This window comes from Pagrus major, chromosome 16 (assembly GCF_040436345.1).
Source record: "Pagrus major chromosome 16, Pma_NU_1.0".
Taxonomy (NCBI): domain Eukaryota; kingdom Metazoa; phylum Chordata; class Actinopteri; order Spariformes; family Sparidae; genus Pagrus; species Pagrus major.
The window spans coordinates 13720864-14009221 of NC_133230.1; the positions used below are offsets into that span (position 1 = coordinate 13720864).

General features: G+C 41.9%; 7 protein-coding genes across 13 annotated transcripts; 6 read left to right on the forward strand and 1 right to left on the reverse strand.

Annotated features, from left to right (window-relative positions):
* Positions 1-1874: 1874 nt before the first annotated feature.
* On the forward strand, positions 1875-51204 carry crybg2 (crystallin beta-gamma domain containing 2). The gene is made up of 24 exons (XM_073483145.1): positions 1875-2094; positions 10856-10961; positions 16641-16796; positions 17235-20089; positions 30394-31561; positions 32549-33328; positions 39051-39098; positions 41723-41841; positions 43214-43439; positions 44239-44378; positions 44503-44629; positions 44721-44756; positions 44876-45015; positions 45170-45296; positions 47095-47255; positions 47343-47469; positions 47568-47600; positions 48048-48160; positions 48555-48684; positions 48772-48911; positions 49091-49214; positions 49740-49898; positions 50000-50159; positions 50266-51204. The coding sequence occupies exons 1-24, from the start codon at positions 1898-1900 to the stop codon at positions 50352-50354; spliced, it is 7461 nt and encodes a 2486-aa protein (XP_073339246.1). The 5' UTR covers positions 1875-1897; the 3' UTR covers positions 50355-51204.
* A 2337-nt stretch (positions 51205-53541) lies between these two features.
* On the forward strand, positions 53542-58579 carry anxa14 (annexin A14). The gene is made up of 12 exons (XM_073484477.1): positions 53542-53568; positions 54050-54146; positions 54291-54379; positions 55777-55890; positions 55997-56087; positions 56193-56272; positions 56382-56420; positions 57447-57537; positions 57640-57735; positions 57825-57880; positions 58316-58423; positions 58520-58579. Exons 1-12 carry the CDS (start codon positions 53542-53544, stop codon positions 58577-58579), a joined length of 948 nt encoding a protein of 315 aa, XP_073340578.1.
* A 17740-nt stretch (positions 58580-76319) lies between these two features.
* LOC141011112 (mediator of RNA polymerase II transcription subunit 30) lies at positions 76320-97947 on the forward strand. Of its 3 annotated transcripts, XR_012180217.1 has the most exons (6): positions 76320-76464; positions 76839-77078; positions 78216-78374; positions 79020-79109; positions 79977-80126; positions 97876-97947. XR_012180217.1 is itself a non-coding variant. In XM_073484342.1 (5 exons), the coding sequence occupies exons 2-5, from the start codon at positions 76848-76850 to the stop codon at positions 80070-80072; spliced, it is 576 nt and encodes a 191-aa protein (XP_073340443.1). In that variant the 5' UTR covers positions 76320-76464; positions 76839-76847; the 3' UTR covers positions 80073-80921. The 3 variants fall into 3 exon arrangements, 2 of the variants coding, with proteins under 2 accessions (XP_073340443.1, XP_073340444.1); XM_073484342.1 differs by lacking the exon at positions 97876-97947 and having other exon boundaries at positions 79977-80921; XM_073484343.1 differs by lacking the exon at positions 97876-97947 and having other exon boundaries at positions 79980-80921.
* ext1c (exostoses (multiple) 1c) lies at positions 82536-173417 on the reverse strand. Its single transcript, XM_073484341.1, has 12 exons — positions 173330-173417; positions 160252-161662; positions 97870-97963; positions 94306-94413; positions 91345-91464; positions 88688-88820; positions 87914-88032; positions 87585-87680; positions 87041-87127; positions 86767-86927; positions 83411-83582; positions 82536-83326 (listed from the first exon to the last, which is right to left on the reverse strand). The coding sequence occupies exons 2-12, from the start codon at positions 161196-161198 to the stop codon at positions 83141-83143; spliced, it is 2223 nt and encodes a 740-aa protein (XP_073340442.1). The 5' UTR covers positions 161199-161662; positions 173330-173417; the 3' UTR covers positions 82536-83140.
* A 2557-nt stretch (positions 173418-175974) lies between these two features.
* Positions 175975-179580, forward strand: LOC141010958 (probable thiopurine S-methyltransferase). Of its 5 annotated transcripts, none has more exons than XM_073484134.1 (9): positions 175975-175997; positions 176605-176730; positions 176834-176926; positions 177029-177161; positions 178229-178281; positions 178372-178446; positions 178940-179025; positions 179160-179204; positions 179301-179580. In XM_073484134.1, exons 2-9 carry the CDS (start codon positions 176633-176635, stop codon positions 179417-179419), a joined length of 702 nt encoding a protein of 233 aa, XP_073340235.1. In that variant the 5' UTR covers positions 175975-175997; positions 176605-176632; the 3' UTR covers positions 179420-179580. The 5 variants fall into 5 exon arrangements, with proteins under 5 accessions (XP_073340235.1, XP_073340233.1, XP_073340236.1 ...); XM_073484132.1 differs by having other exon boundaries at positions 175976-176086; XM_073484135.1 differs by having other exon boundaries at positions 175976-175997; positions 176608-176730.
* Positions 179581-180199: 619 nt separating this feature from the next.
* LOC141011207 (protein phosphatase 1 regulatory subunit 36) lies at positions 180200-187673 on the forward strand. Its single transcript, XM_073484463.1, has 11 exons — positions 180200-180271; positions 180517-180581; positions 181666-181749; positions 181927-182063; positions 182332-182401; positions 182484-182582; positions 182742-182882; positions 183101-183143; positions 183806-184035; positions 185669-185869; positions 187132-187673. The coding sequence occupies exons 1-11, from the start codon at positions 180242-180244 to the stop codon at positions 187397-187399; spliced, it is 1368 nt and encodes a 455-aa protein (XP_073340564.1). The 5' UTR covers positions 180200-180241; the 3' UTR covers positions 187400-187673.
* Positions 187674-191531: 3858 nt separating this feature from the next.
* sdc2 (syndecan 2) lies at positions 191532-239842 on the forward strand. Its single transcript, XM_073482903.1, has 5 exons — positions 191532-192002; positions 230484-230598; positions 231232-231404; positions 233623-233752; positions 237238-239842. The coding sequence occupies exons 1-5, from the start codon at positions 191943-191945 to the stop codon at positions 237399-237401; spliced, it is 642 nt and encodes a 213-aa protein (XP_073339004.1). The 5' UTR covers positions 191532-191942; the 3' UTR covers positions 237402-239842.
* Positions 239843-288358: the final 48516 nt, after the last annotated feature.

Consider the following 288358-nt stretch of genomic DNA (forward strand, 5'->3'; position numbering starts at 1 on the left):
CAACTTGTAAAATGCTGACGCTTTGGGTTGGTAGGGTGGGTTAGACACCAGTCCAAAGCCTGACGAGTTGATAATGAGTCTTAGAAGTCAACCATCTTGGACCTTTAAAGGTGCAACACATAAGAAACGGCCACTTTGGATTCATACTCCCACCAAATAGGGGCAGCATATCACCAGATAGATGCTGAGCTGCTAGCTGTTTTCTTTGTCTACATCCATGACTGTAGGTAATGCTGGTTAGCTTAGTTAGCTGTGGAGATGGAAGGACTAATGCTGCATTGGTGTGCTAATCGAATGCTCCCACTTCCGAGTTGGGAAGTCGTTCTTCCCGACTTTGGTGTGGTCATGTGCATCATGTTGGAATGTGGGCACAACATGGACGCCAAAAATAAGCTGTTTAGCATTTTATCACTCGGGGCGTTTAACGACATGTTGGGAAGAGCAAAGGAAATGATACAAAGACTATACAATACATGACTTTGGTTAAGGTTTCTCACCATCAACCCATATTTACTTTCACCAGCCATTTTTCAGTGACATATGATGTCAACTCAGCAACTCGTGTACCAAAATTTTCTCCGACTTCTCCGACTGGTTCAGACTTGAGAGGGCATTCGCGTGAATTTTCCCAGTTGTCAAAACGTTGCTCCAATAACTCCAACAACACATAAATGCACAGTAAAAGGGGAGTGCTGGTGTCTATACACCACTGGCACAGGGGCTTTGGACCGCTGGGAGAAAGGGGTTTTCAGGCCGGGAGCTAGCTGGTTAGCATTCAGTAAATATCTCTTCCACACAGTACATAGAACGTCAAAACTGCTTTTATTTAATGCATATTAAAGGTGCACTTTGTGGTTTGGGGGACGAAATTTGAATTGGAAGAGAAATGTCTTCATTGACTGGTTTTAAATGCCTAAACAAACTGTTGACGCTGTGCCCGAAAAAGCACAACACTGTTGGTGCCTTGAGAACAGCAGAGAAAAAGATTCAGGTTTTTAAATCCACCTTTAAAGCTGCACTATGTAGTTTTGTGGAAGCCATTTTAATCAGAAGAAAAATATCTTCATTGACTGATTTTTATATGTCTAAGTTTCATGCTGTTTTACATTGTTTATATGTGGCGGACCCTGCCACCTTTCTATCTTCAAACAGTACAGCTTGTTTATTCAGTTATGGAAAAAATACATATTTCTGAGGTTGTATTTTTGACTTATTAATGTTGTAAATATTAAAATTCTGAGTTTGAAATTCTTCTCCAAAACCACACAGTGCCCCTTTAAACTACCTATTTTTAAACATCTTGTCTGAATAAAAAATGTGTTCTAGAGGTAATAATCAGTTACGTTGACGTTTAATAAGATTTCTGACATTAGATCTGTTTTTTGTCTCTACTTTAACTCAGAATAAACTGAATAAACAAACTGATCTTAAATAACAACACAATTTAATCCTGTTTTACTTTGTTTATATGTGGCGGACCCTGCCACCTTTCCAGCTTTCCACCTTATTTTTCTCTGAGAACATCTTGTTTATTCAGCGATGGAAAAAATAAATATTTCTGAGTTTCTATTGCTGTCTCATTAATGTTGTAAATATTAAAATTCAGAGTTTGACTTTCTTCTCCAAAACCACACAGTGCCCCTTTAAGGTGGTGGACCAACACTGGGAGGCTGCCTGGGCTGTCTGGGTGTTGCTCCTCAGGGGCGTGTCGCCACACCTGAGCTCTGCAGCAGCAGGAGCAGCTGACATCTGTCAACAGGAGCCATCCTGCGGTGCGGTGTCTGTTTTTTCCACCCCTCGACTCTTAATGACCGGATAACCAGCGGGAGGAGAACAGTCGACTCACCTGAAGACCCGCAAGTCCTCCACTGACCTCGGTGACATCGGCCGGCCAGAGATGGCGAAGAGTTCACCCAGAAAGTCTCTGAAAAGTTTGTTCTCCCGGAGCGAAGCCAACCTGAGCGCTCCGGCGGAGAAGGATGTGGACAAGAATGTGGGAGAGAAGAAGAAGTTCAAGTTCCTGAAGTTCAAGACAAAGTCGAAGAGCAGCTCTGCCTCGGAGAAGCCGGCTAATGAGAGCCAGCAGGTGGCCAGGTATGCTCCGAGAATCCTCCTGTCAGTAGCTGTTTTCATGCCTGTGCGTGTGTCATATGGCTTCATATGGAGCAGCAGCAACATGGAGCAGCTCCAGATATAAAGCTGTAAACAGCCTGCAGTGTTGAATACCTCATGTTGCCTACAGGTGCTGCTGATTTATTGCTTTAAAGCTGTGATGTTATCCATACCGGTGTTTTGGTATCACTTTGGCAAGAAGTTTTGCACTTTTGCATGAGAGCATCTGTGCTCTTGTGACTCAGATCCCATCAGGAGATATCCAGCAGTCAGTGCAGCAACTACAGACTGTTTAGTGAGGTTAATGGTAACCAAAAAAACAAATGAAAGTTATTTCCTGCAGCATGCCAAATCAATTTCCTTTATTTGAAGATAATTCAGTTGATAGTAATATAGAAAGTCAGCGAGGACAGCTCTGTCTAGACAGGACTGTTGAAAGGGGAGGCTGTGAAATCCATAAAATCAGTCAGTCCTCTCAATCATTGTGTAACCGTGCAAAGGAGCCTTCAGGGACGTCCAGTGAAATGGCTTCTGAACAGTTTCACAAAGTTTTGCAAACAAAGAACGTCATATTTTTTTTGGTCGAAGACAAAAAACACGATGAAATGTTTCTTGTCTTTTCTGATTTGAGGAGACCAATAATTCTGCAATAATTCTGTTCATTTATTAACTTGAAAACGGTCAGCAATGTTTCAGTTATTCACTCAGTTGATCATTGGATAAATAAAACTAGTAACTATTTTTTATTATCATATTCTCTGGCTGTAGCTTCTTTATGCGTTTTGCTCTTTGAATCGGCTGTTTTTTTTCCACCTACGCTCTCGTTTTGACTATTTTGTATCCAAAAAGTTTGTGTAAATAAGGAAATAAAGAACCTTAATGTGTGTCTGCCCCTGTTACTCTAGAACAGGGGTGTTTTGATGTCACAAAATGACATTTCTTTGCCAAGCGCTTGTATATTTCCCAAGAAAAACATAGGTTAAGACTCCATTGTCAGTGATATTGTCATCTAATTCGAAATTGTACCCTGTAAAACCATATGATGTGGACACATTGTGTTTTCCAGCTAATAGGGGCAGTTGCAGGTCATCTGCAGGCTTATTTTTTGCAATCAAAAATTTAGGAGAGAACAATAGATGAATAATTCAGTGTGTTCAAACTCCTTTAGATCAATGCCAGAGGCACTTACAGAGCTTTTGACAGCTTCGGAAAACAAATCCGCTTATAAGCTTTCAAAAGAGCCCAAAACCATGACTGTGCTCCAAATGGTTCAACAACAGCTTTGAATAGATTGATATACTTTACTTTTTTACATACATTTCCAGGGATAAGAACAGGTTAATATTAATATTTTCTGTTTTTATTAGTCGTTTATGATATTAAAGTGAATGTCTTTGGCTTCTGCACTGTTTAGTTGGGAAAAATAAGCCACTTTTGGAAAATAATATTGAATATTTTTGACCAAATGATTATTTGGCAGCTTAAACAACCATGAAGATAATTTGTACTGGCAGTTTGAATTGGCAAAAAACAAAAATAGCAAGACACAAAGTGACAAAGAAGAGGCTGTCTGATACTGCAATTATGTTCATTTCTGTTACCGTTTTTTGTCTTCAATAAAAAAAAAAAAAAAACGCTCAGACGAAGATGAGAGATACAAGCAGTGATCCCTGAAATTTAGCAGTTAATCATCCGGCTGAGCCATAAAGTCATTTCCCTAAAACAGAGCTGGAAACACCATCTGTCCAACTGTGATATGCCCGCTTGTAAACAATACAGGCTGCTTGACAAGCTAGACAAACATACGAGTGTTGATAGACCCACTCTTCATGCTGCTTTAGGTCATGAATGACTATCTGTGGACTGTGCTGATGAAGACAGTACACCTAGCTTTGCAAAGCCATAACTAAGCAAAAATTGTAAACACACAATATGTCATTTAAAAGCTCTTGTGCTAGCCATATGACAACATATATCGTATAACTGACTGCATGGCTAACTGAGCTAGCTAGCTAAAGGTATCTATAGGCAGCAGTTAGCGGGGATTCCGGGGATACGCGCCATATTTGTTTTGAGTATGAATTCGACAAGGCGCCAGTTCTTCATGCTGCACCTTTAAACAATCACCATTGTAAATAAAAATGTTCATCCAGTTGTTTATCCATGATGTGTTCAGTCACGTTCCTCGACTTCCTTACCTCACCCATCATTTTATGTTTTCCTGGAACTTATAACAACAAGCGACTAAAATAAACACACCGTTACCTTGAGTAAACTCATTACTGTGTGGGGATGTGGGTGTAATAATCAAGCGCAACCTCACCCAGGCAAGACAGTGACATGGTAAACTAGAACCTAGATACATCCAACAAGGCCCAACAGCCCCCCTATTTTACTCACTCATAGATACCAGCAGTGGCGGACTCGGGATGTTCGAGGGGCAGGGGTGAAACAAATACAAAGGGCACCACCGCGCAGAAAGTTGTGATATATTTGTAGAGGAGAGGGGGTTCCTCACCAAGGTTTGTGGCACCCTAGAGGACACTTTATCATGTTTTATCTAGCATAAGAGGACACTCTTGCGTCATTTTCTTCCCAAACAAAGGCCATCTAAATGTCTTTTCTCGCAATGTTAAAGAAATTGAGAAAAAATTCCGGACTCCCTGTCCCTTTATCTGGATCCTCGCCAAAAGTTAAAGGGATCTATTCTGGGCTGAGACCCACCCTACATCCGAGTTTCGTGTAAAGGTGTTCAGTATTTATTGTGCAACCCTGCTAACCAAAACAAACAGACACCGGTGAAAGGATAACTCCCTTGGCCGAGGTAATGAAATGTTAGGCATTTAGGCAGCGACAAACATGCAGGAAATACACATAGAACACTAAAAATATTAAGTTTGTAACTTTCAACTTCGGTCTGAAAAGTTTTAAACGGCACAGCACTCTCTTTAATAAACGTGCCGTATATAAGCAGAGGTGTGTGCACAAACAAACAGGTGAGGCGGTGTGTGTTTATACAGGTCACATGCCATGACGATATAATCATGTTCTTTGTGTGGTTGTGTGGACCAGACACAGAGTTACATCTTGTGTTTGCACAGGAAAAAAAAAAAAAAAAAAATGAATGATGAGCTGACACGGCAAGAACCGCCTTAGCACACAAGAGCTGCACACAGAGGTTACACAAGGGTAAAACCTAACAGTGCATGGAGGATACGCATCCAGTTAGAAAAATAAATAATAAGGAGCAACAGAGTTCTTGTTAATATAACATTTCAGGTCAAAAGTACAGTCAATCAAAACAGAATTAAAAGAATAATGTGCCATCCTATCCATAATCCCTCCTGTAAGTGAGATGTTATATTAGTTTTTTTTATGTTAGATTAGTTTTTCTATTATGTGTTATATGAATACATTCTTTAATTGTTGACATTGTAGATGAATGTCCTAGATCAGAGTTAAATCCAGACATAGACTAAATCTGTTTTTGTTGTTAGTTACGGATTAAGTTTTAATCCTTGTCCAGGGTTTTATCTGACACAGACTTGAGGATTTCAGGGTCTAAGAAATACATCTTCAAGTTATTTTTTTTGTTTTGACTCTGTAGTATTTCATACAGTTCAAGAGGGATGTCAAAGTCATGATGGACGTATTTGAAACTATAGAGGAAACACACAAGTCAAACACACCCACAGTTTTAGTATCTGGAAAGGATTGTCGGGCTCCCTGAGCCGACCTGTGGATTAATAGAGGTGCTGTTGAGAAACCGGCCGCTCCACATGCCTCCTGCACAGTCATGAACCTACTAATCAATTGCCACACACGACCCAGCATTGTGCGGGTGCATATAGCTCGGCAACATCTTAGTCACAGTTGAAGGTTAGACGTCTCAGCTCCACTGTGTTTAAATGGCTGACATAATTCAGAACAATTGAGTCGAAAGTGAGTCACTGTATCGCGGAACCTGTTGTCCTTTTTCTCGTAGGAAGTGTAAGCAGGTTAACACTGTGGTTACCGAAAGTGACACACCATCAGTATAGAAGTACTTCATTATCCTCACAGAAGATGTCATGTTTATTGAAGCAGAATTTTTTATAGTGACCCTGCCAACGCTGTCAGTGGATGTTTAAACAGAGGCCTTAAAAGTATGACGTTACCCTGTATCTTTTTACGGCTTTTATATTGTTGCATGAGTTAAAAGATCTAATACTAAAGCTGATTTATTTAAATATCCCCTCTGCAGATGTATTGAGGCTTACATACAAATTCTCTAACCTTATTTAATCCTTAAAATGGCACCTACTCCTTCTCGGTCAGTAAAAATTCCCAAATATATGAATATTCAAACATTTTTCATTTTATATGTTTAAAGGGGCAATTTGTCAGATATGGACAGAATTGTATTTATGTATGTATTTATTATTCATTTGAAAATGAAAAGAATCTCTGAATAGAGTTAAAAAAGAAAGTGAAAGTGAAGTTACCAGACTTCTGATGCCTGCTCCTCATGACTGCTTGTGACAAGCAGCTTGATGCTACATTAGCTGTTACATTGTAGAAGACATTTGAATCTCCCGACCGAACTATCGGCAAGTTGCATTATGGGTAACGTAGGAGTCAGGGTTTAACAAAGAAGGATGCATGGGGGAAAAAAAGACGATATCTCTGGTTCTGCTGCATAGATTTTGATCCCATCTTTTAAAAAACTGTCCTTTTTGAGCTCAATAATGTTATAAAGGTGCAGGAGAGTTTTACTGCCGAGTCTTGTTAGAGTAAATTTATTAGCGTAAACCAATATTTCTGTAAAGGGTTAATTGTGACCAAGATATACACTAAGCCAAGCCTGTCTCCTGTACATTAGGTTTATATATTACATGACATTGTTTCCTTTATTATGTTGTGCTGTCAAGTGTAATCCATGCCTGGATTAAGTTCCTAGGCAATGTTGTTTTTGAGTGAATGGAGTTCTACATTTATCAGGATGGATGGCAGCTGTACAAAGCACAGCACTATGACAGCAGAGTCCAGTGTTTGTCTGTGTTTGTCTGTGGTTAGGTTTTGACAACAAGAACACTTGGGTTAAGGTGGGAGGAAAGATTGTGGCTTCGGTTACCAATCACATTGTGTCTCTTGATTCAGGTTTCTATGTTAAACCAGACCGTTGTCTCTCCCTAACCTGAACCAAGTACCTAAACATAACCATTATAGAGTGAAATGCTGCTGTGGTCAGTAGAAGCGGAAATAGAAAACCTAATCTGGTCAGCTTTACGTTTCCTTCTGCACATATTTGCTGTTGCAATTAAGACAGATACGAATGTACTTTGTGTGAGACAGATTGACGAAGCAGGACATTTTATAGTAGTAAAATTAACTTACCATCGCTCATTGATGACAAACACATATTGCTACAATGTTGTTGTTTTTACATTTATAGGGATATATCTGCAATAAGCTTATATCAGTTGTTTTTGTCTCATGGGAAATATATGTCTGGAATTCATCCTCAGATGGCATTTTTCTATTCTTTACCATTGTGTGGACATTATCGACAGACCAGATTAAATAGCAGTAGTTAAATATAGCTTTGTCATTGAAATCAATGGTTGGCTTCAAGTTGTAAATTGATAACACTGCTGTCAAGTTATTTTTTTGTCCGATCCATTCAGTCTATTCTTCTTGCTTAAATAGGAGTATTGATTCCAAGTGACAGCGCAGACTAAAAAATGATAAGATCTCAGTAAGACAAAAGATGCAGATGAACCCTTGTTCAGTGGAGGGACCACTTCTGTCTCTGCAAACTCTATTTAGTCATTTATTGCCATAATATTGGAATTCATCGTCACTTTTGTGCATAGCAGCATCTGATGTGAAGCGGTTGTGGAGTAACTGACGCCTTTACATTTTTGTTCAGTCTTCACATGCCCTTGTTTGTGAGTTCAGAGTTCAGGAGCAGTTAACTGTCATCAGTCGTTACTGCAGGGTGTCTTCCCACAGCTGCCAGACATGACTATCTTTTATGATCGACAACAGAGAGTGACGGTGAAAGCAGCACCATGACCCCAGCATCAGCTAACAGTTGCACATAAAATAATAGCAGGGTGCTCTGAGCAACTCAGATAAACTTAAACATTTACACGAAAACTTGTAATGCTGTAAGACTGTAACTGTAGAAGTTGTTATCCCATGTGTCATCCACCTTTAGATTTATTGTTTGTTGGTTCCCATTAGTTCATACAAGGCTACAGCTGATTTTCCTGGGATCCTTATGTCCTGTTTATGCATGTCTCAGACGCTTGAATATGGAAAGCAAGACCCCAGGTAGGGCTCCAGGCTTTGAAGCCAGTTTTCATAGCGACTAAACTCTGTAATTACATTGTTACGTGATGTACTGGGGCCCAAAAAAACATTCAGTCAGAAAAAAATTTGGAAAGTCTAAAAGAGCTTCAAGTTTCAATTAATTTATCCCAATTAAAGTTAACCGGGCGTTAGCCGGCTCGGTTGGCGGAAGGCTCTGCTGCAGGGATGACGTGTTTTTGTAGGCTAACTTGCAAGTTGGCATCACCATGGTTCATTCAACAAAAAGCTTGCTAGATTTTTCTGGATTATTTTCGAAAACAAAAACTGTGGCCAGCACAAGTTTATGAAAGCATGATAATGTTCCCAAATGAACATCACTTAAATGACTTTTGCGTAAATGATCATTGCTAGAAGTAAAAAGCTAACGTTAGGCTATAAACAAACTTCATTGCGGTCGCATGACTAGCTAGCTAACTTAGGTTCACATAGGTTACTGATAAATTAACAAGAATTAATGTGTTTATCACTGATCTTTAGAGGTGCTGGTAGGTGGATTTTGTTACCTTTGGACAGTAGGAGGTTAGCTGTTTGCCCCTGTTTCTGATCTTAATGCTAAGCTAGGATAACTGGCTGCTGACTTCACGTTTATGATACATGATGTACATCTTAATGTTTTAAAATCTCCTCAAACGACTTCAAGAATGCTGGGACCAGGCAAGAAAATTAAAAACACGATAGTTTTGACCAAATACTTCCATATCACTGTAGATAAAAGAAATAAAATCAATAGTCCAGCGCACACCAGGATATGATCAACATCATTTTATTAACAGCATTTTGCACGTAGCTTCATCAGATTCGCTCTGTCAGACTTCCATATCATTATTGTGCTTGATAATGATATATGATGAACTGTCTCCGAAGTCAACCGAAGCTTTGGCTATTTCAGTGCATCTGCATACATCAGGCGTGGCTTTGCTGTAGCCAGTGTCCGTCAGTTTGTAGATAAAGATGCAAATGTCTTTAAAACGTTTCACTGCTGTCGCCCTCACTTCAGCTCCCTCTGGCCTCTGTCTCTTTCTCTCAGTCGTAGTCTTATGCAAACATTCTCACATTTTATTGCCCAGCCAGAGATCGTACAGACGGCTCTTTCATCCCTCGGTTACATCCTGTTGAACTTCATCCAAATCAAGATATTCTTCGTTTTTCTCTGAAGGACAGGTGTTGTTAGTTTACAGAGAGAAAGGCTTTGTGTGTTTCCGAGTATTATGGTTGTGTTGACATATAAATGGAACATCGCCTCGGGACAAAGATATGACTCATCCTTTTATTATCTCGGGACATCTTTTCTGACCACAAAACGGCTTTTATGTCTCACACTGTACTGGTTATTAACTTGAGTGACTGGCTGACAGCCGCGGTGGACAAATACACAACATTTGGTAGCTTTTTAGTTATAAAAAGTGTTTGTGTACGTCTGTCTTTTAGATATGTGAGCCTGTCTTATTATACAAGTGTCAGCTTCCAACCGTTGAAGATGCTTGAGGCGTTTAACATGGGAAAGTTGAATCAGTTGTCACCTTAATGGCTACAGAGGAAGGTCAAGTTCCTACCTGCACAACAACAGATGAAATGTCGTGCATGTTTGTTGTGTGTTGGTTTCTGAAGTGACAATAGTCTATAAACCGCGGCGCTGCGACTCATGTTTGCTTGTCATGTCGCTTCCTGTTTTACATCCAGTTGTGCAAAGGAAAAAAGCCTTTGTGTGTGTATAAAGAGAGCTTTGTAATTTGTCTGATGTGTTGACACCTTATGATTATTGATGGAGCCTCTCTGTTGACTCTGAAGCCCCTGCAGCCTCACTCTGACACCGAAGTATCAGGGCCCAAAAGCCTGTTGTTTCACAAGTGGACAAAAATGTAGTTGATAATCTTACCAAGGCTACCAGTTTCTAGCTTTGACTCACAGTAAATGCAGTCCCAACGCAAGATTTCTGTTCACCAACTTTGTCCCGATGACATAATTATCCTTTGTTCTACACAAGAGTCATACTTAAGATGGAACGCTGTTCTAAGAAACGCAAAGTCCCTTTCTGCTTAGCCGGTTCTGCTCGACATTCCCTCAGCAGTGATTCACGGTTTTATTTTGCTAAGCAGCATATTTTCCCTCTTTTTAGAAGCACGGATTATACTGCACCTACTGGATGACATATCTGTATGATATTCCTCATGCACCGCCTCATCGCAGCTGAGTAATGTGCTGCACGTGGGACAAAGATCTCTGAAATCAGAGTTTGATTTGTCATAGGAATCCCATTTTCTTCATCTAGAGTAGTTCAAATGTACTGTTTATTAACTCGCTAACCAATTCTATCTGATGTATTTTCAAATGGATTCAGTCGGTGGAGACTCTGCTTATTTCATACGTTACACTTTGTGCCCCTCAGCGCTGTTGAGCCCAGTAACCCTGCCGAGAGTGGAGAGGCCTTGGCCGGCAACATCGCCTCCATCAACAAGAGGTCTTCTCTCTACGCCACCGCGCCCAGGTCAAAGGTCAGTCAACATGTTTACACTGTCGATCTCTTTTCACAGGTGGTTATTAAACAAGATCAAACCCTGGTGTGCGGCTGCACTGCGTATAGAGGATGTGCTCCTGAGGGTGTAATTGAGGACTGTCTGCGGCTCGCTTTAAAAGCATCCTGAGGACATAATTGAAGACTGTTCACACCCATTCATTTTGAAGTCTAACACTTGACTGACCAATGGTTTGGCTTTCATCGCTCTCTCAGTCAGGGACAGACTTTCTCTTCTAAAGGGCTGGCCAGGCTTCACTGCAGACGGCATTCTCACCATTTAGGTTATTTCCGATGGTGCAGTCAAGCCGAAAAGAGTTTTGACTGGATCGCGTTAAAGGGTAACTCCACCAATTCGACACAGTTTATACATTAAGTCAGTTTGCAGGTCTTGGGATGTACTACAGCATATGTGAAAAAGTAGTTTACTTGTAGTTGTACCTGGCGCCTACACCCAGCCTCATCCAGTTAGTGGAATCTGAGTATTCGTACATTTGTTTGAAAAAGATTGCCTTTAGTTTTAAGAGTAAAGCAGACAGTGTCCTACAGTTGCACATTAACATGCCTGAGGGAACGCCTCGGCACGTAAGAACGTCACATGAAATGAGTTTAGTCACAGCAGGGATTATAACTCATTAATAAAGTAAATGCCTTGATTACGCCATTATGGCCATGATTATTAGTAATATAAAGATGTCAGCTCGACAGACAAAAGACGAAGACTAGCAACCAGTTTTAAAGCTTATGCTCTGCCCTGCCCTGAAGTGACCCCCTTTATAGTAAATTGTTGCCAGCTTCCTCATCAGTTCATATTGATGCCACAGCTTAAGTGATTGCTGTAATACAGATTCTGAATGTAGAATATCTGTTGTAAGCATTTTTACAGCACTATATGCTCTCTAACTATCACCTGATTTGACTGATTGAGAATGTTTTGAGACAAAAATATTAAATTTAGGACAAGCCAAACTTTTTACTCTGGGGTGTCAAACATGCGGCCCGCAGGCCAGAACCAGCCCGCCAGAGGGTCCAATCCGACCCCAGTCTATGACTTTTTTAAAGTGTGAAAAAGAAGTAAATTATTCCAGTTTTTCAATAAAATGTGCTGCAATTCTAGATTTGCCCACCGGGGGTCATGCTATTGTCAAGCATTTAGTCTACTGTTCATTCAGGATTCAGGATTTCTTTAGAGGGCCAGATTTGAAACCAAGCGAAGTGCCAAGCGGCCAGACTTTTACAAAGCAGGTCAGACTATATTTTTCTTTTTTTTTGTTTATGAGTTTTCACAATTGAAAAAGAAAGATTATACAAAGGTGTAGGAAAAAAATGCACCTTTTTATTCTTTTATTAGTTAAGTAGGTTGTCAGTTTGACTCTGCTTAAACAGCCTGGGTTCAAATGTTTTAATTTAATAAGACTATTTCTGTACTGAAGCCCTAAACTGTCATGAGTCAAACATGTTATTAATTTTTATAAACAAAGTTTGTCTTCTTGAGATCTAGAGAAAGTTATCCCATCGTCTCGGGACAACAGCGTTTGTTATTCATTCATGATAACATACATAACATAATAACCAGTGTAAGCCCATAAACTAAACTGAGATTGATACTCCTAAATCTTGATGAAGACATTCAAATCTCTGATAACGTTGTCTTCTCTTGTTCTGCTGTCCGGGAGGATGATATTTGGTTGAAACTTGATTTTAGCCCCTGTGGCAAAACAAATGTCAAACACATGATAGCAGCAGCTTTAAATTTAAATTCTGAATTTGATTTTGCCCCTCAGGTGTTTCACATGCAAACAGTGATGGAGGAGGAATGACAGAAATCACTCAGGGTCCTCATAGATGGATTATTTTGGATGATAAGACTAATTGTGACACGTTGTTTTTCAGGCCTGTATGTTTTCTTTCAGCGTTCTAAAGAAGATGCCGGAAACTTGTCTGAACGAGATTATTCTTGGGGGGCAAATATTGCTTGTCAAAGATGAGTAAAGTGGCCCCCAATTAGGTGATTTAACAACTACGGTTTGCATTCCACCTTTGGTTTGTGGAATCTCCTTCAGGGTCTTTTTTACATAATTATGACCACCCTCACGCTCACAAGCACACGTTCACAGATAACTTTAATATGTACCATACAAATAAACACAATTATATTTACCCATTGGTATTATTTAATCACCGTTATTCATTATTCAGTCAATTGAGTTGCAACCAGAGACATACAGTTGACATAATGTCCCCTCTAGAGGGAACCATATGTCAAACAATAACACACAGTCTGTTCACAGTCTGTTCACAGTCACTCGTGGTTGTTGCATACTTTATGTCCACAACAGAAGTGGAAGATGTGCTCAGATCTTGTACTCAAGTACCACAATGTAGAAGTACTCTGTTAAGTAAAAGCAAAAGCACTGGCATCAAATTACATTTAAAGTGTCTAAAGTCAAAGTGGTCACTATGCAGAATGGCATATTTCAGAAAAATGCATCATAAGTTATTTGATTTGACCCTAACCCTGATTAATTCATCACATGAAAGTGTTTAACTACTTTATATAGTTTATCTGATTTGTAACAGTAGAAAAAGCAGAATTTCCCCTTGGGGATCAGTAAAGGTTCATCCTAATCTATAAAGACACATCAGGATTCATTTGTTGATTATATTTGTATAATTAAATTAAACCTGCAAAATTAACTAGTGGCAGAAGTTGTCAAATAAATGTAGTGGAGTAAAAAGAACAATATTTGCCTCTGACTTGTAGTGAAGTAGAAGTTATGTATAAAGTAGCAGAAAAACGAAATACTTAAGCTAAAGGACAAATGCCTGAAAACTGAATATTCATTTCATTTGACCTTTATTTGATAAGGACAGATACATTATACATGGAGAGTTGCACAACAGTTATCCGGCGCCGATGCATCACACTTAATTCTGTCCCTAGAGGGGCCTTATTCCATCCAGCAGAGGGTGCCAGAGCCTTACAAAGCAGCAGCCTTGGAGTGAAGATCAACTGTAATCCAATGATTTGTTAGAGGCTCCATACAGAAGAGCATATGAGCATGGAGATGAATGTGTGTGAATGCAGTAGATGTGTGTATTATTGAGTATATGTGTTTAGGATGTATCAGCTGTCAAAATAAAAGCAATGCAGATTGGGCTTAAAGGTTAATAAAACACTTTAATTTACATTTATACAAGAAAAGTAAATCTAGAATCACCCAGGCTTGGATTGAGGATCATTGAACACCGTGGTGATGAACTTAAACGCACCACCAGTAGACAAAAGCATCCTATTAGCTTTTGTTTAGCTGCGTGAGCCACTGACGGTCAGGTTGAACTCAAACAAGGAAAACCACAGGTTCCTGTTTATTTGCATAACAGTACATGTGCAACAACAGTGAAAGGAGATTGCAACACCTCTTTCCACTGTGAAAATAGCAAGCATGAAAAATCAAGCATATACAAAGCTAAATACATGGAAAAGGAACAGAATATCAATATAATAAAAATAACATGAAGCTATATACAGGGGAAATTAACGGAAATCACAGAAGCTGTATGTTCTGTAAAATCGAGACAGAGTCGAGTCAAGTTAAGTCAACTGTGTGATTGAATATCATTTACATTGTGCATGTATGTCACCATCAATAACATAACTGAGTGCATTAGGATCCTTTTCCGCTAATCATCATGCCTCGTAATTGCTCATGTGGCCGCCAAACAGCTGCGGTTTCTTCCTTACCGACTTACTGTGCAAAGGCACATAGTGTAGTCAGTTGTTTGCGATGTTAACATAAAACTTACCTTAAAATTTAGCCAGTGAAACTTTCGGTTGGACAGCCAGCACTGTGGTTACGACTGACAATTAAGAGGAAATGCAAGGACAGTGCCAAAAGGCTATGTAACAGCGGCACGATCAAAGAAGAGTCTTGACTGTCAGTCACAGATCAATATCTGTATAATGTTAGCTAACATTAGCTGCTTTAACCTACTGGTCATACCAGACAAAATAAGGCTGGAACAGCAAATCAGCTGTGTGTGTGAACGTGAATTCAACTTGTCTTATTTCTTTTTTTGTATACTGAAATATAGATCCAATGGATTTTTTGCTCCTTAATCTGCATTAGGTTTACCTCTTATGATGTCATGATATTTTATTTGTGAGACAAAGAAGGTTACCTCCCTATAAACCTTGTTTTCCCTCTGCAATTTTGTCTTATTCCTACAACAGAGGAATAATACCACTTGTTACACCTTCAGGTTTCCACTTTAAGATGAGCACCCAAAGGACCTGTAGATATGATTAAAATACTGGACTCACAGTCATAATTAAAACAGAAATTAAACAACAAGTTTGTGTTCTCATGCGCTGACAACTTAATATATTAGACTTGTCTAATGTAGAGTTACCCTGTCCACCCCCTGCAAACACAACTCCACTTGTCTTTGCTTCTCGTACTTTCCAAAACTATGTAGCTGGAGGAAAGAATTCAAGCGGGCACACCCAGTTAAAAAACCTGGCAGATGGCACTGACAGACAGCCTCGTGTTTCTTTGTCATTTGTCATCACGGCTTAACAAAAGATGCAAATATGATCACCGGAATAGCATCACCTCCATCTTTTCCATCAATGTCTGTCTGCATGATTGGTATCTTTGTGAAATGTGTGATGAGGGAGCACCTGGGTCATACTAGGTGCTCTCCAAGATTTATACTCATCTCAATCAAAACAGTGTTTTGTCACAGTAATGACACAGTGTAAAGAAATGTAGTCATCTCCTTTGTCAGTTATGACTTGTACTTAAAAAATGTTTCTGCCCAAACTAAGCAGTCTCTCTAGCTGCATAATGTTATTCGCTATAAATCTCTCATATACCGTACGCTAGGTGATACGTAGCAGCACATTAAAGGAACACGAAGTCGCGTTAAGTTGTTTATTTTTTCCAAACACCTCCACCGCAGCATGATACCAGAGTTATGGATCGTGTTCTACTAGTCTTCCATGTATTTAAAGGGTGAGGCAGCTTTTAATGCTTGGAATGAAGCTAGGGTGTCAACTCTTTTTATTGTTTACGTGTGCAAGTACTCATCAGCATGGTGGAATATCCTCATTCCTACCACTGAAAGAAGGAGTGTGTGGAGGTTTCTAATGAACATTGTTAGGTATGTTTGGTATGTTTTTACAGTTTACATAATGTTTTAAAGGTATGCTACGCAGGGATTTCCTTATAAACAATGTATAGACCCGATAGAAGTCTGTGGTGGTGTGTGTGTCTGCTTTACCCCCTAACTCTTATTATTTTGTTGTGTTCAGGATGTTTTATTGAAGGCAGTGATACTGGAGAAAGATAGTTGATTGTTGAGTCACATTCCAGGTTGTCAAATACCGACGCTTTAGGTTGGTGGCTCGCCAACCTAAAGCGTTGGTATTTGGCAGACTCAACAATCAACTTTCTCCCGAATTGCTCACAGAACCTATTGAATATTGTTATTATCCATCATCAATGGATAATTCCTGCATAGAGACTGAAATAAAAGTTACCCTCCCAATTCTTGATCACAACGTACACAATTTATTAAAGCAATACATTTATATATGCTTTTGTTGACAACTTGTGTTTATCTTCTTCCCTCCATCACTTTCTCCTCCTCTCAGAGCAAAGAGCTCAGCTACTCAGAGTTGGACCTCCGCAAGCCCAAAAAGTTTGCTACCTTCTCTTTTGGCCTTAGAAAGAGGAAGAAGAAAGATGAGGAGAATATGTCCAAGAGCACGTTTGGCCTTCATGGCCCAGGCATTGAAGAGCAGGATGAGGTAACCTCAATCCCATTTTTCTTTGCTTTTTTGTATCTTTTTTGTAAATGTGGTGCATCAGTTGCCTATACAGTTACAGGATCATGTTGTTTTGTGTGTTTGTGCCTGTTGTTTATTATCATTATATTTATGTAATTGTCTGTATTACCAATGCCGGGTGAAGCATTTGTTTTTCTGAAAAATACACCCAGGACAATCTTTCAAAAAGCCAGAAGGTTGTTTTATTGACACTCACAACTGCTTTGACTCGCTGGTATTTCCAGAATCTTTAGAGACTAATTACCCATCTGTATGAAATGTTATTCCATCTGCTTCACCATGAAATTGTGTCTGTTGAATTAAATCTGTTTCCCAGGTTGTGACTCAAGTAAACACGGTTGCCAGAAATCACATTTATCCTTGAATTTACCTTTAAATTTGTCATTGAACTTCTTCTAGACTCTGGACATCGGTCAGATGAAGTTGGACCAGACCAACACGAAGAGGTTTAGTATGTCTCAACCAGAGCTTGACACCAGCGATACATTTGACATCCCCTCTCCTCCTCCTGTGGCCACGAACAAGTCAGAAGCATATTTCACTCTGCTTAACCAATCAGAGTCATCTATCACTACAAACAGCCAAACAGAAGCAAAGGAGTCGTGGATGAACGGCTCCCATCCTGTTGATGTACATCATGAACCAGCGAGAGCACCGATTGCTACCATTCCTGAGCTTCAGCTGGATGATCCAATCTCATCAGAGATGGAGAACATCCCTGTTTGTGATAACTCATCCAAAATACATCCCGAGTCATCTGCCTCCAGGACTCACACAGCGACCACCTCTGCATTTGATGACGAGACCGTAGCTATCCCTCCAGTCAACCAGCCTGGAGTCGAGCTTGAAACCTCAGATCTCAAAGCAGCTCTTGTTGACTCGGCGCGCAACGTAGAGAGTGACAATGACATCTTCCAGCAGTCTGACACAAAAACAGACACCTCTGGAGAATCCACTGGAGTTACAGTATCAAATTATCAGCCTCCCGACCATAAACCCTCCATGGCAAGTGTCGACGGCCAAATTGATGCCACTATTACAGAGTCAACCCCCGTTCCTCACACTGACAACTCGGCTCTCAACACATCAGTTACTGACTCCACAAGTAACGGCCTGTTTGACAATGACATCCTCCGGCAGTCTGACACTAAAACAGACACCTCTCTCTCCAACGGAGTTACAATGTCAATGTCAAATCATCAACCTGATGCCCCCGACACAGCTGACAGTACGGCTCCAAATGATAAACCCTCTCTGAAAAGTGTTGACTCCAAAACTAATACGGAGTCAAGCCCTCTTCCTCCCACTGACAACTCAGCGCTCAATGCAGATTCTGCTTCATTCCCTCAAGAAGTCTCAATTTCTCGCACTGAGAGATCTCTTCCCGAAACCGCCAAGAGTGTCACCACAACATCGGCTGTTAGCGGTGAAAAGAGTGCTCGTCCTGTCGAACAAGGCCAAGTATATGGGGAGCTGTATGAGTCACTTTTCCCCCGTAATTTTACCTCAGAAGTCATATCGTCCCTCTTAAACCCTCCACCTCAAGTCCATTCAGAGATTAGACACCTTGACACCAAATCAGAACCTGTCATGATTAAAACTCTTAACGAATGTCACACGGAAACTAATGTGACATACTCTCGCCTGTCGACCTCACCTACATTTGACTCAACTGCTCGCAGAATGGATAATGCTGTTGGTGGTTACACAAACATAAATTTAGCCGACAGCGAGAGAATTTCTCCTAGTGAGAGCTCCAGGTTTACTTCTGACAAAACCTCCACTGCTTTTGTGCCTCATGAAGACCTAGATATCCACCACAGGTATCTATCCTCCTCTCTTCTTTCAGGCTCTAAACCAGCTGACAACAATACCACCCCTTACTCAGAGCTGACCCACTCTCCTTCAGAGGTTAAATCAGGCAGTTTCAGAGACACTGTCAAGTCAGTCCCTCTGATTCAAAGCTCTGCCCCTCCTGTTTCCGACTATGTAACACCCCAGGGGACAGATACTCAGATTACCGACACCATACGTAGAGTGATCCTTGTCAAAGAGTCAGTCACAGACGAAGCAGGCGCTGATACTGGCTCTCTTTTTCCTGTGCCTGATAAAATGAGTGCAGCGGAGGACCTTGAGACAAAACTAGAAATAGCAGCTCCTCCTGCAAGGATGGACGGGCTTGACGGGCCTTTAAGTCCGACATATCTGAGCGTAGGTTCAGATGATGGCAGCGCCATGGAGATCTACTACAGCGCTGAAGAGGACAATGCAGACAGCGGGGAAGAAGAGATGTACAAGGTGGATAAAAGAGAAGACCTGTGGGTGGCAGACAGGGTGAAAGAGGCCATCGGGCTGCGTGAGGAGTTTCCGCAGCAGGGGGAGGTTACAGGAATGAGGCTAAGCGAGAGAGACGAGGAAGAAATGAAGGTGTTAACAGTGCAGAATGAGGGGGGCAAAATGGACCCGGAGGAAAAGAAGGACATCTATAGCTTAACTGAGATGCAGCAACAACTGCAAGGTCAGACTTCTTCACAAGCTCAAGTGCAAGAAACTGGATTATCTGAGTTTCTCGTAGGCAATGACGCAGAGAGTCAGGTGAAAGAAGCGGCAACCAAAGTGTTTCTACAGGTGAAAGAAGAGGGGCAAGAGGAGAGAAAGGAGGAGTTACTGGCCACACCGGTTCAGCAGGTGAATAAACTGATGGTATGTGAGGTTGCTCCACCCTCCAGTGAGCCGCGAGGGCAGGGGGAGGGCTCGGAGGGAAACTGGACCAATGAGCTGGAAACAAAAGACCACCATGATAGAGAGAAACTATACCCCAGCCAGGAGATACAATACCTGGCTTACAAAGACATTAGTCCTACACGTATGCATACTGCATCCAGCAACACAAGAGAGGTAGACATGATCACACCCAGAGTTGAAGGTGAAGGGAGCAAAGCAAGCACAATAACCAGCAATGCCACAACGAGTCCAGGTCAAGATTCCTGTGGTGGAGTCACGGGTACTTTGACATGCAGCACTGAGCTGCGATCAGATGCCACAGGCATTGAACACAATAGAGTTCCAGAGAGTAGTGAGTGGGTGGATACAATTACTCAGCCGATAGACAGAACCTGGACAGTTCAAGAACAGGTGGCAGTTGAGCTGTCAGCCGAGGAGAAAGACGCACGCCGTCCTGATACCGAAGCTGCAGATACGCTCTCAGAGAGATACGAGCATCCAACAGAGCCCCAACTCGACCCGCATCAGGGGTAAGTGGAGAGTCCTGTTTTTCGTCAGTCACATTTTTTGTTTGCTGCTTTTCCTCATCTCGTGTGTAATTGATAGTTTGCTATCAGTACATTCCAGAGTTAGGGAGCAATGCGGGAAAGTGCAACACGTGAGAGTTATTTTGACTTGAGAATGCTGTCATAGAGGAAATTGCAGCTGTGTAGCTCCTGTGCTGGTATTTACAACATATAGCCCGTGGGGGACGTTAGACACTTCAATTAGCCTCGATGTTGTCGTTAATGTAGAGTGGTAATCTGCTACAGCCAAGATGACTGACTCTGACTTTCTCACCTTACCGTGTTGTAACCCGATAAGGGCCTGAAATGTGCGATGGATAAACATTTCCCCTGATAAAGAATTCAGCACCAGACGAGCTGCCCTGTTTACCAACATAGCTGCCTACATACCTGTGTAGTTCTGAGCACACCCTTTTATGTTGTAGCACATGTTGATTGATTTAACCTGTCATGACTGGGTGTCCTGAGCTTTTGCTGTCACATAAACCTCAGCTAGGTATGTGATGTAGTCCACAGATAACGTCGTGATCCACTTATAGTGTAAGGAAGTAGACGACTAACACCCAGATTCTACAGCACAGCCGTAATAGGTGATGGTTGTCAGCTATCACTGATCACTCAGCACAATATGAAGTGCAGTATTGATTTCTGGGGGTGTAACAATAGTGAACAGTCTAGTACAATAAACAATACAGTGGTCACAGTTCAGTACACTCCTAATATATATATATATATATATATACATATATATATATATATATATATATATATATATATATATATATATATATATATATATATATATATGTGTGTGTATATATATATATATATATTTTAAACAAAACTCAAAGGAAAAAGTGATGGTAAATTATTCCTTACTTATTCCTCCTGTGCCATAAAATGTCCAAGATGAAATGATTTAGGCCACAACTAATGATTGCTTCCATTATTAATTAATCTGCGGATTGTGTTCACGAGTGACTGTTTAATCTATAAAGTGTCAAGAAATGCTCGTCTCAGAGGCCAAAGTGACGTCTTCAAATTCCTTCTTTAGTCCAAAACCCAAAGACTCTTCACTTTCTGTTATGAATGACAAAAAAAGGCAGCAAATCCTTAAATTTAAGAGCTGTGAACCAGCAATTGTTTGATATTTTTGCTTGAAAACTGACCAATCGATTATCAAAATAGTAGGTGATTAATTGTCTTTCAGTCAACTAATTGATTGATCAACAAATTGTTGGCGCTTTGGATTTACATCGACAAACACTCAACAATTAGAGTTTCAACTTATTTTCGGTTTCGTTTTATCTGTCATGTATTTCTTTATCAATGTGAGATTATGACAAACAGTGACAAATGCGCATCACAAGTTCTCTGAGCTTGCTCGTATCGCGTCTTCTGTCTGAACATCAGTTGAACATTCAAAGATATTCATTTAACAATAATCTAAAACAGAGGAAAGCAGCAAATCCTGGGATCGGAAGCCTGAACCACCTAATGTTTGTCGTAAATTAATAAAAGATTAAATGATTATGAGATTTGTTGCTGAATCATTTTCTGTCGATTGACTAATTGATTAACCAATGAATTGTTTGGGCTCTTATTACAGTGTGGATAGATATACCACTCCCATATCACCCTCATTCAAGCTCTGAGGGCCAGATGCTCTGCTTTGTTTGCATTTTGGTGACATTATGTTTCAGCTGCAAACACATGGCAAGAAAACAAATAGATAATTGTACAGGACTGTTTGAGAGTTTTGTTTGGATGAAAACTACCTACATATTTATTGTAAGCGGCATAAATTCAAGACAACCACCGCTGCTGTTCTCAGACAAAATTTTATGGCCACCTTTCAAACCTAAAGTGAGTCAGTGTCTCTGACCTCTGATTCTCCAAATTTGAGTGATTGGGTCACTTGCATCACAGGACTTGCTGTGTGGTTCATGTGCCATGCTTGTTGTTTCAGTGTGTATCATAGAGCCACACTATACTAACATGTGTCATCGCTGCAGGAAGGGCTTACAGTGTCGCAGTGGGTCTCGGGCCAGATGGCTCATTTGCATATAAACATATGGGACGGTATGTCACGCAGTAATGTTTTGGTATTGCAGCAGTTCCATCTGAAGCTGGCCTTTGTCCAAGGATTTATATTAATAAAGGGACAGATGAGGCTGAAGGTGATCTCACAAGGAAGAACAGTAGAGACGTTTGAGGTTGTTGGAAAGGAAAGTTGCTCTCTTTCAAGAGGGTTAGGGTTAGGATTAAGATATAAAGCATAGGTAGCTACTTTGCATAACACTAATGGTGCATTTAGTGTTAAAATCATTTAAATATTGTTTGCTGGTGTCAGTTTTACGCAGTATAATCAGTGTGTTTCCTTATTTATTCAAAGTACCGCAGCTTATTAGGTGTAATGTGCTGCACTAAACAGTATATTGTTTTGCATTTTTAACACCACAAGATGGCAGCAAAGACATGTTTTCTGCTGGAGTGGAAGTCACCGGCGGATCTTATTACCACACATAGAAACAGGAGATTGTGTAGACCTCCTCTGTGACAATAGACAAAAAGTGAACACACAAATTAGAATAAAGTATCGAATGAAGTTTTTTACACCCTGTTTTTTATTCATGCATTAATGCGTTTTTTATAACAGCAAATCATCTTTCTGCTGTTGTAAAAACGGAAAGATCACATTGTGATCACTGAGTGATGGCGGGGAGCTGAAATGTAACAGTTGGGAATGAATGTCAACAAAGAAGAAGTTGTTTTGGAGCAGAGGGTTTTGTGCGTGCCTCTGTTTCATCATTTTCATAGATTCTTTTTTTACATAGTCTGCCAACGAACAAGCTGTTTCCTCCTACGCTTAAAACAACACCAGTGATCAGGCATGCTGATGCTTACTGAAAGATGAGGCATTCAGCCAGCCCCACCTGTCCGACCGGGTTCTTCTGTATTGCTGTCATGAGCAGTAACATGCGTTTAAAATCTAGTTTTTCTTTTTGCCGAAAACATGGTTGTAACATCTGCCACATCATTAAGGCTTGTTTTATTTTTTCCATGATGAATTTATTAAGTGTAAAACACTAAATCTAGTCTCATTTTTAGTGGTTTCATCAAAATCTGAACTGTGACAGGCGACATGTTGTTGGTAGGATTAGATATGTTGAGCCAGTTGAGCCACTTGTTGGTCTTAGTCAGAACGTCGCCTCTGAGCTTTGTCCCTTTTGTTTTTCTTTCATGTGTGACTGACTGGCTGCTGTTTGACAGCTTTACTTGTGAGACAAGTGGAATGAGTGACTTTTTATGTGGAATGATTACATCTTGACCTGACGGTAGTCATCTTCCTGAAATCCTGCCTCTTCACAGCTTTATCATGCCAAGATCTGGGACGACATGAAGATGTAATGTCACGATCATCCTGGCCAAAATATATGCCATTCACGATTATTCTGGTAATCATGAAAATACGCTTAAAACCCTTATAATGGCACTAAAACATACTGCAATCACTTGACCTTACATTTTGTAAAGTTACAACCATTTTATTGCGTCACAGATAGGACACACATGTTTTTTAACATCCTTTTTAGTGAAAAACAAACTATTTTAAATACAGTAATCCTTAATTATTGCCGTATAGACAAAGGATACACAAATGTTGGCCAACTCCTTGAAATCCACAGTATTAACACACATCTGAGCCTTGCTGAGCCTACAGCCATAGTGACAGGCTTAGGATTTGAAATGACTGAAGAGATTCAGGCTCCCCCTTGAGGCAATTCAAAATAAACCATGAAATCAATATCGGACTGTAAGTTATCGCGCCAGACACCCTTTTCAAGCCACCGATATGAGGATATTCACCATTATCCGGGTAATGGAAAATCGCCACGATCAACTCATCAAGTGTTTCGATCCCAGTCCGATCCCAGTCCATGCATTCTCAGTAAAGGCAGTGTCTTAAGGCTGCTGACTGCAATTGTTGCTAAAAACACACAGTGGCCCTGTGGTGAAAAGTTGAAACAGAACCAACTTCTAGAGAAACGCAACCCAGCGTCACGCTGTGGTGAACAATCACATAAGCAGCCAATCAGATGGGCGGATCAACAGTATTGTCCTCACTAAATGTATTAGGACAAAAATAACCGCCTACTGTAATACTTTTAATCGAAGGTTTTTATGTTTTCTCATAAGCAATCGTTGACGTGACACATTTGGTGTGTGGGTAAGACCGATAGCGACACATGCACAAGCATTCAGAGGTCCGCCAAGTTGCTTTGAGAAACCCTAAACAACATTCTGCTGCCAGGAGATTACACCAGCAAGGGTGGAGAAATACACTGCAAACGTGTTGCAGATGGAGAAAGGAGCCTCTTTGGAAAGGTTGTTGCTCCCAAGCTGGGAGCAAGAAACCAGACCAGACGGAGTTCACTGACCAAAAGATCATACTCTCCCAGTTGGAAGTTCTGATTTGGTCTGAATACAGCCTTCAGCCAAGAATCTGTCGGGGTCACCTCTGTAGAGGCTCTGCAGTTTTGTTTTAATGTCTCTAATCAGACCAACAAAATATTCCAGTCTTTTCTTTTGAGTTGTCTTACAGCAGTCAATTTTATGTTTGGACTCTTGGAGCTGCTGTTCTCCATGAGGAAACAAACCCTCTTTCTGCCACTTTCTCCCGAGCCTCCTCCTGCACTGTCATTTAGGTCAACCAACTCTGAGTGGGTAATTTGCTTCCCAGGATCTGCTGTGTGGTTCATGTGCTATGCTTGCAATTTGCATTTTCTTGGGCACTTGGGCGTATCAAAGAGCAGCATCACTGCAGGAAATCTTTATGGTTTTTCCAAGACGTACTCATAAGATAATGACCCCTTATAGCTCCGTAACATGTCCCGTAACCTGTAGCACTGCATCTCTCGATGGCTCATTTGCCTACTAACATAAATATGTGGCACAGTTATGTTTTGCTATTGCAGCAATTGCATCTGACGTTGGCCGTTGACCAAGAATTTTAATTAACAGGAGCAGATAAGGTTGAAGGTGATCTCACTTGGATAACCAGTAAAGAAGTTAGAGGTTGTCAGGATTCAAGCTATGGGCTTGTCCCTCGCGCACACAGTGGTTAGACCAAACAAGCGTCCTTTGAGGAACTTCTGGCAGCTAGACGCGACAGCTTCGGCCGGGGTTTAGGTGTGACGGCCAGCGAGAGAGGCGACTCTTCATTGGAAAACCACAATGGCAGCTTCTCAAGAGGTTAAGACATCAGTTATATAAGAACTGGCGAGTATTTCCTCGTGGAGAGGGAAGCTAAGAACAAGCTATTTACCATCGTGCTCTGCTGGTAGTGCTCTCCTCCTGTTGATTTATGGTCATCACCTGCCAAGTAGTTTCTGAAAGTGTCCGACCTTTTCCACACAGTTTCTTGCAGCGCCTTTTCATGGTTCTGTGTGTAACAAACCATCTTCTTTGGGTTACCTGTCGCCTACATTACCCAGCTCGGTCTGAGATTGAGTTTGATATGCTGGTAGCAGCTAATGTAGCCACATGCTGCTAGACTCAAGCAGAGATGACGAGTGGCCTACAAAGAACTGGTAAACTCCACTGTTCTTTCTAACTACACACATGAAATTCTTTTCATTTTCAAAGTTGTAGTAATAAACTGTGTTTCCACAGAAATACTTCCGGTATAGTACCCTTTGAACCCTATGTAACCCCTGGTAACCGTTCCGACTGGTCTGCAGTGTTTTAATTCCAACCTTTAGAATCGGATCAGTGTGCTAGCTACCTCAACAGAGGGGTAACAAAAACAGTTTTTTTGGTACCAACTGTTGACAGTGGAAATGCAAAAAACAACCGCTTTAAGGTGTAACAAACTGAACTGAACCAATTTATCCGGGTTTGCCCAGCTTCCTCTGGAGCCACAACAGGCTTTTTATTTCACTCACTTAAACAGATGTCGATGTGCCAAACTTCAAAGGTGAAGTAGACAATTCTGATTGTTTAGTCTCATTTCTAAGTCGTTAAATACCACAATGCAAAGCGCCAGAGTTTTACGGCATCGGGGTGAGACTCAACCATTTTTCGCTAGAATTCTGCACCTTCAACGTTAAGCATTAACACAAGTTCAGTGCTAATGCTTCATCTTATGAAGGCCATGTAGTAACAACTGGGCTCAACATGATTTTCAAGTTTGCAGTTAACTTTTAACCCAGTGATTGATGGCGTGTAAGCTACACCTGTCCTCTGAGCTCAGTAGAGCTGCAGGGCTGGTTGGTGTTTGACAGCCGGACAGATGGTTGTTCATGTAGCAATCCAAATAACCACAAGTCACACTACTGTACACTGGGTAATCCCCTGTAGACATGAAGAGAGACGAAAAGTAAACTAACAAACTTTTTTAGCTTTCTTGGAGAGAAGGGAGGCTAAAAAAGAAAAACATGCCAGTGGGATAAACATGCACTCTTCACCCACTCATGGATTTTTATGTATTCTTAGAAAGACAGATCTGACAAGATGTTTTCATCCTGTTATTATGGAAGGTATCACATGTTGACCTCCCGAGAGTTGCGTGTGTTCTGCTTGAGTTCATCAGTATTTGCAAAGAGCTCTTACTGATTGGCAATATTTCAAAATCAATGTTGATAAAGGCTCCACCCTTGATTATCTGTTTCCAGTCGAGTGTTCCCACTCTGTTCTGAGTTTGCAGCAATGTTTTTTCTGGAAAGAGTAAAATATCCTTAACATCGATTAGAACCTTTTGTGTGCACATGGTTGTCATTCTCAGCCCTGGTTGTCATTCTCAGCCCTGGTTGTCATTCTCAACAGGAGCCATTCAAACCAAAGGCATGTTTCACAGTTTCCTTTGGTGTAAGGTATGTTGTCCACATTCCAACATTTTGTCACCAAAGGCGAAAGAGCAACATTAGAATTTTTTAAAGATGTTACTCAGTATGGAACTAACAGTATTTGCTGTGAAGATGAGTTAAAGATTTGCATGGAGGCAGATCTTTGAGAGTTCCATAACAAACGGGGGCTACAAATTATAGCATGCTCACATATAATTACATGGGTCGTTTGCCTTTTATGTGCAACGTTAACATTCCACAAATGTGGTGTCACTCCATGTACTAGTACATACAGACGTGAGGTCCCTGTAGATGCTGGTACATGTTCTAACACGTGTTTTTGCATTGACTTTGATTCCCAGGTGTGTATTTATAGAAGTAGTTCTCAAACTTTTTCTGTCAGAAGCCAAAAAAAGTTCACACTACCCACCCCACAATTGTTACAAATCATTAACAGTGATAGGGAAAGCTGCTAAAGTTTGCAGTAACAGCAGCAAACTCTTATTTAATGCCTCTAAATAAAATACATTAATTTTATTTTAGTGTCACCCCTATATATCCCCTTGTCATCCATGCCCCCCCCTAAGCAGGAACTCTATGCCCCCTGAGTGGAGCCCACCCTCCAGTTTGAGAACCACTGATTATCACAGAACGTCCCAGCACCTGCAACTTGATACACTAATGTACCATATGTGCCTCTTATCAATCAATCTTTCTGTCTGTCTCCTCCAGTCTAATTGTGTCAGAAGTGTTATAATTTGCATGCTGCCGTGAAGTCTTGGATGAGGTTTGGGATCGCTGCCAAAATGTACAGGTGTGGTTCTGTCACTGGAACAGCAATGTACTCACAATGTCCCAGGAGGAGCTGGAGGATACAGGGAATCATTTTTGCATCACGTGTTGCTTTGAGATTTGAGAAAGAGATATTAGTTGAAAACAGTGTTGTTTTTTTTATGATTGCCTCAGTTGTTGCCACACATTCATAACAAAGACCTTACTATGCAAATGCTTGCTGAATTTTTCTTGCCCTAAGTCAACCTCGAGGGCTACATGCTCGACAGGCTGTTCCACCTTCATTGGTGGAGGTTACTGGGGCTGTATGCAACGTGACATGAATGCCTGCAGACACAACTCGGGGCCAGCTGAGAAATACTGACTGCTTAAATCATTGGTTCTCAACTTGGTTCTCGTGTCCCCCCCCCCCCAAGGGGAGTTCCTTTCCAGGGGTTGCCAGATGGTTGTAGGGGAAAGAAATAAAATAACATATTTTAGACAGGTTCATTGAGTGTGTTTGCGAGAGTCAAAGCGTGTGTGAACATGAGTTCTGACTGGACATAAAACACCCCCCACAGTGCTGTATTCAAATACAACATTATCAATCAAGGTATCAGATATATATGTAGTAAACTAAAAAACATTACGATCAATGTAGTAACAATACAGACGTTTACAAAGCATTTAATTTTTTTGTCATTCTGCCATCATACCACTGTTATTAGAAGCACAATAACAGGTTTCATCAAAATGTATGATTTGTTAGATTGATTATGTCCCCCGCACGTCATAAACCAAAGCTATATCTCCGTGGGTGGTCAGATATTAAGATAGCTGCCAGCTGCCTTTCGGCTCAAAAGTACCTAATTAAGCCTAAAATCTAAAGGTAAATATACTGTGGTTTGTGGTGTAGTGGCCAATTGTCATGTAGAAACTAACCACTGTGTTAATCTTATTGTAAATACTGTCTCTATTCATCAACTTTTAGCTCGATCTGCAGAACCAGTAGTTTGAGAGTGACTCATTCTTTGGTCGGTGTGTTTCTGTTCAGGCCCACTGATACTCAAATCTTTTGCAGCGATGCTTAAAAGTCCCTAACACCAGCATATATGACTGCACATTCTTTACTGCAACGTCTAGTTGTGACCTTTTTGGCACATGCCTTTAAGTAATTCACAAAGGCAATTTAATTCTCATGACCTTTGAATAATCCACCCCGGGCATACGCTCATCTGTTTCACCTGTTTGATGACGGTGAGTCACCATGTCCGTTCTTTGTGCGGTTTCACAAGCTTTTCACCTTTTACTGGTAGTCGCCCACACAGTCAACCTTTTAATCAAATAGTTTTTTAATCTTACCCCTCCTTGAAATGTTCATGCTACGCAGACTATGAAGTTCAAGATCTATGACAGGTGAATGACTCCACTGACGGAGGATCAGCTGAAACTACTGCTTGACTTCTGTCAGCTTCTTGACGTCCAACTTAATGCTTAGTTTCGTGCGGCACACAATACTTGCGGAGACGATTACGCTGTTTTTTTTTATTGCCTAGCCTGCATTAGCTTGTCAGACACCACAAAAACAGGGTTACCAATCTCCATAACTTACACAAACAACACGGTTTTTAAGGGTTTCATGTATAGGTTTAAATGATTATAATTCCAGCTTGTCTTTGGTGTAGGCTTTGAAGAAAAAGGTGTGCGGATGTAAGAATGTCAAACTTTTTAACACCATGTTTACGGTGTACCAATATTTCAAGCGTTTGTCTCAGCATTTGATAATAATTAAGAAGTTGTTGTTCTGCGACAGAGAAGAAAATTAGACTTATTTGAATCAAACATACCAGTTTAATGGAGCAACTAAAGATGTTTTGCTGCTGGATAAGTGTAATTCAGGATCAGATGCCAAGATATCCAGACTACTGGTTCCTAATATTGGTCAAACTCCAAAAACACAAGGTACCACAATTCCCATAATTCAACTGGATAGTGTCCATAATTTAACATTTTATGTTTTCAACAATTGAGTTTATCGCAAGTTCTTGTTGCATGTGCTGTGAGGGTGTACTTGCATTATTTTGCCATTATCATTATATTAGTTGAAAAATGGTCTCAAAGCGACAATATTATCGTTTATCGCAATAATTTCTAGGACAATTTATCGTCCAGCAAAATTTGTTATCGTGACAGGCCTAGCTGTGATTTAAATGGGAAAAAAACTGTATTTCAACCTTTATTCCCATTGTTTACATGAAGTGTTAAGAAATTAAATTAAAATGTATCATTGGGTCCACCCAAATTATGTGCTGGTGCACCTAGGAGCACCGGTGTAAAAAGCAAGTCTGAAGTCCGGTGTTTTATTCTAAACTCGTGCTGTATTTAAGAGATCGCTAATTGTTAGAGCCATTATAAGTCAAACAGCTGCTGTAATTATGAGGTCTTTATAAACTGTGTTTGGCACTGCATCCAAGGCAAGATCCTCAAAGTTGCTTTGCATATTTTGCATTTCGGCATTGCATGACATACCACGCCCCGGAGGCACTGCAGCCCTTGACACACTGTGAACCAATGATCAAATCAGCCTCTCTGTCCTTCTATTTTGTCATCTGTTGCCCTTTTTTTTTCTTTCTCTCTGTGTTCATCCAGGTCCCCGACAGCTACACAAGTCTTTGCTTCAGAAAATCAGCCGACTGAAGCTGACCAGGAAGCGGCTGACAAAATGAATTCAGGCTACAGCAGCCTGAGCACCAAACTAACTATAAAGAATACATCTCCCTCGCAAGAGGATGAATCCAAACGCTTCCGTAAAGTGTCTCTGATCAGTGAGGGTGGTACCACTGAGGTTGGCCAGGATACAGTGGAGTCGAGCGAAACAAGCTCCACTGTGACTGAAGTAAACGGGGCAGATTTAAGCTCAGAGTACAGATGGAAGAATAGATTCAAGTGGGTTTCTGAGAATAGACCATACAGCCCAGAGGATTCCTCTTTTACTGATTCTCTGAGTTACACAGTGTCTGACACCTACTCCAGTCCCTCCTCCCTGTCCTCCTCTGCTCTCCCCGAGGCTACAGCGTACAAATATGTTAGCACCGCCTATTCCTCCGCCTCCTCCACCTCCCCAGAGGAACATATTACCCCTGGCAACAGCCTGAATGACAGGGCCAAAGTTTATCTGAGCGGTGAGGGCGAGCCAGCAGGGGAGTGGAGACATGAGTGGAGGAGAAGCTTAGTGGAGCAGGAGGAGCCTGCTGTACCTGCAGGTGAAAGAGAGCGACTGAGAGAGGCTGAGCCAGAGAGGATAAAGTCACGGTGGGACTCACCACAGCTCCTTGTCTCCGGCCTCTCCTCAGCACAGCAAAGCAGTTACGACGCCACAGACAGCTACAAGGGGCACGACGACTACGACCCATCCCGTTTTACTGGAGTGTTCCAGGCCACGCGTGTGGAGCTGGTCTCCGAGCCTGCAGCTCCCCCCTCCACTCCCCCTGCCTCCCCTGACACAGAGTCCCCCAGCCAGTTCGAAATGGATAGTCTGGTGGATACCCTGAAAAGCATGGGACCTACCCTGAAGCCCAGACACACGCCCATGCGTGCGCCAGCTCCGACCCTCATCTCCTCCCTGCCACCGATTGTCGAGGATGCTCCCAGCCCTATCACCTCTGACGTCCCTGATTCTGTCACCAGCAACTTTAAAGCCCTCAACGGACTTCACGCTCTGCCTACTCTGCCAACACTGCCTCCTGACCTGGGATTAAAGAGGAGCACCGCCAGAGACACACGTTCACCACTGGAGCTGATGAAGCAGAGCCAGCAGGTATTGTTACATTCAGAAAAACACTCAGTAAATTGTCTTTACCTGGTTAAAACCTTCATCTCTTTATATGGACTTCACAAAACAACATTGAAAATCTGTTTTCATCCTTATTGCATGGAGCAGGAAAATCTACATGGAGTGTACATTAACTAAATAACTATACATTATTATTATTATTATTATTATTATTATTATTATTATTATTATTATTATTATTATTAAATTACATTTTTCTGTTTTTTTAAGTTCCATGGCTCTTAAAAAGACAATTCGACAAAGAGCGATGGAAACAAACAATACAGTGCAAACAAATTAATCAAGGCGTACATGAAGCATGTCAGCTGAAGAGATGAAAACTTCCTCTTTTGTATCCCTGCATCTGCAAGTATATTATAAATAGAGGAAAGATGGCAATTTGTTATCAGTTCACCACTTCCTGATTTATCAGCAACTGAAAAGACAATGGATAGTGTAAATCTGGAGGGACTTGGACCATATTTCAAGTTCAAACAACATATTTGATTAGCCGTTAGCTTCTGGTAGACAACAACTAACTTTAGCATTCTAGTCTTTTTCGTCTTTTTAGTGGCTGATTGCTCAGCTAGTGGTGAGAATGGTAACAACTTGTCAGATTCCCTGCATTTATACAACTAGCAACCTGGAGCACAGCAACAAAAGATTATCCAAGCATTCGAGCTCTGTGACGTCAGAGGAAAATGGCCGCCGTGTGAAACTACTACCTAACAGTAATGGATGGAAACACGCATTGGCTTGAAATTTGCCCCGCAGCGAACAAATTGTAAAAATTAATATGATTTGGTCACAAAGATTAAAAAAATGTTAAGATGATTAGAGTATTGTCTAGACCTGCTCAATTTGGAAAGTGTCGTGGGATGACTTTTGTTGTGAACAGAGATTAATTGATTGGTTGATTGATTGAAAAGATAGCTTTTTAAGGAACATGTTATTTTTCATTGCTACTTACAGAATGTGTTCAATCACCTGCAAGACCAGCAGCAACTTGGAACAAGAGGTCTGACCTCGCCCCTCAGAGCATCTGCCACCAACAGTATCGTGATGAGAAAATCCTCTGACCCTTCATCTGATGAGTTATTGTCCCCAGTACATAATGGAAATGGAGTACTTCAGTCCCCCAACACTGGCTCTCGCCTAGATAACAGTGTCATCTTTGGAAGCTACAGGTCATCCTCCATAGATCAGACACATGAAAGCAAACGTCAACTCTTCCGCAGCGGCTCGCTACCTGAAATAGGGCCAAGGGAGCCTGACCTGGGCTCTGGAACAGACCTAGCCTCATCCCGCTTTGACCGTTTCTCCTTCCTTTTGAACTCCTCATCCTCCGCATCAGGCTCCTTGTCCGGGGCTGACGAATCTAATGCTCGTTTGAGTCGCCCCCCACAGGCGGGCATCACCTCGCCACCCTCAAGCAACAGTCCCACCCGCCTCCTCAGCCCCACCGGCACGATAGACCTCCACAGACCGTTCGCACCAACGGACTCCCACCTGTCGATGTTTGGCCAGACACAGGGGCTTGGGATGGGGATGGGGATGGGGATGGGGATGGGGATGGGTGTAGGCAATGGAGGACTGGGCACTCCCATCCTGCAGCGCAGCTTCAGTAATGAGAACACCACGGGGGTCCAGCAGACTCCATTGTTCATCAGTGAGCAAGGAGGGTCTCAGTTCCAGAGCCAAGAACCTGAGAGGAATTTCACAATGAAATACAGAGCCTTCCCCGATGCTTATGTAAGTATTACCAGTATGTTCTTAGGCTCGTGTCCACATGGTGTTTGTTTCTGAGCACAAAATGGAAACAACAAAATTCAAATGTTCCCAATGTGTGAAAAAAAGAAAGCAACCAATCATATCTTAGATGGGTTATGACTGTGTTAGCTGATGTGAATTGAAACCAACGTGCGGCATTTTTTTTTCTCAACGCACCATCAACACAGCGCTCCCAAGCTCTCTGCCAGCCCTTTTCTGCCTTGAAGAAATGCTATGTGGACACAGGCCCTTACTAAGTCTTACACATTTCTAACACCGTAGACGATGAGTGACTTTATATGATAAATTTCGATGAGCTGTAGCCGTAGATAAATGGAAATGTATAAGAAATCATGTTTGTACTTTTTGGTGATGAGCTTGTACAACATATTTATGAGGTAGCAGGCCTCAGCTCATGAACAGACGTGCACACGGTGTGCAAATAATGCAGGTTTTTCTGCATACTGAGGCAAAGATAAGTGTGAAGAATGCAGTAGAAGAAGACTTCAAAAAAGATCATTCCAGTGTGTACATTTGCAGTCAGTGGAGGGTTGTGTGAGGCTTGAAATGGCACCTACGTCTAAGGTAACAACATCAGAAAGAAAATCCTCTACATATGTTTCTGCCTTTTGTACAATACATGTGTTTACTTAGTCTGTAGGCGGCTCTCAGATCTCTGTCCCCTCACTGCTGTACAAAAAGACAAACAACAGGTCGGCTTACAATAGGTGAGAGAGATGACTTCACATGAGGTTTGTTGTGCACACAAGAAAAGTCCCTCTTTGTTTGGCTTTTGTCGATGTGCATATGCCTTCACATACTGTAACATGTGCGATTTATAGAGCTGCTTAGTTCAAATATTTGTAGAGCGCTCACCGTCATTAAGAGTCGAAGTGGCTGCACACGTTTCAAGTCAAACGTTCAGTGCGCCTGTAGTGTCAAAATGTAAAAAAAACAAGTGTACTTCCAAACCTCCACCTCCACCTGCACCTCCACCTGTCAGGTACATGCTATTCCCACTGAGCATCACTAAATCACACGGATGAGGGTGTGTATCCAGCCTCGTCTACACACGTGTACGCACTTGTTCTCACATGCAAGCATTCATGTGGGCTTAACCGATTTGGGCATGTCTTAAATGTATTTTTATTGGCACGAGAGGTTCACATATGAAGGCGCACATACGCCCTCTCGCCCATTACGTCCTCTCGCTTTTTGTCCCCACACACCAGCTAATTCTGGACCACAGACACCTTTCAGTAAAGAAACCACAAAATGTTGATCTCCCAGTCAGCCATTAACCATTATCTTTCAAATGCAGACAGCGCAGTACGCCAGCAGTTAAGAAACCACAGAACCGATCCCCGAGGGGAGGTTAGGATGTTGCGACAGGCAGTAAAACCAGAACTGTACCCTCCGCCTTTTAATGATGCTGCTCTCTGCAATATATCATCTGTTGATCATTTATCTCCACATGCAGGGATAGTGATGTTATTTCGGTGCATGCAAGCACAAAAAGAGTGTCTGCTGGGTGCTGGAGGTGTAACTACTAGTTAGACTCCAGCTGTTCTGCGCAGTTTGAATACAAATGTTTGCACAGGATGTTTGTTCATGCTCAAACAATCCTCTGTGATGATCAGTAGCATGGCTCCTGTTTTACAGGCCAACGACAGCTCATATTACTGACCGGGCCACTGAGACTGAGACTAACGTAGAATGAGTTTGGGCTTCTAAAAATCCACGTACGGAAATATTACTGCAGAAGCAAAAGTTTTGAGACTTTTTCAGACAGTTTTAAACCGAAACTAGAGAGCCAGACAAGTCACACTTGTGCTACAAATACATAAAGTTGCATCCCTACAGAACCCATGATTAGTTACCGGAAGCCACCTCGGCTGTGGTTTTGTTTTGATCTGCATGTCAGGTCATATGCAGAAACACCTAGTGTAAAACCCACTGGTTGTTTTGTGGATTACCATTTCACACCTTGAGTTTTGGCATCATGGCTGTCGCTGTTTTTGTTTTTTGGAGCCAGTAGTTACCATATTTGGACTAGAGGGAGGAGCCTTGCTACACGTGACTGACTGTTGCTGTGGAAGCGACCCGTCAGTCACAACGCCCTATATTTTACTCTAAATGAACATCATGCTGTATTAAAGAGGGTTTTAAACAAATGATTGAGACCATAAACTCATCAGGGAACCGTTTACTGAGGTATTAAATCAAGTGAGAAGTGGGGTCATTTCCTCATAAGCTTATATACAATCGGACTTCTTTTTGAAACCAGTGGATTCACCCTATAATATTGTACTGTAATGTAGATGTTGACATTGTGTTGCAACTTCCACACACTAGATGTTTAGAAAAAGGTGCAAGAAACAATGCAATCCTTATGTTTTTGCAGAATTTTATGATATGTGTATCTTCATAAACTACTTTTTTGTTACTTCTTGTGCCAAGGTACCCAGACAATGAAAACAGTTTATTAGCGACACGTTGTGACAAGGGAGATGTGTTTTAGAGCTCTATCCTGCTGACAGCTGACATAAAGGAGAATTGGAAGGGAATTTTGAACACGCTGCAGGGCTGATCGCTATCTGTTTGTCAAAGCATTAATAAGGTTACATGCTGTAATCTCCAACTATCAGTGGCACTTTCTCAGCCAGCCAGGTGGGCGTAAGGCTTCTCAATCATTTAATCCGAAACACTGAACACTTTCTTCTTCTCTGTTTTTTTTTTTCTTTTTTTTTTTTCTCCTGTCTCCACCGGCCACCACACCCATTCCAGCTATCTGTCTGATCCTGCAGAGACAGGGCCACACCTCATCCTTTTGTGTTCATCCTCGCATTTCTCTGCTTGTTTGTTTGATATTTGATGAAGTGGAGTTGACAGGGAGAAATTTAAAGGGGGCAGGGTGAGAGAAGAAGGCAAATGCAATTATCTGTTCCCTTCCTCGAGGTGGCATTTGTTGTATTCCTGAACATGAAGCACATTTTCGTGCTTTTTTTTCTGATTTGCTGAAACTGCACATTCCATCTGTGGTAACTAATTTTATGGGAGCGCAGATCTTGTGCCCAGATTTCTGGGAGGGAAGGGAACAGGAGGGGAAAAGGTGTCAGTTGGAGTTGTAATTGATCATCAAGGCAGCAGTAAACACATCACTTCCCATTAATGATGCGGTTTTCTGACCTTGTTTTCAGCTGTAGAGTGAAGCCAAGAATGAAGTGCAGCTAACATACACAGACGTATACCTTCAGTGTTAAGCATTGAGAATGCTGCATTGGATTCTTTTTATTTTGGGGGAACCGCTACTTTTTTAGGCTCAAGCTAAACTATTAATCTTGTTGATTGCTTTTTAAAGGAGTCCAACTGTCAAATTGCATGAGCTACAAGTGCCTTTACACGTAAAGTTAGCGTTAGCTCAAGGTGCCAGTGTGAGTCAGATTGTAAAACATTGTCAGGGGATGTAATTTCCTAGCAGTTTATGATTGATACCATTAAATGTCCAACTATGCAGCTGTTACAGATAAATGTACCAGCATGTTTGAACATCACGATAAATCTGAATATTAGGTGATGTCATTTTTACCATGCTCTGGGTAGTGAATGTTTCCATTGCATAGGACCCTAATGGGATTGTCATGATTGTTCCAGGTATTGGTCATACCCTCAAGTATTAGTTACTGCTTGTAAAAATGTTGATTTTGGTAAAAGAAAAATGCATGTAAATATTTAAAATAGTCGTAATTTTCTTTTTACTTTGGCAAGTGACAATGCTAAATGCAGGATAAGGGCCAAGGTGTCCATAACTACTGTCAGCTTAATGAAATCAAAAAGCAAAAAGACAGCCAATGCAGGCCTGGAGTTTATCTGAATTCCCATGACATGAATATCCTTTACATTTTTGACTTTTCTTCTGACTGTTTTATGCAAACCAGCACTGTAAATTACCTGTAAGGAAAACCTGTGAGACCGACTCAAGTGTCGCAATCAGTCAGGTTAAGATACCATGTCAGCTCTCGTCTCGTCTCAGCATTCGTCACACACCTGTTTTGATCAGGTTTTTCTGCCTAACAGCGTTCACATACAGTATACCATACATATTACACGCTAGAGGAACTTAAGTGTTGACTTTTAGTTTTTATTAACTATGTTAAGTGACAGCATGTCCCCATTCGTAGCATTGACTGCAGCATGTTGCGGGTGAAAGCAATTTAACAGCTCGAAATAGACTTTAGTATAGAACTGAATAAAACTTTAATGTCAACCATGGTGGAACATTGTATTTTGCACATTTGGCAATATATTAAAACATATGAACACAGCATATAAGAACAACACTTGACAATATGAATACACAAACACAAAAAATGAAAATAACAAATCTCTATCACCTATGTCATGACTTTCTATATGTTCTTTGTTGACAGAGGCATATTGCAACCTTAACAATCAGGGTATTGTTAGCATAATTTGCTGTTGTTAGGTCACTGTGACCCTTTTCCTCTTTGTCGTTTAAAGTACCATACAAGTGAAAAAAGAGGTTTAATAACAATTGCAGGAAATCGACAGTTGGTAGGAAGGTCGAAGTTTTTTTTGATGTGGCTCTATGGTGGGAAGCTTTTTTGTTGTTGTTGTTGCTGTGGTATGATATGTCTTGTGAATAGTAATGAGTCACTTTATTTACTAGGTCAGTGCTGAAAAGGTACCAGGCAACCATTCAGCCCCCCCGGCCTGCTCTCACTGAAAGTGTAAAAAGGTGTTCGGTTACAGTTTAGAAATGTCCAAATGCTATTGTGTCCTAAATATTTAGCTAAACTTGGCCGAGATTGGTTCTTTTTTTTCCTGAAAATGTATTTAACGAAAAAACAAATTTAAATGAGAACAAGGATGGACACTAACGAGAACGAGTGGAAATAGAAGCTTCTGTCGGAGGCCCCTCTTTGGTTGGTAACGTGAGCCGGATGATAACCTGTTTCCGACAGAGCTTCCAGAGAGTAGGGGCCAAGTGTTACCTGAGACCACACACACAAAGACACACAAAGACACACACACACACCAATCTCTATGATAAATCTATATGCAAATTAAACGACACCGACCTGCCACCACATTCCAAGCTCCGCGAGTCAACATACCAAAAATGTCAGCAGCATGCCAGCCGAGATTTAAAGACTTGGAAATGTATGGTATGCCATGCACGCCCACACACAGGTGAAACACTGGCTTAATTCATCACTGTCCACTGACTGAGATCTCAGGCGAGCTCATGTTGTTGTTATAAGCGGGGGGGGTTTAGTACAGTAGGAGACATCAGGTTAAACAGGTGCAGTGAGGAATGTATTCCAATCGAGAAAGAAAAGCTTGTTTGTCATGAATGATGTCTTCTATCCTTGTTTCCGCTCCCTGACGCCCCCAGAACCTGTCGAATGGGCTGACATAAACATCAACCATGTTGGATTGTCTGGCATGTGTTAAAATCACCAGTTAGAGACTGGGCGTAATCTTAATGATTGCTGAGGTCGTTGCATCATTGCCTTCAGCATCAGTGATGATATATTGGCTTGTGACGCTCTATTGTCTGCGTTTGGCTTGTATGAGTTGCCTCAGGATGTCAGGAATAGTAAACAAAAGGAAAATGCTCTGATAAATAGGATATATATTGAAAAGTTTGGTAAAAATGTGTTTTTGTCTTTGTCTACAGCTCACGAAAGAGAAGGAACATGGCAAGCTCAATCCTCGTCCTGGAAAGGTGAGTCTGCACATACCAAATACTCTCTTGAGCACATTCTAGCAACAAAGCTGACAGCTACTTTCCCTCATCAACTTCAACCTGGGACCAGGAAGTAATCCTCAAGGCTGTGTTTCTGTGGAATTTGCTGTGACACCGGTTAGATAAATAATGACCTAATTTTCTTGTGTTGACAAATGGGACAGATTGAAACAGTCATTCGAGGATGTGGGGAATAGAAAGGAGACAGAAGAACCAGTCATGTTTACGATAACTTCCTGGCAAAAAGAAAGCAATCCTTCACATAGCTTACATAGAATTTCATTTTCTTTTGTCAGGACGTCATTTCAAAGATTAAAGAAAATGACAGCTCGAGTTTACCTCAAGTAGCAATTAGTTTGAGATGTAGCTGTTGGGTAGATTTGGTCTATCAAAGATGTCAGCAAAGCAACACAGTACATTAAATAAGCATAGCGGAAACATCAGATCTTTAATCGTACAGTTATGGCTGAAACTAATGATTTTGCATACCTCAGCAATGCAAATGAACTGCCACCTGTCTACCCAGGAGTGACTGTTGTTAGCGTGACGTCAGTGATTCATTCTGTAGAGAGTACAAAGCTTCTATGTCAGTATACCCTGGTTAATTTTTAGAAGTGAGACAAAAAAAAATCCATTCACTGTGTCATTATTATTTTTTCTTTGATTGATTTTATATAGGTGGCATTAAGTCCTTGAGCTAGATGCTAACACATCATGGACATTTCTGTAAACATGCTAACGGAAATTAGCATTATGACCAAGACATTATCTCAACAAAATATTGATTTCACTTCACATGGTTAACATAAAAAAAAAACCTCAAAAAACATTTTTTATTATATAAATGTTTTTTATTTTCATGGCACTAGCTTGATGAGCATTTTTAGATTCAAGATTACCTTGACCACAAGAGGATGAATCCTTAAAACTTCAAATCAGATGCGTCATCGGGGGAAAATTTGGGTTTAGGATTAAAGACTTGCCAAGCTAACACTATTCCCATTAGCCTCAGCTGTACTTTCTGTGCATGCTAACACTCTAAACCGAAATGATGCAAAGTCCTGTTATCTGCATCTCTGAGGGGCAGTGGGTAGCCCTCATATTTGCATATGGCATTGTCATTTTGAGCAGGTAAGCATGCTAATTTTAGCATTTAGCTCAAAGCACCCCTGTTCCAAAGTGCACTGCTCGCATGGCTATAGACTCTTGTTCTAAACATGTATTATTACAGATTTTTTAAGCGGTAAAACACATACACACAATGTTTTTTTGCAGTAGAATTCAATTCTAAGTTGTTAATGTTAAAATATGGTAATTATTCCACTGCAACTTAGCTTCATCAGTCACGCCTATTTAAAGGGTTATGGCGTAAAACAAATGTAACTATAGAGTAGTTTCATATAAGCAAACTGCAGAGACAGCTGTTTGTTACGAGGCTTTCAGTGCGAGCCATTCATGTGGTCTGGCATTATGCAGTTATGCATTCATTCAGAGTACCTGACTTGTTCACCTTAGGGGGAAGAGTCATCTGTAAAAGACGTTCACTCTATTTTGTTTTTCTTTGGTTTAACACATGTTCTCCCATCAGGGCAATTTCATAATATTTTTCATTAGGAGTGTCTGGTTAAACCCTTTTGTCCTGCATCAGAAAACCGTAGAAACCTCCGTGGAATGTCTGGCTGTGTTTGATGCTGTTTAACTGCATACCTGCTACTTGCGCCTATCCCAGGATGTGTTCGTTATTAACTAAATGTCAGGCCTGCTCCTGCACGCAGCTGACGGGCGTACGGTTTCTCACTGAGATTGCCCATGAAAGATTCTGACTGCTGGAGGTGGAGCTGACATTTAAGTTGAGCTTCTGGGTTTTCTTCCACGCTGCAGGGCCTCAGACCTGACCGGACGAAACATGTCAGCACTCGACGTGAAGCAGTTTATTTTGAGAAGCTTTTATTCAAATTCAGCCTAGAGTTTCAAAGAACCTTTCGGCTGATTTTAATATTGTTCCATGTGTTAAATATATTTCATTTCCTTATACATGTCTGCGCAAAATGTCACTCAGATTGATGCTGTAGTGCAACTCAATTGTCACGCTGCTACGTCCTTCCTTGTACGACTCTTGTATCAGATGTTTTCAGGGGATTATCATGAAATTTAAGATTCAGGTTCACATATGAAACTTGAGATATTGCCACCGGATGATATTCTATTCTTTTTTCCCCCATAAACATATGTAGGATGCTTCAGCAGCACCAGTTTAACTCCTGCCTGCAGTGATTCTTTTGTCATTACTGTAATTGTATCCAGTCTGCCATTGTATCCTTCTCCCTGTCCTCGTAAATGGCTTCTAATATTAAAATTGAGTTTCGAATCATTATATTTTATTTGATAAATGTTTCTCAAGGTTTTAAACCTGATAATCTTTCTGCTTAAAGGTCCCATGTTGTAGAAAGTGAGATTTATGTAGACATCCAAAATAAAAGTATGAACCTGAAAATTAGCATAACGTTGGACCTTGAAGAACAACCTTCAGCCACAAAGACAAACTCTGCCCTGCCCCGTTCACAATTCTTATTATTAATTGCATCTGTCCACGTTTTGCCTAGATGTACATCTTTGACCGCCCAGGGATGTGCGGCCAGAGGACCGAGGTGCGCGGCGATGTCATCGATGCCACGGCTTGGCAGCTGGAGGAGACCATCTCCATCCGGGTCGTCAGAGGAGGGTGAGTGGTTATTAAACACGTGCACACATGCTCTAGGTTTACACGGTTTGCTACTCCACATTTTCCCTTTAAAGCTACAGTACCAAGTGTGGAGTCCCAATCTGATACTTCATTACAGCGGCTTAAAACATGCACAGAATTAGTCTGCTCTACAGGCAAGTATGTCAAAAGCCAAGGGGCACTGAAAGCAAAAGCACCATTAGATTTATGCCTCCACTTTGGGACAGCCTAAGGTGCCCCACCTGAGAATCTAAGGCCGCAAACAGGCTATTACAGGGTCAATATTTTGGCTGTATAGCTCAGGGCAAGACCCAGACGTGCTTAAAAAGTGATTGAGGACATCTTTAAACTTCTTAATCAAACGGAGCAAGTGGAGAGTAGCCAGGATTGGGGTTATGTGTTCTCGTCTGTCTAGCTGCTGCATTATGAACTGGTTGGAGGTGAGAGTGACCTTTTGTTTAATGCCAGTGTAGCATGTAACCTCACTCGTCTTTCTTCTTAATTATAGCAGTGAACGCATCATCCTCATGCCATCACCGCCTTTTTGGCACTACATTAAACGCGAGGCCTCAACTTAAAGGTTGATAGGATGACACCTTCCCGTCTTGTTTTTCTTCATCCGTGAGAGGTGTAATAAAACCTGGGGTTATTATTTTTCTTCAGCTGAGCCTTTGTCACTGCATGCAGTCATGTACCTTAGCACCAAAACAACAAACAGCCATTGACACGCCGTGAACCTGTAAATGCCTTCAATAGTTAACAAACCCACACACATGCTTAAATATACACTTACCTCAGATGCGGAATGTTTTATCAGACGCGGCCAACAGCATCGACCTGCAGTAACACTGATGCTGCTGCTCTGACCTGCACTGCTAACACCAGGCCGACACTTGTTTTGCGATTATACTGTCAGCACATGCATCATGCTCTGCGCTGTGGCCCAAACCGCAGCTAATGCTCTCATTAAAGTGTTTGTATCCCATTGTCCCTGGGCCTTAAAACAGGATTTACTCTCTTTTATGAAGAGACTTCCCTTGGTCGAGCAGCACTGTGGTGCCGTACAATATAAAGGTGCTCGTATTTTACTTGAGATTAGCCACTGAGGTATGTACCTAAAGCTTTGGTAGCTAACCAGCCACTGTAAGCCACTTGTCATACCAGACCAACATACAACAACAACCACCTGAGTGCACTGAGTCGATGATTGTCCTTTTAAGAGTTACAGAATCTCAGCAGCTTTGTGAAATGACACATCGAACTGCAGCACAATAATGAGAAGAGTGGATTTGATATAAGATATTAAGATATTTTGTGTAAAAATGTGATACAACAGATTTTACATTAGAGGTTTTTCTTTCCCCCCCCCTAGATGGGTGCTGTATGAGAAACCAAACTTCAAAGGGGAGAAGATCGCTCTGGACGAGGGGGACATAGAGCTCACCTGCCCCTTCAACCCTCCAGAGGAGCAGCCGCAGAACGGACAGAAAGAGGGTGAAGTGAAGAAAGGAGAGCAGAACGGAGAAACGACTGAGGGGCAGACGGAGACCAAGCCAGCCAGGAAGTTCGTCATCGGATCTGTCCGGAGAGCCGTCAGGGTAAGTGCGGTTCACTCTTATGTTGTTGTTGGTTGTTGCCAAAAATAGTCGACACGCACGCCCTCCTTTTAGATCTGATATGATTCCGCTGCAATGTGTTGTGATAAAGTTCAGTGGAAACCCATTTTATTATCTCCTTTCTTTTTAACATTGTTATCTGATTCTGAATGTCTTTGTACTGTAGCCGCTCAGTGACTATGTGCTCTTTAACTCAAGAGCACCACCTAGTGTCACAAGTAGGAGCAAACACCTGTTGCTCTGGCTCTTGCACAAGTGTATGAAATGTCAGATATTTTGACAAATGATCTGTGAAATAAAAGTTAAACTGAATATTTATTTTTGACACCCTTTTGAACTGTATTTCATCCTGTTCTGCCCTCAACCACTATAGCTGCTGTCGAAGTAATAGTTTCTGAAGTCCCAAAACTTTCAAAGCTGCAGCAGAAACAAAGCTTTTTGCAAAATCTGACAGTTTAACAAAGATTATCTTATCATCAAATGTTTTTTATGTAAGAAAAATTAATTAAACATCAGTGTTAGCCTAAAGAATCTCGCTTTCGTTGAGCTATGAAACAGACTTATGGGCTTTAATAACAGGCTCTCATCATCTGTTTTGAGTTTTGACGGTGAGAAAATCCTTCAGATCCCGTTTGGATTATGATTTGTGTCTTTGACTCAGCATATTTCCCCCTCAGGCAACTAATGCACATGCTTGCTCCATCCCCTCAGGACTGCAGCATTACAACCTGTTATTTTCTCCATTATATAACACAAACGCATGCTCTCCGTCCTCCCTCAGGACTACAGCGTCCCAGAAATCAGTCTGTTCCCAGAAGAGAACGCAGAGGGGAAGAAGGTCGTCTTCAGAGACACATCTGAGGACGCCAGGATCTTTGGCTTCCCCATCAAGGCTAACTCGATCATCATTAACGCTGGGCTGTGAGTTCACAATTATGACTTTCATGAGAAAATGCGTGCTAGAATGGACATTGTGACTTTATTTCATCAGATTTGAAATTTTGCTCTTATTGTTTTCCCTTGTTTTATCGTCTCTCCTGCTCAGGTGGCTCGTCTACGCACACCCCTTCTTCCAGGGTGTGCCACGTGTCCTGGAGGTGGGGGGGTACTCCAACCCTGCAGCCTGGGGAGTGGAAACGCCCTATGTGGGATCAGTACATCCACTCAAAGTAGTAAGTGTCGCTGTTAGAAGTATGTGCAAGCTTTGTTGTTTTCCGCTGATTGTTTGCAGTAAGCACATTTATTTTCTTTTTCGATTCCTAGGGTGAACCAAGAGTGGAAAACACAAGCGAGCCAAAGGTAAGAAAATAATGTTGCTAAATCAAAGTATTGAGACTGTGGAATCATCCGACAGTATTGATATGAATGATGACTGACTCTGATAAAGTTAACCCTTGATCGTCACTCTTTCTCCTCAGATGATAGTTTTCGAAAAGCCCTACTTCAGCGGGAAATCGAGGACCATAAGCTCCAACATGAAAGACTTCATGACCAGGATGGACTTGACGCAGAAGGCCTTCATGTACAACGTCGGCTCCCTGAAAGTCATGGGAGGGATGTGAGTAATCACTGAACTGTAGCGCTGCTGCACAATTTCAGGTCTAATGCACGAGGAGGAAAAATACGATATCAAACAGCTCCCAGGCCAGAATAATTGCAGAATAATCAGATGTGCGTGCTTTTTAACACCGCGCCTCTCCCTGTCGCTGCAGCTGGGTGGGCTACGAGAAGGAAGGCTTCCGAGGCCACCAGTACCTACTGGAGGAGGGAGAGTACCATGACTGGAGGGTGTGGGGAGGCTGTGATGCTGAGATGCGCTCAGTTCGGGTGATACGAGCAGTAAGTTGCAAGGAATATTTATTTTATTTTTTTTTTAATTTTATTTATTTATTATTGTATTTTGTCCCCACAACATTTCTTTTTTGGCACTTGTGTTTGCCAGTTGCTGCCTTTTGAAACCAAAATAATGACAAAAAAAAGAAAGAAAAGGTCGCGTCAAAATGTAGTTTTAATGAAACCAAAAGAAATAAATTGAGGACTCTTTATTATTGTTATGCAGGTGTTTGCCCCTGAGGGGATTACAGGCCGTTTTGGTGAGCACTCATTTATAAATGGTGCTTACTGCTACTTCCAAAGATAATGAACCATAATGTCTCTTTTAGATAATGAGAACAGAACCGCTCTTAGCTGATTTTTGTTTTGAATAAGTGGAGGCTGAATTATCAACAGTGCAACCTCGACCAAACCAACTACGACGCTGTTGTTGTACAGGAAGGGTTTTCACTGAACACCAGTCTTTTTCAGTCAGACCTCCGGTTAATGAAACAATCCGTCGACTCTTGGAAGCCACGAACATGAAGGACACGTAATAATAACCCACAGTGTGATTTATTTGATCCCACGCATCATCAGAGTCTTATCTAATCTAAAACGTGACTTTGCACTCCGATGAATGGCCTTTTGTCATGTTGATACTGAGAGTCACAGGTTGAATAACATGACACTCGTGACCACTTTAATGACTCAGGATATGGTTTAAAAACAAACTGTAGCGTGCAGTGATGAAAAGATAATGGCCGTATGACAATAAATAATAATGACTTAATGACTCCTCATTAATTAAATATTATGAGTTAATAACTATTTATATAGCACCTTTCACAAACAAAGTTACCTTACAATATAAACACATAAGTAAAGTAACCAAAATCCAGAAGTTAAGATATAAACAAGATAAAATCATTTGAATGATTACAAAAAATATGATCAGTTAAGAAAAAGCCAGGAGATAAAAGCAAGTCTTATAAGAGATGTAAAGAAGGAAGAAAATGATTCAAGTATAAATGTCTAAATGTCAGTGTGTAACAACCAGATGACCTTAAACATACCGGGACAGTTTAGATTGGCAACGTTTTTTCCTAGTTTTCACTGTGCTTTGCATCCTGACTTTCTAACAAGGCATTGTTTTAATCTTTCCGAAAATCGTCCTTGTGAAAGTCTGACTGAAACAGAATCTTATTTCAGAAAGAATTTTTTAAAAATCACAGATTGGTTTCTCCTTCCAGATGTGTTAAAAGTAAACTGTATGTAAACTATGTGTAAACTGTGCGTGAAGAGGAAGAGGAAGCTGCATGTAACCTGATAAATTGCCTCCTGTGTTGTCCACTCAGTGGCTAAGTTGCACTGTGGGTAATGTAGGCGCCGAAGACTTTTTGTGTCACACAGAGTTGGGTCAGGTTTCTTTTTACAATTACGAGCCATGATTTCCCCTTGCACTTACTCCCAATGTTTATCTTCTATTTTCAATATCAATTAAAAGGAATAAAAAAACTCCATTATCATCATTAAAAACACACAAATATTATATAAGTCACCATGAACAACACTGGCGACCTCAGAAGAGTGACCTACTTTGATATACAGTCGGACATATTCGGTATATTCATGAAAAATAGTTTCATAATCTTTTCAAATGCCATATTTTAAAGGCGTGACCAAAACTTCACAAAGTAATCCTTGAAAATGTAACTATACCCAAATTTCAAATGTAATCTGGGCTCATTATAGTTACTTATGTTTTGTAATCTGACTACAGAGCCCTGAGTGTGATTTTAAACGAGTTTCTTGCTCTCTTCAGGACCTGACCGAACCTTTGATGGTGATGTTTGAGCTGCCAGAGGAGGAGCAGCAGGGCATGCAGGAGGAGGAGAACACCTTCGAGGTGACGGAGGCCATTCCTGACGTGGAACTGTTTGGGTACAAAACCTCCACGCGCTCCATCCACGTACTCAGCGGGGCGTAAGTTGACTTTATTTACCGCCGTTGCTACATCGCCAATTGAGGCGTTGCTATAACACAATAATCGCCTTTTATTTTTTCTTCTAGATGGATCGCCTACTCCCATGTGGACTTCTCTGGGAGCCAGTACATCTTAGAGAAAGGCTTCTACAATAACTGCGCCGACTGGGGTTCTCAGGACAATCGTATCTGCTCAGTGCAGCCCATCCTGCTGGTGAGGACCACTGGGAAGAAGGGGATACAAACTAATAAGCCAGATTGGAGTGTGATGATGTCATGATGTTACTCACATTTTTTTTTTTTTTTTTTTAGGCTCCAAGTGAAACCTCAAGGACCAGGAATGAGGTGATTACATTTTCTTGACATTCTCAGTTTTGTGTTGTGTTTGTAACTTCTAAACTGTGTCATGAAGTCGTTTCCCTTTAGTTTTCCCACGAGCTGGTTCATGTGCTGCATGTGCACTCTGCTCCGTGCAGGGAAAAGCCCCTTTTAGCTGCAGTGGGAAATGCAATAAAAGTTAGAGGCTTTAGTGCCCCCATTTTTTTATTTAAATGTTGCAAGTGAAATATTAAACAGTAAGCACAGTAGAGGACTCAAAACTTGACCTTTGACGGTTGAAAGCAACATAAATAAAGCCTTTATGTGGGCAGAGCAATGTTGCAGGTGCAGCTTTAATGGCTACCATAAAAACAAACATTACAATAAATGAAAGAATAAGGGGCTTCAGGCCATGAATGCCTCCTCTGATCTCTCTATTTTCCTTCCTTTCCCTCTGCTTATCTTATCTCTCAGGTGATACTGTACTCTGAGCCAGACTTCCAGGGCGAGTGTCACTACATCGACCGCAACAATGACGCAGTGTCGGAGAAGCTACTGACCAAGTCCTGCAGAGTGTCGGGGGGAAGGTGAGGCTCCTTTATCAAAGCATTACAGAGGCTTTTAACTCTGCAATAGAAAAAGTCTGCCAGTGCACACATTGGTAGTTTTGCTTATTGTGATGTCATTTCCTGGAGTATCCTCAAATGTTTCATATCTCTAAAATGTGTACAAGCTAAGCTAAAAGGTTATGTAGGTCAATAAACAGTAATAAGTGGTTAAAGTATTGAAATTATGTCATACATTTAAAAAAAAATTGAAAACAAAAAAGCAAAAGATTAAGTGTAGAAGGGCTTCTTTTGCAACGGTAAACAAGATATGTATGCATGATGATAAAATTCAAAACTTCATTAAAAAGCCAGTCATTTCAGGCTGAAAGCAGATAAGTAAAAAAAAATCATAACTGATTTCTCTGTGTTTCAGCTGGGTGGTCTATGAGCATAAACAGTACACTGGGAACCTGTACGTCCTCTCTGAAGGAGACTACCCCAATTTAACCAGCATGGGATGCCCAACCGGCTTCACCATCCGTTCCATCAAGGCTGTGCCGATAGTGAGAAAGCTCTCGCATTAAAACCAAAAGAACTGCTCTGTATTCATCCCTCTGTCTCGCTCTAAACCTCTATCTCTCCCTGTCTAGACGTTCACAGTTCCCTCCATCTCTCTGTTTGGCCTTGAGTGTCTTGAGGGCAGAGAGATCACCACAGAGACAGAGGTCATCAACATGGTTGAAGAAGGCTTCAACAACCACATTCTGTCCCTCAGAGTCAACAGCGGCTGGTGAGTGTTTGTCTCGATGAAACAAATTAAAAAATAGCCTATTAAAACATCTTTATGGTCAGCTGTTGCAAAGGAATACCAATTGAATAATGCTAAAATGTCTTCTTTGGATCCCTGTGTTTGCAATGTGATGGTTAAGCGACACATTCCTCTCTAACTGTGTCTTTCTTCCTTTGCAGCTGGGTGATATGTGAGCATGGCAACTACAGGGGGCACCAATTCCTCCTGGAACCAATAGAAATCACCAACTGGCAGAAGTTCAGCTCGCTACAGACCGTCGGGTCAATGTTCCCAATCAGACAGGTTTGTTAAAAATGTGTTTTCAGGAGCTGTTTCAAAATGAAAAATATGCATCCTAGCCATCACAAGTAAAATTTCATTACCTGACTGATATTAAAGGATAAGTTCACACAAAAATGAAAATGTAGTCCTTATCTAATCACCCACGTGCCCATTGAAAGTTTGTTGAATTTTCTTAGTCCACAAAGCATTTCTGGAGCCGCACAGCAAAACAGCGTTGCAGCTATCTCCTAAACAACTGAAGTAGATGGGGACTCATTTTAAAATGCGAATCCATAAAGCTCGCCCAGCGTTATCAAAGTCTTGGGAAGCTCCAAGATCCCAAATTGATCTGAAAATAAGTCATTTTCACCCTTTTCAAAGCGGAATTCTTCACTGTAGCTTCTAGCTAAAAGCATGAGCGCGCACCCAGTCTGAAGTGGGTGCACAAACTCCACCGTAAATAATGGAGGGCCTTCGTAAAGTCTTAATATAAAAACAGCCAAGGATCAGTGACTGTGTAACCACAATCATTTCTTCCTCCTGCAGAAGCGCCGCTATTTCCGCATCAAGAACGCAGAGAGGGGTCACTTCATGTCCGTCCAGGGCGGCGTGGAGGAGATGAAAACAGGACGAGTGGTGGTGAGCCCAGAGGTGGAGCCCATGAGTGACATCTGGTTCTATCAGGACGGCTTCATCAAGAGCAAGGTAATGCAAGATTAAAGGGTCAAACAGAACCCGAAATACATCTTTCATGTCATCTGACAATGAGCTGGTCTAATCACTTACTCTGTGCGTGTTCTCTGTAGTTGTCCCAAACGATGAGCCTTCAAGTGATGGGCAACATCGAGCCAGGAGCCAAGGCTGTGTTGTGGACAGAGACCCGGCAGCCCATCCAGACCTGGACGACCCAGATGAGAGGCCTCATCACCAGCCGTACTTTCCCTGGCATGGTCCTGGATGTCAAAGGTATGATACTTGAGTAAATGCACTGCGGGCCACTAAAAAGGCATTTTATACTTTTTCTACATGATCGTCGTATCTTCTCAAACAAGATTATTTTTCTTTTCTTCAGGTGGCAAAACGTACGACAAGGACCACGTGGTGATTTTGCCGGAGAACGATGAGAGGCCGAGCCAGCAGTGGGAGATAGAGCTGCTGTAAGCTGCTCTGAAAACCTCATGTGTCTGTTCACTCAACTTTCCTCAGCAGTGCTTCGACAGTGCCTCTCTCCAGAATACTTCCTCAGCGTACCGCCACTGCCTTATGATGTCATTTATTTCAGTGCCTCCAACTCTGTGACTCATATTAAATCCTACGAACATTGAGAATGATGCACTAGAAGCCATGAAAAAAGCCGGACCAGACAGTTTAGCGCTTTGCAAAGTCAGACGAGGATTTTTCTGCGTGCAACAGCGACCAAAACAGAACTGTGAGTGCCTTGACTTGCTGCAGCGACTGGGTTCATCACAGGAGTTGGAAAGCAAGAATAAAATGTATTTTTTGACGTAGAACCATTCACTTGTACGTGGTTCGACCTCTTTGACTTTGACTTTTCTCTGACAGTAATTTGAATATTCAAACCAGAACCTCCTTGTTTGTATGACGCAAATTCCCTGACTGTAGTGTACAATGGAGCTTATCAAGTTTTAGCGATCACCAAGTGGCCACCGATGCTTTTATACAGACAGTGGACAAATGAAGCCAAACAAAAGTGTAGTGTGCACAATATGTTCACTATGCTCTTTTTTATTTTAAGGTATTTTTATATATAATGTGTGTCTCAGTGTTTGTTTTTGGGGAAATGTTGCATTCACGTATACAAGTACATCTCATTGCATTGTGCAGTGCCATGAAATGGGTTGTGTGTGTCCAGTTACTCTCATCCTTGTTGTATTTTTTGTTATAAGTCAGATTGTTACAGAGAAATATATTACCTGCATCAGCTGTATGTTAATATTTGATGCTAAAGATATGATGTGAAATGTTTATGTAAGAGGGAGTGGTTTAAAAATATGAAATAAAATAAAAAATATGAAATAAAACCAAAAGCTTTACTAAATTATTTCAAAAGAAACACGGATAATATAACAATTACCCATTTAAAATAACTACACAGGTCTCATATTTCACTGTGCTCTGCAGGTTTTTGTTTTTCAAATCAATGAGAGAGGTCCCATACTGTATATGTTCAGCTATTTTCTCATCTTTTACGTAGCCCTGATCAGCCTCGATCACGTTTCTTCTCAGCGCTGATTGGAAGAAAAAGAACAGATAAGTACCGCTGGTAGTACTCGCGTCATTCTGGGTTTCCCTTCACTTTTATGGACTATTTTGTTCTTGAATCTTATTCAAATGTTTACTCAGACTGCCGTTCATTCATCCATTCAACTATTCAGTTTCACTTCCTGTTTGAATGTCAGGGTAATTGTTGTGTATTTCTATGGATAATGGCTTTCACAAGCCAACAGAAAATATACAACATGCAATACAGTAAAGTCTACAGTATTTATATTTGTTTCCATTTATATCGTATATTGGGATATGCAACATTTCACCTTTGTTGACATATTTCTTTCCCTAGTTCTTTTGTCTTTCTAACTAATCTTCTCGCCTTCAGTGACGCACACTCTTACAGTCTCGTCAGTATTATTCATTTTATGTCATTTTTAAGTTTTCATCACTTTCCCTGACATTTCAACAGCTTTCCCCTCTCACGGGGTTAACGACTGACACTTGAGGTTTTAATTCTTCAAACAACATTTCAGGGCTTTCATCACTTCCTGTTCAAACAACACTTCGACTGCTTTCAGTGGTTACAACTCGACTGATAATTCAACTTTTATATATTGCGCTTTTAAGAGCTGAGTGTCATTTGAACAGTATCCATTGGCTAAGTATATAATGTAAGTTAATAAGCGCCGGTGGACTATTGTGACCCCTCACGTGATGCATGGCCATCAAAATATGTCTTTCCAGTGTTGATAATGTGATACAGCTGGTGCCTCTTTTATTTTTTTCTCCCCTGCCCCTGAGACAACCTGAGGCCGCCACTGTAAAAGGTAAAAGCACCGATGATGCAGATCAGCTTTGTTTGTAATAACAACACAGGTCTGCAGGTGAGCAACAGGTAGAAGGAGCACAGAGGATTGGGTTTTATATTGTTCACAGGTAGCTCTGTGTTTCCTGTCAGAAATGACTTCATGAACAAACGGACTGGAATGACTGGAATTTTCCGTGACATAATAATATAGATGACCTGCAATTGAAAATGCACAAGATGTGTGGCCTTTGTCTTTCCTTTCTGTCCTTCTGCCCTCTCGTGACTGAAGGGAAAGGGCGGGTAAGAGTTTTTGGAGTATCAGATCTCTATCACTGGCAGCCACAAATACAGGCACTGAATAGCCCCTTTGTCGGCTTTTGTGACACAATTAAGTTTTCAGGTTTTGCATTCAAAAGACCTTCGGGCTGTACATGAGCAAACCAGCCTCAGACAGATCTGTTTTACCCTGAAACCAGACTTACCGCCCCCTTCTCACTTACAGAGATGACTGGCATGTTGTCTGGTGGGTTTGTTTCACTGGATATCCACTCAAACCTTGATGAAAAGCTGTAAAATGACGAGCTGTAACTCGTAAACCTCCACACACTTAAGCGAAGGGGGGTTACGACAGCAGCTCCTCACTGATGAGTCGTTTTTTGGGCAAAAAAACACACCACAAAATCTACAACCACAAGAAAGGTCACCTGTAAACAAACCTGACAGTCTGGATTCCTCCATGTGCAAGGAATGTCAGTATTTTACAAGTGGGTTGTCATAGTAATCCTGCAGACCAATGGTAATGACAAAGCTGTGAAGATCCTGAGCACCGATTGGTCAGCTGTTTGATCAAGCAGTCAGGTGGTTGGACTGCGGCAGGTGCTGCGTAGTAAGGGTGGGACTGAGATACAAGGCTGATTAGAGGAGGTTGTAAAAAACTCCACTACCTCCACACCTTCATATCGCTGCCACGGCCTTCTGTTACAGGTAGGAAAAATAAGCATTCTTTAAAGATTTTGTTTCAAAATGTACTTCTGTTGTTCTGTCAGGTGTTTGTTTTGGCTTGTCGGGTGTGTCAGCTCCTTAAAGATAAAGATGTGAAGTAGTATAACTGTTTTATTGAGGCGTCTGGTTTCATGACCTGTAACCAAGAGATTAACTCAACCAAAATTCAAATTCGGGATTCAAAGAAATTAGTATCATCATATTGGATTTCATTGTATGCATACTTGTTATTCACTGTATGTTTCTGCATGTGAATGGACCGTTCATCTCTTACTCACATTCTTTTGCAGCAGTTAAAACAAAGCCATGGACCCTGACTACTTCAAATCTCATGTAAGTCTCCCCATAGTAATCACATCATGATTCTGTTTGCCAGGACGCCACATCGCAGATAATACAGTCTGCTGTCTTGTTTTCTCCGACTATCTTGCATACCTCCTAAAGTTATCTACTACTGCTGACAGTCACTATGTACGTGATAACTGCAGGCATGCTGGAATGCTGCAATGTGAGCTCATGCTTCCGCCGCTTTAATGCAAAGAAATTGAACCAAATAAGAAATCTGTTAACTCCACTCAGACCTTAGTTAGTGGAGTAAAGGTTAGGCACTCAAACTGCTCTTCCAACCTACTCATTTTCCAACCATCCCCCCACTCGTCACAGCAGGAGTACAGAATATTTGACATTCTTTAAATTCAAACACGATGAAAACTGACTCATCTTCTGCCAACACCTTCATAGGATGTTTGCGTAAATCCATTTTCATCCTGCTTCTTCTCATTCTTCTCTAAAATGGCGTCTCTCTCTCGAATAGAACATGTGGTGGGGCACCCTTGGAACGGTGCGGCCTTTTTCCAATTTCAATCCTGAGCAGGACGCCACGGAGATCCAGGCAGCGCTGGAGAAGAAAGGTACTTCTGCTAATAGATTAAAGCTTGGTTTGGATGAGTGTTTTGTTGACCACCTGCGCAAAGCTCTCAACACTCCTCGTCCACATCATTAAATACTCAGTGTTTTATCATCATTTAAATCCAAATACTGTGTTCCTGGCTCAGATGCGGTGACTCTGTTGAGTATCCTCACCAATCGGAGCAACGAACAGAGACAAGTGATCGCCAAGACGTTCGAAGAGTTAACAAAAATGGTAAGGAAACGAATGACCTGAAGTTACAGCGCTTACGACAACACTTTACAGATTAAAACATGATTCAGAATAACAGCTTTAAAGTAAAAGTAAAATATTACCTCAAATAATCCATGTAATGCAATATAACAGAGTTGTAATGATAATACTGCATGTCGCAATGATGTGTTTGTTTCTTCTGTAACGTTCAAGTGTTTGCTCATCAAACATCCTTTTAAAAGTGGTTTAAAGGGTTTGACCACACCCTTGTTTAGAGAGGGAGTATGAGCAGGATAACTGAAAATAATGTGAGGTAGGCCGACAGTGTAGAGAATTAATATGGTGCTGTACATAAACAGCAGGGGAACATTTACTATTTCTTGGCAGTAGTTAATTTTCATGGGTTTTCATGGCTGTATTTGAACATTTTAAACAAAACAAAGAAGGTGATCACCAGCACAGGTATTTTCTTTTACACACGGTTGGTGATATTATCTGTCAGACACATACTTTCACACTATCACTCTGTTGTCAAACAGGCAGGAATCTGTTCTTCTTCAGTTGCAGTTGCATCAGTATCAGAGGATCTGAAAGGGACAGAAGCAGAATTAACATTGTGCTCGCCCACTGAGTTTCAACAAGTCGGTTTCAGCTATATTTTACAGAGACACAACATTTAAATTGTTTAACCTTCTTAGTTGTTCTTATTTTACACACACAGGTTAGAAATGCACACATGCGCAATCAAGGTCAAGGCCTGAATTAACATTTATTTCATCATTAGCATTTAGAGGTCCGGTGCCTTGCTCCCAAACCGGTTCCTCACGTTCTGAGCTACTGGGGCCCCAAGCAGCAGCGAGTGTAGAGTGTAACACTGCAATGGATACCTACCGGTCAATATAGCTTGAGCAGTAGAACAGTAGTTTATCTATGATTGAAGCATCTTTTATGGATACAAAAGTTGTATTTCTTGTGGCCATTAATAAGTACCATGCTGAAGGTGCAATATATGAGATTTAAGTTGAAAACAATCAAAAATTAACTACAAGTATCACCAAAATCTGAAGGAATGTGTTGCATATCTACTGAAGTTAGCATGCTAACCAGCTAGCCTTGGCCCATCCTGGTCCAAAGCTCCTGTGGGAGAGGTATAATCATCAACACCTCCCCCGTTCTCTGAGCTCCCAGTGCGGACCACTAGCTGCACGGCTAACTGAGCTAACTAGCTACAGTTAGCGGCAGTTAGTGGTTACTCTAGTGATTAGCTCCCCCTATTTGTTTTGAGTATGAAGTCAGCATGTGGCCAGTTCTTACATAATGCACCTTTAACTATATTTCAGGGTTGATTTTTCCTGCCAAGCTGCCTGAATAAGAGTGTTTTGTCTGAGCATCAGTTGTTTATTCTGACTCTGTTCCAGGACCTGGCAGCTGGTTTGAAGAAAGCTCTGGCTGGAGATCTGGAGACTCTCCTGTTGGAACTGCTGATGCCTCCTCTGCATTATGAGGCTCAACGCCTGCAGCAGGCCATGGCAGTAAGTCTGTGTTTCTCTTTGTACATATTGTGCTGGGCTCGGAGTGGGTGTATTTATGTATTGCCTGTATATCCCTGGATACATGTGCGCGCTTGTGTGTGTGCAGGGTCTCGGCACAGATGAGGATTCACTACTGGAGATCCTGTGTACACGATCCGGAAAGCAGCTTCAAGAAATTAGCGCTGCATACCAACAAGGTATAAGTCACAGAACTGTCCTCAGAGAGATTAAGTGTGATTCTTGTGTATATTTAAATTCTAACTCTGTCTTGATATTTTTTTTTTGTATTGATTGTTTCTCAGTGTATAAGAAGGACCTGGAGAAGGAAGTGAAAGGAGAAGCCAGTGGAGATTTTGCTAAGCTTCTTGTCGCTCTGCTAAATGTAATTTACCGTCACCCTCAACCTCATATGTAAAGCAATTGGCCTTGACACAGTTGTAGGCCAGTAAAGCTACAATTAAAAGTGTTTCCTCATTCCTCTCTCCCAACAGAAAGAAGATGTTTCCGGTGTTGTTCGAAGAGACGTTGAGGTATTATTTTCCGTGACATTTTTATACACAGATTGCTTTATTGGTGTGTATTCAGAGGAAGTGAAGCTAGGCTTGTGCCGACATTGGTCCGACTGTGGAACAATCAGTGTGTCTTAACTTTAAACTTTGCAAATTGCCCGTCACTAAACATTTCCAAATGTTTTATTACATTTTTATTACCTTCTCGCAAGCAGAAAATATTCATTATGAAACTGGGTCAATGGGCGGTCATGTCATCTAAAATTATAACCCATCACTCATTTTGGATGGCACTATGTGAAAACAGACATAAAACTAAACTACTGCCCTTAAAGAAGAAGTCATTTTCCAAAGTGGGACTTTGCTTTGCAATGAATTTGTGGCTCAGAAAATGGCAGAGTAAACTTGCAGATGGGAAATGTTAAAATATTATACCAGAGGCTTCAAATTATTGTATTTTGGGGGAAATGATCATACCCAAGACATAACCACACACCACCTGCATCAGTTATGTTTTCAAAGCAAGCCGTTCTAGCTCCTGATGCATGGAGGGGGGCGTCCATAAATTCATCAGACTAACAATTTTGGTCATAGCCTAAAATTTTATGACAAGACAGCACTATTGAAAGCCTGTTCATATTCGGCATGGAAACAGATAAGGCCATTTGGCAAGCTTACTTTTTAATACTTTAATTTTTAAACCAATCAGCTCGAACACAGCATACCTTACTGACAAAGTTCAAACGACAGCAGTGCTTATCATCTTAGCCTACACCAAGCATGATTGGCTGGAAAGAGCTAAATGCAGGATCCAGTTTGCTATCCTGATCATGTCAGGAAATGAATTGAAATAAGACAGCGTAGACTACAATCAACTACTAATACCAGTGTCACAAAATGGTCGGATTATCGTATTTTTTGCAATTACTTATCGTATAGAGGGCAAAATGATCATACAAATGTGGTAGATAGCTCGCATCTGGCAACACTACCTTGTATGGAGATGCAGTCGTCTCTGATTGTGTTTTATTGTTTTTATCCTTCCAGTATCTCATTTCGTCACTAAATGGTAAAAAAGCTGATGCAGGACCATGGATCGACATACTGACCTCCAGAGACTCAGACCATCTTAACGATGGTGAGGCTGTAAAACATTTTTTCTTTTTCTATGCAGTTTGGCTTCCGTGTGTTAGACAGTCATCACTATGTCAAGGCTGAATATGGTCAACTTTATTGACAGTGCTGTTGGGGCTGGAGCTGGCGGCAGGACAGATGGTGGAACAGCTTTTGGAGAAAAGCTTCTCAGGAGACATCAGGCTGGGTTTGACAGTTTTAGGTAAATAGATACAGTGTGAGATATCAGCATGCACTTGTTGATTAGTGTTGATTAGTCTCTAATAATTCTTGATATCTGTGTTACGACAGTAAAGTGCATTCAGGACCCCTATCACTACCTCGCCCAAAGACTGACAAACAAGAAGGTAAGAAGCTGAATCATCATCAGTTTTTCATTGTCTTTTATTCAAACAATACTGATGGATAGATGAACTAACTGATCATTATATTTAGCATTTTAAAGACTTGACTATGAATGATTCTTTATCCCTTATTTTCATTCATGAAAGCGTTGCACTCATGACACAGATCTAACACAAGTTTCAATATGTCTTACCCTGCTTACCATCAATTTAGGGAAATGGTACTTTATTTTTTTAGCATGTTTATAACATGTTTATATCTACTTTAAATTCCTGAAGAGCACTTTGAAATCGCTTCATGTGCTTTATAGATACATTTGCACAAATATGCGAAAACAAATGGCTAAACCAACCTTCCCATTGAAAGCAAACCTACGACCTTGTGTCTGAGATTGTCAAATACATAACAGTTGAACACTAAACACTTCACTCTTTCAGACACCAATAGTGCAGGGGATTATGGTGTCTCACAGTGAGGAAGATCTGCTGTGTATCCGAGCCGCCTACCTGAAATTAACAGGCACTTCCCTCTACACTGCTCTACAGGTGGGTTAATGCACAATGTGTGTTTCCAAATTAAACAGTTAAATTCCAAAATTATATAATTATGTTTTTATTTACTTTTTTTTTTTTCCCCAACAGAAACAGTTCAAAGGAGATCACCTACAGGCTCTGCTGGCCATCTGTAGATCTGAAGATTAAACAAAAAGCCTGAATTAATCTATGGTTGTGAAAAAATAATCTTTATCTTCTGTTGCTTCTTTTCATATTTTATGAAATCTCATTTAATAAGCATGCTTTATGTATTCTTGCTTGAAATACACGCAGTAAATGTAACAGCACAAGATATGTCAATGTTTTATGAGTGCAGTTTGGTGCATTTGTTTTTATTACTTTACTAATTTCCTTCACAGTACTTCCTCTTCATCCTAATGTATCTACATACAGTATTTTTTCAAAACGGTGCTCATAAACAGAGAACAATGGTTTCTTTTTCTTCTTTTTTATGATTCTTTTTTTTTTTGTTAATATTATCACTTCACATTTTACATAAGCATTTGAGTCTTTAAACATGAAGCATAACATTTAAATTTTAAGTTTAGTAAGTTTAGTTTAACAGTTCTGACACACTCATCACATCACTTTCTCAATAAATGGTTATTCCTGATGTCACAGAGAGGTCCGATCGATTATATTACACATTCCTAGTTCTAATCATTGATGTATATAGTTACATTAAGAGCAATCTGTAAATGTTATACGTACATACAGTATATTGTACATAAAAAGGTTAGGATTTACCAGAGATTTTACTAAGTCTTTCAGTCCCCTCTGAAGAGTCCGTCTGCATTCAGTTCAACTCAATCTTCATTTAGACAACAATGATTTTATTTATATAGCACTTATCTAAACAAGGTTACAAAGTGCTTCACATGAAATACAGGTTAAAATAAGCTTCAAAGAATACATGAGAGCAAAACAAAAATTTAAAATATTGGCAGGTTAAAAGTGCTTCATAGAATATATTAAAATAAATCAAAATAAAGGACATTGGCTAGTAAAGTGCGACACGGAATACATAAGAATAAAACAAATTTAAGAACACAGGCCACCATAGTTATAGATAAGAACAAATGAAAAGTAAAACACACACTAGTGTAGAATTTACCGATCAGCCATCAAAAAGGATTTCCTAAATTAAAAAATGATTTAAGCAATTACTTAAAAACAGGGAGTGTGTTTGCCAGCCTAATCTCCAGAGAATTCCAGCGCCATGGAGCCCTGATGGCAAAAGCCAGGTCACCCTTGGTTACCAGCCTTGACCTAGATACGTCTAACAAGGGTAGGTTGGGTGGATCTTAGGTTGTGACTTGGAGCACAGGGAATCAATAATTCAGTAATGTAACTGATAAAGAAAAAACACAGAATTGTCGTCACATCGAGAAACATGAGTTTTGCTGGCTGCTGCTCAGGGGCAGAGTGCGTAGAGCAACAATGACACAGAAACAGACAAAAGAAGAGAAGCTTTGATTTCTGAGCCTCCACTGTCTGTGGTGGGGATTGTCACTGTTGGGTTGGTTTGGGAGGCTGTTGTAGATGGGGTGTAATGGGTGGTCGTGTCACCGATAGTCGTGCTTGGCGCAGCAGTTGTGGCGGTGGCTGGGGCAGCAGTTACGGTGACTGGCGCAGCAGTTGTGGTGGTTGGGGCAGAAGTTGTGGTGGTTGGGGCAGCAGTTGTGGTGGTTGGGGCAGAAGTTGTGGTGGTTGGGGCAGAAGTTGTGGTGGTTGGGGCAGCAGTTGTGGTGGTTGGGGCAGCAGTTGTGGTGTTGGTTGGCGCAGCAGTTGTGGTGGTTGGCGCAGCAGTTGTAGTGTTGGTTGGCACGGCGGTTGTAGTGGTTGTTGCGGCAGCAGTTGTAGTATTAGCAGGTCTGGTTGTAGTCGTATTATCTTGAGCCTGATTGAGAATAGGGTGGATGGTCATTTAAATCAGTATTAGAAACAAAAACTATGATGTATACGCAAATACTTCTATACCCATAGTTACCATCCAGTCATAAACATGATTTACCCAAGTCTTTGCGTCGGAGACAACTTGTTTGTTTTACTTGCTATACTTGTAAAGTCCTGTAATTTCAGTGAAATTATAATAAGTGAGACAGAGCAATCATGACAATTTTTGGTTTTGATGTCATGTCTCAAAAACCTCTTGAACTATTTCGATACTTTTTTTTACGTGGGCAATTATTATTTGTCTTCATTTAACAGTCATAAAATGTTCTTTATAATGTTAGAGTCACGATGTTGATTGAAACACTTCAAACGTTACATCTGTCCCCATGTGCAGGGGCGATTGTAACAGCACATGTGGGCAATGTAACCCCACTCATAATACCTTCACATAAATACCAAGGACCACGATAAACACCAAAGAGTATAAATAACTTCAAACTATTTAAAACAATAAGCTACATTACAATTAACAATTCAGTGGTACAAGATGTGAGATGTTAGAAATATAATGGCTCCAAACAGGTTTTTAATCTGAGTTTTAATATTACAACAAACCAAAAAAGTATGTAGATTTCTAGTACTACTAACATGATATTATTTAAGGTTAAGACAACTTCTGGTTTGAATTTAAACTTCTAAGTATGAGCAATCGGTTCTTGGTAGGAATTTAATTGCCGTCCTCAGATTGAGAGGCAGAAAACCTAACCACTGGACCATGCCACAAAATATACAAGAGTACATATATGCATTTAAACTGAACAAAAAGCACTTTTCATATATTATTGGGTCAAAAAAATCTTCTATTTTCATGTCGTGACAAAGCTAGACACCAATTCTGATAGTGTCAGAGTCCATCGTATCACAGCGTTAACTTCAATCGCCCCTAACTGTACCTACCATGACAGAAGCTACCTAGCTGGGTAGAAACAACTTAGATGACTTTTGACAAAGATATCAAATGTTAGATAACAGAATGTTCATCAAAACCAGACAGATTTCAATGTTTTGACATTTAAAAGTTAATTGAGTATAAGGAGACAAAAAAAAAAATCCTCAAAATGAGTCAAAAATACCAGAGAGGGGTCATCACAGATCATGTGTATACTGACTTTCATGATTGTGTGAACTGAAATGTTACAGCTGGCCCGAGTCTCCCCCACATTACTGTAAATAAATGGTTTTAAAAAACGCATAAATAAAAATCTACAGCGATAGTAATATTAGAAAAAAATAATAATTATTATTATATTCTTGAAGAACAATTTGAAAAGTTTAAAATTAGTTACCATTCCTAATGCCAGCAGAGCCAGTATGCACAATCCAAGAGTTAATATCTTCATGGTGGAGAGCAGTGATGAGGAGGAGATGCACCAGAAATGTTATTAAAAATATCCTTCAGTGTTGTCAAGTGCGGCAAAAGTTTTCCCACTGTACCCTGCCCTATTTCCTGGGAAACTGAGCGCAAACTTTTTGTTCTTGCCCTTATACAAAAATATCAAGTGTCAGGAGGGGCAGGTGTGACTTTATGAGGTGCAATTTAACTGGCCCAGGATTCAGGAAGTTGCTTCTCCACCTGTCCCCGTCCAGGCTAACACTTTGTTCCTGTTAATCAAAACATTAAAGTTAAAGAATTCATATTGACTCAAAGCAAATACACTGATCAGTTATAAGACATTATGATTTTTTTATATATATATATAGTATAGGAATAACTTTTAGCTAACCCCTCAATGACTGCACGTCTTCCTTAAACCCAAAATTACACTTACTGTGGATTTTAGCACGGTTCACAACTGTAAAATAAAAAACAAAAAAAACAGACAAACAAAAACAACAAAAACATTTTATTTTCATTGTATTTCTCCTTCATATGGGTATGACAGTGATGGAAATAATCTACTTCCTCACTGTATTGTTGACTCCAGGATTATACAAACTTCTCTGTACCATTGGGGTTTTTTTCAGCACTGGTTGGTGCAATTCTTTCCAGTAAGTTGAGGCAGTTTTGTCAATAATAAACGATAAAATGTTTCCTCCTTTCTTGTTCCTCCTAGTTGCTAATTGACAAACTGATAAACAAATAGGTTACTATAATAATTCTATCAACTTGAGCTGCAAGATATATTGTGATGATTTTTTTTCCCCCCCGGAAAAGTCCTTGAGACGCTTAGTTCACGTGCCAGAGGCAATCTCAGAACACTGCTACTCAGAGACTTTACTGCAGTTTATGGCTTTTGGTTTGCACCTGCCTTGATGGAGATTGCTGTTGAAGTCATTTCCAATCATTACACAGCACATGGTTTGTATTTTCAGGTAGTAAAATTATCTCACAGTGTTTGACAACAAACGCAAATGTTTGCTGTGGACAGACAGGAGGGAAACAGTATTATTAACATGGATGTAGGTGTCAAAAGGAAAGTTATGAGATAAGCATATCACCCTGTTTTGGAATCAGCTTTCATTTTCATGTTTTTGCATAGCTATTAATAACATACCATATCAGCCAGCTGGATGCTTCGCCTGGTCTATAGGTGCACGTAAGCGTGAATGACACTCTTGTGACTTAGTGATACCATCGAGCATGAACAAATAAGGTCATGCTACCGTACGATGTGTGGTAATTAAATCCACTATGTAAGCCAATATGGAAAGTAGTCTTACAATATTTGAATAATGACCTGAATGTGTTGTTGTTCTAGTTGCTGTGGTAAAGACAGGCTGTCGTCCAATATTCAGGGGCGTCGGCTCGGTATTCGTGTCAAATCCTCCTTATGAGAGACAACAAAAGCTTGTGTGCAACTTCCCTCTTGAATTAACCCTTTCTATTAACAAAAAACCTTTTAGATGTCACACATGATGCATGGCATACTTCGTAGCTCTGTTTTTTCTTTGGTTTCATGTGCACTGTGAGCATGGAGAAAAACACATTATCGGTGTACAGTAGGGTCAGAAAGTCTTGTCAAAATACTGTTGACAAGACTAATGTTTGAAAAAAATATAAGATTTGGTATGTCCACCCTTTGCTTTAATGACTGCATTCACTCAAGCTCGCATGGACTCCACAAGTTTGCGCAAAACCTGATGACGCGTGTTATCCCAGCATGATTTGTGTTTCATAAAGCGTCTTGTGATGTCACAAAATGCTTGGCTTTCTCAGTATTTAAGTGCCCCCATAAGTGTTCAATAGCATTGAGCTCTGTTGGGGAAAGTCCTTAGACCGTATTCACATGGTGGCCATTTTCCTCTGACGTCGCACTCAGGGTGGGAAGCTCAAATGTCACACTACTGTGTTCATTTCACTGCTTACTGACTGATCAGCAACTGAAAAGACAATGGATAGTAAAAAACTCGTTCCACATTTCAAGGTTAAGTGACATATTTGATAACCTTTCATCTAATATCAGGCAACAGCTAACGTTAGCGTTCAACCACATCCCAGGGAACGTTACCGTTTGATAGTATTACACAATACAGAAAGAAAGGCGTAAATTAGATCCAAAATATCAGCACAAACCTTGGACACATGATTTCAGCTGGAAAATGGCCGTTGTCGTGTGAATATGGTCTATGACAGTCGGCACTCCTTGGTCTTCTTTGGTTATCTAGTAGTTCTTGGAAAGCTCCACAAACTCGTGGAGTCCATGCCAGCTAGAGTGCATGCTGTCGTTTAAGAAAAAGGGGGACATGCCAAATACTAATATATTCGGAAATTTCAGAGATTCAACTTTTCACTTAAGTTGCTAAGCTTATATAATCATTTATAATGAAGATGTATTACATTCAAACAAATGCAAAAAGGTATTTTCACTAGTGGTCTCAGACTTTTCGGCCCTACTGTATACTTAAACTAACAAAGGACTGAGTTTCGCTTCAACATATCATTATGAAGTGAATGTTGATTGCACAATCTAATGAATATAGAATAATGAAACCATCTGCTGGTTCCCTATAAACCTCACTATCACTATACAATTTTGTCTGCCACCTGGGCAAGGAAAGGTTAAAGGGCGCTTCATCTGTATTATTTATTTATTTGTACTGTGTCTTTGCAACAGTGGTGCCAACAATATTACCACTTGAAAATGCAAGAGGGAAAAAGTTGTCTGTCGCCACTTTAATGCCATTTTTTAAAAATGCTCTTTTTTTATTTTTGACTGATAGATATTGTAAATGCGTTTATAACACATTGGCAATGTAACATTTTTGGAGATCGTTCACCATGCTTATTAAATGTTTATTGTTTTTTGAACCAATTAAAAGCAGAAAAGAAAATCTAATACAGAAATAATTATACTGATGCACACACAGAGACACACACACACACACACACACACACACGTGGCTTCAAAGGTCAATACAACATTTTTTTTCATTCATTCATATTTATTAATGTAATATATTTGATTGAATAGATATAATCAAACAGGACCATAAATAGGCCTACAGTATGTACAGTGTAAATATGATTGAGGATATTAGAATCAAGTACACATCAGGCAGCAGTAATCTCTTGTAATGAAAACTCATTGTGATATTTCCTTCACATATCAACGCAGAATCTGATTCACATCTGTCAAAGCTTCTAAGTGCATTAATAAACTGGCTCTGTCCCTGTCACTCACTAATCATCATTTCATAATCACAAAAACACAATTTTCTTTCACACAGTCAACTGAAAATGTATTTCCTCTAAAGCAAATGTTCCAAAATAAGCTCAGATTTACAAAGTGTTAGACGGTGTTGTCACTCCGGCTCTGAGCCTCAAGAGGGCGCTCATTGCCAAAGTGCATGGTGAACACATGATGAAAAAAACAGCAGACTGACAGAAGTGAAGATGCGGCTCTGTCCACTCTTTGTAGTCATGGCGCTCTTTGTAGTCATGGTCATGGTCATAGTCATGGTCATCCCTACGGGTCTGGTCCCTGTCATCTTTGTTGTCATGGTGATGGGGGTCTGGGTGCTGATTGGACTGGTTCCTGTGGAGTTGCTGTTGATGTTAGTGGTGTTTTTTTTGGATGTTGCATTGGAGATTTTAGGCTCTGGTAGTGCCCCTGCCATCTGGAGAAGAAGAAGAAGAAGAAGAAGAAGAAGAAGAAGAAATTAAAAAAATACTCCATGAATCCATTTTTTAATTTTGGCATTGATTTAAATTACATTTATATTTAATTCCTAACATGAATATTTAAATCACATTGGTCAGGAAAAATACAAGCACAGGCAGTGTTGTAAAAGTATCAGAAAGTCATACTTAAGTACAATGGTGGAATGTAACTAAGTATATGTACTCAATTTACAATTAAACAATTTTGAGGTACTGTATTTGTATTTGAGTATTTACATTTTCTGCTACTTTACACTCCCGCTCCACTACATTTTGGAGGCAAATATCGTACTTGTACTCCACTACATTTTTTGCTAACTTTAGTTACTAGTTACTTTGAAGATTACAAGTTGCATCTGAGCCAAAGTATTGAAATCAGATTAAAAAAAAACAAAGATTTAAATAATCAGAAAATTCTTATATATATACATACATGTAACTATATGTATAATTTCATTTTACTGTACTTGTACTCTTGATACTTAAGTACATTTAACATTAAAGTACTTTTCATACGGGGGACTTTCACTCATACCAAAGTAATACTTTAACTCGATATCTTTACTTTTACTTGAGTATGACTTTTGGATCCCTCTTATAAGACTGCACACAGTAAAGATATCGTGTTTAAAAATTACTTCACTCAGGGGGATAGTAATTGAGTAAAAGTTAAAGTATCTGATATTGAATGTACTTATGTATTAAAAGTAATTTTTAGACAATAAATGTACTAAGTATATAATAAATTAATAAATCAATTAAAAAATGTACTGCTTTCGCTCTAGTGCAGTGTGCAATCTGCAAAGTAACTAGTAACTAAAGTAATCAAATACATGTAGTGGAGTGAAAAGTACAATATTGCTGAATATATGCCTCATAAATGTAGTGGAGTGAAAGTATTAAATGGCAGAAAATTGAAAAACTCAAGGTACTCAAGTACCTCAAAATTATACTCAAGTATAGAACTTGAGTAAATGTACTCAGTTACATTTCATCATTGATACGATTTATGGCAAACAGGAGTGGATTTAATCATTTATTCATGATATTAGAGCTTTTCGTGTGAGAAATCAGAAATCATTTTTGTAGTTAAAATAAGAAGAAACAATAAAATCTGAAGAACTTTCTCCTTTTGGATTTAGATTTTTTCTTTCTTTCTTGTTCTTCGTCGTATCTCTCTACTTTACAACCAGTGACGAAGATCTTTTACCTGTGCACAGACAAATCCCAGCAGAGACAGCGAAAACAGCCCGAGGACAATGAACTTCATGTTGGATGAGAGGTGATTTCCTCTTGAAGACAATCAGAAGGCAGCAAGTATCTTATTTAAACCTCGCTGTTTTTTTTTTAAAATCAACTTTTCAATTGTATTTCTTTCTTTTTAATGTTGAGCGCGGTCGTACACTTGCGTATCCTTGCCGAGAGTCTTAGCTTTGTAAACTGTGTCTTTCTTGAGTCTGGCCTATTATAAGGCAATCAGATTTTTCACCTGATACCTGTTTCCATTCAGGAAGCCTGGCCTCAGTCTCCACCCCAGCGATGGACCACAAATGCAAAACCCTCACACTGAGCCAAATGACATCAATCCAGATATGGATGTAAGAGATATCTTGTATCTTTGCTGTCTTTGTTCGGCAAAGTTCCTCCAACCACTGTATTTTTGTCATGTCATGTCTGTGATTGTCTGCAGAATTTAGGAAGACAGTCACAGATAAATAATTTATTACACAGCTTCTTTCTTGTAAAGAAATGCTACATGACGATGGCCTCTCAGTGAACCAGATTTTCCTAAAAATTTCCCTAAATTTCTCAGACATTTGACTGCAGTTTAACATAAATTCTCTATTTAGTCGGAAATTATATTTTTTTCCAAAAGATGTACCCTTCTTTAGGTCAGCTCCAGTAATAACTTTCATCACAACCTACATACTTACATTACTCGACTCATAGTTTAAGATACAAATACACACATACACAGAAATACATACAACATGATATCACTTCATGAGAGCCTGTCATTGTAGTCAGGAAACAAAAGACAAAGCAACACATTGAAGGTGGTTCATGACAAACAGCCTGGTTTCAAAGAGGCAGTAAGTGAGAATTTATTTTTTCAAATGTTCAAATATGAACTAAAATGATCAACAGAATACGAAGAAATAGCATTTTTTCCTTTACAATGTCTATGTATTGTGTTGCAGAGACAACTACTCATAACTACAGCTACAGTTAGCAGCAGTAGGCGGTCACTCTGGTGACTTGAATCTGTACCCACCACTTTTAGTACAACTAAGGTTTAGGTTTAGGTAACTAAGGCTTATCAGCTGCACACAAAATTTGACCTTGGTCGATGAAACCCTTAAATTGTATTTTTAAAAACACTTTCATATGTATTTTGACAATATATTTTAAATCCAATGGCAATTATGTTGTCAATTAACATTTCACTTTCAAAAGAATACAGAGAAATGTCACATCCTGTGTTTACGTTTGCTTTTTGTGATTCAAATGTGGTAGTTTTGACATCTGAACAACGGGATTATACATTATTTAGTAAGACTGTGTGCAACAGTCTTGGTAAAAAGTGAAAAAAAGCTCACAGCAAACAAAGCACTTCATAGCACTGATATGAGTCACAGTAAGAGGGTAAATAGAAGAGATTAAATGACAGGCTCTGTCAAAAATCTAACATTTCTATTGAGGAAAGGTGAATCTGTGATTTGCTTTTGCCTTTTCACTTTAGTCCCATACGCCGTAGATCAGAACAGAGATCACAGGCACCAGGAGTAGACTGCAGGACCCGATTAAAGAGGCAGACCCATCTTTTGGCGTCGTAGCTGAAGTTTTGGGACTGCTGGGCCCGGTGGCCCCAAATGTAGAAGGGTGGGGGGTGCTTCTAGAGCTCGTAGTTGCTTGAGTGGTCGTTGTGCGCTGTGATGTAGTGGTGGCGGAGGTGGTTGAGACTGGAGTTGTAGTTCTGGTTACAGTAGTACCGTTGGTGATGGGGCCGGGCAGCGCTGTGGCTCCTGTTCCGGTGCTGTTGCTGCTCCCTGTTGAATTTGTTCCCTGTAAAAGAGAACAGTTTGCATTGTAGAAGAGAAGAGATAAGTCCAGAGTTACTTTCTGTTTTAGAACGAAAATCGGTGGCAAACACATCATCTCTGTCAGTTCACTATAATAAAACAAGATACACATCCTCATGTTCTTCTTGTGCTGTTTAGCCAGGTGGTTTGGGTTTTATTTGTTCAGGTTTCAAGAGATGCGTGTTGATCATTCCCACCGCAATTTCAGTACAACGGAGGCGAGGTATTTTATTTTTGTGGTTCCAGCAGCAATAAAAACCAGCACCAGGAAAGGAAAGAAAAAGACTGAGAAAACAAGATCAATAGCAACCCCATGCCTTCGCATTTCATTTGTAACTGGAGTTTGTGATATTTGTGGAAGTTACAAAAGATGCTGGAGCATGCATCATTTTTATGTCCACCAAGTACTTCTGCAGCATCTTCAGCTGTTGCTGATTATTGTGTGCACACAGAATTTAGATTTTGGTCTCTGAACAGGAACAATGACACCAAATCTAACAACCTCACTGTTACGGCAAGAGCTCAAATGTTGTTTTTACACCACTGTTCATAAACAAGTTAAACAAAGGAATCAAAGTGTGCTAAAAAGCTGGTTGTTGTTGGTTGGACAAAGCTGATTTACCGTCTTCCCTGTGTTGTTGCGACCTGGTCGCTGCCACGCCCTGACTCCAGCTGTGAGACGCACAGACCTGAGACCGATATCCAGCCTCACATTTCGCTTTTGGCTTGGAAGAAAATATATTTCCCACGAGGTCACATGTGAAATACACACTGCTGCTGATTCTTCTTATGTATTTTGTGTGCCATGAGCCCACAAATTAAATTCCTCCACTACATTGGGGTCGCAGAAATCCCCAATACAGACCTGGCAAACAAAGAGGTAACTGTAGAAAAACCTTTAACTTAAGTGAATCAAACGTTTAAGACACAAAAACCTGTAGCTGTGTGTCTGCAGCACTTATCACTGTGCTGAATCCTCTTCCCACCCTCCTTCACTCAACACTGATTTAAAGTTATGATTTCCTGCCGTAGATAAAGCTTCAGTACACTGTGGCTCAGTGTCGGAGACAAATCATAGCCACACGACGCAAAGGTCAAGCACCTGCTGTTCCAACTGAGTACATGAAGCGCGGAGACATTAATCCTGCTTTGCATATGGCTGTGGTTAGTAGAGGCCTGGAGTGTGTGTCTGCCCTCCACTAATTGTTCCCTAACTGCACACGGCATATCTACACCTGCCTTCATCTTCCCTGTCGTCCAAACCTACGTTCTATTTTTCCTGATAGGTCATATCTACTTGATCTGGAAATCTGAGTGCTCCGGTGACTCACCTCAGCGAAAGAAAAAAAGACAAAGTAAAGTAGGTCCAATATATTCAGTTTCACAGAATTATAGCAGTGGAGGACTTAATAAGGACTTAATAAATCTCCTGCTCATGATTACAATAGAGCAGAGGAAATATGACCTTACAGGGTTGAGTGAAAAACAGTTTTCAGAGGAAATTTGACCAAAGGTTAATTAAATCCGTTGACTAACGCTCCAAATCATAGCAATTTGGCACATTTAAATAGAAATCCTAAGTAACCAATGCTTTTTTCTATGTTTTGGGTTTCATGAAATTTAAAAATATGATTAAAATAAATACCAAAACACTACAAACACAAAATAAACTACTGTGTCCAAGGTCAAGAATGAATTTTCAATTTACAATTTTAAGCCAACATTGATGGAAAGTGCTCAGAAAAAAAGCTCCACAACAGCTGCTAAATGGGCCCTAATGATGACTAATGTTTCCTTGGTCGAGAATAAAATCATTATTTTTGTTCTCATTATTTCATTTTTTTTATTTTACTCTTGATTAAGTGTTTCAGTTTTGCAAAGGGTAAGTGTTGTCTCCAGTGGAAAATAAAGTCCAAACACAAAAAAACACTGCTTGAATAAAAAGCTCTATTTGCCTAGACTTTGAGAGGCATTTAAATGTTTCATTTACCTTAGTGACTCATTTGACTGCAACCATTCTTACAAAAGGCAGTTTGCTTTGCGTTCATGTTCCAGATACGTAAATCAGCTGTCCACTAATCAGAGAGGCTGAACTGCTCGGCCATCACTGACCCATCACAGCCCTCAAACTCAGAGTCCAAAGTGTCCCTTACCTCAGCGCAGCCCACTGACATGACGGTCAAACAGACACAGAGCACGAGCATCCTTGTTTTCTCCATCCCGAGCTTCAGTTTCTTCCTCCCCTCGTTCTTTATGGCTGTCCCCACCTTCACATCCCTCCTTTTATACCTGTCGGCCCTCCATAACACTGATGCTGATAAGAAAAATGAAAAAAAAAATGCACTGACAGTAATCTGGAGCAGCATTACTGCTAAGAGAGAGCAGACAAGTGAATGAATCTGATATGTAAATTTGAATTACAGCATGAGAAAACCTCACACTGTAGTTTGTCAAAAGTATGTCGTACTGAACGTCATTTCTAAAGCTAGGGTCACACCTTGTTTTTACCTGTTCAACCCTGGAGGTTAAAGCACCACGATGAATAAATGTTGAGGAGATCGTCCCACATTATAAAGTAGCACCATATCATATTACCACATTATCTCTGCTTAAATAGATTGTTAAGGATCATGATAACAGGGCTGGGAGTTCCGCGTACACCTTTATTTTTCAGCAGCTTCGGCTGCTGCTGCTGTCACACGTCTGTGTGTGTTTATGGTGTGTTATCTTGGTAAAATGTGCTCCTGGAGACATCTGCTGTATTTTGGGTGTTTTGCAGGTGTTTATTTGTCTGTCTGTCTGTGGACAGATTTTTGTCAGCACAACAGTGGGGCGACCATTAAGGGGGCCGACAGTAGGGGCCTGACCCCTTCACACACTTTATGCCCCGGTCCACAGCAGTTTTGAGTATTTTGCCAGGTGCTTATACGTCTGTCTGTCTGTCCCTTCTTCTGTCTGCCTGTCCGCCTGTCTTTCTTTCTGTCCCTCCATCTGTCTATCCGCCTCTGGCTGTCCATCTGCCTGTCTGTCCGTCCGCCCATCAGTCCGTCCATCTGTCTGTCCGTCTATCTGCCTTTCTGTCTGTCTGTGCATCTTTCCATCTGTGTGTCCACTTGTCCATGCATCCATTTTTATGTCTGTCTATCGATCTGCCCATCCATCCATCCATCCATCCATCTGTCTGTCTGTTCATTTGTGGTCCATCTATCTGTCTGTCCATCCATCCGTTTGTCTGTCTGTCTGTCTTTCTGTCAATCCGTCCTTCTGTCTGTCCATCTGTCCGTCCGTCCACCTGGCTTTCTGTCAGTACGTGTCTGTCGTTCTGTCAATCCGTCCATCTATCTGTCTGTCCATCTATCTGTCTGTCCATCCGTTTGTCTGTCTGTCTGTCTGTGTTTCTGTCAATCCGTCCTTCTGTCTGTCCATCTGTCCGTGCATCCGTCCGTCTGTCCGTCCTTCCATCTGGCTTTCTGTCTGTACGTGTCTGTCTGTCCATCACCAATTTCTTAAAAAAAAAAGTTGACAAAGCTCAAATTTCAAAGGCGGCAACTGAGTTGAACAGTGAGTACCAGATTATTGATAATGAGAATTCACAGTGTAATAGATAGATTGATAACTTAATTAATCCCCGAAGGGAAATTAGGTAGCAGCAGGTACATTCAAATACAAGTACAATCTGTAATCTGTGGAGTCTTAGAAGGAAACACTGAGCAACCTCTGAAAGTTTGTTTTCCTCCGCTCTACAACTAGTGAGCACACAGAGCTGTGCCACTTTGTAATCAATTACAGTTAAAAGATTATAATTGAACAGGATACAATGACCCGGGGTCAAAGGAAAAACTACTTCTATCTTCTGGCAATTTGTAATCATTATTTTTTTGCCGTGCAGTTTGATGGAAACAGAAACTAACGTGCTTCTTCATATTTCACTTTTCACTTTCAACCAGGCCCAGATAAACTCCAGTGCAGAAAATGGAAATTGATGTGATACGATAAGGCAACTCACCTACAGATGTACGTAACCACAGAAACTCACCGCCGCAGGGTTACTCTGATAACACAAGAATTCTGTTTTGCTCACTTTGACATTTTTCCGTCCCACTGGACTTTATTTGGATGAAAATTTTGGGGAAAAGGCACGTTTGATTTCACCTTGTCTGTTGACCAACGGCTGCCAGGAGCCGTTGGAACAACTGAAGCAATCAGAAAGGAATGTTTCTCCCTCTGCTGTGTTTGATTTTTGATATCCAGTGTGCACAAAAACTAAAAACTGGCATCTTATCACCTCCAAAGGAACAAAGCAAGGATGTGACAGCCTCATTGCACTTATGCATGAAATAACAATAACACTTTGGTACGGGCCTTTGTTTCAACCATCCCTCAATATTAGCATTACATGAAATAACCAATCCTGGAAATAACATACCTTTGGTGAGTAAAATGTATCTTCCCATAAAAATGTAACAAAAGGAAAAGTACATAGACAATCCCTCTCATTTTGATTTTATAAGGTTAAAGATGTCAGAGGGAAGGGTGGGGAAGAAAGGCTTCAAGTGATAAGTTCTCACGTTAAGCAAGCACTTTAGTCCACCCTGCTGGACCCCACAAATTCACTGCTTAACATGTGTACATATGCAGGTGATTGAAGGAAAGGTGCGGACTCAGAAATACTGGGACCATTTTAATAATGACAGTCCAAAAGTAACCCAATGCAAACCATAACACACTTTCCTCCCCGCATCACCACACAACCTAAAAACCAGAGAGGGAAAACTGGTTGTGCTGGTAGCTGTGTGAGCACAGCCAAGCCTTTGTCATGCTTTATCAGCCATGTGATCGCCGTGCTGCATGTTTCCTGGTATCAGACATTTTACTGTCCCTTCAGATAAGCCAATGCCCCATCATCAGTGATACCGGAAACTACTGCAACTGCTGCATATTTAATCTGCTGCCCTATATATTTTTTTTCTTACATATGTTTCGCAGGATCGTCTCAGAATCTAGTACAAGAATTTGACATGACACTGTTGTCTTCCTTGCCTTGCCCTGATATCTTCTATGTTATTGGCCCCTTTTGTGTGACATCTTTATCTGATGAGTTAATGATTGCGTAAAGTAGGGTTTCATTGCTTCTCCATGACGGTGAGAGAATGCAATAAGTAGAGGGAAGGGTCTTGTAAATATTTCATTTGATGCTCAGAAAGACAATAAAGTTTCTGTAAACTCAAAAGTACATTTCTACAAAAGTAAATAATGGATGATGCATGAACAGTTTCAAAACCATAAACTGAAGAAGGATCCTTCTTACGAGACGAGATGTCGAATTCCTCATGATCGTGCTGCTCCTCAAGGTGAAAAGAGAAAACTGAACACAGATGACGTGACTGATTTTCATTCTTACAAGAGTAAACAAGCCATGTTGACCTTTGTTTACCATCTTAGTTTAGCATGTCTTAGTTTAACATTTGCTAATTTGCGATACACAAAGTACAGGTGAGTTTGATGGGAATGTCATTAGTTTTGCAGATATTTGGTCATAAACTAAAGACTTGATGATGGTAACAAATGACGGAAGCAGATAAAAGCTGTACAAGCTGTTGTTTTTTTAAAGGACAGTTTCACCCAAAAATGTTGTCATTATCTTCTCACCCCCATGCTGACGGAAAGCCGGGTGAAGTTTTGCAGTCCACAAAACATTTGTGGAGCTTCACAGCAAAACAGTGTTGCAGTATTCTCCTTTTTGTGCCATTTTATACTTTGTTTTTAGTTGTTTTTTACATTTTAAAACAAGTCCCCATCGACTTCATCTGTTTACGAAAATGCTCTTTTTCTGTGAAGCTCCAGAAATGTTTTATGAACCGCAAAACTTCACACATCTTCCACCGGCAAGGGGGTGAGTAGATAATGACTGAGTTGTCATTTTTGGGTGAACTTTTCCTTTAAGCCTTTAGAGGAGTTTAAAAAACATTAACATTAAAATAACGTCTCCTGTGATGTTATTTCAAGCAAGTAATAACTGCAAAGGATGCAATCAGGACAGTAATACCCTGTTGGTACCTCTAATTTATCTGTAAGAGCTTTCAAAAGAGTTATTAAATTAAATACACACAATAAAAAAATATATGTGTAGTGGAGAGTTATAAATAATAGAATAATATTGTCAGGTCAAAATATGTTCAAATGTGTCTAAAACGCTTCATTCTTTGACCATCCCTGCTGTTCAGCGCCATCAGTGACTTCCAGTGACCTCTGTCTTTAACGCCTGCCTGCAAACCAAATCTCCATTCAGGATACTAACCAAGTTCAAGCTGAAGATCTACAGTGAATAAACAATTATGAAAATAGTGAAGTACAAAAACAAAGCAAGGGGAGCAGAAGAAAAACATCCCAGCAGAGTCAAATCAAGGTGCAGCCGAGCAGGGGAGAGTAAAACAGCCTCACAGTCGATTTAGAAGTTGTTATTCTGATTCTTTGTTCTGTTCTTGCTGGTTTCTTTGCACTCAATTCAATCAATTCTGGCCTTGAAAATAGAAGCAAACAGTTTTTCAATTTTTTTTTTTCTTGCACACAGAAATTTTCCCTGACACGGAGAAATAATGTGTACAGAAATTCAACCTTTAGCTTATCAAGTACTGACTCATGTTTCTCACGTTACCTAAGGGCAACAGGAAGGGCATTTGAGGCTATAAACCACATCACAAGAAAAACAAAATCTACTTCCTTAAAACTTTTTGCCAGTCACAACGGCAGAAACCTTTCATCTTAAGTAAACACTGATCAGTCAAAGGTTTAACTGCTATAGAAAACACTCAACGATAAATCACAGGCAATGAATGATTTGGCATTAATGAACGTCATTTGGCTGGCCGGGCTTCAAGGAAATAAAATAACACTCTAATGACCTCCACTCAACTCCATTATTAGTGCTTTATTTATATGATCTCTTCACTTTACTCTATAAAACAGTGGTTTAGTTTTAAATAAATACATCTTGGTAGGTCGGGATATAGATTCGTTGCAGCGGTCAGTGCTAAAAGAGTTGGTGGGTTGATGCGTAACTGAGTGACTCTTTTAAAAATGTATGCAGGATATAATATTGTAGAGCACTGTAAAAGTAGCCACACTTAATGTTGCTTATTTCACATTTCATCTATATTATAGCCAAGTAATAATATTCTAAATATATATTAAATGTTAGTCTGTTTCTTGCAGGTATTTTGCATGCTATTATATCTATAAAAATCTCACGAGCAGTAATGGAAAAGTACATAAAGGGCGTACTTGGGTGAGGTTAAAGACATTGTGTTGAAATTTTGGTAAAAGTGAGTCACCCATTCGAATTCTACTTGAGTAAATTCCTTTAGTATCTGATATAAATGTACTTAAGTATCAAAAGTCCAAGTATAAGTAAATTATACATACATATATGTATACTATATGTATGTTTAAACTGTGCTACCTTGGTTTGGCGCTGCGCACACTCTGCAAAGTAACTACTTGCTCGAGTTATCAAATACATGTAGTGGAATAAAAACTGTGGTAGTGCTACTTTTGCTCATGTAAATCAATTAAAATCATTTTTATTTATATAGCTCAGAAAACTATGTATAGGATCTGAGAACACCTCTGCATACATCCATGACTGCTGTGCTGTAGTGAGGTTGGCCCACTGTCTCCATTTTGGCTCCATCTAGTGGTGGGACATGGCTCCTTCTCTACCCGGAAGTGACGCAATGAAAACAAAAAACGTGCAGCGCTTGCTGAAAGAAATCAGCGGGACGGTCTCATTATGTCGTATTTAAAATAATAAATCAAACAGACGTTATTTTGGGCAGCTACTGCAGCGAGCCGGAGATATTTGGACAGCATTTTCTCACAGGAAGTTGATTTAGGTAAGCTGTTTTCAGCACTCGCCGCCGGCTAGCTAGCAGGCTAATAGCTAACTAGCTTGCCTCTCTATGAGCCTTTCCATTGAAAATTGCTAAGGCTAGCCTGTTTAGCCACAAAGATTAGCTCTGGTCAGTCACCAGAAACTGTGTTTAATAGTTTAGTGCGTACGAGAATAGAAGTTGTGGGTTTTGCTAACAGTTGAAGTTTACGCATAGTAGATAAAGTAACGTTACATCTTCAGGAAATTAGTATTACTGTCATTTTGAAGCTCTTTCAGTTATTCCAGTGAATGAAGTTCAGACTACTCAAACAACAACATGGTTGGGCTCTTTGTCAAGCTATCACCTTTATGTTCCTATTAAATGTTCCCCAATAGATTGATTTAATGATGGCAGCCTCGTTACCCCAGAAGCCAGGGATGGCAGGGATGCCCCCTCAGCAGCAGCAGCCCCACCTGCCCCCCAGTGGTGCCTCAGCCCCAGGGCAGCAGCCCATGCCCCCGCAGGGAGCCCTGAGGGAGATCTCCCCGGTGTTCCTCTGTCGGATCGGACAGGAGACTGTTCAGGACATTGTCACACGCACCATGGAGATCTTCCAGATCACAAGAGCTACGCAGGTACTGGACATAAGACTTTAAGATAGCTAACACAACAGGGAGCACACCCTGTTTCTGTATGAGATGCTATTATTCTGTGAATACCTTTGTAGGATCCACTGTTATAGTGATTGACCAAGGGACTTTAGACCATAACTTTTGGTCTGGTACAGTTTCTTAGGAAATGTAGATGATTCTGAGCACCTCCGTTGTGTCTCAAAACAAAACTTTTTTATTATTTTGTCTAGGAGTTTTTAGAAAACAAAGACAGTTGCAGACTGTAGAGCCTCCAGTGTTGTTACGCAGTTGCTTATTTTATCTGAACAAAACAAAAATACAGGAATCATTATTTAAATGTTCAGTAGTGGCAAATGCTCACGTTGGAGAAACTGGAGCCTACAAATGTTTGGCTATGACTAGATTGTTACAGTTGTTTTAGATAAGTTTTTTTGTGACACAATTTGTCCACCTCTATTTACATAGATGTGTGGGACAGATTATTATAATTCAGTATTGCTGTCATAGTTCACAGTTTAGGTTTTACTTTACAAAATGTCTCTTTTTGTTTTGTTTTTGTCGTATTGTAAAATACGATCTCCCTATCAGGTTTGTGTGGATGTCAACTGAATGGCTGCTGGTGCAGGGTTTCTCTGTCGTCTGTCAGTCTGGATTTGTCCCATCCTCCTCTCTGGCGTATCTGCTTGGCATTCTTGTCAGCATCTGTGTCACTCACCTCTCCATCTCCAGCTGATCTGTGTCTCTAATTGTGTCTCCCTGTGTGTCTCTGTGTATAACTCGCCTCTTCCTGCTTGTCGTTGCGCATTAAATGGAGTCTGTTTTTTTTCCTGCATGCTAAACTCTCAGCATCAGGACCAGGGACACGTCATGCATTTAAACCCAAGAGTGACACATCAGAATCTAAATGTTCTTATATCTAAAAATACACACAGAGAAACATTCTGCACTGTGTCTTACAGTATCAACCTCTGACTTAACAGGAAATGGAAAGAAAACGTAAGAAAATGAGTCAAGTTTAAGCTGTTTTCTGCCCCAGACTAATCTTGATATCTGCACATTACACTGCCATCTGAACCAAAATGTTAACAACACTTGATGAGACACAAACTGATGAGAGACGCTGTGTGTCTTTTGATTTAGCTTCCTAACGGTGTGACCCAGAGCCAGGCGATGTACCAGGACCGCTTCGGGAAGCTCCAGGAACACCTGCGGCAGCTCGCCCTGCTGTTCAGAAAGCTCCGTCTCCTGTACGAACGCTGTGTCGAGATGACCTCCGACCTGCAGGAGGGGCCAGCAGAGGTCAGGAAGGAGCCGGAAATTTCTGTTTAGATATTAGATATCATGTGTCAAATATTCAGCCTTTTCAGGAAATGATGATAATGATAATTACTAACCTGGGAACCAGACAAATCTGCCAAGCTCATGAAAGACACACATCCCACATCTTTTACTGCTCTGACTGGTTGTAGGTCTATCCAGTTGTGTGCGTCCTGTCTGCAGGTCTGTCTGTTGTATTTTACTGTTAGGCTGTAGTTTGAGAAAGTTTTTTGTGACCAGGCCAAAGTTATTGTTCCTGCTTAAAAACGTGACCAAGAGCCACCCCAACATGCACGTGCCATTAAGTGTGTCGTCACAGATTTCTGATTGGTTCTAGGTCTTTTGTCATTGTTCTGATTGGTTTCGAGGCTAATCCAATTGCATCCAGAGGCATTTCATTGTGCACCGGTTGGAAATCGAAAATGAATTGATTGGGGCGATGCCAGGCTAGTTTGAAACACCTATAATACAACACTAACAAGAAGTTTTACTCTTTCTGTATTTGCAAAACTGGAGTGCATACTTCTCTTACACTCAGTCTTCTTTCAGTGTTAAACACAAACGCATTTAAAGACAGGACTGGGAAAAAACAAACAAATCTTTTTTGTATGTATTTTGCATCCTCAGCTTCTGCCATATGTTGGGGAGGAGCTGGTGTCTGTCAGAGTGGAGCCCTGCAGTCCTGCTGTCAACCAGGAGAGAAAAGAGGTTCTAGAGGTATGTTCCTGTTTTCTTTTTGTCACAATTAATAATTCACATTTAGTTCTTTTCTGCATTAGAGCAGTGAGTGAAGATAGCTGCTTCTCCCTTTGCTGCTGTCAGATTATAATGCAGTTAGTAGTTTTCCTGTAGTAAGCCATGCAGTGATGCATAAGATATATGACGAAAAGTAATTACAAATTGGTGGAATATGCCTCATTTTGGCAGATATTTAAGCAACACTGTTGCTTCAATAAAGCCTACTTAGGCAACACAATATTACTACCAAGCTATTCAGGCTACTATTTATTTCTATTGTTTATTGTTATTTCTATTTATTGCTTTTAAAAATTAAAGTAGGCTTCCCATCAGGCTTTGAAAGAACACAAAGCAAGACTAAATATTTAGCTTTAAGTAAGCAAGCCCCCTGCAAATGCCTCTAGGTGGCAGTGATGACACAGATCAAGGGTATGGATGACATGCAGAAACATAAAAAGCATCATGTGCAGCTTAAGTAAATGTTAAGAGACAGGGTGTTGTTTTATAAACATTAAAGCCAATATTCCAGCTAGATGAAGATTTTGGTAGGTTTTATAAGGTGCCACCAGGCAGCTGGTGGCAAAATTGTGGAAGATGCTGGCTTGAGGTTGTAAGCCTGTTTGATTACTCAACAATATAGCAGTAGCAAACCAGTTAAAAATAATCTTTTTTACTCTCAAAATCCTCCAGCAGCTATAATCCTAATAAGCCTCAATTATTGATTCATGTCTACACAGAGTAAACTAGGTTCTGTCCTGGTTTGTTAAGATTGTAAGGATGGTAAATGCTAAAGCTGTGGTGCTTTCAAGATGTTTTACTAATGGATGTCTTGTGGTTAACCTGCAGAAGGTCCGTCAGAAGAACCAGGAGATGAAGGTTCTGATGGATCAGATGAGGAACCTGCTGTGGGATGTCAACGCCATGCTGACGCTCAGGAAATGATAGTTCCACTAGATCCTATCAGAGAGAGCATTCCTGCATGATGGCCAAGACCAGGTGAAATAAGGGAATTTCTGTTGGATTTTGAACATGGGACCTTCCACTTCCACACCACCTTTTCGCTGGCACTTCTTCACTGAAACTCACAATTCACTCGTGGTTCACCTACGAACTTCTGCTGTTTACTATGTATTATATCGAAGTTGTTGAGGGGGGAAACAAAATGAGAAAGGATGAAAGAAGCTTGTGTCAGCCTGATACACTCCAGCTCCAGGAATCATTTTCTATTCGTACGAGGCAGCTGACAACCCAATTTTTGTTTTCCAAGAGAAAGCTGTTATTTTGTCACTATGTGTTTATTCAAATAAGTTACAGACTCCTGTTTTCATACTATTTAGATAATGAGTAGAAAACCTGTAATGCCTCAGGTGAAAACACAAGTTCTCTTAAAACACTGTATTCATGGTGTTTTGCCCCTGGGTGCTGACTTGACACCAAACAGACTTGAATTCATTGCAGGTAATTGCAGAAAGCACAGAAGCTGATCTTGTGACTGTGTTTACAATAGGAACAATTGCCCTTATTAAGCTCTGTCAGTTGTAAAAACACTATGGGTTCAGCATTCAAATTAGCCCCTTGGCAGCTATGTATCTCAGGTGCTTTGTACAAAAGTGTGTGTGTGTGTGCGCGCGCATGTGCTTAATGAGATTAGCTTCCTGAGTGCTAGACAGCGCACCTGTTTACCCCGAGGGTGCTGAGACGTGCTTGCCTGTGAATTTATTTTTGTAAACTGTTGGACGAAAGATAAACCCACTGGGTCATTTCTGTTTTGTATAAAATAAACTTTTTTAAATAAAACATTCTGAGCATATATTTTAAAGTCCTGCTTCTGAATTCAGGATTTGCTGGCTCAGACTGCGGTATGAGCTCCATTGTTTCAGTTCCAACCCTTAAGGGCCAACGTGGGACTGCATGATCTCCTTCACAATGGAGATGATGTATAAATACATCGAGGCGTATCCACCAACACAAAATGATGCATATTCTGACCCTGACCCGTGTATTTATCCTTCCTTTACATACCAACGGCTCATCAGTGTAGTGCTCCCACACTACAACACGGCATCAAAGACAATCCCAGAGTTACAAAAACACAGGGGACGTGTGAGTGAGCTTTGCTTTTGATTGGTGTAATTGTATCTGGAATCATTTCACAGCTAATTCAATCTGCCCAAAAGGGTTTTTCCATTTAAGTCCGTGCTCAAAAAATAAAATCCCAGGATTTCTTCTGTGTAAGCAAGGACATGCTACTCACCACAAGTTATCAGTGTACCCATTGGATAGGAAAATGTGCTTGCCTCAGTGTATATGAGCTGCATATGTTTACACAATATGAAGTGGGCTCCTGGTAATTTTCTATGAATTGTGAAAATAGAAAATAGTAGTATGCTTAGTCGGGAGTAAAATTGAAATGATTAGTAAATCAGCGGAAAATTAGATTTGCGAACATTTTGATAACTGATATGTTGTCTAAGTCAGTATTTCCCACTTTCCAGCACCTCGTGGGGGATCCCAAAGTGTTCCTTGGCCGGATGAGATTTGTAATCCCTCTAGCAAGTTCTGGGTCTGCCTTGGGGTCTCTTGCCAGTTGGTCATGCCTAGAAAACCCACAAGGAATAATGGCACTTGGGCAGTCCGCTCCTGTTTGCCAGATCTGAAGGCCATAGCATGAACACATGTCAGCCAAGAGCAAACCGAATAAACCAGAACTCACCCAAATCTGGGCCACAGTTCATTCTATTCTGGTGGGCTAGATCTGGCCCAGACCCAAGTGCCATCATTCCACACGGTATGTTGACCCAATTTGGGTGTCTGGTACAATTTGCTACCTGGGAAAAGGAGGCGCCCAGAGTTCCACGTCACTAGGAACAGTCTGCGATGGCAGCGGTCAGGGCGCCCAGGTCCCCGCCTTCGTCTGCCACCTGGCACACATTGCACCTGACACCATTGCCTGTCCTTGCTGGTGGTAGTGGGCCCACAGTGTGGCAGCTCCATGTTGTTTTGTTGGTGTGGGCCGGGCCAAGCCCCATGGAATAAGACTTGGCTAGCCACATATTAGATGGCCCGCTCCCCTCCCGGTCCGACTCCAGAAGGGGGCCCCAGTTGGTTGGCCTAAAGCAATATGAAAAAGTCACCTTGGTGATGGGCATAGGTGCAGAACTAGTTCCGACTGATGGACCTGTTGAAGGATGTTCAATGCACAGGACATTCATTCATGTATACAGGACCAGTATGAAGTATAGTAAAATGAGTGATAATCTCATTCTTGGCATGCTAAAATTGGCCTCACTGATATGCATCATGAGGCAGTGTGCTTCTTTAATCTCTGATGAAAATATATACATCCTGGACTTCTTTGAAAAGAGGGTATGTGCCAAGTAGGTGGAAGAAATGTAGCACCCTGAGTTTGCATTTATAAATCATTTTATTGGTTTTACAGTTAGAATTTTGATGTGAAATGATCTGTTTCCACGGCAACAGTCCCTGCGCAGTAACGCTGGGACACACATTGACAGCTGGTGGAGTGCATGGCACCGACGCAAGTCCCTTGGGTGCTTCTGGCGTGACATAGCCATTCCCTTCTCATTGTCACGCCAATAGCACCGTCATCTGCAGTGTTCACACGCGTTCCTTTTTTTTGTTGCTGTCCAATATAGATTGTCCTTTCTCAATAAAAGGCCCAATCACAGAGACTCTTTCAACGCCCCTAAATGTCGTCCTCTGTTGTCTCACCAGACTCATGGAGGAAGGAGAATCATGTGAAACCCCTGGAACTTTTATAGGCCTCTTTCTCTTCATATTAATATGTATAAGTCCAGAACAGTCCGCCAGGGTCTGTCTGATGATTGTATTTTGTCCTTTTCACAAATGGACCACACTGCCACTTTGTCCACATCCCAGACAGTCTTGACTGTTCCATCTTGACTGTCTACCATTGATTGGTCCATTTGACTGTCCAAAAGGCCACTAGACCAGACCTCCATGCTTCCCAGCCTTTCTGTCCGTCACTTTCACGCCCTCTCCAGGTCTTTGTACTTCTTGCGCAGGACAGACACTTGATCTTTGAAGAGCACGGGGTCCAGGCGAAACTGAGAGTGGACCAGAGGCATGTAGCCAAACCAGTTGGCGAAGGTGTTGACACACTCCTGCCGCTGGTTGAAGTGCTCCGGGTTGGCCCAGGGGACAGTCTTTGTACCCTAGGAGGTAGAACAAGATACAGTCAGTCACCATCCAGTGCTAGTGACCTGAACACAAATAAAAAAAGACTAATGGCTGCTTACCTGTGGACTGGGCAACTCTTTGTACTGCTTCCTTTGGGCCACTTTGATTGGCGGCAGGTGGGTTACAGCAGAGACCAGGAAGTTCATGAGGATGTCCTCACAGTTGGAGGTGCGATCCACCAGAGTCCGCAGAGACTGGGGTAGGTAGTGGGAGAACAGGTAGTGGTAGTACCTGTAGGTAAGTCAAAGTGTGTTACACAGGAATGTGTTACATGTTATTAGAATATTAAAAAAAAGATGATACCTTGGGACATAAGCATTCAGGTTATTCTTGGTATCAGTGAAAATACAGCCAATATAGGCTAGAGCTAAGGGACATTAAATCATCCATCTTTGCTCACTACATTTTATCCTCTCTTACACTCAGATGTGCAAAAACTACAGGTTAGGAACCAGTGTTGTAGTCATGACCACATAAACCCGAGTGTATCGAGACCCAGACAAGACCAAGACCTTGAGAAGTTGAGACAAAGTCAAGACCAATGCACGTCCCACACTGCATGACACACTTACAACAAAATGTGGAACATGCAAACCATAGGCACTCCTAGAATTGATCTGAAAGATCCACATTCGCATAAGAACACCCACAAAAGACAAACATTTCCCTTCATTCACCCCTTCTATATATATGTATGTATGTGAATGTCTAAGCATACCATAAGAAATGTCCTGATAAAGTAATCAAAAAGCATCGCAGAAAATACTAAAAAAATACAAAGACTAAGGTCCTGAAATCAACTTAAACTTCTACCTAATGCAATCCAATTTTTTGTGCAAGCATGAGGTTTTCTGGGTGACTCTTCTTCTTCTTCCCATAGGGACCACAATTATGTACAGTATGTATCAAACAATTACTCAATACAGTGCTATCACTGCAGTTGTCGTCTTGACTGGTTCCAGAGTCTTTTTTGTCTGAGACTAAAACAAGACCACAAAACAATGCGGTCAATTCCGAGACAAAACCAAGACCATCAAGTAGTGATCTTGAGACCAAGACCGATCTAAGGCACTACAACACTTTAAGGAACGTAAGGTTTCGTATGTAAGGTACGAAATGTGAAATTGTCGGTTATCTTATTGCTATCGGCCATGAGAAGCAGGTAATTATCGGTGTTAGCTGAAAAAAAATCTGTACCGTGCATCCTTAAGTAAAAAAATACAATTTATTCTCTGTGATGTATAAACAGTTGATAAAGAAAGCAATTTTCACTTGACATGAGTATGAGTGATTTTGCTGCAGATGTTCTTCACCCTTTCATTTTTCTGTTTGACAACAAGAGAAAAACAACTGCTAAAAATGTACTATGTGTAAATTTATTTAGCTTTAAAAAGACTAAATGGCGCTGAATTAAAAAATTAATTGACTAAAGGATCATTATTTCACATTTCAGTCATGTACCAGTCATCCACGGGTATCCTTATGTAAAGAAGAGGAGTAATTAAAGAGATGAGAAAAAGGTTATATTTCAAGAAAAAAAAAAAGTGTTATTTTCACATCTTGCACCAAACACATTGCTTCATTATTCCTCTTGCAGGAATATTTTGTCCCATCTGTCAGCAGTGCGCAAAACCTGATGTTCTGTCTCACAATTATTCGTCTCTAATCACAATTCCAGCCTCTTGTACAGTAAATCTCTTTACACAAGCACATCAGAAAAAAAATGTAAAAAATATACAGCATAAACGCAATTTATCTGAGGTGGAGGCCAGGCGACCAGCAACTGTATGGTTAAGAGGTATGGGAACATCTACAGAAGAGTAGATGGTGTGCTGTATGTTGATGATATGTATCTGGGACGAGTTAACCATTTCACCGCCGGTGGGATTTGATATTTATAGTGCACAACAAACTGAATCCCTGTGGTTCAATACATATGCTCTCCATTCTTTCCGTTTTGGAGATTTAAGTGTAGCGCTTTCTATTCAGCTCGTCATTTTACATTCTGTTTGTCAGACTCGGCACCTCTCACTGTCTTCTTTTAAATATGTTTTGTGCTTGGTAAAGAAAAATTAACAACAATTAACTTTATGTCAGTTGTATTTTGTCATATTTAATGGGGATTTTTTTTTTTTTGCAAAGCAGCCCCATTGTGAAAAAGCCATTTGTCACATCAATTTACTAATACAATGTAGAGTAAGTAGTCAGATAATTTGCATGTAAAAGACTCAATTGAGGGTTCTCACAATGAGAAAGGCAGGTTTTAACTGACTGCTCATTGTCATTTTTCTGTTTAAGTGGTGAAACAAGCATTTGAGCTAATGCAGATGGGCCTAGCAAATATCAGTGGGCCGAACCAATGGGGCTGTAAAAGATTCAAATTAGCATGACAAGGAGGTGTTTTCATAGAAACTGCTGACAAAAAATGGCCACTTTGTCTGAAAATGTCACAAGGTTTCGGCAGCTTCTAAAGTACCCTGTATGTGAGGTAGTTACATTCACACTGTGTAAAAGACTCACATGTCTTTGCCATTGCACATATCGAATTCAGGCTTTATCAAATTAATCAAACTGCTTGAAGTAATCCCTGAACTTACACCTACACATATTATCCTTGATACTGCTTAATATGTTTGATTGTCATTTATTGCTTTTCGTGTTCGGATCCATGTCATTGTGCTGGCTGCCGCTGCAATTCATGAACTCGTCCCTTGTTTTTAGCTGTTGATCTCAGTTGCATTACCAGTGTGCACAGTAAATGTACGCCTGTTTTAAGGTTATAATGAAAACATCCGAGGGACTAATCCTTAAAAAATATAAGAGCATATGTAGCTCAAAATGGCCTTTGCTGTTCTTAGCTGAAGCAAGCAATGTGGCTACAGCGATGGCAACATTGGTCAGACGGTCAGTTCACGACTGGGTCGCTGTTGAATACTGTACAGGCATTCATGGGTCTCAGAGGATGAATCCTACAACCCCAAAGGACAAGGGATGAGGTTGGGGTGGTCGGGAAGGTCATACACGGGATTGACACACATGAGACTGGGGATTGTTTCCTGTGTTGAACAAGTTATTTTAACCAAAACCAGGACATATTTCTCTTTTTCACCATTCTTAAATATCCAGTTGTAGCCAGAAGAAATGGCATGTAATATAAATGTAATACAAATCCCCTAAGTGTAGAATTAATCAATATTTTGCTAATGAGGTATATTTAACATGTTGTGGCCCTGGAACATGTCTACAACCATAGCTCCATTCAGCTCAAAGCGTCACTACATGGCAGTAGACATTTTTTATTTGTTTTAAGATAACAATTAAAGCATACTAAGAGGTAAAATATAAAAAAAAAACAAAGAATAAGTAGCTCTGAATGCCATTTTTCCATGTAGATTGCTACTGTCTGTCAGCGTACCTGTGGTAGAAGGCAGCTCCAGTCAGGACGATGGAGTAGTCGTTGGTCCATTTAGAGGTGTAGCCCCAGGCACGCTTCAAGGGATCCCAGAAGTGGCTCCTGGGAGGGTAGCCCACAATCCGCTCAGGGAAGCTCCTCCACACCAAGAAGGCAAAGTTCACCTGCAAGTGCAGAAATGGGGCGCTCAGACATTGCTGCAACTTTTTCAGGAGTATTGATTTCTATATGTGTGCAGTTCAGCTGTATGTTTATTTAACACGTGTTACATACGCACCTCACTGGTCAGCAGGACTGTATCCTCGTCCAGACTCAGCACTGCTTCTGTCTCTATGGCAACATGAGGTAGGAACCGACTGGTGGTCTGAGAGAGAAATACAGTAGTAAAGCTCATTTCTGGTACTGTAGTCGGCTATGTGTTGTCTGGCCCATGCTTGGGAAGATTATGAGAATGAGTAAGAGATGATCGTGTTACAGTAAATCATGTTGAGTAACTGAGATGAATGAATCACTACAGATTTTGCCTCAGGAGTCCAAAAAAAAAAGACAAGACAGTGAGAGAGAGGCGGAGGAGAAATGTGGGTGAGTGACATTTGTGAAAGCGAACGCCACACGGATCGGTGGACATGTCAGATATACATGGATAGCGAGCGAGACAGAAATATATATCAAGGAGAAGGACCAAAGAAATGGAGTAACAGAGATGGAGAGTAAGAGAGAGCGAGATGCATAAAGCGACTGAGCAACTGACAGTTTGTCATGCTGTCAGTCAGACGTTAGAGCTGGCACCAGCGTGAGGTGTGAGTTGCATTGTTCCTCACCTTCCTCCTGCCGTCTGTCACAGTGAGGGGGACGGGCATGGGAGGCCATTTGCTCCGACCGGGAGGCGGCTTCTCGCTGTTCCAGAGAATGATGATCTGGAGAAGCAGGGGAAGGGAATTTTACGTTAAACACGGATAGACTGATAAGAAATGGCTGCCGACATGAATACCAGTAGGGCTAAATACACTTTCCCTATTAAAATATCATGGTAAGCTAATTGCTAAAGCTTCACTTTTGGTGTGGAAGCTTGTACGTGTGTTGACATATTGTTTTAAAAGTTACCATTTGCATTATTATATCATCATCTCACAACGTTTGTCTTGCTTACCTGTGAGCAGTATTTTGACTTTGAGACCACCTGAAGCAGCTTCATGATTGGCTGAGACTGGGAGACCAATGGGGACACAGCGTGGATGACAGCAGTGAACTCTTGACCTGGACTGACCCCTGAACACGGTCACGACAAAAAAAAAAATGATGAGATTGTGTAACCTGTTTGAATATACACGTGGTATTCTGTACAAGAAACATTTAAATGTGTGTCTGTATTAGTCCATCAAGAAACATTAGTGCAATTTAAAGGTGCAATATGAACACATTTTAGTTTAAAACATAAAAAAAATAAGATTATAAACAGTATGTGAAGAAGTAACAGTTCTGACATTATGTCGAAGGCATCTATGTGTTGTGTTTTAGAGGTATCTGCTGAAGTTAGCATGCTAACCAGCTAGCCCCAGCCTGTCCTGTCTCGTAATACACTCCAAGCTCCCAGTCTGGACCGCTAGCTGCACGGCTGACTGAGCTAACTAGCTAACCGCAGCTTCAGTTCTGGCCAATTCTTACATATTGCACCTTTCTAAAATGTGGCTTTGAATAGTCTGGAATAACAACAAGCCTTATTTGTAACATAACATTCAAGCATGATTGCAAAATTAAAACTAATACAGACAAGTACTTCACTAAATATTTGATTATGATTTCCTGGTCGAGTGTTGATTACTCGTGTCTACCTCCGCAGCCCTGACATAATAGTCCCATCACCATCCTGCGCAATCAAGATTTACATGTTGTGCAGACTAATTTGAATGAAGTGTCTGTTTACCTAATCCCAGGTAGTAGAAAGGGAAATGTGCGAGGTGAGTGGAGTACTCCGGCAGGACCAGCAGACCTCCAGGCAGGGAGTTCCACATGTACTTGTTCCTCGATATGTGAGAGAACACGCGGTCCTTTATGATCTGAGGGCAAAGAAAAGATACGACCGGCTGTCAGAGGCAGAGTGAACGGGTTCGCTTGCATTGTGAAGTAGCTGTGTGCTCATCTTGCATAAGCCTGCACCACATTCAGTTGTTTTCCTTTAAGCCGCTGGATGAGTGTCTTGGAGCTTAAATGTAAACTCCACTGCAACTCGAGACCTGACACACTTGCATATTCCAGCAATCCCTCATGATATGCTCCCTGTACTTCCTATTATACACCAACAGGAGGTGTCCACGTAGCAGCAACACCGGCATCCGCTCTGAAGGCCTCTGCCTGACTGACCTCAGGCTGACTGCACAGCTGTGTCCCATGGGGAGAGGTTCCCCTCTGCATGCTGTATGTATATAAGCAGCTTATCACCAACCTCCAGAACCTCTCTTTTATTATCTCTAGCATAAATCCCCAGCACTACGGGGCTGCCAGACTTGCCTTTATAAACATCAGAGTCCAGAGCCTCGGCGCGCACTGTGTGATTTCTTCAGGTTTCAGAGGGGTTAAATCTGTTGTTTCCCCACATTCTTTATGTGCTAAAATTGACACCGGCAGCGTGTGCAAAAAAAAAGGCTCATATATGGAGATTTCTCTTTCATGCATCGTCTCACCCTTGGGCTAACCTTCAAATGACTTTGTCTTAGCTGGAGCAACTACCTTTGAAGTACATTTCTTCTCAGCTTACTCAAAGACAAAAGACGGACAGAGAATGGATGCTAAAACTGCGGAAAAATAAGGTAGAATAATCCAAGCGGCTCTTTGTTTCTTCTGTATAATGCAATAACTCTTTCAAAGATGAAACTTTTTCTCAAGTGTTGGAAAAGAAACACTTCTTACAATTTGATCACAGCGAGGCAGAAACTAGCAGGTTGAGACTGATATGTGCAACATGCTATGTAATTTCTATACATTAGGGGATTTCTCTGAGACTTCAGGGGGGGGGGGATCAGATGTGAACTGCTTTGAAATGTTCCCTGGGCCTCCAACACAACACAGAGCAGAGATAGTAAAAGGAGTAGAAATGTAAAGCATGGGCCAGGATCCAACCCCGTAATCATAATGATAGAAGGGTAGTTTGATTCAAATGTGAAAACCTCTGTTGGACAGGCTTTTCTGAGAGTGGGCTGATGATAGCACACGGGCAGTAAACCACAGAGAGGTAGCAACTAAGGCTGTGTGTTCAACAGAAAACCGGTGTTTACAGCAGTGGCTTCTTTTTGTAGATGTTTTCACTGGATGCTGCTGCACATTCCTGAACAGAATTGCATGGTAGGAGTTATCAAACGTTTCAATTAGTTTTCGAGCCAATTGTGTGCAGCCAAGAGCAACATTATCCGCAAGTGTTTGTGATAGAGAGAAACAGGCATGGAGGTCGGAGCTAAGACTCAATGTGATACAGCCAAACAGAGCAGGATAATTTAAAAACCGCAACATTTTCCAGTTAAATCGATTCATTCCAGTGGAATTTCTTGCAATAAGTTCAGTTTTGGTTAACTTTGACAGGCCTGTGTTTGACCAGCAAACCATCCTAACAGTGCTGACCTTAATGGGGAACCGAGGAATGGAAAAATCTGAAACTGGAGGAAGCTATCACGGTTTATTGAACCTCCATTTAACCCTCCTCAACTGAAGTATACACTGCTGCGCCAAAGAAAAACAGGAGTTAATGGGACATTTATGACTTTTGAATATCCTACCTGACCTTATTGTACCGTTAGCGACAGAGCTTACTAGTTTGCTAACTCTTAGTTTTAAACAATCAGGGTTATTTTTTCCCCTCTACAGTAAAACCTTAATGAGTAAAATCATACAGGCTACAGTCCTGAGGACAACATGCCTGTGTAGGAGTTCAGTGAGCTTGTGTGACTAGCACTAGCATGCTCATGTTAGCACTTAGCTCCAGTAATTCACCAATTAGCCCAATATTACATCAATGATATGTTGGAACGATGAGAAAAACGGTATTACAAGAAGTGTCTGCCATTTTTTAAACTTCACACATTATTCAAAGATGGTTAGCTTTACTGCTAGCCTCAAATTGCACGCACATTTAAACAGCTTAATGTAGCATTAATCATTAATCATTTTGCAGGGTTATGTGCTCGGAGTGTGAAAACGAATACAGGCAAACCTGACCAGCTCCTTTTAAATTAGCCTAGCTGTGTAAACTCATTGTCCTGTTAGCAACAAAAATAAGCATGCTAACTGGCAGCTTGTTTTTTTGCTAACTAAAAGCAAATTTAAATGAAATAATGGAGACTAATCCTCCAAAATGCTCGGAGGGAAACACGGCACATGCTATCTAAAGCTCAGGAGGCTATGTTGTGTCTGACTAGCGCTAGCATGTTCCCAGCTAGCTCGCGTTAGAAGTTAGCTCACCAGCCACGGTAGTTTGCAGCTAGCCCCACGAGTAGGTTAGCCACTCACCAAGCTTCTCAAACCGTACTTCAGGAAGAAATGTGGGTTAATTTCATTATACTTTATGTCGAGTGTGTTAAGGCTGGGGCTGACCTCCAGTGTGGTGAGGACTATCTTGTCCACTGAAGAAAAATAGGCCTCCCACAACATCTGGGTCCTCTGTCTGAGGGCCAGCACTCTCTCATTTCCTACCGCTCTCACCGTCGATGGCACCTGAGGACAAAAGATGAGAGCAGTTATGGAACCAGACAGTGAAATTGAAAGAGAAGAAGTTAAAATGAACACAGAAAATAAAGCTTCAGAAGGCTCCACTTGTGTTTTTAAGGCCAAGTCTCTTAAAATAGACTGGGTGAAGAAGAAGAAGGAGGAAATGGCATTTAAGAGATCAAAAACTGAGTAAACTGCATCGAACGGCTGCTTAATTTGGCCCCCCAAAAAACACATCTGACAGAGAGCTGATTTAGGATCTATTGTTCAGACAATTAGACCTTAATTAGTAAGGACTACATTGGGGGTTTCGAGTAAATCACCAAAATTGATTTAATCACTAAGAGAGTTAAGCTCGGCGGCTCAATCAAAGTGGAAGAAAGCCATGTTTAACTGAGAAAAGTGTGAGCAGTTGACTCCTTTAAACCCTTTTCTCTTTACACAGCACTCCCATCTTCTAATGAGCGCCAGTCAAGGAATCCGGGAGGCCGCTAAATCTCTTTCTCATCTATTTTTTTTCCATCATTCTTGTCCTTGATCTTTCACACTATGTTTTTTCTGTACATACCTCCCTTCCCCTTCACTTCTTAACCTTGCTCCCTCCTTTCTCGATCTCCCTAACCTTTCTACTTTCGTCTTTTCTTTCCTCCGAGGACATCTGAAGGACAGTTTCACAATCCTCCGTTTGACTAAAGTGCCTTTCCTCACACAACCACCGGTGTAAAAGCTTCACACTCCTTAACCTCAGGTCGTGGACGGTGTGAATGTGTGCGTTATACGTGCGTTTCCACGTGAGAGTTGCGCAGGTGTGCAGAACCGCCACTGATGAGGTCGGCTCGTTCAATCCAATCCTGCCGTAGTTTGAAAATGTCTCCGCTCTGAGCTCTCTCGGTGGGGGGCGGGCTTCTCCTTGTTCATTAGCTGAATGCCAATTTGTGTCCTCTATCAGCCCGAGATCGAAGCGGATCAATGCGGAGGAGACATGATGCAATTTGCGTGATGGAGGCGGATAAAGGTTGTAGCTGAGAGTGAGCCGGACGCTTTGCTTTCTCTCTGTGATTATTCGTGTGGATGCGTGTGAGAAGAGACGCAGAGGATGAGCGAGTGAGCGCTTTTGAACCGAAGCTGGATTAAGGCCTCGGTGGGTGTTTAATCTCAGAGGGGCCCCAACCTGTAACCACACCGTTTGATACAGGTAGAGAACAGGAGTCATGCCACGTCTGGCCTCCGTAACTCAATGCAATCTCATTCTGCATTTCTTTCATCTGTCTTTCTAAAAGGTCTAGCAAAAGTTTAAGCTCTCTTCTAAAGTCATTTTTCAACTTTTTAGTTGTAATCTCTGTCTAAAAACTTTTGATCTCTCCTTTCTGCTGTCATTGCAGACATGACAGCCCCTCTATCCACTCATGATCTCAACTCTTGTGTCGAAACGTGACGTTCAGCCTGCAAACGTCTATGTGTTTATAGGAAATGATGTTTGTTAAAAGTAGCCAAAATAAATAAATAAATAACAAATGACAAACTACCAAAAAAAACTACCTTCCTTATCTAAACACATGAAGTGAGCCACAAAACATACTACCTTGATTTTATGTGAAATATCCCCGTTATTTCTGTTTATTTTGACTGTTGGGAAGCATGAAAATTATGATTTGAAATAATTACAATGTTAAAGAGACTTGCAACTCCCCCGATGGCTTTAACAGTTTACACAGTGTTACAAAAACAGCACATTAGCAGCACAGCAGCTTCACTCCTCAGTCGGCGTCTGCACAGGATGCATTCAGGCGCTGCGCTGAGTGTAGGTCACCTGTGTTTTGGCATCACTCGGAGCCATATGAGGGCACGACTACCGCGAGACGAGGATAGACGGACTCTGTGTTTACATAATTGATGCTCTGAATTCACACGGCGTCGAAGTGGATCGACATCATGACGACCACATTATCACCATCTTGTTGCTGCTGTTTACATTCAGCCAGACACAAACCAAAAAAATGCACTTTGTGTTTATGTATATGAATAACTGCATATATGATCTGTGTTTGTGCAGCATGAAGGAGTTTACACGCCTCAATCTGGTTATGCAACCCTGACAAATAAATTACTTTGAACCTTGTCATCGCTGTAGTTGTGCACAGACAGAGGGAAACAGACGGCTGTGTAGATAACTGCACACTGTTTTGATAGACGGGCGTCTAAAATACGCTTGAAACGCCTCCTTTGTTGACGAGCCTTTAAGTGTGACTCACTCCATCTCTGGTAGCTTCATTTTTAATTGATCCTTTCAGTTTACTTTAATTAAACTGGTGCAACTCATTTGAATGTACTGTCCATTTCTTTTTCTGACTGGAAGCATCTTCAGAGGTTTGCTCTACACGGGACGACCTCACTTTGTAACACAACTGAAGCACGACGGCTTTTGTGCATCTGCCAAAATAAAACATAAACCGAAAATTGCTCGGTATTCCTTTAATATATATTTCAGTACGTATGATGCGGCACTGTAACAATAAAAACTGTAAAAAAAAATCATAAACGTTGAGCCTTACCAAAGGAAACCTGCTGTTCTGAATGCCCAAAACAATCAATAAACCACTTATTTTTTTTAAATACACAATTAAATATGTGTTTCATTGTGGTTGCTCTGTGCTGTTGGATTGCTGTGCGTACCACCTGCTGGTGGTGGCGCGTTCCCAATCGATTTTTTATTTTTGAAAGTACAGTAATGGCCCAGCGCCACGCTGAGGCCCTGGATACTATAATGGTACATTTCGTGTCTAATTTAGTGCGTTTGTGCAATTGTGCGCCTGTAAATAAACGTGCGTAAATGCCTCTGTTTGTTACCTGTAGTAGTAATCTCTCATCCCCCTCGATGACCGCCTGGTTCCACTGTATGACATCGGAGAACGGCAGCTCCCAGCCGTTACTCAGCAGCACTGGGATGCAGGCGGCCTGGAAACATGTACACATATCAAAGAATTAAGAGACTCTTCAGGGGACAGAGATTTCTGATAAACCAGCTGATATAATAGAGAGGACACTGTAAAAATTCCATATATATCATTTTAATTGTGACCAGCTGCAGTTTGACTGGGTTCCTCCCTCGCTGCCGGCTCCTCTCTGCCAGTAAACAACATAACATGACATACTGCAGCTGCATGAATCTAATGCAATCTGTAGGAGTTCAGTCCCAGCTGCTTGGGCGCTGTGATATCGCAGGCTGGGCAGATAATATGATCAATGCGTGTGCGTAAGACCCCTATATGGCTGGAATGAGTAACTCGCATCTCGTCTTTTCCCAGGGACCCCTGAAGGTTTGTTAGAGACTGTCACTCAGGCAGATGTGGCTGACGGTGCCGACTCTTTGTGTACTAATTAGGTACAACCACTGAGGGGACGAATGCAGGGAAGGCGGTAAAACTGAGGGAAAGAAGCGAGGGATGAGAAGATGGGAGGAGAATGAGGAGGAAGCTGTTTCTACGTGGAGGCATCATGCTTTATTGAGGTGGATATTTGATGTTGCCGTATCCCCCCATTTACTGACAGGTTTTTGATGTTGTTCCACTTTTTGCTTTGGTCTCCCCCCTCTCTCGCTCTCTCGGTTTCTCCCTCTGTACTCCTTTTTTACCATTCCTCTTGGCTGCACTCTCATCCCATCATCCTCTCTTCCTCTTTCTACTTGCTGTGGTCTGGAGTGTTGATAGGTCTGGGTGTTATTCCCCCCCCCCCCACACACACACTTTTTTTTTTTTTTCTAATTAAACCACCAGAGAACAGCAGCCGCCGAAAATGGTGGAGATCAAACGCTCTCTCCGGCCCACCGGGGGCTTCCGATGCTCCTGCATTTCATCTGAGAATAGACCTGCTGAAGGACACTCCGGCAAATAGGACGACTCGTCTGTGTGTGTACGTGTCAGAATCAGCCGCGGGTTACATCGAGGTCACATAAAGACTCCCAGAGTGATAATCCAAGGCCTCTAAATTTGAAATGCAGCCCGAGGCTCGCCTGAGTCCTCTCCCTGAGAGATGAGGCACTCTGAGGGTGAGTTTCAAATATGTCAAGCCCTCCCTGCCTGGAGGTAGGGCAATATGAAATCCTATATGTGCTGTGCAGTTGTTTTTGGTTTGTTTGCATTGGGAGATGAAAACAGGGGAGGCTTTGAGTAAATGTGTATGTGAGGAAGTGTGTAAATGTGAGCCTGTGTGTATACTGGAAAGCTGGCAGGAGGTTTCTTACCACACTGGTAATTGCCAGGTCTTTTGTGGGCTTGGCTGGCACCAAATTTAAAAAAAAAAAAAAAAAAATACACAACCTAAATTCTTGAAAAGTTCCTCGAATGGAAAAGAGAGAGGACGGCAAGACCGAGTGGGGACAAAGAAAGAAGACAGGAGGAGAAGGGGACCATGACTGCTGCCAAGCCAAGTGGGTTGTGTGTGGATTTGTCCATTCAGCAGACATCAGCGGTGGGGCAGCCTGCCACTCCTATGGATGCTTCCGGACCATTCAAGCACACACACACGCACACACGCACACACACACACAGCCCCAGAGAGCAGTGTGGCCAGGGAACATTGTAGCAGCCAGAGAGTTCAGTGTTTGGCGAATCTAAAAACAGCCACTACAGCTTCCTGCACTGGTGTGAGACGTCGACTTGGGTGGCAGAAGGAGAACTGCAGCAGGGCCGACTGGTTTAAATTGTTCTATCACTCCATCGCCTGCGGTTCATTGTTTGTGTACTCGCACATTTCGCTGATGGACTGAAATGAACGACAACAGTGTTTGCATAAGTGTGCTCGTGTGCGTCAGCGTGTGTTAATGGACCCATTTTGGTTTAAAAGGCCCAGCAAATAGCAAATAAAGCCTTTATGGCGAGATCTGCAGTCGACACAACACAACGGTCGAGGGAAAACACTTGCAGATGTGAACATTAAGGTGTCAATAACCAGAGGACTACATAAACCACGGGCTGTGGAACATAAACATTCTGCATCCTGTGCACTTCCTTGTTGACTGAGCTGTATATGAGCTGGAGCTCATTGAATCGGAGCTGTTTCCTGTGAGGGTGTAATTTGGTCACTCTCTGTTATGCAGAGCGAAATGCTGCAGCTAATGTTTTGATGATTGCTGTGTTGGCATGTTGTATGTAGCAGGTTTTAGATGTTTGTTTATGTGGGCCTCAGAGAAATCGGAGAAGATACATGCAGGACGGACAGTTTTACAAAGGGTATACATCAACATTACTTGTCAGTTTTATGTTGCTATATTTGACACAGGGAGCATATTTGTACGTGAACGATTTATACTTGTCAACGCAAACAGCTTTTGCAGAATATCAATGATCTTGTGAAGTAAATGGTAGAGTTTGCAGGATAACATTGAATAAAGACGAATCCCTGCACATTTATACTGACAGTGGAAGCAGAGATGTTTTGGTTAATTGCGGTCGGCAGTCGCCGCCTCAGACAGATGAGGGTAATGTGTCAAAGCTTTTCATTCTCAAAGCACTAGTCTGAAATTGGTTATGGACACAAACTTTGGGGAAAAAATAACGTTCCATTTCTGTCCGAGGTTCACAGTTTGAATGTTAAAGCACTGTTCAAAGTTACGTTAACACAGCCAAGTAGCAGATGCACTTGCGCTCAGCTGTGCATCCAGGTCTAAAAATGAGGGGGAGGTCAGTTGCTAACTTGAGGCAGCAGAAAGCGATTGTGACAGACCATCAAAGAAAAGCTGGTCCAAAGTCAATGGCACAGTATTTTCAGGCTGCTTTCTGTCCTTTTTAAATGTTTCCACTGCAGCAAATATTGTGGCACATTTAAACTTGTAAACTTGACAGGACAGAGGAAACTCTCCAGAGGAAGCAGAATTCAACTTTTAGCTTATGAAGTTAATATTTTCAGACAGCTCTGATGGAGCTCGGGATTTACAAGAGGAGGGCTGTTTCACTGTATGAACCTGCTGTGTGCGACCACAGAACATTAATTAACATTAGATCCAAACCGATCCTGTCAGTGTGTCGGGACATTTAAATAATAAATGAAGTTGGGCTGCTGTGCCTTGTGCGTAAATTCGTCTACTTCTGTAGTTATTATTAGTTACTAAGAGCTTAACCGTCATAAATGCAGGTGATCTGCTTCATCAGGACGGATTTGGTTTGATCAGATCTGATTGTCAGTGCTGAAACATAGCAAACAACCTCCCAACTGTTATCACACTATCACACAATGTGGCTAAAACCCTGATTGTTGCATTTTTCCAACTGGGCCAAGCCCACATGAAACTAGTGTAGTGAGAAAAGCACATACAGAAACACAAATAGAGCAATCTCTTGTGTACATGCTAGAGTTGAATAATGAATATTGTTCATGGTGTGTATTGCCTTGAATAATATGCACATTTTTTTATACCTGTAGCGACTCCAGGAAGCGAAAGGAGCCCAGACGACGACCTCGAGGCACCAAACAGAAGGTGGAGTTGTGGAGGAGCTCCTGGTAATCGAACCTAATGGAGAGGGGAACAGTTGTAACACATAAATATTCATGTTTCATTTCATTTTAGCTTCAAAAGGAAAAACAGAACAACAAGAGCACAAGTTAAAAGCGAATACTCAATAAAAACAATACAGGACTTGTGTGTAAAGATGCCGGACTCTTTTTTCCGAAATTCTGAATATCTTGAGCCACAGTATCCAGGGAAAAAGTTTAAGATGGATCTTTTGAACTCGACTAGACAGAATAAAAGTTTGTTCGATAAGTTCTAGGAGGAGAATCGGACTCTGTAACTTCATGAAAATATGTATTAGAAACAGCGTGTGAGATACAGTGTGACCTGATCTGACTGTTAAATTTTCTCTTCAGCTCTCTCTGAGTTAAGAATCTTCACCTCAAAAAGTTTTATGCGAGCCTCTGCTCGGCCAAAACTATGGATAGAGACGCAGACTTAAGTTTTCTGGGAGAATGGAAATACATACTTTCTATACTCTTTTGATTTATTGTCTGAAAAGTGCTGATGGGACTACACAAACATCTGATACGCAACTATCAATATATTGATCTGTGGAAGACGGCGACAGAACAGCACGAAACACCAACTTGTGAAACATCTCAGCGACAGCAAACAAATCTAATAACTCTCCTGCCAGTGCGGGGACACACACTTCGGTTTGATATATGATATTCAACATCTGTCACACATAAAGTAAACCAGGATTTTTGTGGCTTTTCAATTCTAATGTCTAGTCATAATGACTCCGTTTATGTGCAGTCATAAATCTTCACAGGTTTCTTTCCCCCTTGCACAGACATCTTGGCACCACTACAGATAGCTACTGTACGTTGGAAAATATATATCCATCACTGAGCTCATGAGCAAATATGCCCTAATCGCTGTTCTCCATTGATTTGTGCTGTAGACAAGAGGGCCTGAACTCGAGCCAAAGTAAGAAATTTTGAGTGCGCTACTCCCACTGGCTGCTGCCACGCGTCGCCCTCGTGAGCTCCACCACTTCATGCTCATATTTCACGCCAGCGCTATGAAAAAGAAGCCGCATGGAAACCTCTGCATCAATGCTCGCCTTCATCTGCTAAGTGGAACGCCAACGGACGAGTGGTCTGACCGGTCTCGCACTACAGAAGTCAGTGGAGTAAACAGATTGAGAGACAAACAGGCTCTTATGAGAGAGTTTCCCCCTCAGTCGGCTCCTCCGCATCTCATCACTGATACTTTTGTGTTTCAGTAGTTGTTTTGGGTCTCTTATTGATACCTTTGTGTCTCTGTAGTCCTTTTGTGTCTCTTTGCAGTACCTTTGTGACTCTAGCTGTTTTGGCTCTTAGTAGTCATTTTGTGTCTCTTTGTGGTACCTTTGTATGTCTCTCTGTGGTACTTTTGTGTCTCTTTGCTGTAATTTTGTGTCTCTTTGTGGTACTTTTGAGTCTCTAGTTGTTTTGTCTCTTTGTGGTATCTTTCTGTCTCTATTTGTTTTGTGTTTGCGGTACTTCTGATTCTCTGTTGTCATTTCCTATCTCTTCGTGGTCCCTTTTTTTGTCTGTATTTTTTATTTTTTTGCCTACTTGTGGTCATTTTGTGTCTCTTTGCGGTACTTTAATGTCCCTGTAGCTGTTTTGTGTCTCTCTGTGGTACCTTTGTGTCTCTTTGTTGTCCTCCTGTTGTTGTTTTTTTTGTCTCTTTGCAGTCATTTTCTGTCTCTTTATAGACTTACAAATTAATCTTAATGGTCTCTTCAGATAGGTCTGGCCCAGTAGGTCCATGCCCACCACTCCTCCTCCCTTCTCTTCTCATCCTGCTCTCTCCTCTCCCACCTTCCCAACGTTTTTTGCATTCAGCTCTCTGCTTGTTTATTTGCAGAAGGAGCGTCAGCGCGAAATATGCCTGCCATTAATCTCCTCGCCCGCCGAGTCATTTATTTAACCCTCCATGAGCGACGAGACACAGGCCTCTTGCTCCCTGGATGAGAAAATTGGGATTTCATTGCTGATGTTGGCATCATTTAACACTGCTACACTCAGCCCTGGACATCGAGATCTGAATGAATGTTGGTGTGTGAGCGTGTGTGTTGAATACACTTACACAAACACTAGTGTCACTGAAAGGCAGCCTTGTTTGGCGTTAGCTACGGTTCCGTTGCGATATTCTCCCACCTGTTGATAGAGCTTTGCCATCGCCGCTGCTGTACATATACACGTGTGCGTGGGTGTGTGATGGATCTGTGTGAATCTGCAGTGAAATAAATCTCCCAGTTGGACCGTCGATGTACATTTGAAATCAATCTCTTGAGCTAAAATATCCGTCACGACGGTTAAAGAGATTTACACGACGTATTACTGAGGGATTTTGTGTCCAAATCTTGTTCTGAGCTCGGGGTTTTTGAATGTAAACACCTTCATTTAGCTATGCTATGAGTTAATGAATTTGTAGACTGCATCTGTTATGATGCACAACTCCTCTGTGAATTCATGTGTTTGAGCAAGGGGAGTAAATAAATGGGTAAATGGGGGTGTGTGTGTTGCATTCAAAAATATGTATATTTACTTCCCCTTGAGTAAATATTGTGTTTGGGGGTGTTGGCGTGAGAATACATTAATATTTTCCTGCTTATGTGTGTGTGTGTGCATGTGTAGTATCTAATATGAGACAGTGGGACCTCTTGTATGCTGCAAATTTAGTGAGACTGATCTGGTTAGTCTGACCCAGTTCTCTCCGTGTTCCTGCTGTTTGTGTGCGTTTCGCGCATCTGTGTGTGTCGGACAATGCATCACTAGGTGCCAGCCTGTGCGTGATGTCGTGTACGTCTGCGCATAAGTTGGTCCGTCTGTGATCCAGCAGTCTAGTCGGCCAGTCTGCCGGCTGCTGTTCTTTAATGAGGGACCGTACCGAAATGCAGGGAACAAGTAAATCATTTAAGAGCACTTTGTTTCCAACAACAAACGACCAGGCCTGCTGTGCCTCTCCTTCACTCTCCTCCTCCCCTCCCTCCTCTCTCCTCTTTTTGTCCGCCCTTTGTCTCAGCATCTTTCCCTTAAGTGTGCATGTGTTTGTTGCCGTCCTCTGTCACTTAGATTCTGACTGGAAAAAATCTAAACAGTTGCAGTGTAGGTTCGTGTCCTGCATTATCACACTATGTGCCAAATGACCTGTGTGAACACGTGGCTGCATTTATGTGCGTGATAGGAAAGGCTCACCCAAAAATGAAAAGTATCTGGGAGATTTGCCTGTTTAGAAAATAACATTCAAAATAAAAGAAGTAGTAGTAGGTAGTAGTTTTATCCTGCTTCGGTTTGAAATATCCATCTGCGAAATTCCTGCTGTCATGTCAAAACATTTAAGGCAGATAAAATGCTGGTGGTGCTTTGAAAAACTACATCAAAAAAGATTGACTCAACAGGAAAATCCCCTCAAGGAACAGTGTCTGTCTTCTTTGGATATTCTACAGGGCTAACTTCAAACAGTTTTTTTTTTCAGGACTGTTTCCTCAGTAGAAGGCACTAATTATTTTTTTAAGACATGGATATCCATATATTTATTTTAGTTCACCGGTGCCATTTATTCGCCAAAGCAGTGTACAATTCAAGCTACAAGTGATCAAGGAAAAACCTGCTGTGGCTCAGGGGTAGAGCCAGCGTCCCTTTTATCGGGAGATCGCTGGTTCGATTCCCCTGGTCTGCATGTCGAAGTGTCCTTGGGCAAGATACTGAACCCCAAACTGCTCCTGATGTGCTGGTCGGCACCTTGCATGGCAGCTACCGCCATCAGTGTATGAATGTATATGAATTACTGTAAGTCGCTTTGGACAAAAGCATCTGCTAAATGCCAAGCCATCTAGAAGACATGCCACAAGGTTGCATATCTATATATCTATATATATATGTACATATATATGTTGAGATAAAGTGCATTTTCTGGAAAATTAATTGCCAGTCAACAGTTCGCGGATGCCTGTTTTGAGCGACTCCAGTGTGAAAGTGAAAGTCAAGGATCGTCATCACATTCATGGAAATTCATACAAAAATACTATATTTACATAAAGCAGTCCTGCTTATTGATTTGCAACCTTGCCAACATTAGCCTCACACACCCACGGATGTTAAAGGTAATGCTAAATTCTCCTAACGGCTGAAACATTTCTACAATTTCATGTACATGTTCGACCCAAAATGTGTTTTATAATTTGGGTTACCCGACCCTTTTGAAATACCTCCTCTTCGTACCCTACAGACATTAAAAACTGAGCATTTGCATGAGCGAGTGAGTGAGTCGCTGTGTCTGACTGGGGGCTGGTAGGTAACCCTGGCTAAATAACAATGACTCACTGTGTATTCATGTGAATGTGATTGCGTGCATGACATTTCATATTGTGCGTGGCAAGGAATGTACAGCACTAGACCCCCTTCATGTTAATGTGGGAAAGCATGCATGCAGTATGGGTACTGTAACGTACACGTATAGACCTGCACTCGCAGTGTAATACAGAGGGTTTATACAGATGCCATGTGCGCTGGATGGCAGTTTGCATGATTGTTATCTGGAAGCCCACGCTGTGAATATGGTCTGATCTGCTGTGTGTCGACGTGGATTACATTAGATTACATTACAAAACAGTTTACAACAAGATTATTGTTGAGTCAAATGCATATTTGAATGAATACAAGGGATTTATGGTGTATGTATATAGCAATATACCGTTTACTGTGCAACTCACATCTGTGTGAAAATGCCCTTCACAACTTACAAGCGAGCAGCATCTTTAGGTAACACTTTATAATAACCATCATTGATAAATGGTACATTTAAATTAAATTAAACTTTAGTTCATATTTTTTAAAAACTATTATCAAACAATGAAATGCTTTTAAAACCATCTATTAAGCAGTCGTAACGGTTTAAGAACATCAAATGCAACTTTATAACGGTCATCCAAATAATGTTTACGGATGAAATACACAGTATTTATTATGAATTTACAAAATATTATTAGTAATATATATCAGTTGCAACTTTACAATAAACAATTGCGTCATAAGTAGTTTATAAAGCATTTTGTTGTTTATTAACAGTGAAATAACTATTAACTAAAGTTTGATTAAATATAAATTAACCATTTATTAATGATGGTTATTATAACGTGTTAACTATCTTTAAAGTGGATTAGAGCTGGGCAACATGGCCTTAAATTAATATTGCAATATTTTCAGGCTATGTTGCAATACATAATATATATCTTGATATTTTAAATTCTCCTCAAACGGCCTAGGACTGGGTGAAAAAATCAAATATCATAATATATTCTACCAAATACTTCAACATTGATATTGTAGGGATGACTCTTGGTACTTTGACAAAACATCAACACAAGATTTTTGGAAAATAGGGTAAAGGTAAGTATTAGGACAGTCTGGTAAGTTCAGAAAATGACATCACGTTACTGTAGTCTTTAAAACCAGGAAAAGAATCCATATCTGATGTGTGGATATCCAAAATGTATTATGATTAATAGTCTCATATGACGATATAATATCAATAAATAGCCCTAAATCAGATGATTTTGTTTCTTGCCTCGGCCAAGAAGGTTACATTTGCTCGTTTGTTTGTTGGCTGGTTGGTTTGATTTCCACGATACTTGGATGGAGGATGTGTCTCAGCCCAGAATAGACTGTAAACTTTTGGTACAGATCCGGATAAAGGGACAGATCCAGGATTATTTCCTCACTTTCTTTAACATTATGAGATTGGCCGCTTTTCAACACTTTGGTTTAGTGTTGTTTCTCAGGGAATAGTGCATGGATCTTGTGGTGACTGGGGACTGTTGGGCCTTGGTGCTCTACTAAGTGTCATTCTAGTTTAGTTTGTGTTTTTTTTTTTGTAATATTGCTCCACGTCTGCTGGTCATCAAATATGTCAATGTTTACATCTTGTATCTGCCGCCTCCAAACCCATAGAACTACCATATATTTAGCAATTTTGCTTCACAAAAGGCTTTAATGGAGAAGTGATTATCAATCAGCTGCTCAATTAGTTGACTAATTCCTGCGCTTGTGTGCGATCTGCAGAAACACGCCGCGCTTCATGTTTTGACGGAGTGTTGTCTGAACACATTTTCATCTCATTTGTATGCTCTTGATTGCACATCGAGTGTGTTTGTTGATGAAAGATTCTGATGGCGCGTACACTTACACCAGGAGGAGTCAACACTGCTCAGTGTTTGTGTGTATATGTTGGGGTGTGTGTGTGTCTATGCACATGCTGCCACCTCCCACCTTTTTCCAATCCGCAGGCCTCCCGGGAGGACAGATATAGTTAAATATTAAACATCCAATATGGAGCCAATCTATGTAGAAGGATAAGAGGAGTTGATTTTGTAGTCAGGACACACACACAAACACGGACACACGGAGATTTAGGTCTGATGTCTTCATATTGCTATCCTTTTTAGTATTTTTGTCTCAGATAGCCGGTCTCACGCAGAGACATAAATAGAGACGCAGGCCACAGTTTCTAACACCCACCCATGTCTTACACACACACACATACACACACACTGCAGCACACACACACACACACACACACACTGCAGCAAGCTCTCTCTCATGTCAAGGCACTGGGCTCACAGTGACAACACTATCATCAAAGCTGTGTTTACTAAGACGGCAGCATTCCGAGCTGGTGTGTGTTTGTGTGTGTGTGCGCATTTTGTGTTGTTTCGTGTGATAAGCAAATCTGCTCCTCCTCCACCCTATCATCTCCCGATCCCTTTCTCTCACTCACAGACCCATCAGCCGTCAGCTTCGCCCTCCACAACTTGATTCTCCCCCACATTTCTTCTCACCGTCCATTTTGTGTGTGTGTGTGTGTGTTGTTTTTATTTATCCCTCCTGTCTGCCTCAACCCATCCTCATGCGCTCTCATTCCTCATGTGTGCTAAACACTGACTTTTTAATGAATATTGACTGAGTGAAAGTGGAGAGGCGAGGGATGGAGGGAAGCAGGAGGGAGGGTGGATGCTCCTTGATTGACAGCAGCTTCTGGTCAGTTGATCTCCGCTCTGCTTCCTGTAAAGGTCAGGTGTCAGCAGAGCGTGCATGCTTCAGTTTGTGTGTGTGTGTGTGTGTGTGCGCGCGTTTGTCCCTGTGCGCGAACACAAGTGTGTGGTAGACCAAGGTTATGGATTAGCCGCCAAAGCGCTAACAGACTACTGTCAATACTTTTCATTCTCATGTGCACCCCGTCGAGCACAACAAGAGCTGAGCGACAGAAGTGACTGTCTTGGTAATGTCAGCACTCACACGTCGAAGCAATAAGGCTCACTAACAACATCGGCGCAAGTGTACAGTGAACTGGACCATAGCATTTCTTTTTACAGCTTTTATAGTGCAAAAATAGGAGCGTACGCCCACATCCAAACTCAAAAAGGGCAGGTGCCGAGTCAAAAATGAGCAAAATGGGAAACAAAAAGACGCATCGTACACGGCAGAGCTCCGATATGCGTTAAATAAGTTGATGTCGGAGCCGTCTTTTCGTTTCAAGCTTTAAAAAATGCACAAATTAAGGATTATAATGGGGAAAAAAGATGATAAAATAAAAAAGCAGGGCTCGTTGTAGCCTAGTAGTTAATATGCATGCCATATAGTGTGATCGCAGCGTCCCCCAGTTGAATTCTGGGCCCATTTTCATGCATTGGTGTGGACTACCATTTTGAAGCCTTGAGTTTGGCATTACGGCTGTTGCCAGCTCGATTTTTTGGGAGCCAGAAGTGACCATATTTAGACTAGAGGGAGGATATCTTGATTGGATCTGACTGAGAGCCTGAGGATGAGCCGTGGGTGGGTAGCATGTCCTAAATCTTACCCTGCTTTGTTGTCTTTTTTCTCTAAATAGGTCCATAATTTACAAAATAAACATCACGCTGTGTTGAAGACGACTTCAAACTAGCAATTGAGACCATCAAGTCACCAGGGAACTGTTTACTGAGGTAATAAATCAGATGAGAAGTAGGTTCATTTTCTCGTAAGCTTACATACAGTCTCACTTTCTTTTCTTCACTTTTTAGACCCGCGAACATCCATATTTTATGCAGTCAGTGTTCTCTGCCCTCATCTACTGTCACCTCTTGACATTTGTATACTAAAAAGCTTGCTGTTGAACCTTTTTAGTGCATCCAGAACCCTTTTTTGGCTGAAACCACACCAGAATTCATGTTTGTTCTTTCTCAGTCCCAAGTGGAGAGAAATACACCTCTCATTCCAACACTATGCAAACCACACATCACAAAACCTGCCCTTTTCCTGCGAGAAAAATGTAGCCCGTCTCCACTCATCCCTGTCCTCCTCTGCTGCTGAAATTATGATCCATGCCCCAATTGCGTTCTGACTCGACTACTGCAATTGCACATATATTTTACAATGTCCTTAAAAATCTTGAGCATATTCAGAGCTCTGCTGCTTTCCCTTTGTCACTGTCACAATCCCTCCTGCAGGCGCCATTCCTCCTGTCCCTGCCACACAGGACCAAGGATGCTGCAAACTCGCCTCTTTAAAACAGAAACTCAGTGTTTCATTTTCATATACTGCTCCACTGAACTATTCTACATTTTTGATGAATTGATGTACCTAATCTACAGGTAGACATCCAAAGTTAGTCCATGAAAGAAGTCTTAAAAACTTACATTTTTAGCCACAATAATTTTAGATGTCTAAATAGATATGGCCGAGTATTGTTACCAGTGTCGATACCTACTCGATACTCGAGACAGCCAGTCACCAGCACTATTACATCTTGGCACAACAAGCATGCTGCATGCTAATTGGCTCTCTTGCTCTGATGAGATTGACTCCCTTGGTATTGAAATTTGGTATCGAATGAGAAGACGTTTTTCGATACTTGACAGTATCGAGGCAATTTGGTCGGAAGTATCGAGGTTTGATACCCAGCCTTTAAAATAGACGCTGCAAAAAACGTTCATTCTGGCTCCTCAGTGGACAACAGAGACGTTGGAATGGCTTCTTCTGGATGTGTTCCTCTCACCGGGTTGGTACGGTTTCTTTCAAGTATGTCAAGTAGGTCAATGCATTTCATCTAATTATCACACACAGGAGAAAACTAAAACAGGAAAGCGATCCTTATGCAAACTGACTCATATAGGCTGCTTGACTCACCTTCCCTTCTTCATTTGTACATTAATGATATTTGGAACTACATCCAGAGAAACTTACGATGCGTCAGTAATACGATACCATATGTCTACTGTATATGAGGCACATACTCATGCACGTTCCTCCTCTGCAACCAAATGAAAGACCTGCACTGTATATGAACTGACAATATGACTGCAGCTGCCAAGATTTCACCGGACAAACGGTGGGAGGAGGGTGTCTGGATGTGTGACACAGACTGACACAAAGACAGAAGAAGATGAGAGGGTGAACGATGGAGGGATGAGGAGGAGGAGGAGGAGAGAAATGTGTGGTTTTTAGCCAGCTGCTGCAGCCTCTGGGAGGGAGGGAGGGAGGGAGGGATGGGTGGGGGAGAGAAAAAGTCACCAAACTGCAGCTCTGTCTGCAGGCTGTGGGTCAGGCGCTGGGCTGCAACCCACACTAAACATGCCATCTGACAGAAGCAGAAGCAGGGGAGGTGAAAAGGAAACATGTTATTGCCGCTGTGAGAAAAGCACAAGTGAAAAATGTGAAGGGAAATTGCGGAGATTAGAGAGAAAGGGGAAAGATGCAGAGGAAAAAGGAAAAGAGGCAGCGGGCTAAATAGACAGTTCAGGTTTCACTGTGCAGAGGAATGAGGTCTTCTAGTCTCCACTTACATTAAACATAGAGAGAGAGAGAAACCGAAAGAGGGAGGGAGAGACGAGGAGCTCATCTTTGTGCGGGGGATGTCTCGGTGACATCAGTGGCCGTAATCTTCGTCTTTCTTCATCTTTTCCGCTCATTTCTGTAATCTCCACGTCAGGAAAGAACCGGTGTTTGCATGCGTTCTCATAAGAGAAAGAGAAGGTGTATCCAGATGTTAAATCCCTTCCTGCAGCTGTTGCACGTACCAGTAAAGAACAAAGACAGTTATATATCCCAGCCTCCTTGACTGTTTGAATGGCAGATGGACAGATAAGCCATGTACTTCAATCACTCCTTCTGATTCGTCTTCTCTTCTTCTCCTTGTTCTCGTCTTTAATAAGGTTGATTCTCGGATGCACTGTGATCCCCGCTCGAAAGATTCTGTCCAGATGCCGAAAATGTCAATATTCGGAAATTTAAAACGAACACGTGCGTCATGTTTACGGGTGAGCGTGAGCAAAGACACTGGAAATAAATACATTCATCTGTTTATTATCATTAATGCGCTTTGTTTTAAAAGTAGCAAGTTGTTGCATGCAGCAAATTTTGGTGCATCAGGACCGCGTCAATAATCCGTTTATAATCGCATCATAGACCTCAGATAGGAATTGAATCTTGAGAGGCGTATAGAGATTCCCTTCCCTAATCTTTCAGCACCTCGATGGCAATCTACTGTAACAACAACTAAAAATACTCAACAAAGCTGAGATGACATCTAACGAGGGTGCCGAGGAGCCACCGTGAAAATCTGAAAACCTTCAGAATTCTAATAACTGTATTTTCTAACAGGATTTTTTTTAATATATTTTCTAAAGCTATTAAGAAACTTGACAGTGTGGTGGAAGGAGCTTGTTTGCCGAGAGGTTGAAGGCCCTTAAAACTCATTATCAGCATCTTGCTGAGTGATGGGATCCTACAGTACTTCAGAGGATATCCGTGTTTGAAGTGGGTGTAGTTTTTATCGTGTCAAGCTCTTTATAAAAACATACCTACAGATGTTTTCTTTACTTTTATCATTGCTTTTTTAGTCATAAATATCTAATGTTACTGGGAAATACTTCATTTTTTACAGGCTTTGAGGTGCAGACAAATGAGTATAACGGTAACATCCCTGCACGTGCTCCCCAATCTGTCTCTTTCCTCTGATTTACTGTCAGCTCACTACTGTCTGCTCTAAAGTAGAGAAATAATTCATGGCAAAAAGTTTACAGCAACTATTCACATCAAAAGTTTCTTTGTTTTCAACCAGGCCGGGCCCAGCTCATGAAAAATGAAAGATGCAACACATTTATATTTGAAGCTAAAAGGACACTGGGGCTGCTCGCATTTGGTATTAACATCTGTCCGGAGTGATCCGATCACGAGCGGACAGACGCCCGTCGGATCACACCTGGTGATTGGATCTCACTTCCCCGCTCTATATGCGAATAAACTCACACATCCCTGGAACAAAAGGCTACGAAAGAAATATCTTCATGTATAACATTTGCCGAATTAACAAGGAGGTCCAAACTGTTAAGAATTTGCTGTAAGCAGCATTTCAGAAAGTTTATAAAGTTTCTCCTAACGCAACAACTCCCAAAATTGAGTGATATCTTAAGGGAGTCTGGGAACTTTCTTCATGGGCATCAAGGAGCTGCCGATATTTTGGCACCTATAGAACAGAAACAGCTCAAAATGCAATTTTTAGCCAAGGACTGAAATTTACTGGTATTCCTGTCAACTTTCCGGTAAAGTAGTCCAATCCCAAAATCTCAACCATCTTCTTCCTTTTGTCCCTTACACTTAGAGACATGCCCTGACCTAAACACAAACCTCGGCTCCACAGGAGTGTTTCAGACGTTAGTCACCCACCCCGGTTCAGACACGGGGGATAACTCCTGCCAGCCTCCTCAGACTCTCGGAGAGAAAAAAGGACAGGGCGGTTATTTCTGACGCCTCCAGTGCAGTCGGCCTTGCCGTATCAGAAGCCACCATTCCTCTGTGCCTCTTTGCTATCTGGCAGCAGACTCGCTAATGGATTTTCTGCCAGGCAGTTTTGTCTTCCTCAGTTACCAAGAGTCATTACTGTTGAGGGCTCGAGTGCAGGGCTAAAAAGGAGCATTTTTTTTTTTTTTCTCGCTGTGCATTTAGATACGATGGCTTTCCCTATGTGGCGCAGTGCCTTGAGTGAGTCATTGTTTCCCGTGGCGGTGACAATTAAACTCTGTAATAATGATGAATCTTCAAGTATTTTCCTTTACTCATTTACACATTTTCTGACCCCTGTGGCCTAAAGACGTGTTAAAAACTTTGTCTAACCTAAATCCGAGACGAATAAACAAGCAGAGAGAAGGGTTACGCTAATGCCTCACCCCTCCCTCCACATGTGACTGTGCGCTTTAGTATCAGTCAGTTAACGGCGTTGTTTACACTGGCATCAGCTCACATTTTCACCTTTTAAATTTACACTCATTAACACCCCTCACAGCAGAAAACGGCGACAGAATCACCCGATGCGCTCCTGCTCGCACAGTTGAGGCTCAACTCCTGTCACAGTAACACTCGTCAAACGTGTTTTCCTTCCATAACTCACCAACCAGATCGACATGTTGTCAAGTAGGACCCGTGGGAGGTGGAGGACAAATCTCAGGGGTCACAGGACAAGTATAGAAAAGAAAAAGAAAGAAACATTTCTGCTGGACAAAAGAGACATTTATTCTTTATTTATGAAATAACCATCCTTTATATAAGTAAGTTTTCTCAGGTATTGAAATAACTTTACCTCTTTGGTGAAACTTTATTGAACATAAGTGTGTATAGAAAACCGTCCAGTATTGTGAAATGTGACATTGAATGCTTTTGTCTGATTCTTATTCTGAATTCATATTCTTACTTATTACTTATTCCATTACTTTTTAAAAATGTATTTTTGTTCCGGTAAGTTGCCTTGAGAAACTGTTTGGAAACTTTCAAAAAAGTACGACTCGGACAAACCATCTATCACAGGCTCACATCAGCCAATCAGATCGACGGTAGGAAGAGCGACACCACCGATGGGACCAGCCGGGAAAGGAGTGATAACGTCTTTTCCATTGAGAAAACCCTTCAGCGCCCTTCTCTGCTCTTCTTTCAAACCCAAACCACGCCCGGGTATATTTTGACGACCGGCGAAAGAAGTGGCAACAATGGCGGCTTTCAAAAGGGTTAGGATAGACGCACCTAAAGCATCAGTTGTATATTTCACTGAAAGAAGAAGAGCAAAGAATAAATGTTAGCTAAGCCATCTTTATGTTGAAACCTTTTCATCTTCAATTTTCATGACACGCTTGGCCATGGTTACGAAAACATCACGGCTTGGCTTGAAATACTTCTTTCAGTTGTCCCAAGGTCTCCTTCAAAACACCGTATTTCTTCATGTTTCTTTTATATCCTGTCTTAAAGCCTGTTATGTTTTATATACAGCTCTTTGAATGCCTGTTCGAGGCCAAGCTATTCTATTCTATCAATAAACTCTTCTTGTTATAACCTCATATCATTTTTTTTCTTCTATCATTTACACCGGCTTAGCTTAAAACTGAAAAGGAACTTTACTCATCATAGTTTTTGTGCGTAGTTGAAACTACGTTGTGCAACTGTTTGTGTTGAACAGTGTTTTAAGTACCCAAAATTCACACTTATAATACTTAAAATACATTTTCTGGCAATAAATGTACTTAAGTATTAAAAGTACAAGTAAATAATACATGTTTTTACATGTATGTGCGCTACTTTGGCTCCAATGCAGCATGCAATGTGCAGTAAATGTGGAGTAAAAGCACAATATTTGCCTCCCAAATGTAATGGAGTGGAAGTATGTAATGCATAAGTTGTAGAAAAATAGAAATACTCAAGTACTTCAAAACTTGACTTAAGTACAGTCCTTGAGTAATTGTACTTAGTTACAGTCCATCACTGGTGTTAAGACAAGAAGTGCACTGACAGAAGAACAAAAAGTTAGCCATTTTTTTGCAGTTTTGTAAAAAGAAATATGACTAAACTAAGCTCACACAGCTCTGGTTTGCTAATTGATATTATTTTGGGACATGAAAATTGGAAACCAAATGTGTGTTTTCTGCCTTAATGCAGATTTTTATGTCTGCTGCACTTCATGCGGCTGCATTCCTGCCGTCCTGCAGTTACTCTCCCTGTTGACATAGAGGTCCTGAACTCTGCTCGACAAACCACAAATCCCATCCGACCCTTTTATATCCTATCTGTTGTTGGTTCTGGACTCGCTGCTCGGCTGCACACACGCTCATCGTGTACACAAATACACTGACCACCAGGCACCCTGTCATTACGCACAATCCCTCCTCTGCTGAGTGCGTTCCTGTGTGCGCACCGGCTTCTTTTAATACCACTCTGCATGTGCACTTACTCCGCTCTTCGCCTCTTTGTCTTTATCTGCTTCTTGCCCTCCGTCTCGTTAATTACGCAGAGACGGAAGGACTTAAGCTCTCTAATCTGAAAGAATACGACCCCACCACCAGCTGATCCCTTAACACTGTTACTTATACCTCGATCCGCCACTCCAACACACACACACAAACTCACACACACTCATACACGGCATGTAAATATAAAAAATACGCAAAAATGAGGGGCAGATAGAGCGATGGTGTCGTAACAGGGCTAAAAATTGTGTTTGTTAACTCTCAAGGCTTGTGAATGTCCCTGAATACAAGGACACTATAAGTGCTTCAGAGAAAAGAGACGCTATTTTTCCTTTAAGGGGGACAGGCTGCTGCAATTTCAGACTGAAAGGGCTTTTTTGAGTGTGTGTTCTGCATCTATTTAATACAAAAATTGTGGTTTTATGCAGATTAAAGCTACATTAAATACCGTATTTTAAGCAGTCCTAGCGAGGCTTATCAGAGTGCTTTTCACTAAATCTATTTAATGTAGCTATATTTGTACATAAAACCACATTTTTGATGTTTGGCTGGAAACGATTAAATAAAAAGCGGCACAAAAAAGCGCAGGTTTTTAGCAAGAAAGCCTCTGAAAAATTAGCACAAAAAGGATTGAAGATTAAATTTTGTGTATTTCGGCGCTACAACCCCACAGTATAGGAGCACACACACTCACACACACTCGTACAGCACTTCCTTGGGCATTAGCACATTGGTCAGTTACACGAAGTGCCCTGTGAGAGGGTGTGACAGACTTCATCATGTGGGGTTGTTAGTTATATATAGAAATGGGAGCACAGCTGTCTGTCCATTAGGCTAAAAGCACAGCAGCAGCAGCAGCACAGGAACATGAAGTCAACGTCCCGCTTGACGAGGAGGAGAAAGGAGGAGGAGATGGATAGAGATCTCAGTGTAGCTGCTAAGAGAGGTTAGAAAAGGGAGGGAGGACGGAGAAAAGGATAGCAGACAGAGCTGGGATCGTAGACATCTGTGTAACATGCCAAACATCAGACTGACTTTGCAGGATCAAACGAAAAGGGAAGTTAAAGATGGATATTCATCTTCTGTTTTGGCAAGTTGGTAAACGATCTTTTGATGTTTGCCAAGACGGCAGCCTCAACTAACGTGATGCACCACAGAAAAACAAGTCTGGATTAGCATTCAGGCAAAGTGGGCAACCGCCTCGGGGACCAGATTCCTTCAGGCCCCAAAAAAAGCCACACTTTCACTGCATGTCAACTGGTTTTCAGGTCATTTGATTAATTGCACAGCTTTTAAGAGAAGCTGCGCCATTAAAGTCCGGTCACATTTATTTCTGTAGCACATGTAAAACAACACGAGCTGACCAAAGTGCATGACAAAAATAGGCAAAAGAAAACAAGGTCGACAGAGCAGGCAACTAAACTCATGCCTATGCCCAGGCAGAGATGAAGATAATAATAATGAGTGATGTAAAAACTGATAAAACAACCATTTATGTGTATCAATTAAGGCCACTTTATCTAGAAACCCTGTTACAAGTGTGAACCTGTGTCACCTGTGTTACTTATAAAGAGACAGTTTGCCAATGTCCACATTTTATTTGCTTTCTTGATACCAGTTATCATGTCTATACAGTAAATATGCGGGTAATTAGCTTAGCTTAGCACTACCCTATTTTGCTAGAGACAGAGCCAGGCTTGCTGTTTCTAGTCTTTATGCTAAGCTAAGCTAACAGGCTACTGGCGGCAGATATCAGAATGTTAAAAACAGAATTAATCTAGAATTCCTGTTTTCAGGACTAAGCTTGTCAAAATATTTTATTTTAAAGGAAAATAAAAAAGGTAGTTGCTTTTTTTTTTGCCAAGAATAAGTTTGAATTGATACTCTTCATGTCTATACATTAAATATGAAGCTGAGCTAGTGGGTCGTTAGCTTAGTTTAACACTTTTTTATGCATTAATCATGCAAGATATATTATGTTAACTAATGAGCTCGAGAGGCATTTGTTGGGGGATTTTACATCCTACGGACAGAATTTCCAGTCTTTAAGCTAAGCTAAGCTAAAAGCCTAGCATGTCCTCAGTTTAGCTTAGCTCTTTTTAATGCATTAATCATAGAAGATATATTATGTTAATTAACGAACATGAGAGGCATTCATTGGGGAGATTTTGCAACCTAATGACAAAGCCAGGTTAGCTTTAATTTCCAGTCTTTATGCTAAGCTAAGACAAAAGCCTAGCAAGTCCTTAGTTTAGCTTAGCTCTTTTGAATGTATTAATCATATAAGACATATTATGTTAATTAATGAGCTCGAGAGGCATTCGATGGTGGATTTTGCTACCTAAGGACGGAGTCAGGCTAGCTTTAATTCCCAGTCTTTATGCTAAGCTAAGCTAACAGGCTACTTGATGTAGATATGAAAGTGGTATATAAAACAGAAATAGGTTGTAAGTCGCTCAGTTATTTTTGTCCCTCGCCATTGTACATCACCCGAAAAGGCATCTTTTGTGAATGCTGTGCAAGAAGCAATTTTATTTCACAGATATGAGCTTCACTGAGTATCAGACATCGCTGCGCTGTGATCAAAAAATGCCTCTTGATTCTACAAACTTTCAGGTTGAAATGATCTCACCACGCTGGCGGATCTTTTTTTTTTTTTTTTTTTCAAGAAAAGGAGACTTTTAAACAGCCGACAAAATAACTTGATAGGTTTTTGCGGTTTGAAGAAAGTGCACTTTCTCTGTGTTTGCCATGGAATATCAATAGAGCTGGAGGTAAATAAGGACAGAAACAGAGAGCGAGACAGCAAAGGTATGGAGACAGAAAATAAAACACAGCATGCACTCTTTGCAAGAGCAGATAGAAAGAAAGAAGTAGAGAAAGCTCACTGTCTGCCTGCATGCCTGCCTCCCCCGGCGTGCAGTAGGTGTCTGCTGCAAGTCTAGCGTGACTGATCTGAAATCAGGTTTTCTGCCTATAAATATAGAGCCGAGCAAGACGGGGACTCTTCCACTTCTCCTGTTTTTCACGCAGCGCGGGTGCGTAGGCCACAACCCCGCTTTCATTTTCCATTACGGCTGCTGGATTCTTTATCCAATATGCCCATCAAAGTGAGGACGGATGACGGAGGGTCTCAGAAAACACAGAAAATGAGAGTCTTTCATTACTCTAGCTTCATAAGTAATGATGTTAGGAGGGGATGGATACAGGAAGGGAGGGGAAAGAGGGAGATAGGCGTAAGCTGAAAAGCAGCGAGCAGCGTCGAGATGGTCTTTTGGGGTGAGACGAGAGAGGAATTATTTATGGTGAATTTACACATCAATGACAGTTTCCTCCCCCTTATGATTTCTCTGCCGCGCGCTGCAAGCATAATGTGACGGCAACTCGCACGGATGGTCGCGAACGCCGCGTCTGTGGGCCTGCACATGCAAACAGAGCGCATGTTCACGTGTCATTGTGTGCATTTAATTGTTAAACCCCAGCCAACAAATCTTGTGGGTTTTTTTCCTGCCTGACTGAGAATTTGCCAGATTTGGTCCTCGCGTTGATGACACAAGCCAACTGGCAGCTCGCTGGGTAATCTATTAACAACAAAACACACACATTCAGGATCACACACACACACACAGAGACAGCAAGACAAATCCCATCGACTGCACCCCTAGCCATAGCTGGACCACCTATGGGCCTTTAAGCCCCTAACACACAACAACAGACATTACATCAGTGACAATAGGAGCTGCTTTTGAGAAGACGGTGTCAAGCGCTCTGTCATTAAAGCTATTTTAGGTCTGAACAAATACCGCCACATATAGACAAGCAGCTGTACTAATAGCGAAGGTTGGAACGCCCATACACAGGTGGGGCCACAATAGGTACTGCTGTCATGTGGCGGCTCCTTTTGAAGTCAGACGAGAGAAGAGGTGAGAGGGAAAGTTTGCAGGATCATTAGTACGTGTGTGTGTGTGTGGCCATCAGTCATACATATAAAAGCCTCCTTTCATGTCATCACAAAGCCCCAAATAGCTCCTATGTGAACATAAAGGCCACGGCACTGTATGTTCTCTGCCCTGAAGTACATGCATGATGTTAAAACAACCGCACAAGTTTCCAGGCTCAGGTTAAACGGTATTCCTGCGTGTTTTCTACCTTAATGAACATTATGTCACCAGAGACTAACTGCACATCCTGCAGAAGTCGAGAATGAATCTCATTTTGGGACTTCAAACGGCACTGACCTTAGGTTTTATGTCGAAACATAAAACAGTGGACGGCTGCTTGTTTTATGGAGCCGTCTCTAAATAGAGCCGCCATTCATAAAGTCGGAGCCGTTTATCATAAACCTTCACGGTCACATAAGTGGGATTGACTCTTCCAAGTGGGGCTGACTAAACTTGCGATTGAATGACTATCGACTCTTCAAAGAAGGTTTTGTTTTCCACAGAAAGCTGCGTGTTTCGTTCTGGTACTTTCCTCCTATAAACCAAAAACGGGAGGTTTTTATTTCGATCCATTGCAGTTACATTGTAAAAAAAAAAAAAAAAAACGCGATTAAAGCTGCTCTAATTGAAAAATGATGCATAAAGAATGGATTGTAATGTAAAATGGGTTGCTCCCATTGATGACTCTCCGGAGAGTTATCATCCAGCCACAGTTTGCCTCTGCTCCATGGAGCATTACAGCGTCTTTCAGCTTATTGCTTTGATTTTATCGACCAAAACTCACTGCTATCATCAGCAGGGCAGCTGTTGCCAGCACAATCCCTCTGGTAAACTCCAATATATGCTGCTTGTGTGGCACCGAATGGCACACAGGAAAAGCTAGCTAAAAGCTGCTGAACATAGTGTAGCATTTAGCTTCATGTAGATATTACTCCAAAGAGGTGGTGGAGACCAAAACAGAGCTAAAAGGAGAGTTAAAATTGGACTTTAATTCATCAGGAGGCCAAAAACATTGGATGTGTAAACAAGCTAAAATAATCAGCATACAAATTTATAAAGTGATAATATGTTAGCATCAGGTTTATACCCTAACACCCAAAAACATCAACTAACGTAACATTTTGGGAAATACGCTTTTTGGTGCAAGTGCGAAGAGAAGATCAAGACCACTCTCTTGTCTGTAGGATAAAAATGAAGTGGCAGCTAGCAGCTGGTTAGCTTAGCTAGGCACAAACAGTTTTGAGCAGAGTTATATGGGGACTCCAAGAAATGGTACCACACATAAACCTTCATAAAACCACAAATTAGCTTTACTAATAAACAAACAAGCTATAGTGTGTTAATTACTAAGCTTTAGAAGTGCAGCCAGCAGGTTTTCTAACATTTTGACGCAGCTAGGCTAACAGTCCCCCCCCCCCCCTATCTCTGCAAAACAATACATAGATTTTTGATTCATTTCATATTGCGCAGCTATGAAGGCACTGTAAGATGTAAAAATATCCCTCATGAATGAAAGTTATGTGTTACTTTGTACGCATGTATATGGATGGAAACCTCTCCACGCGTCTCTTTCACATTCATCCTCTGTGATCGGCTGCAAAAACACCAAAACGAAACATATGCACTGTAATTGCATGATATTAACCCAGATTGTTGTCGTGGCGTTGGGGGATGTACCGCATTGTTGAGGGGGGACTACTAAAGACCGTGGAGGAAAACTCTCCGCCGAGACTCCCTGCTGTGAACATAATCTGTCTCCGTGATATTTCGTCTTCTATTAATAGTCACACGGTTTAGAGGGTTTTGCATATATCAGGGAGCTGCACCGAAAATCATTGAGAAAAAGAAAAAAAAAGAAACTCTGAGTCATGATCAAGCCTGGCTTAACAGCGATCTGTCGATGTGGACTGCATTCTGTCTGACTAATGCACGAGTTTGGACATAAAGGCAGAAAATAACAACACAATCTGTAACTATTCCACGTCTCCCCCAGCGAAAATAGACATTACAGCCACACAAAAACACATTTCTGTTGCACAAATCCGACAATTTTCATGCCTGACAGTTTGCACCTGTGGAAAATATACGCTAGACACACACACAGCCCCTATTTTAGAAAAGGGTTTAGAGGATATTGGAGCTCGGGGTGACCCTTTCACCTGTGAAGGATATTGAATGGACAAAAGACAGGCTGAGGCGGCTTCACTGCAGACGTGTGCAGACAAGTGGAGCAGGGAGGAAGAAGGGAAGACCACAACGGGGGGAAGCAGACAGCATGGGGATGGGCAGAGAACAGATGTGTTCCTTCGTAAGGGTCGTAAACATGAGTCATTCAACTCTGAAGATGGCCGAAGGGCACAGAGACGCGTGGAGAAAAGTGTGAAGACGGGATGTATAGGGAAAAATCCAGGGAGGACAGCGAATGCAGAAGACAAATAAAGAGTTACGTGATGGAGGAAGAGAGGGAGCAAGGTAGAAGTGGAAGAATTAAGAGAGCGGGGAGGGAAGAAGAAAAAGCGGTCGGGAGACTAAATGGTCTGTTTTCAGCAGCAAATGTGCTCTCAGTGAAATCCATCACTGGCGGAACGGCTGGCAGCTCATCTACACTGCAGCCTTTGTTTTATGGCATTGACACCGCCACCGCCGCTGTGTTTTCATCAGTCAGGGCCCTGACACCACCCTGGGGAGTCGCACATGAACAGGCATACGTGTGGGCGAGGACATCTGCATATCTGTGTGTGTGTGAGGTCACGCTTGTTTGTTTCTACCTGTATGTCCCAACGTAGTGACTCATCTTACAGATTAGTGAGCCAGACGCTACTGTGGAGGGGGGGAAAAAATGAGACGCTGCAGCGTTGTCGGCCCCTGATTAAATCCTTAAAATACTAAAGTAATCTACATAGGAGCCTCGGTGCGAGGCAGCCCTGGATATTCTTTTTTCTCTTCTCCTAGTGTGGCGGATTATATTTTTCTTTGTGGCGCAGGGCTTGCAGCTTCTAGCAGTTTGTATTTCAAACACTAATTCTTCATGCTCTGAGGACAGCAGCAATATTTCCCAAAGAAACTCCCAGGGGTGTTTATTTAGGCCACAAACACAAGTGGTGGGACCGTGTTCAGCAGTTACAAAACCGCAGAGTTAGAGTTGAGAAGAAATTACCTTTCTAGTGAGTGTTTGTGAAGACAAAATGTGGCAACTTTTAATTCTCTGCGTGACCGTGAACTCCTTTGTCCTGAAAATAGTCTCTTTCATATACTTTATGTAGTTGATGCATGTGTGTCTTAAGCCTCGCACTCTCTTGCCGGTCCCAGAAACTCTTCAACAGGCAGACACATCATGAAATATAGATCTAAAAATGCCCGACTCCTGTAAGCTGCTGGATGTGCTCTGAATCAATAGAAAACAAACCTAACATTAAATTTGTATGAAGGCCACCGATCAAAGTGCCAGTGTCATGACAGAACTTTCACCCTCTTCAGCCTCAGACTCCAGCTCTCCCTGTATGTATAATGGATCATTGTTGTGTCCCAAATCCATAGTAAGTACTTATTATAGACAGTATATAATCCAAACTCCAGTTTGTACTGGCAGGGCACATCAAACATAAAGACAGACATAAGTCAGTGTGAGACACTGGAACTGGACTGGCTTTAAGATTTAATGATTATTTTACTTTTTTGGCTGTTGCAGTTGGAAGTAACGTCTTCATTTTCTTTGTGCATTGCATTATGGGAGAACAGTGCACATGAACCAAGGAAACAAGTCTTTTAGTATGCATACCTCATGGGTACACCCACAGTTAAAGCACTATGAAGTGAGAATCAATTCATCGGTTTGAGTCAATTTTTAAGGGAAAAAAAGTCAATTGTCTATCCCAGCTTGTTAAATGATGATGACATGATTGATCGACAAAGTAATATTTGATCACAATATCTTTAATTTTACTCAAGTATGACTTTTGGATTCTTTTTACAACACTCTTCAGTGTGACTACTAAAGCCTTGAATGAGTTTGGCTGAATTGTGTCGTATAAAAATCTTTGTGAACGCGATTTACAAGCCAGAAAATGCTAATAAGTTACTTCTCAATGCTTTCCCTCATTTCCTCTTTCAGGTCCGATGTAGACTGTATACAATCCACTTCTGCTTCTATCAGCCGCATAGTTAATGCACTGTCCTGAGGACAGTCTCTGCATCGATCACTTTGGAATCAGAGGGTTACAGGAGAGAAGAGCCACCAAAAACGTCATCGATGCAGCTGAGAAAGTTGCTGTGGATCAAGAGGGGTGATTCATGGTGTAGCGCGCTAATTGGACACGAGTTGGGGACAGATCCACCCCCTGGCTGGGTCGACCAAGTGACCTATGACTGACACTGAAGATGTGTCCAAGTTGCACCACACTGTATTTGAGAAAATATCGCCAGAATAAATGTCGGCACTGTATCGTTCTGCAAAACACTGATATGTTAAAACGTTACGTTTCTTTGATCTGGTTAGGTTTAGGCACATAAACCACTTGGACAAGATCATGTTTTTGCTTAAAATTCATGTCTTGGTCGCCATAAACATGGTTGTAGATGTCCCATGGTCTCCTTAAAAATATCTGGTGGTGTCACATTTGCAAATTTCAATTTTGAAACACAGTCTTGAGCTGTGATCATTGGCTCGGCTGCCTCCTTACCTGTACCACCCCCACCACCACCACCATCTCCTTCACCTCCAGATATGACAGTCAACTCCCAACCTTCTATCCTGGTCGTTAGGCTGCAACACAGTCCTGAATCCTGACTTATAAATCCTAAAACCTGTCTTCTCGCCTCCTACCGTCTCACAGCCTGTGCATAAAGCCTTTTATTCAACAAGCTCTGCCTGAGTTTTTGCATTAAAAGGTCTTCTTGCCTTTTGCAATGTACCTCAGCTGTGACAGCCCTTCACATTCGCCTCCGACTGTGTTCGCTCAATCTGACACTCCTGCAATGTTAAGCAGCAAAATGAGCAAAAATAAATAATTCAAGAGCCTATGTGCGCATAAACACGGGTCCATGCGTGCGTTTTTCAGATCCAGACAGCAGGTTAGGAGGTGATTACCTGTGGTCCTCGGGGGATGAAGGAGGCCACGGCCTTTAAGAAGCGGCTCAGCGTGAGGTGAGGGGAGCTCAATGACCAACAAGCTTTTTAATTACGCTGATTGCTACCCGTGGATGTGTGAGGTGTGTGGTAGACCTCCAGTGATGAATACTGTTCTATCTTTGCATGCATTTGTCAAGCAAAGAGCTATTTTTCTGTGTGAAAAGATAAGTATTTTTGCAGGATAACATTTTTTCTACTTTCCTGTCCTGGTATGTGACCCTCCTGAATTATCTTGTGGCCTGTTGTAGGGGTCACGATCCTGGGTTTATCTTAATGCGTGTTTGTCTCAGTGATTTTAAGGCATTTTGGTGGAATGAGTGGGTGTGTGTGTGTGTGTGTGTGTGTGTGTGTTTATAAGCATGTGTCTACGTATACATGTGAAAATGGCCATATGGAGTCCGTGCGACTGTGTGCGTGACACCTGCGTAAACACAGGTCAGCTCAGATAAATAGCAGACACACGAGGTCGTGCTCATGGAGCCAGTTGCATTTTATGAGTGTGTGTGTGTTTGTGTGTGTGCTGGAGGGCAACAGTGACAGGTATGTGCACGTGTCCAATGGCATTCCCGCTCACTCAGACAGTTTTACAGCTTCCAGACACAAACACTATCGACTACTGAGTCTTCCGGAGTCGCCATCTTATCTGGATCGCAGCAAAACACGCACAAGCTCAAAACAGCGTGACCAAACAACACACACACACACACACACACACATTATGAAGTAAACTAGGAAGCATATGACCTCAATTGAGCTGGACACAGTCTGACTCTGTGACCTCACTTGTTTTGAAATGACCCAAGCATATATCACCAGCTTCTCCACACACACACACACACACACACACACACACACATTTCCATGTGTGGCATTTATGGAATGTGGGGCATTTGCCTGCAGTTGGCATTTCTGTTGAATCTCACCTCTGCGAGTGTGTACGTGAGTTTGGTGCATTGTCTTCCCTGTGTATGGGCTTGTGTAATTAATGAGTGTGTGTGTGTGAAAGCTTAGTCATGTCTCGTCTTTACTCTGTTGTGATTTACGGCTCTGTTAATAAAGATCTTATGTAACGGTTTGTCAAAAGTGTTTCTTCCACGGAGAGGGATCCTAGTAAAGACTGCAGACGTTTATAAAGGGATAGTGTGGCATTTCGGGAAGTATTCGGGAAGTAATCTCATTGCTTTCCGAGAACTAGATGCCAGAGAGAAGAGAAGATTGATGCCATTCTTGTGTCTGTGTGGTTAAATTAAAGCTGGAGCCATGGTGATGATTAGCTTAGCTTAGCATAAAGAGTGGAAGCAGGGGAAACAGCTAGCCTTGCTCTATCCAAGGGGGTTGAAAAATAAGTGAAATTACTTTTACAGTTTCATTCAGCTAACATTTTGACAGTCTAGAAAAGATGCAAAATTAAATATTTAATTATTCCCATTTAAGGTGGTCGGTCGCTAAACTGGAAGTTCGCCGGCTTGGTCCGCAGAAGTTTCCCGTGCACACGCTTTTTACGTCCCCACAACGGATGAAGAGGTTAACCAGGAGTTTGCTAAGCTAAGCTAACGCCTGGTGCCAGTTTCATAATAAATGCACAGAGATGAGTCTGGTAGCAATTTTCTCATCTAACTCAGAGAGAGAACAAATGAGTGTGCAGTATTTTCCAAAATGTCGGATATTGTTTTCTTGTCCGAAGCTGTGTTGTGTTTCCTTCTATTTCAAAAGAAGCAGCGTACGTATCAGCCACATAATGGTGATTTACAAAACTGATTTATTTATTTACATAGGTCAAATGCCAAAAAGGTTGGCAACCACCGCCTGAAGCATTACCCTTTCTGCTTCCACCTATCCCAAATAATCTTCATCCAGTCCTTAATGGGTCCACTCAGATAACGCACTGAAGCGTTTTGATATGCGTGCTATTTCCAGTAACATCAAGTTAGGGTCGCCCTCTGCCACCTGACACGACCTTCGCTCCAGGGTCGAGCGTCAAACTTCTATGTGTTTGTCTGTCCCTCGACAAAGAGCAGAATCCCTCCCAAATGAACCCTCCGTGATCAAACTTATCTTAATGTTGGACTTTCTCCTTAAGAGACACCGTCAGCGTCGCCGGTCCATGAGAAGAGGCAAAGGTTAGCAAATGTTAACCAGCTCCCCGGTGCGACATTATCAGCCCGCCTTTGAAGTTTTGTCCGAGCATGTTGTCTCCTGGAGGACAGCGAAAGGTCAGCTCCCTGGACATACGCTGAGCCTGGTGCTAACACAACCATATGCTCCCATTTCCACCTCTGAGAGCAGCAAAGCACACATTCCTTTTGCTGCACTCATTACCTCCCAAAAAGTGCTATTGGTTTACTTTTTCATTACAGTTGCGTTCAGTTGGATAAATTTCAAGTTTAATTTCAAAATGATTGACAGTTAATGTTTTAAAGACGAGATTGAGGGACACATTCAGAGCCAAGATTCACCAGGCAGTTGTTTTTGGATCCAAATCAAATCAACTCTTTTCTACCTTTGCAGGGTTTGTATATATTTGTTGTCATCCCTGACATGGATAACCTTAAGAAAAGCTCTGTTGTTGTAAAACAAATGGTAATTTTCACTCAACAGATGTAATTTTAGGGGGGGAAAAAAGTATTTTCTCATATCACAGCCGTTGTTTTCACCTTCCCTCGAAGCCTCTCTTCATGCAAAACATCAGCGCTCTGTCACTGCAGGCTCAGACAGGGTCAGCCAGTCCCTGCTAAATATTCAGGAATCCACATTTTGCCAAAAACAACTCCCTACTCATCTGGTTACCTCTAACAAACAATTCCTCTTCCAAAAATATTTTAACCCTTAAGTTCAACTACTCTTGAAGGCAGCGGCATCTATGAAAACAATGCGGTGTCGAGTGGCCTCGTCACAGATTATGGTGGTTATATATACAAGTTACATACATACAGCAGTTTTACCTAAACGTTTCGTTTGTATGACTTTAAGAGGTCTGGAGCAGCAAAAGTATGAACTATTTCATAAAATATAAAACAAAACACGGGCACCCTAGTGGCATAGAGGTTTAAAGATATAATATAGAAGAATTCTGCATTAAAATGTCTTAAAAAGACTTGACATTTGTTACATATTTTGTTGAGATGTTACAGTATCCCCAGGTAATGGTGCGTGTCAGTCGGGTGCCTGTTGCTATAACTTCCAGGATAGAATGAGGAAGTGAATAAAGCCAAAACATTTGCATATCCATGAACATTTGAGCCTGAGTCACATCAGATGGATTTTTATGAGCGATGGTGGTTGTTTAATAGTGTTCACCACAAGCGAAGTGAGTTTGAACGCGGGGCCTCTTGTGTTTATTTGTGTTATTGTCGACAGTCTGTGTGTTTGCATTCGGGTCAATTACTGAGCTTAGCACGAGACCAGTTCTCTCTCTTTTTTCCCCTCTCCTGTCCTTGACGTTACATTCATGAAGTAAAGGTCATTACCCTTCTAGCTCCAGTCATCCAACAGTCAACATTACAGAGCAGGACATCGGCGGTCACCTCTACAAAACGCTGCTGCAGTCAGGTTGTTAAACAGGAATGAAGATGGATCCACTTTTAGCCTCCGAACGATCCAAAGTAATCTCTGAGCTCTCCTCCCGTCTGTAAACAGCTCAGGATCAGAGCAGAATCCGACATGAGTCTGGGTGTTTATTCCTCCAGAAGGTCGGGCTCTGTCCCCTACTCTGTCCGGCCCTCCCCACCCACACACACCCCCAAACACTCAACGTCTCACCCCTAGCAGCACAAACTACATCTTGTGCTTTTAACTAATTCACAAGAAAAAACAAAACAGGGGCACCCTAGTGGTCTAGAGGATTAGAGGTCCAGTGTGTAGGATTTAGGGGGATCTATTGGCGGAAATAGAAGATAATATTCATAATTCTGTTTTCATTAGTGTTTAATCAAATTAAACTATGAAAGATTACGTCCACAGAGGGGTAGAGTCCTCTTCCAGAGTCTGCCATGTTGCGCAGCCATGTTTCTACAGTAGCCCAGAAAGGACAAACACTGGCTCTAAAGAGGGCCGTCAGTGTTTTTAGTGGCCACTTAAGGAGAGGCTGAGATGAGGGGTTTGCTGCACACTGCCACCTCGCCCCTAGATGCCACTACATCCAACACACTGCACCATCAAAGCAAAACCAGAGAATCTGAAGACATGTTCCCTGGCGAACAAGCAAAGCGAGCACAACCTTGTGACCAGTGGTTTCCCAAGCGGTTACAAACAAGTGCGGGCACTTCTGCGCACACAGGGAACACACATCCGTGCACACACTCTCGGGCTTCCTCCTTGGCCGTGCCATCTTCGCCTTGTGCAGCTCTCAGTGCAGTGAGACGAGGAGACAGTGGGTGTAGTGTGGAGAGACTGGCCTCGCTCCAGAGACTCTCCAGAACATTCCATTGAGAGACCGCTGGCTGGCAGGCTGGATGGTTGCTGGTAAACACGCCAAACAACAAACAACAACACCGGCTCGACATAATTCCTACAGAGAGGGAGGAAAAAAAAACATCCATTCTGAATGGGGATTAACCCCTGTCATATTATTCCTGTGATCTCTGACAATTCCGCCTCAATCTGGGAATACAAAAAAAAAAGAAAGGCTCGATTATGCTATCAGTGGAGAGCTGCTCGGCTCGTTCCATTACAGTATTTGGGATAATTTTACAGGGATAAGCGCTTGTTTTACAGCTACCGACCATAATGAACGTTATGCTCGTTTTAATTTTAAAACTCCACGATCTTACGGGTGGATTTTTAACGTTTGCGGCGAGATGCTCCGAGATGCAGAACTCGTTGCACAGCTGAATTCCTGTCAGAAGAAGGCCGCTCAATGCAGCAACTAACAGAATAAATTAGCAGTGTTTTCCACCAACGCCAGCTGTCGACTAGACAGCATCTGACTCTTTTCCGGTCCGCCTCGTCTTTAATAGTAACTTTTTTGTTTTAAAAGACAAGCAATTCCTGTGAGTCTGTCTGATAACTTGGTGACATAGCAGCATGGGTTTAAATTCCTGTTGTGAGGTGCTTGAGGTGCACAGTCGTGACAGCTTTAAGCATTAAGAAGACATAATGAACGCCACGGTATGCACAAATGATATATTTACTTTACAGAATAACTAAAGTAATGGCTTGTTATCGCTGTGCAGTCAGCAGACTTTTCTCAGAATCTCAATAGATTAAACTAATCGGGAAACCAGACGACCCTGAGAGACTAAGAGTCCACCATTCATTTCTAGTTCAGCTGACATGCGCGCAATTGACAGCATCTGACTGACTGGAGCTCCGAACCACCCGCTGCAAGTCCACACACATCAATCATGTCATTATGTGCTGAAACAGCACTGAGTGGGTGGAGAGTGCCGACAGTCATTTCAACCTGGGAAAATAATGCGGCTTAATAGCCTGTGCACTTAAGTAACAAGCATGTAGGCAGCAATTTGGTTTCCACGACGGACAGATCCATTTTATGTTGACTGCAGGGTCACACGGGGTCACTTTATAGGTGGTATCTCAGACATCTGTATTTGAGGAATATTTCAAAATCTTAGGTGATAAACTAAAGACAGGAAAGGGTGGAGAAAAGGAGAAGGGATGCCTACCAGCACCTCTAAAGCATGTTTTATCTAGATGGTTCAAGGGATTATGGGAAATGGAGTTTGTTAAAGTCTCGTTTGTTAAAACATTTCAAAGGGATTTTGAATGTAGATGCTGTTATGTCGGAGCCAGGCTAACTGTTTCCAGTGTTCGTGCTAAGCTATCCCATCAGGGTGCCAACAAGCGTAACAGATCGTCACATCACAGTCAATTCTCAGCTTATTTCTCATGTTTGTAACTAATTTTGTTATTTTTAAGCGCGCAATTCAAACAATATTTAAAGATCCCCTCCACTCATGTATTAAGACACACATAAAAAATCTCCAATGTGTGTCTGACATGGTTTTTGCAGGAAATAAGTATAATTAAACCATAAAAAATCTTGGCACCTATTCCTTCTCCCTCATTAAAACATTCCAGCATTTATGATTTATGTGCAAATATTTTTCATTTCACAAGATTAGCTGCCGGACACAAGATGTCTCCTACTTCACTGTAAAGTCCACTCTCAGTTTATGTGCAGTGGAAGCCATTTGTCACAAATCACGCTCGTAGCCTCGCCTCTTACAATCCGATTTTCAGCGAGCAAAGAGAAAATGTACGCTTTCAGCAGATGAATGTGAAAACAGCCTTCTGCACATACATCACTCGACACTGTGAAGTTCAGACACTAAACTGTAGGAACAAGAAGACGAACATATTTTTGACTGGAGGGGGACCTAAATAATGACAATACACAGAAAGCGTCTGTAAACACTTAACTGTGCAGCGTGGGTGGAGAAGAATGCATGCAGCTATGACAGACTGCGTCTTAATGTGTTATTTTTTATTGACGTGAGAGTAGAGCTGGGATGTCGAGCTGTAATGCTGCTGCACAGCTGCCGCAGACACATCTTGTACAGGCTGCAGAAAACCTGCAGAAAGAGTCAACACTGACTTAAAGTAAGGAGCGATTGAATCTTACCTTTATTGATTCACCGGCTAACGAGCAAGAGGAGTGCGGGCGGCGGCCGCGTATGCATACACATTGAAACCATGCTGATTTATTTATCTGTGGCGTTTATAGAGTGCGTTTCTTTTTTCGTGACTTCTGTGTATTTTTCCGTATGTGTCTATTTGTGTGAGTGTGCGCATAAAAGTGCGTGTGTATCTTATCAATACGAGCACGCTGCGGTGGTGTTGGTGTGTTGCAGACTCAGGGTTTGAGGTGCACTGTGAATTCAAAGTGGACATGTGATTAATGAGTAAATACAACAGTGACAACAGGAGGCCCTCCAGAATGATCGAACCCCACCGAGTTTGCTGTTGTTAATACAAAGTGTGTGTGTGTGTGTGTCTCAGTATTACTCGGGACATAATCCCACTCAGCATGATCCCTCTATCGACAGACCTCCCGCTCACACTGTGCGGCCCACAACCTGTGCACACACACTCACAAATCCACACACTCAATGCAATTAACACGTAAACACTTCCTCCTCGTTATAGCCATCCAACATCTTCGCTGTGTGATGCCTGACGGTTGAGCTGTGACCCTTAAATACGCACACAGTCGGATAAGCCTGGTCTCATACGACTTTGGTTCTGTGGTCTTTGTGCTCACCGAGTTAATTGCGGAGGTTCTGACATGTTTGATGGAGTAAGAAACAAGACCACAGGCCCCGAACATCCATCACAGTTTACAAACTGATGCTCTGGTACAACTTTGCTATCCCATACTGTGCTGTGCACTCTTAATCTGCCTGATTAACATAAAATGAGTTCAGATCCTACCTACTGATTCCCAGTTCAGATTTTGACGTGTAAAAAGCAACAGATACAAACCCCTCATTTTGTTTGTTTACATATTGTTGAGTTGATCATGGATACCAGACCTGAACCCGTCGAGACCTGTTGGCACCCGCTCGGAGCCGACTGACCGGGCTTTGTTCGCACAAAAATAAGGGAACGATGTCTGTCTTCAGGTTGCGTGAAATTTAAATGGTGCTCTCAAGTTCTTTTAGTGAAAATATAACATAAAAAAGGCTTCTTTCATATGACTTAAAGCGGCTCTGTGGAACCTCTGTGTTGCGCTGGAAGCCACCCGTTTGTTTATGTTAGCAGACTCTTCTAAGCTAAGGTTAGCTACTGTTGCTCTCTTGGAGCGAAGAGGGGCACTGAGAAATCTACAGTCCAGCAGCATTAAAAAACTCAAACACATCGTTCACAGCGTTGTAAAGACAACCGAGAGAGACGGGGAAGTCTCATTTTTCATGTCACGTTAGAATCTGCTCACATGACCAATCAGAAAGGATGAATATCGGATCCCACAATCAGCCGGGCCAATAATCGGTCAATCTTTACTGTAAATTAAAATATCTAACCGTATATAAAGTAGTTCAAATGTGCTCCAACTCCAAAACAGAAATATTCAAAGAAGTACTTTTACTTTAAGCACATTTGCTGTTAACACTTTCATGCTTTTACTTGAGTTGCAGAACTTTAACTCGCGTCAGAGTGTTTTTACACAGTGGTACTGCAATTTCTTCGAAAATATAAAAAGATCCGAGCACTTCTTCCACCACTGTAGGGGGTTGTAATAAACCTGAATTGCCCTTTTCAAAAGCAAAGCACGCACATCTGATGCACACTCACGCACACAGAGCGATGATAACAGCTTTCAGTGGTGCTCCGCTGCAACTTCACTTTGAGATCCACGTCAACAAAAATAACAACCCCCCCCACCCCCACCCCAATTCTCTCTGAACCCAGACGATCACACACTCGTCACAGCTCTCCCGCTCCATTTTCTGCTGAATCCTCCGCCTCCCACCTTCTGCGGCAATACCAGGCCAATATTACAGTCTCCTTTTAAATATTTCACGTTCATTTTAAATAATTCGCTCTCATTTTTAGCACCGGCAAATGCCACAATGCGCAGCCGAGCCCACACACGCGCGCTACACAAACACACACGAAATGAGCCGTAAAGTTAATTAGACATGGAGCTGAGAGAGAGCCTCTTCCTGCTGTGACACAATCATCTGCACAGCACCTCTGGGGGGGAAAAGAGGGGCTGCGAGTATGTTTGTGTGTTTGTGCCTTTATATACACACAAATACACCCACACGCGAGCTTATATACATCTAAACACACATCTAGATGCATGCAGAATAAGCAAATAAAAATTAGTATACACTCAGATAGAAAAAACAAACAGTGATTCAGAGTCTCAGTCTCTGTTCACTGCTGTGAAAGTGCCTAAATTACAACAACACACCGAGCCAAATCATTATCAGACTTCATAAACTGCTCTCAGATGATGCATAAACATTGCAGCGAATATATTCCACCAGGTGCTTTTCTCTGCCTCTTCATCTCCAACCTGTTATGATTTCCTTTTGGATCAAGGTGGAAGTGAAACCACAGCAAGTTTGTCCGACAACTTCCTGGTTAGTTCTTAAGCATTAACACGCCGCCCCAAGTGTGATCCGGTGATCCCCCCGTGTCTGCCCCGCTCTCTCCCAGCTGAGTGCAGCCTGCGCTCGACCGCACTTTGGATGCAGAGCAGCTTCTTTTTCGTCCACATGCCCCACAACCCCTTTGTGTGTCTGTCTATGTCCTCATTGTGAAAGAGTAAGATAGGGAAAAGGGTGGTTTGAAGTTCGTCTCAGAGATTTCTGCCTCCAACCCAATACGTTGGAGGTGATGATTTGTGCCGCACAAAGGTTTGGAAAATTACATTTAAAATATTGAACGGCGACATATCTTTCCATAACATGTTCCGGTTTGTTCAGGAAGTCCTTGTAATCAATTTCTAATGGAAATCGTGCGACAACTTTAAATTAAAAAAGTTAACAGTGGGCTCTGTGAACTTACTCCAAAGTAACATTGTTGCTGTTAACTTTTTGAAAGTGATTTTTCAGTGTAATGTAATGCATGGCTAGATACAGCTAATAATTACCTCTTTTAATTACTTAACCAAGTATTTTTTGTGCCTTAATACAAGTGTGTTTCATGCCTGAACCTAACCAAGTAGATTTCATGCCTAAACCTAACCAAGTATTTTTGTGCCTAAACCTAACCAAGTATTTTGTGCCAAAACCTAACCAAGTATTTTGTGCCAAAACCTAACCAAGTATTTTAGTGCCTAAACCTAACCAAGTATTTTGTGCCAAAACCTAACCAAGTATTTTAGTGCCTAAACCTAACCAAGTATTTTAGTGCCTAAACCTAACCATGTATTTTGTGCCAAAACCTAACCAAGTATTTTTTGCCAAAACCTAACCAAGTATTTTAGTGCCTAAACCTAACCAAGTATTTTTGTGCCAAAACCTGATCAAGTATTTTTGTGCCTAAACCTAATCAAGTATTTTTGGGCCTAAACCTAACCAAGTATTTTTGTGCCTAAACCTAACCAAAGCACAGCTGTTTGACAAAAGCAGCCACAGTCCAAAAGTCATAATATGTCACAATATGTGAACTGTTTGTCAGCAATTTTTATTACTTTGAAAGTATAACTTGATGTTGCATATTAAGCATTGTTACTAACTTGACCGCGGAGACCTTCACATGCAAAAACTAATGCTAGAGGGGTTGGCAGAGTGTCACAGTTTGAAGCTTAAGCCATTGAACAAGCTGCTGTATTTGATAAGTTGGGAGTGAGAACATTTCGAGTTATTGCTTTGTTATCTCGAAACTTTATCATCCGTTTCTTCTTTAAAATCCCTCTTTTCCTTTTAATCCCATACACACCGTTCTGCTGCCATAAATACTCAGGAGGGAACCAGATGTGTGTTAATCCACAGCTGAAAATAGTCTCCAGCAACTGTACTTGCTCCAGTTTGAGTAATGTTTGCTTAAAAAAAAAACTATGATGCCCTGCAGTGTAAGTAAACTACTTTGGATTTTTTGAAGAAATGGCGTTTGTTTTTAAAGATATTCCCTTCAGTTCGACTGAATAGGCTTATAGGGCCACAGACAGGCTGATGAAGTTGGAAAGTATTGAGAGATGGGCTATAAAGTTGCTGGTTTTGGTCTTTTCATGGGATTTGCTGACAGTAAGAAAAATAAAGAATAACACCAGCCTTATCGTTTAAATTTCACAGGCATCTGACAAACTGTCTCACTGAAGACAAAAGGAGGGCTTTATGTAGTTTTAAAACACCCCAGATCAGTGAAAAAAAAGACAAAAACACCTTACGAGGCATCAGATGCCATCTGCTCCTGAGACACAGTTTCTGCTGATAAATCTCTACTTTAATCCCTCTGTCTCCTGCTTTACTCCCTCTCTCTCTCAAAACTCTCCTCCTATGCTAAACTGCCTTTTTTTTTGCTTCATTTTTGTCTCTTTCAACTGTCCAAGCTTATTTCTACGCAGCTCTTTTTGTCTCACGCTCAGATGCTCAGGGTCACCGGGAACACAGATTATAATGGAGAAAGAAACGCTCGTGTTGTCCTTGTGTGAGGAGGAAAACGATGGAAGGGAAAAAGAATAGAGAAACAGGGGAGGGGCTCAGGAGGGAGATGTCCAAATGTTTGTTTATGCCTAATTGGGCCACGGATGAGCCAGCGGCCATCTCAGATAACAGTCTGTCCAGGAGGAAGGAGGAGACGGAGGACGAAGAAAGGGAAGGGGATGGGGAATATTCTGCAGAGGTGAAATGAGGAGCAGCGGTGGGGTTTTCAAAGAAGAACAGATAGAGGAAGTAAAGACAGAGGAAGCTGGTGAGGGCGTCTGGCTGTGAGGAGAGAATATCGAGGATAGCGCGAGGACGAGGGGATGAAAGGAGCGAGGAGGAGTGAGAAATTAAAGGAGTGGCGGTGGGACCTCGGGGGAAGTGCTATCCAGTAATTAAACAACAAGAATCGTGCAGCATGTGTGGCCGCACTACAAAAGTCCTTACTGCTCCCCACTGAGCACATTCAAAACGGCACTTTGCATCTAATTAGAGAAACATATTGGAGCTAACGTTCTCACTGAACTTGCCTAGTGGGCTCATAGAGGTGCAAGTAATGTAAAAAGCATACATAAAAGGGCATATCCAACAAATATGCAAATATGTCCCACTGCATTGGAGCAGCGAATACCCCCCAAAGCTAGAGGACTGATGCGAACGCCGAGATCAAAGTTGGTGACGACAAAAAAAGAAGGATTTTTTAAAAAAAAGGGAGCTCACAAGTGAAATGAACTCGAACACATAACGATTGTAGTGGAAACAAACTGAAGGCTCATCGCTGTGTACAGTAAACAGAGGCTGTGGGAATGTTTCACTCTCAATGTGACCTCCTCAAATCAGTGCAAGTGCTGATGACCGTCAGTCTGTGGCGTGATCTGAGAGGCGCCCCGCTGTCCCGGTGACGTCAGCGTGACAAAGACCATGTGAGCGTATAATTAGTTTGCAACTGAAACAGACAAAGCAGCACATGCACCATATTCCTGATTTGGTTTGGATTGTGCGATTTTGGAACCTAAACGAGGAAAAGATGTGACGTGTGATGTGGAAAACACCTTAAAGCTGCAGTCATCAGTGTTTTTTATACTGACAATGGATGAAAGTTAACAGTTAACTGCAGTTTTTCTCAGGTCTATGGAGCATTTTACTGTCTCTCATTGTTTTTGTTTGAAGTTAATGTTTAGGTGTTGCTACTCTCCTCAAGCAGCAGCAGGGAGCTGTTTTCATCAATAAATGCTGCGAGTCCGGCACCAAATGGTTGAGACACAAAGGTGGTAAACAAAAGCCAAAAGAGCCACATATTTTCCTTAGGAGTTGGTGGAGACCAAAAACAGAGCTAAACAAAGAGGGGCCCTGTCTGCTGAATATGTCAATAGGAAAAACTGTTGGCTAACACACTTTCGTTAGGGTTGGGCCAATTTAAACATTTTCAAACCGGTTTGTTATGAGGTTTAATACTGGCAGGACCGGTAATGCAGAATGTCAACTCTAGGTCACACGTGACTCAGCTGCTCCCATGAGGAACATAATTAGAGCCCATGAATGACAGCAGCGCTACAGTCCATCATGTCAACTGTGACACAAACCTACCCAACCTGACTACCTGTGACAAATTTAATATAAGGTTAAAATATGTGCACATTGTGCTAGGAGCTTGTTCCACTGCCCACAGGCAGCAATAAAACAAACAATATATTAATACTTTAATTATCATTATGAGGGAAGTGTCCTTGTCATTGAAACTAACCTTATACATCAGTGTTTGAGTCATTTAGCTGATAAACCCTCTGATACAGCCAAGGATTTGGAAAAATCAAGCCCAACCAAACTTTGAAAGGTTTGTACAACTTGGAGCAATTTCCTTTGATGACCTAAGACCTAAATTTTAATGTGGAGCTATTCTTCAGCTTTTTCCTAAAATGACAGGACAGCATGCAGGGACACCAGGTTCAACCCCTGTCTGACTGATTCTTTTAAAATCCACAGCCCACAGAAGGTAAAAAAAGACATCGAGTGTCCTCTCCATCATCTGTACGGATCCCTCTGGACGGAGATTCAAAGGCTCGTTCTGTCACTGTGAGAAAGTCTTTTATCTCTCACACCATCAAACTGTTAAATGCTCATCATTTGTCTTTCATATATAATAAGTGGGTTGTGATGGCAAAGTCATTTTCACCACTTTATGAGAAGTTAAATGATGATGGCTGACTCCACTCCATTAAACCTTAAGATATACCTTTTTAGCCTGGCTTTTACATAATGTGGCCCATCATTTTCATCAAGTCTTTGTACTTTTCTATACCTGTCTTTATTTCTTAATGACTTGTCCTTTTTCTTTTGTTTACATTTTTTTTGTTTTGTTGCTGTTTTTTTAAGTCTTGCACACTGTTGTTTGCTTTAGTTTTTACCTTTTTGTCCGCGCTGTTTAAGTCTTGCTCTGTGAAGCACTTTGGATGCAAGCTCTGTATGAAGGGTGTTGTACAAAATAAAGTTTATGAGTACTAGGTTTTAAGACTGATGAACACAATTGATGAAGACAAATTTCCCCTCAGGGATTGCGCCGAATCTCAGCCAACATTGTCCTTAGTCTGAGAGCAACACAGAAATACTGCTGCACCGGCATTTAGTCAGCAAAAATATTGTCTTTTAGTTGGTGGAAAATCAGAAATTTTTTTTAAAAAAACCCTCAAAGGAAAATATATCAGTTACACTTATCTGTGCCAAATTTGCCGAAAGAAACTTGAAGTGGAGAAAGAGGAAAATCAAGGTTTCAAATTGCAAATGATGTGTTGACTACCTCTCCTGCCTCTGTAACAAACGCTGACACAAATATCCCTCCTCCCCCCAACCATCATTCCAACTGAGAAGAATTCATTACATTGCTCTCCAGCTGTCCATCAACCACTCCCTCCTGGAAAGGGTGACTTGTTTTGCTTTTTTTTTTCTCTTCCCGTTACTGAGAAATTACAGTGCCTTTTCACTCCCTCCAAACCAGCTTTCAATTTCCTGTGGGTGGCTGACGTCTGCTGGCTGTCAAAGCGGGGTGACACCAGGTATTTGATGTCGGCTGGTTTTAGAGGGGTGGGCTGGGTTTTTTTTCTTGTGTGTGTGTGGGTGGGGGTGCGCTCTCTACAGGGACCCTAAAGCTCTTGGGAAAAAGTACAGAGAAGAGCGGGAGATTGAAGTCACTCCAGCTCCCGCCTCAGAAGCTGACAGCTGAGAGATTAGTGGTTAATTAAGTCAGCCGAGTTGACTGGCGTGCGGGGAGCAGCCCTCGAGCCAATCAGAGTTTTTCGTTCAGTTGGAAAACAAGAGCAGAACTACCGCAGCCTCTGGGGAGAGCTCACTAGAAGACACTAGATTGTAGCCAAAAGCAGCACAAATACTTCCCGACTCCCTGGTTCCTCATCCTTCTCGCACATCTGGAGAGGCTAGATAAGGAACATGTAATGAAAAACAAAACGGTGATTGACACCGAGCTCGCTGTGTGCACATTTAAAGCCATGTAAATTTACATTTTTCAGGTGCGGAAGGATGCAAAGAGGAGAAGAGGAGGAAATGGAGATACAGTGTGTGTCACTTGAGAAAACTGAATGAAAAAGAGGGAGAGGAAAGACACACTGAGAGGGAAAAGAGATTTGCATGGAGCATTTTTTTAAATGTCACGCCTCAGTAGGACCATAAACACCATTCTCTGACCTCGCCACGCGGCCAGCACACACACACCTCAGAGAAAGACGAGGTCCAACCGCTTCACAGAAAAACACTACAGCTTTTCCCTTTGATAGCCCCATCAAAGAGAACTGCTTTGCTTATGAAGGACATGTAAATAGCCCTCCAATAACATCAAACAGGTCATGGAAATCGCATAAAAAGCACGGGCGAGCTGAAGGAGCGAGGTCACAGCGCAGTGAAACTGTTTTCCAGTTGTTCTGTTTGGTCCAATTATGTTGCACTCCAAAAAACAATTCGAGATATTCCAACTTTTTATGTTCAGTCAAAGGTTTTGTTTTAGGAATATTTGGATATGTTGGTGAATATGCAAATGTGTTTTCTTGAGTTGGAAAAAACATGCAGCCTTCAAATGTTCAAATGCCATGTTTACCGTGTTCCTATTGTGGTATTCACGACCTCCGTAAGCCTACAGTTTTGTGACGTGTTCGCTGACATTTTTCAGGGATGGTGGAGGCCATATAAGGTCATTTTTTGGTGGATGGTAAGTTCATATGTTGTAATTTTAAGCTAATTTTATGTATGTTTTGTTGCTCCACGCTGCGTTAAAGTAAAAAGTCAAGATCTGTCGGAAAGGAGCGAAGAATGACAAGAGAACGACAAGAAGTTTTTACATTTTTTTCAGTGTTTTAGCGTTCATGTCGCCTTCGCCTAGCCGCTGTGCTCTGACAGTTGAACCTCTTGAACAACAACTGTGCGCACAACTTACCACGTTGCAACCACAAGCTCATGAGTTCCATTTGAAGTTGCAAAGATACTTCTACACCGGTTAGCATGACTTAGCATGAAGCAGGTTAATAGCTAGCCTGGAGTCTGCCCTTACACTTCAGATTTTGTGTGGTATAAACAAAATAATAAACCTTTTGACAGGGCAAGGCTATGGTCTATGTGCTAAGCTAAGCTAAGCTAGCTGTCTCCTGGCTGTAGCTTCACATCCTGCGCACACATGTAAGAGTGGTATCAATCTTCTCATCTCTCTCTCGATAATGAAGCAAATAATTTCCCAAAACGTGGAACTGTTTCATAAATGTGTCTCTCAGTTAAACTGCCAAAGTAGTTTTTATTTCTCTTTGAAGTTTATGAAATATGATTTACGACAGAGTATTTTTCAGAGACAGAGAGTTTTCAGGCTATTATTTACGACATTGATGCACACAAGATAGACCTTGTGCTTTATACTGAATAATTCCGGCAGAAATGATTATCGATTCGGCCCGTACTCCCTGTACTTTGTGTGCACAACTGAATTTCTCTCAAAAGCAAATAGCAATACGTCCTCAAGGTTTTCAGATCGACAGAATCGCTTCCTTCAGCTTGTGATTCCCCAAAAAAGCTGTGAGTTTCAATAAAAGCCTGAAAACCAGCATTTCAAGTGTGAGCTCCCTTTTTTTTGAAGTCTCTGCCCTCGGCCAAGTTACCACAGGCACTATTCTAATGGGTTTTGTTTAATTGTAGCCACTGTGCTTCAGAGGTTCCCCCACCTGGCATTCACATGATGGATGAGGGGAGGGAATGAGCATCCTTTTGTTGTATAGTGAGGGAGAAAAGGAACAGGAGACATCTGAGAGGGTGAGGAAGCATTGAGGAGTAAGGCTTTTATGTATTAAAGAGAACTCATTGCAGAAAACTACACATACAAACCAGAAAACTAATACATGAATTGTGTCCCTCTCTATATCATTATATCCTTTCTTTTATCTATGCAGTGTATTATTTTCCATTGTTACTAATCCTTCACACATCTAGTTGTTGTTTAGTTGGTTTCCATTTTCCTCAGACTTTCTGGCGTCAAATTAACTTTGCAATAATAACCTCCATTCTCTATTCCCGTACATTTTTATGATTTGCTGCATCAATCAGAGCTTTGTTGCAGCTGACGGAATCTAATCAAGAGCTACCTATGACTTAATGAGCAGCTTCAGGATTGAACCCAAACCTCATTTGAGATTCATACACTTATGTGATTCCCTGGATGAAAGCGCCAAAGAATGAGGAGGAGAATAAAAAAAGTTCGGAGTCATCGTTAAATTTAATTTGTCTGTGCTGTATCATTTCTGAGAGTTTAACTGCTGCAGAAGTTTTCCCCACAACTTTCACACAGCTAGGAGCGCTGCTCATCAAATCATCGCTTCTACCAACTCAGTTCACTTGGCACTTGTACTCTGGCGCTGTCATCATTAGCGCCACTTGCTGCAGAGACGAGTCTGCCTCGCCATTAGCCGACAGCCACCCTGCAGCGCGAGAAGGCTGAAGGGTTAAACTTGTCCGGTTGGGACGCTGGTTAAAGCTGAGGGAAGCCGAGAGAAAGGGAACATTAGGGATGAACTAGTGCAATCAGCCCAAGGCAGAGCAGAGGCCGAGCAGGGTTCAGTGAATTAGCGATATCTTTTCCCAGCATAGATCAATGGAGCATTACCGTAAGAAAGAAGGGGGAGATGGAAAGAGGGAGGGATGGTGGAACAGGAGGAGGAAAAAAGACAAAGAAAGAGAGAAAGACAGTAACAAACTAATAATTTGTCTCAGCCTCCAGCTTACTTTCCCTCTCTCAGTGGATCCCTCTCTCTCAAATCCAACCAGTGGAGAAATCTCCAATCAAATAGGGGTGATCACGAACCCAGGATGGCAGGTTTCCAACCGATAATCACTGAGTAAGACCGTTTCAATACGAATGACGGCCTGATTATAGGCTTAATGAATTAAGAGCCCACCAGTGGCTAATAGCACTTTTGTACGCCCAAGGTTGAGCTGCCCACGCACACACACACACAAAATCAAATGTGATCTTACACAATTGCAGCCTAATTTCCAATGAAATCCGCACATTTTGTGTCATAACTGTGACCAAACTCCTCTCAGGATGATACTGCTGTTTTTAGGCTAGGTTGTCGTACCAGCCAGGGCTAGAGATGATCAAGAGTGTGAGCACAGTGGTTCGGACAGCACCTCCTTTCTACTGTCCAGTTTTTCTTCAACAAGCATTAAAGTTGAACACCTCATTATTTCAGAACAAGAGGCCTTTGATTTCCACAAACATTAAAATTGTCCACGCTTGATATTTGACTACACAGGATTTAGTCTTGTTATAGTTTCTATTCTAATAGTAATTTGCATTCCACCTGGGTTGGGAGTTTTCATATCAGTGAGCAAATGACATTACACTCACTGTTCACAGTTATGGTCAGGACAGCTATGGGAAACTACCGAACCACCATCATCCAGACACTAACACATCTACTGCAGACATCTGACTAAAAATGTCATCTCTGGTGTGCTGATGCTGAACTTGTGAACTTGGCAATGCATGTATTTTTTTATCCATTAACATAATTTGATTTCTTTGTGAACAATCACTGAACTAGCTAAATTATGCTTTGTCTAGTTTCACCCATCTCGTGTTTCAGTCATAATATACACAATAATACGCACATGTCTTGTTTCTATTTGATTTATTAAACCTGATACATTGAGACAGACGCTAGGTGGTCACAACAACCAGATGCCAACAACACATTATGGTAAATCCCCAGTTCCAGTATAGACAGGACCAGTATAGACAGGAAATATAGACAGGATATTTTACAGGGTTTTTCCCTGTCGCTGGGGATCTTAACTCCAGAATAAGAAAATTCAAAAACATCTACACCACCTGGCTGTCGAAGCTGTCTTTGATAAAGTGCTTTGCTTGCAGAGTATCCCATACTAAAAAAGAGCAAAAATCACATTACAATATCAACAATATTATTATTGTTGAGTAGTTTTTTAAATCAGGGCAGCACAGCGGTGCAGTTGTTAGCGCTGTTGCCCCACAGCAAAGGTCCTGGGTTGGGGCAGGGCCTTTCTGTGTGGAGTTTGCATGTTCTCCCCGTGTCTGCGTGGGTTTTCTCCAGGTACTCTGGCTTCCTCCCACAGTCCAAAGACATGCAAAAAAGTTAGGTTAATCGGTTACTCTAAATTGTCTGTAGGTGTGAATGTGAGCGTGAATGGTTGTTTGTCCCAATATGTCAGCCCTGTGATGAACTGGTGACTTATCCAGGGTGTACCCCGCCGTCACCCATTGTCACCTAATGTTTCAGATAATGAAACCACAATCAGTAATGCATCCCTGCCAGCCTGGACCCTCACCAGTATGCTTTCAGAACCAACGGATCCACAGAGGCTGCCATATCCACTGCCCTCCACTCAGTCTTCATACACCTCGAAAATAACAACATCTACACCAGAAAGCTGTTTGTTAACTTCAGCTCAGTATTCAACACAATCTCACCCATGAAGCTTATTGGAAAACTTCACACTCCGGGCTCGAGTACCACACCTCCTCTATGACACACCCATGACTGTACTTCCAGACATCAAGCGGATGTTCATATCAGGAGGAAATCAAGGATCTTGCAGAGAACAATCTACTGCTCAACGTCAGCAAAACCAAGGATCTGATTGTTCACTTTAGAGAAAAGCGCCAAGGACAAACCCCCTTTCTACATCAGTTATCTGTAAAACAAACAGAAGTCCAGGGTGGTGGAGTGATCACTGCTGGGACTGTGTTGAAGTGACACTGACTTACCAGCTGTGACACCTGTCCTGTGGCTCTTCCTGACCTCTGAGTGAAGAGAATTTTTCTACAGGGATCGATAAACCCCCACGTTTAATCATCATTGCATTAACCTAAGAGGCGACGTGGCAGTGAGGGGCACTCTCATGGGAAGTTGCATTTTATGGGACACTAACATTGTTACTCCCTCTGTCTCATCTGCTGCAGTCGCCCTGTGGAAACCTGATAGCCGCAACGCTGAGAAAACAGAGGCTCATTACCTAATCCATTCTCTCTTTTTCTCTCTCTGACTGTGTTGCTTTCACTTAGTGGCTCCCTGTTACGCACAGGGCTGCTAATGCATGCGCACACACGCACCAGATCTCCACTAAACCACTGGACCTCGACACACAAAGACACGCAAATAAAAAATGACCACATTCAGACACTCAGCCTACACAGAAACCAGTCCGTGCCCCGTGGAGTATGGATTGCATTTAAGGCAGGGTGCCTCAATAGATCACAGTACATTTATTGGCTCCATGGATTCCCTTGAGTTCATCAGGCTCCAGAGGAGGAGGAGGAAGTGCAGAGACTGAATATAGATTCACTCTACCACTGTCTGCTGAGCAGGCCCGGCTGGTCCATCAGCCCATAGCCTATTAGAGGCCATGATGGAGTGTGACAGAGTGTGTTTAAGTGCTCGCACGTGCATAGTAAGTGAGCAGAGGCGAGCGGATAAAGGGAGCGTAATGCACATACAAAATATTAGAAGCAACTTTAATGCAGCAATCACTTTTGACTATCTGAATTGTCTAAAACGCCTCTTCATATCATCCACATTTTCTCTACTCCTCTTATTGCGATGAGGAAATCAATATAGCAGCTTTTATACCATAAATCACCCTCGGTATCACGAAAAGATAAGAGTGGATGATGTGATTTTTGAACTCGTGTTTGTGAGGCACATGTGTGTACGGCTGTTGGAGAGGTGAACAAGTCACTTTTTTGCAAAAAAAACAAAAATATACAATTTATGAGGGCTGTGGTCATCTCCCTATGGTTGATATTATCATCAACAAACATAACCAACAGAAACTAAGTTATAACTGGGTGTCAGAACAGCTCACTCTATGTTCAAACTTAGGCTACCTAGCAATTTGCTTACCCAACTGGACTCCACTGTAGTGATGGGCTGTAAATCTTTCGCAATAAAGTTGCCTGTGATTTTCTGCCGAGTTATTTTCAACGTTCAGCGATAAAGAATGATTTGAAGTTGGATGTCTGACCGCTCTCCACAAATGAAGCAGAAGCTGCTGACTGATTGACGTTGTCTATGGTTATGTTTAGGAACATAAATTATAAATACTTAAAACCGATGATCACCGTGTCCCTAGTTAAGAATTACTGACTTTACTGACTCCCATTGGCATCGGAGCCAGGAGGGTGCACTGAGAAGGCAACGTTAGCTGCAGCAGCCGCCTGGCTAACGCAGTCAAAAGAGTTGTACTTTGTGTTTCATGAGGTTGCTTGTGTCATCCTCTTTACATGCAGCTGCCGTTTTACAAGTGAGCCCACACTTTTGAATGCTTTGTCCTGTCAGCCATGACTGCAAAGACGCCAGGTACGGTATGTTGGAATGAATTAATGTTAAATAACGGCAATAGCAGCAGCAATTATCCCGGATCCTATCAATATTTTGCTACTGACCAATTAGGAACCTACGCATCCCCACTTGTGACCCCTACTTGTGTAAAAAATCAGTTTGTAAATTTGGTCATGTTTCAGATGTTGTTTTCATCTCAACCAAAAAAAAAATCAATATTATATTACATGAAAAGCAAAGATTAAAAGAAACCTCGCCTATCAATCATCTCACAACTCCTCAGATTTTATCTTATGAGCCTCTGGGGGGCCACTAACCCCTATATCAGGAACCAACAAACTGAAGTATCTGACTGTCTGCTCCACCTCGACCAGCTAAGACAGTGAAATGCAACCTTATATGTATGCAAATATAAAATGTCATACATAACATTTTATCTGCAGAATGAGTACCTTTACTGTTGACATTCTGCTGATACCAGTAGGATTTCGAATGCAGTACTTTCATTTGTAATTACGTACTTTTATTTTGTAGTGCTTGCACTTTACTGCTTCCACCACTTAACCCCTTTCCTCCAGCAATGGAGAGATTGAGGAGAGGGGAGATAATTACATGAGGAAAAGAGGGAAAAAAGGAAGAAGAAAGAGACATAATCTACTTTTTGAAGTGAATATAAGCAGAATCGTTCACACACACTGCACCTGATCACATTACATCCTTATAGGCGGAAAGGCAAAGGGGGATGGGGGTGAGCAGCCGAATGAAAGACAACAGTGGAGCGAAAGAATGGATTCTGGAAATAAAAGCAAAGCAGGCAGAAACCGTAAATGTCTTTTCCTGGAGGATGTTAAACAGAAATAGAGAAGACGAGACAACAAGGAGAGGGTAAAGTATGTGAAGACCTGTCTTACAGTGAGAGAGGGAAGGTCACCACATGGAGGAAGAGACAGAGACAGAGTGCTCTGGTTTCTGGCAGCCAGTGGACAGAGAGACAGAGAGAGTGATAACCAGGGGACAGCTGGAAACACAGGAGCGCGGCCGAGCAGGCAGGGCACCGCCGGCTGGGCACACAGCGAGAAACATGAGCAGGGGCGTGTGTGCCTACATGCATCTTGTGTTGAGAGGACGATCAAGGGAAAGAACGAAACAGCAGCGGCAAAGACAGGAAGGAGAGGAAGAGCATGTGAGGCCATACGAGGCATATGTATGTGTGTTATCTGGTGCTTGGCACTGGGTGAAAGGTTGGGAGTGACACTGAATGCCACCACCGGACTGTTAGAGGTCATTATAGTAGATGCCAACAGCAAGCTAATAGTAGTATTGGTATAAGGATATCACAGCAGGCAATAAATACGCCGGGCTAAAGATGAACGGCTCCACGAAAAGTGGTGGAGTGTGAGTTACAGCCCGGAGGAACACATATCATTTTGATTCAGTTTCGTTTTTAGTGGCTTGACTCTAGGAAGGGAAATATTGGTCTGCTGGTTAGTCGGTCGGTCCATGACTTTGGTCCGGACTGAAATATCTCAACAGTTATATGGATGGCATGAAATTTTAAACAGACATTCATGGTCTCCAAAGGATGAATCTTTGTTACTTGAGGGACCCCCCTGACTTTTTACCTTGCACCACGAATAAGTAAGATTTTGCTAAGCCAGTGAAATGTTTCGAGGTCTTTTGAATAGATTTGCACAAACTTTGGTATGAACATTTGTGGTTCCCAGAAGATGTAATTTATCAACTTGCCTCTGGAGGCAACGGTAAATGTTTTGGGGCCTCTGCTGTTGCCTGCAAAAAAAAGCTAAATCCTCATCAGACGATAGCTGATTGGTTCCAAGATTGCATTTTGTCCAATGCGCTCTGCAACTTTTGCTCTCCACACCGATTGTTTACCTCAATGCAATCCGAGCCAACTTAAACATGATTGGTCGATACTACTCAGACAACAAACAAACTACAAACAGAAACCCGAATGCTTCTGTTAACAAAATCTTGGACCATGATGCTAGTGTTGTCGTTTGAGCATGTTAGCACGCTGGTGTTAGCATTCAGCTCAAGGCACCACTATGCCACAGAGCCACAGCATGGCTTTGTTTATTTGCTAAATTCAATTTATCAAATCACATAAAAATCCTCGCATTAGTCAATGCTGTCTTTTCCCTAACCTGCCCCGACGCACCTGCCTGCTGAGGAATGGAGATGCACACAGATGGCTTTATCACTAAAAGCATGGGACGGCGCAACGGCAGGCATTGAACTTAATATGCTTAATGGTGTGTATAATGTAAAGGAAATGAGGACTGAAATGAGCGGCAGGATAGGAATGAGTCCGGGCCTGCTGTAGTGTGAAGGAGCTCGGCGTGCCGAGGTTTTAATCTAGAGTGGAGACTTTTAGGTTGTGAAGGCGGCGGCGGCAACACAAAGCCCATTTTTCACGAGACACACAGACCTGACAAAGCGTGTGTATATTGGGTGCCATTTGGAGGGCGGCTGTTTTGTAGCGTGCTGTAGGTGAGTGTTCAGTGTAGTAGGCCATCTGACAAGGAAGTGCAGCAGGCCATACATCACACGCTCTGAGGTGCGACTGCGGCTCGTAGGGTTTGTGTCTATGGTGCACTTTCTGCGAGACTACAGCGCAAACGACATTTTGAGAGCAGCTGAGGGGAAGTTTTGACTCCCTCTCTTGCTTTCTCCACTTGTTTCACATTCATCAAAGGTGATGAGGGGGGAGACAGGCGAGCGGTACAGAGCGGTCCCAGCACAGCTATCATTAAATAAGAGTTCAACACCAGAGCTCATGAGTAATTCATGATCTTCTATACTTTCTTTATTTGCTAGGTAGGACTATAAAAGCCCTTATCTGGGGCGCTTGTACTGTATTGTCTGCTCTAAGGCTTGGCAACGCATGCAAACACACACCGATGCACGCTCTTTCCAACTCGTGATGAGGGGATTACATTGCAAAAAAAGCAAGAAAGCAGGTGATGCTCCTGGAAAGCTTCAATATCATTCTTATTCTCTTGTGCACTGTGGTGAAACGACAAGAGGGAATAAATATAAAAGGGATTTTATCAGGTGTTATGTCCAATTCGTACTGTTTGAGTAGTGGTTACCACCCTTGACAAAGAGGTGTTGGCTAAACAGCACAACAGCGGGAGTACAGTAGGTCAGATTTCAAAACCTTTCTCACGCTGCACGAGTCAAGAGGTTAAGATGAACTAATGCACAAGCTGCTACAAAAACTGCCCTTTCTCAGCTGCTTACTTATTAATTCATAAAGTATCCAGTGTACTCCTTTAATAAAGCACAAGAAGCACGGTAAGTACTCCGGAGATAACGGAGTGAAACGCAGGTCAGGTCAACCTCCGAATAAACTATTATCCTCTCTGAATGCCATTTCAGACATCTAAAGTGATGATGAATTGGAACTATTTGCTGTGAGGAAGCGGATGACAGCCTGTACGTGAGCTGTCAATCCCTGACAGATTCAGAAGGAGGACACTATGAACTGAGAAGAGACGTCAAGCTTTGAAAAAGGCTCACACATTAGGAAAAAAAACACACATTCAAAGGAGGCCTATAATGCTCTCTCATTTCTTTCCTTTCCTTCAACATTTTGTATATTCAGTACTCTTGCATGTGCATGTAAAAGACCCTGAAAGTTAAAAGAAGCTCCTCTCTCCCACAGAAAACGCTGCTCCTGAAACGCCTCGTCAGTAGTCTTGCCTTTAAAGGGGCACTGTGTAGTTTTGGAGAAGAAATTCAAACTCAGAATTTTAATATAAAAAGTGTTCTTTAAAGTCAGTTTGTCTAGTCAGTTTATTCAGTAATGAGAACAAAAACAGTTTGTTTATTTAGTTTTTTTAGGTATAAAAAAAATCAGTCAATGTCAATCTTTCTCTTTCATCCCAAAACTACATAGTGCACCTTTAATTCTGTGACTTTGTGACATCACAGTACGTCATGTAGTCACACATTTGCATAATTTATGTCTGCTGGTATATTTGGCACGTAAGAATTGATTCAACACAGCTACTCTGTTGTTGCTGTTAGCGGCGCTGGCTCAGGCATGTGTGAGCTGACCAATCAGAGGAGTGGGTATCCAGGAGGGGGGAGCCTTAAAGAGACAGGAGCTAAAGGAGTGTTTCAGACAGTTTTCTCACAGTATGAGAAAACTAATGTGTTTTTTGAGCACTGAAGCGTGTAAACCTATTCTAGCAGTAACCCAAAAAGAAAATTAGGAACCTGAAAAATGAGCATAATATGTCTCCTTTAATAAACAAGCACTGCTACGAACACTCCAATAAAGGATGATGCATGGATGAAATAATTAAGCAATGTACACGGAGGGCTATGAAAGAGTTTGCATTAAAAATACTGGAGGTTGCACTGACACGCTCTCACCCAAATCCCAGTTTAACCCTAATACCCCACTGCGTTATTAAAAAAAAAACTGGGGTACATAGATCATTTTAATGCTGATAGTGCAGCATACATTAGAGAGTCCTTTGAACCCTCCAGTGGTCGGGATTATCACTATGTATCAGTCATTCATCTCAAGCCCCGGCCAATCGGAGCGCTTCGTACGACATCAAAGTGAGTAAAAATTTTTAAAAAAAGACGTTATTAAAAAGCCTTTTCATCTTATTGCAAACTTACACTACACAATATTTTTCTGACCTAATTTTACACCATATATCTCAGGCAATTTGGGGGTCCTTGGAGAGAGCGCTTGGAATAAAAAAAGTCTTGGGAGTGTGTTTGGGACGGCCTAATTGAGGCAAAATCTGGTCTACATGCCGTGTGTCTGTAAGTAATGATTTGGCTGCTGGCTTCTTCTGCACATGAATGGCTTGAACTTCTAAAGCGTGACACTTCCCACACATCTTTCTGCAGTAACTTTCTTTTTAACAAATTCTATAGCTTATTAACACAAGCAAACGTGTCTGTGTCTAACTTGATATTACTGAATTCCCCGATCATCAGAGGACACAGAGGTACCACTAATCTGGCATCTTCCTCTCCTCTAAGCGCAGACCGCATGTGGTGCTGAGGTCAGAGGTCAAATAGATGCGATCAAAAACCAGTAAACAAGTAAAATCCAGGCCAAACAGCGGAGCCTCGGCTCCTTAACTGCACAAGGAGTGAAAAATGGTCTCCTTCCACATCTCTCGCTCTTTTTCTCCCCCAACTGCATTGTCATTGTCAAAGCTTTTACGCTCCAGTTGGCCTGGACAAAAGCGAGCAAGGTCGCCAGAGGCTTTTCCTGCTATGATCGCTGTAGTGTTAGCCGGGGTTGATAAAGGGCCCATTAGGGCACTGAATGGGCACCCATTAAGAGGACACCCATACTAGTGAGGGAGCCCCGGGGCCAAACGGCTTTCCTTAAGAAACCTGATAGGCACCTGACAGACTGTAGCCGCCCACTCGATACACGCCGGAGTTAAAAACAAAGCTCGAGTTGAGGTGATTGAGAAATGAGGAGGTGATGGTGAAAAACGCCTGCTCTACCAGCGTGAAACTTGTGTGTTACTCACGGGCAGTGGCAGCATTTATCTCAGGCTCGGTTATTCACTTGCAGTTCGAAAATAGAAAAGAGGGCTTGGGAGAGAAGTTGACATCCTCCACACTCTTGGCCAATCGCTGCGTGAGGTGGGTGTCGGGTTGTCGGTTTTGGATAAGCAACAAAGCAGCCCCCCCCCCCACACCGATTTCGTTACCAGAAGGTTGGGCCTTGAGTCTGGTCCAGCCTGATTCATTACAGACCAAGCCCAGCCTGGGCCTGACAGAAAACAAAATGTCCAAGCCTAAAACCGGCTGGAAGGCTATTTTCCACTTCGAAAACAACCATAACAATCAAACCATCAGAACTGACTCATCACTTTGCACCGATGTGACAAGAACACAATGACACGAAGCAATATCGCAAAATGTTCCCTTAAATCATCACAAAGCAGATAAAGAGCAGAACGTCCAGACCCTGATAAACTTTATTATAAGTTCTCCTTAGTCTGCTTTCTTTTTATTCTCTGTAAACCTGCACCTGGGAATGTGCTCAAATCCTACCCAAAGATGCCAAGCCCGTCAGACTGGGTCAGGTGGCAGTAGTCACTTTGGAGGGTGCTGCAGGAATCAGTCCTAGAACCCAGAAAAAGTCAGCATTTTTGCTCTTGCAGTTCCCTCGTCTCAACGGGTATTTTGAATGTTGTTAACACAAGCTTAAGAGGTTTTCGCGTTTCGTTCTACGACATAAAATGCATCTGTAAATACCCCACTCATGAATTTATATATCGCATTACAAGTGATTGCAGGTAAGTGGCTGAATGAGACAACAGAGATTGTCGACTCATCCAGTCATTATTCCACCTTTACGGGTGATCTTTACTTCCAGGCTAATCGAACGAAAAACAATCAATGGAAAATCTCCATTGCCTTTTGTTGAGGGAACCAGGGTGAGGCTAACTTCAACCCACATTTGAACCACTTAAACTCCTCTTTGACTCGACCGCTACTGTATCAATTCCTTCTTCTGCATGTTTTTTTTACATTTGGCTTTGGTTATCCTTCCACTTTGCGCTGTTTCTAATGAAAAATGCACATACTGCCACAACTACTCTCATAACTTTGAGCCTAATCTCCCACATTATCAGTGAGACACAGAAACCCTACTGTAACTGCACAGCACCATTTACACAGTTGCCCTGGATTAGACAGATCTTGAAATCTTTTGAAATAAATTGAGGTTAAGCCTGTCAGGATTTGCCAGGAGAATAGTATTTTTTAAACGATCGTTGTTTTCACGTGTCCGTAATAAGTGAACACAGCGAGGTCAACCGACAGACAGCGGATATTACAGGTAAGGTGATCTCCTTTGAAGCAGCTGGACTGTATTAGCTGCACAGTGTGACTAGATTGTATTATTTGTTGGATGCTCAGTGAAGTGAATGAACGATGGCAGGGCTGGTGTGTCATCCAGAAATTAAATAGCATCCATTAGTAGAAATTGTTGGGTTTACTTTTAGCAGTGAAGTAGCACAGAAGATTGTAGTTTTGTTTGAATTTATGGTTACACCTTCTAATAAGGCTCCCTTTAACATTTTATAATAACCATTATTTATAAATTGTAAATTTATAGTCAATTCAACTTTAGTTAAGTTAATAGTTATTTCCCTGTTAACAAGCAATGAAATGCTTTATAAACCATTTATTAAGCGATTATTTGTTGTAAAATTGCAAGTGATGTTTATAAAACTTTACAACTGCATGATAAAAAAAAAGCATTTCATTGTTTATTAACAGCAAATATTAATATTTCACTTCACTTCATTTTCTGCATGTGTCATAGGCTGCGTATTGTATTTACATTTCCACAAGACGTGTCATTTCACGTTCACATCAAATGTCTGGAGGTGGAGGGGATGGGGGATGTTTCTGAAAGGGGACCGCGGTGTTTCAACATTTGTAAATGTGACACCACTGGATAATTTTAAGGAGAACTTGGGACACTTTCTAGCCGTGTTTGTGTTAACAAAAAAAATGTCGACTTTCACCGGGAAGTCTGGCCATCTGCAGACGACAATTTTGTTCTGAGCTAACTTTCTTGAGTCTCCACTGGTTTGCTGGGCAATTGTGCAAAGCCAAGAAATAGTCCAGTTAATATCAAGCTATTCCTCTAAAGCATATATTACCGGACTGCCAATGAGACCAGCAAAATCCCTTTGGTTGGTGTGCGTCCAATAATGTATCTATAAATGTGTTGGTAACCCGTTAAAAAAATAGTTGAGTTGTTAAGAAATATATTTTTTGGCCAGATCTCCTGCAGCTCATTCCAGATGGTCCAATCAGTCAAAAGTAGTTTCACGAAAGAAAAGTTGCCAATTTTAATGGATTATAACTGATCTATAAAAGTTTAGAAGATGCCTTGGGTAAAAAAATTATGGTTAAGAAATCAGTCCATGACTATGCGGTGTAGGGACTGCATCAAGAGTGCAGGTAATCAGCTGTAACACTTACATCATGTTCGAGCACAAACCAGTATAGACTCTTTATTTGTCGCTTCTTACAGAGCGGATTAAATGAAACCTTGTTTGACGCTCTGCGGCTCATATGCTGTAATTCCTTTCCTCTCCTGACCTTTTGATGCTGTCCGGCTCATCCGAACATGCATTAAGGGTGAGCGTCCGGGGGGGAGGGGGGTGTGGGAAGCATGTTGTCAGGGCAGGAATGCACAGATTAGCAAGCGAGCGCAAAGAAGGGACTGTTTGTCAGTGTTTGTGAGCATGCATAGGTGCATTCATGTGCATGTAACCAACACAATGGCGTGCGAGACAATTGTGCGCAACACCGCAGACATCTGTGCTGTCAAAAAAAGTTTGCCTTCACACAGGAGCTGGCTGCGTTGATAAATTATGCATACTTGGGCTCAGAAATATGGTAGGAGGCTCGCAGTCAACTGTAGGAGGACTTTGCGAAGTGTGGAGAAAAAAGTGAGGGAGGAGGAGGACAAGATGTTAGGAGAAAAGTTATGGCGGTGTGCAGAGGATACACTTTACTAAGAAGGTGTGAAACGGAGTCAGAGAAAGAATTATTATGAGCTGCAAAGTCCTTACAAGTGCATGTATGTGTGCAGACATGCCTCGTTGTGTTAATCAGGGCAATTAGATGCTTTGCAGGCGTTTTTAATAGGGATTAAAACTAAGACTTCTCCAATGTAGGTAAAGCCTGGGTGTGGCAGACATGTCCAGCAGGCATTTTCTGATCTTGTTTCAATATGAAAAAACCCGTTTGAGTCTTCACAAAGCCGCTGAGACCTTGATTGTCTCGTGGTTGTGTGGTTCCTGTGCCACTGGTTTTGCCAGTGTCACTTGTAAACAACAAGCTTTTGTCAAGCTGAATGCCCTCAGACTAGACGGATAAATTATAAGTTATTCTGAAAAACGGAGGAGCGAGACAGACGAGAAACTCGAAACTGAAATAGCAGCGTTTAGGAAATGGGAGGATACCAATATGACTCAAGTCCTCGAGCGCTGAGAGAACAATAAGGGAACGAAAACTTGACCTCAGACATTTAATGAGAAATGACAAGCAGGTTGTGACTTGCTTGTCATTTGACCAAGAATACAACATTTTGTTGCTGCAAGACTGAGGAATGAAAGCTGTGGTCGCTCAGCCTTTTCAGATGGGCGGCTCGCATAGAGGAGAAAGCCGCCAACAATGAGCACTCTTCCAAGTCAATATTGCAGCCAAAGACATCATTCCTATCAGATGAAGTGATGTTAAATTGATTTTGTGACCTTGTGAACGTGCCTTTTGGATTCGAATCGAGAGTCTCCGTCTCTCATTGTTGCGGCTTAAACATAATAATCATCTAAATCTTGGAATTTCAGATAAGGTCAAACCCAAGACCTAACAAATGATTCACTGGCCTGAGTATTATCTGTCATCTGTCATGATAACTTGGAGAAATAAATGTACAAAGGCTTGGCAACATGAAACTGAGGTCTGGATGTGATTAACTGATACAAATTTACTCCCAAATCAACCTCATCACTATTGGTAAAGATTATAAAATGCAATTAGTTCTATTCCATTAACTCTTGCGATGACATTTAACCTGTGACTGCTGTGATATTTATTAGTTTCAACCAATTAAAAATTCTATTAAATAAATGCAGATTAAATCACAGTTGATGACAGACTTTCTTTTTGCCAGTGACAGACAAAAGGTGACCAGAAGAAGAAGCTTTTTCATCGTTTGACTTGCTTCTTTTGGCTACTCTGCAGACACAGATAGAAACTGTGAACGCAACATTGAGAAATAAGTTGATATGATGAACTTGAAAATGGCAAATGGTTGTCGAATACCCTTCGAAAAATATGGAGCAACCATCAACTAGCATTGATTTAAAGTCGTGTTCCTGGCCACCTGAAGAATGTCCAATATTTACTTTTCTGTTGGCTCCGTTTTTGGTCTCCACCAACTACGTTCACCAGCTATCTGCTCAATTTGTCCTCTTGCTGCACCTGAAAAACAATACTAATGTCAAAGAGGACAGAGTGTAAAGAGTGTAGAGTGAGTTATAAGCGTCACCGCCTCCTGTCGTAAAGATGTTGATATGGCTAGCATGTACATTCGTTTTGGAAGAGAGTGAAGGAAAGACGCAACATATTTCTAATACTAGTTTTCTTTTTGACATCAAAGCTGTTCGCAGGATGCATGGTGATGAGGTCATTTATCAGTTTGTTGCTATGTAAATCAATAATTGTTATATGAATAAATATACTTTGTGCATGTTTTGGTGTGTAAATGTTGCTGATTAAAGGTTTTGGATCCGGCCCAGTAGATCGCCTGAGTTGGCAGCCATAACACAGCTGCAATGGCTGCAATCTGATCCTCTGGGGCAACTATGACCGTCACTAAAAGTGCTGTTTTATGCCACTGATCTGCTGAGGTTGTGTCTGCCAACATTACGGACATGATTCCTAAGGAGAAATACCTTTTTGTTATATAACATGATCCTTTTTGTAACCAAAAACAAGTCATTTTCAAGGAGAAGTCTTCCTGCAATAACTCGTGTCTCATGAGAGCTCAGTGCAAGACTTGTGTTTCTGGTTACAAAACAGATCACGTTATTTAACAAAAAGTTCTATCTCCACAGGAATCATCTCTGTAATGTTGTCAGAAGAATAACAACCTCAGCCTGTCAGTGGCAAAAACAAGTGGCTGTCGTGGACATAACTTTGACAGTCGGAGTTGCCCCAAAGGATTACGTTGCAGCCGTGTTGTGGCTGCCAGCTGAGGCGATCTGCTGGACCGATTCCAAAACTTTAAAATTATATAAAGTTTTATAACTATAATAATTATACAAAAATAGTCAGTCTTCATGCTGATGGTCTCGTACGCTTATGCAGGTCGTATAGCTTCATCAGTATTAAATTGGGACTGTTTCATAACCAGTTAAGCGTTACTTATTCTGTGTTTAAATTTCTGAGTTGACTTCAGCACCAATGAGCTGAAAGATGCTAAAGCACGACATTAGCGTTAAAATATTGATCGAAGCAGCTTTAAAGAACCTTTGCTGCCCCGTAAAAGAACTCTGTGACTTTATAAATATATTTGACCAGACTTCACAACAGCACAGCGCGGGAGGAAGACTGATGTGTGGGAACAGAAAAAGACACAAGCTGGAGAGGAGGAAAAAAACGAAAACGAAAATGGAGGACGGAGTGAACAAGTGCCAGAGAATCATAAGGCCGCCTCTTGCTTCCAAGTATTCTAAACAGAGACAGCAGAGACGGACCACACAAACCGCACGCGCATACACACACACTCAGACCACAGCATCTTCAGAGGTACAATTTCACAGGCTCTAATTACAGTGGGCTGCAGCGGCTCTTATTTGGTTTGCCAAAATCTCAAGTCGCACACACACTCTGGTACGGCGTTCACACACAACTGTGCATGTACACACACCCACATATTAATTTAAATCGTGCATTCACAGAGGTAGTCGCTTTTTTTTTATGTTTCCTGGCTGATAACAATGACACTTCCTTCAGTTTTCACGCACCACATTGAAATCCTTTTATAAGATGGCGTTTAAGTCTGCAAATTTCCTGTTCAAATTACATATGCATGAGAGCACTTCCAAAGCATTTCCTTCTTACTTTCACCGTAGCCAATATACGATTAAATCGTTTCTCTCTTCGCAGTCCTGCAGTTGTGTTTTGTCTGATTAGTATGCTGCATTCAACCTGAACCCCCTACCCAGGTTTTAAAGTCTGATCGCCTCACTCTTTCTCTCTCAACCTTGAGTTCCTTCAAGGAGGGTCATGAATAATGACCCGCCGGGTTTCAAGCATCACACAGAGGCCGAGGCCATTTAAGACAAACAGAGAGGAACAGCGTTTTGCCATTACACATCCTCCCCGTCACTTTAATCTCTCCCTCTCCCATCCCGTCCATCGCCGTTGAAGCCCTGCTTCACCTTCACAATCGCTTGGCCCGAAAGGAACCTGAGAACTTTGTGTTTTCTGGCGTACCTTTGTATCTCCTGAATATCCCTCCCTTTCTTCCTCCCCTCTCTGTTTTTCACACTCTCGCTCATTTACATTCACTGTACAATGCACGTTTTCGCTTCCCTTTCTTCGAGAATTCTCTAAAGTGAGGGGAAACTAGGCCATTAGGCTGCAGCACAGCTTCTCCCTCGCTTCAAGTATCCCCTCTCTTCCAACTCCCCTCTTTCTCTCTCACTTTGTCACCCTCCTTCCTGCCCCGTGTTGCTTTCTCGCTTTTTTTCCTTAAGTCGCCTGCGGTATCCCACTGTCTTCTCCCCCGATTTTTTGTAGTCTTTATCACATGACATTCTCCTTTTTATTCCTTTCTGTCTTGCTGCTCTTCTCGCCTTGGGTACCGCTGTGTCCTACCTCCAACTTGTCTCTTTGCTACTCCGTTCTGTTTTCTCGCTTATCATCTATAATCCATGCACACACACACACACGCGCGCACACACACACTTAAACTTCACACACCGATTCAATAGAGCAGAAAAGTATTTCCAGGCACATTCTGTTCCTATTCAGATTTCTTTTTCCCTATGGCAGATTTTAATGGGATTTTTGGACACCATTTACCGATCATTCTGCGCTTTAAAAAGGGTAAAATTACATTAATGGACATGGTGGGGCCAAATGTGCTCAAACGTAATCTGTTTTAAAAACTATTTTGCTAACAACCATGGTGGTATTATCTTTGTTTCACACAGCTATCCAGTCCTGCAGGAAAAAAAAGCCAAAAAAAAGCCAAAAAACATATGTAACATTAATATTTCAGGAGAGCAGGACAGCTTCACACTGCTGCCTTTAGCAGTGAGTGGCACAGTTTAAACCTGCAGTAGCAGCCAGTCTAAATGGGTAAATGTGTGTCTTTCTAGACTATTCTGTTTGGGTGAATGGGCGCCTTTGTTAGAGATGACTCAGACCCTATGAACGGTTTTCATTAAGCTTTTTTTTTTTCACGCTGAGAAATATGCACTATGAAACCTGTTGACAGAATGGTCTGTGGATCAGAGCGACCGGGATGCTACTTCTATAAAAAAACAAAAAAAAGATGTTGCTGCTGTTTTCGATGCTGTGAGGACCACAAATGAGATTAATTCCCCTTCATCGTGTTGGACTGGAAAAGAGGCAGACGTCTCAGGTGTAAGATACCTCAAGACCAGTATTCGGGCAGACAGTTTGAGTCATTGATCCATAAGTCTGATGTGTTTATCAGACATCATAACACTGCACAGCTGAAGCCTTTCTCAGTACAAAGTAATCTAACATATTTGATATTTGATTGGCTGACGGAGCATCTTTCTAGATGATGTTGCATTTGTAATGTGGCAAAAGTTGAACCAGCTTCAATTTTTTAATGCTGAACTCAGTAGCCTCAATGGTAGTGTTTCGACTGATGGTGTCAACCTTTTCTGACCGTACTGTATGTATTTTATTGATTAGAGCATTTTATTTATTCATTTCAATCGTGACACTGTTTTTTTCCCCTTTTTTTGAATTTAATTGAATTTATCAATTTTTTTTTATGGAGTAGGGGGGCATTGTTTGAAAAGCTTCTTTTTCCATTCGATATCATTGTAAAAAATCTTTGTGGTTTGGACCAAATGATTAATTGATTAATTGAAGAATAAGTCAACAGATTAACTGATGCAGACTAATGACTTTTTACACAGTGCTGCACCATTACAGTGTCTGCTCCAACTGGTTAACATGGTAGCAATCAAACAAATTGTTTGTTATTATTATTATTAATATTATTATTATTATTGTTATTATAATTTATTGCTATTAATATTATCATTGTGCAGTTTTTTCTAGCATTTTATTGTGTAAAAAAATAAACTCAAAACTATAAATAAATAATTAAACATTCACTGTAAACAGATTACAAAAACAGTTCCCTGGAGGCAATCACATCACTTTGAAGGCCTTTTCATTATCTCATTTGTCTAAGATGGGGGGGGGGGGATTCAGAAAATGATGTCATGACAGTCTATTGATCTTTTCTCCGAGTCCCCCCTCCCTCCGCCTCCCTCTCCTTCTCTTCGTGCCCTTTGTCCGTCGGTTGTCGTCTTGTCCAGGTCCCTCAGGGCTAATCTGCTGGTGCACCAGATGCATGCGCTCATTAACCTGATACCACCTTCTAAGAGCCTCACTGACTGTGACACAGTCTCACACTCACACACACACACACTCTCACAATCTCATGTTTATATAGCAGTGACATGTGCTCGCTTGGTGACATGGGCTATTATTTTTAGTACACAGGGTTTTTTTAGGTGCAGGATTTTTGGGCAAAAACAAGAAGAGAGAGGAGTGAAAGAAACGAGAGAGGGGAAATGTATCAGAGCAGCAGACAGATGGAGAGGTGAAGGTGATTCTCTACCTGGCCCCAGCTTGGATTCACACAGAAACCTAACTCATGGTTTGTTTATTGTCCTCGCTTCATGTTGTTTCCTTCATTTGGATTCTGCGGTCTGCGCTGTTCGTATGCTCTCCCCTCTGAAAACCCATTTCTTCTCTCCCCCAAAGGGAGATCCAAAGGATGCAAAAAGAAAAATGGATCCCTCATCTTCCCTCCCTTCCTTCTCCCCTTCCACATCCCTCCTTCACACCTCTCTCTCTCTTTCTCGGGCTAAAAGGCTTGTGTTTCCAGAGAAAGAGACTTCATACAAAGGGGGAACGAGGGAGAAAAAAAAAAAATCATCCAGCTTTTTGTGTTTTTCTTCCAAACGGCAGCTGTCTCTCACATTGCTTCCCCCATTCACACCCTTACACCCTCAGAGCCGTCGCCGTGTCCAAATCCACCGCAAAATACCACACGGGACAACCCCACCCCCCACCCCCCTCCACTATACTCCTCCACACACCCCCTGCCCACCCGGGTGTCTGAGTAGCGGGCTGTGTGGAATAAATGAGCTCATTCATACAGCGTTGAGCGGCTTCATCCCTTTGCTGCCCGGGCCCAATGTAAACAAGCCTAAGGTAGCTAGTTATAGGCCACAGCAGCAAGGATCGCGCTTGGATCAGAACCACCTCCAAACTGCTGATCCCGGGGTACATGGTGAAAAGTTATATTGTATAATTTAAAAACATTTGCTTTGAGCATTCATTTGATAGCACTTGAAACCAACTGCCACCTTCCAGAGGCTTTGGATCTAAACTGGAAGTTTAGCAGTTGGCGTTCTCTTGTGCCAGAAAAAAGGTTTGGTCGGTCCAACAAAGGAAAAGCTTCAGAGACACAGATGCTGTTAAAAAATAGTACAAGGCTCAATGAAAATGGTGTGATCTTTTATCGTGAATGTAATGTTTTTTAATTCATTTCAAGTACCGACAAGACCTTTGAGAAATCGCTACCGCCGCAAGCTCTGAGAACCAGCTTATTCACAAGAACCCGTGGACGAACTTATCTGGGCCAAGTTTCAGAATAAACAACAGACAACGGTGCTGTTTCATCTGAGACCTAGAACATTTTTAAAGCTTTTCATAAAAACTGTCACTGGAGTTTATACTGTTTCTGTTTGTCCGAGTATGAATCACACAAGGGATTGAGGGATTGAATAACGACAGCGTTGGTAGTTCTTTGAAACTGTGCAACGGCGAGTCTTTGCTGATGAGTAGTCCAACATCTACGGCTAAATTTATTAACGTCTTGGTGCGGCTCCAACTCGTTATTCTCATTCTTTCTTTATTCTTTCTTCCACTGAAATCCATCTCCTCCTGTCTACCGATGTTCTGCACCATCAGACTTCCCTGTTCTTGGTGTATGAATGGACAGCCGCAGACTTTATAACGAGGAGCTCTGTCAGCACTTCAGCTTCAGAGACTTTTATTGCAAAGTGTCAGTTAAGCAAGTAGGAGTGAAACAGAGGGGCTGTGTTACACGGCGGCATGGTTCCTCAATATCAACTGTGTAATTACGACTTCATTGAGTAAGAGAAGATAATGACTTTGCGTGAAACATAAAGAACCTCCACCCCTCGACTCTCGGAGTTCTGCCCTCACGAGTTCATCAGCTCTCAGACGACAAACCCTCGTCAGCTCAATCAACACATTCGAGGCAGTCGCCGCAGTTTACACCGCACCGCTTTTGCAATTAAAACAAGAATCTACAATTGCAATTAGAAAACAATGGAGGCCTTTATTTTACCTCTGACATGAATTCCCAGAGCATACGGATAGCAATTTTTACAAAATAAATTCCTTTCGTGGGTTTTGAGCACAAGCATCTATTTCCATCTGTTGTAGGAGTTGGAGAAAAGCACTCAGAGGATGAGACATGTTTACCAAGCTGCTGCCTCAACATGTATTGTTGGCAGATGGGTGTTTCCTGAAGCTTTTATTAACTCTACAATGGTGCTCGCATACTTGAAAACCACACTGGCCCGTACAGCGCACAGGGCGGAAGAGAAAATACATATTGTATAACACAAACAGTTTTCAAACCCCGGCAAAGGTCATATGCTAAAACTAATTGGTTTTAATTATAAATCATTGCTGTAAGTATTGCAGATGTTGCTGGAAAACCAATTTCCCGATGTCTTGTATCCACTCCACCCACCATCCAATTAGTAAGCTCCAAATTATCATTTAAATGAAAGTGGAAATGGCAAGTTTATCTGCCATGCAACAGCAACAGGAAGAAAACCCCCTTCAGGAAAATGTACAGACTGGCTAAAGGTGCAATACGTACAAATTTGGGTTTAAAACGTGAAAATAACTCAAATTCTCAACAGAATGTGACGAAACATTATGTCAAAGACATCGATGTGTTGTGTTGCAGAGGTATCTACTGAAGTTAGTGTCATGATTCTGTTTGTGATCCTGCGATTTCCTGTTTTGTGTCGTTGCTTTTCATTACCTCCCTTTGTGTCAATTTCCCGCCCTTTGTCTGTGTTCACCTGTGTCTTGTTTGTCACTCAGCACTGTGTGTAGAAGACTTTGTCAGTTCGTCCTGTGCTATCCACCTGTGTTATTCACCTGTGTCATTCCCCTGAGCCTCTTCCAGTGTCTTCCTGTGTCACCCCGTGGTATGTTTTCTGGTTTTTGTTCCTGCTAAACAGCAAGCCCCAACCTGTCCTGTCTCGTAATATCACCCCAGGCTCCCAGTCTGGACCGCTACCTGCACGGTTAACTGAGCTAACTAGCTAGCGGCAGCTACAATTAGCAGCACTTAGCGAATACTCTGGTGAAAAGCTGCAGCTGTTTCTTTAGAGTGCTTCCACAGCTGGACCATTCTTACATATTGCACTTTCAAGAGAATAATAATTATTTACCACTCACACCCAACAGCGATATATTCACAGAGGAAAGCCATTCTTTGTGCTGACCTTTGCTTTGGCTCATTACACAGTTTAGTCTCTGTTATGATCAATTAGCTTTAACTGTATACTGTTTTAAACACCCAAACACAAAATAGGAACAACTGCAAGTGCCATTTTTCACAATTTTGTGGAATGCTCTTCTTTGTTTGTCTACCACACTGTAACATGTATTTACACTCTGAACAATAGTGTATTAGTAACAACGACAATTGCTTAACTGTACTTTCAACAGCACTAATGCAAGAATAAGAGATTTTTCTGTAAATAGTGACCTGAATCTAAATTTCCAGAGACTTGAGTCTGCGTCTCAAGTCTTTGATCTCGAATGCAACTGCCAAACATCATAAACCTAAATAGTCAAAAATTGTTGCAGCCATAAAAGAGAGACAGAAATAAACCAGTGGGACCCAGAAGCTACCACTGACACTGCTTGTAGAAAATCACTGACATCAAAAGACCAATAAAACAGCATGTACGGTTCAAATAAGAAGGCAAACGGAACAACACCGCTGTGGATTTCCTCATAAAAAAATTATACTTGACATTCTGTTTCCTATAAATCCCTGTACAGCTCCGCACTGACTCACACCTCGCTCAGCGTTTTAACATCGCCTCATTACTGCCCTCCCCACAGGCCACGTGACCCCCATCTTACCTCTCGTATTCGAGGTTGTCATGGTCGCAGCGGGCGTCTTTGTGCTTCTCCCAATCCTTCCCGTGGCGGCATGTCGTCAGCGACACAATGTCCTTCCCATTGTGGATGTGATGAAGTGCGTTTCTGGTGTCTGACCCAATGCCTGTCAGATAACGCTTCCCTTTGAACATCAGTAAGTACTTTCTCCGTGGCGGGATGGTGTTCCTCACCAGCCAGCCCCGCTCTCCACCCTTCTGCGGGTGATCCTTTGAGAATAGCGGGATGGAGACGTCAAAGCCTGGCCTGAAATGTTCCGTGTTGAGGCTGGCTTTGGCTAAGATGGCCTGGCCGATGTTGAAGCCCAGGTCCTCTGTGTAATTAGGCCAGGTGCCTGAGTACAGGTTGAAGATCAGGTGGTTCCGCCCATCGTTCCAAAGCGGGTAACCACGGATACGTTCATCTACATTGGGCACAAACTGTCCTGATAGCTGGTCCCGATCTAAGGTGTCTATCCCAAGCACAAACAGACATGCTTCCCGGGGGTCTGACGTATAGTACCGTGACTCACCTATAGACGTCAGGATCTTCCTGTAGCTTTCCGACACGCGATCATTTTTCTCCGATGGATATATATACACCCTGAACCCCTCCCTTCCTCTGCGGCGACACCGCGAGAAGTCAAAACAAGTCTCCATGCGGCAGCGACTGTCCTTATAAATGGCGGACCACGCCTGACGCCGCTGCCGGGGCGACTCCGCCGTCCCGGGGTCCGTCTGGAGCTCATCCAGGTGGGCATAACGGGGCAGGAAGGCCCGGTCGGTCCAGTTGGGCCAGGGGCGCACCACCTCACCCCGGTGCCGTGTCAGCAGCCGGAGCAGACGCAGCTGGACTCCTCCACCCCAGTAAAAGAGGACCAGCCAGCAGCACGCACACAAGCCCAGCAGAACATACTTCTTACGCGCCTGCATGGGGGCCTGTCACAGTCTCTATTTTCTCCTCTGTCTCTCTCTCGTCCTCTGTTTTTTCTCTTCTCCTCTGCCCCTCAGCTCCGAAGCCTCACAGGGGCGGGGGACTGATTTGTGATTACTAACAAGGAGCCTCTAACGGAGGACAATGTGTTAACAAGGACATCCCTGCCTCTGAGTGTGGCCCAGTCCACTTTGCCATTTAGGATGACGCAATCTGAGTAACTGACTGCCCTCGCTCAGTCCCTTTCTGCCTTCCCCATTTGCTCTCCACTGTACTTCTCAGATGTGAGTGTTAGCCCGTCTCTGCTGTGGCATGCGCTGCTTCTGCTGCTGCTGCTGCTTCTGTGTGCATTTCTTCCGCTGCCCAGCCTGGTTGAGAGTGATGAAGGGTGATTTCTCCACTCGCTCAGGCCAAGCTTGCTGCCTCATGGTGCCTGGCGCGACTCCTGTCTGCAGGGCCTCTCCTGGGGAGAAGTAAACAAACAAGAATACAGATCAGTACACAGACCGAGTGCCCATTCTGCAACCGACACAAGAGACATACAGTGTGATTAGTTGGGAAAATGTTGTCTCAAGAGAGGCCTGAGCTTACACTTTCATGTGCTTTTCAGTTTGGGCAGACGTGTGTAATCTGCAACTCCAACCAAACACACATACAGTGTAATCAAATAGCAGCAAAGTAGCCCAGCTGGGTAATGGTTCACAGAAGAGGGTTTTAAACTGTCAAAGTCCCTCTTCAACTTGAGCTAGGAAGAGAAAATTGGGAAAAATACAACTCAAAAAGGCATCCAGCCCTGATTAGCCACACATCAGAACAATCTCTCAATGAACCCCACCTTCCCTCTATCTCCGTCCCTCTCTGGCCTCCACATTCCTTTGAGAAAGATTGATATTTGCAGTCTCACATGCGCTGCGATGTGTGCCGACTCCTTCCGATAGTACGTCAAAACCTGGAACGGCAGACAGAACTAGATATTATCATGCTCTTCAAGCTCCAGTTGAACCGAGCCAGATACAGTTGAGGTGAAGTGGAGGAGAAAATAAGAGCGTGTTTAGCATCTTGAAATGGAGATTTGGAAAATGATGCAGAAGGAAAACAGAGCTGCGTTATGGCTCTGAAACGTCCGTTCACCCTGGATTGAAGGCCTTTTTTGTTACACTCGCGAACCTGCAACGGTTTTTCAGCCTCGTAATTTTTTGCCCAACATCCCCCTCCAGTACTCCACAACATGTACTGTACACTTGAGTGTGTGTCTGTGTGTGGAGAACACTTTACAGTGAAGGGCAGTGTTCGAACTGCCAGCTGCCACACAAAGGCAGCTTTCAGGTCTCACCTGGCCGCTCTCTCTCTGCCTCTCACTCACATTCCCTCGTTCCTGCCTCCGCTCCAGCCAAGCAGAATTGATGCCTGCCTTCTCCGCTTGGGATAAAACAAACAGCACAGTGGCGATGCCAAAATCATAATGCATAATGCATCCTCTGATTTCTCCACCTCAAACGGATAGAGGAAGTCAGGATTTAGGTGTGAATGGAATTGCTTTTACTCCGTGTCATTCTCAGTCCATGAATCAGAATGAAATGCCGAAGCTTGAGTTTAAAACAAGAAATGCAAATATGTTCTCTTTACTTTTATGTCGTTTTTCGCAGTTTTTTGGGATCAGTCGATTGCATTCAAGATTCATCAAAAAACGGAATACGCAGATTAATCAGTAAAGAAAAGCCTACATGCAGAGGGCTGTCACTTTTTATTAAAAATGCAGACAAGTGTTTGAACATGTTCAAAAATCAAATATTCAATCTGTTGTGATCTGTTGAAATTCAATATTCCCAGCGTACAACAAGCTGAGCCTTGTTCTCCAACAGGGGGGCCTTTCCTAAAATGTAGTGTCACTCTGATCTGTTGTCCTCTTTGCTAACGTGACACGACACTGAACCCGGACGAGCTTTACGTGTGAACGCAAATGTCGGGATCAGTTGAACCGGACATTAACCGAACTGGACCCTGCCAGATCCCGAGTACGAAGACTGAGAAGTGTCAGGTCATTGTCCGGAGAAATTCACAACGAGCACGTGGTCGTGTTGGTGGAGTGTAGCTGCTTCTTGCACTTTTCTGTTTCAATGATACTGCAGATACGTCTAAGTGCACGTAGTACTGATATCAATGCAGTCATTATGGAGAACTCCTCCTCGTCCTCCTGCAAGTTCTACCCATGCGCTTAAACCTCGCCTAAACCAAACACTGTCCAGAGTTCCTACGAGACAATGGCTTGATTGAGACTGATTAGGTGTTCATGGTCAAAGGTCAAAGGTTAAGGTCACTGTGACCTCACATCCATCCATCCATCCCATATACTCCTGAGCACAAAATCTCAGGAACGCCTGAAGGGAATTTCTTCACATTTAACATAGACGTCCGCTTGGACTCAAGTGTGAACTGATTGGAATTTGGTGGTCAGAGGTCAAAGTTCAAGGCCACTGTGACCTCACATCACACAACTCAATAATTCATATGCTCATCATGACAAACTTCAACTCTGTCAACTTCACTGTGACGTCATCATGTTCTGCAGAAACACTTCTCTGGCTGTTTTTTAACCATAACTCATGGACAGAAGGGGAGATTGTGACCATATCTCACATTTGGTCGGATACTGAATTGGTGAGACGAACTGGCACTTGGGTGTCCACCTTGAAACTGTTATGACTGTATAGATCTTCCGTGCTGCCATGTAACTGATTCATGTTTAAGAATTTTTAGCTCATTTGCAGCAACATCCATATTTGAAGCATGTTAGGCTCATGGGTTTTGCTGATATTGAGCTTCAGGTGATGTTCAGCATGTTTCTCACTGCAACTACACGTCCATATTCTGATAACTTTTTTTTTTAACTTTTTCAAATTCCCTCAGTCTTCACTAGTGTGTGTCTGGACTGACATGAAATCAAGCTGCATCTTCACTGGTGCATACAACCGTGAGGCTGTAATTCTAGCTTGAAAAGGTGACAGCCAGCCCTTGTATTTGGCTGCATAGCTTCACCGTGGCAGAAGCATCTGGACACATGAGCCTTTGTGGAAATGCATTCTGACTGTACCAGCGTGTGAACAGCCGGTGGTGTCAGCCAAACTGCACCGGATAATTCAGGCTAGCTAATCTGCCTGTGGATGTTTGTGGGTGGTTTTTTGGCACCTTCCTTGTTTTTACTTCTCCGGCTACGACTGTAAAGCAGCCCGAGCAGCAAGCCGTCCAAGTTGGGGGAAGAAATAGACACTTGGGATCCCATTACACACTGCTCATCAATAATTCACCTGCTCCTTTAGTTAAGGCATTGATTTTGCCTTCTTTATTTATTTCTTTTTCATGCTTTGTATCCCCTGCCACCAACGCGCACAATTACACCTCAATCTTCGTCAGGACTGTACGAGCTCTGTCCTGGTGATTTGCGGTTGTGGGGATAATTGATAGTGATGGCAGGAAGGTGTAGCAGAAAAGTGATGGAGGGTATCATTACGATGATGGTAATGAGGATGGGCATGATGAATTTATTCCATTGCCATATCTAATCTAATGCCACTGGACACCACTGCTTTGTGAAAATAACAGTCTAGTAAGGATATTCATATTGATTAAAGTCCACCAAGGTGTCTCTATCACTGTTGGATTAACAACAGGAGTTTTCATTCACAGTCTTAATTTGTCATTTCACAGGAAGATAAAAAAAAAACAAAAAAAAAAAAACCTTCACTTGACAATTTTTATTCATCAAACTTATCAAATAACAGCAACTGAAAGCTCAAATCTGAATCGATTTCAAAATTACAACTCATGGAGAAACGTATTACAGGTTCAGTGGAGGAGGGAAGATAAAATGTGAATGAAGCATAATCACAGAGATAATGTTTCAGAATATTAGGACATGAAACTACCCATTTTTCAATAACGAACACCCAAAAAAAATCCATTCCCTCCAGGCGTGTGAAAGCCCCTGTTGAGCACCGTTGCGTTGATCGCTACCATCCTACTTCCCTGTGCAAGGACAAACCAAACCACAGCAGTGAGCGGCCATTAACTGGGAGCAATAATGATGAATGTAAGCCGGTGAAACTCTGGGGCATGCCCGGGCCTGACCGAGCCTGACAACATCCTTGAAAGGGGCGAATCAGCGAGACGACGCACACACACACATAAGTGGCTTTAAGTGGTGAGAGAAGTCCCTCTGTCATGGATCAATGATGGATCCTCATGGTTGGGTGACTAGCACTGGAAAAAGCCACAAGGCTCATTGAGTAGAGGGGCCCGAAGGTGGAAGGACAGGGTTCAAGGAGAGGTGAGAGCAGGTTTCAGAGCCCTACAATTCCACCCGTCATCATTTGTTCCCCATCTATACGGTCTTTCCTCAATTCCTACCAGTCATGCCCCCTATATTCTCCTCTACTTTACGACCCTAAGTCGACTAGAGGGTCTCACGTCAAAACAATACAATTTTTCCGCTGTTTTTCCTTTTTCAATTATTCCTGCTTAGTTCTCAAAAGAGGGCTGAGGGAGGCGGGATGAAGCAGGGGGCACAAAACACTTAATCACAGACATGAGGAGCACACTCTGTAAGGCCAACAACTCTTTGATCATTTGCTCGCCTTGAGTGCAAACAAACGCCGAGGAAGGTTCATTTAGAGTGTACCGAGCACGCAGCGAAATTGTGTCAACACTGCAAAGAGAAAAAAAATACAAATTAAAAATGCGCACCGCACACAGTCAGCTAATATAAAGTGGTAGGTGGATCATACGCAGTCGGAGCAGGACGAACCAGCTTTTTCTCCACGATGTTCTCTGTGCTCTCAAGTTGTTTCCCCACTTTACTGCTCTAAAATGCTTCAGTTTTGAAGTCATCTCCTGCTGAATACAGTCTGATTTAAAGTTTTAATCGTATCTACATCCTGTAATCAGCTATTTAAATGGTAGCTGTCATGTCGAGCGGCGGACCCACCACCCCCGCAATGGATTCACACGCAGGAAAACGATGCATGCATGTAAAAACTGACCAATGGGACTGTTTTGTTTTTTTTACAGGCCGACTCCAATTAATAGTAAGCAAGGAGACTGATAATTGATATTTGAAACCAATATCCACAAATTTCCTGGGCAGGTCACTTATAAGCATTAGCTAAGTAGGCTTAACAATAATAACAGTGTTAGTAGTATACACTCGATGAAGTCGCTAACCTGGAATGAATTATCGGCTGTACCAATTGCTTTAAGAACAAGAATTAGCTTCATGTTAGCATGGTAATGTTACTTCCAGTTGAGTGAATGGACGCACAAGAGTCACGTCCATAATTCACGCAAGGTATCATGGGGGCTAGGAACATGTTGGGTACATTTGCAGTAAAAATGAAAAAATCCATACTTTACGTACTGTTTTACTCATTTTGGAGGCCAATATTCACTTTTGCAAAGTAGTGACTGACTACAGACAGAGCGAGGCAACAAAAAGTAGCATATTTTTTAGTTATTGTTTTCAGCAATCGCACAAAAACAACAACCAGAACAAAAACCCACAATAATCCTGATATCAGGTCTGAAAGTCAGCCAGGCAGCTAATTAGTCGATCTCGAGTGTAATCAGAGTCACTGTTTTCTGTTCACTCCCATACAGCCTTATTAAGTTGCAGCTAATGACACTGCCATTGCTTAACCAGCTTCACCCTGCCCTGTTGATGTACCAAGAACTACGACGCTGAACATGACTTTGTCTGGCTGAGGTTTACTCTCGTATTAAATTGCACTTGTTCATACCACCGGTAACCACAGGCGTGGCCGTATCAATCATGACTGAAGTGTTAAGGATTACTACTTCAAAGAGCTGAACTTCTTCACTGAGCGTAATGCATATTTACCTTGGCGGAGGTAAATATATTCAGCTGCAGCCAGAGCACGAATAGAGGGAAGCTGTGGGAAAGGAGCTGGTTGGGTCACAGAAGAAACCAAAAGGGACATTTTGATGTTCGTAAATATTGTAGCCCAGGGTTATACTTCTGAAGATAATAAAATAGTAGCAAGAGGCCCTGTAGTCTGAGTCAAGATGGCAAACTTTTATTCCACTCATATATCATGCGTCTGACAGACTCCCTGCATTGCCTACCTTTCACAATAAAAGCCATAGATGTAGAGGTATACACAGCGTAACTGCTTATCAGGGAGGAACTCAATGTCACTCTGATCATTTATTTTTCATCTGCTGGTTTATTGTACAGCACGGTTTGTAGGGTCTGCAAGGCTGCAGCTGGACCCCTCCTGCCACACTGGAGGACACGGGAAGGTCAGTATTTAAAAGGACAGGAGTGGAACAAGTGAAGCGGGATACAAGGTGAGGATGAAGGACATTACGTGGCTTTGAAAAGGAGAATGACAAAGACGAGAGGGACTTAATGATCGATATTTCATGGATGACAGCTGGACACAGTACTTCCAGCCGTAGATCTCTGCCCCTCTGCAGAGGCTCGAAGGGCTTCCCTCGACTATTTCTACCTGCCGCTGAACTACACTATTAAGTCATTCACGGAAATGGAATTGAAATTTGTCATCCCATCTGTCTCCCTTGAATTGTGTTTACACAGCAGCTTATTCAAGCGAGGTGATGCAGGCTCTGATAGAAAATGAAAAGCGACATGCTCTGAAATGGATGTCACCGATGATGGCCTTCTCGCCAAAAAATCAGCATTTGTCAATTTGTGTGTTTTTTTCCCATCAGTTGGGGCATTTTTTATTTTTTTGATAGAGTTCTGCCTTTCGGGGACAGATTGGCTTCCCCTTTATTTGTTCAGTTTGCCTTTTTTCTGGCCACAACACCAGTGCTGAGCACAAGTGACATCGTAAACGCTCAAAATGAAATCCACTACCATTACCGTCCTTCTCGGGGTAGTGCAGTCATTGCCGGTGTTAGAGAAGCAGCAGCGGTGGCATTATTATGCCTGAAATGATTTGGGTAGTGGCACAGAGCAGGCTGTAAATTGGCACTGGATGGGCCAAATGTCTGGTAAAATGAGATTTCCATTCTTACCCAAATGATGTTGTTAGCTTGTAAACACAGACCACCTGAAGGATGGGAACCTACCCTCCGCTGACACAAATCCCGGGTGACTGCACTGTACAAACGCCGGCGGGCCTTTCGGTGACTTTTTGTGGCTGCGTGTGTGAGCGTGTGTCTGAACTATACTTACACACACATCTGGCATGTGTGTTTTGCCGGGCCTGAAGCTGGCGATATATTAGTTCAGCATAAATGAAGTGTTCTGGAGAAAACACAAATCTTGTGGTCGGTGAAAGGCTCGGTCGAGCTAAAATTATCCCCCGGACTCTGTCATTACAGGACCAGAAGAAAGCCACGCTGCGTTGTTTGTGTTACTTCACTGGTTCCAAATCTTTTTCACTCCTGACCTCTTAAAAAATAAGGCTGTGTCTACGTGTGACCCCTCAAAACAGGTTGCATATGTCAGATCCTTCAAATTTCAATCCTGCTCGACTCACTGATGCTTACCATGATAAAATAGTGCAGTTTTATAGAACAGATCCCACAATAATAGGAGGAGTAAACCCTCCTTGAGCTGCTACTTTGTCAGAAATACTATAGAGAAGTAACTGGTGTATCTGCTGCTTATTCCCTTGCAAGAGGATGTGATGAAACTAATCTGCAGCCAAAGAAATGAAGAAGTATCCCACAAATACCCTTCGATTTTGTATTCGTTCTCCAATCTAGAATAGCCTAAGTGACCTGAGATCGTTATTGAACCACAGCGGTGCAATAAGCCTCTAAACATTTTGGGAAGCCATTTTTCTTGGGGCCCTCACTCAGCAGTCTACGCGGTGGTTAGATTAAACTGTGTTATGTCAGGCCATTGCATATTCATCTGATATTCTGTGATCCGACTAACCTCCTCTTTCGATTTTGAAAGTTGTAATAGCAACAACTTCAGCTCGGTGTGGGGGTTACTGTGCACTTGACACTGAGGCACGAACCTATTTGTACTTAAACCCGCACAGATTTTGATGCTATACTTGCAATTTCTGCTCTTTCAGTTGAACCATTGTACAGTGTGTTTTTCTCCCTCGTACAAAACCTGACTTCTGTTGCGAACCTTTCACACAAAATAAAATCTATTTGTAAAGAGGACTTTCTGCAACCTTAATGCATGAAAGACCACTCAAAGAAATACTGTAGACCTCGCAGCCTTCTACTGAATCAAGCTTTTGTGGCAGGTGATACCATCTTTTAAACAGTAGTGTATAGTCTGTTTTTGTCTCTCGTGAACTTGGGGGGGAAGTTTAGGGACCAGTGTGTTTGGCTCAATCCCATTTCCAGTTTATACCCCTACCCCTCATTTTTGAATGCCCCCTGGCCCCTCAGAACAGAGATAGGTAAGGGGTGGTGGTTGAGATCTCCCCCAATGAAATGAGACAATCCTTTAAGACCCTCATACGTCATCAGTAGGCGAAGGCTTTTATGTAAACAGACGCAACCGGACAGTTCGCCATTTGCCATTTATCGAACCGCGATTGGAAAAGCCTGGACGCTCGCAGTTCGTTCACAGCTTCACGCAATCAACCAAGTCATCCTAACAAGGGTTGGGACACCCAACCTCTGGGCGTGAACATGCAAAATGGAGGGCTAATTGGTAGGGGCGAGGGGTGTGTTGGGAGTGGGAGTCCGGTCGAGCCAGGAAGGAGTTTGTGTGCTCGTCATTGACTGTGTGTTGAGTTTCAATGGCTGCATCATAGCGTGGGTGCAATTCTCTGTTTTCCTGACTGTGTACGACGTGAGCAGGAGTCACTTAGTGTGTGAGGTTTGTCTGTAGTCGTTTCAGTCAGTCTGTGGTGAGCCACAGAAAAACGCTGCTGCAGTAAAAAAGGCCGAGGCTGTCTCCACTGACAGACCTGCATTAAAGGCTTACAACCGGGATGTGATCCATGTTCTATTTTCTGTCCTCACCTACCAGTTGCCCTTTGAAATCGAGGTGCTCTTCAAACTCCCACACACCATATGCATATATAAGCAGACGCATACACACACGGATGTGTGCATTTCTGCTCTATGCAGAACAAATGGCTCCTTTTAAAACATAATCTCTCTTTCTGTCTGCAGGCAGCTACCCGAGAGTTTTTCCATTAGCTCGACCACCTCTGAACAATAATGACCATTAACTTAATCAAGCGCTGGTTCTTTTTACAAGCCCATTTTCATAAAAATGTAGAACCGCACATTCTCCTTCTCCACCTTCATAAAAAGCATACTCGCTCCACGTGGGCTGAGGGACTCTGACACGGTTAATAAGATGTTCACCTCGAGCTGAACGCCCTGCAAACCAAACCAGCCTCCCAACCGCGCTCACATTCCAAACCCAGCATAATTACAAGCCGGGTTGATTAATTATGTCTCAACAATATGCTGCACTCCAACGCCACAAGGGCTAATTAACAGAATGAACGAGATGGGTAGGAACAGTTATTAGGAGGTTCGAGCTCGCACTCTGAATCTGGCAAAGCTGTTTACAGTCCAAGAAAATGTGGACAAAAAAAAAACGGATTCAGGCTGTAACACGCAGAGATCAGAGGTAACTCTGGCACACAGCTCCGAGCATATAGAGTGGAGAAGCCTAGTGAGGTCACTGATACAGCGAGTGCACCGCTCTGCGATCGGGGCGCCTGTGTCGGCGCACCTGACAACACACACAGCGTGTAGTGCAATCCATCTGCCTTATTATATGGTCCTGCTCGCAGTGCATCCAACCTGCGACTCATCTTATCTGTGCAGCTTCAGGGGCCCGGAGGCATTCCTATCGCAGGGCTCAGATCAGATCAGCCTATAAACAATCTGACCTTGACAACGCCGGGGATGATATATGATCTGACCCTGGGATGAGGAAGATGGGGCTCATTCCAGACAGGGGTTCAATTAGTGGAGTGTCCCTTACATCTGAGATAAAAGCGGTAGGTTTTTTTGCAGAATACTAATGATTTCTCTCCTAATTGTCCTTAAAACACCTTACTTTATAACAATAATGCATTCCTTTACTCTGAAACCCAAAAGTCCACGAGAATACCAAATGCACAGTGACCCCTCAGGGTTAATAGCTCTGAAAGGGCGCACGCTGATATTTTCCACCCCTCTAATGAATGTCTTGATTTACACCTCTGGAATATGAATACTGTCTGTATTGGCCGATGCTTCAGCAAGACAGGATTTGAGCTTCTCTTAATCACCGGGTAGGGTATTATAGAACCGTCGTGAATGCAAAATCCCATTAAGAGGAGGGGGTTGCCATTAGAATAAAGTCATTTCATGAATCGGATGAAATCCGTGTACAGGATCCACCCCTCCCCAGAGAGCCCTTTTCCGCTCGTCGCGTGATAATGACAGGCCTTTTTACTGTGGGATCACTGAAGTCGCCATCTTTCCTCATCAGAAGAAGATAACCCTGAGAGTTGTAATTAATCGCTGCAGTGAACTCGGGCAGCCGTTGTTTGTTTCTTCAGGATTCATTATGGAGCACTTAGTAGTATATGAATACATATGAATGACTGAATCTTGACTGCTAGAAGAGGCAGACGGCAGAACAAAGCGTTGTTTATTTGGACTGCATCTATAAGACACAGCCCAGCGGTGCGTTTTCTTTTTTTTTAACGTGAAACTAAGGTGTTAGACAGTGAGATGGAAATTCCCCCACAGCTCTGAGGGAATATTTAACATCCTCAGAATCTAATTTAGTTGCACTGGCTGACTCAGGACTTTAAGGGAGTCATGTCCTCCATCTTCATCAGCAAAAGTAAATTCAGACTTTAAATTCAGTGTGTTTCTTTCAAATTAAAGTGAATCACAGAGTGACAGCAGAGCCAGTGGCAACATTATTTAATATTCTTGGATGGTGGCAGAGTCAGGTGCAAAACCAGCAGCCCCATCTGTCCAGTGGGAGAAGCAGATCACCTGCCAAAAGCCCTCAGCCAAAAGCTCACAGAGTTGATCTAAGAAAAAGCATCATTATCTGCAATAACCTGAGAATAACAGGTGATCGCTTCACTGTCAAAACATGCCACCTCCTCAGCCTACCTGTCACAGAATGATACAGAGATCCGTTGCAGGTGGCGGCAGCAGGTTCTTCCTGTTCTGAGCCGGGAGCTCCAGACCCTCTGGTCTCCCCCTCCCCGCCCCCTGAAGCGGAATCAGCACAGTTTTTACGCACTGAACTGTTGAGCGTCCTGCTCGCTGCTCAGTCCGCCGCTGACACCAGCTGCAGAGGCTCAAAACACCAACTTCTCCTCGATTTGTGCGAGCCCTTGCGATGTGATTAAGTTACCAGGCTGGCCATGGCGCAAGCACAAGCACCGTCCGGGCGCGTCCGTGCAGGAGAATCTGAGGCGGAGTGTCCCGCCGCCCCCTCGCGTCTGTGCTCCAAATTTTTTTCCCAGATCCTCTCCTTTATCATCCAGCATGCACCTCTCTCATGGACCGCACATCATCGCTCCCCGCTGCTCCCTGAGACAGGCTGTCTGTCAAACAGGCTACAGGCATGATAATCCACCGGTACATTAAAGTGCCCCTGTTGCTCTCACTGTGAGTTCAGCTCGCAGTGACCTTCCGCTCAAAGATCGCCACAATACAACAAAAGCTCCTCTAGTTTAGCTTTGTTTCTTTATCCCCCCTGTCTGATCGTGAGATCTGCTTGCAACACTTGGCTCCGATCTGAGCATCTGAGCAGCCTGAGTGACAAAGGTGCGCTGCTGAGCGCCGTGAACACACCAGGAGCGGGTAGTTAAAACATATCCCTAGTTTTTACAATCGCCACCTGCGCCGTCACAATACACCAGGAGGCGATTAAACGCTCGCTTGTATTGATAAGAGCTTGTGATGGTAACTGATGCCTTCAGGGCAGAGGATGATCTGTGAGCCACATGGAGAATAATCTACAACTCTGATTAGAGAGAACGTAACCTGTGAGCTCACCGGAAACATCGGTGTGTCTGTTATTGCTCAGATGGATCAACAATGAGCACATCGTCCAAACCTAGACAGCAGAAATCACCCAGCACGATCCCCGCTGCGCTCCGACTCCCCCCCCCACCCCCGACAGAGAGCTCGCCCTTACCGGGTGGCGGTGCCACGCTCTTCCCCTCGCTGGTGATTTTCCTCTTCACGCCACGGCCGGGCATTTGCGAATCAATTCAGCGTGCGAGCGCAGGTCCCCCCGTCGGGATACGAATGATGAATGTGCGTTTTAAATTGTCCATTTTCCATATCCACAACAGTCCACACACGACCCGCCCCCGGGCGGTAGCGATTGGTTCAGAGGCTCCTCGACGTCTTCGTCGCGCCGTAAAGAAAAACACACACATCTGGATGGGACCCAGCGCAACTGGAGCGCGTTGGAAACACCGAGTTACGCACAGTAATTGAACCGGCTTGGAGGAGCGTCACGTCTCCCAGGGCCTCTTTAAATGTGGTCTACTTGTTTATCGTGGTTAAAGATAGCGATCTGGTCACCTTTGCGGAAAATTATGGTTGCAGACACATCACTGTAAACACCGGCCGTCATACAAAGGCGCTCTAATGGTGGCTTTGGTGATGATTCAGTATCAGGGACTACCAGACCGGGCTGGGAGGGTTTCTGTTGTTTCAGCAGGTTGAATGAGACGAGAGGAATCACAGTAGTGATGATAGTCTGTGTGAGGCATCGTTACTCAAAACTGAGTTATAATGAAGTGACAGGCTTCAGACAAACATAAAAGCTCTACATGTCTGGGATCAGCATGAGGATCGAGGCCCACAGAGCCAATTAGATGCTGATTCAATAGCAGGTTGATTTAAAACACATCGCAGCATTAGTATTTTTTATCACATATACTTGTTATGGTTGATGTAGTGTCTTGTGAACGTCTAATAACCACCGTATTTGCACGTTTAATGTGTTACAGCGTGATAATATCACGGGAAACAGAGCTGAGAGTGATGGAGCGCCTTATTTCCAAAGGGGGACCTGGGATATCTGGGACTCTCGCGCCCCCTACTGTCCAGATTAAATTATCCTCCTTCCTCTCCCCTCTGATTTCACGTTGTCTTGCTTTGAGGGGGAGATCTCTTGTCTCCTGGCTCCAGCGGAGCGCTGAGCCGATCCAAGTGTGGAGAGAGGCGAGGCGAGCTGGGCAGGCGAGACTAATCAGAGAGCGGCAGAGCGGAGGCTTTCTGAGGATTAGTGACAGCTGTCACAGTCTGAATGTGGCTTCAGTGAGCTGTCTCAGGAAAAGGAAAGGGAGAGTATCATTTATGTTAAGATTAGAAATGCTGCAATTGTTGAAATAAATAAATTAGATCCTCAAAATTGAAATTCTTCTTCTTCTTCATATTATTATTATTATTATTATTATTATTATTATTATTATTATTAATAATAATAATAATAATAATAATAATAATAATAATAATAATAATGACTGCCTGGAAAACTTAAATGATTAATCTATTTTTAAAGTAACTGTGGGTTCTGAGTGTTTGAAAGCTCCGGAGTCAAATCAAGCAAGTTGTTGCTTATAACTAACCACATCATTTTGTAGTAATGCAGCCTATGTAAAAAAAAAAAAAAAAAAGCTTTGTAGGAAAAGATTTAACACTGTTTTATAGGAATTAAATTATCTCTGTTCTTTTATTTTTTGCTTGGAAACAACTCTAGCACCTCTTCACGGACCGTTGCTCGTCCTCACAGAGAAGAACACAGCAAGTAAAAGCCAATTTAGGTTATTGAGCCCACTGAGCAGAAGGGGGTGTTGTTTTCATACATGGTTGAGGTGATGTGTATAATATAATATAAAATAATCATTGGTAATACCAGGGTTAGGCTGTTAAAAGTGAAGGCAACGTTTTTAAGTAGGATTCTGGAATCTCCGACATTCTCCATGTAATTGAATGCACCATCAGGCTCCTCCCAAACCAGAAGTAAAACCGCGCTGGGGTAAATTTATCCCAGAGTTTAGCCTGTCAGGCAAAGCTTTGTTAAACGTCCTGCCAGTTTGTCTTTTTACAAAACCACTTATTGAGAATTTACAAACGTACAAAACAATTAACAAACATTCACATTTTATGAATATAAGAAGCTACAAAATTGCTCAAGGGAACAACAGTATGGTGATTAAATAGGACTATATGCATCTTATATTTCAAGGACTGATAGTTGAATTCCAGTTATTTTAATGAGAGAAATTTGATATTAAATGAAATGAAAAAAAAAAAAAGATTTTATTTAACTTACTTAACAGAAGGGAATTCTAGCAACATGAGCATTATATGATTATAATAAACTACAAAATTGATAAAAGGAACAACAGTGTGGTTAATAAATCTTATATTACAAAGATTAATAATTTAATTACAGTTCTTTTATTGAGAGAAATGTAATAATAGATATAAAAGAAATAAAACACAAAGAAGAAAATTAATAAATAACTAAACATACAGGGAGACATGTCATGAGTATCATTCAACTTGTTAGCTATTATTCCATTGGCTTGTTGAGATTTTGGGTACAATTTAAAATAATTCATGAAAAAACTGAATTGGGAAATTAGGGTGTGTCCTGCCAGTTGGTCAGAAAAACCACAACTTGTAGATAAAGCAACAGATCGCCTGACAGACTCAACTCAGGGCACAATGACCCCCACTTCCACTGCCGGGTATTGACTGAAGCGGTTGCATGATCGAGGCTGCTGCTGCTCCTGTGCTGCTGCTGCTGCTGATCACACATTAGTTGTCTTCGTTCCAGAAAGGTACGCGCTCTGATTGAGTTAGCAAACATGCGAGGTTCAGGTTTTCTCTTGAAGGTTCTGGGGTTGGTTTTGTGCCAGGCTGCTGCCAGGTGAGCATGGACTTCTGACATTGTCCTGTCATTACAGAAGGCATCTCATGTTATGCAAGCAGTTTGGTAAGTTGTCCCTGACGTCACAGTTGGTTGATTAAGGTGGTGAATGCCTCACTTTTTCAAGCACCTGGACCAGGTATTTCAGATTTAGAACATTTTAAAGCTAAAAGCTGTAACTTTTGCCTTTTACGCATTAGAAGACAGAGTGTGTTTGCATGGACGTGACCCTTGCACTGCCCCCACTTCTGTCTATTCTGGCTTCAGCTGATTCTCCTTTAATTATCTACCAGTTGAGTCAGCTTCTCTAGGGTCAACATTCATGATGATTTTGTAACCCCACAAGCTTGTTAACTGCTCTCTAAAGGCTTGTTTACACACACACACACACACACACACACACAGTGCAGTTGTTGTTTATGTGCAGGGACGTGTGATTGTGTGCATCATGTGTACTCACCCCTGGTCTCCGTACACAGATATGAATGCTATTTTCCCACTTCTTTGTCATCCGCCAGCAGCCGGGCTCAGGCAAACATTACCAGCATGCTGGCACCGCAGTCGAACCGGGTCATGGTGCTCGGCGAATGGGAGGAACGCTGGCAGGAGAACAGGATCGGCTTCCATCAGCCTGTAGTGCACAAGTAAAGGCTCCGCTTTAATCATCCTCGTCTGTGGGATGAAGTAAAATAAAAGTTTTCCCAGTCCATGTGTGACTTTTAAAAGGTTTTTATTTTTCTTCAACAGAATGCTGGAGAGCAACATTGATAAAGTTCTTGCCGGACGGACGGGAGTTCGCTTCTTCTTCCCTCTTTGTGGGAAAGCTGTTGATATGAAGTGGTATGAAAAAGAAGATTAAAGAAGCTCACATCTATTTTCAGTTTATTTCTGCTATGTATGGACACCTCCTGTATTCCCTCTCTTTGTCTGTGTGGATCCCAGGCTGGCAGACCAGGGCCATTCAGTGGTCGGGGTGGAGATCTCTGAAATGGCTATAAAGCAGTTCTTTGAGGAGAACAACATGACATACAGCGAGGAGCCTGTCCCTGCCATACCTGGAGCAAAGGTTTACAAGGTATGTGAGCTGTACACGTTTGTAGAGACATGTTTGCTTTTCATATTTGTGCTCGTATCATCTGGATGGAGGTCATAACTATGCTTAGTTGGGGGCACATTCAAATTATACAAATGTTTTACACGCGGCAAACACATTATGCATACTTATGTATCTTTAAAGTTATAATCTTGATGATTTTCAACACACCAGAACCAGTTTTTGACACTTTTTATGGTTTGTTATTTTCAACATTTACATGAAATGATGCTACTGCCTCTAACGTTATCTCACTGATATCAGCCTCACTGTTTTACTCACTGTATCAGAGCTGTTTTAAGTTTTCTGCAAGTCTAAAAGGAAACGATTCTCTACGGCTTCACGTTCAATGTATGCAAATGTCTGAGCAGGGGGTGGCTTCACACAGCATCACTAACCACGACCATTCTTCAAACATGCACAGCCAGATGAGCGAGTAACACAACGCTTTGTCAGATTTTTGTCTTTGACTAGCTACGTAAAGGACCATACTAGTGTCTTCTCATGTTAGCTTATGTATTCACAAATCACATTTCTATACAAAACCCCTGTGGATACATATCCTGCGAGAAAAATGGTGTAGCTGTGAAACAATGTAAGGGAGAAATTGACTTCATTACAGCACTTGTTTATATAGATGTAAAACGTCATCATGCTGTACATCATGTCTTCTTTTTTTGTCATTGTATTTCATTTTCATCATACAGACAGAACGTAATGACGACTAATGACGTTCCCTAACCCGTCTAGAAAAAACAAGGAGCGCAGGCAGGATTTCATGCCTTCAGAGACCACTGTGTCGTCTTAAATTGTTTTAAAAGTTACATTAGGTTAATTGACCAAGGTCTTCGCTGCATTACCGCACAGAACAAACGTAACTTTGTCAAAAAATAAAAGCGTACAGAATGTTTTCTGTCACCCAGCTCAAGCAACCCAAAAGTAACTAAAACAATGTGGTATGCTACCAAAGGGACAATGGTGGTAAGTATAGTATGTGATCTGTAAAGGGACAAAAAAAATATTCATCCACACTGTCTTTGATTCCACAGAGCTCAGAGAAAAATATCTCCCTGTATCAATGTGACCTGTACAACTTCTCCAAGTAAGTAAACTGTATGTGTTTTGGTCCCTTTTTTAAAATGTTAATGTAAAAGATAATGTTTAACAGAAACTCTGTTTTTCCATGTCACAGTTCCACTGACGGTCAGTTCGGGGCGATTTGGGACAGGGGCTCTCTCGTGGCCATCAACCCACAAGACAGAGAAAAGTAAGATGAGATTTAAAGGTGCACTGTGTCGTTTAGGGAAAGGAATGTTAATCAGAAGAGAAAGATATTTATTGACTGATTTAAAAAAATAATGTAACGGATAAACAAACTGACCTTAATGGACAAAATGATTTCATACTGTTTTACTTTGTTTATATGTGGCGGACCCTGCCACCTTTCTAGCTTCAAACAGTTCTGGGGACCTTATTTTCCTCTGAGAACAGCTTGTTTATTCAGTTATGGAAAAAATAAGAAAAGGATATTTCTGAGTTTGTATTATTACCTCATTAATATTGTAAATATAAAAATTAAAACTACATATTGCCCCTTTAACCCCTCCACCTAAACATCCTAAAATGAAATGAACATTTCTTTAAAACAATTTAAATGTGTAATTTAAATATAATAATCATTTATTAGATATAACACAGAGAAACCACACATACTGTACGCTCCACGTTGTCTCACTACATTCTCTCACACATCACCACAGGTATGCTGCTCTCATCATTTCTCTCATGGCCAAAGACTGCAGATACCTTTTGGACACTTTGTTGTACAATCCTGAATTATATCCAGGTAAGTGCCCATATTGAGTGTGAAGCAGCAGACACTGTCTAGAGAGTCAAACACACCTCTTGGCTAAAAATACAGTGTTTTTGTATGAGTTCAGTGATAACACAAATATATTTGAGACTGGATTTCTCTTTCAGGTCCTCCCTTTTTTGTGCCTGATGAGCAAGTACAAAGCCTGTTCGGTGAGTGTTAGGAACAACCATGGCTCAGTGTCTTTCCATTCTTGAAACAGGCTACGATGAATTTGCAGTTTTTAATGGTGCGTTTCCTTTCCTCAGGGAAGAGCTGCGATATAGAGCTGCTGCAGTCAGTGGATGCCCTGACAGACAGACACCGAGGCTGGGGGCTGGACTACCTGACTGAAAATGTGCACCTCATCACTCCAAAGAGCGTTTGAAAAACTAACTTGCAAGTTCAGAGAGCTTAGAAAAGTAGATGCTGGGCATTTTATCACACACGCAGGATGAAGAGAATTTTTGCCTATGCATGTTTTTTTAATGCTTAGACATCATATGTAGTTTTGAATGCTTGACAAATTAAAACGATTTTTTATTACAAGATGTCTGTGGTTTTATTGAAACCAGCTGGGTAGCTGTTGTTTATTTGAGGCAATATAACTGTTTATAAAATAAAACTTAAGAAACAGAATTTACAACTATAATAGACAGAAAACAGAATATAAGCTCTATACTTATATTTCATCAATATTATTATTATTACATACCAGGGTAAGACTGATAGTAAGGGTTTGATTCACTTAAATTTGTTTTCGGTGGGTTTGAGAATATGTTGATTGCATTGAATTACATTCAATTGAAAATGGGTGGGGTTTTCATAAATTTGGCTTTGTGTATGTACATTTTCATGTTTCTCTTTCATTACTGGCCCATACATTACATCCACATGTGATTTCAATGCAACAGATACAATTTTTTTTTAACCATTCTTCCAGTTGCTTCCGAAACAGCTGGGAATGGCTACAAGTGGAGAAAAAAAATGCTCTGTGGTTTAAATATCAAAGTATTACTTAGGAAACATTGGACCCAAGTGTTTCTCTTGCAATGCGGAAGTGTCCTGTGAGCGTCATGAGGCCAGCTTCCTCCTCATTGGCTGTTGCCTGGATACCGTGTCCAACATTAGCAGCGGAGAGGAGGAAGGAGCAGGAGCTAACCAGGGACCTGTAACTAGAGCTAACCTGTTGAAGGTTTTATTCACGGAAATGCCGAAATATCCAGAGAAGCCGAGAAATGTAGGTTGCTACACTGAGACAGACGAATTTAAAAGTTTTGAGTGACCAGTTACGTGGCTAAAAACGTTAAATACCGCCATTATTTAACCGGTAACAAGTGGTACCGGCGTTTGTGCTGCAAAGTCAACGTCATTAACCATGAAAAAGTCCCAAGTGTCTAGTTTATTAACAGTTCATGCTAACATTTTGGGACACTTTTAAATGTCTGGTTGATATATATGAGGGATAATAACGCTATCTTTCAGGTTAGTGCGCCACCTCCAGGCCGCTGGGTCTGGAATGATGAAGCTGGGAGTGTGGAGTTTGTCAGGTGAGCCACATTACTAGCTAGCATACTGAACATGCTAACAGTCATCAAAGCACCATTAAACTATAATGCACTACTCAAAATTAGTCAGGGATTTGGGGATATGGGTGCATATATGCATGAACTGAAATGTGGGACCAAATATATTCATAAAACACAAAATAAAAATTCAGATATGTCAAAGAATAAACAATATTATATCCCAATATCTCTGACTAATTTTGAGTCATGCATAATTAGCACCCTACCTCTTTTTTTAAATATTATGAACATGGTTGTGTTACTGTCCTTTCATCTAGATGTTTCTGGATCTTCCTCGTTCAAGTAGGAGAAAGCATGAAAAAAATGTCTATAACAAGTTGAAGGAAGTGTTGATTATAAGTGAACTAGGTAAGAGTAGGCCCACCTATTTCCCATCTTTTCTTTCACTTTATATATGCAAGAATATAAAGCATCTTTAAAAACAGCGTCGACAAAGTGCTTCGACAAACAATCAAAAGCAGGAAACTCAGGAAGGCAATATTACAGAATAAACAGTCAACAGTCAAGCCAAACACAAGTAAGACTCGTCTTATGTGAGTTAAAACAAGAAGGCAGAACAGAAAATGTAAAAATACAAAAAGTCAACATGAGGCATTACGAGTAAAAGGAATAAAAGCCATAAAACAGCCAAGATCACAAAAAGAAAGAGTTATGCAAAAATAGAGAAATAAAAGAATAAAAATCAATAAAGGACGATAAGAAGACGAGGACAACACATCAGAGGAATTTAATAACAAACAAAGGGTGACTTCACATGAAAGCAAGTCTATAAAAGTAAAGATAAGATTAGAAATAACATTCTCTATGGCATACAACTTATAGTTAAAATTCCATATTCATGAACAAATGTTCATAATCCAAACCAACACCATGTTATCATGTAACATTTTTAGTTAGCATGACCTTTTTAAAGGTATTAAATAAATTGAATACAATGCATATAACATGAAATCTAGCATTGTAAAACGGGAATGTATCTACGTTTGTACCTTTGTCTTTAAACATGTGTACAATAAAGATGCAAATAAAACTCCCTCTTTTCTAGTTCTGGTCCAGCAGAGGAGGCTGTTTTGAAGGAAAGGAGGCAATCCAACGCCAATTTCAAGGATCTTCAGCAGCGATCAGAGTGGTAGGCCTGCATGAACCAGCAGCATTCAAAAGTCTTTTCCTTTAAATGTTTATACATGTTATTTAGCTGTGATTGTAATTATTTGAAAGGCAAAACAAATGTTGTTAATTGCAGTTACTCTTTACTCTTCATTTGAGACCAACGTGCACATGTTTATCATGACTGCTGTTTCCCCAGGTTGGCTGCCATCTGTATGTTGAACCATAGAGGGCGCCAAAGCATTAGAAAGAGCCTGAGCCCTGCTCACCTGAGTGCTTACAGGTCCTCGGCGATGAAGAGGCGAGGAGACCGAATTACCATCGATGATGTCAAACGTAAGTGTCGATCTGTTGTTGAACTCTGCAACAATAATACTGCATGACTTAAATCAGCTGATCCTTTTTTTGTCTGGTAGTTGGTGAAAAAATAGGAGTTTGCTGAGTGCGAACATAAAAGAGTACCTTCATATCTAATCCCATCAAATATAAAGTAAAACTAAACTTTGCTCTCAGGTTAGCGTGAAAGCATTCAGCCAGAAAATGATGCATTTCTATACCGAGTGAGTGCTGGATGACCTTCAACCCTCTTCTCTCTGTGTCTTAGATGTGGCTGTTGGTTTGCTGCAGGAGAATTATTCGCTTCCCATTCCGCTTTGCTTCATGACTGTATTGAAGTGAGGAATAAAAAGACATGTTTTCATCTAAACATACACACAGTTTGGCTTTGCTGTTTATTCTATTCTATTCTCTGTCCAGGAGTAAAGAGCTTGATGACGTCCTGGCTGCCCTTCTCCTTTACCTGTCTTGTTTCTTCGAACACAAGTCTCTAGAGAATAAACCCAAGTCTTTAATGGCGTAAGTATGCTCAGAACAAAAGAGTGTGTGTCCGCCTTTAATGTAATGCAGTGGTAATTTAGTGGTATTTTTTTGTATCACAGTTACTAAATGTGTTTCTTCCCCTCTTCTCTGTCTTGTATTTCTACACCCTCACTCTCTTTCTAACAATCCTCCCAGTGTAGACATCATCACAGAGCACCGGGTGATGGCGGAGGCTTTGGCCAAAAAGGAGATAGCTCAAAAGAAGCTGGCTGTCTGCTACTTCGGTCTAATCATGGGCCTGGAGATAGAGCAGCACCAACACACATCGTATCACAAGTGAGCGTCTGTTCAGATTCAGAACAGGTGTTAGAGAAAGAAAGTGTGATTCTCTCTGCAATATTTTCACTCGCTTGTCTGGTTATCAGGATGCATCACTCATCCCACCTTTTCAAAATGGCTCCCGGGGAACCATTGTATAGCTGTTGTGAATGTCTACAAACATTCATAGTGCATCACTGTTATCTGTATTCCAAGTTCTCATGTGTTTTTTCCAGGGGCCAGATGTCATCAAACCGTACAGAATGGCTTCTACATGCGGTATGTGCAGTAAGAATCCTATAATGTGCTCCAATAAAATGTTTCAAAGCTTAATAAGACTTTTAGGAACCTTTTAGGAAACGGTTACCGTCTCCTAACCAATTCCCACTGTTTTAAAGACTTGATAAATCTGACCCGTAACTGACCTGAAAGTTCTTTCCCTGCAAATGCAGCATGTTGAAACATTCAAAACTACATATATTGCCTCATCTGCACAGAGAAAAACTGAACCTTCAGCTGTCAGAGTGAAGGCCAGTTCACCATCTGTGAATACAGACGGCAGTGAGCAGAACAGAACGACATTGAGTGTTGGTTATGCCTGGTGGCCTTAATGAATTAGTTAGTGGTAGGGGATGTTGACTTAACACAGGTGCTTTGCTTTGACAGGCTCTCCCCAGTATTTAGCCAGGTGGGTGGAAGGGGGAGAAATATCACGCTAAGAGCAGCAGCTTGTTGTCTGCTCTATATGTGACCTGTTTAGGACAGAAATAGCTGTTGTGACCTTTTAAAAATACAGAATAAGTGGCTGCCTGTGTTTTTAGGTAGAATTAAGGATTGAATTAAAAAAACAGGTGAATGAATGTCTAACTATCAAATGAATTAAGAGTTCACATTCTTCCCTCTCTTCTCATCCTTCTGTGTCCTCACCCTCTTGTTTCTAGTGTTTGTACAGCTTCTTCTGTTTTGTGGCCTGGGTGACATTTGGCAGAAAGGACCTGAGAGACATCCAAGAGGAGGTGGGGAGACTTTTGTACTCTGACACCTTCAACTTGGCACTCAGGAACAGCACCGATGGGGACTCGGGTATGACCTTCTCTGCTGTTAATGGTTCAGTGAAGACGGAAGAGGCTGACCCCAAGGAGACGGGACGTAATGGCACATTCAGGCACAGGTACGTCGAAGCGAAGGAAAGGCTGGGTAGAGGTGGCATGTGATACCATCAGTGTCGGTATGTACTTTTTAAGAGTAGAAGACAACCTCGTCAATTATTTATTATGTGTATTTTGCTACTATGTAGGTTCATATCTCTGTGAACTTATCCTGTACATTCTCCCCACAAAAACAGTATGACAGGGTAAGCTACAAATGCCTTGGTGTTAGTAAAGTCCCAACTAGGGATACATAGAAATTCTCTCTTGAAAGATGGATGTCTCGATGAAGAAAAGTCAATAATCGGCTATAAAACGATAAAACACGATTTTTGACATTATGATTGGCTGTTAAACTTGAATTCAGCCGGGCTGTACGTTCCCTACGGCTGAACCAACTGGATGGTGAAACATAACGGAAGTACAGAACTGACATAAACATGTGCATCGTGTTTTTGTTCTAAGCTGGGCTACATCTTGAATTTTGAGGTGTGGATGGTTAAGTGTAAGCAACGAAGAAGGAAGTAAATTAATCTGTTTATTTTAATTGTGCATCATAACAAATATGTTTTGTTTTTAAATTAGCCAGTAGTCATACAGTAAGAAGAAATTAATCCTGTGTAAAGATCAAAAAGTTTGGATGCATCGATAAATACATTATCGTATATATAATATATATTTCGGTAATAATGCTCTGTGACTTCATCACTACCAGCAAAAACTTTCACATAGAAGTAGACATGTGATCCATTGTTATTATAGAAATATTCATTATAACTGCTTGAACAGATTTGTTCTGTTGTCTAACCATCAGTATGTGTTACCAGCCTCACTCTGATTTGATCTATTAGAGTAAATAACTTAATAGCTCCGGCAGTAATGTCGTCTGTGTTTGATGGACGTCACGTCAGACCTCTGACTGGAACATGATTGATGTAGACAGATTCATAGCTTTGTCCGATAGCAGGGACTGTCTGACAGACCGTTTTATGTTGCATTGCTGTGTCTGACACAAGATTGGCAGTTGTGTAAGCTGTCAGGGGCCTCAGAGCTCTTTCCTGCTGTCAGGCTGAGACCAAACAATCAAAAGCTGGGCCTGAAGCTCGCTCTCCTCCTGAGGGTGGATGTACATGACATGATTTGTACGAGCTCCAGCAGTTTCCAACTGTCTGGCAGACACTAAAAAGATTGTAAAAAAAAAAGAAAAATCCATTTGATTATATATATTTTTTGTACTTGTTCTGGAATAAGCACCTGGATCTTGAGGATTTGGCTCCCATAGCAGCTTTCCTGATTAATTAGTTCTGGAGATTTAAGTTTCAACCATGAGCATTATAGGTATGTATGACAAAATGGAACATGTGAGGAATGTCTGCTTTTCAAAATGCTTATACAGCTGTTGTCTGTGCATGAATGAGCTATTATATAAACAGATCGTCAATATTATAATATTTGGTTTAATTAAAAAGTTTCTCTTCTACTTTTGTTCTCTCAGTTGAGTCAGTAAAATGTATCAGAGAGAGTAATTTGTACACACTCATTGCCCTCTGTGCCTCTTTCACACATTTGCATGTTTGCCTGTGGTGTTTTTTTTATATATACACTAAATTCATAACATTTTCTGTCCCTGCTCCTTGTCCTGACTTTTTTCCAAAGAACGTCCCAGCGGCGTCCCGCCCTCGGCACTGTAGTTAATCAGCGATCCCCACTGATGGTGTCTCTGCTGCCCTCATCCAAAGAACAGTCACCCCATCTGTTCGTCCGCAGCCCAGCCAGGAGGCAGAGCCCTCTGCAGGCCGAGCTCTGCGACATCAAGGCTCTGACGGAAAAGCTCAACCAGCAGCTGGCCAGCGTCAGGTGGTGAAAAACATGACAGAATATGCCACTGATAATATAAAGAGGGTGGGATTTGTTTTGATCATTGATATGATTTATCTGTGTCTCTACTGCTGCTATGTGCACAGTGATTTATGGTTAGAAAGTGACTTGGGACCACTGAGGTAGCAGAAATATTTCAGACAAACTAACAGTGATGGAATTCAAAAATAATGTTGGATCCGATAATCAGCCAGGCTGATAATTGATTGACCTGCAGGATAAAGTATATACAGTACATACATTTAAATAATATGTACAATTTATCTATACTTGCACTTTTGATTCTTAAATACATTTATTGCCAGGAAATTAATTTTAAAACATTTAAAATTAGATACTCAGACTTTTACTTAAGTACTATTCATATGAGCTGGAATGGGCTGCTTATGTTTTGAGTATGTATGTGGGGAAAATCTACCATAACATCTACCATCCATGTGAGGCTGAAAAAGCCAAAACCAGAAGCTCAAAGCTGCATAACGCTGCAGAGTGAAGTGGTAACTTTAGTGGGTCAAGTGTCGCAGTTGATTGTGATTCAATGTAAAAACAAACAAAAAAAAACCCTCTTGCCTGTTTTGTTTGACTTCTTGAAAATGAGCAACGAGTACAAAAAAACTGAGCACTATTGTGATTATGTGCAGTCAAACCCACCCACTCTACATGATGTAATAAAGAATGCTTTGTCTGGCTCTAACTGAATAACAGTGGATTTCATATGTAGCAAAATCTTAATCGTCATCTAACTAGATCAGCTGAAAGAGTAGAATTATTCATTGTCTAATACTTCCTACATATATACAAATATTGTGTATATTTAATGTGTGATTATTGTGCCAACATAGCAAAAAGTACAGATGTGTTCATCTTTTTTTTATTTTGTACATTTTATTTAAACAGGAAGTCCCTTGAGATTAAAATCCCTTTTTGAGGGAGACCTGTCCAAGATAGCTAACCATTACAAAGTTAAAGAAATGATCAAATAGAGCATGTCAACAACGGACATAAAGGAGTTTAAGGAATAAAAATAATAAAAGGAACGAAAGATACGGAGTAGAAATTGCTCTTTTTGAAATCAGGGAGAAAAAATCATTAAGCTGTAGTGTGTTCTGAAGGTTATTCCATGACCAGGGGGGAAAAATTGGAAAAAAGATGCTCCTGACTTGGGTTGTGAAAAACAAACAAAAATGAATCCGTCTTACTCCATGTACTCTCTCTCTCTTCATTCTTTTTTATTAAATCAGCTTTGGGATTCTTGGCATGCCATTGAGACAATTCAGTCCCAGTACCCTGATACCCTATGAAGAAGAGAAAAACAACAGAGACGAGGAAGAACCAGGGAGTGACGTTAATAACAACAGCGAGGATCATCCTGGCATCCATGTTCGAGGCGGCAGCGCGTCCTTCGTGGGACCCAAGTCGACAGGTCTTGCCAGATATGGCAGCACCACCCACAAGAACGCTAGACTCTCAGCGCATACCGTTCAGGCAGTGACCTCAGACGCTGAATAACTTGCAGGTGAAAGTTTGCATTTTTATTGACACAATGCAGACATTGCATGTGCGAATGCATTCCTCAGCACAGCCAGAAACACAGGGTCAGAAAGAGAGAACAGAAAGTAGCAGGTTTTCATTCTGCCCTGCTCATGTGGGGCTCATTTTCAAAAGCACCTCCCTGGACTGTCATCACACACACCGTATTTGCTCCTGAATTTAAATCACTGTCTTATTTGCCAGCTGGTGGTGCTGTTGAATAAAATATAATGAAATCCAGAACAACTTTGAAGGTCTGCACTTTCTATAGAGCCTGAAAAAATATTCAGTTCACATATGAAAATGAAGGAAGTCTAGCACGTTGCATGCATAATTCACACTGGATTACATGTTTTTGGGGAAATCAAACGATGCGGCCTTTATGGAGTTTGTCATCTCGACAAGTACACCTTTCTTTTTATTTACATCATTGAAGGCTTCCCTTTAGACCACTGAGTCATCCTGTGTCCTGGCCTCACAACAGGCCATCAATAATATGACCTCATGCCACACATGCGCACACACACACACACATTCTCACACACCGCTCTCTAGCCAGGATTGGTAGCAGAAGGGGCTTTGGCTTCACCCTAATTGGCTGCATAATCTGGGACACCAGGAGTGGAGCTAAGCCCTCTGAGGAGGAGGAGGAGGAGGCCTGGGAAGCCTGTGCATTAGATTGGGGGATGGGTGACACGATTTATTTTAAATTAGTTTAAAGAATTAAAGTGCTCTGGTGTAAATTTAAACTGTTTCACACCAGGAACGATTAAGTCAAGCGCTTCCTCCGTTTTTGTTTTTTTTTCTAAATTGTTCAAATTGATTCAAATCAAACGGGACCTGCTTCTTTCTCCCCTCTTCTTCTGCTGTCGTGTCGTCGTCCCCCGACAGCTACTTTCACCTGTTCTCTGCTGCAGTGTCGCTAATACCAGGCAAGCAGTCAGATACTTGACACAGTGAAACCTACTTTATCAGTGAAAACGTCCTTTTCCCTGGACTGACTGAATAATCAAAGAGGTGCTACAGTGGCAGTGGAGCAGAAACTCTGTAATCAATATAAATGAAAGGAAAAGATTGGCTGTATTCTCGACTACCATCTTAAAGAAGTAGTTCCAAGTTGTTGGAAGTAACACTTTTTTGCTTTCTGTCTGAGAATTAGGGGAGATCAATACTAGTCTCAAGTTTGTGTGGAAAATATCTAGCTTGAGCCAGATATCTTAGCTTAGCATAAAGAATGGGGGTAGCTAGCCTCGGTCTGTCCAAAGGTTATGAACAAGATAGGTGCTGAGCTTTAAAATGCAAGGAGTTGGCAGAGCCAGGCTAGCTGTTCCCCCTTTTTTCAGTCTTTACGCTAAGCTACGTTACCAGAGACATTATAAGAGATGTCTTGGTGACCATTAAAAGTGACGATAGATAGATAGATAGATAGATAGATAGGGGCGCAGTCTTGTTAGCCCAAAATAACTGCCCAGGGGCATTGCCAAGATGGTGGCCGAGTGGCTAGACCTGCCTGTAAGGATTTTGACGATACCCACAACGTAAGCTAACAGCTACACAAGCTTACAGCTCCATAAGCTAACAGTTACATATTTGCGCTGCATATCTTGCGAGCAAATTTGAGAGTAGAATCTGTCTTCTCATCTAAATCTTGTCAAGAAAGCCAATATGCACATTTCCCCAAAACACCTTTTGTGTATTTAAAATTATTTGTGTGACTTTTTAGTTGACTTATCTCCAATCACCAGTGGTGTAAAGAGTTACCTGTTGAATAGATAATACTATATATTCTTTTCTTCATCACCGCATACAGTAGGATTTAAACCCAGTAAACTCTGAACTTCAACTTGAACTACCACTGGATTTTGTATAACTTAAATGTTGGCTTGTGTTATCATCCATTCACTGCACTCCTCTTTGAGTAAGAATCACAATTGAACACCAGTGAAGTCTCCTCATAAAAGCTGCACAATGATGATTCGCTTCAGAGATAGAAATATTCTTGTTCATCAGCTGGCAGAACGATTCAAGTTGCCTTTCAACATTCCTCAAAGTTTGTCTTTTTCCAAATGAGAGATCCAGCAGTGGCACTAATTAGCAAAGCTTTATCATTCAGCTGTGAATATCTTCACAGGGTAATTGGTTAAAACGTGTCAAGGGTGTGATATCATGTCGTTGAGCTCAGCAGCGTATGCAGATACCACAGCGTGTACTTACCTCTAGCACCAAGGCGAGTGGAGCATATTCACATTTCAGCGATATTATTATGGATACATGTCCGGTTTTTGGGGTGGACCACCTGCAGTATGTCTGTTTCAGTCTGTGTTACACATTCTCTGCATCTGAAGGAAGTCAACTTGTATCTGCACAACATATTTGGCCTGTAAGTGGCAAAGATGGTGCCTAAGGAATTTGATTTGGTGGTACTCGTGACCAGGAGAGTTGTCGGGTTTACTGTGGGTTGGAAGATTGTGCTTGATGGCTGCTAATCACAAAAGTGCCTCTCAAATCAAGCATTTGGAGCACATGTTTTAAAGCTAATCAACGTGCTCTGCAAGTCCATTTCTATCCAATGGGCTTCTTAAATAAAGTGATTATTGTGAAATATTAAATCGTTTAAATAACGTGCTTGGATCTATAATTTTGCTCCTATTATCTTCATTTGTCAACCTAAAATAATACATCTTTCATCCATCAGTCCGTCCATTATCTGTTCTGTTATTGTTTGTCGGGTCGTAACAACATATGCAGTATATTTGGACCTGTAGAATTGAAAGTTACTATATTGAGGTCTGAGCTTGCAGGATTGATTTTAAAAACCGTGAGGCATTAACGAATATGTCTGCGCATTCTTACAGACTTTTTAAGTTTTATGCACAGAGCTTTATATTTCTTATTTCTTTTATTTTTTTAAATGAAGTCCCCATCTACTTCCATTGTTTTATGAGAATGCTGCAACTCTGTTTTGCTGTGAAGCTCCAGAAATGATTTGTGGACAACAAAAACTTCCCCTGGCTTTCCATCAGCATGAGGGTGAATAGATAATAACTCAATTCTAATTTTCGGGTGAGCTTATCCTTTAATCCTGCGAGCGCAGAACCAATTAAAATGAACTAATCATTTACTCAAAACACTTCTAACCTGAATAAACTCGAAACCCTGGAAAGGAGATTAAAGTGGGGCAGAGGGTGGAAACTTACATACATGTGACCGAGGGCACAAATCAGGTGCACCTTTGTTATATTTGATTTTTTTTTTTACATTTTGAATCAAGTCTCCATCTACTTCCGTTGTTCATAAGAATGCTGCAACTCTGGTTTTGCTGTGAAGCTCCAGAAATGTTTTGTGGACTACAAAACATGACTGTGCATCAGCGTGAGGGTGAATAGATAATGACTGCAAGCACAGACCCGAATATAAAGAGTTTGGACATAGAAATCCTGCAGTAAACGCAACACTCTGTTGACTGTGGAGGAGCTATTGGCTCACAACACCAGCAGGGGGAGACTTTGCCCATTGATGGCTGAACTCAGCGGGACTGTTACAAAACTGATACAACTCCTTTCTGCTGTTTGACTCCAATGCATCTCTCACTGGATGTTGTGTATTTCATCACATGCTGAAATACAACAACAAAAAAGCGCCTGATCAGATGCGTTCACGGGATCTTTCTGCTGCAACAATGAACAGGGAGGCTTGAATTGTCATTCAATGAAAGTGCAGGAATCCTCATTAGGCTGCAATTAATGATCGTTATCTAGACGCGGAGATAAATGGCTCAATTAGCTGCGAGTTCGTTATCCGACCTCCCCTGCAGATAAAAAAAATAATACAATAATCAGCTGTGATTCCTATCAGAGCGTCAGTGGACGATGTAATTAGTTTGTTTTGATTGGTGTCTTATTATCGGTTTCCTGTGTTTTTTTGAGGAGGTGGTGGGGGGGATACTTCGTCGCAAGTTCTCGCGGTGTCACGGCCGAAAGGAGCGCACGCACTCAGCAGCGCGTCAGTCCCGTGCGCGCGCCTCTCTCTCTCTCTCTCTCTCTCTCTCTCTCTCTCTCTCTCTCTCTCTCTCTCCCCACACTTCGTCCTGGTTATTTTCAAGTGAGCGCTGAGGGAGAGAGCAGCGCGAGCGAGCTGTCTCGTGCGGATTTTTTTTTTCACTCACGCCAGGGCGCGCGGAGGACTTTGCAGTTAAAAATCAACAAAACAAACAAAAAAACAAACAAACAAACAAAAAACAAAACGTGATTATTCGTGCAGCTTTTACGTTTTTTGCAGTCAGGTTTAAAGACAAGAGAAGAAGAAGAAGAAGAAGAAGTGCCTGGAGAGAGCGAGGGGGGGAGGAATAACCCAAAACGCAACACGTATCCGGTGGGATCCCACTCCTGAGAGAGAGAAGCGGCAGGAGTTGGAGCGAAGGGTGCGAGGAAGGAAAGAAAAGAAGAAGAAGAAGAAGAAGAAGAGGGGGAAAGATTTGACGTTTCGCTCCTAACAACGCGTTTTTAATTGATTAAGAGGAATAATGAGGAACGCATGGATAATTTTGACCCTCGGGCTGACCGTCTTCCTCTCCGGGGAAACGGTAAGTTACAGTCTGGACAGCAACTACTTGAAAAACGGGGGTGATAGCCGTGGGGGGAGAAACTTGGGGTCTGCTGCTGTCTGTGCAGTTTGTTTGAGACGCACACACAAAAAAAACATCCACAGTTCAACCTGTGTGTTCGCTTTTTATCTTAAAATACTCCCACACATGTGTGGAACAAACCAATGAAATCTTAGTTTGGACAAGTTGGACTGTTTGTCCATTGAGTCTCTGTCTGACAACTGAGCAGAGACAGGCCTATTGCTGACTGCCACTTTGCCTATAGCAATTTTTCTCTATATCATATAAGATGCTGAATTATGCATGACGAGCTGGGATGGAGCCTGCAGAGGTTAATGTGATTATCTTCAACTTCAGTTTTTTCATTATTATTTTATGTCTCTGACACTTTAAAGGGACCATTATGAATGAAGTTCCTGCTTTTGAGCCTGTGAAGTCATTGCATCACCATTTTCGAGGAATTCTTTAGAAATATCACATGAAATTGGGACAGTTTTAGACTATATGACACCTGAATAGGTGGATGTGATCACCACGCTGACTATCAGAGTGCCTCTTGGCTGTGTTTCACCTGTTTAACAGTGATTTGTTGTTGTGATGCAGGGTTGTGCTCACTGAAATGGATGCAGTATCGAGTAAATGTCATACTTATTGGATCCATGCAGCTCACCAGACAGATGCATCTTTATTTTCTCCTTTATTCTGGCAATTACTGAGTAGTCGTGGCATTTAACTGGATAAAGCTCACCTGAGCAAACTTCAGAGTCTTATTTTCAACGTTTTCAGAAAGTTTTAAGCCAATATTTTGCTGCTCATTCCTCGGTCGTGCCTTCCTGACTTGGAGTGTGCATCACCCCTGCAAATTGGCCGGGCTGTACGACTGACAGATTTTGGCACATTCATGTGCAGCCCCTGTCATTATTTGTCCCCTCCTGTTGTTTCTCTGTGGGTTGTGACTTGTCGCTTGGCGCACTGCCTCCTCCTCTGTTGTCCAATTAGCTGATTCAGACACTGTTGTTTTAATGACTCATTGTTGTTGCGTGAGGTCACCCACCAGAGTACATTTTTCACATGTTTTCTATTATCTGTTTTCACACCACGGCTGTGTATTTGCACAAAACACTTAGGTTCTTTGTTTTAGTTTAACTTAATCGTGCATGCACAATAACCCGATGCACACCGAGTGAGCAAAGTACAGTCCTACAGTAGCACGAATAACTGCTTCAAAACTACCAATACAGTCGAAAAAAAGACTTTCCATAACAATTTAGAGTTTCACTAAGGAGGCATTTCAAGAACCATTGAATACACTTTACACAGACAATTCACACACACACATACACACACTTTAGCCCGATCAATATCTGCCTCCCCTTTATCGGTGTCCCCCTGAAGGCCTCGCTGGAACTTGACATGCGACATCGATTCTAAATATTGGCGCTTGTGTTGACAAGCGCTTGATAACCTGCTTCAGGCACATCTGTCCGTGCTTTAATTACCCCGTCACATCACAGCGGTACAGTGGTGTAACTCTCAGCGGCCCTAGGAAACAAATGAAAACTCGCCGCTCTTTCAAAAACAATTTCAGCACTGAAATAAGTTTTTTAAAATCCAGTTGTGGTTCATTTATTTGCCATCTTTCAGCAAGAGGTTGTTGCAGTCTCTCTGTGCTACACAACAACATGTAAGAATTGGCAACCTTTTTTGTTTCATACTTGAAACAAATAGGGGGCAACATAGCACCAGAGTAACCACCAACTGCTGCTGACTGTGGCTGTAGCTGGCGTTAGCGTATTAGCTCCGTTAGCCGTGCCGTTAGCAGTCCCGCCTCGGAGCTCAGGGAGTAGGGTAGTTTTGACATCTGCACCTCTAGCACAGGAGCTTTGGAGCAGGATGGACCACAAGCTAACTGGTTAGCATGCTTCAACTAAAATTGCCCCTTTTAAGGATGAGTTAAGGAGTCTCACAGCCTGAGGAAAGAAGCTGCTCTGGCGTTTTAGTCTGGTGGTACGGCAGTGAATACTTCTGCATCTTTTGCCAGACAACCACAGGGTGAACAGACTGTGGCTGGGGTGGTTGTTGTCTTTTAGTATCCTGGTAGCTGGTACCAGTGATGTTCTGGGCCGCTGTAGAGCCTTCTTGTCCTGGGCCGTCCATGAATCATGCCTGTTTGTGATGTAATGCTTTGACAATGATGCAACATGTGAGGTCTCTGCACACATTGAAGCCTCTACTTGAAAATACTGTTGCCATGCTGTTGTGTCTTTATCATAACTCTCATTAGATGAGGTCAACATGTGGAGCTGTAATGGCCCGCTGTCCTCTTTAACTCTTCTCTCCGACTGTTCCTGTGACGTTTTTCCACCCCTCTGCTTCCAAGAACTTTTATGAACGAAGGGGAAGAGTTTGGCCGGGCTCAGCCTAGATGTTGTGGTCTGTAATTTGTGTCATGTTTTGGTGGGAAGCGTGGGTGTCCACCTCCCTGTACGTCTGTGATTTACAGGGGGGTTCTGAGTGCTGCCTCGCACTATGATGCTGGACTCAAAAGAAAAGCACCTCAGGAGGAGGACCGGGTTGGGAAAGAGAGTCGAAAGAACATGGGAAGTCTTCTCAAGTTCAACAAAAAGGAGATTTCATACATCTGTTTATTTTTTCCTCCGCTGTGTTTGTTATTGACCGATCCCATTTGTGAGGATGATGCAGGGTGAAAGCTGTCTTATATTCTTTTCTCAGAAGGGCAAGTGAGGTTGGATCGCTGTAATAAACTATCCTCAAATAGTCAAAAAGAAAAGATACTCTAAGCCCGAGCAAATCCCTTGTATTATTTCAAGGGTGAGGAGGCCAAGGCGCCGAATATAGGAGTTCAACTTGAAGCCTTTGATGGCTTTTCAAGGGAAGGAAGAAGGTGCAGGCTGTGTATTGTGAGGGATGTATTATCTATCAAAGTCCCGTAGAGGTATTCAAGTTTCATTTTTTGGCTTGGATTCTTCCTTTTTTGTGTGTCTGCTGATTTGCTGGTAATGAAATGAACAACACAGACGCAAAAGCTGACCTTCATTTCAACTTTAAGGCCGTCTAGTTTCTTTTTTTCCAGACAAGCACACACACACATCGATGCATCGAGACACGTCATTCACTCCCGGATGCACCGAGAAAAAAATAACCCATACAACTCTTAGCTTTTTATTGATCCGAAGGCCGTATGAATCCTAAAAGCATGTTCATTTCAACTGTTCCTAATGTTTTTTTAATTCTCCCACCTCCCCCCTTCAAGGCCGCTGAACTGAATGCGATGCCTCACTCGGTTTTGTTGTACAGCACAAGGCTTTCAGACGGAGCCTGAATGAGCGGTGCACACTGGAAATGTTCTCTTCATTCTCAGACGATACGAGCAATATGCTTCATCTTGAGCACTTCACTCCACGGTGAATAAGTAAAACATCGGTGAACAACATATTTTGTCAGTTTTCATTCTGCGCAGAGGAAATGTAAGGACCGAAAGGAAAAATGCGCGAGAACAGAAATTACCAAATAAAGGATGTAATAGGTAAGGTAGCAGAGAAATGACAGGATGCAGTGCCACACAGACAGAAGCCGAGGCCAGATGCTGTGCTGTGACTGCAGCTTCTCCTGCTGTATATTTAATGACGCTCTTTTATTTTGCATTAACCTAGAATTCGTCAAACTGACGACACACAACCAGCTCCCCCTGCATGAGACCGCTTGTGTTTTGTCTGACTGTGAAAAAGCCTCTGCTTTCCTTTTTTTCCCTCTCCTAATAAATCCGCCGCTGACACACATGGGAACGCCGAGTTTTCTTGCCTACCTCCTCGCTGGTGTCCGACCCTTCAGGGGGTGCATTCACTCGTTCCCTGTCTGCCAAGCATTATGCAATCACTAATGGACTCTACAGAAGGCAGGAGGAGGCAGGGGCTGCTGGACCACTGAAAGCACAACAGAAAACCACCACGCACCTCCCTCTTTTTTTTTTCCCCCTGAATCCATCTGTGTCCACGCATGAACTCCTGTTTTGTCACCATGCAGGCGCACACAAGTAGATAAACACACATCGGCACACATGGTCTCTCGCCTCGCCTGTGTTGTTTTTCTCTTGCCAGCATGGTCAAATATGCTGCCTGTCATTAGCACAGTGTCTTCTGCATTATGTTGTCTTCTGAAGCAGCAGGAAGGAATGAAAGGAGAGAATATAGATTGTCCTTTTTTTCTTCCCTTTTTTTTTTTCTCCTTTCCATTCCCTTAAGATGTGCATTGAATTTGCGAACATCTGCAGGACGTATGTGTGTTTTGAAAGGCTTTCCTCTCTCCTCCTCCTGGCTCTTGTTGACGAGTTGGAAGAGGCTCTTACTTTGGCAGGGACTTTTGCATACTAGTAAAGACTCACAAATAGTCCGACTCTGTTGACTGTGCATGTTGTGCGCCTGAGTTTATGGCCGTGTTTAAAATACACTGTCATCCCAGCCACCAAGGCGTAGGGAAAATGCATTAGGGCGATGTGGCGCTGGTTAATGTTGGGCCGCAGCCACTTTAGCTCACAGACTGTCAGAGGCTGCATCGGTGGACAACAAAAGCCTCCGCATGTGCTTGCGGCCATCTGGATGAAAATATTTAGACGTCGCAGACCTGGATCATCACTCTGGCTCTTTCTTCCTCTTTTCCCACCCTCTTTATTCGCCCTTTTAAGTAGCTTAGCAAATGGAAACTTCCTTGGCAGCACTGTGGTGGAGGGGATTGTGGTTGTGACAAAGAGAAATGGGGAAAACCCCTGTCTCAGGACGTCTGTTTTCTTCCTTTCTTTCTTTCTTTTTTTTTTTTTTTTTAACTGCCTGCTGCCTTCCAGTTTCAGTCGGTAGGAGGGAGATGAAGGAATAGGAGTGGGGGGAAGAGTGTGAACCCTGTCTCCCTTTTGGTGTTCAGGTTTTCCTGAGCCAGACAGGACCTGTCTGGAGTCTTTGCTGCGCGAGGTGTGAAAAGTGTCGAACTTGGCAGGGGGTGAAATGACGGAGAGAAACCCATGTGGTAAACGGAGTGCTACTAATGGTGTTTGGTATGTGACTACTGGACTGGTCTGCTTTGGTAACAGATTGTAAGAGTTTGAGGAATCTGCCCTTACTGTTCGTTTTCTAATTACTGTGAAAGACACGTTGTGCTTTCACAACGTGTCCACGTTGTGCTTTCTTTTTTCTTATTTGATTTTACGAAGAAGACCCGACTAATGTAGCATGCTGTTATCAAAGTATAATCACTGGTGTGAGATTACACTAATGTGTTGAGAGAGCTGAGACTTTTTTTTTGTTGTCAGATGAACAAAGAATACAAACGAGTCTATACTCATGGAAAAGAATAGCTTTGACTGACATACATCACATTTAATCAGAATCATCCTACATCAATCTGCTACTTTCAGTCATGTAAAGTAGGGTTGCAGCTAATGATTACTGTTGTTATCAATCAATGGAATCATTTTCTCAATTATTATCATCTTATCAATTATCTCAACTAAATGATATACAAGAGTAACCACCGTTACATTGTCAGTGTCTTCCATGTCGGTACCAGATCCTTGTCAGCTGCCTGACCTGTGCTGCACGTGTGCGACTCTCAACAGAGATGAGAAACATGCAAAATGTCTCACTCCTTTGTTACTTCCATCATCAGTCTATTATTGATTATTGATTAAGGGTTGGGTACTGAACTTGAGACCGAAATACTGTTTGTTTTTAATGCTCCTTCTGACAGTTCCTTATATTTTTGATGTAGTCCAGTACTGTGCTGATATTCCATCTGTTTCCGCATTTCAGTCCAGGTATCCAGGTTGAGTTAATTGCACAGAGAGTTTCCCTGGCTACTTCCAGGTCTTTGAACAGCTTCCTCCTTTTGACGCACCTCCGGGCATTTTTACATACCTACCTTATTTTAGTAAGTTTGTGTTTAAAAAAAATCTGCCTGTATTCATGAGAAAAACAGAAAATCCTCACATTTGAGAAGGAATCATTACTGAAATCACTGAAACGATTAATTGGTTCTCAACACGGTTGCAGATTGACTTTATATTAGTTGTTGAAGGAAGGAGTTTATATTGTCCAGAGACATCACAGCACATAAGAATTAGGCACATTAGGCAGCTTTCCCTGTTCCTTCCTTTCCTTCAAATCTGTGTTAAATGTTATTAGCGTAGATTGTGGTCAGTTCAGGTTTTGTTGGTCATCTTGTTAAAGAATGAAATGAAATCGAATGCTGCTTGTGAAACTGTCACTGTTGACTTTGTTCTGCTGAATAGACAACGATCTCAGGGCCAAATGCCTTCCATCTGTAAACTATCCAAAAAGAAACGCCAGATATTTGCAGCCATGACGTCAGCTAGGTTTCTCCAGCCTGAAACTCCCAAGATTGCTGTGGAAAAAACGGCACGCCACATTTAACACATCTGCGCTCACTCATATTTACGAGCACGCTTTATCGTCTCTAAAAGGCGCCAAATTGATATCTGCACTGGCGTTTCTCCAAGCAGAAAAATGTGCTTCTAATGTCTGGTGTTTCCATTACTTCCCCAAAAATCTCAAGTCAAAACGGCATCAAATGAGCTAAAGCGTGTAAATCATGCTCTCTATGCAGGGTGTATCACCAACCGCAAATTATACTCCATGCATTCACTTAATTTAGAGCTGTTTTCATGAGAAACCTTCGAGACTCCAGAGGGTATTTGGGGAAGCTGATGAGCTGGAGAGGAGAATTCATTAGTGAACTTCCCACATAGCACATAGCACTTCCTCATGCTGGTGTGTAAACTCATCTCATTTTAGTGAAAAGCAGTGACTTTAAAAGCTCCGGTTGAGTGCTCATGAATATTCATTACTGAGAGGTATTGAGAGAGCTCACAAAAAGCAGGAAGTAGATGTGTTTCCATCCCTGTCTCCACGTGGGTAGTCTCGGCAGACTCCTGAATACTTTCAGCCTTTAATAATTTCCTTCTGAGCGCATAACCTGTAATTTAATAATAAGCCAGTTTTTTCCATGCTCAGAAAAATGTGCATCCGTCTCCATATTCCTGGCAGAAACAAACATGAGTGGTATTTTTGGATCCCAGTTTGATTTCAAAGGCAGTTGTAAGTGCTGACTTTGCTGAGGTTTGCTTCATTACCTTATTTAGATTTGGTGGAACCGTGATGTCACAACCCCTAGATCTGTGTCCAGATGTTCCCGTGTGCTGTTGTGGCAGTCGTCTGATGTTTGAAAGTCTAAACTGTGACCACACCATCAAACCAGTCCAGACAGTGACTCACACTGTAAGGCTGAATGAGCTAACAGTGGTGAAAAAGGGGGCAAATGTATAAAAGGGACATTGGGCACAAAATTAAAAGAAAATACTTTGAGTGGAGTTTCATTTGCGACGGAGAATCAAACTGAGGGCCTTTTCACACCAAGTCTGAAACTAATTAGTAGTGTGTAATCTGGAAAAACAAGATTTTTGCCGACAGGAATCCTTTTTTCCATGCAAAATGATTTACAGGGGGAAAAAGTAAAACATATATTGTGAAAAAAAAAAAGTTAGGACAACTTAACAGAGTGGCATATGTATCAGCAAAGATATTGTTAGTATGATCATCACTTTTGGTTATTATTCTTACAGGTTGTCCTTATGGGCATGATTTGATATTGCTGTGTTCCTGGAACATCATAATTAATGTTGCTCCAGGACCATCATTGCAACTGAAGCAAACAAAGTATTTTTGTTGCCTAAACCCAACAAAGTATTTTTGTTGCCTAAACCTAACCAAGTAGTTTTGTTGCCTAAACATAACCAAGTAGTTTTGTTGCCTAAACCTAACCAGGTGTTTTGTTGCAAAACAGCAACAGAAAACTGAAATTAAGATGGAAAATAACAAGTGAACGTGGCGATATCAGATTGACTGTCTTTAGAAATGCAAGTAATAATTATTTTATTGTCCATTACTGTGCTTGTTTTTGTTTTCTCAATTTATTGTTGAATGCTTTAGATACAAAAAAATAGTGAAAAATGCATCCTGAAGTAACTTTTTTTTGCCCAACCAACAGTCCAAAAATAAAGATATTTAGTTTACTATCACATAAGAGGGAGAGAAGCAACACATTCTTCATATTGCAGAAGTGCAACCATCAAATGATTGCCCTTATATTAGTACCTCTGCTTAATTAATTGTCAAAATACTGTCAGATCAATTTACTCTTCATCAGTTAATTTTATTGTTCCAGCTGTAGTTGTCTTACATGAAAGGAAAACAAGCAATGTATTACATAACTGAAACAGTTGGCATCTTTTCAACATCTTGACTGCTCTTATAAACTCTGTTGGATACTCTGCACTGTATGACATTTTGATGTTGCGACTCTTTTTCCCAAACTTCATGTCTAAGAGTAAGTTTGACACACACACATTAAGTGTATAGCCCCAGGTGAAAAACCGCAAGCCTCATCATACCACAGACTGTCTCTCTGCCGTGGTTGTTAACATGATCACAGGCACTAATGTGGCGATTCTACCAGGCGAGTTAATCTTTACTAATGCATTCTGTTAACAGCCATCTGTGTTCTCAACGTCGACTGTAAAGCCTTTCAGCAGAGCACCAGGCAGCGTGCAGCGCCCCAGCAGTCACTCCTCCATTACGCCGAGGGATTGGGTTTATTATTCAGCCCAGAGAGGCTTTAGACCAGAGAAACCGTGTCAGATGGAATCCATTTTGATTTTAAATGCAAATACCGCTGACATGCTCATTGCCGGCGCTCTCCTTTCGGGCGCGACCACACGGCCCTCTTGATGGGTGGAAAATTTAAGGGAGGGTTCTCTAAACAAACAAGAGTCAGCCAGTCAGACTGTGTCGTGTCCACAGTCAGGTACATGGTTGACCCTTTGACCCCTTTACTGGAAATCTCTTTGTGTGTGGTTGACCGCGTCGCAGGCTTTACTGTGCTCTAGGTTTGGAAACTGAATAGTTGCAAAGATTTTAAACATATCCTGAAGTTAAAGTACAGACATTTGAGGACATAAACCAGCTTTAACACTCCATCTCTCTCTTTTTGGGTTTCTCTATCTCCCTCGCTGTCACCCTCTCTCCCCAACTCTCTCCCTCTTACTTCCACCCCTCCAAAAATAAGCCCTCTTGACAGCGACATCAGCCAAGGTCACAGCTTCACTTATAATCTGTATGGTTTCAATGCTATGCCTAAACCGGTTTTCATGGTATAATGGAAGCGGGCTGGCGGGGTGCAAAGCTTGATTACTTTGATGATGATAATTTGTTTAATCAAGTGATTGGGTGGGTGAGTGCGAGTGGGATAGCTGCATGACCGCCACACTCCAGACTCAGCAGGGTATCCTCTCTGCCTGGGCAGCCAGCAGTAGCTGGAGCCTCCAACGCAGTCTCTGCAGGGGTTTTCTGATTTTTCACAAAGAATTAAACAGGGAATATAAAGAGAATAAAGGATCTTCAGGCGTTTTAAGCAGCTTTAAGCCTCATAGCGTTTAGCTAACTCAAGGAATCATCTCTTGTATCCAGTAGTGCTGCTCAAAAATCCTTGAAACGATTGTAAGTGTTCACAGGGACAAGTTTGTGGAGTTTTTCGACCACTAGCAGCGCTATGGAGGAATGTTTTTATCAGTGGATCGTTGATAAGTATATCAGGATTGTGCACAGGTTGCCATTTACATGCTGTACTGTAGTAAACATAGATGTAAACCATGCCAGATTCTTCTTTTTTTATTTTTTTTTTTAATCTGCTTTTATGAGGAAGGAACACTTGTTGGACTTCAGTGATCGTCAGGGTTCGGACAAGCCAATGTTTTGAGTTTAAACGCCTGTTTTGGTCGCCACAAACACAGCTGCATGTCCCAAAGTCTCCTTGAAAATATCCACTTGTGTCATGTTTATAAATGTTGAAGCGCTGTCTTGAACAGTGGTCACTGGCTTGGCAGCCTTCTTGCCTGTAAGTCCACCATTATCTTCGCTGCATGGAAAGCTTGCGTTACAAACTAGGAACATGGAGAAGGAGTGTCTGCAGGGAGCAAAAGTCTAATAAAATGCAAGGAAAAAACAGAAAATGTCGGCCTCTGCTGCCTCGACTTGACCGTTCTTTTTTAAATCTTCCATCTTATGAGTCCTTCTTATGTTGTTAAAGTAGTAATACTCTTCAAGCCAAAGATCAGAATGTTCTGATCATGCAGTTTCAGTTTTGATGAGCAAAAGGTCTCTCTAATGACTCCCATTGTCATGTGATGAGAGCTGTACACATTTTGCTGAGTTTCTCTCTTCCTCCCTGTGGTTACTTCAGCTCTTGCTGGCTTTAGAGACTCTATTTTACAGTCACTGTGGAGTGACATTGTGGCATTCTGCTTTTTTACAATGTGCATCTGATGAACTCCTGTGACCTTACCACATCTGTTTGAACTGCCTACGCATCCACTGCGTCGACACACAGCCACTGAAGATGCCTTTTTTGAAGATGATTTCTCACTCTAGCAGCCTCTGCTTTTGTTTAATGTGGTTCCCCTTCACTACGTGTGACTTTGTGACCACAGGATCCTCTGTAACAAGTTTTTTTAGACCTGCAGTGCAGAAGCAGCTGGAGACATCTGTTGCTCGGTGGGTTTTTTTTGATAGTGGCTCCTCTTCATCGCGGGATGCACCACCGCAAACCTCTGGTCGCCAGCTTTCACAGCACATCCGTGTCTGTTCTTACTTTAAGACTTTACATGCGCATACCATCGATTAGAGCTGTCTGTTAACTCGCCTTTTGATTTTTCTCACAAACGCTCGTGATGCCTCTCTTGAGACCCCAGCAAGGGAGGTGGTAAAGTAAAAACCCGGAGCACAAGGGTGGAGCGCCAGTCGGCCAGCGTCTTGTGTTGTTTCTGGACCTTTCAGGAAAGCCAGACTGCAGTCTTCAGAAACCACACATTCTTGCAGAATTGCAGCAGAGGGGATGAATTGGGAAAGGCTGTGTTGTGAGGAAGGGCGCAGAGGTTTGGCAGACACATTAAAAGCCATTTTTAGCTCGCAGGAGTTTTGTTAGTGATCTCTGTCCCGCATCCAGTTGATGTGAAGGATTGGGCCCTTGCTAATTGTGTGTTCTCTCAGTTGAAAGTGTGTTTTATGTCTTGATAAACTGGCACTCTCTCAAAGTCCCAGCTTATTCTTCCACAGAGTCATTAAAGATTGAAAATGCAGCCGCACTGTGTTCCAGTGCTGGGCTTATTTTGGTTGCCAGAATTCAATTATTTACACGGGATGGAACATGAATAAGAATTTTGCCCCATCATTTTTAAACATGAGCCAGGGGCTATAACACTTTTACTTTTCCAAAAAGTCACACGAAATATCCCCAAGAAACCAAGACAAGATGGTTTCTGCTGCAACATCAGTGATTCACACCTCATCCTCCTCACAAAGTGTGAGAGTGTGATCTCATTTTAATTTCACAGAGTATAAAAAGCAGGCACATCTCACAGGAGTCTTTCCAGTCCAGCGCTAATCAAAGCTGAACTGCAACATGTAACGCACCCTGGAGGATATCGTCACCGTTTACATGCCGGCCCTCTGTTGTTTGTCTGATAAGAGAAGAATGCATCGCGCATCAAGCAGCTGGCCTGCATGTGTAAGACATGGAAGCATTTTTCTTTTTGTTGTGGAGCAATTTGTTTCAACAAGCACAGGAACTGAGCGGCCGGAGCTGCGGTGTTCCTGTCAAACATCACTCACACACACGGAGAGAAGAATCGCAGATGTACATTACGATGACTTCCTCTTGTCACGTGTGATTGGTGTTTGGTGCCGTCTTTTTGATGCATTCTCCAAACAAAATCACGTTTGTTGTTGAAACGCTGGGTTTATGAGCTAAAGGAAGGGGTCCAGAGCGCTGCAGTCAAGCTGTTTGTTCATATACAGTATATGTTATACAGTATATTTAGTATGTTTACTCCTTCTTTTGTTTAGGTTCAAACGAGGGCTGCAACCCAAAATTATTACCTTTTCCCCCTTTTTTTTAGCACAAAGCACAAAGAAACATGCATATCTGTACAGTAATACAGGGCAAGCCAATATTGGCCTATTATAGCTATATCGATGTAGACATACACTGTTTGTTGTCCTGTATGAAAACTTTTTTTGAGGTTTTATTGCAGAAAAAGATGCTTGGGGTAATTTATGATTGTTAAATTAATGTTTCAGTGCACTGATGTCCTTTTAAACAGTATAGTTCATTGTTAAAGGAGTATTATTATGCATTTTCAGGTTCATAACCTTATTTTGGGATACTACTAGTAAGTAAGTCAGTTTTCTCATACTGTCCAGTGCTGCAGCACTGTATTCCCCCTGTCTCTAAGGCCCCTCCTTTTGAATACCCAGTCTGCTCCGATTGGTCCTCTCCCACATGCCTGAACCAGCACTGCTCACCGTGTCTCCGGTCAGAAAATTATAAAATTTGAGAAGCTAGAATAAGCGGAATTCTTTGCTTTTAAAATTGAATCAACCCTCAAAATCATTGCATATTATCTTTCTGTTGAACAGACAGCTGCCGAAATTGTCTGTGCTGCTGCTGTAATGCCTAAACGGGTATTGACACCATTACATGAACAGACCTCGTGTTGCAGTGGGCACACTACAGCGGCGTTCACATGCCAAGATTGAGATTTAGTTCGGACCACGTTGCTAAGAGGACTGAAACGCTCTCTTGCCACAGCAGGCTAATCTGCAGCATCTGCCAGCTAAACCTCAGGTGACTCTCACACGCTGTTAATCCACACAGGTGACCGTGTCACAGTCCAGTCAGTGTTACAGTCCACTCTGTGCCTGAAATCTGAAGCGGGACATCAGGATGTACATATAGGTGCATTAGTGTGGCTATACAATCAATGACTATATTGTTTGAGGTAATCCTGGTTTTACAAGCTTCAGTATGGGGCTCAGCTCTATGATGGTGGGCCCTAAAATTTACTGCAGGAATTAAACCATTACATTGTAAGGAATTCCTTTGTCTCCTTCTGAAGATATTTTAGGTTGGAGTTTTCATATTGATGCAGACATGAGATTAAAAAAAACCTGTGTGGTTGTGGACCCTACACTGAGTCTGGCACACCGCTCAGCTCCCGCACCCATAATTAGACAGTGTCATTAATGTGCAATTACATGAGTCATGCTTAGCCCACGTTGGATGTAGTCAGTGTTTATACTTGAACCCACCAGGAGAGAGCTGCCCTTTTTTATTTGTCGTGATGTTGCCCATCTCTGTCCGGCTTCAAAATGCTTTATGATATCGCCACAAAAGTCATATCAGAAGCTAAAAGGCCTAAAATGTTTAAGGAGTCCCTGAAATGAGTTAATCATCAGTTTAGTCTTGAGGTCTACAAGCCTGTTATTTCAGAATCACAGAGGATATTGAAGCCATTTCAGGGCTGTAACACCATTTGGCACTTCTAGCACGTCATGACATTACAACACTGCTTATATTCATAATGTCACACCACAGGAGTACATTTAACATCTCTATACTGGAATAAAGCGTCTGTACTCTTCTTTCACAGAAAACCTTTTACATGATAATGTGTCACTAATTCAGTCAGTGGCTGATATCATATTTGTCTTTGCTTTGAATAAAGGAGGATTAAAGTGTCATCGGACGGACATTTATTCTCCTGAGGCTTAACATCCGAGCATGACACTAATAATGACCTGCACATCCACATCTGCAAGCCATTCGGCATTATCATGTGACACGATGGCCCAGACTGGATTAGAGCCAGAACACGGAGCCCTCTTCAAACACAACAATGCACCGAGGCCAGGAGCTGATTTGATTAAAGCGACAGTACACACATTGGTTTTGCTTTTGTTTTGAACTGGTATTGATCTATGACCTACTTTTCATTTAGGTCTAAGTCCTGACGTCAGGTCTGAACCCAATTCTGTCCTGTGCAGTCTCTCATCGAGCGTTTCTGAGACTGGTACTGTCATCTACTTTTCATCCATTCACTGTTAGATATTCACAACTGAATGGTTCATCTAAAGTTAAACATCAAACACTTTGTTAGCGTCCATAATATTGGAAGCCCATCATTCATTCATGAAGATAACAACCTTTAAAATAACCTTCTTGCACATGAAAAATAATCTTATTTTCTTGAAGTGCTGCTTCAAAATCCTTTTTATTCTGCTGTACAACTACCTACTCAGTGATGAGATGTTTTCAGCTCTTACACAGCCTCACAAAACGATGACAAGGATCTCCTGAGCCATGGTTACTGTGGATGTCATAGGGCGATAGCGGTCGGCGAGGCGGATATCGACCAGTCTCGATGTCTCCCGACAAACATACCACCTTCATTCACTCCGACATATTGAGTAATGACATATACTGTTGAGTAAAGCTCCTTCAAGGCTGGACTTTTGGTTTTATTATTATCATAGTATGACAGACTGTGATTCTGTAGTGGTGGTCCACGGTGTTGAATCTTTTGTTTGTTATTTACATAAACACGTCGTGCCCCAGACACACTGGCTCTCTGGCTATTAATACACCCTGTGCATTCTGCACTGTGGAGCGACGGCACTCTGGACTCTCACCCAGGGCTGCCAGCTCTCCTGCACCGAGCGTCAGACTCGCACAATCACACGCCGTACCTGCTGTTTCTCGGCCTCTCAAAAAAGTTTACTCCTGAGTTTTATTATTTCACGGACACCAGCTGAGACGTACGGTTTCATCTGACGAGCTGTCAGAAGCTTGTTGTTTTGCAAGGGGGGTGAGATGAAGAGCAGACTAACACAAAAAAGGAAAGAAGTAACAAGGAATGAAAAAGAAATGGCTCGTTATAAGCACAAGAAAGACGTATACTTTTGTCAATATTCACAGTATTTTTAGTACTTAATTGCAAATTTTTCACTGAATAGCTGGAGCCAAACTTTTGACATTTAATTATACAAACAAAACATTTTCCTGTCATAACCGTTGAATTTCTTGTTAAATTCTCACACGTTTTGTCTTACTTAATCGAGGTCTTTCTCTATTATTCGTATTATGTGCGAGAGGACTGTCTTTAAAGCTCTGCACAGCTTTGCTCTGAATAAAATATTCCCATCTTCCCTGCACATGTAACTATTTAACACATTTTATTAATCAACCTTTTGAGCAGATGTCACTCTCAGATTTTCCCTCAATTCTGGCTGCAGGTTGACTGACAGACCTGATGCGTCAGCGGGTGTCGTGCCAGCAACAAACACACACACACACACACACACTGCACACCGCACACATGCACACCACCCAACATACAAACACGCTCACTCCTGGTCAGGATTAGCCCTGGATAATGGGATCAGAGATCACCACCTGCCGCTCCTCTCCCGTCATCTCATCCTTCCTACGCTTCTCTACTCCTTCTGTTTATCTGTTCCTTACTGTCCCCTTCTCTCTTTCATCTCCTCTGTCTGACAGTTATAATGTGTGTGCGCCTCTTTCATTAACCTTTCTCGCCATCTCTGCTTTCTCCCCGTCTTTAAATAGCTAGCACATTATCCCTGCAAAATTGATAACGTTTGCCTCGACAGAGAGAATTCATCCTCCTCGACCTTGCTTTTTTTTTTTTTCCCAGGTTCTTATTTATTTTTCTGCAATTTTCCAGTCTACCTTCTCTCTCTTCCTTCCCCTGCACCCTTTCTCCCTCCATCACTCCAATCATGCCATCACGGGTTGGTCCCCTCACACTGTAGCCCTGTGGCCTGCCGACTCCCTTGAGTCCAAATCCTCTTAAAGGAAAAGGGCTTGGATGGGAATTCAATCGCCGCACCACAAGGATTGAACCAGATCAGCCAACAAAGCGGCAAAATCGCTCTCCTCCCTCTCCAACCGCCCTCCTCCTCCTCCTCCTCCTCCCTCCTCGCATGCCTCTGCCCCATCTGCTTCTCCCTCGCTCCCCTCTGGCTTTCATCTCAGGTGATAAAGGCCTATTTGTCAGAGCTGGCAGCGGTGAGAGATTGGTGTCCTGGTTGGAGGAATGTGGCACATCATCATTTTTTTTGTGTGTCTGCAAGAAAATATGGTGTATTTGATTTAAAAAACACAATAACAAACTTCGGTAAAATGCATTCGGTAAATGGATGAGAGCAGATTGTGACAGGAGACGGGCAAACAGTCTGAAGTTTTTAGTTAAATAAGGCAAACCAGAATAAATTGAGTGATAATTCTCACATCCTCCTTCTTATAGTGGGTTTAAATGGCAGACAAAACACAAGCAAATGAAGAAAACCTCATCAATTTGACAGTCGGAGTAGTGTGAGGAAAAAATACTCAACGGAAACGAGCTACTAAACAATACAATTCACTCAAAAGGAAATGAGGTAACATGCCTCACATATAATGTACAGTTATTTGAGTTGGTTGGCTAGTAGTGAGTAAAAAGGTTTACAACAGATATCTGCAGTAATATCTGAGCCATGCTCTAAGAATCTTATAAAAATGCATCATTTCCCGACACCACTGTTTGATCGTCAGCTTCAGGCCGCAAACGTTCATCAGCTTTTACTATCCCCTGGTTTTGCAGCTGTTTAACATTGACCAGCAACATTTCTGAAAGTGGTAGTCTCCTCTGTTTGTACGAACACGTCCTCATACCTAAAGGCCAGAATAGGTCATTTGCTGATGACTCAACAACATATATGACTGTGCACAAAACGTCATAATGTAAGTACGTTACGTTCCATAAGTAAGTTAAGTACGTAGTTAAAGTTTTGAAACGGTCACAGTTCGTTCAACAATACTACTTGGTTAGGTTTAGGGAAGATTCATGGTTTGGGTTCACTAAGTACATTACATTATGTTAATTATGGTACATCGGTTAATTAATGTATATACATTAAAATAAGTCAACGTTGACTTTTAGTTTCACATTGGACATGAACAGTATTCTCTTTTGTCTGACCCTACGTGGACTTTCTTGGTCTTTATACCACATCGCATGACTTCCTCTTTTGCTCCCGTCATTATCACTACAGCCACTAGAGGTCGCCATCCATGTAAACATCGGCCATTTTAACCCTCTTAAGGCCAGTATACAGTGTGTGATTTGGGGCCGTCACAGACAAAAGACGACCAACATGAAAGAAATTTGGTGAGATATTTGTTAGTGTTTCACTGTGAGTCTGTTAAGTTTATTAGATCCATGTCGCACAGTGTGGCTTGCATTCAACTTATAGGTTTGCTTAAATCTCACAGCCTGTAGGTGCACTGAACCAGTGTTGTTGTTTTTCTGGTGCGGACAGGCTGGTTTCTGTGGCTTGTTTCCATATTCTGGTTGTGTTTTTGACTCTTTATTTTCTAAATGCATGTGAAACTGATGATATTTTCTTCAGTTGCGTGCTTTTTGTATGACTGCATGTGTTTTTGTAGCTTTAATGGCCACCACACCTCCTCCTCCTCCAATCCATCCTTTTATCTGCTGTATTTTATGTGGTGAGGAAGACACGGGGCAAACTTTGACCCCTGCAGTCCCCGAGAGAGCTTTCATGTTATGGTGTTAATGATCTGGCAATGCAGAGCTCAGGGTTTTTCTCTTCTTGGCAACAGGTTGGTCAGAGACACACCGACAGAACGTCGACCAAGAGATGTTATAATGGGGGGAAAAAAAGCTGCACTATATTAAATTTAATACCGGTTACGTCGTTCATCCATCAAGCAAACACATGCACACACGCACAGTTTTTTTTTGTGAACACAGATGCTTAACACCAACAATCACACACACCTTGCCCTGGGGGGTTTTATAACACCAGTGAAACACACATGCTTTAAGGAGGCAGAGTTGATGGAAACCATGCCCTTCCATCGACAAAGTGACAGAGAAAACCAGACTGCGTGAGGTGTGAGAGACGTGTTTTGTGACACGGAGCGCAATAGTGGACTGTGTGGCTGACAGTGGCCTCAACAGAAACCAAACGCTCTACAGTTCATCTATCAAAGTTATCTGAATAATCAGTTTCCTGACATGTGATTGGCTAATTTGCCTTTCTAGCACGAAACAAGTACTTTTTAATTTACACCCTGAATCGACCCTGCACCTCGGTTGTTAAGAGACAAGTTGATTAGCTCTTAGTCTCGAGCACATGATCAGTGATTAATGACATTCGCCCCCCACTTGAGCCAGGAAGTATGTGCATGCCATTGTTCCAAAGATTAAGGGCACTGAGTTTAAAACACTTTGCAGTCCCCCCATTATGTTAGACATTATGTGCATGCCAGGGGTGGAAACGGCAAGAAAAAGGAGACCGAGGGACGGATCGTCTGAAGTACCACTTCAGCCTGGTTTGTTTCCATCAGATTGAAGTCAAAAGTTTGAAGTCTGTGTGTGTGTGCGCATGCTGTCTTCAGCGTGTAATTTACATGAGCAGCATTTGGCAATACTCAAACAACTGCTCAGCTCGAGAACAAAGAGTGCGAGTACAAAGCATGTGCAGGCATCATGGAACAAACGCACACACATACGCAAAGCCTAATTATAGTGATAGGGTTCAAACAAAACACATTCCAGTAGTGTGTGCGCTTTGTTGACAAAGTGCAGTCGGCGGTGCTCGCACTGACCCCTCTCAGGTGATTTTGGTACTTATATATATGATGTATAATATGTGTGTATGTGTAGGAAAGACACACACACACACACACACACACACTTATATCTGCTATATTCATTTCAGTTAACATCCAGGAGCAGCACCTGTGTTAGTGCAGGAGCGGTTGATATTGCAGGCCTGCTGAGGCTTGAAAGACTGCATTGATCCCTTTCCAGAGCACTGACTGACACACTGCCGACCTGATGGAGGAATTGTGTGTGTGTGTTTGTGTTTGTGTAAGGATGAGACGGGGCTGTATATGCACATGTTGTGTAAAGACAAGTCAGTGCACAGGTCAAAGCAACGCAGTCCGTAGCTTGTGTGGACATGCGGCTCATGTGTTAACGCGTACATATATATATATATATCTCTGAGGTGCGTTTGTGTACGTACCCAAGGCACTGTGCTGAGAGTGTGTGTTTGCCTGTGGAACCAGGTGTATGTATGCTCAGCAGAGGTTTATATAACAAACAGCGCGATAGATCTCAGCTGGGAGCAACAGGAAGCGTTTGAAGTCTTCGCTGTTGTTGAATAATGGCGGCTATATTTATTGAGGAGTGTGTTTTCTAATGCAAATAAAATATAATCACATTCATCTGATGATCCACATGACATCCTGATTCACTGAAGCACTCGAAACACGTTTTAATGACACCGAAACTTGAAATGGAGCCTAGTTTCCAGCCTTTTATGCTTCTGTTGACAAGTAAAGGTTAATAAAAACAGTCATTTTTAATATTTAAATGGATATAAATCACACAATCATCCAGCAAAGTGTGGTGGCAATGTGGCAAAAAGTCAGCCCACAAATCCCAAAAAAGAAATCTAAGACCATTTATTTCAGAGGCTCAGGCAGGATGCATTTTGGCTGCCTGTCACAGTGGCAGTAGTCGCTGCTTGTAGCTTGCAGATTCCCACAAAAGAAAATGAAAGTTGTCAGATATCAAAGTCCAATGCCAAGAAGTGCAGATATGTGCACCGGCGCAGCATCCGTGTCACCGGTGGGGGTCAGGGGACACGTGCGTCCCGGCGTCTATAATTGGACGCATCCTCATCAGCCGGAGGACACAGATTTTACATCACCTAAGGCGCCGCATTTTTTTCTTCAGCACACGTTTCGTTGGCTTTTCATACAGCGCGTCAGGAAAACAAAGTCACTGTTTTCAGCCAGGATGTTTGTCATGAAGAATGCTGTGAAACTCGATATGGACGGAAAACTTGTGTGAGATGTTTTAGAATATTTATTTACTTACTCCCACAGTCTCTAAGGTGTTTGTATACGTGGTTTAAAGTTACTGTGGTGGTATGCACATTTACTCCTCAGCTTTGTTTAATATACAGTATATCTCTCTTGTTTTTTAGTGCACAAACAATGCATAAGATGACGCTTTATACTTCTGTTGGGCGCTGCACTCAAATGTCTACCGAAGCAATAAACAGGTGATTTAGCTGCTCTACATGGACGGTGGCTGCAGTTAATGATTATATCTATTATTGGTTAATCTTTCATCAGTTTTTTGATTACCTGACTAATAGTTTAGTCCATAAAATGTCAGAAAAATGCCGATCACAACTTCCCAACGTTCAAAATTTTCCAAGACTAAGTGTCACATTCGATTCCCAACTGAACTTTGAACCGAATGTAAACAAGTCTCATTAAATCCTCGAGCTTCCACCTTTTCCTGACGTAGAAAGGTTTGTTCACGCCTTTGTCTTTTCATGTTTTGACTCCTGCAATGCACTTTTCACATGAGTCAGTCCTCAGTGGCTCGACTTCAGCTAGTGCAGAATGCTGCTGCCCGTATTTAAACTAACTCCTAGGTCCCTTATCACCCCAATTCTTCTTCTCATTTATAACTTCATCTCATTCTGTCGCCCTCTTACTTTTCTTATATTCTTTTCTGTGAAGCACTTTGCAATCTTCTTCAGATTAGTGCTATATAAATAAAGTTATTATTTTTATTATAAAACCTGAAAGATATTTAATTTACAATGATATAAAACCGACACAAGAAGCAAACCTCATTTTAGGAGATGAATCCTGCGAAATTGTGCCATTTGCTCAATTTATGTCTTATATTGCAATGGAAGATATCGTTGTAACATAAAATACTAATATTTTATTTGCAAATAAAGGACTGAGAGGTTGATATTCTGTTCACCTATTTACTTCTCCATTTGCAGCAAAGTATGAATTGTAAACATTTCAGAATAGTGACAATATTGGGTGCAGCTTGCCCAGAGGATCAGCTGGTCTCTGCTGGTCGATATATATTATGATGTTCTTTAATATCAAATATCGGCCCAAGCCTACAATTCACTACTTGTTCGGGCAACTATTGTCCCTGAACAAGAATATCTAACAAAACTTATAATTCAGACGGCACAGCGCACCACAACCTTGATATTTTAGCTTCCACACGTAATTGTAGAACGATTTTCCATCTATCCGCCGCCTGCCTTCTTAGCAGGCTGGTCCAAGGACGTGAGATAAAGACAGACCTGTTTTCTCTCCTGCACTCCCTTCCCTTACAGATGGTCTTGGCACCCTCTGTGAGTATCCCTCCTCCCCAGCTTTTTAAACCAGGAGTGTCTCTCTGCCCGTCTGACAGACGCTGAACACAGCAGCGCTTCAGTTCTGGGCCACATGCTACTCGACCGAAGCCCATACGCTTTGCTCCGAGGCAGCAAGACGCCTGTTGGCTCAGACAGGCAGATAACAGTCACACATGCATTTAAATCGAGGTGGATGTATGCACACATGCCTGCCCACTGAAGCGAGTATTACATAGCAGGCCTGAAAGATGAGAAAGCTTGTACAGGCAGCGACAGGGGACATTACACAGTGCTCTGTATTCTCCTTTCTCTCATGTACACTGCAGCTCCTTGGAGAATACCTGCTAAGTTAGCAGCATAACTATTAATTTCCTGTTCTTGCATAAAGGCTTGGGTATAGTGTGCACCTGTGGGCTAAAAGTCGAGGTAAGTGAGTATTAATGTGATGCAGGTGAAGGGCTGGAAATCTACTGTTTCTGGGGACGGAGAGCCGCAGCGATGGAGGGCCAGATGCCCGATTAGCTTCATGTTATATTAAGAGCGAGTGAAGAGAGGAGGGTCACCGAGACATTTGTGAGAGACAAAGCTTTTGTCACAGCGCTAATGTTCTCTCCAGGTAAAGCGTTCACTCCAGGCTCCAGTCATTTCCAGCCATGATTTGGTAGAATATGAGAGAGGAAGAAACAGGAGGTCCTCTTTAGTCCAGCTCTTGAAGGTTGCCGTGAGAGCCAGAGGTGGCTTTTAATTAAAGGAAGAAGACACTGACACGATATGAAGAGTCTGTCTGAGTGTGTTTTTTAGCGTGTTTCTGTTTGTGTCGGCTGTAATTGCTTTATACCCAGGGCTTTCAGACGTCCTCGCTTCTTGGTGTTCGCTCGCTTTTATTCATCCTTTAGTCTGCGAGCCGCTTTGAAGAATGACTGTCATAGAAACACAGGCTCCCTCGTCGCCCCTTAACGTCCTTGTGAGCTTGTAAATGAATAGCTACAAAAGCCGTTTTTGTAATAAGAAGTGTTAATGGCAACACGTTGTAATAACTTTATAATAAATGGTAACTTTACAGTTAATTCAACTTTGGGTAATAGTTATTTCACTGTCAACAAACAGTGAACTGCTTTCTAAACCATTTATTAAGCAATTGTAAAGGTTTCTGGAATATCTTTATGATGTCTTCATACAAGACATCACATCAGGCTTTGGGAATCTGTGATGGGCATTTTTAGGTTAAGTAATCTGCAGATGAATCAATAATGGTTAAATAATCGTTACGTCACTGTCGATGCAGTGCTCACGTCTTGCTTCTGCTGCCCCCCGAGTGGGCCGGTGTAAAGAAGACCACCTACACATGGTTTAGACATCCGCAAAGGAATCTCCATTTGTGGATTAAAGAGTTATTTGAAACTTTTTTACAGGCCTATAAACAGAAATAGCAGTTTGAAAGAGCTATCATGCGTTTTAGATGTACTTAAAAGCCATGTTTACATTTTTGTTTTGAAGCATTAGAGAAAAAAACAAGCTTGTTTTTGAGTTATGGTGGGGTCAGAACAAAAAGGTCATAGAAGGTATACAGCTCAACAATATAAGACCAAAACTGTAATGAAAAAGTTACACAGTGCACCTTTTAAGGATAATAAAACACTTAAACACACAACCTGTGATTGGTCAGTTTGGGGCCTGGGGCGGATCTTCTCCACTCCCAGCATTTACCAGCTCTTGTTAAACAAGCGGCGTCTCTTTTTTCATACAGCTGCTCGTTTGTGTTTACATGGCACGACTCCATTTTGAGTCCCTGCGAGTGGTTCGAGCCTGTGATATGTGGTTTTCATGATATGGGGCCGTGCTATCACTTCCAGCTAAATGGAGAAACTCCACATTGTTCCCTCGCTGCACCTTAGTCCTTTCGGGGTTATTTCAGTGTTTGAGATCCCGAATATGAAACCTGTTTTATATAACACACTTAAATCTCTCTCACCGCTCAAGCTTTCCTCTTAAGCTTCATATTTCTCTCCTGTCTGGAGGGAAGAAAGCTGTTGCGCTGCAGCAAATCTTTCTATTTCCCTCCTCCTCAGCACCAGAGATGGCTGGAAGGTGAAGCCCATTTCCCAGTGTCTAGAGTTTCACAGCTGACAAAGAATCTAGGCTTTCCCGTGCGTATCAGAAGCAGTTTAACGGAGCGGAGGAATTTCCCCCAATGCCCGACCGGTGGACGGGCAGGCAGGGAGGCGTACAGGAGGGAGGAGAGGAGGGCGGGAGCGGCAGAGCTGGTTAGGCCTGGGAATCTGCAGAGCTCCTTCTTGTGCAGAAGGCAGAAAGAAAGCCAGTTACGGTCCATGAAGCTGGATACCGCAGCACTGAGGTATTCTCTAAATAGGGCCATGTTGAAGCCACATGAGCTCCACATTGTTCCCCTCTTTATGAGCTCTGGCAGCGCTGAGGGAGAGATTTCACAGTGAGGTTTACATTAACTTTACATTAAATCTGATCAGGGCCTCGAGGGGGCCACCTGACAGGATCAGGCTGCCTTTAATTAGAGTGGTTATATTGAATATTTAGTGCTGTGCAATGAAGTAAATCAGCTGTAAATGTGTTGCAGCATGTGAGAAAATCCATATTCTCACACTGAAGCACTCACAGTGACACATTCACAAAGATGCAATGTCACAAGAATGTTACAGGTTTTTTTTCACACCATTTTTTCAATTTTGTGGCACTTTCATATTCGATTGTTGCCTCCATTCGCCTCTGACCTCAACTGGACAGGCTGCCTATCACCAGAGTAACCGCTAACTACTGCTAACAGACTGGGAGCTCGGGGACCAGGGGGAGTGTTGGTGTTTACACCACTAGCACAGGAGCTTTGGACCAGGATGGGGCTAGGTGGCTAGCACGCTAACTTCGATAGATATCTCTGCAACACAGAACATAGACATCATAATGTCAACACTGCTGTTTATTCAAATGCTGGTGATAAATGTATTTTTTACTAAAGGATCTGAGTATTTCCACCACTGTAGACAGGTCGGGGTGACAGTGAGTCGGCCACCCTCGTGCACTCTTGCCTGTCAGTGGTCTGTCAGCATGCATCTGTTTTTTCTTGGAAACCATGAAATTGACTTACTTCCTGTTGGGAAGCAATAGTGCAAGGGAGGAAATCGTAGCCACTCCATGTTGTGTCTCACTGGTCTGTGGGGAGGAAAAAACAGAGGAGCATGTGGCGTCGGTTCAGAAAGCAGCATGTTATGGTCGGCGGGGGTTACGACTCTACCCATGTGCACTGTTTACACGGTATGAGTCGACTCAGTAAGCCCCTCTAAAGCTCTCTGCTTTTACTTGTGTTTGTTAGCTTGGTGCCACGACGCAGGCATGAGGGCCCATCATTTCCGTTCCCACCTCATCGACCAAAAATCCCCCCCAACGGCCAGCGGTTCCACCAAGTCCTTGATGCTTTCTCCGTGGGCAGAAAATGCTCGAGTTGTGATCCATCACATATTTCAGAAAGTCGGTGTATTTGCTCGGCAGTAACGGGCCTGAGCCAGTCAGCCCACACGTAGCAGAAAGGTCTGCTGCATTTGATTGTCCTGCAGCCTTCGACAGTTTACTTGAATCTTTATGGGGACATAAAGTTGTGCTAATGCACCAGTAAAAACACATCCCTTTAATTACAGTGTGCAGGGCAGTGTCAGAGCAACAGTCAGGGTAACTCATCTTTAAACCTGCACTCAGTCTTGTCGTCCTGAGTCAAAAGATCATACAGACATATTAAGTAGAGTCAATTAAGTAGGTTTTTAGAATGGGTTCATAGTAATCAAGGTTATTTGCATTCACAGCAGCCGTCCCCGACACCGTGATGTAAAACTAAAGCTTCCAGCGTGCAAGCTGACCATACGCCACCTGCTTAGTAAGGGCCCAAGTAACCTAGTAGCCGGTGGAGACATTCAAAAATCTAGCAGGTCAAGAGACCCACATGTTTTTACTCAGGAGTTGGCAGAACAAACTAGGGCTGAAACACAAGCTGTTATTGGACTTGCATTTGACAGGAAGTAAAAGAGGACTCCCAGCCAATGTTGCTCTGTTTCTGATGGTGTTTGGGAACATTATAGCCCAAATAAGTTAAAAAAGGTCGATCTGTTAGTGAGAGTTTTGTGACTTTTTTGTGACCAACCAAGTCCTCAGCCCATAAAGTCACACTCAAGACGTCCACCCTTAAAAACTGGAGTAAAAACGGGAGTAAACAGGGCTTTTTGCTGGCAGCTGTTTTCAGCTGTGGATGTGTGCACTGAGTATTTTCAGAGGCCGGATCGGTGCATGTGGGGTTGACTATATATAAACTAAAGAGCCTATGTTTATTGTAATGAAAGAACTTGTCAGGCAGTGCTGCAGTGTGGTTCGCTGATGTGTTTGTAAAAGTTTTCAGTCAACAATGGAGCGCTGCGGCACAGAAATAGGATCAGTTACATGTTAGCAAGATCTGTCCACAGTTGGTTTTTAGTCATTGGATGAGACTGACAGTACGATAAATACAGAATATCACTGCTTGTCTATTTAGAGCAGCTACAAGGAACTTATTATTTTTTGTCGACTTTGGCGGCCCCTGTAGACAAAAGCGGTATGAGCACGTCTGCCTGATATCATGCGATGCAACCTTACACATAATTCAGAACTTTTCCCAGTTCATGTCATCAGTCTTCTTTAAAAAAACTAAAATGTAACTTCTGTTACATTCATGAGATCTTGGTAAATCCAACAGCTGTACTCCAAATACTGAATTTTTGCCCTTCAGAGCCGAATTTTATCACTCTTGTGATCTCTTTATGCGTATTCAAAGCCTCACAAATTGCTTTTCTTTCACTTGGCATTCGTACTGAACATCCAAGTTCAACCCTTTTGTCCGAAATGAATGATCTTTCATTTTCAAAAGCTGTTTTCACTTTCTTGCATCCCAACTTTGGATGCTGCGTAGTATTAATATAACTCTATCACATTTGGAAGTTATTTGGTGCTGCGTGAAAAAATGAGTGCCACAGGTCTTGCTAAATATAGCTTCAGAGCTGAAGAACACACTTTTGTAACATATTTTCCAAGGAAGGATTATTTTTAATGTCCTTGAAACTTTTTTAATTTGAAAGTGTCGATGTTCATAAAGAGACATTACAGGTTTGTTGTATACTAGATGATGTCATTTTCTTCTCTGTGGACAAAAAAAACTAGTTCCTTAGCTCAAAAACACACATATCCTTTCACAACTTAAAATTTCTGCTGTCTGGCAATACAGAAGTATCCTCTGCCGTACCACCAGACTACAGAACAGCTCCTTTCTTCAGCTGTGAGACTCCACAATTCATCCTCAGCACGATTTTCAGAATCTGACCTGTTGACAGGCAGTAAAAAATAACCAGATAGAAGCAGCCACTCTTCTCACTGATGGTCTCGTTTTATTATGTGATCATAGAGATGCATCGGCATTAAATTAAAAGTTCTTTGCGGTACGTTTAATCGTCTACATTTCTAGTCGCGGTCCACTTTGAGTTGTACGAAGGCCCTCGAGTTGCACACTGCAGAGTATGGTGCAGACACCCCTGGAAGTTTGAGCTGGAAACCCCTCCTGCTCCTGCCAACCCCCTTACGCAGGGGCTTGAGCCCTGTGGAATGTGGCGTATGCCGTTCTGTGTCAGACGGCCGTTTGTTTTGGAACAGGAGACGATATGAATCTGAGCCGAGCGCACCCACATGCTCAGGTTGTTGAAGGGGGGCCTTTCACCTACCGAGGCAGCGTGATCTAATCCTCCAGGAGCGGGGAGAAAATGGAAAGAGTCGCAGAGGGGGGGTGGGATGAAGTTTCCATAGGATGTTGTGCAGTGTTGAGCCTCTGAAATGAAGAGGTTACGTGAAGATAGGTGGAACGTTTTCATGTCTCAGTGCTTTTATAGCAAAGTGCACTTTCTGAACTCTCTTCAGTTTGCAGGTCAAAGCGGAAACTCGTGCGGTAACGAAGGAGACGACATCTAGAGACGTATAGACAGTAAATGTCGACTCCAGACTGACACACTCTCTTTATCTCACCGACCCTCTTACGTATTTCCTCTCTCTGCTCTCTGTCTGTGTCTGTTTCCCACCAACCCACACACACACGCGCACACTGCAACTGTTACCCACCACAACTCAGCTGGAGTAGCTCCAGACCTTAAGGGCTCAGAGAGAGTTTGATTTGTGTTGACTTCCTGCAGGAACTCCCCCTCTCTTCAGCCCGCGGCTCAAAGACCATCAATTAGTTCCTTATTATGATCCCTGGGAGGGCAATAAAAGTTAGAGTGGGTTCAAAGAGCACAAAGGCAGACACACACACACACACACACACACACACACACATGCACAAACCTCTTTGGCCCGTTAGAGTTACAGTTTGGACATCCTCTCCTAAAAGTCCTGTAGGTGGCTGCTGCTTCCTCTTCTTCCAATTTACATTTTCCAAACAATGCTCACCGCCCACACGTATGACTCACCGAGACCTTTTCTCTGTCTGTCTTGCTGCCAGTTTGTTCAGTTATCAGCAGGTCTTGGAGGGACAAATTCAATGTTTGTGTTTCGCCAGCTCCTCCTGTCCTGTTTTCTATCCGTCTCTAATAACAACACAGCCGCCAGATCCAGCTGTTATCCGTACTTCCTCCATGAAGGCAGCAGCTGTCTGTGCCGCTGATGGCCGATGCTGCATGAATTCGGGGAAGCCAATTTGTCGCCCTACATAGCCATCAAACTCTGCCAGACTCGTCTTCTCCTGTCACTTCTCTCCTACTGTCCACCTCTCCGATCATCAGGGAGCGCCTTGTTCCCATCCTCTAACATAAACAAAGTCGCCACTTTAAAATCTAGTTTGAAGGATTGCTCCAAATGATGGAGTCTGCTGGATCATTATTTCAACTTTGTTCCTGATGGTATGGTGTGGTCTGCTATGGTCGATTGCTTTAAATGCCATACAAATAATGACGCTGCTACGGTTAAGAAGCCAGCCAGAGGCAACAAAACACAACTTTAGCAATATCAGAACTCTTGAGAACAAAATACTGCAGCACACAGTCGATAGATTCATCCAACACTTACCACAAATCAGAAAACTAATTGATTTAAACAGCTGAATGAATTATATAAGGCGTCTATAGAGCATATTCTTCAGTTTAACACCACTGTAAGTATGGTGCACCCAGGATTTTAGATGCAGAACACACTTACAGTATAATAAAGCTTGAGGACAGCACTTTAAAGAGTTTGTAGGATGGATTTGGAAAAGTGTGGAAAAATAAGTGAGTCAAGTGCATAGCTTCAGTTAGCATGTAGGACTATTCACAACATGTTAGCCTCAGACAGCTAGTATAAAGCTAGCTATCTGGGTTAATGAATGAGGTAATAACAAACTCAGAAGAACAAGCTGTTCTCAGAGGAAAATAAGGTCCCCAGAACACTGTTTGAATGGTGGCAGGGTTCGCCAATTAAAACCGTTTGAACATTATACGGTACAGTACAATATATGGAAGAATCCAGTGGTTTTATATTGAGAAACATGATAATATTAAAAGAAAAAGTCAAATGTAAACAGTGGGAATAACCAGTAGCTCTACCAGCTATATCTCTACTTCTTCTCCACCCTCCAGGTGGAGTAGGAGGACACCTCTGACGCCCCTCTCGGCTCACACCCCCCTCTTCTTTTCTGCTGTTGTTGACTGCCCTGTCTGTTGCGCAGCGATAAAGTCCAGGTCACGGAGGAGGCGGTGGTGTGAGGAAAGCAGGGAGTGGAGGGTGTTTGGTTTGTCGACAGCAGAGTGAAACAGGGCAGAGCACAGTTGCTGCCTACCGGACTGTGCTGCTGTATTGACCTTGTGTATGGCTCCGTGGCAGGCCAAGTAGAACAGATAAAGTGAAAGCCAGCAGGTCAATCTGCCACCTTTTACTTTGTTAATTAGGGATTAAGAAGCTCTTCCTCTCTCTCACATGCACACCCTCCCCTTCTCATAATATTGAGTTCTCGCACAGTTGCAGATGTTCGCGTGCCCGGCTGTGATAATGAGAACTGATTACTTTCACAGGACAGCACAAAGCAGACAATACACTCCACAGAGTCGGGCTGTCACAGTGTGCATATGAAGAACCTTGATTTTATGAAAGTTACTGCACCTGAACAAATAGAGAGACAAAGAGAGCGTCTAGAGAGCAACATAAAAAGGACTGAAGGAAACTCGGGCTGCACCGAACGATAGTCCTCTTGTTGATTATTGATTTATTGTTGAAGTTTCACATCGACAGATAGCTTGTTTTGTCTGGTAAACAGTCCAAAACCCACAGATATTCAGTTAACAGTCATATAAAACATTTTGGGAAATATGCTTATTGGCTTTTGTGTAAGGATACAGCGATAGTTAGCTTGGCATAGCATCAAAACTGGGGACGGGCACAGAACTAGTCCGGCACATAACCTCCCGTAAAACTGCAACTTGTCTTTTTCCACTTCACTTCAAGTTCACCTATTTAACATTAATAATCAGTATGTAAACATTTCATATATTGTCTCTAACTCACTATAATGTAGTTTATTCTCCTCTATCATGACTAAAGTGCTAATAATCAAGCTTTTAGAGATGCTGGGCGTATGTTTTTACATTTGGACAGAGCCTCGCTAGCTGTTTCCCTTCTCTTCATGCTAAGCTAAGCTAACCAGCTGTTGGTTCTAGCGAAGTAATTAACAGACATATAAAAGTGGTTCCAATTTCTCGGCTAACTCTTAGCAGGAAAACAGTAGGTTTATCTTTTAAAAGGTCAAACTGTTTGTTTAAATATGGGGCTGCAAGTTTGTGGACGGTTAGCTTAAGCTCAGCTAACTGCTAGCAAAGACACATAACCATCTGTTAAACTGAGCACAATGCCTTGCTTAGAAAACGGATTGTTGCTTCTTTTTGTTGTGTGAGCTCCTCGCAGTCGAGGGAGACTCAGGGAAATGGGCTGAGAACCAGAAAACGGCAGCAGACCAACGAAGGAGGATCTGAGGCACAGTCTGTCTGCCAGCCCCCGTGCACTTGCTTCCCTCTTTTTTCCCCTCCTCTGAAGTCGGATGAGAAGTGTTATGATGTGCGTCTGCGTATTCGTCTCACGCCTTTTCGAGATGTGAGAGCTGGATGAGGGTTTCTGAGTGTGTGTGTCTGTGTTGGCACATGTTGTGTGTCCCATGGGTGCTTCCGTGGACACAAAGATATTCAAGTGTGTGTGTGTGCGTGTGCGTGTGCATTCCTTTGAGGAACACTATTTCGCCTGGTCCGACTTGGAGTTGAGCTAATATTTGTTGTGGTAGAAGTGAGAGCGGTGTGTCAACAGTGGGAAGTCGGGAGCCCGGGGTTAGTTCAGTGGACTCCATTTTCCTCCCATACGCATCCCCCCTCCATCCCCTCCATCCCCTCCATCCAGCTCTTATAGAAAAGAGGGAGATATGCAAATATTACACGGACACACACATACTATAAGCACACATAGACCCCGGTGCCTTTCAAGCCTGGCTAGGCAAGTACATGGTGGTTTTGACAGGCTTTTAGCAGAGCATCCTTCAGGCTACAGGATTGTATGCAGCAGTGGGTTACTTCCCTTCCTCCTCCTCCTCCTCCTCCATCTCTTTCTCATCCTTTTCCCTTTTTTTGTCCACCCCCACTCTCTCCCTCTAATCCCTCCTTCCCTGCCTCACTCATGTTTTGTCCCGTCTTGGTCAGCAGGTCCTCATGTCCTCCCCGTGTCTGCAGGTCAAACAGACAGAGCGGCAGGGACACAGGGACAGTGTTGAAGCTGCCCCTCGCGCTGGCTTATTAGTTCACGAGCAGGCAAAGATGCCAGTAACGGCGGCTCTTCTCACAGCTAATAGAGGGCATACATCGCGAGCTACCAGCTCATTATGGCGGCTGGCCCTCTTTCTTTAGCGCGCCGTGTCTGTCCCTCGATCTCTTTCCCTTTCACTGCCCCCGAGCTCGGTCGGACTGTGTAGAGAGACGCTTGTTAAGGTGTCCAAATGAGGCTCTCTTTGTGTGTCTGTGTGCTTGTGCAAATACCCCTACTTGTCCTTGAGTGTGACTGAGCATGGGAAGGTTTTACCAGTTATTCACCGTAATGATGAAAAGGATGAGATGGTTCCGACAAGGCCAGTTGTGACTAGAGTGAAAAAATGAAATACGGACTGAGACTCAGGAACGCGAAGGTTTGGTCTCAGAAATATGTTTTGATGACGGTGGCAAGGGTCAAACAGATCAAAAATCATTTGTTGGTTAAATGAATGTAGCTTTTGCTGAACAGCCGCATCTGTGGCCTCGAGTGACAAATACAGAATACCAGCAAATCAACAGTGGAGCAAGAAGAGAAGAGTCATTAGGTTTGAGGAAGTGCTTGAGCTGAGTAATGGTCTGTCTGATTACTTATGAGTTACTTTTCATTTGTAAGAGGAAGAGGGTGTAATTTCCTCTTTCAGACGTTACGTTAAGGGTTACCTGCCCTGACGTTCAAAAGATCAGCGATGTGAAAGTTACAGTGCAATGAAATCAGTCCAGGAAGTTCAAGTTTTTAACTTGGATCCATGAGTTTGAAAGTTTACCAGACGCCAAACCATGAAATACCATAAAACAGGAATTTACAAATCAGTCAGTCTATATTGCGTTGTGATGATTACCAGGTAAACAGTAGAAATACAGAGTTCTCGGTGGATGGAGGTTGCATGTTTGATGGGCAATAAATAAATCTTGGATAGGTTTGTGTGTGCGGTGCGTTAAGCACACACGAGGGTTTGTGTATCAGCATCCACAAGGTCGAGTGTTCTTGTTATATATGCGTGTGCGACATGGCAACACAGCAGTTCGTGAAAGTGTCAAGACGTAGAAACACATTTCTTTGACCGAATGACGAAAGACGCCACATTTATGAACCTTTGCCTGAGTTGCAGAGAGGTGATTTAGATTTAGGCAGCGAAAGCACCTTGGTTGAGGTTAGGAGAAGAGGTTTGAAATAAAAAAACAGTCCAGAAATTCATTTATAGGATTTAATTCAGTTAAACTGGCAATAAACAAGTGTTTTAATTTAACGTATCATTAAATTGAAACCATCAGCGTTTAAACTGTTGGTGGTTTGCTACTCTGAAGAAAACAGAAAGCGTTCTTTTGTCTGTGCGGCACCGACAATAAAACCACTTGGTGAGTGAGTAAGTCGTCTGTTTCCACTTTAAGGTTCGGAAAAGATCGTGATTTAGGTTGTATGTTAATGAAAATCTGTTTCTGAAATACTGACAAATTTGTGTGCATGGAAACAAATTCAGTGTCATGAAACTCGTGCCCATCCTTACAAATCCTATCGCTCAAATTTCAACACCATTTCCCAAATTCCTGCGATTCTGCATCGGTGTGTGTGTCTGTGAGTGTGGCCCTTGGCCTTCTTCATTACGATTGTGTTTCTGTTTTGCTGCCCACAAAGGCAAGGCCGTAATCTCTTTTCCAGAATGTGTGCCTTCAATTATCTACACTGTAGTGCACACGGACTGTTACTCAGGAGATATTGTTGTATGTTTCCTCCTCCCTCTGCCGCGGGGCTCCAAGGCCTCTTCTTTTATTTGGAAGCGACTTTTCTTTTTTAGCTCGCTGCGAGGTGTGTGTGGTTCGAGCTTCGAAGAACAGGACACAGGAGCTGTGGAAAGTTAAATCTCACTTGAGCGTGTCTTTGACGCATGTAATCCTCAAAAAAAAAAGAAAAAAAAAAGCGCTCTGTATTTGATGTTGGTTGTCATAGTGAAGTATTGTGAGTCTGTGCTACTCTGCAGTGTGGTGTTCAGATGTTAACACAGAGAAAATCAAACAGGCACCAAAGATTAGTTATTAACAGTGGATTAATACTGATTTATGTGTGTTTGCATGTACAGTTATGAGCATACGATGACGTGACTGTGACGTGCTGTTACAGGATAACCAATATAAACAACAACGGTTAGCCTACAAAAAGCTTTGTTAATGATCCCTTCACTGTGTTTATTACAATATATTGATTTCTGCTGCTATAAAAGTCTTTAGGAAAATTAGGAAATGTAGAAATTGGGGAAAAGAGCAGTTTTGGTTGCTAAGCAGGGATGAGTCAGTCGACTTTAGCTCTGTAATAAATAGGATTCAGAAATTGTCCTCCTTCATGAGAGACCTAATGTCCATAGCCAAAATTAAATGATAAGAATTAAATTAGATATTTTCAACTGGATCAGTTTTACAAGCTCTTCCTGACCTGAATCTTTTCCACAAATAACACTGCAGGATTTTTTCTTTCAAATAATTGCCACCGACATAGCGAAGCAGCCTTTATGAAAACCTCTGCAAGGCCGCATCTGGTGCATCTAACTGGTTTTTCGCTGTCCTGTCTGCCTCACTTGTCGGCGGATTGATGTCTGGTGCAGCTCAGGCTCGGCGATAAGGGCAGAGAGCAGACACTACCTGTAAATGTCACTGGATTGATAAAGAGAGCAAGGTTTATCGGGGCTGCTCTGTCGGCGCAGAGGCATGCGTGTGTCTTAGCGATAGAGAAAGCCCGCTTTATCAGGTTTGTATTGTGTACACTTGTTTGCTAGTTTGAGCGTGTCCCCGTGGGTCAGACAGAGTCGGTGGAGTTCATCGAGTTCAAAAAGACCATTACCTCCCCTCAGATCTGCGCTGATTTGGCGCCGCTGCGTTTGCTTGTACAGTCGAACCTCTGATCCATAAACACTTTGTTCAAACAGTCGACACATGAAGATTACACAGGAGTCAGTGGCCTCGTCTACCTGCATGTCAAAAAATGAACAGCTCCTCTTTACTCCTCTTACCTGAAAGGAAGAATAACTCCTGGGTGGATTTGGTCGTATTATCGTTGTTAAATGAAAGGTTTGACATTTTGAGAAATGTGTTTTTTTTTGCTTTCTTGTGGAGAGCTAGATGAGAAGGTTGATACCGCTCCAATGGTAGACAGAAGGAGCCGGTTAGCTTAATTTATCTTAGCACAGAGACAGGTGAAAAAAGAGGTGAAAACAGCTAGCATGACTCTTTCCACGGCTACCAGCACCTCTAAAGCTCAAAATAGTAAACTTGTTTTTTTACACACAACTAAGATACACACCAATTAATCAGCTCTTAGACATGTTGGTGGGTTTCTTTTGTTATCTTGCCAGATGTTTCCCCCCGTTTCCAGTCTTATGCTAAGCTAACCAACTGCTACATGTGGCTGTACCTTCATATTTATCTGATTCTCAGCATATTTCCCAAAATGTCCCACTTTTTCTTAATATTATTACACATTTTTCCACGTGTAATACCCTTTACTGACTCTAGTGATTTCATATAGACCTAACTAATAAGAAAACATTAGTTGGTAGTGCATGTGCTCCATGTACAGAGGCTCTGTCCCTGCCACAGCAGGCCCAGGGTTTGAATCCGACCTGTGGCCGTTTGCTGCACGTCACCCCCCTCTCTCGTCCCATTTTCTGTCTCTCTTCAGCTACACTCCCAGATAAAGCCATGAAAAAGGCCAAAACAATATTTAAAAATAAATAAATCAAATATTTTGATTGATAAAACCGAAAAAAAGACAGAAATTCACTTGTTACAGCTCTTAAAATACACATATTTTCAGTTTTTCTTACTCGTCTATTCTTGTAAACTCAATATGTTTGGCTTTTCAGCTATAGGGGTGTTTGTAATGTGCATTTTTCACTGTTTGCTAGCATTATATACACCAAATGATTATTGATTTATCAAGAAAATAATCACAAAATTATGTTTCAGCCGTTATATTGTATCTTAAGCAGTTCTTGCTTGAAGACAGAAAAAGTAAAACCATACAAACCTTCCTTCCCGGCAAAACTATGCAAATTATCCGTCCATTAATTCATTTAACAAGTCAGGTGAAAGCATTTGTTATAATTATAATTTCTTTGAAGTCGATGTTTAATAGGTCCGAGAGGAGAGAAAGCTTCTTTGTTGGTACTTAAGCTCTTTATGCATTCCTTCACACGTTTCCATTCCTGTCATGTCATATGCTCAATTGCTCCCTCTAATGTGTGTGTATGTATAATCAATGAATCAATGGATGCTCGCATACATTTGTAAAACACGTCCGCTCATGCATGCATGCTTGTGTGGCCTCTATCTCATTAGTGCCCTTTGTCGCCATTTGATCTGTGGCCTTCCTCCTTTTGGTTCATTGTGCTCGTATCGGGCCAATGTGGACCGCATGGGCCGGTGGATGGGTGCGCAGGCTGTCGCGCTGGAGGGAGGAGGGGGGGGGAGGTTTGTGTTTAGAGGAGACGAAGGCAAGAGAGGTTAAGATAAAGTTGCTTTGAACAAATTCTCTCTTTGATCAGGCGGCTCAGCGGTGAAAGGCCTTTTCTTCCAAAAGTCAGAGGCAGTTGAGAGAGGAGAGATGGAGATACGTATTGTTCCGTTTCATCTCGCCTCTGTCTTTCTTTTTCGCCTCTTTCACACTGTTGTAAGCTGTGTGTAGTCCCTGCGTCTTTGTTATGGAGAGCGCCAGGCCTCTCTTTCATGACTCCATACAAACACACATATGCACGCACAATGACTTAAAAGCATTATTGAAAACACTCGCATCAGAGTACTGAGTGTAATTGGAAAGGCTGAGATGCAGCAGGGATGTAACCGGAAAAAAAAAAAAAAAAGACACTTGCTCTGTTCTCTGTCGTTGCTTTTGCCATCTGTTCATTGATTAATTGAACAGGAAATTAATCTTCAATAACTCTGATATTTAGTTCATCATTGAAGTCGTTAATCAAGCAAAAGCAAGCATGTTTATATCTTTTTAAATTGAATATATTTGACTTTTGAGCAGTGTAAAGATGCTATGATTCTGATTGTGATGTGCATTTTATTAGGTTTTTCTGACTTTCTCTTACTTTTTTGGGTAGATTGCAGCCAGGAGAAGCACACAAAACATGATAAAATACATGAAAATATGGCATAAAACATTGAATGTTCACTATTTCATAATGAAAACCATCGTAGTTGCAGCCCTGTCCAAACATAGACGTCTAAAACAGGCATGAATTAGGACTTGAGATCATATCTCTAGGCCCATTTTCTCAGTTTTCTCTCAGCATGCCTATTCTCTGCTGTGAACAAAAAACCACTTATTTCCTGCCAAGCCAATTGATTATTTCCTCCAGTCCAACTTCATTCAGCCCCCTGGTTTATCAGCACAGCATCCCCGGAGCAGACCTCAAACTGTAGGGACGGGCTTAATGGATGCAATAGACATAAATTCACAGGGATGATATAGTGTGGGGTCTCTCTTTTGTACTCTTTTCTTTCTAAAGCAGGACTATCAGTATAGAAGTTGACCAAAGTCTGGTGAATAGGAGTTGAATGGATGTTGCCATGGATGCGTTTATAGCCATTCCAGTCACACACACACTCGACACAACACATAAATAGTTACGTGGGCCGTAAGCACACTTGTGTAACAGCTGTAATATCTAAGTGTGGAGCGTTCATCTGCCTCTGCGAGCATCTTAGAGCGAAAACTCCATTTTCTTTTCTGATTTCTCGTTAAAATCCCAACTTATACACCATGTGAGGAGCTGCTCTTTAAACAAACAGGCACTGTTAAACTGAGCTCTTTTCAGCCAATCACTCCATTAAGCCGGAACACAAACATTCCCACCGCTCAGGCTTGTTGTCCAGACAACGATGCTGTAGGAGGGGCGACGTGTTGTGATTGGTCGGTCACCTGTGTGGCTGTGCTTCATTGAAGACATAAAATAAATAAGGCTGTGTCTTGAGCAACAGGGGATGGTAATGTTGATCACTCACTGTCCAAAGCTTTGGTCCAGGATGAAATATCTCAACAGTAATTGGACACATTACCATGAAATTGTTCTGTACTGTACTAAATGTACCGACATTCATGGTCCCCAGAGGATGAATCCTAACGACTTTGGTGATCCTGTCACTTTTCATACAGTGCCACCATGAGGTTGGCGTTTGGTTTGCTGAGATATCTCAACAATTATTGTATGCATTGCCATGACACCTCGTACTGGCAATCGTGGTCCCCAGAGGATGAATCCTCACACCGTTGATGATCGGGTCACCTTTCGTTTAGTGCCACCCTGAAGTTGGCATTTTGTTAAGTGAAATATCTCAACAGTCATTGGATGCATTGCCATGAAATTTCGTACCAACATTTATGGTCCCCAGAGGATGAACCATAACAACTTTGGTGATCCTGTCACTTTTCCTACAGTGCCACCATGAGGTTGGCGTTTTGTTTTGTGAAATATCTCAACAGTTATTGTATGCATTGGCCTGAAATGTAGCTCTGACATTCATGGTCCTCAGAGGAAGAACCCTAATTATTTTGGTGATCCCGTCACTTTTTCTTTAGTGCCACCATAATGTTGGCATTGTGTTTTGTGAAATATCTCAACAGTTATTGAATGCATTGCCATTAAATATATATGTTCTTGTTGCCTAGAGGATAAACCCTACTGGTTTTGGTGATCTTCTGACTTTTCTTCTCATGCCACCAGCAGCTTATCCAGTAAAAAATGTCAACATCAAGTCAAGTTTTTGTAGAGATGATTCATCTTTCCCGCACGATGTACCTAATTATTAAGGTGATCGATGGATTTTTCCTTTAGCTCCACCAGCAGGTTAACATTTGTGGTTTCATCCTTAAGTCTGCTTAAACTTGCACAGAATCGACTAACTCTTAGGAAACTCTTACAGCTCCGATGTGAAACACGGGATGATCTGCTGATACTAGCCGTCTCTTAAGCACACACTCAGCACACTAATTCTTACTTTATAGCAGATAGAAGAGACAGATTATTACTGTATGTATACTGTCCTGACAGCACACTGTGGTTGCAGAATGGCAACTTAAGCAAAGATTTATGCTATTTAAAACGCACTAACGATATGCGCTTGAATTACTACTCGAGAGGTTTTTATGTTTCACCAACTGAAGTGTTGGTCTCGGAACAAAGTGGCCGGGATTAATAATTAAAATGCTAAAATAAAATCTCAGCCACTCGTCTTTCTGATTCACATTAAGCTGTCAGATGGTAAAATACCGAAACAGTGAATGTGTGCAAACAGTCGAAAGCCTTCACTTTGTTGCGGTGATGTGGTGCAGAATGAACACTTTCACATGGACTTCTATAAATAGAGATGCGCAATCAAACCGACATTAATCCCCGACACCTTGTTATCTTGTTGTTTTGCAGATAGCACAAGCAGCCAAGGCTTCCTCTCAGGCTGATGACTTGTACCTGGATGACACAGGCTCAGGAGGTTACTACCCTGAAGATGATGATGACTTTAACTCAGGGTCTGGCTCAGGTAAGACACACTCACACACACTTGCATGCTCAGCAGTCATTTGCCCAGAGGCGTCATGACTTAATTTTCAAGTCTGCAGGTAAGTTTTATGAATGCTGGGTTTCTTTCACCGGCAGCCTAAAATTGTGCAATCAGTTCCTCCCTCCTCTGTCTTTATCCCCTTTGTCTTTTCTTCCCTTTCACCGCCTTTCTCTTTCTCTCACTCGATTTCAATTGAGATTGCCTTGTCACCGAGGCTGCCGTGGGCAAGTGTGCAAATTTTACACGTCTCTTTTTTATTAGCTCCTCTGCTCTACGTGTTTTAAGCACCTCTGCAACGCTTATTCCTTTGTCAAAAGTTACTCTTCTTTTTGAGAGAGTTGGATAACTGCAGTGAGAAAAGGTCATGCAAGGTGAAAGGAGACAGCGCCGTGATCAATAGCCTTTCCAATACTGTATATACACTCCATTACTCTGCTCTGCCACTCTGTATTCAAGGGGAGGTTCAAACAGTAAATAATACATAACAATTAAGTCCACAGTGTGAAGTTAAGTGAGACAATATTGATAACATGCATGCCCATGTTGTACATATTTGCACGCGCACACAGCAAATTTAAAGGAGAGTTATTTACTCGTCACTCTTTCTCCCAGGTGGAGATGAAGAAGAGAAGGAGGAAACAGTGACCATCAGTGTGGTTTATATCGAGCCCAACGCAGCAGAACCCACCCAGGACTCCACCAAAGATTTCACCCCCAGGGTGGAGACAGCCACGGTCAGAGAAAAGGCCCAGGGCATCACACCCAGGAAACCAATCAGAACGGAGGTAAGAGGTGTAGCTTGACCCATACGGGATTTTTGATAATTGATTTTGATATTTGTGGGTTTAACAAAGTCCATTTTCTCAGCACAACCTATAATATAAACATTTTTGATAAAGTTCCCTTAATCTGATAGTAAACAACAACACTCCCCCGGTGCTCCTCGCTCCCAGTCCAGGCAGAGACCGCTAATACAACGGTTAGCTGTACAGTTAACTGAGCTAACTAGCTAATATCAGCTACAGTTTGCAGCAGTTAGTGGCCAATTCTTACATACTGCACCTTTAAAATCAAAGCAATAGTTATTCATTTTGGGAAATACACTAATTGACTTTTGTGCTGAGAGCAAGATAAGTTTCGACCCAGGAGATGGTTAGCTTAGCATAAAAGCTGAAAACAGGACTGACAAAAGGCAATACAAATCTGCAGTGACGTGTCAGGAAACAGCGGAGACTCCAGGAAGTCACTGTGCCAAGACAAAATGTGTAAATCAGTGAGCTTTAAATGTCCTGGTTTGTCGATTTCATTCCCTTTGGAAAGAGTCATGCTAGCTATTCCCTCCTGCTTCCAGTCTTTGTGCTAAGCTAAGCTAAATCTAAGTCTTTTTTGCTGTAGTTTCCAATTTAGCATCAGGAAAAAAAGATTTTCCTCTTACTCTTGGCAGGAAAGCGAATAAGCATATTCTCCCAAAATGTTAAACTTTTTGGCTCATTTTCTACATTCCTTCCAGTCTAAAACTTGCCATGTACTTAAGTGAAACGCGGTTTATCATATTATCACATTAAGGAACTGAAGGTCATTTCTAATCACGGTGGCTCTTTTTCCTGACTCAACAGAGAGCGACGGGGCACCTCAGTATGTCTTTAGCTGACCCAGTATGTCATCAAATCCCCTGTAATACCAGAAGCCGTGAGGTCGCTTTCGGGATAAAGATCAAGTGCTCACGTCAATTCTCAGTGTTTTTGCTCCATTGCAAATTATGGAGGATTACATCTCTCTCGGACATAATCACATATTCTGGAACCATCCTAGATCTCACTTCTGTGTTGCACTCTTACTATACTGTACTGGATACTACATCTGTTTGGGATTAGTCGTCAAGGTCTCAACCCCCCTAAGCCAAGCCTACCTGGCCCTGTTCCATTTTTTTTCCCCTCTTGCCTCTGTCACTACTCCTTTCCAAATGCACTGGCCCTGTTCCACTTTGGTCCTCTGCACCCTTCTCTAGTGTTATTGGAAAAAAAGCACTGGATGCATGGGCCCGCATCCATACCAGATACTTTGCTTCTTTTCCTAAACTCAGAGAAAAACCTTGGGGTCACTGGCTATGTTTTCATTGCACTAATCGTTTTGGGCAATCTGGATTTGCTCCACTTTCCTCTCTGGCCTGCTTCTATAGGATTCACTGGCCAGGTTCCATTTTGGTCCCTGTTCTCTTTCTTTGACTAGACCTACTGCTAAATGGGCCAGTCCGATCCTCACTCTTTCGTTAGATAGACTGTAAAATATAGTTAAAGTGGTTATATTATGCTTCTTTGGTTTTTGTTATGTGGCATTTTTGTACATGTAAAAGTTCTGCAGAGTGAAAAAGCCCAAAGTCCACGCCAAAAGGAGTTACTCTCTCCCACAGAAAACACTGCTCCACTGCGTCACTACGTAACAGGCGTTATATAAATATATATTTTTATATATTTATTATAAAATATATACACTCCAGTCAGTCAGCAGACATAAAGTTGCTACTGCTGTAGCAGCGTTATTTTAGATCACACTACCTTGCTCTGCATGAAACCGCCCTACTCTGCCTCTGATTGGCTTTATCCTGCCCGTTAAGTAAAGCACATGTGCAACTCTCATCCCGTGCTTAAACAACCAGATATTATTGTTAATAACTGAGCAATAACGTGCTGTTGGGCAGATGTTGTTACCTCTGAAGTCGTGCTAGTTGTTTCCTCATTTCCAGTCTCTATGCTAAGCTAAGCCAACTGGCTGTAATTTCCTGTTAAACTCACAAATATCAAAGTGTTATCAATCTCTTTTGTCTAACAAGGAATTTAGGCATTATACCAGAACACCCAAATGAACCCAAGTCCTCTTAACACGCAGACAGAAAATATCGGAGGACAGAATGTGAAAGACAGCTGTCAATAAGGAAACCTTAATCGTTTTTCTTCCCCCCTCTCTTGCCTCTTTCCTGCTCCTGTCTTCCTTCTCCTCATGCAGGCACCAGTGCCAGTTACAGAGGACATGCAGAGGAACCAGATGACTAGTACGACTAGTGCCCCCGGCTCACCCCAGGAGGCCGTTGAGGTCCGCACTGAAAACCTCTTCCAGAGGACAGAGGTGTTGGCAGGTATGTGTCATAATAAGCTGCAAGAAAACATCCAGTATTTTTCCTATTAATTTGACTCCAGTTTGTGTTTATATTTTAGACATCGGTTCTGCGGTAGATGCTTTTTCAAAGGCAGTGATCTGTTTTCATGAAGCTGGGCGCAGATATGATGCTAGCTGGATTTGTTACCTTTGCACAGAGCCAGGCTTGCTGTTTCAAGTCTTTATGCTATGCTAATTGTTATGGACAGAGATCACAGATTCCCCAAGGTCCTGATGTGAACATAGATTTCTCAAGATCTAGGTCACAGGTCATCAGAAGCTATTGGGTGCAAGCTAACTGTCTCTCAGCTTTAGCTTTACATTTATCATACAGAGAGTGGTACCAATCTTACTCTTAGTCTCCAGGAAAGCATAATTCCCAAAATGTGGAACCATTCCTTTCATATTTCTTTCCAAAATTAAAGTAGCTTGTCAGTTTTGATGCCGCACCAATAAATTATTTGTTTATTGGGCTTATTTAGATCATATATGTTTCAACATTTTTGGCATATTTCAGCAGCAAAGCCTCAGAAAATTGCTGAAATATCTCCCACCTGATCCCCTTCTCAAATAATTACTTTTAATAAACTCCATCTGTGTCCCTCTGTGGGACCTTGTAGAGTTCACAGAATTGTGGGTGATTCAAGTGTGTCTGCTGCTCGCTTTGAATACATGAAAGAGGGTGGAAAAGGAAATTATCGGACTCAAAATCACTCTATACTCTCAGATGCCGTCTCTCTCTCCCTGCGTGTCTGAGGCAAACATTGATTGGCACCTCGCTTTTTACTTTGTTGTGATATCCATCTGGTGCTGGCAATATGCAGAAACAACATCAAGAAGGACAAATCAGGACAGTCTCACATCTCTCTCCTAGTTATCGTCTCATTTCATCTTTTGCATATTGTTCTTGAATCGTGACAGAATAATAATTGCATTGCCGGTAGAAAGTCTTTGGATGAGGCCTTAAAAAATGTAAATATCCTATACAAGGTTCATGTCCGCTCGTCTCTCCCCTCTCGCCTTCTCCACCTCGTTCTCTTTACCCTTCCTCTAGATTATAGCCATTACTCTTCATCTCCCGTATGACTTCTATAAAAATAATTGCCCATAATCTAATTTTCATTTATTCGCTCTGCATTGCTTCTCGGAGCTCGGCAGCTGGGTGTGTGCCATGATCTTTACCCATGGGGCTGTGAGGCAAGTCAACATGTTGAAACCTAAAGTGGAGCACAGGGCAGATTGTGGCACCAGAAGAGACCTTAAACAGATTAGGAAGCTATAAAGAACCTCATACAGGCATAATTGGGAAGGAGAGTGAAATAAGCCCATGTGGCGAGTTAGGAGCATTAGTGAGGAGAGTCGGGGTCAAAGCTGGAGGGGGGCGCTTCTTAACACAGCCTGGGTGGATTTATGCAGATTCCCCTTGATGTCACACCACTGTGGGCCAACTGGTTTACAATAAGTCCTTTACAGAAAGTTTAACCTACATATGACGGCGAGAATTTCATGTCTTTTGTCTCAATTTACAAAGAAATGCACACAGCCTGTTTTCAGGAACTGTGCCTTTAAATGAGCCATCATTACTTCCGTATGGTTGTGATGTCACAACGATACAGTCACCAACCCCCAGCTACGCCCCCGGCACGTCCATGGTTGCAAAAACACTGCCGGACCTGATGCGGAACAGAGAGGGCAGTGCCTGCTCAGGCCTGTGAGAGCTGACCAATCAGAGCAAACTGGGATTTTTTGGGAGGCGGGCCTTAAAGAGACAGGCGCTGAAACGTACCGTCCAGACAGAGGGTGAATAGAGGGGCTGCACCAATGGACAGTATCCGAAATATGTGGACACTTTAAGTATTTCTAGTAGACATCCAAAGTTAAAGTATGAATCTGAAAATGACACTTTGACACAAACATGGCTATCCAATGTGCCCACCACCGCCGTAGTAGGCCTCTTCTGGCCGTGTCCACTCTCTTCTTGTTGTGGGCCGTCCAGGTTATGGTCGAAGTTCAGAACTTGCACAACTCGACATTGCATCTGTTGCTCCTCACCGTCCGATCTCTTCCTAATTCGCCAAACTAAAAAACTTGTCAGAACATTAAACTGTGAAATCACTCAAGTTAATTTGCGAACAGATGGCGACTTGGCTAATGAGAAAGGATGTGCAATCTCAAGGATTCACTTAGGAAATGACAAATCACATTAAGCAAGCTCTGTCACTTGGATGCAGTGTTTCCAAATTATGAATTAAAGGGGCGTTCTGCTAATTTTACTAATGAAGATCAGTTATCTCGTCATAGTTCAGCTCAGCTTGAGAAAACCCTTTTTTCAAATCCGGGAATATATTATCATTATCTTTTATCTTAACGTCGAGGTGAAGATGTGGTACGTTTAATGAAAGACACTTTTGAAATGCATTGTGGGAAGTGTAGGATCCAGTTTTTTTAAACTTGGACCAAAAGTCAGGAAATATTAGCCGCTGCTGCTACAGTTTTGACCGTAGTTCTGTCTAATGTGAGTCCCCTAATATTTTGGAAGTGCAATACTAAATAGCTGTTATACCCATACAAAAGTCTCATTCATAAATATCTGAATACACACACACAAAAGCCCAGCCCACATGGATTTTCAATATAAGGCACCAAAAATGCTGTTGTGGTGGTGAAACATGAAAAAACCAATACCAAAATACTTTATCTTTTGTTGCAAACTCTCCAAATAAAATCTTTAGAAATGATTCCTGAAGTTTTTTTTTCTAATCATCCAGCCAGAAAAACCCATCAGAAATGAAGGACCTTTTCGACTTTGTGTTATTCTGCGTCGCTGTCAATATTGAAGCCTTACGATGAGATTTATCCTCCAGTTGGGGAACCGAAATAGGATTTAGCTCGAGCCACGCTGGACTGGTTGTTGTTTGTTTGTCTCCATCGGATTTATTCGCCCGACTGTTAAGCAATGGAACCAATACCATCAGCTTCTTCCTCTTAAGCCCCAGTCGGCAGTCGGTGATTGGAATACAGACCATGTCGAATCAGCCACGCTTGAGGCGACGTGGCTCTGTGTACCAATCAAGGATCAGAGCCTTAATACCCCCTAAATTGAACACTTACTTCTCTCGCCAAGAGGATACATGTGAGATGAGGTGAAACGACCCACAGAAAATGATGGACTTTTGTATCTCTCGGGACAAATTGAGGGTTTCACAATTGACATTAAGTAAGTGCATCCAGCTGATGGTTGCCACCTGGTTGCACCACATTTAATCGCTCAGTTTTGATCATTTGCTGGGGAGCTGCATCGGTAGTTTTGAAATGTGTTGCATCAATAGTAGATAGTGTTGCTAAAATAAACTGTCGTAATTGATTGCACAAGATAGCAGACTCATCTTGCGCTCAGTTCACGTTAAGGTCGCGCTGATTAGACTTTGAGTGTTGATGGTTTCCATTCTGCCTCTCTGCCCTCAGCCGTTATTGCAGGCGGAGTCATCGGCTTCCTGTTCGCCATCTTCCTCATCCTCCTCCTGGTCTACCGCATGAGGAAGAAGGACGAGGGCAGCTACGACCTGGGAGAGAGGAAACCCTCCGGCGCAGCCTATCAGAAGGCCCCGACCAAGGAGTTTTATGCATAGAAGCCGGCCCGCCCCGTCATCAGAACGACCACATCGCGAGTGACTGTCAAGAAAAACGCAGTCGACAACAGCAAACCTGTTCAAACACAACAAGAAACAAGTTGATTAAGGAAAAATAGCATAAAGGAAAGCTTTTGCATAGAGTATTGTAATTAAGACCTTTTCTCTCTTCTTTTTTTTTTTTTTTTTTTAAATGAAAACCAAGCATTTCTCATTTTATGGCAAATCTCAGTGTATTTAAACATTTTGTGTATTATTTGAAAAGGCTGAAAAAATAAAAACAGGATCTGTAAAGGCGAGGAAACTAATCGCATCTGTCTTCTGTCAGAGGAGCTGTTTTTAGTCGCTGACTACTTTTAACTGTAGCAGTATGGTATTTGTAAAGAAAAAAAATTTAAAAGTGGAAATAATTGAATATAATTATTCTGTATCAATCCTGCTTTCATTTTTTTCTTTTTATTTTGTCCTAGCATGTCTGATGTTGATCTCTAAAGGTGTATTACATTAATTTATCTTTTCTCTGATGTTAAAAAAAAAAAAATTGCCTTTGTAGTTTTGATGAAGCTCTTTGGTCTTCATATTAACGCTGTTAACGGTCAATGTAAATGTTCTCCCTTCAGGTTACAATGTTTATTATTTGCTCTCACATCAGTTTTTTTAGTCAAACGTGAGCGTTTCATTATGTCTTGTTTATTTGTTTGTTCTCTTCTCAGTGTAGCCTTTTTCTTTTCTTTTCTCGACAGCGTTTAATTTCCATACCAGGTCTTTAAAAGACAAAAACAAAGTGTGTCAGGGCTTGAGAAAAATCACAAATCTCGCTTCTGTTCGTCTCGCTGAACTTCTTTTTTCTATTTAAATGCATTCTCGTTCACATTGCACAATCACTGCTTTTGCTTCCCACTGCTGTCGTGCAGCTTTGCGTGTACGTAGAGTGTTTTGGGGTGAAGTTTATTCTCCGTGGCTTTTGGTGTTTTTTGGCCCATAGCCGCCTCCCTCTCGATTTGTCCCTTGAGTTTACTGACAGCACCCAAACTCTGCTAGCACCCTTTCACCCTTACATCTCCTCCCCCTCTCTCTGTTTACCCTAAGCTCCCTCCCTACCTCCCACCTTCTTTTTAATCAGATCGGAGTACGGCCAGTCGAGTTGTCAACCCCCAACCAACCCCCCCCCACTCACTCTCTTTTTCAGCTGTATGGAGCCACCCGGGTAGCCCAGTGTTATTGTCCGTGTCCCAGTGTCGATGCTTTAGGCCCAAAGATCTGCTAGCTGAAGGCCTGCTACTGCTTGGACACAAACACACCATGCCAGGGCCGAGGCCCCACATGCAGAGCACATACCTCTGCAGCAAACAGCACCAGATCCCCCTCCTCTTTTGGAAACCTAGTTTCTCTCAGAGGGATTGATAAATAAGGTTGCACAGAAAATGTAAGACTCCAGTGTTACGTCTGAATAGTCTTTGACAAGACAAGTTGAGGGCTATTCATGTTTTTTTTTAAGTGGTCAGCGCAGGCATTTCAAAAGAGCTTTTGCTAAAAGATGAGGTTGTTTACCAGGTTTCAAACCTACATCGTTTTGATGCCATTTTGCATCCCCAAAATGAGTTAAGCTGAATAAAAGGCCAAAAAATGGCTGTTGAGGGGGAAAAGCCACAAAGCTACAGCAAATGAAAGCACAGGTCACGGTCACATGACAAGAAACAGTTACTGAATCCTCCTTTTCTTTTCTTTTCTTTTTTTTTCTTTAAACATTACATAACTTGCTCTGAGGAGACACACACGTTTTGTCCGGCGAGTTTGTGAAGTTGCCTTTTTTCAGCTGTACAGTAATGTGAAGTAGATACAGTAGATGCTGTCACATCGTCTAAACTCCTAACACCACCACACCACCCACATGAAGCTGTTCATCCCTCGTGTTCCTCTTCCTTTTGGTTGTCCACTTCCATCCTCTTTTATCCCCCCTCCCCGTCTCTGTTGTCCGTCATAAAAATTAAGGTACTGAACTATACTGAAAAACCCAAAGACTCACAGTATTTCTACTCCCGACCTCCTCTCATTACCACCCCCTCCACCATGGCCACATCATGTTGTTTCCTCATTCTCTCTTTTTTCGTCACTCTTTTAGTTCTTATTTTCTCTCTATTAGAGACCTGACCTTTGAGTCCAATTGCTTATTAGTATATGAAAAGATATATAAATATATATAAATGTATATTCACAAATGTTTTAAACCTTCAAAGTGCCTACCATTTGGAAAATGTACTTGCTCAAGGCGAGCATGTGGCAGGTGTGTACACACAGGAGGGGTGTAAACGACTTGACTGGCATTCTGTGAGCATGGATGACTGTAATGGTAACTTTTTTTTAGTCTTACAAAAGCTGACAGTATTGTACCTATAAGTTGAAACAACACTACTGAATAAACATTGTGGCCTAATATCAAACTGCGTCTGCCGTCTTGTTTTCAAATCGCATTGTTTTTTTTTTACCTCTGCGATTTGTTTGATTGTGGCAAATTTTTTAATCAGTGAAATAACTTGGTAAATCAACATTCAATAACACGGAGCTCAACGCTTGTCGTGACTTCAATTAGGGGTCCCTCAAGTGCATCCCAATTATCAGTTGATGACAAATGTGTGACTTCAGGGATTTGGATGGAAATTAAAATAAACAGCTTTTACGGGGGATGAAGTTGTTTATCCGGGAAAAAAATGCCAAACGTTGATTTATTGCAGCTTCTCAAATATGCTTTTTTCCCCCTAATTTTGTTTGTTTTGGATAAGCTAATTGTAAACTGAATATCAAAAACAAAACAAGCATTTTGAAGATGTCATTGGCTGGGAAACTGATCAGCCATTTGCACTGTTTCAAGTTTCAGTTGCCTGGAAAGGGAGAAGCTAGCGAGTTAGCTTGACTCTTTCCAAAGTAAGAAAATAACCACGAACAAGATGCAAGATGTTAATTTGCAGCATTAAGAGGTGCCGGTAGGCAGGGTTTATTAAACTTTTGACCGAGCCGGGCCGGCTGTTTCCTCATTTCCATGGCTAATCAACTCCCAGCTTCAGCTCTTAATGGAAAGATAGCCCCGTGAGAGTGCTTTCAATTGTCACATCAAAGTTAACTCTTAGTAAGCATGCTGTTTTGTTGTAGGCCAGTTAAAGAGGAGGTGTTTTTGCTTTTAGATGCTTTATGATGATGTTTGTTCGTTTTTCATACTTTTTGAGAAAAGACTCCTGGGACCTTCTGGGATGAGAGTTGCTTTTTCTGTAAAAAACAGAGCAGGCACTTTGCTACATTGCATAATGAACCCTTCGTTTTTTACTTTTCTGTTTGAGCACAGGTTAGACAAGATGCAACATTTAACTTAAGCTTTAGAGATAGTGGTGCGCAGACTTTTTAAACTTTGGACAGCTGGCTGTTTCCTCCTGCTTCCACTTTGTATGCTAAACTAAGCTAATCACCTTCTGGCTCCAGCTCCGTACAGACATCAGTCTTCTCATCTAAATCTCTGCAAGAAAGTTAAGAGAAAATGTTGAACTATTTCTTTAAAACACCTGAAAATACTCTTATACTAGAACTATAAAATACTGTGTCAGTTACTGCTTTCCTGTTATAATTACAGAGAGTTTGTGGCTTTAAGATCATATGTTTTCCATTTTATTTGAAATACATTAAAGCAAAGATTTCTCCTGGGGTCTATTACTGGATGTTTTGTCTAAAAAAGTTGAGTGCAGACGCCTTGCTTTACGGCTCATTAACTACCTCAACGTCTTCAACAAAGCGCTCATTTGGCTAATTAATCAAAGGTAAGGCGTTCTCACTATGGTTACCCTACAGCCAGAAATCCTGCGGCGAAGCTGTCCTCAAAAAAAGGGGTCTCTCGCTCTCTTTAAATAGAACGCATTTAAAATGTAGGGCTGCCTTTTATCACATTTGCTCCCTTAACATTACTCAAAGTCAAAGGGGATTATAAATGTGCAGATGAGTAATCTTTATGTGGTAATGTGCTCCACCATATCATTTTAGTGCCCTAATCTCACCCTGTTACAGAGGGAGATTAGAGTAACGGTGGGGATTAATCTCGCACAGGATTGCACATCTTGAGTGGTGCCACGAGAGGAATGAGGAAACCGATGAAGCTGACATGACGCGCCGACAAAACTCTCACAGGGTGCGACTTTATTCTCATTAACTGCTTTATTTATTCATTTAGTTATCACATAAAACACATCGGGGCTTAATGCGCCGATGAAGTCAACGCGATAATCCCTCTCAAGAGTTGCGGTGATGCACATTAAGAAAAGGTAGCATGCGTGGGATATCTTCCCTCCTTTTGACATTCGATCCATACCGACTCGTGATTTTACAGACGGCTTCATCACAATGGCGTTATTCATACTCAAGAAAGCCCCGAGAGGCCTTCATGTGTGCAAAAACCACCTTGTGATCTTCTCTTTGAAGATGAGAAAAGGAGCAGAGGAACTGAACATGCATGCATCAGTGCATACTACCAAAAGTGTGTGTGTGTGTGTGTGTGTGTGTGTGTCAAACTTGACTGTGTCCATGTGCATGCATCTCATCTCCTCTCGTATCTAACCTGAGGGGAGACTCAGATCATTGGGGGACGGGGATAAAGCTACCTCTGGTTCTCGATATGTTGTTTTAAGTGAATACTCCTCTTTCTACTCTTTTCTAAAGATTCGGGTCAGTATGTTCTAATATGGTATGTGATATTTGCCCTGAGGCAGTTTGTACAAGGCATCCCACCAGGACAGGGCCCACTGAGGGAGGTGGTGCAGCGGGGAACCAATAGGAGAGGCCATTTATATTGAAGCCGATCCAGTGGCCAACATTTCCCAATCTGTCTGTTCCACTCTGTGCAGCTGTGTTTGCACGTGTTTGCCCTTTTAGTCTCCGGTTTGTGTCTTAAGTGCAACCAGGATTTATGTTGTGTTTGTGTTTTTGTATAGGTTAATTTGTGTTTACGTCAGGAAACAGAACACAAACCACACTTTGAAAAATAAAGGTGCATCGCTTTTAGGCTACTTCATAACCTCTTCCTCTCTCTTTCGCTCTTTTGCTCATTTTTCGATCTTTTCCTTTGTCCCTCTTTTCTTTTCTCTGCCTTTGTAGCTGCAGAGCTAATTCAATAAAGCCGCCAGCCATCAACTGGTAGTCAGCGCCAAACCATGCAGAAACGTCAAGGAAATGGCGTCCAAGGTAAACAGCCTGTCAGGCCTCATAAGAGCCCATGGCTGGAGACTAAGCCTGGGCCCGACCAGGGTGGACACGTAGCACCTCGCTGACCCAAACACAGCACAGCAGCATAGCAGGCAGACACAACACTGGGCTGCACGAGGCCAATGCATGAGCACAGGCCTGGCAACTGCAACCGTGATAATTATAGTATGATGGAGCTCGAGTCGTAGTCCAAGCTCCAACCTCAAGTCTGTATTTCTTGCCTGTCGCTGCCACAAGCCTCAGTCTCGACTCGACCAGCTGCGGCCACTTCTGCACAGCGCCTTACAGTTTCAAACAAAGCAACGTTGCTCCGCCGCATGAAACTGGAACAGACACTTTGCTGAAAAGACAGAAGCAGGGTAACACAGAAGTTAGAGTTATAAGATTTAACTTTCTGAATGAGGAGCAGTGAGCCATATAAATCTGTGTCTCCTGGTGGAGAGGGAGAGTTTAACACACCAAAGGATGTGGGGAACTCTATAAAGACATCAATAATGTTTGACATCAACTTTATTCTCACTTCTAAGCGTGAAAAACAGTGCAAGACATCAGAAAGTTAAGGGAAATTAAAAGCAACTCGTAAGTACAACAAGACTAAGAGTCGACAGCCATGCTAACAGCTCTGTGAGGCTGCACTTAGCCACAGGAGGGCTTTAGGTGAAATGCTAACATCCACATGCTACCAAGCTAAAACCATAGAAGAACTAGATACCAAATGCAAAGATGGCACCTTTAGTCCAATGGGAATTGCTTGCCTGGCACATGTGCCAAAAATTTGCAGCAGGATTAAGGACAACATTAATGCTACTAAGAAGCTGGCGGAGGTTGTAATGTTGCCAAAGGTGCTACTGGTTGGGTTAATGATAAGCCAGCAATGTTAGCCGAGAGGCTAGACAGATACTTTGGGGTACATATTGATTCTTATCTATCCGGGGATGTGTGTGTGAATTCTGTGTGCAGTAGGATCCAGCGGCGGCTTTATTTTTTGCGAAGACTCAGGGTGATGGGAGTCGAACAGAGGACGATGTCGGTTGTGCTGTGATAGAGAGCATACTCTAGTAGACATGGAATGGCTGCTTGGTTTGGGAATCTTACAGTGAAGCTGAAAGCAGAAATAAAGAGACTGGTCCGCACAGCATTAAAAGTGATGGGGGTGAGGGAGCATCCAACCCTCCAACAGCTCTTTGAGGAGAAAGTACTCAGACAGGCAAGGAAGATTACTGCCGACCCCTGACATGTCCCGCACTCTCAATATGAGCTGCCTCCATCCGGTCGACTTTACAGGGTCCCGATTAAATGTAAGAAAAGAAAAACAGATACAGCAGCTCATTCATTCCCATATCAATGAATATCCTAAACTTAGGCCATAAGGAAGGGGTATGATGAGGGCAGGTGTGTACCAAATTTCTTGGCAATTCATCCAAAAGTTTGAAACACAAGCGTTGGGCCAACGGAGCAACATTTCCATCCATACAGCAACGCTTCTGGCTAATTAAATCATGTCACTGACTTTGTGTTTAATGTAATTGCATGTCATGGAGTTTGGTTTTCTCCCATTTTGTGTTATTATCTGCAGGTTATTTTACACGCATTGCTCATTTCATTTTCAGCACATTGTCTGAAACAGTTACCATCAGAATTTCTTCTAAACAGCTTCGTTCCCTCAGATTGGATTTGATCGGTGCAGGTTAGGGAGGTCCAATTAACACGATAATATTTCCAAGCCGACGATTGAATATTAAACTTAACACAGGTTTTTTTTGGATAGAGGTTAATAGTCTGTTTAGCATAGGAAATAATTACAAAGCATAGATGGGATCAGAAGTAAGTGAAGGAATCTACGTGGGATTGGGGGAAAAAATGGAAGGAGTGGGATGGGAGGAAATAAATATTGGTTATATATTAATTTAAGATATTTAATATTTGGTTGTCTCTGCTGAAAAAGACACCTGGCGTAGGCAACCCAAAACATCTCTGCTCTGACTGAGTCAAACTAACTGCTCTCTTATTGAATGCCCTCCTGGATTGAAGGTCTGACTGGTCAAGGTGGACAGAGGAGATAAAAGCATGAACAGTATTCTCTCACCTTCCCTAAAAGCAAAGCTGTCTCAGAGCTCGTGTAATTTACCCTGGTGAGGGGAGCTGAGCTAAGCTGAGTACTTCTTTGGATCAGAGGTCTTACTGGATCAAAGATGCTTAGGAGGTAAATCACGTAAATGTTGTAAAGAAACCGCTATAATGTGGTGAATTTGTACCAATTTTGCGTGGGCTTAACCTCCATCTACTTTAATATCATTCCACTTTCAAAAAGCTCTGAGTCATGTATAAAAAAAAGGGTAATTTGGGTCTTGAGGTTTTAAAGCTTAATGATGCTTTTTACATTAGGCAGGGAAGCATTAACTAATTATGCAACAATTTTGCTTAGTTGGGATGATCCACCAGGGAATTTGAACAGATTTTAATTCCTGGTTGAAAGTACAAACAGAGCTGGTACAGGTTAGAATTAGAGTGCAACGCCTGGCTGTTTCTCAAGTTGGTTGTTGGGTTCGTTCCAAACATTAATCATTTAAGTCATCACTGCTGCATAAAGAACAGCACATTTGGGATGGAAGAGTGATGAAACGGCTACTTCCTACACATTTTAATGATGGGAATATTAAGCTAACACGATGTAGAAATCAATCAAAAGCCATAAAACAACTAAAGGCTCTTTCATCTCTCAGAAACGTGAATCTTAATTCCAGATCCACCAAGGACGCCATCTCCACTGCCCTCCACTCAGCCTTCACACACCTTGAAAATAACAGCACCTGCATCAGAATGCTGTTTGGTGACTTCAGTTCAGCATTCAACACAATCTTTCACATGAAGCTGAATGGAAAACTTTACACTCTAGGCTCGAGTACCTCTCTCTGCGAATGGATATTGGACTTTCTCACAAACAGACCCCAACAGATCGGATTGGAAGTCACACCTCCTCTACTCCAGTTCTGAGCCCCCTCCCGTTTACCATGACGGCACACCCAGACGTCGAGGGAACTCTATTGTAAAGTTAGGCCGGATGATCGGCAAGATTTCAAACAATTATGAGAGTTCACATCAGGAGGAAATCAACAATCAAGAGCACAGAGAGAGAGAACAATATCCTTCTCAACGTCAACAAAAACAAGGAGCTGATTGTTGATTAACTTAACTTTTTTGGTATGTGACGTAATAGGTGAACCGGATGAAAGGTCCAGTAGCAACTAGCTGAAACGGTGCATATCACCACCTACCGTAGTGGAGTCAGACATACTCCTGTCAATAAATCGATTCTCCCCTGGTCCCTTTAAATGGCCTAATCGAGCCATGACTGTAGATTTTCTTTTTGTCTGATAGCTAATAATACATTTTTCTCTCTTTTGTATTAGAACACAAACATCTTAATCTTGCTTACTAAGCACACTTCAAAGAGCAGAATCACATCTTGGTTCAGTTTCATCTGATTTTTGGTCCACTTGTATGTGGGTCAGTGTAATTTAACAAGCTAGATAAAGCAGTGAAGCGACAAGATGGTGTTGTGAGCTCACATGATCGGCCTCATGTAAGCCACAAATGTGGTATTTAGGTTTTTTGAGCTTATTCAGTAAAATAAAAATTCACTTCAGCTTCTGCACTGATTTATTTTGATAACCCCATGTTTTTTTGACACAGGACTGTGAGTCACCTCTCTAATTTTGAGTAATGAGTCCTAGCATAAATACATTCATATTATGAGCACACAAAGCATATTGTTAGCGTATAATAGTATGTTTCACCCCAAGGGATGACCACACCCCACGGTCTGACAAAACATGTCTACTCAGTTATTCAAACAAAACTGAAGTATCATTTTCAACAATGTTTTGGGAACATTAAGAACATTGTGCGCCAATACAATCTAAACATTCTGCTCCCAAACCTCCAGCTGTCCCAGTTTTTCTGACATGATTTAGATTTATTGGCATGAGTCAGACGTGTATCCAGGATACGTTGTTGAATATGGGAGCGCTCCAACAAACTTTCAGCCCTCGAGCCGTTGACCACGAACTTGCAGAACATACGAATGAGGACATTCAGAGTTATAGTGTTGCATTTTCCACTAGTAATTTGTTTTCAATTCAGTTTAGTTTTACTCAGTTTCCAGAGGGTTTGTTCCTTTGGTCTAGTTTTTATTTGAATGTGTTATTAGGTTCAGTTTTTTTTTGTTGTTGTTTTTATTATAATAATATGGGGCAGGATTTCAAAATCAAGACTAAAAACATTTCCTGCATATTTGTATCTTAATTTCAGTTATTTTTGTAAGTACCCAACATCGTTTCAGATATTTTTTTAAATAATCTGTAATTTTTAGTTTAGTTTTAACTACAACAGTCTTGGACATATGTGTCTCTAATGTCAAATATCTAATTTTGCCATTTAATACTGCCTCAAGAAGACACTGCACACACAAATTACCAAGACAAGGAGCAGCTTGGGGCATTTCCCTCACAGCCAATCATGGTGTGATGACACCCTTTTTGTAAAGGCTTAAGAGAGGTGAGAAATTGCACACCGGTGGCTCTCACCCATTCTGAATCTCTCCCTGAATCACTGAGAACCTCATTCCAGCCAGAAACTCTGGTCTATTTAGGCCCTATTTTGTTTTCTTGGCTACCCACATCTTTAAAGTGAGGAAACTTTGTTTATTCGGGAACCCCTTAAAACCCCTTTACACCTTCAGTTTGACCTTTTATTTCCCTGGGGCTTGTAGGAGCACAATTATTTATCATACCTAGCAGAGGCATTTGTTTATTGGTTTATTGTCCTAGTAGTGAACATTGGGCATTCCCCTAGCTTTACATGTTTTTTGTTTATATATTTTTATGTAGGTCGGGCTGGCCTGTAAGCAATTTACAGCCAGTACCGCCACAAACCAACGTATTGGACATAGATTATTTTTAATCTTTATAAGATAATAACATTAGATGACAGGTTTATTGATTCATTGAAGTTTTTACAATTCACCCCTAGGGGGTGTGTGTACAAAACCTTACCACAGTCCATTCAATAGTTGTTAAGATAATTCAATGAAACCCCAAAAATGTCCATCTCATGGGAGCACTAAAGCAAAAGTCAGGGGATCTACAAATTCAACAGGCTTCAGTTTCTGAGGACCATGAACGTCTGTACCAAATTACACGGCAATTTAGTTTTTGAGGTATTTTATTCTGGACCAAAAAGTATGTGCTGTCAGAAAGCTCCAGACACAATAGATTGCTATAAAACAAGTTGATTTTCTGCTGGGATAGGGATAGCTTATGTAACAAAACGCTGACTGGTGCGATTTAAAACGCCTAATGTAAGCTTCCACACACACGACAAACCCAATTTAGAGAAACGACAAGCTGCTCACATTGCCACTTAATCACTGAGTTTCTTGATTAAACGCTGGCTGATAATGAATGCCAATGTGCCACCTTCCTCTTGATAGGATTTGGAAATCACTCCGTTCCCTTAGCACCCTCGTATGAACACGCACACACTTCCCATCGCTAGACTTCTCATCTTACCCAGCTATAGTCTGCAACACGATATTGCCATCATTTCATTTAAATGCGGCCGGCTCATCGGAGGTCCATTGAGAGAAAATGGAAGTTTTGTTTTTGATTAGAGTGCCCGTGATGGGAACGTTTAGAACCATTATAGACTAATTAGATCTGAAGCTATGGGGAAGAAAAGTCATATGGATTTGTGCTCAGGGCCCATGGGAACTCTCCGTTTACTGGGACTGGAATACTTTCTCCGGAGCTGGTTTGAATTATGGTTTTTCGTAGTGTGAAGGCCCTGTAACATTGACTGCATCTGTACTTATTCTCTTTTCACTTCATTGAGTATTCAGTGTTGTAAAATATATGCAGCACAGTGGAGGATTTCAGACACATCCAAATTGTTCTGTAAAGATCAAGGCTGAAGAGGAAAAGTTGAGGTTTGATGTTGAAAGCTGCAGGATTAACTTCTAATAAAACACGTATACATTTCAGTGAGAAGGTTCAGTAAAGTCACGACATGCTGACTCCATCTTTTTTATTGTTTGATTATATATTCATCACAGAAAGAGGATACTTTCCACCCGCTGAACTCAGGCAGACCTTTTCGAAGACCCGTCTTTGCACTGCTGCCTTTGTTCTCATAGTCATTGCAGCGCTATATGATGAAAGCCTCATATCTCCAAATGAATCATCTTTCCAGGATGTTAAAACCAGAGGGCATGGAAGAGGATGGGTCTTTGAAGTCAAATATTGATGGAGAAACGCGGGGGGATGATGTACACTGGTCTAGCAGTCAGAGTAAATATTTGTTAATGCTTAAGTTAATCACTTATTTGTACTGACGTGGAGAAATCATCCTGACGACAGCAGTTGAAGCCCCGTCACATTAATCTGCTGGTGATGGATGCACTGAAGCATGTCGAGCACTGCGAGCCACTTCTGTGCGGCAAGGATGTTTTTGGTGAGGACAGACTGGACAGATCATTAACAGCCAGGCCAATGCAAATGATCTATCCAGACCTCCCTGTGGTTAAAAGCTGCAGAGAACCTGTGGAGCTGCAAGTCAAAAGGTCCTCCATTATATTAAGAATTCAAATCACGACAGCTGACGTCATATCAGACATGGACTGCATTCCGTAGAGCCAGATTTGTCCAGTTCTTGACTTAAAAGCCGCTTGCTTCTCTGGTTCCCCGTCAGGTAGGGGACTCAAAAATAGAAAGCTTGCACCTCACATGGCAAAAACTTCTAGTAACCACCATGTTGTTCTAGCGTAGCGTGCCGCTCGGGCCGTATATTTCTGTCAAGTCTGATTCTGAAAGAGTAGCACCCTGTACCGACCCGAACTCGACAGGCATTCTGTTTAGTATGTCTGAACCTGACTTTAGTCCAAGTCAATTAAAGTTATGTTAAGGCACTGAATTCACGTTATCCTGTCACGCTGTCGTATTTCATCAGAGTCCTATCTTTTACATGACCTGCTTTGTTATTATCTGCATTGATGACTAAATTAAAATGTTTCCATATCGTCAATTCCCGCAGTAGTTTAAAACATACTAGATGACAAGTTTTGGTTTACGTCTTCCATCTTTAGCTAGCTAAAACTAAAAGAGTGTTTACCGCTTGGAAAATAACAATTAACTAAAAGAACTTGAAAGCATCATGTCAACTGACGTGACCAAACCTGACCCGAAACCAGACATCATTTCTAAATTTTTTGTCCCAGGTCCCATCGTGTCCCAGTGGGCCTTAACAGCTCCCAACAGGTCCTGACAGGTTCAGATATGGTCTCTTTACTCTTGCTACTGTAGTGATGGCAATCCTTCCCCCCCCTGACTTTTTCTTTAGCAGCATCTTAAGGTTCACATATGTGATTTTGAAAAAAGTCTTGGACATCTATTGGATAGATTTCTAAGAAACCTGGTTCAGACATTTTCTGCCCTGTCAGAATACGTTTTATTAACTTAATAATTGATCCCTTGGGGTTTCATCTAGAGCCTTCACCAGGTCAAAATTTCCATCTGTCCAGTTCTTTGGTTTCTGACCAAATGCCTGTAAAACTCATGCTGTCATGGTCGTCCCTCGAGGTCGAGGATGATGGTCTTTGTTCTGTTGATTATGAACTCATGAGTCCAAGTTGTGCTTGGCCCATAAAATGAGGATGCCTGTGACCGTATTTGTTTAACATGTACCTGATGTTTGGGAGGATGTTAGCATGCTGGCGTTAGCATTTATCACAAAATACCACTGTGGAAAGGTCCAGAATAAAGACTTTGCACAGATTCTCAGTTTGGGAAAAAAGGCTGATAGCTGCTTTATATTTTGTTGCAGTTTTGTTTTATTACTGATATATTATTACCAGACAGAAATTCTTTCTTCAGCACTGGAGAAAAAAAGCATGGGATTTGGATTCAGAGCAGCAGACTCTGAGATGATCACCAGCCACAGCATCTTTCAACCATCCAACCTGACTCCCTGGGGCATTCCGGCCCCAGGGGAGGAAGGATGGGAGCCATACAAACTAGTTTTGACTTTAGGCTGCCCCTGGCTGTGCCCACATCTTTACAGAGACCTGTCTCTACATCTTTACAGATACCTGTTGTGCCCGCATCTTTACAGAGACCTGTCTCCGCATCTTTACAGAGACCTGTCTCCGCATCTTTACAGAGACCTGTCTCCGCATCTTTACAGAGACCTGTTATGCCCGCATCTTTACAGAGACCTGTCTCTGCATCTTTACAGAGACCTGTCTCCGCATCTTTACAGAGACCTGTCTCCGCATCTTTACAGAGACCTGTTATGCCCGCATCTTTACAGAGACCTGTCTCTGCATCTTTACAGAGACCTGTCTCTGCATCTTTACAGAGACCTGTCTCTGCATCTTTACAGAGACCTGTCTCCGCATCTTTACAGAGACCTGTCTCCGCATCTTTTTAGAGACCTGTCTCCGCATCTTTACAGAGACCTGTCTCCGCATCTTTTTAGAGACCTGTCTCCGCATCTTTACAGAGACCGGCCTCCACCACCACATCCCACTGTTGTAGTCGACAGGCAGACCGTGTCTGGAGCCGGCAGAGGGCAGGACTTCAGTGGGATGAGAAGTGTAGGCATCAGTGATGCTTGTTGCTCAATGTAGTCAAATTGGATGGACAGTGTTTACCTGATGTTGAATTTTCAATAAGAAGATGCTGAACATATTATAATCACCATCTTGCTCCTGCTGTATACTTTCACCCCAACGCAAATTCAAAAAAATAAAAAAGGCACAACAGAATTATTTCCTGGGTATAATCACATTTGTGTATATATGTATATAAATATTTGTATATATGTTCTATATTTCTGTAGCATAAAGGAGTTCACAAAAAGAACAACCAATGGAGGACCAAAGGATCACTCACATATTCACATACATCTTAATGCTAATATCTGGTGATGTGAAGGCACATACATTTGCTAAATTAAGGTAGTGCTGTAGCAGCAATAATGCAGTGCTGAGCATTGGAATATACTGCCAAATATGTTCCTAATGCAAGGGATAATGTAGGTGTAAGTCCTATTTGATTAGATGGTAAATCAAACATGTGACTATAAAACAGCTTCTGTGCCTGACTGAACTGCTGAAAAGCTGTTTGTAGCCCCAAGCTGCTGATATCTTTTAATCAAAGTTCTTACCTGAAGTTGCTGTAATGCATTCCATCATTATTTGTTGACAAAAGCGTTGATGCCAGTGTTACTGTAATACTGATTAGTGGAGCTGACAACAAGCGCTTGAATCACATACCCAGAATGCCACTGATTTGACAGCCTGAGCAAACATTCAAGTAGTGATGCAAAAATTGGCTCCTGGCAATTCAGCTATACCATTCTGTCATTAGATTTTGTATATGCCTCTACATCTCTGTCACTACTCCCATCACGGCTACCGATGCTTTTTCATCATTTATGACAGACCCAGCCTCTGTCTGCAAAAGAAACTTGTTTTTTTTGCCATTCTGCCTGACAGATGTCCACGCCTGCATGCCCAATCAGAGCAAAATGACACTTTCGTTTTTTTCTTTGATTTTCTATCTGCCGACTGGAGTGTGTTTTCTCAGGGGGATGCGCTGCGTGTGCAGTCCTCACGCTGCTAATGATCAGCTGTGCTGCTCACTCAGTTTTGCCCCCCGTGTGGTGTATGTTTCAACATGACGTTGAGTGGACCTGATGTGTTCAATGCCTTGATCAAATGTATCAGCAACACCAAACACATTGCGTGTTCTGGTCATGTGTGCAAAATTGAATTAAAGACAGATGATTGTGCTCGGCATCAGAGTCAGAACGCAGCACCATTTTTGGGTGAAGATTTACATGAAATGCATTGACAAATTTAACAATTCTCAAGTTCTGAGATTGACTTTTTGGGAACACTGTGCTTTCATGTGACAGTTGATAAGTTATGTGACACATCACCTAATGCGGCAGGCTTCAAACACTGTGAAGCATTCGCATCTGTTTCTATTCTGATTCTTCACTCAAGCCTGTGCGCACCTTTTCATCCGTCTCTGACTGAAACCATTCAAGCCGTGAAGAAGGAGAGCAAGACAACATCGCTGATTGAGCCCGAGCAACAACAAAAGAAGAGAGATTCTAAGAAAAGACATTGCCCATTCGACTCAACAGACGTGGCTTTCTGTTGCCTGCATGGTTGATCTTTCTCCCTTTGTGTCCTTTTGTCTCCTCCCCGCTCTTCTTGTCTTTCACTCGCTTCTCTACCTGCTGTTTTTAATGGCTGAGTGCAGGCGGGGGAAGAGAGAGAGAGTGAGTGAGACAGACAGTGAAGAAAAGAGGGATGAGGAGGATGAGGATGGAGGGGACGGAGGGGAGGGGAGGGAGGGCTCCCATCTCCAGGCAAGGCTTTAATGAAGAGCCTTTGAAGTTTTCTGTGATTGAGCAGCACCCGTATCCTCTTCGAGAAGGGACCAGCACCTCTCCGAAGACACGCCGTCGTTTCCTCTCCCTTCCAGTTTTCTCTCTCTCCCTCTTGATTCCCTTTCTTTTTGTCTCTGTCAATTCCATGTGAGATCTTCACCACCTCTGCCTCCTCTTCTTAAGCTGGCTTCTTTTTACCACCTCCCCTTTCACTAGCCCCCATCACCTCTCGTCCTCCTCTGTGATCAGGACATGGATCACGTCTCTACTTAACTAACCGTGGTGGTCCCATCCCGTTAGCTTTGGTACTTTGAAGCCCATGACACTGGATGGGTGGGTGGGAAGAAGAAATGAGTGTGTGCGGCGTTGGTGGTGCTCGCATGTGTGTATAGCTGAACACACATTCAAGAAACACACATGCACGCACCCGGCATTCAGGAAGAGATAGTGATTCCCCTCCCAATCATCCCGCGGCACTGATACCACTCTGTTATCTCAACAAAGTGGCTCCGTGGGCAATTTTGCCTGCTGTCCACCCATCAATCCAACCCTCCCACGCATCCTCCTCTTCCTCCTGCAGGTCATCTTCGTCTCTTGCTTTCTTCTTTTTCAGTGGATCTCCATTTACCCCTCCCCCCCAGCTAATTGATCTACACTCCTCTATGCTGAGTTCCTGCCGTATACAGTCTTTGACTCCAGCCTGAAGCAATATTTTAAGGCCATGTGTTATCAAAAGGAATACTGTGCCGCACATGGTTTGCATTTGAACTGAGGGGAAGTGAACTTCAGATTGTTGAAGTGAGTGTGATGAAGACTACCATCATGTGTTGTGTATAGCAGCCATTTAAAGGAGCATATCGCAGGCAGGGTTTAGTCCATGTAGCACGAATAAAACATATATACAGTAAATGGTAAGTAACATAAACTGTGACCAGGCGTGTGGGTTTTTTTTACATTGTTTTTACAGTATGAGTGTATGTGTGTGGCAATAATTTGGGAAAAGACTTTCCTGTTTCAACCCAACAATACACCTGTGTGTAAAGTGAAGTCTAAATAGAAATAAAGTCCCGATCACAACATATCTTTTGCCCCTACCACAACATTTTGCGCAGTGACGCCTAGGGGTAGGGTGTCCCGATTCTTGTTGGGATAGAGGGGGTAGGGGTAAGTGTTAGGGCTACATGGCCCTCCAAACTGAGGTTTTTCAGGGGTGCACTTCAATCCAAGGGTTATAAGAACTGTCTTGTTGCAATTGGCGTAAAGCATTCGCTTAAATTTTGCTGATGTCTAGCTAGCTAGCTAACATTACATTGTTATTGCTGATTTGTGCAAGACGGTCCTGAATTTTGAGGGACTTCAATGTTGCGTCCCCAATGTTAAAAATCATTTTAAACTTTAACTGCCCTACTGACCAGTGATGCAGACAACTGCAGACTTGAGGTTCACTGTGATGGATGACACAACCTTAGCAAGTCTGGAGAATCTGCTATCTTATTTTCATACCATAGTTTGATAAATGGTAACATGTTTAGTAAATGTGTAGGAGGAAAAAGTGCATTATTTCCCTGTGAAATGTAGTGAAGTAAAAGTATGATGGAGCATAAAGTGGAAAAACTCAAGTACAAGTATCTCAATAGTGTACTTAAGTACAGTATTTGAGTAAATGTACTGAATGTAAAACTGAGGCGCACCTGAAGCTACAGGGCACCGTTAAATTCAAACGTATTTCACATCGATAACTTCTGCATTGTGACTTTAGTTGTATTACGGCAGCATCTGACTCACTCTCCTGTGCTGCTGTGTTTGTTGGGGCCGAGGCTGGCATGCGTGAACTTAACTCTGGATTTCATGGAGCGGACAGGAGGCCAGGGACGGTCAGTCAGCCACTGGCAAGCTTAGTCTGTGTGATTACAGCCCCCCTCTCATCCAGGCCTTGTTTTTGCGGCGTGGCCAGCGAGAGATTAATGGGTTGAAAGAAAACATTAGCGCAGCGCTATGGTTCACGCTCACCTCTCTGCTTCTGCCTGCTCGAGCGTTTCGCTCTCACCCTTTCCTCCCCTCTCTTACTCTATCTAATTTTTCACACCGACTTCAGACACCGCGCGTGTACTCGTCTTTCGGTGTAAAGGAGGTCTTTAAAGGACATCTCAGTCACAAACACTGCAGGTCTTTTTACTCAATATGATGCTAATCCTGCTTTTTGACATGGAATTTTGCACGCATACTGAAACTTTTGCAACCAATAGTCAACCTGAAAAACAAATCTGTTTCGCTCTCTGCAGAAAAAGAAAAATCAATACAGGAACAAAGCTCTTTGTACTTGAGTATCTGTTATTTATAAAATGATACCAATTTGAGGTTTTATTTGGCTATTATTTGTGAAACCGGTACCTCAAATGTGTCTGATCATGAGACACCAGTCAGTAATAACCTAAATTGCAAAAACACAGCGAGTAAAAAAAACTGTCATCATGCCGGCTGGAGCAGAAGATATTTTTCTTTTGTGTGTGCTCCCTCTCTTCTCTATCAGCTGCTCACCGAGGCAGTTATCTGAGGTTTTTTGAGTCCCGCCTTGCTGCCTCATGCCTGGAGAACAACTTTGATTGTTAACCCATAAATGATTCACTGAGTCATATTTTTAGGCTGTAGCCATTTTAAATGATGTATTTATCGAGTGAGCGGTTCAGAACGTGTCCGTGTTGGAGTTGCCGTGAATAAATCTGCCGATGAGATTTGAATTTTGAGTGTTTTTAAAATGCTTTAAAACATTTATTTTACTGCCTCGGTTTTGTGGATTTATAATCCTTTAGAAGGCAGGGGGGGTTGGAATAAGGGATTTGAATGTTAATATTGTTTATTAAATATTGATCTGAACTGGATTTTGTTGAAACTGTAGTTGATGGAAGTCTTACTGGAGTCAATTTAAAATATTTTTTTTTTGCTCAGAAATCAGTTCATCTATTCTTGGTTTTTGTTTTCACGTATGCACCTATTGAGTATAAGTTGAAAATGGCAAAAATAAGATATTTAAACGTATTTATTTTTTCTGACGTTGACAGAAAGGGGTCATTCAGAGTTGAATAGATTTTTTTTTTCGTCCACCCCAGCCTCCTCCATCCGCAGACTTTCTGGCTCTTATACTACATCCCCTGACTTCCTCCTTTGCGCACATTATAATATCTACAACCACCAGGGTCGCTGCCTAACAATAAAGACGACCTATACGGCAGTTTTTCTGTTAAGGGTGAGCTGATACAAACTTTTAGCACAATAGGTTCTCCCAAATATTGAGCGCTGCAACATAACCACGTTTCATATCCAGCACTATTTGGCTTCATAGCAACATTGACTGGCTTTACAGCATGACAAACACAAAGTTACAGCAAATTTTTTACTTTGCTTCCTTCATCTTGACAGGAACTTTTACAGAAAATTGATGATTTACGGGTGAAATCTACAAAGGTAAAGACAAACTTGGGTAGCAGCACTTCTCCGAAGCTCCACACAAAGGGACCAAATGATTGAGCTGTTCCTTGTTTGGTTTCCCACCCTGGAGCCAGTATGTGGGCAATAATGAGCCTGTCACCAGAACTATGGACCACACTGAAGTCAGACGTCAAAGAGAAGACTTCCAGCACAAACAACACAATTACATACCCCGCACGCACATGCACACGCACGCACTCCTGACATGTGTCGACCTGTAAGTGAAGCCATCCAGTCACCTTTTATACAGTGAATGGATGTCCGGGTGAGAAAAAGGGACGGATTCATAATAGATGGAGAGCTGGATTTTCTTGTTAACGGCTTCACACGGACTCCGACAAAAGGCAGATGTTACTTTTGAAGCAGGGAGGCAGTCTTTTGTGAGTCTTTTTAAAGAACTCGGAGCAAGTTCTCGGTGTCAACGGCTTTATGTTGCAATGAACGATTGATGATTAGTGTAAGAGGGAAGGTCAGTGAACCTCTCGTGTACAAACAGAAGCTGTTTTAGCTCTTCTGTGTCCTGATTCTCTCAGATTTTAGAAAACCTCTCCCAATACAGATTTGATTTTGAAAGTTTAGAGCATCTGCAACATTTTTTTTACAGGTTTCTCTCAAAGCATTACCTCAGATTGAGTGTGCGTGCGAGCCGTAAAGAGCTGCTTATCATCCAGTTTTCATGAAGCTAAAGAGGTTGCTAAATACACTTTGGTGTAATCCTTTGCTGTATGTAAAACCCTGCAAACAACACAAAGATTTGTTTTTTTTATATTTGAAAGCATTCTGTAGTCTGAGCTTTCAGCCTGCTGCTCTCTGATAAATGTTAATAAAGTAAACTTTGGTCTATTTAGCTGCTAATCATAGTTATATCCTGTTTTCTGCAGCGTTTTTCTCCATTCTGTATTCCCATTTTAAATTTTAATGATGTCTCCAGTGTTGCTTTAGAAAAGCGGGATTCTCATGAATAAGGTTCATGTTATGACCTCTTCCACTCAGTTTCGGAAAAATAATTTTTGTCCATCTAACTGGTCTAAATGCTTCAATACTCCTGAGCCTCAGCTGGTGTTGCTAAGCCATTTTACACCAATCAAACATTCTCCAAACACTGACTTCAAAAAGGACCTGAGTTAAGAGGACATCAACTGTAATTTAGAGACACTCTTCACCACATTTTCTTTTGTTGAAGTAAACTGTTCAAGATTATCGAGTGGTCCGGCGGATTTTAGTTTTTTATGTGGATGAAGACAAAGGGAATCGTGAGGCTATATATATGATATGATATGATATATAGTTGTTGAGAGTTCCAACATTTAAGTGCTTCCACACTGTGAGTCATGTAATGTTTTCTCTGGGAAAAATGAATGGGATGTTTCCTGCTTTTACTCCTCACACTGGAATGTGAACCGTCAGCTACAGTACGGCAACTTGAGGATGATAATGACAGAAACTGGCACATTTAAATTGTTCAGTTTATCTTTGTGCATTTTAATTTAGTTTTATTTCTATGTTTTCTCTTTGAGACAACATCTGAATTGTACATCGAACTCAACTTAGCAGATAAAAGCGTAGACTTGAATATGAGCAAAAATGACACACATGTAATTTCCGTTTTTTCCCCTGGATCGTCTCCGGATGCCCTTCGCCTCCTGTGAGTGGACGGGAAGCACTCGTTTGAATTGCACGTCATGAATTTTGATGCTTTTGGGAAACAAGGTTGGTAAGATGGATCGTCTTAGACCCGAGATAAGAGTACGAAACGAGGCCCCATTTCAGAGATGAAGAGAGAGAAAAAGCAATGATAGTGGCTGAGCAACGTCATCTGAGGAGCCACACTCTCTCACGCACACACTCACACACAGGCTGAGCTGTTTTCCTGTTTTGACTTATTGCTTTGCGATGCACTTTTCACCTCGGAAACATCATGAAAAATAAATACGTCCACCTCTTGTGCAAGCCCGAGACTGCTGATAATCCGGAGAGCTAAAGACGGTCTCTGCTCATTTCTCCTCTCGTCTCCCTTTTTTCGCAACAATTACTTTGATGAGCAGCAGTTGTTCCACGCAATGACACATTTCATAAAGAAGAGGAATGAGAGTTGAATGTGCTCCTGGCTTCTCTATTGCTAGTTATTCAGATATGTCATAGAGTTCACACGCTCTTTAATGGCACTTTTCTGTGTTTTCAGGTACCGAGCGCTCCCCTATTTATGATAATGCATTTCCGAGCTCCCCAGTTCTCTTATTACCCGAAGCTAGTGGTAACGACTGACTGTAAATCACATTTGTAGTGCAGCAAAGAGTGGGTGTTAGAATGTGAATAATCTTTTATTCCTCTACTTCAGAGAAAATATGAATATATTTTTACTTTTGCTTCACAGGGAACATCAGATGATCTTCGGATGCTCTGCTTTGTATCTTTGCCTGCCTCCCTCTATACCTTCCCGCCTTTAGTTGTAAAATCAAGGCAGGATAACAAAGCCTAACACTCATCGCATGAATCTATATTAGGATGCCAAGCTGTTGAAAGAAACGTTCAGACCTCTCGCTTGTGATCCCAGCCTCGTATTGGCAGTATACTTAAAGATTTAAGAGACATACAAATCCTTCACCAGGCATTAGAGTCATACATTTCATTTTTTATCAACTCATAATGTTTGAGGAACGCCACCGTAGATGGATAAGGAAAGTAATAATGTTGCATTATCTATTCGTGGCTGTAAATACAAAAAAACGTCTTTGATGCATGTTGCCTGAGCTGTCAGGGCGAGAGGAGCTACTGGTGTGTTATCGCAGTGTTAATAATTCGGAGATTGTAGCCGCTTCTTCAACAGCGATGTTCACAAAACTAAGGTTAAGGTTGCTTTACAGTCTCCCGTGGGGAAAAACTTGTCTTGATTAAAGGATCTGCTGCGTTAAACCAGACGTTACAGTAGAAACACATCAGAGCACATGTGTAAAAATTGCATGGAGATAAAAACAACCGAGCAAGTGGATCACATAGTCAGGCACTCTGCTCAGAACATACACAGCTTTGTACATAAATAAAACACAACTCACTTCGCATGCTTGCGGACAAACAGCTTTAGGTAGAACCTTCACTCGCCTTAGATCTGAGTTACCCCTTCGGTCTGCCCTCCAGGACCTGCCCGTTAATAAGTTACACTGCTTTCTTGGGGGTTGAGGAGTGTAGCTCCCATGATCTTCCCTGCCATCATAACTAGATAACTGGGCTTTAAACTTGACTGGTTTCCAAACCACCTTATAATAATCTGTTTATTTAGATCCACATTAGCCACTACTACTAAAAGCTATTTCACTGCAGGCATTTTTCCACAAAATTAGATCAGGTTCGTGAACTTGTTCCTTTCAAGATTCTTGGAGCGTGGTGCTTTCTAGCGGACCAGCCCGTGTTTCCCCCAGTTTTGAGGAGAACCATGATATTCGATGATGTGCCATCAATGGATAGCACTGCACCTGCCCACTCGCACCTGAAGCCAAAAGGAAACCCTGTTATTTTTGGTTCCAGCTGGATTTATTTGGTTTTTGCTCCAAGTGGTTCAACCTTGGTCAAAGAGGGGGTATATGAGAGCAGCAAACTGAAACGGTTGGTTTGAAAACCAAAACAATTACCTGAAAGACGCTAAAATGCTCTGTAGAGCTGAGGGGAACCACAGCAATTTAATCAATTGTAGCTCTGTACAGAATGACAGCATGACAGTGACACTTAACGGACCCTCGCGGTACAGTCGCTGTCTGGTTAGGTTTAGGGGAAGAAGACTACTTAGTTAGGTTTAGGAAAACATTGTGGTTCTACAGAGCATTTTAGCATCTTTCAGTTCATTGTTTTGGTTAACACATATGGCTCTTCCAACCAACATGGAACCAGCTTTGTTGCGGTTCCATGATGAACAATTTGAAGCATTTCGACCAAAAATAAGTTGGTTCGGAAACCAAAAAGTTGATTCCCAGCTGAAACTAAGAATAACAGGCTTTAATTGGCTTCAAGTGCGAACCAGAGTGGGCACGTGTAATTTCCTATGTTGATGACACATCCTTGATTACAATGGTTCTTTCAAAACCGGTTGAAAACATGGACTGGTTGACGCCAGTATTTCAAGAATCTTGAATGGAACCAGCTCACGAACCTGAACTAACTTGGTGGGAAAACCTCTACAGTATGATTTTTTGCTACAGAAGGCAGCTGTTTCCAGCAAAAAAAAAAAGCTCTCAAAGAATCCACTATGAGCTACTTGCCCCTCACCAAACAACAGACAGACAGAGTTGGCCAGTGGGTGAACATTAGAGAGCACTTAGCAGCTGAGAAGCCAGACAATTCCCTCAGGAGGACAAAACGGAGCTAAAAGAAGAGCGAATACTTAACTTTGTGTCACTTTTTGCTTCGTTAGCCTTTCTGTCTTCTAGAAATTTATTGCAATTCATATCCACAATGTTTTCCAGGGTTTGAATGGAGCACTGTAGTGCTGAAGTCACTGAGCTCCACCTTTCTGTTTATGCTCTCAAATGTTATGTTTGGGCCTCGTCACAGATTACACTTTGTTTTTAGTCGAGAACTGCTAAAGTGGTTACGTTCCCGTCCTTGACTCCACCCTGAGCCATAGCACCAAATCACCCCACCCCCACCCCCACCGCCCTCACACCCATCTAACTATACCCTTCTTAGAGAAAATTGCATTTCTTGCAAACACACTTAGAGAAAAACACTCCTTGTAAAGTTCTAGTGGTTGCATGCAACTGCTTATAAAAACAGATAGTGGCCCATTAGCACCAAATTAGGCTTTTACACAGCGTTATGAAAGGGGAGGCAGAGCAGCCATTACGGTAAATGGTGGTCATAGAACATAGTGGTGTTTATATTGAAATTGGTTTTCTTTTAAGTCCACTCCTCTTCACCTTCATCTCTCCGCTCTCTGGTGCCATCTCCATGGTTTCTGATTGATATGCACCTCTTACTCTTGACCCCCACCCTTGACTGTGCCAACCTATACACATGGGGACAACCTTGTACCTATAACATGCTATCAAACTGTGCCCATACATATTCAAATATTGTGTGGGTGTACATCTGAGTCCACAGGAAAAATAAAAGAAGAAGGTTTGCTGAGTTGTATGATACCACAGTGCAGGAATCATAATCTCACCAAGTAATATTCGTATTCTGTTTTTTCCTAAAAGTCGCAACATGTTTCCGGTGAAACAAACTTGTTGTTAAAGTTCATAAATGTGCTTAACTTTGTCTTTTTTCTGGTTTATTTCACTCAATGCTTTTCCATCTTAATGATTCAATTGTTGATTTGTAATGGAAAAGTGGTAGCTGCACACCTGACTGTCTCACAGGAGTGTGGGGTGATGAGTCAAAGTATTATTTATAGTCTTAAAATAAAATACAGAACAAAATATATATTATAAATCTAAATTCTATTTAGTTAACATTGTAGATTAATGTACTTGTAATAAATATTAGGTAATAAAGCAGTATAAGCTCTTATAATAAGATTATTAACATGACTGATTGTTAATAAGACTGTGTAAGTGTTAATAACAGCATCATAAACATGTTTATTGTTTACTGTTAATAGACGTTTAAGAACATTGATAGCAACTTTGAGTTTCTTACAATCATTTGAAATGGTTAAATTCAATAAATGTTTGTTATGCTTACTCACCTATTATGTCATTGTCATTGATAAAGATGTATCGAAGGGTTTAAAGGGCTAATAGAGGGTTATCGAGTTGTATAAAGGATGGATAGTGGGTTAGGGTATTAAGGACTGAGAGTGGGGCACTGATAGAGGGTTAGAGAAGGGTGTAATTGGCTGAGGGAGGGGTATAGAGTGGAATAAAGGCCTGATAGAGGGCTAAAGAGGGGTATTAAGGGCTGAAAGTGGGGTATAGAGGGGTACTTAAGGGCCAATAGAGGTTTATAGAGGGGTACAGTATAAAAGACTGAGAGTATAGAAAGATATAGAAGTTAACTAATGTTTTTAGCTTGTGGGTATGAAGCGAGAAAGTTGATAAATCCTTTATTATGAACTTATTAACAGTTATTTTAAAAGTGAACTTTGGAGGGCTTTTGCCTTCATTGGATAGTACAGCTACGGCTTATAAATGTCTTATAATTTAACAATAAATGTGTTCATGATGCCATATTAAACTTTTATATGTTCTGTTAATAAGCAACTTATGAGGACTTACATACAGGCCTTATGACCAGTCAATTAAATGCTCATTACAAAGACCTTGTGTTAAAAGTGTTACCTTTTACTTTTTGTTGGTGTAAACTGGTTGTAAGTTTACTGGAAATAACAATAACAAAGTACTGATTTGACTTTTCTCCACTTTTTAAAAGGAGACATTCTTATAATCCTTCAAATTTCAGGCCTGGTTGATTTGGCAACACCTGTTGTTACCGGTGGCAAATGGGATCTCACACTGCAGGTCCCAGACACGTTTATCACTGAGATTAAATTACAAACATTAACGCTGGATTACATGCTGCATCTTTCCCTGTGAATCCCCTGTGCGTGTGGTGGCAATTTTTACCTCCCGCAGGAATGGCTGACTCCGCCACAAGCAGGGAAAACTACTGTGTTGACAGGTAATTACTGTATGTAAACACACTGAATGGTTATTGCTGAAAAAAGGCATGAAAAGCATCGACAAGTGGATTTTATCTCATTAAAAATTCAAAGGTTAGAACATTAGTGGCTCAGTAACAAAAGACTTGACAAGATGGATAAGTAAAATGAGAAAAATCTGCATTTCTTCCCCTGACTCCTCTTGGTATCGGAAAAAAAATCTGCCACGGGTACTTTGATCTCTCGAACAAACACAACCTTCAACATGTTTGCTTTCAAAGAAACCCCTGGTGTCAGAACACCAATACCACTGCACTTTAACCTTCAATCCAGTATTAACACGCCAACAAACCAGCAGGATCAAAGTACTCCCTGCGTGTTGTCTCTTCATAACAAACCAAGAAATAGGCCTGCATATTTATTAGTCTGCATAATTTGACTTCAGCTGTTATCTTGTTGCTTCTTTGGTCAACATACCTGCTCTGTTTTTTTTTGTTTTTTTTATGCATTTTAAGTCTCACTGCTGAGAGTCGGGCCTCGTGTATGTACACCCAAAAAAAACGTGGTTCTTTTGTTGCCAGAGTGTGGTAAACTGCCCAAGCAGCAGAAAGGCTCCTTTGTTTCTCCTCTAGACAAGAGACGTTGGTGCGCCATCACTTGAAATACTCCTTGTCTAGGCTGCACACCCAAAAGACCCTAATAAAGCTCTCAGGTTTTGTATTACACCCAATCAACATACCATGAGGGCGTGCTTCAGACACACTTGTGTGGAGCGGAGGACGGAGGATGAGTCTGGCTTTCTGTTTCTAGTCTAAAAGGGAGATTCCACGCAAATGAATCCTCTTTCATCTTTGCGTCAGCGCTTTGTGCATACAGAGTGAGATTACAGTCTTGGAAAAAGTGCTGTAAGATACATGTATGACACTCCCTGCGGTAAGTGCTATAGGTGCATTTACTGGAAGGAGTGTCATGATGGTTTGTGGTAGAGCAGGTGTCAGACTGAACACCAGTTTACGTGATCTATCTGCGTACTTTCACATAAAGTACAGCTGTGTTGTCACACAGGGGTAATAGGGAAGACGTGAAGTGTGTAATTGAGAATTGCTGGTATTCATGACGGGATGCAGGGATGGGATACACATTAATCAAGATAAACATACAGTGCAAACACAACCACACACACACACAGTCTGGTTTATAAAGACACACATAGATCTCTGCGGACTCTCAGCAGGATTTTTTAATCACTGCTATGTGACAGGAAGTGCTAGGGGCAGCAGATTTGTGACATGTGTTATGTCACACAGAGACACTTTCTAATGAGGACGGATGTGATCGCGCTTCGGATCACATGGGAATATACAACACTAATAAAGTCTGACATCACCAAAATCAAATCCAAGAGATTATTTTTATATTCAGGTAACAATACAAGATGTCCTTTAAATTCCTCTCAGCTCTTTTCAGGGTTATCCACAAAACATTTCTTCATACTCGTCTCTCCTACCAAAGCAGAAAAGGCACTTTTTGTTTAAACACGGCTTTTATGAGTCTGTTGGAGTGTTTTTAATGTATTTCTTGGTTGACAGGATGACAAATCTCCATTGCAGCCGCATTAGAGCATTTGGCACAAAATACTGCAGTGTACAACTATCTAAGGAGTGTGAAAGGTCAAGTTTCAGTTTCTCAGAATAGAAGAGCTTCACAGTTTCAAACAATTACCTAAGAGGAAGTGCATCATATATAGAAGCAGCGAAACTGAAATCTCTGCTGACAGCAGCTGTAATAAACCATAATGCAGTGCAGCTAGAGAACATATATATAGTGTTTTGAGGAAGGAGCAGGTTAAGCTGGCTATACTTACACCCACATTTCGTAGGCAGTCAGTTCCCACCCCGTCTCTGGGGACTCTTAACATTCATTCTAGGAAATGTGGCTTAATGTAACTTTAAGTAGAAGTAGATGAGGTGGGTTTGAGGGAATGGTGGTACACCAATAAACATTAACTTCATCACACGAGTCCCAAAATAACACCTAGGCTACACTAAATGTCTCAAATTGCAGATATAGTAAATGGTAGTGTAGGTGTACCCGACAGTAGAATGTAATGTAATAGAAGTGTAATACAGCTGTTAGAAAAAAGATAGTCATACCCAAGTGGTTACTTCTGGGGCTGAAAGATGAAGCCAATGTGGAAATACCAAAAACTGCAGCCTGGTACAAAAAACGGTTTTGGTCTCTATAGCTAATTTTCCCGTTTATGACAACTTTACTGGGGGTGAATTTTTATGTAACTTGCCAGCTATCAGCTTGGTGGGCTTGTTTAACTAACTAGGCCTGCTTCAGCTTCACCCACACTCCTTGCTTTTGGTTAGCCAGGAGTTAGGCGGAGTCAGTTACCGCTAAGATGGCGACATGCAGCCAAGACTTTGAGCTTCATTTTAGCTCCTCAGAAACCTATGGGTGATGTCATGGTGGCTCTGTCCACTATTTTTACAGTCCATAGTCATACCAGACCAAGTAAGAGTGGAAGAGCAAGGCTTTAAAATGTATTTCAAGGATGCATTTTATTGCAATTCCACTTTGCATTTCAATGAGAAACATTGTGTTAGAACCTCTTCGAAAAGGCAATCTGTCTAGCTTTAATGCTTTCGAGCAAAACACTAACCTTGACCAGCTCCAGCTCAGAACACAATGGTTTTGCATTGCAGCCAGCATTAAATAATGAAGCAGTGCTTGTATAGTCAGACATTTTAATTGGATAAATACAGGTTAGCTGTACTGTTTTTCCCCTGTCAGCATGCTGCCATTTCCAGTCCAGCATTTACCACAAAAGTGGCTTTCTCACTTTCACATCTTTGTTTTTATTGCTGAGGCCAAGCATGTGGAGTCCTTCTGCTTTAAAATTCTGCAAAAAAATCAGACCCTTCGGATTCAAACAAAACAGAAAAAAAGGCAATGAAGTAAAGACTGTAACTGTGCTGATTTACTTGTGCTGACAGTGATAGTGTTGACAACACTTTGCTGCTGAAGTTTTGTACAAGACTTTTTAAAAAAGGGCTTCATCTGGACTTCTGGAAAGGATGGATTTTTAGCAGAGCCATAAAAAGCAGCTGGAGCAAAGTATCATGGTCGCTAAGTGGGTTAAGGAGCAAACCGTGTATCTGCAATGTTAAATTCATTAAAAAGTAAAGTGAAAAAAGGCAGCTGGAGCCAAAAATAAATGGTTTCCCAGGAGGGTAGCTTTTACCCATGCTGCTGCCAAAAAGGAGTGACGGGTGGACGGTGACACCGTCAGTTCAAACCAGTTCTTATTGAGGTATAACAAGACACCAAATGCAGAATTAATTATGTCTTTCAGTTATACATCATGAAAACTTTGGAAACTTTGGGGAAATCTGACTGCTGTATATAATAAACTAACATTTATTGGCATAGCTGCTGCAGCTGCTTAAAACTGGTTAGCTCTGCAGGATAGAGTTGGGTGCAAAGGAGGAAGTCACATTGTATTCTGCTCTGATCCAGAGACATTTACCGATGGAAGGAGAGCTCAAACTTTTGGGATTAAAAAATGGATTCATCTTCACTCCTATTTATTAACCTGACTGCAGCAGCGATCCACGAATGTGACCTCCATTGTCGGGTGTTCATGTGCTGTAAAGCTAACTGGAGCTGGAAGGGAAATGTAGTTTACCTTATGGATGCAACATTACACTGATGAGAGGGTAAAAGAAGAGAGAACTGGAGTCTCTACTGAGTTGACTTGATTTCAACACACGGACACACACACACTTGATGCGTGTCATTGCTTGCTAGCTTATGGCTAATGTACAGAAAAGTAATCTGGCTGTTAAACACAAATAATCCCACAGTCAAACTTGCTTTGCTGGTCGTGGATAAACTATTAAACAACTACCTTGCTGATGAAAATCTGTCTGACGTGACTCGGGCACAAATGTTCACAGACGAGGCAATGTTTCAAAGTTTTATTTTTACCAGCTTTTCTATCAAATGAAACGCACCCTTGAGTAAACTTGTGGATTTCTCTGGATATGAACATTGTTGGAAGTAAGTGTAAGTACACAACTCAGCTGCACAAAAGTCGAGTCATTTTTGGATATTTTACTGCAGAATTCTTACATATAATACTTTTAAAGTAAATTGACGCAGAGGCAGAAACATTGGGAACACGACTGATTCCTTACTTATTAAAACAGCAAGTCAGAGATACACTGATGGAGTCAAAGGATCATGTAGTATTTTAGTATTTCAGTCCTTACTGGAAGATGGAAAAATGTACTTGGTGTGCCAGCAGGATGCAGCTGATGCTGCATGCACACACACACACACACACACACACACAGTCTACAGATGAACAACAAAGATACTCAATCAAAACATTCACACGCACGCTCACAACCCCTCATAACCCCTTGCCTAGCTCAATTCCACCCACACACACAGTTATACAGCAGCAGGCGTGATTAGAGCAGGATGTGTGTGGCTGAGCCCAGCTGTGGTGAGCCAGCCAGTGGATGTGGTATATCAGTCTCTCGGCCCGCTAAATGAAAACTAAATGAAAGGCTCTCAGATGGTGTGAGCGTTGCGTAAGCGAGGCACCGAGCAAGGTCCCGGGATAAGCTGATTACGTGGCAGACTCATATTCATTTCAACATCCCTTAAAGAACCGAGCGGCGTGGCTTAGCGAGACCCCGTCTCTCTCTGCTCCGGCACCCAATCTGCTCCTCTCCCCTCTTTGTTCCATATCTTCTTCTATTTATTCTCTATTTAGCTGTTAGTGTGTGTGTGTGTGTGTGGTCAGTGTGTGTCCATGTGTGTGTGCTGCAAATGATCTCTCACGTGCTTCCCCTGACCGCAAAGGCAACTGCTAAAGCTGCTCTGGATGGCTGTGGCAACAAGGCTAAAAAACATGTGCCACTGGCAAAACACACACACACACATTCACACACGTGGTTGTGCATATATGCTCATGCACACACACATACAAACATAAGCACAATACTTCACATGCTTAGCGTAATGTAATGTACACATCGAGGCTTAGCAGCTGTGAAGGTGAAAGCGTCAGGACAGCTGGGGGTGTTATCCAATTGTTAGCGTATGTCCTGTGTGTCACCTCATACATGCTTGTTTGGTCGGTTTAACGGTAGCCGTGCTGTCAGCAGGTCACAGTTGACAGTGTAGAAAAGCGTCAGAGCTCAAGGTGACTTGGTAATAGTTGTTTTTCTCCATGTGAAGAGGGAGAAGGAACAAGGGGCTGATGGGAGAGCGAGGCAGTGGCTGGAAATGATCTTTAACAGGTGGCAACACTTCATCTGTGCTCTACTCTCATTATAGGATATGCCTGTGTCATGTATGTCATGTGTATCCCCGTGTGTGTGTGTGTAATACAGGGTCTGTTATTGTACGGCTAATCCTCCCCTGAGGCCACAGCGTGTTAACGGAACAACTGCGCTCACCATGTGACGGACTCAGGACCAAGGGAACACCAGCGCTTCCTGGTTTACATTTAAATCACAGTGGATAGTTGAGGAACAATGCCTCCATTCTGAGCACAAGGGGAAAAAATTGCCCTCATGAGCAGTTGGCCTCACTAAATGGACCACCAGTTAAAGTGATTCCGGCACAATCGCCAGAATAAATGTTGGCAATGTATGTTTCAATTTTCTCCTTTATGTTGTGACAAAAAACACTTGGTTAGGGTAGGAAAAGACTATGTTTTGGCTTAAAATACCTGTTTTTGGTTGCCACTAACACAGCTGGAGATGTCCCGGCTTCCTGTCAGAAGTATCCAGTTTTGGTCGCCATAAACACAGCTGTAAATTTCCCCCGAGGTCTCCTTAAAAATATCCAGTGATGTCACACTTACAAACGTTGAAACACAGTCTTGAACTGTGGTCACTGGCTTGTCAGCCTTCTTGCCTGTCACGCCACCACCATCGCCTTCTCCTCCCCATATGGAAGTCAGCTCATAAACATATAATGTGACATATACAAATGTGAACATATAAGCGGTTTCCAGGAAAATTAACTACCAACATTTTATCCTGGCGACTGTGCTGAATGTTCCCATGTGGGTACATCACTCAAAAAAAAAAGGAAATCTCCAAAAATAATGCTTGTAGCCATTTTTTATATGTTCATTTTTCCGCTCGAGCTGGTTGTTACTTAACAACAACACTCTCATTGTGCTTTTAAGCTGATTCCCTCAGCAGCAATTCATATCTATAATAGAAAAGAGAAGCACCATCATCCCTACAGCATGACATTCTGCAAACCTCAATTTATTTCAAGCATTATGGTTACGGTATAGTGAGCAGGATGCTTATAATAATGCAGTTCCTCTACAGCTGTACTGCCACACTCTATCCTGTGCAGAGTGAATGAACATAAAGCTCAAAATAGAAGAGAACTGAGCTCTATTTTCCTGCAGATTGACACAATAAACACACAGGAACATTAAAAATAATAGACATAACACAGTAAAATGCAGAACAAATTCCCAGAAATAAATCAGTATACGTACAAAAGCTGATAGTGCTCATTGTTCATTATTCTGATTGCATACGGTACAAAGCATAGGCACCAAATGTATTATTTCTCAAGGGGATTCTTCACATAGTGAAGCCACGGTAATGAAAGAAAATAGAGATATCGCAGGTAACAGGGAAACGACCCACATTACTCTGCGGCAGTCCTGGATGTTTTCATGCCAGTCAGACAGCAGCAGTTCACAACATGATGCAAAATGACACAGTGTTTGGAAGCCCTGATTGGTCAAAAAAGCTCAAATGCTTTTGAACTGTTAAATTTGTGTTTTTGTAAAAGCAGTCTGGTGTATTACTGTTTCGCTCTTAAATGTGTACCTTTTGATTGTAAGTATTTATTGTAGTATTTTAACATGTACATGTACTGTTCAGTACAGTGGATCATATTTTAACAAGCAAGTTGTCTGTAAACTGTGTTTATAAAAGATCATTTCATTCATGATCATAAAAATGTCCTTCATTTTCTCTTCTAAATTAAATTCGGGTATTATTACCAATACGTATTATAGCCTAAAACAAGTTGTAGAAAACAGTAATTTCCTCTGTTGTAGTGAATTATCTGGTTATTTTGTTATTTTTCCAACAGCTGTTACTGAGTTTTAAGTGTCAGTGTCTGTGCTCCCTTGGTCCGATTCCTGTACATCATCTGTACTTGTTGAATAAAGTTTTATGCACATTCTGATTACGGTGCTGGGAAAATATATTCCTTCCCTTCCCTACTGTCAGTGACTGACACTGAGTGTGTATTTGCTGTTTTTCTACCTGTCAGCCAGCTTATTATCAGAGCAGTGACAGCAGGGTCACAGTAACTGCCCTTTACCCGCACATACAGATCCACATGGCCAACAACCTCCGTCTATCACCACTGCTCCGGTCTAGTTCTGCGCCATCTGTGTCCATAGCAACTGGACAAAATAAGTTACTTATTATAGGACAGGGGCTCAGCTGGCAGGTGGTTTTCAATGAGATTTGTCATATCCTCTTCCAAACTGGTTTACAGCACACGAGGCGCAGGAAGTCGGAGGTTGAGGGTGTCAGTTTCAGGAAGTAAAATTCTGTTGTTCTGTTTGAGGATTGTATTGTTTCCTGGTGCTCAGTCCTGAGAGTAGGCTCATTCTAGCCTTGAATTGTGGTAACCTAATTTTTACTTTTTGCTTCTGACAGGTCCGAAAAGCAGAGATGCAATGGCAGTCTGCTTTCAAACACTGTTTTTTTCCACAGGCTGGTGTCAGAAAATTGAATCCAAGGGACAAAGGAATAAGCAAAAATGGACACGTTTATGCAAATCCGATTGGTACCCAGGGTCGTAGCATAGCCATGCAATTTCCTTTTGTACAAGCAGCATGACACGTGTTCATGCTCTACTGCCCAGTACAGCAGCACGCTAGCCGAAACCAAAGTAATTCCTAGTCTTTTTAAGGGTTGACAGGAAATGGAACAAGAAACAAAATAGTCCTTGTTAGATAAATTGTTAGGAAATTCAATGCTGTATTTGTTGTTTTGTACAAGGCCGAATATTTCACTTCACTGTTGGAACAACAAACATTTTTCAAGAGCAATTCCTGAAGGGGTCACCTAAGGAGCTGCCAAAAGAGTTTAAAAAGAGATTAACAACATCTATAACTATATTATTACCCTAAAGCAGGCTGGAGGGATTTGTCACAACCTGGCAACCAAAAATGTTTTCTTATTCGTGGTTTATAACGCTCTGAGGCCATAATTAATGATTTATTAACATTAATAAAGCAATTATTTACATCTTATAAACCATTTATTGGGTAAGGATGACTTATAAGAAAGAATTTGGTGTTTAAATAATAATAAATAACATTAGACAGATTCAGGGACAGGCTGTTGAAGCATGTTGAACTTCTTCCTTCACCCCTATTGCTTACTTTGCATGTTTGTGTGTGCTTTGTTCTAACCAAGTAAATTGAGTGACACTTCAAATGGCTTCAGAGACTCCCAGAAAGTGAAGGGAGGAGGAGGAGGAGGAGGGATGTCGGTCGGTAGCAGCTGCGGGTGAAGATGGAGAGATAGCGTTGCAGATCGTCAAATTCCTCCCCTATCCCCCTCTGTCCTCTGAAGCACATCTGCGCCGAGGCCAGCAAGCTGGGACCCTCAACAATGGGGGACATTCAGCGGCTCAGATAAACTCTTCTCCTGCTCCCACCATGTACCACCATCACCGCTGTTATCTCGAAAAAACTCCCTCACCTCCTCCTCTGCCTTCGTGCTCGCATAATACATTTTCTCCTTCTGCCTCCTCTGTCCTGCAAATCTCACCACCACCTCGGTATCGCCTCTGCTGCCCCCTCCCTCAACCCTTGATAAAGTACTGCCTGCTCTCCCCTTCACCACAGTCACCCCCTGTTATCACCCTGCTGTTAACCTGAACCATGAGGGCATTGCCAGATGTGACATGCAGCAGCAGCACTTTCTCTTCAATGCTGCATTCATTTTGTTTTTCCTCTGGCACTTTCTTGAGGAGCAGATGTAATGTGTAATGGCTTTGTTTCTTTCTTAAACTGACTATGATTGATATGGACCTTTTCATACCATCTTTTCTGGTGTGGAAGTCTGCTGCTTTGGTTCCCTCTTACCTTTTTCATAACATCTTTTATGCCCACTTTTATGCCTCCTGCCGAGCACCAAATGACAGATGGACAAAGTTAGCGACTACCGGGCGAACTTAGTCAAGTATTTTGCTGCTAAAGAGCCTGACATTTCCTATGAGAGTGAGTTGAGACCAAAACCAGAGATGAAAGAATTATGATTATTGGCCTTACATTTATGAAGTGGACTGAAGCGCTTAGTAAGTGACGATGTCGGTGACATATCACTTTCACGTTACGTATTTATGACCTGACTTTAATATCGGGAGGTGGAGGCGATGGTGGTGGAGTCACAGGCAAGACGGCTGGTTCAAGATTGAGTTTCATTATTTGTAAGTGTGACACCACTGGATACTTTCCAGGAGACCTCAAGACAATTTCCAGAGGTGTTTTTTTATGGCAACATTAATCAGGTGTTCTTAAAGAGACCATGGAACACATCCAGGTGTGTTTTTGGCAACCAAAACAGGTATTTTAGGCCGAAATACAATCTTTTCCTAACCCTTACCAAGTTGTTTTGGTGCAGGTAAAGTTGCAACATCAGGAGCTTGTGAAGTTTCAACATATCTGGTTTGGAGAAACATACATTGCCAGTATTTATTCTGACGATGTGGGTTGTTATCAGAGGGGTGAACACAAATACAGAAGGATTTAGATCATCAAATTTATCACAAATACACCACAAGAATATCCTAAGTATTGTGTGACTTCATCAGTTAGACAAGCAGCACTGGTCACCAACATCCAGCCATTATAATGTACAGCACTTTTTCCTTCCTTTAAACTAAAACTGACCATAAATTGACCCCATTCCTTCCATTACTTTCTAAAATTACCCGCAACTAATCCCATTAATCGTGTTTTTGTCAGCAGTACACACATTGAATTACTGATGTTTATAGATGCTGGATATGGACTGCCACACAGAAACAATCTTGAGGACACGACCATTGTGTTGGCTGTTCCGTCAGATCAATTAAAAACAGCCAATCAGAGCAGTTGCAGCTTCATTAGCAGAATGCTGGATTACATATATCAGTGTCAAAACTGTAATAAACTGAATCCTCCAGATAATGAGCACATTAATCCCTCTCTACCCCATCTCCCCTCTCTCTGTTTACGGTGATAAACCTGTGGAGGCAGATATAACCATCAGACCGCCCGCCACCAACTGGAAATTAGAATTTAATCGCTGGATGTTTCATATAGATCTCAAACCCCCTTGACAACATTTTCCCCCCTAAGTTTGTGTTATTTAACATTTGAATTAATGCAGCGGGGAAACAGACATAATCCTAATGATAATCCTGCCAATAGGTTAACAACCATTTAATCCTGAAGGGGGACTCAGTGTTGTGGCTGCAGGTGGTGGAAGTTCACACGACGGGGAAGAAGCAGGTACAGATGTATGGAGTAGAGAGTGTGCCACTAAAATAATTATATTATTCATACAAGCAATATACAAGTATATTTAGATATCAATAACCTGTTCTTATGTGATTGGAATGACATACTTTGCTACTCAAAAATTAAATAAATATTAAAATATCAATAAATTTTTTGGAATCACACAACTCATTTTAAAATGTTATGTTGTCATTAGTCCATATATACTAACAGCCAAGAGTGACTCCACATTACTGACAGCTCTGTCGGTCTGACCTCATAACTGAATTACCTGCCTTCACTCTTCATTTGAAGGGGTGTGCATAAGACTGTCAATTCGAGAGTGACAGTCTTATGCACAACCCTTCGAATAGAAGCGTTGCCACTTCAATCAACTACATCTCAAAACTGTAAATGTTAAAGCGAGAAAATTAATTTAGAGATAGAACATGATAGGCCTCCCTATTACTAAAAACAGTAATTTAGCAAAAAATGGAAAGTTCTTTTAAGTATTTCTTTAAAAGAAAAACACTAAACACAACACCAAATGTGCACTGCTAGCTGTAAAAACTTTGAAAAATGCCAAGAATATATGAAAAATTGTGGCACATAATGTACATTACTGGTTGTAAAAAGTGGCATAATGCTAATATTGTTTGTATTGTGTGCAAATTCTTTGAAAAAGCTAATGCTAAACTGAATTAGTCGACTTTAACATATATGAAGTCGCATCTGAAGAGTCCGAAGAGTCGTAATAGTGGGGTGACAATGAAGGATTCAAAATATACTACAAGCTGTGAGCCAAACTGCGATTTGTGTCAAGAAACAGCTGATGAAGTATGAAGAGACGTTACAGTGGGAATGAGTCAAATACTACGAATGGGACTGAAAAGTTAAATAAATCTCAAATGTAATTAAAGATGGGGAAAATTAATATTTAAATTGATTTTCTGGCTTTTAAAATGAATGAGCAGATAAAAGTAAAATTAAATGTTGTTATGGTAGGAACTATGAGAGCCTACTGAGCACATTGTGAAATGTGTGTGTGTGTGTTTGTGTATAGTCAAAAATGTGGCTAGTGGAGCAGTTAAGAAGAGTGGTTGCGACCAGCAGGAATTTTCCCTCAAGATGATGTTTAAATTATGTAGGTGGGGTGAACATTGTGGGAATGGGAGCGAGTTGAAGACAAGGTTGTCAGATTTTTTTAGGGCTCCTCTCCGTTCTGCCAGTCGAGTCCTCCACTCTGGCTGTCAACATTGTGTCCCGTACACACCAATGTAAAAATCTGAAAGTGGCTCAAAAATGATGATAATTTCTGAGCTGCGACTGTGTATAAAGTATGAATGAAAAAGGTGAATTGTTATGAGGAAGTCGTAATCTTCGTGAGCGTTTCAAAGTTTTAATGGAATTTCTATGTCAATGTATGATGGTCTAGGAGGAGTTTGAAAATGAGTGGGTTTGAAGGGATTTCTAGGTGACTTCCACTATAACTGAGCTAAGACTGAGTTTCAAAGAAAGTTGAATATTTTGAAAAGTTTTAATGGGATTTAGAAAGTTTAATGATCAATGCCGAAATGTCTACTGATTGAATGAGACACATCTCTTTCTATTGGACTGGAACCTGTACAAGAAGACATTTCGGCATTGATTTTGAGTCAGTGGGTCACATGAGGTGGAAGCTATTGAAAAAAATTACGATTTTTCACTGGAAAAACAACATTTGTTGGGTTAAAAACAAAACAAAACTGTATTTTTTTGTTATTGTACCACAGATTGTGACAGCGGAGGCAAACAATTCAAGTTTTAGGACAGTAGATGGACAAGTATGACAGGCTTCTGAAGAAAAACAATCACAAATGATTACATTTACTGACAAAAATAATTTGAGTGCAGACAACAAGGACAAAACTGGTATGCAGCTAATATTATGTTTCCTTCTTGTTCCTTTTTCTGCATCTATTTGTGTACATATACTGCATGGAGATGGGTGTACTGTGACCAACCAAACATTTATTTTGTTTACCCTCCTTATCACCAGGCACATCATTATGAGAATATTCCATTTCCTCCATCCACATATACACATGCAGGATTAAGACAGATGTGGTACAACAGCAGAACACGTTAACATTGTTTTCGGTGCATGGCTGAGGCAGACACACAAACAAGCTGATGGTTTCCGTTCATTGTGATAAGTTCAACTGACGCCCCAATAAAGCGCCGCAACAAATGATGGAATCTGCAACTATTAGTGCACAAAGCTCTCTGTAGCACTCAAGAGAAAGTATTTGATCACAGCTCCTAACAACACAGTTGTTTTGTGCAGGTAAACAGAGCTACTTTTGAGCCAATTTTCCTCATCGACTGGAGAAAGAGTCGGAGCAATGCAATTACTCCATTAGGCCCAACTGGCTAACAAAGGCCATACCCTTGAACACGGGGATGGAGAATGATGCTTCCTATTAGGAGCGCTGTCAGGGCCTATTATGCTGCTCCCATGACAACCCGAGGTTTGCCCTGCAAATTCAAATCTGGTTTACAGCACGAAATACATGCTTCTGTCCTTTGTTTAGACAGCGAGAAACATCACTGTGTGTTACACACAAGGAATAACCATGTGTGATGTGTCTACTATAGCAATGCAGAACAAACTTGCAAGCCAGTGCTATTAGATTAGCACTAGCAGAAGGCTAAATGGATAATGACAAAACAGTGAATCACCCACATTATGACCCTCAGTGGCATGACCGGTAATGATCCAAGAACTTACAGGACTGTTAGGCTGAAGGATGTGATTGAATCAGATGTGTGTGAGAACATGAGGCTGACATCTGGTGTTTTTGTCACATTACTTTGACATTTCTACAGATAAGTCATTAGCCATTGGGCCTTTGGGCACAGACATGTACCACTCAAGCTGAAGCACTGTATGCAGTGACTTTGCATGTTTTTTCTGCTCTGTTTTGTAGTTTTACCTTAACTCAAAAGTTCTGATGTTGGTTGAAACTCTTTTCTTTAAGCCAGAGATGAAGAGATAGTGTCTGAATCCTCTCCCAATCTCCCTGCTACGACAGATTCACGGTGACTTGAAAAAGAAAAATTCAAAAACTTTGCACAGGGCAGCTTTACACGGGGACGACTAACAAAAACAGAAGAAGACAAGGACTGTGATGGTAACTTTAGCATGCTAACATGCACACAATGCTCACATGCAGGCATTTAGCAAGCTTAATGTTAATCATGTTCATCATCTTAGTTTAGCATTTTTGCATGCTAACATTCAGCTGAGGCTGGTGGGAATGACGTTTTTAAGAGTGTAACAGATCCGATGTCTATAAACAAACTTTATGACAATTCATCCACAATTAGTCGAGACATTTGAGTCTGAAGCACAGTTATCAAGTCAGATGATCTTGAGTCACTCTGATTTATTGTTTTAGTATCATAGATGTAGTCTCCAAATTTAATGGCAATTCATCTGACAGCCGAAATGATCAGGATTTAAAAATAACACACATAATTGTGAATTCCTTTCTTTGTACTGAGTCCTGTGATTTTTCAAAACAGAAATAGATGTCACCACAGCCACAGCTAAATATTTACATATGAGCATAAATCATGGGAGAAAATGTTGGTGTGTGAGCATGAAGAAATAGATTGCCTGTTAAAGTGGGTTTTATCTCCCGCAGTCAAATCAAAGCCAGACCTGTACGGCCCTGCTGTGTAAGAGCGGCTTCACCCTGAATATTCCTAGCAGGGGTCGTCATGTAATGACAGCACCTTTCTTATACACATAGATCTAACACTTCCCCTCCTCTTCCTCCCTTTAATCCTTTCATCCTCTCGCCTCTCCTCTGCTCATCTGACTCTGATCTTCCTTGCTTATCTTATTCTGGGGGGTCGCTGAGCGATGGGGCCCCTTTGTGGAAAGGACGGATCTGAAGATAAAAGGCGAGTTTAAAATGCCGGTGACTGAGCCGAGGCGCTGTCAGATAAATTGGGACGACACCTCTCTGGTCCCATCAGACGCTACCTGCTTCGATTGCTGGATCAGATGACTGAGCAACCGTGAACGAAAGGGGTGATGTTTCTCTCTTTGCAATCTTCACAAAGATTCATGCAGTTAAGTCGCTCTCAGTCATCCATCCGTGCTCAGCCTCTCGTCTTTAATCAGCTCTTGGTGTGCTTATTTAGAGTAGGTGATTGCCTGTAATGTGCTCTGGCGGTGAGAGGCCGGAGCCCAGGCCCTCATTGGAAGTCATAGATCTTCCACCACTGCTATCGCTAGGTGTGAGTGATGATCTCCATATGCCCGGGCTTACCCCTATTCTCACCAGTAAGGCTCTGTGTATTAGTCATGCCTGCATGCCATTATCGCCATGTGTCAAATGCACACCTGGTATGTGTGTAAGTCCGAATACAAGCATGCTTACGTATGTGTGCTTGAGAGGGTTAGTGTTCAATTATATGTGTGCTCTATTGCTGTGACGCGACTCGAGCCGGCGCCTCGTCGCATCACTACCTCCCCTTCTCAGTCATGTTAGCGTTCCACCACAGCTGCTCGCAGGTTGTTTACACTGACCTTGTCTGCACCTCTCAACTCACCTGGGCTGCAATGCCCGCCACATGCAGAAACTGCGTCCATGTAAATGTCATAGTACCACATAGTGAGTCCGCTACACATACACACATCAACTGAACTGCCAGTTCATTAGGAACATCTGGTTAAAACAAATAGAAAAAAAGTCAAATCCAACAGCCTTGCAGTAAGTCTTACATTCATTATAGGGTGACAAAATTTTCCCACCAACAAATACGCTTCTGAAAGCACAGGTACACGCTATATTTATTTACTGCTTACACAAACTGAACATTTCCTTCTGTTGCAGCTTCACATTAAAAGCATTTAACTAGCAAAATGCGAGTTGACTTCTATTATGAAGGAGACTAGTCACAGGAAATGCAATGTGTTCAAAAAGGAAAAAACAACAGCCATTGTCTGCATTTTTTTCAAAAGAGGATCAGTTTGAAATATGTCAGGGAGTTCTTTTATACAGGCTGGCCAAGCAAGGGGAAGTCAGGGACTGCTGTGCCCACATCTTTACGAAGACCTGTCTCCACTTCAACGTCCTCGATCAAGCTGTTGCACCAAGTTCAGAGCCAAAAGAGCAGAAGACTCCAGCAGGCGGAGGAGAGGTGGACTCTGTGTTTACATCATTGATGCTTCGTGCTCAAACGCAGTCAAAGTTGATCAACAGTGTCAGACTTTTAATATGAAGATGTCACATTATCATCAGCATATTGTTGCTGCTTTTTACATTGACCCCAAGGCAACTTTAAAACATGTACTGTATGTTTATGCGTATATGTATATAAATAACATTTGTTCAATGTTTCTGTAGCATGAAGAGGTTAACTTTCATGATGCAACCCTGTGTTGTATAATGACAAATCACCCTGAACCTTGAATTTTGGAGGTGGATTGTGTTTTAATGTGAGGTGGTTCTAATATTTTGTCCACCTCTTTCATAAAGGGTTAATAAAAGTAGGATTTGTTGCAGAAAAGCTTTATTAAATTTTAACTAGCAGTACCTTTATAAAATGGCAACTCGGTGTGCTTTTCTACATAGAACTGATAGATACACACAACTTTGAATCCTTTTGAAGTGATACTTCACCCAAATCTGTCTTCTTCAGAGTATCAAACACAAGTTGACTGTGAAAAGTTAGTGTTTCGCTTCTTCAAAGAGAATAGTCATCGTCTTTGATTAATGTCCTCAGAAACTACTGAAGCCACCCCTGTACTCCGCCTCACTGTCGACTTGCATCTGTTCCAAACTGTCTTATTTTCATTAAATATGGCTAAATATGCAACTTAAATCTCTTATTAATGAACACACAATACATGATCATCTCTGTTATGCATGTACTGGAATCATTTCAGATGTATTAAAAGGGGTATTTGGCAAGAGAGTCTTCTATTAAAAGGGACTTCTTGTTAAATTTAGCTTTTGAAAGGGGTTATGTAATAGATAACATGTTCTGACTTGTGCTGTGGAACACTGGTTTTAATTGGTTGATGTTAAACATATTCCCTTCCAAAAAATATCATAATAATTGTATATGTGATACTTTATTGTAGGGTGGAGAAAAAACATTTACTTGAGCTGGCAGGGATTCGACATATTGCTCAATGACACTTAAGACGGGAGGGTCAGCGCTTCTAAATCATAACAGACTCTTCTGCCTGCTGTATCATTTATTATTATTAACAGTCAGAGCTTTCTCCTGCTTTATGGCGACAGAGTAATGTGACTAAGGCAACAAGCTTTTTGCAGCAGTGAAAGAAAGAAGAGTGATATTGACATTCTCATTACCATGAATTTCATCAGAAAGAGCATTGTCACTTGACTCTCAAACAGTGTATGTGTGAAAGAGTGTGTCACTGTCACAGTCCAAACAATTTCTCTCAGAGCTTTATTCTCTGCTGCTTCAGACATCACATGCCTTTGACACCCACGACTGTGGCTCTACTTTGTCAGATGCTCCCGACAAGTCGCACCAGAGTGGCAGTCTCCACACTGACGCTCGAAAAATATGAACTTCTGCTGAGGTGAACCAGCCGGAGAAGGAGAGATGAAGAGAGGGAGGAGTGGTAAAAACAGAAAAATGGGTTGGAAAGCAAAAAAAAAAAGGGTAGAGGCTCACAATCAGGAAGAGAGCTGTATTGTATCAGTCTCTTTATGTCAAGACCCCCTTTTCAGTGTGCTGTACATCATTTTTTTAAGGGCCTGTGCCTGCTGCATTATTATAAATCCCACTGCTGTTCTTGCAAGACACACCCTACTCTGCCTTTGATTAGTTGCCTTCATTGCCTTCATTGGTATAACTGCACATAAACAGTTTGATTCAAGGTTTGGTTTAACCTCTGGGTTTTTCGCAGCACTGATACGCTGGTTTATGAGCTGTAGTTTCCCCAGTAAACACACCAACCTCTTCGGCCTCTTGCATGGTCTGCTGCTGCTCCTCCTGGTGTTACTCATCCTCCGGAGCCCATTTTCACAAGCAGACACACCCTGAACATACACTTCAGAAATAGCAAGCTAGCCAATTCTTGTCTCATTTGTGGTTAGGGGCTGAGGGGTGTGTGGTCACGGCAGGACAGTAGAGAACAGGCTCTCGGCCGTGGGCAAGGACCCCACCAAACTCCCTTCCTCCTGTTGTCTAACAGACTTCAAGGGCCACCAAATCAGATTTTTTTTCAGTGGGAAAAAAGGTGCCTACTAGTTGAACTCCAAACCGTTAGTTTTTGCCTTGCTCCTTGGAAAAAAACATGATGGATGTATTAAGCGCAGAGTACCAGGACCACAAAGCCATCAAGGCTTTCAACATACGGAATTGGGGTGGGTTTCATTGTGGAAAACCGACAGACAAAGGCCAATCAGAGGCAGAGTAGGGTGCGTCTTGCAAGAAACACTCTGGGATCCATAAAACATGTGCCTGGTACACATATAAAACACACACACACACACACACACACACACACACATACTGCAGAACACACACGCATGGAGACAAAATGTATGCAGAGCATTTTAAAAAATGGAGCGGGTGTACGGTCAGGTTATTAAAACCAGAGAACGCTTTTGGTGGAGTGCCAACCAGTGGATGGTTATGGGATCAATCAGAGCGCAGAATGGCATCTACTGCTAATAAGCAGTCAAACACACACACACAAAGAAATGTGAAATTTAAGCCAGCCCCACCACACCCTGAGAATGTGCAGCATTATGCTCCCTGCCAGAGACCGCATTTAATGAGACTGCAAGGGACCACAAGCTGAAGAAAGTCTACCTAGACACAACACACACACACACCCACACACAAAAGTCCCACTCATTAAGGGCATACATAATTCCTCCGATGGATAATTACTTTGGGCTGTATATGTATCACTATAGAAACACTTGCGCAGAGGTACTGCATAGTAATCTGCTGTAGAATTCATACAGCAGGTGGGAACACGGTGTAATATTATCATCCCTGAGCCAAACCATCTAAAGAAGAACATGAAGCTGCACTTATAGAAGCACAGCCATGTGCTTTATATTATTCTAAATGGAAACTGCACTGCGCTGTTACAGCAGAGTGGTTATCGTGTCTGTGCAAGGCTTGCGTCAATGCGCCTTTGTCTGCAAGAAACTCTTATTCCGCTCGTTTGTTTGCAGGTTGTATGCTTGCTGGACAATAAATAATATCTGTATGTATGTATGTATGTACTGTGTATGTCTGTGCATTTGTTAGTAGAGTATTACTTGGCAGCTGTAAAGACATTGTACTCCATCTGAGATCAATTTATGGCTTGGTTCGCCCAAAATACTTGGAACTATTTTCTACCGAAGAGGAAACAGAAAGTAGAAATAGGAACCGTGTTTTTAGGATTATTCTGAATAACAGACACAGTCCATTTGGGGTTATACCACTGTAATGATACACAGTAATTGTTAACAGCCTTGGAGTTAATAGTGATTTCAGGCTGCAAAAGTAACAAAATAAGTCAGTATGCATTACAAAATGGGTGATTTTTGAGTGTGCTGTTGATATACACTATTCCCCCACAATGCAAAGCTCAGAGGAAATGGAGGAGACGCTCACAGCTGAAAGATATGAAAACTGAATGCGGGCCGTGGTGATACAGCTCGGATACAAAAAAATAACAGCAGAATGTTTTCGAAAGAAAAAGAAAATTGCTGCTAAAACTGTGTGTTCGGACTGAAGACAGAAATAAGCACACGTATTATTTTCATGAGATTTATAAAGCTGTGCACAGTCATCATTTCCACTCCCACAATTATCCATACATGACTGCAGAAATGCCCTAAAACATCTGTCTGTATATCGATACTTGTGCCGCTCCGCCGCTCATTAGACCGACAAGAACAGAAAATGAGCCACACAATACAACGTGTGTCATCAACAAGGTCTAACCAGCATCAGAAAAGCTGTCGTTACATGTGACCGTTTTGCACGTCTGTGGCTATTTATAGCGCCCTCTCTTCACACGTACATGTGAACCATCATCATGGTAACGTCTCAGTCGGACAGATGATCAATGACAAATCTGCAGAGCTCATATTGAAACTGTGCCCGATTCTTATAAGTCTCAATCGCTGTGACAAAGTGCTTAGTCGTTCAGGATCAAATGAAAAGATCATTAACAGGGAAGTTATGGCTCCAGTGTAAATAAAAGAACGCTGAAATTCATCACTCATGAATAATTTAAAATTTGTTTACATACGCGCCTCTGAATGAACTTTTGCTGAACGCTGCGTCGACTGCGAAATCATAACAAAGTCAAGCAAATCGGCAAAACAACCTACACAAACAACACTTCACTCTAAGGTTACATCTCTCACCCTTATGTGTCATCATTTCACCTGCAGGTATCTCTGGAAAAACGAGCGTACGCTGTCTGAAATTCCTTCGCTATCACTGCCCAGCCCTAAAACTACTGTAACTGTCACAGTACAAGCATCAGCGTACTTTTAATCCTTCTCAAACTAATTTCCGCTCTTTGTCTTGCCTGCTCGCTACATCTCATTTACCTCTTACCTCACCTGACATTCACTCCTCCTCCCCTCCCTTTCTCTCCTTCGCTTTATCCTGGGATTTTAAATTCCAGGCCCCCGAAGTCATCCGGGGTTTCGGGCAGTCAGCCAGGACAGTGAGCAGTGTTTAAATCTGTCTATTCTCTTCCTGAAGAAGCCGTCTTCTAGATCTGCCCCGTAGGCAGATGGAGGGGAGACGGAGAAAAGAGCAATAAACAGTGCAGAGGGGTTTTGCGGGCGTATGACAAATGACAATGAGTCAGGCGATGGCTTTGTTTGGAGTGAGCATTATTCATAAAGTACTTAAACTGTTTGGATCTTGAATATTCATATACCTGCACCTAAATCTGCAGCTCGGGGGCTTTTAAGAGGCTCTGAATGTATGTAGGAGATGCAGCATTAGAGATGGAATAAACAAAGCAATACTCATGAGAGCATTATAGCTTTGTTAAGGATGCATTCATGGTATTTTTTCCCCTATAGTGGCTGCGACTGAAGAATATAAAACCTTTTTCAATATGAATGCTGTGTAAAAGGGTACGGTTACAGTGCAGATGAGAAAAAAGAATGGACTAATAACGTTCCAGTCACAACTGCTCCCGTCCCAAAGGACTTTATAATAGAGCGGGAAGGTTTCAGGCAGCCACGGAAAACCTAAACCGATCTATAAATTAGCTTGCAGGTCTTGCGGTCAGCGAAGCCGGGGGACTGACGGCACTGATTTGTGCCAACAAGTCTCAGGTCCGACAGGCTCTCTGCTGTTTTTTTTCCTCTCCACGTCGCTCTCTCATTTCCTTGTACTCCTTGTCATACTCCTTATCCCTCCGCCCCCCTCTCGCTCACTATGTGTTTAATATCGCTGCTTTTCGTTCTCTGCTGCTATTGTGCTTCACTGATGGCTCCCGCTGATATCTATCATCCCGTGGTCTCTCCGTCTCCAACACCGTCTCACACACTCTCTCTCTTTCTCTTCATTGCCTTGATGAATGGGCAGTCCACTGTAACCTGAAGCCCGTCTCCTCCCCCGCATACCTGAATAATAACACGTATACGGAGGAAATGTAGACAGGTCACTGGGGCTGTGACCCGCCGGCTGACCAGGGCCGCGACCTCTGTGTGACTTCAGCTTAAGATCTAAACATAACTCGCGCTGGCGCCTTGGGAAAACGAGGCGAGCGGATTGCTGTGGCTCATCTTCAGACAGTGAAGGAGAGTGTCTGTAGTAGGGGGATATTTTTAACTATGACGCCCCAAAATAACTTACAAATCATTCTCAAGCAGAAGTTGGCCCAGACTACAAAAGCTGTTCGTGACAACATCCTGAATGTTTTATGAGGCAACAAAAGGAAAGAAGAAAACAATCATTTTATCATTTATTTTTCCCAGCATACACTGGAGGGATGACATCATTGTTCGACTGATCCATCATTGCATTAAATCATTGTTTTGATAACGATGCCTTCAACTAATTAACCCTCAAATAACCCCGTCCTTAAACGCAGACTAATGACTCACAAGCGTCTATTTGCTCTTCCTGTGCTGTGACTAATGATGACCCAGGCTCCGAGTGTCTCCTAGGCTCCAGCCGGTTTGAACTCTGACCTCTGTGACATCACGGCTGGCACTGTGTCGGAACCAGCTGTTGGTATGAATATTTATCACTTATCATGTGCAGCGAGGGGATTTTATTTCTGTTTGATCATAGGAGGGAGACGGACCAAGATACAGGGCAGGAAAAGTGCTCCACCAAGGTCCGTTTGTTGGTTGGTTGGTTGGTTTGTCAGCAGGATTACTGACAAGGATTACACACTGGGACAAGGTCAGGCATGATTCTCTGTTGGTTCACAGTAAGCAACCATTTTCCTTTTAGAAAGGCTCATTTTGTTGTTCAAATATAAGCTGCTCAGACAAATAGGTGCAGGTCAGGGCAGTACTACAAGTTCCTTCACGTAAAAATGGACTTTCTAACCTTCAGTGTGCATTGTGTGGTCTTGTTCAGCAATAAAAAATATCCTGTTATACATCATCTACATTTTCCGATTCAGAGTTCACAGTGACCTGAAACACGAGCCTGTTGTCATCTCTTCCTAGAACCACACACATCTGACTCCGACTCACTTCCTCGACCTTTTTTATTTCCTGTATCTTTCCATCCGCACTTTTACTGGAATACTCATTGAGGCAATTGTCCACAACTGTCATATTCAATTGATTCAATTTACAGGGACTTATTGAGGCACATAATAAAAACAGTGAAAACCATCATCATTAACCGGCTTTTTGCTCAACATTTATTCTTTCTTACCGCGGCTATTTAACAACCATGACGGTTTTATTACCGTCCCTGCACTGTAATAGGCCTCTCATTTTTAAGGAGCCGTGTGGCCTTGGGCTAGTGGAGATGGCGGGCCGGTTTAAAGATGGACCTGGTCGACGTGCGCTGTTAATATAATCTTCTAATGTGCGTCTGTGAAAATGTCACCGTGGCCTGGAGCTGCACTGGTGTGTTCTCCTACAGGTAGGAACTGACATCAGTAATTCAACACTCAATTTTTTTTAGCTATATATTCATTTTGTCAGCTGAAGGCTGCAGTCCACATGTAAAAATTTATAGCACCATCAAAAAATATGAGAAATGTGGTTTATTGGCAAATGTATCAAAGTTTTTCATTCATCTCTTTGTTCTCTGTTGGAACACGATATAATGGCTCTCTCCATAAGTCACATTCCCATATAGCACTCTGCTTTGAAGGATAGCAAAGTGCTGCAAGCACTCAGCAGAGGAAAACTAGGGTACATGCTAGATAAATGTGTTGTTGCCCTTGACAAACACCGAGACATTTGGGGGTAGCCTTAGAGAATACGAGTATGACGACCCTTAATCGATCTGTGCTCTTTTCTGCTAACTTGTGCAGCGAAGCAAATGCTCAGAATAGATCAGGTGACTTGCCCTGAATAAAATACATTCACCACCTTGTCCTCGCTGCAACTTTCACCTTTCTTTCCCAGAGTTTTGTCAAGGTTTGGGCACATTAGTTTCCACTGTCAGAAAGCTATTATGTCAACTTCAAGCAAAATGTCCTTTTTTCTGTGTTTCCGTTCGATTATTACCATTTTTGCCTGTGGTGGCTACATTTCATTTTTTGCTGAGAGCAATATTTCTGCAATGAAATATGGAATCCAATAAGACATTAAAGAGTGCAGAATTTGAAACTGTATAGTCTGGGGTCTTTGGGTATAACAGGAATACCAGATGCAGCCAAGTGTGCAGTCTGTGCCTCACGCAATGTCAAATGTTGGGGCGTGCTGCCTCTGTCCCATGGGATGAGACGTCAGCCCGGTAAGGAACAACAGGTCACAGTAGATTTTGTATGTGTGTGTGCGAAAGAGTAGATGGTTTGTGTGTGAGGTCACATGGGTTCAGGTGTGTGTGTGCCTTGCAGGAAAAATGAAAAAGTAAAGACATCAGGTGGAATCTAAAGTCTAAAGCATCGATGCAGAATTTTTTTTACAAGAATAAAGGTGGTGACTTACAAGTAATCCAACAGTCAGTTTAGTGCTGCATACATGGGAATTAAATCCAGACCGCTTCACTGCTGACATTTTGATAAGTTGCTTCTTTAATGAATTTCGTGCTGGCACTGCAGGAGTCCGTTATTTGTGTCTATCAATTTAATTCCACTCTCCTGTTTAACAGGTGTGAATTACATTGATGTATTAACATATTTAACATAAAAATATATGGTCGTCGTCATTTTTTTAACTGTTTGCTCAGAAGCAAAAAACAACGCTGAAAATGATTTGGATCGTGCACTAAGGCAGGCCTGCTTGGTTATTTGGCAAAGATTTAGCCATTTAGCCAGTTTCCCAGAGAGGGTAATCGGTAAAACTAGCGAACTCAGAAACAAAATATCATAATTGACGCATCTGCTGAACTTCCAAGTCTTTAGAGGCGTTAGCTAAACGAGCTAAGCGACAGCAAAAGTGTTCGTAGTATTCACTCGATAAAGTCGCTTACCTGGGCCGTCATGAATCAATAATACGCCACAGCAATCGCTCTAAGGATTGGTGTCCTTTTACCATAGCAAACGCTGGTTCCAGTTAAGTGACAGGACGCGCCGGAAGTTGCGCCCATAATTCGCGTAATTTTAACGCAAGGGGCTAGAAATAAGGTGGATCAGATTGATAATGGTTTCAACCAGACATTTGATTCAGGACTTAGCTTAGCATAATGACTGGAAGTAGGTGGAAACAGCTAGCCTAGCCCTGTCCAACATAAAAAACATGCAGTTATTACCAAGACGCAATGACTACGAGGAGTCTTGTCACAGACTCCTTTCTATAATGACCACAGAGGAATCAGAGAGGTATTGACCGTCTCATCAAAAGGCATCAGAATGCTTCAAAATGAAGTGCTTGAGGAATTGACAAATGGCTTCTGAAACTACTTTTCCCCAACACTGGAGCTGCGGGGCTACATCTGACAATTTTTGTAACTTTTTCCCGAACTTACAATTCAACATGCTTGTCCATTTCACACAGCAATTGGCCAGGTGTCCAGGGGTGAGAACGGAGGGTTTGAACCTCTCTCTCAAGCTGTATGCTTTCATCCCTCACACTTCCATCACCTTTTGTGTGTACAACTAGGTGCAACACTGTGAATGCCTCCAAGAAGAGACTGCCCCAACAGTGTGTGCTTTTACAGGCAATTTGTACAAGTGATTGTGTCTCGCCACTTCTCCGTGACAGCAGTGTGCGGCTTTTTGGAACAGCAATAGACACTTTTGTTTTGGGTAGTAGTCAGATGACGCTTGGTTTGTACGACATAGTTTTGAACATGCCCTGGCCTGAACATATTCCTAAGAGTAAGACAGGTATCTTAATGGTGGTTTTAATGGTTTCTCATAAAAAATAATATACACCTATCATCCTGAGCAGTTCATGACGTTAAAAGTATGAACATCAACCCACTAGATCACCTGAGTAACTGCTCTAAGAAGTGATT

Bases quoted from the DNA above. Each gene is read 5' to 3' on its own strand.
- crybg2 (XM_073483145.1), top strand. From the start codon at position 1,898: ATGGCGAAGAGTTCACCCAGAAAGTCTCTGAAAAGTTTGTTCTCCCGG. The intron at 31,562-32,548 runs GTATTGTTACAT...TGCTACTTACAG, and splicing joins TGATGAAGCAGAGCCAGCAG to AATGTGTTCAATCACCTGCA. The intron at 39,099-41,722 runs GTGAGTCTGCAC...CGTTTTGCCTAG, and splicing joins TCAATCCTCGTCCTGGAAAG to ATGTACATCTTTGACCGCCC.
- anxa14 (XM_073484477.1), top strand. From the start codon at position 53,542: ATGGACCCTGACTACTTCAAATCTCAT. The intron at 55,891-55,996 runs GTAAGTCTGTGT...GTGTGTGTGCAG, and splicing joins GCCTGCAGCAGGCCATGGCA to GGTCTCGGCACAGATGAGGA. The intron at 57,538-57,639 runs GTGAGGCTGTAA...CTTTATTGACAG, and splicing joins CTCAGACCATCTTAACGATG to TGCTGTTGGGGCTGGAGCTG.
- LOC141011112 (XM_073484342.1), top strand. From the start codon at position 76,848: ATGATGGCAGCCTCGTTACCCCAGAAGCCAGGGATGGCAGGGATGCCC. The intron at 78,375-79,019 runs GTCAGGAAGGAG...TTGCATCCTCAG, and splicing joins TGCAGGAGGGGCCAGCAGAG to CTTCTGCCATATGTTGGGGA. The intron at 79,110-79,976 runs GTATGTTCCTGT...GTTAACCTGCAG, and splicing joins AGAGAAAAGAGGTTCTAGAG to AAGGTCCGTCAGAAGAACCA.
- ext1c (XM_073484341.1), bottom strand. From the start codon at position 161,198: ATGCAGGCGCGTAAGAAGTATGTTCTGCTGGGCTTGTGTGCGTGCTGC. The intron at 91,465-94,305 runs GTAACAAACAGA...TTTTGTCCTCAG, and splicing joins ATGAGAGATTACTACTACAG to GTGCCATCGACGGTGAGAGC. The intron at 87,128-87,584 runs GTGAGGAACAAT...TTTCTCTCTCAG, and splicing joins TGACAGACGGCAGGAGGAAG to ACCACCAGTCGGTTCCTACC.
- LOC141010958 (XM_073484131.1), top strand. From the start codon at position 176,025: ATGCGAGGTTCAGGTTTTCTCTTGAAGGTTCTGGGGTTGGTTTTGTGC. The intron at 176,731-176,833 runs GTAAAGGCTCCG...TTTCTTCAACAG, and splicing joins CATCAGCCTGTAGTGCACAA to AATGCTGGAGAGCAACATTG. The intron at 178,282-178,371 runs GTAAGTAAACTG...TCCATGTCACAG, and splicing joins GACCTGTACAACTTCTCCAA to TTCCACTGACGGTCAGTTCG.
- LOC141011207 (XM_073484463.1), top strand. From the start codon at position 180,242: ATGCCGAAATATCCAGAGAAGCCGAGAAAT. The intron at 182,064-182,331 runs GTAAGTGTCGAT...TCTGTGTCTTAG, and splicing joins TACCATCGATGATGTCAAAC to ATGTGGCTGTTGGTTTGCTG. The intron at 182,583-182,741 runs GTAAGTATGCTC...CAATCCTCCCAG, and splicing joins AAACCCAAGTCTTTAATGGC to TGTAGACATCATCACAGAGC.
- sdc2 (XM_073482903.1), top strand. From the start codon at position 191,943: ATGAGGAACGCATGGATAATTTTGACCCTCGGGCTGACCGTCTTCCTC. The intron at 230,599-231,231 runs GTAAGACACACT...TCTTTCTCCCAG, and splicing joins TAACTCAGGGTCTGGCTCAG to GTGGAGATGAAGAAGAGAAG. The intron at 231,405-233,622 runs GTAAGAGGTGTA...CTCCTCATGCAG, and splicing joins GGAAACCAATCAGAACGGAG to GCACCAGTGCCAGTTACAGA.